Below are 288,358 nucleotides of genomic sequence, written 5' to 3' on the forward strand. Positions count from 1 at the left end.
GGAATGGAACCACCATTTGACCCAGCTATCCCACTCCTTGGCCTATACCCAAAGCACTTAAAATCAGCATACTACAGAGATACAGCCACATCAATGTTCATAGCTGCTCAATTCACAATAGCCAGATTGTGGAACCAACCTAGATGCCCTTCAATTGATGAATGGATAAAGAAACTGTGGTACATATATACAATAGAATATTACTCAGCCATAAAGAATAATAAAATTTTGGCATTTGTAGTCAAATGGATGAAATTGGAAAAAATCATGCTAAGTGAGATAAGCCAATCTCAAAAAACCAAAGGACGAATGATCTCGCTGATAAGTGAATGATAACACATAATGGGGGGGTGGGAGGGATAAGCGTTAGGGTTAGGTTTAGGGTTAGGATTAAGGAGGGTGGTAAGAATGGAGGAAGGAACTACTGTATAGAGGGTAAAGAGGGGTGGGAGGGGTAGGGGGGAGGGAAAAAATAACAGAATGAATCAAACAACATTACTGTATGTGGATTTATGATTACACAAATGATATGCCTTTATGCCATGTACAAACAGAGAAACAACATGTATCCCATTTGTTTACAATAAAAATAAATTAAAATATAAAAAAAATTTATGTCTTTAGTGTTGTTCAAGCAATACAGATACTCCCCAACTGGCAATGAAGTTATATCCAAATAAACCCATTATGATTTGAAAATACCATAAACTGAAAGCACTGAGTACACTAACCTGCCAAACATCCTAGCTTAGTAATGAAGTATGGTGTAGAGTGTTTTTTTTTTTTTTTTTTTCACCCTCCTCATCTTGTGGCTGTCTGGGAGTGGCTTGCTCCCTCTGCCTAGCATCACTGCACATTACAGCTCAGGAGACGATCCAAATTCAAAATGCAAAGGACAGGTGGCACTGAATGCTTGTGCTTTTGTACCATCATAAAGTTGATAAACTATAAGTTGAATCATAGTAAGTCAGAGACCATTGGTATCACAATTCCCCTCCCTTTTAGTTTGTATAAATTAGCTTAGGGAAAGTTACATTGCAGGGAAAAATACTAAACATGCATGTCTTAGAATAATAAGTTTATTTCTTGCTCATGCTATTCATGTATGACGTACTGACTACAGGTCTGGAGTTGTTTTAGCCAGCTTTTTCATTGCTGTTACTAGAAGACTTGAAAAGAAAAACGAGGTCGACATGTTTATCAGAGGTCTCAGTCCATAGATGTCCAGTGCTCTGGGCCTCAGGTGAGGCAGAACATCATGGCAGAGAAATGGTTAGCAGGTGCTGGGGTGGTGGTAGATTGGAAGATGTTTTCAAAAGATATAAAATTTCAAGTTAGCATACCATAATCCAAGTGACTCCAGAGGCTAAGGCAGGAGGATTATAAATTCAAGGCCAGCCTCAGCAACTTAGCCAAATCCTGTCTCAAAACAAACAAACAAATAAATAAAATTTAAAAAATTAATAAGGGTTGAGAATGTAGCTCAATGGTGAAAAGCCCCACGGTACAATCCCTAGTACTTAATATAAATAAATAAATAAACAAACAAATAAATAAATAAATAAAATTTAGGTTACACAGGAAATTGCACAGCATAATGACTATAGCTAATAACAACATATGCGAAAAGACATGGAAGAAGGCCCTATGGTTGCAAGTGAGGGGTGACATAAAAATATTATGAATCAGCCATTAAGGTTCAAGAGGGATGGTGCATATCTCAGTAGGTGTCAGATGGATACATCATTGGGAAATATGACAGAGATCCTGAATTGATATGTTTTTTCCCATACAAGTTAAATGCAGTTACAGAGAAATGACATTGCATTTCTCACTCAGCCTAGTGTCATTGGCAAGTATATCAATATACGGACTATGTCATGAAATATATCACACTCACCCATTTGCATTCCAGTATGATTTTTTGAATGAAAGAAAAAGGGATGGGGTTATAACTCAAATGCTAAGAAATGAGCATGACTTGCATCTAGTCTTCTCTATTCTACAGAAAGGCCTGTGGGCAGTACATTCCTTCTGAGAATATCATCTTCCTCATGGCCAATACAAGTTGAGAATCAATTGTTTCATTATATGAATACTTTGCAACTGACTAACATATAAATCCTAGAGACCAGCTTGGGTGACCAATTCTACAATACTACTGAATTCATCTGTTATGGTTTGGATGTAAGGTGTCCCCCAAAAGCTCACATGAAAGACAAGGCAAGAAGTTTCAGAGGAGAAATGATCAGGTAGTGAGAGCCTTAATGCAATCAGTGATTTAATCCCCTAATAGGGATTAACAGTAGTAACCAATGTGGTGGGGTGTTGCTGGAGGAGCTGGGAATTGGGGCATGGCTTTGGGTAATTTTTGTATCTGACAAGTGGACTCTCTCTCTCTCTGCTTCCTGATGGTACAACTGCTTCCCTCTGCCACACTCTTCTGCCATGATGTTCTGCCTCACCTCGAACCCTGAGGAATGGAGCCGGTCTTCTAGGGACTAAAACCTCTGAAACTGTGAGCCCTCAAATAAACTTCTCCCCCTTTAAAGTCGTTCTGGTCAGATCTTTTAGTCGCAGCAGCCAAAAGCTGACTAAGATGTCATCTTAAGACTGCTTCTGTTTCTTAATGATCCATTGCAAGTGGCCTTGCTTTTGACTTTTGTAATAACAAGGGATTTGAACTCATTTCAAACATCAAGTCTGGTCCTATATTATTCTATGTACCAGGATGAATCTAAAAGAAAACAAGAAAAAAAGGAAGGAAGGGAGGAATAAAAGAGTAGGGGAGTGAAAGGAAGGGAGGAAAAGGAGAGGAGGACAGGAGGAGTCAGAGGAAAAGTGATTATCTCTAGACCTAAATTGTTAGAAAGCTTCACTTGTGTGTGTATTGAGAACTATTAAAAACTCACTAGAAAGTCAAGTAATGACAAATGTTTCTGAAAATCTTTGGGAAAACAGAAATGTTTCTGGAAAATATTTGGTAAGATAATGACAATGGATTATTTCTTCTACCCTGTTCTACAGTGTATCTTAAGCCAGATCATATTTTTCTGCTGAGAAAAACTCCAAAGATTTTTTATTTTGATTTGAAAAAAGTCCAAATTCCTAATAATATCCGACATTAGTTGGTCACGTATTACCTCTGTGACACCCATGCTTATTATTGTCCTCCTGGATCACAGTTTCACTTGCCCATCTGTGATCCTATTCACCACACATGTGATTCCTGTAACCCACCAGACAACTCAAGGCCTTTGCATTCTTCTGCCTGGAAGACTCTCCTCTAGGACATCTGCTCTGTATCCTCATTTTCTTCAGGAAGCTGCATTTTGGAAACATCATCCCAATGAAGAGTGAAAACATTCTATGGTACTTTTTCTTCTGTCACAAAATATGATCCTTTGTATCAGGTTTGTCTTAGTGTTTGGAACATGTAAATTTTCAAGAAATATTTTGTGAATGAAGGCATATTAATCTGCAGTCTGCATTATTAAAAAGCATTTACATGTAGAGGAAAGAAGGCTGAACAGTTCAGGAATAAATTACTAGGTGATTAGTTGCCCATTGTGACAGTTAATCTAGATTGTCAGCTTGATTGGCTTAGCGATGTGTAGGATAAAGAGATTTCTGGGTGTGTCGATGAGGGAGTTACCACAGATGATTGCTATGTGGGACTGCACACTGAGCTGGGAGACCCCCCCCGAATGTGGGCAGCACAGTCCAATAGGCTGGGGCCCCGGATGGAAGGAAGGCAAGGCAGATGAAAGATCTATCCTTCTTTTTTTTTTTTTTAATTGTAAACAAACGGGGTACAACTTGTTTCTCTGTTTGTACATGAAGTAGAGGCAAACCATTTGTGTAATCATACATTTACATAGGGTAATGGTGTTTGATTCATTCTGTTATTTTTTCCTTCCCCCCACCCCTCCCACCCCACTTTTCCCTCTATACAGTCCCTCCTTCCTCATTCTTGCCCCCCTCCCACCCCCCATTATGTGTCATCATCCACTTCTCAGCGAGATCATTCGTCCCTTGGTATTTTGAGATTGGCTTATCTCACTTAGCATGATATTCTCCAATTTCATCCATTTGCCTGCAAATGCCATAATTTTATCATTCTTTATGGCTGAGTAATATTCCATTGTGTATATATACCACAGTTTCTTTATCCATTCATCAATTGATGGACATCTAGGTTGGTTCCACAGTCTGGCTATTGTGAATTGAGCAGCAATGAACATTGATATGTCTGTATCTCTGTAGTATGCTGATTTTAAGTCCTTTGGGTATAGGCTGAGGAGTGAGATAGCTGGGTCAAATGGTGGGTCCATTCTAAGTTTTCTGAGGAATCTCCACACTGCTTTCCACAGTGGCTGCACTAATTTGCAACCTCACCAGCAATGTATGAGTGTACCTTTTTCCCCACATCCTTTCTAACACCTATTGTTGCTTGTGTTCTTGATAATCGCCATTCTAATTGGGGTGAGATGGAATCTTAGAGTAGTTTTGATTTGCATTTCTTTTATTACTAAAGATGATGAACATTTTTTCATATGTTTGTTGATAGCTTGTAGATCTTCTTCTGTGAAGTGTCTGTTCATTTCCTAAGCCCATTTGTTGATTAGGTTATTTGTATTCTTCGTGTAGAGTTTTTTGAGTTCTTTATATATTCTGGAATTTAGTGCTCTATCTGAAGTATGAGTGGCAAAGATTTTCGCCCACTCTGTAGGCTCTCTCTTTGCATTGCTGAGAGAAATCTTTTTAGTTTGACTCTATCCCAGTTATTGATTCTTGCTGTTATTTCTTGTGCTATGGGAGTCCTGTTAAAGAAGTCTTATCCTATGACAACAAGTTGAAGATTTGGACCTACTTTTTCTTCTATAAGATGCAGGGTCTCTGGTCAGATTCCAAGGTCCTTGATCCATTTTGAGTTGAGTTTTGTGCAGGGTGAGAGATAGGGGTTTAGTTTCATTCTGTTGCGTATGGATTTCCAATTCTCCCAGCACGATTTGTTGAAGAGGCTATCTTTTCTCCATTGCATATTTTTGAAACCTTTGTCAAGTATGATAAAATTGTATTTATTTGGGTTTGTGTCCATGTCCTCTCTTCTGTACCATTGATCTACCTGTCTATTTTGGTGCCAATACCATGCCGTTTTTGTTACTATTGCTTTGTAGTATAGCTGAAGATCTGGTATTGGGATACCCCCTGTTTCATTCTTCCTGCTAAGGATTGCTTTAGCTATTCTGAGTTTCTTATTCTTCCAGATGAATTTCATGATTGCTTGCTCTATTTCTGTAAGGTACATCATTGGGATTTTAATTGGAATTGCATTGAATCTGTATAGAACTTTTGGTAGTTTGGCCATTTTGACAATATTAATTCTGCCTATCCAAGAACATGGGACATCTTTCCATCTTCTAAGGTCTTCCTCAATTTCTTTCTTCAATGTTTTGTACTTTTTATTGTAGAGATCTTTTACCTCTTTGGTTAGATTGATTCCCAAGTATTTTATTTCATTATTATTTTTTTGAGGCTATTGCAAATGGAGTTGTTTTCCTCATTTCCCTTTCAGATGTTTAATCGCTTGCATATAAAAATGCTGTAGATTTATGCGTGTTGATTTTATAGCCTTCTATTTTGCTGAATTCATTGATGAGGTCTAGAAGTTTTATGGAGGAGTTTTTCAGATCCTCTAAATATAGAATCATGTCATCAGCAAATAGTGACAGCTTAAGTTCCTCTTTTTCTATTTGTATCCCTTTAATTTCTTTAGTCTGTCTAATTGCTCTGGCTAGAGTTTCGAGGACAATGTTGAATAGAAGTGGTGAAAGAGGACATCCCTGTCTTGTTACTGTTTTTAAAGGGAATGGTTTCAGTTTTTCTCCATTAAGAATGATGTTGGCGGAAAAATGTTCAACATCTCTAGTAATAAGAGAAATGCAAATCAAAACCACCCTAAGATTCCATCTCACCCCAATTAGAATGGCGATTATCAAGAATATGAGCAACAACAGGTGTTGGTAAGGATGTGGGGAGAAAGGTACACTCATACATTGCTGGTGGGGCTGCAAATTAGTGCAGCCACTCTGGAAAGCAGTGTGGAGATTCCTTAGAAAACTTGGAATGGACCCTCCATCTGACCCAGCTATCCCACTCCTTGGCCTATACCCAAAGGACTTAAAATCAGCATACTACAGAGATACAGCCACATCAGTGTTCATAGCTGCTCAATTCACAATAGCCAGACTGTGGAACCAACCTAGATGCCCTTCAATTGATGAATGGATAAAGAAACTGTGGTATATATATATATATACAATGGAATATTACTCAGCCATAAAGAATGATAAAATTATGGCATTTGCAGGCAAATGGATGAAATTGGAGAATATCATGCTAAGTGAGATAAGCCAATCTCAAAAAGCCAAAGGACGAATGATATCGCTAATAAGTGGAGGATGACACATAATGGGGGGGAGGGAAGGGTTAGTGTTAGGGTTAGAGTTAGGGTTAGGGAGGGGGGCAAGTATGGAGGAAGGAAGTACTGTATAGAGGGTAAAGAGGGGTGGGAGGGGTGGGGGGAAGGGAAAAAATAATAGAATGAATCAAACAACATTACTCTATGTAAATTTATGATTACACAAATGGTATGCCTTTACGCCATGTACAAACAGAGAAACAACATGTATCCCATTTGTTTACAATAAAAAAAAAAAAAAAGAATGATGTTGGCCATGGGCTTAGCATAAATAGCCTTTACAATGTTCAGGTATGTTCCTACTATCCCTATTTTTTCTAGTGTTTTCAGCATGAAGGGGTGTTGTATTTTGTCGAGCGCTTTTTCTGCATCAATTGAAATAACCATATGATTCTTATCCTTAAGTCTATTGACATGATGGATTACGTTTATTGATTTACGGATGTTAAACCATCCTTGCATTCCAGGGATGAACCCCACTTGATTGTGGTGCACAATTTTCTTAATATGTTTTTGGATACGGTTCGCCAATGTTTTGTGAAGGATCTTAGCATCTATATTCATCAAGGATATTGGTCTAAAATTTTCTTTCCTTGATGTGTCTTTTCCTGGTTTGGGTATGAGGGTGATATTAGCTTCATGGAATGAGTTCGGTGGGGTACCCTCCTTTTCTATTTCTCCTGGAATACTTTGAGAAGTATTGGAATGAGTTCTTCTTTGAAAGTCTTGTAGAACTGGGCTGAGAATTCATCTGGTCCTGGGCTTTTCTTGGATGGTAGGTTTTTAATGGCTTCTTCTATTTCATTGCTTGATATTGATCTGTTTAAATCGTGTATGTCCTCCTGGTTCAGTTTGAGAGGAGCATATGTCTCTAGAAATTTGTCAATGTCTTTGGTACTTTCTATTTTGTTGGAATACAGATTTTCAAAGTAGCTTCTCATCATGTTATGTATCTCAGTGGTGTCTGTCGTGATGTTTCCTTTTTTATCACGAATTTTAGTAATTTGAGTCTTCCCTCTCCTTCTCTTTGTTAGTGTGGCTAAGGGTTTGTCTATTTTGTTTACTTTTTCAAAGAACCAACTTTTTGTTTGGTCAATTTTTTAAATAGTTTCTTTTGTTTCCATTTCATTGATTTCAGCTCTGATTTTAGTTATTTCCTGTCTTCTACTACTTTTGCTGTTATTGTGTTCTTCTTTATCTAGGGCTTTGAGCTGTAATGTTAGGTCATTTAGTTGTTGACTTTTTGTTCTTTTCTGGAATGTGCTCTATGCAATGAATTTTTCTCTTAGTACTGCTTTCATAGTGTCCCAGAGATTTTGATATGTTGTATCGTCATTCTCATTGACTTCTAAGAATTTTTTTATCTCCTCCCTGATGTTTTTTGTTATTCATGTTTCATTCAATAGCATATTATTTAGTCTCCAGGTGTTGGAGTAATTTCTCTTTTTTATTTTGTCATTGATTTCTACTCTCAGTGCCTTATGATCTGATAGACACAAGGCAGTATCTCTATTTTTTTGCATTTCCTAAGGGCTGCTTTGTGACATAACATATGGTCTATTTTCGAGAAGGTTCCATGTCCTGCTGAGAACCAAGTGTATCCGCTCGTTGATGGATGGAATATTCTATATATGTCTATTAATTCTAGGTTATTGATTGTGTTATTGAGTTCTATGGTTTCTTTGGTTGGATTTTGTTTGGATGATCTATCTAGTGGTGACAGCGGTGCGTTAAAGTCGCCCAGAATGATTGTGTTGTGGTCTATGTGATTCTTGAAATTGAGAAGGATTTGTTTGATGTACAGGGATGCACTATCGTTTGGGGCATAAATATTTACTATCATTATGTCTTCCTGATTTACGGTTCTCTTCAGCAGTATGAAATGTCCTTCTTTATCCCTTCTGACTAACTTTGGCTTGAAGTCTACTTTATCTGATATAAGGATGGAAACCCCCGCTTTTTGACTGAGTCCATGTGTGTGGTAGGTTTTTTCCCATCCTTTCACCTTTAGTCTGTGGATGTCTTTTTCTATGGGATGAGTCTCTTGAAGGCAGCATATTGTTGGGTTTTTCTTTTTAATCCATTCTGCCAGTCTATGTCTTTTGATTGAGGAGTTTAGGCCATTAACATTCAGGGTTATTATTGAGAAATGATTTGTATTCGCAGACATTTGGGCTTATTTTTAGTTTTTAATTTGGCTTGGTTTCTCCTTTGAGTGGATTTTTCTCTAAAGTAGTTCCTCCCTTTGCTGACCTACATTGTTGTTTTTCATTTCCTCCTCATGGAATATTTTGTTGAGAACATTCTGTAGCTCAGGCTTTCTACTTGTAAATTCTTTTAACTTTTGTTTATCATGGAAGGATTTTATTTCATCTTCAAATCTGAAGGTTAGTTTTGCTGGGTATAGGATTCTTGGTTGGCAACCATGTTCTTTCAGAGTTTGAAATATGTTGTTCCAGGCCCTTCTAGCTTTTAGAGTCTGGGGTGAGAAGTCGGCTGCTATGCAGACATAAATTTTATAAGTTCTGATCCCAACTAGAAAACTTGCGAATTTGGAAAAAGCAATTAGGAATGTTGGAAAACAAGACAAAACAAAATAAGAAGAAGGAGAAGGAGAAGAGGAGGAGGAGGAGGAGGAGGAAGGAGGAGGAGGAGGAAGGAGGAGAAGGAGGGGGAAGAAAGAAGAAGAAGACAGCAAAACTATTTGAATCTAGAACTATGCTTCTTGGAGAGGCACTGATGTCCTGAGCCAAGGAAAATCAGTTAAGCACACCATTATCTCACAGTCGACAATGTTTATATAAATCTAAAGACATGAAAACTCATGATTTTTATCTATACCATCAACTAATATAAGTCAAAGAATACCAACCATTTACAATCCATTTTTAACCATAGAAATCAACCTTGAGAATATAAATTAAGTACAACAGTCACAGAGCCAGAATGCCAGAAAGAGGTAAGATGAGTCGAGGGGGTTACACAGAAAAAGGAAGGAGGAGGTCGCCAACATTTGATCCTGTGAAATATGGAGTTGAGAGAAACTTCCTGGTTGGTAAAACAAGAAATGGAAACTGAAACACTCAGTTTGAAGTAGCAGAGGTGCCACTGGATGAAAAGGAAGTAAAGGCAAGAAAAGTCTTTTAATGTTTTTTGTTTGTTTATAGGTAAAGTGAGAGAAACAGTATGTTTGTATCCTAAAATATATAATAAAACGGAGGGAACATTTTTGATAACACTCAAAGGAGAAGAGTAATTTGCTAGAATAAGGTCCTTTAATAGGCAAGATGGTATCTGATGCTTCAGTGGAGACCATGGCTTTAGCTGGGAGGAAGAATGGGTCACATAGAATAACAAGGCTGAAAGAGGCAAGTATGTGGCACAGACTAGGTTCATGGGTAGATGTAGATGTGGAATTTCACTCGTTCAAGTGCTTCAGTTATTCCTACATGGACAAGTAGATCAAAGATTAGGTCAGACTAAATATTCTGCTTCCATATTCACTCATGTTGTAGAGAAAAAGTGGCAAGCTCTTCCAATTACTCTGTTCAATGATAACAAGACTGAACCTGTGAGGGAATAACCGCTACCAAAGGGAAAAGATGCATAAGGGCCTCAAAGGAAAATATGTTTGATTATAAAATAACAACATTAGTATTCATTTCAATTGGTTCTTGTGGTATTCATTGGCCATATTTCTGGCATTCTAAAGTAGAATTTCTTTTTTTTTTTAATACATATTTTTTTTTAGTTGTAGGTGTACACAATACCTTTTGTTTTGTTTTTATGTGGTGCTAAGGATCGAACCCAGCGCCTCACACTCTACCACAGGGGCACTGGCCTCTGAAGTTGGAATATTCCAGTACTCAGGGCACATTCTTACTTCACTGTCCTTGAGGCTGTTTTCCCAACTGATGGATTTTCTTACCATCAGTTATCTATATGTTTCTCTCCCCCAAGTCTTTGATCAAGTCACTATCTCAATGAGCAGCTCCTGGACACCATCACCTCTAATTTAAAGACCCCCCCACCCCAGCAAACTCATATCTCTCTGCCTTTTTTACTTTTCCTTTCATAGTATTCAACTTACCAGCATTCAACATCGATTAGATTTCATTCATTGTTTGGTTTGTTTCCTATTGCCCATATGAGAATGTAAGCTTTTTGAAGATAAAGAATTTGTTTTTTCATTTTTGTTTTTGTTTTTTTTTATTTTTGTTTTTACTTCCTCACTGTTGCATTACCAGGGATAAGAATATTGTTGCACAGATAGAAGACACTTCACAAGTTTTTGTTAAAGAGTACCTTTGAATGAACTAATAAAAAGGCAAGAAAAAAATTCCCTATTATTTTTGTAAGATGCACCAGTTTATAATTAAAGCAACTGAGTGTTTAATGATCATAAATGTAGGAGCTAATAGTATTAAATACAAAATTAAGTGCAAGAAAAACTACGAATAAGGAAAAGACATAATACTTTAACCATAGGAACAAAATTCATCATTAATAGAGCTGAGATCATCCAACACCCTTTTTGCTTTGCCATGAAAAGAGAATAACTTGTTTGGACACGATTTCTTTAAAAAAAGATCTGTGCTGAAAAATAAGTTCTGGAGTAAAATTATGTATCTAATCATACCCTTGAGGCACATCATTTTGCAGTTATTTGGATTTAAGTACACTTGCTTGAAGTCTAGCATGTATTTGTTTGCCCGCCCCCTCCTCCCTGTACTGGGGATTGAACTCAGGGACACTCGACCACTGAGCCACATCCCCAGCCCTATTTTGTACTTTATTTAGAGACAGGGTCTCACTGAGTTGCTTAGGGCCTCGCTTTTGCTGAGGCTGGCTTTGAACTCACAATCCTCCTGCCTCACCTTCCAGAGCCACTGGGATTATAGGCATGCACCGTTGCACCTGGCTAGTCTGGCATGTTTTTATCCTGGTTTTTGCATAGGATAATAAACAAGGGCTTCAATCAGATAAAAGTTAAGACATGTGCTTCCTCACCACACAACTTTGAGTTGCTTAATTTGCCAAGTCTCACTTTCTTATTTATTAAATGGACCATAATGCCTATCTGTGTTTGGAAAATTAGAGATTTAAAAATCTAAAATTAGCAGCTGTCCATTAAAATGGCAACTATTGTGATTAGTTTTACATGAATATTGTATTGCCTACAATTATGCACAGGATTGGTGGGGAAAGTATGTGGTATTGTTCCCTTAGTGGATCAGCATCTGATATACTTAAAAAATATTATTTATCCAGCTACTAAAATTTACAATGTCTTTCATGGCAAAAGCCTGTTAGCACTGTGGGGGAGTACACTTTTAAACTTAAGTCATAAGGTGACAACTTGAACAAAGTAATTATCTTCCTGCCTGGGGCTGGGGTATAAGAATTTGAAGGGGCAATTCTGTCTTGTTAAAGTTTTTGATAATTGGCCTATTGACAGGTTGATTGGCAAAGTTCGTTGGTGATGTGGGTTTCCTTCTTTGTATTTGAATTAAAATGCAGTTTAATTTAAATGTCATCCAAAATAAATTCTTAAAAAGAGAACAACTTGTAATGATCTTATTTTGGCACATTATAATTACATCTTTCGTATTACTCCTTCATTTCAATCTTCTTTCAGGTAGAAAAGTATAACTTATAAGAGTTCCACCTTTTAAATGAGGATACAGTAATCCCAGAGGAAGAAAAAAGTTCAATTACGGAATTAGCCGACCATCCCCAATAAAGCCTATCTCTATTTTGTCACAGGACTATCTTACTGATGCCTTCATGGTAGCTCTGAGTGATGGTGTAAATGGAAAATAAACAGTGTGATCAAAGAGTGTGGGGCCCTGCTCAGAGTCTTTTAACACATCAGATATGTTGGCACTGCATGGTACAATCCTGCAGGAAAAGTTGATGCAATCTACCCCTGAAACATACATCTTTTACAACCAAAACCAAAGAGAGTATGGGATAAACCAACTAATTCTAACGTGGCAAAGTGAAGATCTGGTGACAAACCTCAGAAGATGTCTTCAGTATTGGGTTATTTTTACCCAAATTATAAAATTTCATTTGTTTTTATATTGATGGAGTTCCTAGCATGAACTAGGAGATATACTAACTAGATCTGGAGTAGATTTTTGTAGGACACATTTGCATAGGACATGACCGTAGTTATCAAAAGACTTTCAGTCTAGCAAAAGATATGAGTGTTGTGTCTTCATAACTATATCTCCGCTGTATCCCAAGTGCTTTTGTACATTTCTCCATATTAACTAATCGGATCTTCAACATGACACCATGTAGTAACTACTGCCCATATTTTGTCAACGAAAAGACTAAGGCCTATGTAGCTAAAGTCTGATGACAAAAGTCACAGATCTAGTAAATGACAGAACTGGAATGGGAATCCTAGATTTCACATTATAAGTTCAAATGCTATTTTCAGTTATTCACATTGAAATGTTGCAAGAGAGTACCAAGTTAATCTTAGAGTTCAAAAGTAAATAAGCCAATATCTAGTCAGGAGTTTTGGCCCTTCTTGATGGAAGAGGATGTATTTCAAATAGGACTTGCAGGACAGGCATAATTTCAATAGATAGACAGATGTGAAATGGAACAGAGGAGAAAGAATAGGCCTGTCAAAGAGGGTACATAAACAACAACAGGAAAATTTAGAGCTCAGAGACCAGGAAGGACTATAGCACCATTAAGCATATAAGAAACACCCAGGATAAGGCTTGAGGTGACTGGTATTTACAAAGACTGTAGAAGATCTAATGATCTTGCCACCCATTTAAAACATTTAATTATTCAAAAATAATCCAAAAGCATATATTCCAAAATCTATGTTAGGGCCGATAGCACACAGCTAGAAAAGAAATGAATAAGTGGAACTTGCCATTTAACCCTTTAATTGTTTTTCTTAATTTCTAAATCTCAAGAGTAATAAATTCTTAACTTAGCCAGGCATGGTGGTGCACACCTGTAATCCTAGCCACTTGGGAGTCTGTGGCAGGAAGATTGAGTACAAAGCGAGCCTCTGCAACTTAGCTAGGCCCTAAGTAACTTAGAGAAACCCTGTCTCTAAATAAAATACAAAAAGGGCTGGGGATGTGGCTCAGTGGTTAAGCAGTCATAGGTTCAATATCCAGAAACTAAATAAATAAATAATGCTTTACTTTTTTGAAAAAAATAAATGTTACAAAGAAAAAATTAGACATAAATAGTCATAATGACATTCTTCCACTCCATTCTCCACCTCTTACAAACACATGCCAAAATATACATATATCAATACATGCATATTTTAAAGTCAATTTTAGTTATATTTTATGTATGATATTTGTGATAATTTGTAATTATTCAAACATATATTTTGATATTCTGACAAATATATGCATCCATGCACTCACTGTGACAATCAAAATACAGAATATTTACCTTACCCCCAAAAGTTTCCTAGTGCCCCTTTGCATTAAATTCTCTATACTCTCAGCCAGAAAGAATCGCTGATCAACTTTGGTTTAATACTAATATAATAATTAGTTTTAACTTCTAGAATCTTAGAAATAGGATCATGCAGCATATACTCTTTTGCATCTGATTTCTTCTAAGCAACTTCTGATTCATACATATGTTGAGTATAATGGTAGTTTTTTTCCTTTGGACTGTTGAGAATTACTGTTCTACGTACAGGCCATTCTTATCCATTCACCAGCTGGTAGGCACTTGAGATGATCCTACTTAATGGCTATTACAAATGAAGTTGCTTTGAACATATTATGTCTTGAAATGGACATATGTATTCATTCTCCTGGTAAGTCAATGGCCATCAAATAAGTGTACTTTTTTCTTTATAAAAAAAGATGCCAAGTTTAACCAAAGCAATTTATGAGCATTCTGGTTGTTCTGCATCCTCACCAATATTTGCAATTGTCAATTATTTGTTTTTAGCAATTTTAATACCTATGAAATAGTATCCCAATACAATTATAATGTACATTTCCCTGATGATAAAAGACTGAGCATGTTTTCCATGTGAGCACTGACCATTTGTATATCTCCCTTTCTGAAGTGACAAGTCTGTTCTCAGGTAAGTGTACTGTGAATATCTCTCCTAGTGTCATTTCATTTTCTTAATGATGCCTTTTCTAGAGATATCTAATTTTAATAAAATCTGGCTTAATTTTTCTATTTATTTTTTCACAATTTTGGTGTCTAAGTTTAGAAATCTTTGCCAAATAAGTTTTCCAGTCCATGAAAATGGTATAGCTCTTCATTTATTTGTTATTTATCAGTTTCTTTCACTGATGATTAGTAAAGTTCAAGTGTTCAGTCTTACATCTACTTTAGAAAATTCACCCTCATGCATTATGATACACAGAATTTTGTGCATGCTGATCACTTATCCTTCCATGGGGGTAAATTCACTTAATAGTTCTAGTACACTTTTTTGTAGATTACTTAGGATGTTACATGCACACAATAATGTATTCTGTGAATAAAGACAGTTTGATCACTTCTCTCAAAGCTGTCTATGTGTATATTACATTATATATACATACAAATATATGTGTGTGTACATGTTTATATATACACGTAATCTTTTCCTTAGCCAGAAAGCATTCCAGGTTAAAACATTAGTATAATGTTAGCTGTAGCTATTTTAATCAACACAATTTATTTCTTTTAGAGAAAATTTACTTATCTTCCAAGGCTTTTGAGAATTTTTATAATGAGTATACAGAGAATTGTGCCACAAGCTTTTGATGCATCTATGGAGATTATCATATTTTTTTCTTTCTTCATTGGTTAGCATGGTGAACTACAGAGATTGACTTTTCAAAGGCTAAAACAATCCTGCATATTTGAGATAAACTACATTTTGACAAGATTATTATTTTTATTAGGCTAGATTCTATTTGCAGATAACACATTTTTAAAGGATTTTTGTGTCTATATTGATGAAAGTAATTGTTCTGTGATTTTATATTCTGGTTATGCTTTTGTTTGGATTGTGTATTAGGCCATATTAGTTTTCTCTTGCTGCTATAACAAATGATCACTAAACTAATGGCTTGAAATGACCAAAAAAATTATTGGCCAGTTCTAGAAGTCAGAAATTCAAAATGTACCTTAAGGAACTATAATAAAATGATCACAAGACTGCCTTCCTTTGGAAGCTCTAGGGGATAATCTGTTTCTTGATTTTCTCACCTTGAGAGGTACTCTACATTTCTTGGCTTGTGGCCTTTTTCCAAACACCACATCATTCTAACCTCTGTTACAATTGTCTCATCTCCTCTTCTGATTCTCCTGCTTCCCTCTTTCCTTTAGAAGTACTCTAGTGATTACTTGGGCTTGTAATCCAGGATAATTTTCATATACCAAGGTACTGTTTAAAAGTCCCTTTTTCTATGTAAGGTAACATTCACAGGTTTTGTAGTTTAGGGCATGAACATCTTGGGAGGGAATATTATTCCTCCAATCACAAAATAATGTTAGCTATATAAAATAAAGTTGGAAATACTTATCCCACTTTTTATTTCTGAAACAATTAATATATGATTGTTTTAGTCAGCTTTTTCTCTGCTGTGACTAAAGGACCCAACCAGAACTGTAGAGGAGGAAAGGTTTATTTAGGGGCTCAGTTCATTAGGCTGGCTCCATTTCTCGGGGCTCAAAGTGAGGCTGATCATCATGGCAGAAGAGTGTGGCAGAGGGAAGCTGCTCACATTGTAATCAGAAAGCAGAGAGAGAGGTCTCCACCTGCCAGATACAAATATACACCCCCAAACCACGCCCCAATTCCCACCTCCTCCGTCACATCCTACCACCTCAGTTAATCCCAATCAGGGGATTAAATCACTGATGGGGTTAAGACTCTCACAACCCAATCATTTCTCCTCTGAACCTTCTTGCATTGTCTCACATGTGAGCTTTCAGGGACCCCTCACATCCAAACCATAACAATGATTTTGCATGATTTGTACTTTAAATTGGATAGAAATCAACAGTTAAGTCAGCCTGGCCTAGAGTTTTCTTTGTGACAAGGAAATTAATTATGAATTCAATTATTTAATATACAAAATGCTACTCAAGAGTACACGTTTCTGATTTCATTTGTTTAAAAGCTGTATAATTCAAAGTAATTATCCATTTCATCTAAGTTATAAAATGTATTGTTGTGTGAAATCCATATTTTTAAAACAACTATGGGATATATAGTGGCATTCCCCTTTCATTCCTGATATTGGTATATTTTATCTTTTTCTCCCAATTAATGAAAAAAGTCTTTAAAACTCACATCCATAATTCATCATTTCAGGCCCCTTTCTGTAGACCCAAATTTCTATGCGGCATGTACCATTTGTCAATTTTTCATTTTTAGAAGGAAGATTCTGAAGAACTTCCTTTACTATTTCTTATAATTCAGAACTACTGATGAGAAATTCTCCCCATTTTTGTTCTTTGCTTCTGAAAATATCTCTATTTGACTCCAAAGCAAAGTTTTTCTTGATGTATAAATCTCAGCTGACAGTATGCTTTACTACTTTACAAGTTCTTTCTCTTTAAAAATAAATTTAGGAGCTGGGGTTGTAGCTCAGTGGTAGAGTGCTTGCCTAGCACGTGTGAGGCACTGGGTTAAATTCTCAGCACTACATATGAATAAATGAATAAAATTAAGGTCTATCAACATCTAAGAAAATTTTTTAAAAAAATTTAATATTTTAGAGTCATTCACATTTCACAGCAAAATTGAGCAGAAGGTACACAGAGTTCTTGTATATTTCCGGTGCTCACACATGCATAGCCTCTCCCATTATCCACATCTCCCACCAGAGTGTTACACTGTTTTACAACTGATGAACCTACATTGACCAGTCATTGTAACCCAGACCATACAGTTTACATTAGTTCATGCTTGGTGTTATGCATTTTATGAATTTGGACAAATGTATAATGACGTGTATCCACCAATATAGTATCACACAGAGAATGTTTGATGCCCTAAATCTCCTCTATGCTCTGCCTATTCATGCCTTTCATCCCCAAATCATGGCAAACATTGATCTTTTTACTGTCTTGAGTTTTTCATTTCCCAGAATAAAAATTGGAATAAAATAGTATGTAGCTTTCTCAGATTGCCTTCTTTCAATAAGCAATATGCACTTAATTTTCCTCCTCAGCTGTATAATTCATTCCATTTTAGCATTGAATAATATTCCACTGTCTGGATGTATCACAGTTTATTTATCTATTAACCCAACATGTTGGCTGCTTCTGAGTTTTTTTTTTTTTATTATGAGTAATTTATACTATATCCATTCATGTACAGGTTTTTGTGTGGACAAAAGTTTTCAACTTCTTTAGGTAAACCAAGGAGCATGATAACTGAATTGTACAACAAACTTTGTAAGAAATCACCAAACTAGCCTCCAAAGTGATTATACCATTTTGATTTCCACCATCAAAGAATAAGAATTTCAGTAGTTCGTCATCATGGTCAATATTTGATGAGTATATTTTCTCAGAAAATAAGGAATACAGAGGAACTTCTTTAAATAAAGGGCATCTGCAAAGTTTAAATGTAACATCATCTTTAATGGGGTTATATTAAATATTTCTCTCCCAAGAACCAAACAAGGCAAGGATTCTCATTTATACCACTTCCATTCCACATTGCACTAGAAACCCTAACTATTTGCAATTAAAAAAAAAAAAAATGTGACCTGGCGTGATGGTGCACACCCGTAATCCCAGCAACTTGGGAGGTTGAGGTAGGAGGATTGCAAGTTTAAGGAAAACCCCAGCAACTTAGGAAGGCCCTAAGCAACTTAGGGAGAGCCCCCTGTCTCTAAATAAAAAATAAAAAGGGCTGGGGATGTTGTTCAGTGGTTAAGCATCCCTGGATTCAATCCAATCCCTAATACCAAAAAAAAAAAAAAAAAAAAAAAAAAAAAAAAAAGAAAAAAACAAAAAAAAAAAATTAAGCAACCTAAAAATAAGGAAGAAGTAAATTTACCTGTGTAAAAATGGCATGATCCATTACAAAGAAGAACATAACGTTAATACTACTTTATTAATTTAGTTGCAAAAAATTGTTCTACCTGTGCCCGTGGCAGGCTCTTTCATTTGGCTCCTGTGTTTTTCTGACATGCTCCTATCCTTTTGTTTTTGAGATTTCCTTACTTTCTGGCATCACAAGATGCTTCAGGATAATCTTCTGTACTTCCTGCCCCTGTCTGAGAATCCCCTTTTTTTTTTCAAGATTCCTGATTCCTTTCATGGAAACAAGTCAAAGGGGACATAGGAGCCATCTGGAAGAGCCCACAATGGCCAAAGATAGAAAAATTTTGGCCAGAAAATTGATAAGGTTGTCTTAAGTTTACAATAAATGTCTACAAGTTCATGGATGCAAAAATAAATTTTTGAAGAAATATCACCAGGCAAGGATCCCCGATCCTTTCTATTGGTGAATAATATTAGAAACCAAGATCTGGGTGCTCGGTTTGCTATTTCTGCTGAGGTACCATTGCTTCTCGGCCTTCTCAGGTGAAATAGCCAGAAAATACATGTGTATTTTTAAGTGTTTACTATAAATTATATTTACACGCACACAGTATAAATATCTCTAAGTATAGCCATCTCTATCAATATTAAGTTAAACACAAGTTTATAAACTGATAATCTTCATCTCAAATCATTCTAACCTTGCCTACAACTTCCCATTAAAATGGTGAGAAAATGGCCAGGCATGGTGATGCTTGTCTAGAATCCCAGTCACTCAGGAGGCTGAGGCAGGAGGGTCACAAACAAGTTCAAGGCCAGCCTCAGCCACTTAAGGAGGGCCTCAGCAACTTAGCAAGACCCTGTATCAAAATTAAAAATTAAAAAGGGTTGGACATTGTAACTCAGTGGTAAACCATCCCTCGGTTCAATCACTAGTACCAAACTAAAAACAAACAAACAAAAACAGTGAGAAACTGCATGCCTATTATTTAACATCTATTTGCTCACTTGTTCAGTTCCTCAGAGATATATACTGGTCTTAGAATTGTTAACACACACCCAAGGGAAATAATGTTATCCAACAGAATGTGACATTTATATGAGCTCCTTTTATCTTCGGTCTTACAAACTTCATTCATTTCCACCTACCCTGCACCCTTCTCCACAAGGTTATTTAATATATTTGTGACAAATTCAAGTTCTACTGTTACAGTCTGAATTTTCTCTTTGCTGCAGTTTAGTTTGTGTATCTTTACTTTGTCATTGTCTAATGTGGTGGTAAATCCATCCACGTAGTTTATCATTCCAGATAGTGTGATGGTTTGGATCTGAAATGATCCCTCAAAGCTTATGTGTTGAAAGTTCAAGCTTCAATGCAGCAATGTCCAGGGGTGGGGCTTTTGGGAAGGGATTAGATCATGAGGTATCTGAACTTATCAACTAATTCATCAATAGCTAAATGCACTATCAAAATACAGTGGAAACTATAAGCAGGTGAGGCATGGTTGAAGGAGGCAGGTCACTGGGGGACTGTATCTTGTCCCTGGCCCTTTCCTCTCTGTCTCCCTGTTTCCTGGCTGCCGTGAGCTGGGCAGCTTTCCTTGGCCATGCCCTCTTCCATGATATTCTTCCTCATCTCAGGCCCAGAGCAATGGAGCTGGCCAACCATGAACTGAAACCTTGAGCCATAATAAATAAATCTTTCCCTTTCCAGTTGTTTGCATCAGGTATTGTGGTCACAGCAATGAAAACCTGATGAACACAGATAGTGTGTCTTACCTACCATCTCCCATGTGTAGTCTTCCATTTCTCTCCTCATTATGTTCATGTACTCCTTTAAAATGTAGAGCAAAGTTACATTAATTTAAATAACAAGTTTAAAGCCCTTGTGAGCTAATTCCATTATCTCTGGTTTCCTCCTGGTTATGAGTCAGTTTGCTGTTCAGTTTCTTTTGCTAGGCATTTAAGTGAAGACCAGCTTAACCTTTTTGGATATTGATTGCAATGTTTGCTTTGAAGCTTTTCTAGGGTGTGTCTCGAGTAACCTTTACTTTGGAGCTAGCTTAATCTTTTGGTATCTACTGATTTCTTGGAGCATTAAGTGAGGTTTCTCCACTTCACTGGTAGAATTTTGAAGATGTTTCGGCTCCATGTGGTGGGAAAATGTTAAAAGCGGTTTCTGGCAGCTAGGGAACTGATCAGACACTTATAGCCAGGCCTCAGTGCTGTCTGAAGTTGGGCTGGCATCACAGGTAAGCTATCAGCAATCTCACAGAACACCAATTTCAGACCATGGTAAAATGAAATAAAATGAAGTCATTTCATAACTTTGTCTAACAGACAAAAATAAGATTATCTTACAATCCAAAAATAATAAAATATCACCTGCAACCTGCTAATAGGAATGACCACTACTTGTTTTTCCAATTAAAGGGTTTCTGTTTGTTCTATTATGTCCTCCTTCTATATAAAATTTGCTTAAATACCCACTCAAGGAATTGCTCCTACTTTCTGACCACAACCAATCTATAGAAAACCCATACTTCCTCAGACCTTTGAAGCCAGAATTGGAGACAGGTAGTTAGTGTAGAAATAGGGGATCTGATCAGGTCAAATGGAGGAAATGGAGGCCATGAAAGCCATCTGTCTCTGGAAGTTGGAGACTGCCCTGGGAGAATGGAATGTCAAGGATCTCCTGAGCTCATTGATTACCACATTTACCTGCCTTTATCAAGGACTGCAAGCAAGGAGCTGCTAATTAATGCCCCCTGGGCCCTTGCCTGCCTGAATCACCTTGGCCCTCCCCCTGCCCATGGCTTCTCACTTTATGCAAAACCAGGCCTAGTCACATAGGCAGGAAGGAGAGATAAGTGGGGAGAGAACTGGAGAACAAAAGAGACCTTAACCTATAAAAGATGGAGGGTGCGCTCACTTCTTGGGATTCTAGAACATCAGCCATGGCCCCCCTTCTCCCTGCTGGGAGAAGTCTGTATTATTACTACTTTTGAATAAAACCTGCTTAATCTGCTTGCCTTGGTGTGCTTCTCTAGTGTTCAAACTTCAACATTAGAGGGAACAGAACTCTTCACCGGTAAATGGCGGTATTGCCTTCTCTCAAAGTTTTGTGAAATGACCCAAAATTCAAATTCTATATAGGTTCTTTCTAACACCATCTTACTGAATTGTCTTGAGTTTACAGAACTTTCCCTCAAACGAAAACAGCTAATAAACTTAAAAGAACATGCTGGAAGCAGTCTTTTTTCATGAATTAGGATAGTGGGCCCTGCAAAACTGTTAGCATTAGAAGGCAAACAAACAAGGTACTGTTCATTCGCCCTCACTGTGCTGAGAAATAACCCCAACTTTTTCAAGCGTTCCTGGTGAGAGTGAGTTCTGGACATGTTTCAACCAATGACTCACAGACAAGCCTTCCTCGGCCTCATGGAACCCACCATGCAAATATGTCGATTAATAGTCAGCCAGAGGAGAAGATTCTGGACCTCTTTTACATAGCACCCCTCCTCCCTGTTTTTCTGCTACAAATGTCAACGATTTCAAATACCCAAATTACACTTCGTCTCTGTTCAATTTAGTGAAACAACAGTGCTTTACTTGGGTTCTTTCCTGTGTCATAGCTCAAAAATTGCTTCTTGGTGGGAAGCTGGAGTGATCACAGAGCTCACCTCAGGTGGTTCCTTCTCTTAGCGAGCACAGTCCTGCATTGCCTGTTGTCCCAATTAATGAAAAAAGAACTGCTTCCAACATTTTTGTAGTTTTCTGGTTGTTTACACTGGGAGAGAAAATGCCATATTGGTTACTCCCCTGTGACATAAGTGGAAGTTTTAGAGTTGCTTTCTAAAATTCCATCACACCATATATATTTCTTTGCTAATTGCTACCCCCATTTCATTCCTTTGAAATTATATCAAAGATATATTATAGGTGAAATTATATCAAAGATATATTATAGGTGAAATTTCAATTACTCTCTGCTCAGTATTTCATTGGATACATTTTCTCTATATAGACACCCACATATACATATGCATACATGCATGTGTATATACATATATATCTGTATATGTATTAAAGGCAATTTAATAAAAATTTGTTTCCAATGTATGTGTCTGTGTATTGTGGTATCTTTTGCCCCTTACATAATGATGCATTATTCTATTAACGCTAATATCCATATGCCCCAAAACTTTTATTGAGGTGCTACTGTGTGCCTGGCACTGTGTATTAAAAAGGTCATGGTTCCTGTTGCTGAAGTCAAGAGCAGACAAAAAAGTAAAACAACAACAAAAAAAACATTGAATGATGACATTGGCTCTATGAGAACAGCCGTCTTCCGGAGTGGAATATCTGTACATGTATCAGAACTATAGTTTATGATCTCGATAGTTCTACCTTATATGTCTGCAAAATATTTATTTCTTCATAAATTTTTGATCTATAAATTTAAACACAAGCTACAACTTTTATAAGTCCATTTTCAAATTACCTTTTGATGACAGTTTTTAACTAGAGGAGTAAGATCTAGTTGTGCCAACCATGTCATTTCCTAACACCCTATTTAGGGTAGGGTGTTAACAGGAGCAACGGGCTATAGGTAGTTTTCGGCAGTAGTTGACATGTGATTAAATGTAATAAATGAACAAAAACCAAAGCAAAACACCTTGACACTTTTGATTAAAGCAATACAGGCACAGAGTTTCACACTAGTCAAAAGCTTTGCACTATGGGATGAGAATAGGATATAAGCAACCGAAGGGAAATCCAGTCTTTTCTTCCCTCTTGGTAATTTCTCCTCTTTGTTACCTCAGTCAGAGAAAGGGCAGGCTTAAAAAACGGAGAACTAGCACCTTTGATTAGTGGGAAACCTGTAGTTCTTTCTCACTAGAAAATGAAGAACAGAAGCAAAGGTGTTTAATGTGAAACTGATGTTGTTGAAGTCTGAACCACAATCGGATTTCAGTGCTTCTTGCATGTAAAATGCTACTCTTTAGGACTATTACAGTTTCCACTTACTGTGGCAATGAAAACTTAAGAGTTTGGGGGTCTTGTTTTGATTTTCTTTTTTTCTTGAGTGTGAAAGAGTAGGATTTAAGTGAGAGGAAAAGAGACAGAGCTCCCTCAGGGCTAGAGGGGACCCGATGATAGGGGATTGCACAAAATTGGAAGTTTTGAGAAAAAAAAATTAAAGAAAAATGAAAATACAGTTAGAAAAGAGGAATTAGTTTTCCTATTCTACAGTGCAGCAGGGCAACTAGAACCCTTAAGAATTTATGATGTATTTCGAAATAATTAGAAGTGTCTGAAGGTTCCCAACACAGAGAAATGATAAATGTTTGAAATGCTAATTATCTTCATTTGATCATTACACACTGTATACATTTATTAAATTATATTGTATGCCATACATATGCACAAAAATTAGGTCAATTAAAATTTTAAAAGATATTTGATTAAATTATTTTAATGTCCCCTTCAATTTTTTTTTTTATTTTACAAATCCCAGTTCCATATTATCTAATAAAGGGCTGGGGTTGTGGGTCAGTGGTAGAGCACTTGCCTACACAGGTGAGGCGCTGGGTTCCATCCTCCGCACCTCATAAAAAACAAATACATAAAAAATAAGGTTAAATTTGTTAAAAAAAAAATGAAGGATGAAGATATGTTTGGAAAAATAAAAGGGAGCAGCATGTAGGGAAGAAACTAGTAAAATCAATTCTTATCTCAGGCAACTTGAAATACCAGGTCAGCAAAACAAAGAGTCTCTCATTTTAAGCACTTGACTGTGTACCAAACTGACTATAGATTTATAAGCACTATCTTTTTTAATCCTCAAGACAGTTCTATGAATTAGGTTCTCTTATTACCCTAATTCCTACATGAGAAATGGAGGTTTAGAGAAGACAGCAGGTTGCCTACAGTTATATAGTTAGTATTAGGTAAAGCCAAGTTTCCACAGAGGTCTGTGTGAATACTCCATCTTGAATTTTCCTTTCATAGCCTATTGCTTCTAAACAATATCTTTGCGAAGTCCTCATTCTCCACAGAGGAAGTCATTATTTCTTAGGGTTACCTGCAAAGGAATATTCTTAGGTGAACTGTTTTACATAATGTGCTTACCCTCTGGCCCCATGTCTAGAAGCTGGCTCCAGGGCGTGGGAGGACCTTGGCCATGTCCTTACCTTTCTCTTGGGAGGTTAATGAGGTGAGGTGGGGCAAGGCATGGAGTAAGAACCTGAGGACCCTCTTTAATCTCAGCTCTGCCTCTCACCACCCTGGTGCTCTTGGTTGATGCTTGAGTTTACACTATCAAGAAAGAAGGAGTTCATTACACAAAGATCAATGATGAGACCTTTCCCAATGTCTGAGTGTGGTTCATTTCCAGATTTTTGAAAAGGTTTATTCTGACAGTATCTGCCAGTGTTCTTATTGTATTTATGGAGGACATAATTTCAGATGTCCTTGTTTTGCCACTTTCCTTATTTACAGATACACTCATTTAAAATTTCAAGAAACAACATTCTCACATATAAATATCAGTTTAACAAAGTTAAAATATGCAAACTGAAGCAGTGGCACACGCCTCTTATCCCAGCAACTCGGGAGGCTGAGGCAGGAGTATCACAAGTTTGAGGCCAACCTCAGCAATTTAGCAAGGCCCTAAGAAACTGAGTGAGACCCTGTCTCAAACTTAAAAAATAAAAAGGACTGGGAATTTGGCTCAGTAGTAAAGTGCCTCTTGGTTCAACCCTCAGTACCAAAAAATAAAATAAAAAATTAAAAAACAAAAATTAAAAGCAGGACCAACCATATTCATATGGCCAAAGCAGCTAGTTTCTAAAATGTCTCCTGCTGAATCCCATCTCTTAGCATTCATGTCCTTGTGTAACCCCATCCTGTGATGGATAATTTTATGTGTCAATCTGACTGGGTTTGGGAATGCCCAGATAGCTGGTAAAACGTTATTTCTGGTTGTATCTGTGAGGGTGTTTCCAGAAGAGACTAGCATTTGAATAGGTAGACTAAAGATTTTCCCTTACCAAAGTGGGGGACATATCATCCAAACTGTTGAGGGTTTGAATAGAATAAAAAGGCAGAGAAAAGGTGAATTCTCTTTCTCTTGTTGAGCTGGGACGCCCATCATCTCCTGCCCTTGGACACTGGAGCTCCTTGGACTTTGGACTTGGACTGAGGGTTAAACCATGAGCTCCAGTTTTTAATTCTTTGGACTCATTCTAAATTAACTGGTTCTCCAGCTTGCAGATGGCAGGGGATGGGATGCCCTGGCCTCCATAATCTCATGAGCTAATTTCCATAGTAAGTCTATCTTTCTCCCTTCCTTCCTTCTTTTCTTTCCCTATATGTCTATCTGTCTTACAGACTCTACCTCCATTTCCTCAGGCTGGACCTATTGATTTCCTCCTAAGGAGCAGAATAAATCAAGAATGATGGCATGTCAGATCCAAGATCAGGTGACAGAAAGCTTTGCTTTCCATCTCACTTGTACTCTCTTGCTGGCACTCTCTCTTGTCCTCCCTCTCACACTGATGAAGTCAGCTGGCACACTGTGGACTGACCTATGGAAAAATCCACATCCCAAAAACCTCACAGTGGCTTTCAGCCAAAAGCTAGTAAGAAACTGAGTTCCTCCATGAAACAAACCCTCCCTGAGTAACTGAATCCTGCAAACAAGCACAGGAGTCTTGCAGTGGTGAATGCCTGTAATCACAGAGGCTTGGGAGGCTGACCCAGGAGGATCATAAGTTGAAGGCCAGCCTCAGCAACTTAGCAAGATCTTGACTAAAAAGAAAAATAAAGAAATGAAAAGGATTGGGGATGTAACTCAGAGGTAAAGTACCCTTGGGTTCAATCTCTAGGTCAGAAAGAAAATAAATAAATAAATACACTACTTGGAAAGAAACAGACTGCCTGCATGCCACATCGTGTATAGAAAGAAAAATTGCAAGATTAAATAATTGTCAAAATGAAACGTATGAAGCACAGAAACAAAATGCAGGTGACTATTCATATAATCATGGTGAGAAACTCTTTTATAAACATGATACCAAAGGCATAACTCTTAAATAAAAGATAAATGTATGCAACTACATAAAATTATATATTTTGCAATGTCAGAAAAATACATTAAAAAGTTGAAAGAAAACTGAACACTTACCAACATTTAGTGAAAATACTAGGGGTTAATGCCTTTGAAAATACCTTTTCAAATTAATAATACCCAAAACCATGTGAGAAAGAAGATTTATGAGAAGAAATCATATCCTACTAGATATTAAGACATTATAACAGTATATTCAATAAAGGTAATTGCCATAGAACATGCAGATAAAGATGCATCATAGGGAGGGCTCACCAAGATTCTATGTGTTTCCCCACAATTTTATAACCTTCCTTATAATTAGATTGGGAGAAGTTCAGGACTATGACTAGCTCTGGGCAATGAACTATGAGCAGAAGGGACATATGTCACTTCAAGATTGAGACAGTTATGCCCTCATGCGGCTTTTCCATCCATTTCTCCTCCTCCTGCAGTGACCTTGGCAAGCCTGTCTTGATAAGGCAATGAACGAGATGGAGGAAGCCAAAGACTTAAGTCTCTGCTCATCCTAATTTAACTTTCATTTGTCAAAAAACAAGCCTTTGTCATGTTATGCCACTGAGTTTAATTTTATTGTCCTTGATTCCGCACAGCACGGCATTATTCTGACAGATATGAATGACAATAAACACATATTAGTATTTATCTAGTATTAGAAGTAAAAAAGATTAGTGGGGAAAGGGTGTTCTATTCACTAGGTAGGAACATAGTTTTAAGCATTCCCACAATAAGTTTGAGGCAAATTAAGGAAAAGCTATATTTTTAAATGCATGGATTAAAGGGCTTAAAAACAGTCATAGTGAATATATATTTGACCTAATTTTTTGGCCCACTTTTTCCACATATCGACTTTGCATGCTGCCAAGCAAGGAATCAGTTATGATCATTTAGGTGGTGTTCTCCTATAATAGATAACAATGATGGCCACGATACTTTACCCCTTCCTACAGGCACTCTTTATCAAGTGACACTGCAGTTCCTCTCAGTTAAAGAGTCAGCGTCCATTTCTTTAATCACTTGACCTGGGGCCTAATGACTTGCTTTGGCCAATAGAAGGCAATGTAAATGGCGGTGTCCCAATTATAAGCCTGCTTCAAAATGCACTGAGTACAACCTCTTGCTTGCTCTTGCCCACCACTGCCAACTTGAAAACATGCCCAGGCCAGCAACACTAATGCCCAAAGGAGAATCAGAGATCAATCCTTAGGTAAAGGTATGTCAGCAAGCTCAGGCAAGCCTAGCCCAGATCAGCTGAACCTCACAGACACATGAGATGACTGTTCATTATTACATGACACTGGTTTTTAGGGTGCTTGTTCCATAGCATTATTGTAGAAATGGATAACTGATAGTCTACCAAAAGATCTGACCATCACGTTTTTGCCTTATAAGGATTCTGTTCCTATAACGCATGTGCAAAGAGATGCTTTAACGTGTTAGCCTTTCAATGGAGGACCTGAAATGTGAGCCAGTATGTGGTTTTATTGTTCTAGCCCTTTAGAATTCAATTTTGGAATGTATAAGTTCAATCACTGTTTAGTAATACATCAGAGAGGTTAAGACTACACAATGAAGGAGGGATAGTGTGTTTCTCAAACAGAAAAATGTGGACTAGGGTTGTGACTCAGTGGTACGCTGCATGTCTAATATACATACACAAGGTCCAGGATGTGATCCCTAGCATATCAAAAAAAAAAAAAAGTCAAACAGAAAAATGTATTCCAAACCTGCTACTGATAGCAATTTGTTTGGTGCCTTAGGAAGAAATTTTTCCCATTTTCTGGCAGTAGGTTGGATGTTAGCTTTAATTTGGAATGTATTATGGATTTCAGCCCATTTTGTGAATCTTCATTTTGTGTTGGTGAGAAATAGGTGAGTGATATGTGCAGAAGAATGTCTGACATGTCAGATTATGTTCCTCGTGAGGAAATGTTTGAATGAAAATAATTCAGCAAGACAGGACTAGGCAAGCGTCTTCTCTAAAGGTAGAATGAAAAATAGGCAGATGCTGGGAATCTACATGAAAACTACAAAGAAAACAAGGGAACAGAAAGAATTCTGCTATTCAGGGGAATTAACTAGTCAAAGAAAATGAAATTATGTTGTTTCAATCAGGGGATGTTGGTAATGGACATAGTGGCCTCATACATATTTGACTCAATTCCAAGCTTACAAACTCAACCAAAAAAATACCATGGAAATGCAATAGGTATTAATCACTGTGCTTCACTAATTGTTTTTTTTTTTTTCACAATTTGAATCAATACCATTCCTTTTTTAAATAAATTCATTGATTGATTGATTGCCTTGGGAAATGGTGCAGTTAATCTCTTTTTTCTTTTTTTTTCTTTGCTCTTTTTAGATATACACGACAGTAGAATGTATTTTGACATATCATATATACGTGGAGTATAACTTGTCCTAATTAGGATCCCATTCTTGTGGTTGTACATGATGTGGAGCTACACTGGTGGCATATTCATATAGGAACTGCAAGGAGCCATCCAAGGCTTGTCCGAGAACTGAGCATAGCCCAGGCCATGCAGCAAGAGTGAACATAGGAACACGTTGTCCAGTTCATTCCACTGCCTTTTCTAGTCCCTCCCCCTCCCTTCCCTTCATTCCCCTTGGTCTAATCCAGTGAACTTCTATTCTCCCCTCCCGCCCTGCTGCGTGTTAGCATCCCCGTATCAGAACATTAGGCCTTTAACACCATTCCTTTTTAATGGTCCTTCAACAGTGGAATTTTCAACCTACCTATGGATTTGCCTGGCTCGAAATCATTTCATTCCCCCCATTGGCCTAGAAAATAATGTCCACAAGGGTTGCCATCACATTTCACATCTTTCACATCTACAGTGCTTCCCATTGGAGCTGCCTTGAAACTCTAGGGCAGTCTGACAAATTTCACTCCACTAACCTTTTGACAGGAGGTGGGGGGATTGCTGTTTCATGAACTTGGCTCCTATATTGCTTTGGTACCCTTTCTTATATGCCTCTTCCTGCATGCCTTTTGTCCCCCATTCAAGTACTACTCTTCCCTAAAAGACCAACACAAACATTCCCTAAAATTTTCCCTAATGTGCCTAGCCCGCCTTCTCTGAATTCTAAGGAATTTTATCCTCTGTGTTCCTTGTCTTGTAGTTATTTATATTTGTATATGACATTTGTAACTAGATAACTCTTTGGACAGATCTAAGTTTGGCAAAGGCAAAATATTATTTAGTATTAAAAGAACAAGCAATTTATACAACTTGAAAATGTTGACATACTCAAAAGCATTTCTAGTCCTGTTCAGTGTTAGAAGAAAGAGAGAGGAGGACAGGGTTATAGAGAATACCAATACAGCAATGCGCATAGAAAGGCTTGAAGCATGAATGGAAAGGAATAAGTTTTATTCAATGAGACCCCTTTCTTAGCATAACTACCCAGTCTAGTTGTTCTTTTAACTTTCACTGAAAGCACATGTGCCAGAATAGAACTTTCCTTCACATAGGTCAGCAGGAACACACACAAAATTATCAACTGAATTCTGCGGAGTAAGAAAAGAAAGTATCAAGTGGTGACAGGTTCTCCATGACATCCTATAAGCCAGCCCTATGCCCACAAGCCCTAAAGCATTCATCCAGGCTGATCAGCTCTTGCTATGATAGGATAGGTACACTCTAATGAAAATTCAAATGTAAAATTCCAAGAAGAGTGATAACCAAAGACTTTAATTGTGTAGAGCAGACCAGAGAGATGAAAGAGGAATATTTAATATTCAATTTCCCTGATAAGAATCACAAAAGGGTGGTTTCTTGCAGGTTCCAAAAGCCAGACTGTTAGAATATTCAAGAAAAAACCAAGAGTCAAGGCTGGGATCCAAACTAAATCCATCTTGACTGAAGCAGAGACCTCTGTGCCAAAGGCTCCGCTTCTTTAGAAATGAGAATAACTGCCTAGTGGACTGCCAATATGGAGTCACATAACAGAGCCACAGCATGTCTGCTTCGACAATTCTTCATTCATCATATTAAACTCTCTCATCTTACAAGGGAAACGCTGACATAAGGAAAAAGGAAGTGATCTGTGCAAGGTCACAAAATTAATTGAGGCAGAACTAGACAAAACTCAAAATTCTTGACTCTCAAGCCAATGAAATACAATTTGTAAGTTGCCAGCAATTCAATAAATATTTATGGAGCACCAAATATGTGTCAAAACCAGGAAGTCACAAACAGCCAAAGAGCAAAATGCGGCAGGGAGCGGGGACTGGCTGCAGCACACTGACCCTGTCATTTTCCTGATGGAGGACTAGCAGCTGACTGTCATATCTGGGTAACCAATTCCTGCTTGAAATCCCCTCCAACAGGGAATATAACAGCAAAAATCTTCTTATCAACTTCTGCTTTATGCCATTTAACAATATCTTTTCTCTATACAAGTGCTAACTCTAGCTAGATATGTCACGAAAAGGCTTGGGAGGTTTTTTTCTCTAGGTGATGGAGGAACCATCGAGATTTATCAGTTTTCAGCCAGACGCAGTGTCACATACCTGAAATCCCAGTGACTCAGTAGGCTGAAGCAGAAGCATTGCAAGTTCAAGGTCGGCCTCAACAACTTGGCAATACCCTAAGCAGTTTAGTGATACCTTGTCTCAAAAGAAAAGATAAAAGGGCTGGGAATTTTGCTCCATGGTTAGGCACCCATGGGTTCAATCTCCAGTTTAAAAAAAAAAAAAATTTTTCTAATAGCCAAAATAAAAACACAAAAAGAAACAATTGAAATTAATTTTACTAATATTTAAGTTAACCCAAGATATTTAACATACTATCATTTCAATATGTAATTGATATAAATATTTACTCGTGACATATTGTACATCACGTTAGTTGTACTGAGTCCTCAGAATCCAGTGTACAATTTACAGTTGCTGTGGATGCTATTTGGATGCTGGGGATTGACCCCAAGGCCTAGCACATGCTAAGCACATGCTTTATCAATGAGCTATGCCATTTTTATTTAAATGGCTACATGTCAAGTATACAACATCCACATATGGCTACTTGCTACTATATTGGCAATACAACTCCATATCATATACTAGAAAAATCAGTCTGAGATATTTCTGCAAATGTAATTAAAATGGAACCAAAACATATTACATTTAATAGTCTAATAAATTACCAAAAGTGGGAAATTCTTTTTCAGATGGATTCTAGTGAACTTCGAGTAAGTGTCCTCTTTCCCTTAGTTATTCTATGTCATGCCTGAGCACACTAGGTCACTGCAAAGGTTAAATAAAAGAAGCAAAAAGAACATTAAAATAAAATGTTATATTAAACCCAATAGGTTTTTAATGATTTCTGGCCTTCACTTATTTCAGGTCCTTATAATTGGGATTAAACATTATTTTCACAGTGGCATGTCAGAACAGATAACAACAGGAATGGAGTCTCTCTTCTATCGAGGCATTAGAGACTAAACTGTCCATTCAAATTAGTTTTTTTTTTTTTTTCCTATATCACTGTCAAGACTAGTTTTTCATAAAAGGAAGATCATTTTACATGGAATGAATTGCTAAGCAGGCTAGAGGTACAAAATCCATTACCTGTTCATCACCTAGTTAATAGCTGTTCATCCTCTTTAACCTTGGAGAAATTCTACCACAAAACTCAAATGCACCATAGAAGTCATATTTCTGAGCCCAGTGCTATAAAATATTGGCAATATCATAGAACCTTTCACATCAGAACTTTCTAGAAATTCCAAAATCTATTCTGACAGTAACTATAAATCAGTTAACTGCTACAAAAAACTTTTAGATACCAGGAAGAAGTAACAAAACATAACTACAAGGAGTAAGTATCTTCTGCAAAATTATCAAATGCCATTCTCTTAGGGATCAGTGTTCCCAGCAATCTGAAGAATAAATGCTGTGGGGAAAGTCTGGTATGAACTTTGGTTATTTCTCAATGCTTCTTTCACGTATCTTGATTCCCAACACTGCTGCTTGAAGAACTCACTTCATGTTTCACTTTGTACACTTTTCCTGAAACTTTGAAATAGTTGATTTCATTTCTGGGTCTCTGGGGGAAAACAACTCCTACTCGATGTCTCTACTTTGCCTGCAATTTAAAATTTTCCTGCTCTGATTTCAAAGAGAATAAACGATGAACATGTACATGCAATTAGATGTACAATGACTAGAAAGTATGTGTTTTTAAAGGAAATGTCAGATAATTTATGTTCTCATAAGTTTGCTTTCAAATAATAACATCATCAAGTTTTCAAACCTGAGGGTCTGCAATTGTCTGGGGACAGAAACCTGTTGATGGTTTTGCAGCCCACGTGTAAGTTCTACCAAGATTCAGTGCTTTTCCTGGCGGGCATTTTCAAATTGGACAGTTATGTGGGGAGGGGCTTGGGAAAAGAAGGAAAGAAGGGAAACACATGGGGAGAAGCCAGCGTTGACATCCATCTCCACATCTCTCACCTCCCAGTTTTAATCCGACTGCAAATCTACCTTCCCTCCCAGAATGCTGCTAAGCCAGATAGACCTGTGGGGCCCCAGTGCTATAAAAAGGAAGCCCCAGCTGTGCTGGTGCCCTCCTGAAATTAAAGAAGGACTTTGCTTTTTTTCTGGTTCAGACTAGAGTTTGTTGATGTACTGCAGAGCCCAGATGCCAAGAGCTGAGGAAAGGACAGGCCAAAGGAGACCTGCTCCTCCTCCTTCACAAGGAACGCACGGTGACCTCCCGCACAGTGACCTCCCGACCTCCCACTTTGCTATGGAAGGAGTTTATCAGGTGCTTTGAGTCTTCTGTACACATAGAGGGGCAAAGTGGAAATTTTTGCAGCTGAGGACCAAAAGGGGCAAAAATACATTGTACTTGTACCCAAAGGGGGGGCGGGGTCTGATGACCTGTCACAGGAACAGAAACTACTATGCTGCATGGCACAGGCGAGATTACTAGTATTTAAATCGCCATCGTCTAAATTACCTTCGTCATGAGCAAGCTATGCCATGGACATGGACATTTTGTGTCTTTCCACAATGTCGGAATGTACTGAATAACAGTAAATTCACAGGCTACACCACTTTCAGTGCAGTTCACTGAATACTTGGGGGACACCTGATGGTTGGGCAATCACTGCTTCTTTTACTGCAATCTAAATTTCTAATATTGATAACGCTGAAGTCACACATCACACTTTACACAGAAAGGCTAAGAAAGGGTTAAGGCTGCTGAACAGAAAGCTGAGTCAGAGAGCCCACAGGAATGCAAAGAGTCACTGCAGGTGGGCAGATAGGATTACTTACCAGGCAGCCAAACAATTTGTTCAGGCTCAGAGCTGTCAAAGTGCAGGAACTTACTCTAGGCTGAGGTCCAAACAGAGGGCAGTTTCAGACTATCAGCTTGAGATGTCAGCTGGGAGTGGGATCTGCATGGCTGTCCCTGGGCCTCGGGGTGGGGGGACCACAAACACACTCTGCTAAAGTCCAAGGACAGAGATTTGGAGGTTCATCACTGTAGTGATTTTCCTGAGCAAGGTTCATAAGAAGTTACCAGATGACAAGGTCAAGGCGCCACCATGTCCAGTCTTGGGGTGTGCTGCTCCTTTTATAGGCGTCTAGTGAGGGGGTTGCTTCATTTGGTGGTCTGATGTGTTCCATAAGCTCATGGGCCTGGTTTTTCCAATGTGAGTTTGATAAGCCATGCGTCCACGCGCTTCTGATTAATTCAGTAAGTCCACATGTAGTCCTTTTTATTAGCATGATTAAATTATTTATCAATTTCTGCTTTATGGTTGTGCCAAGAAAGTGGTAGTTGTCTACTTGCACAAACAAGGTGTGGAGTCCTTCCACCTCAGCACCTAAACTCAAAATGGAGTAGCTTATGGCACACTGCTGCTTTACAAACTAGAGCAACTTGGGTTTAGGCTCAGCCTGGAAACTGCTGTTCTGTACATCATGGAGTAACTCAGAGCAGAGCGCAGAGAGCTCTCCCCAACCTGTAGCTTGATTTAAGCTCAGAGAACCACAAAGTCCATGAGTAAGAAAATGAAAATAATTAACTTAAGATGATCCACTGGTCAGACAAAAATAACAGTATGAACAAGAGTAACGGATTACTAGTGAAATGAAGCTACTGGAGGAGATAAATGACAATAAAAACATTAAACCGAACAATACTTAAAGCTGCTCAATTATAACATGAAAAGAAAGGAACAAAAAAAGTATTAGTTTTGAATTTAAAATTCAACTGATAAAATGACAGTTTGGATACAAGATGTCCCCAGAAAGTTCCCATGAGAGACATTGAAAGAATGTTCAGAGGCGAAATGATCAGACTATGAGAGCTATAACCTAATCAGTGAATTAATCAAATGGATTACTACTTTGAAAGGACTACTCCACTGGGTAGTAACTATAAGCAGGTAGGGTTCATAAAGTAGGTCACCACTTTCTCTCTGCTTCCTGGGTGCCAGGAGCTGAGCAGCTTTCCTCTGCCATGCCCTTCTGCCATGACATGCTCCCTCACCCTGGGCCTAAAGCAGTGGGCTTGAACAACCATGCCTGAACCTCTGAAACCGTGAGCCCCAAATAAATTATTCCTCCTCTAAGTCGTTCACAATGGTGAAGAGCAGACTAATAATACACTATTTAAATCCAAATTGAATGGTTGGAAGGTTGAGTAGAAGAAAAATCTTGAAATACAGGGCATAAATCAAGAGATGTATATCTGGATAGAAAAATTAAGGAATTCTGAGCATAGACCATGCATATAATAGGGGTTCCAAAAGGAGAAAAACCAAAAGATAAAGACGTCAGCATTTGAGTGTATCTATTCAAAACACTCAGGAGTTTCCAGAAGGGACTCATTAAGGAACATACAGCTAGGCATATTCAGATATTACAAATGTTCTGAATTACAAATAGAAATAGAAATAAAGCACCTGGACAGAAAAAAGTAACTTTTTTAAAAACCCAAGCTGATCCTGAACCTGTCATCTCTAATATCAGAAGCTAGAGGTGGTGGACTGACCCAGGCAGACCACGGAGGAAAAGGAAGTGTGATTCCCCAAATTCAGACAAGACTTACATCACCAGTCAGATAAGTATGCCATCCACAAACCTTCCCGGGTAATATATTCAGGAAGGGACTAATGGACTCCAATCCATATCTAATGAACCAGAACGGAAGCTGCAAGACAAGAAACTATGATGAAAAGAAGGAAACAGGCAACAATAACATAGATGACAATAAATACTGAAATATGTAGAAATAAATCTCAATGGGATATGCTAGAGTAACTATGAATGTGAGATATGCATCCTATGTAAGAAATTACAGCAGAGAAGATCCATATTAAAAGAGCTATCTAATTATGGGGGATGGCTGGTAGCACCCAAGATCCCAGCTGGGAAGGAAAGAGGCTGGGCCGTGATGCTTGCTACTGGAGAAATATTTGGAGTCAAATCGGTAGGAAAATAGGTTTTATTCAAAGCCAGTTTGACAAGATGGAAGACACTTAATTGTTTAAGAAGTTCCATCTCTGAAATACCTGAAAATGAGCATATATATTTTAAAGGAGAGGAGGCAGGGAGAAAGACAACTGGCATGAACAAACACAGATTTAGTTAACCTGTGTTAGGCCTGAATGGGCAACCTCTGCTCCAGTCTTCTTTGGTGCCTGCCAGAGTGGGGGTCGCAACCCCTCTTGCAGCCACTCTCAGCATGAGGAGGCCACTCCCTGGTTCAGATGGGAGGGCCCCAAATTCAGTCTGTTTCATCATGGAATGAAAGGGATTATCTCAAGAGAAGTTGAGGGAAGAAATGAAACAGGAGCAAATTCCAAAATTTCAAACCAGATAAAAGCGAAAAGAAGGTAACAAAGGAAACAAAAATAGTAAATAGAAAATATAGAATACAATGACAGAAATAAGTCCCAACGGCATAGCAAGTGCAATAAATGTAAATAGACTAAACTCTAGAGCAAGGACCTCTAGCAAACTATGGTCCAAGGGTTAATTTTGAAAATCAAGTTTTATAGGGACATCACCTATTTACACATTGTCTATGGATGTTTTACCCTACAAAGGCAGAGTTGAGGGGAAGGTAGCATATGGCCACAGTACTAAAAATATTTACTATCTTGCCCTGTACAGAAAAAGCTTGCAACATCTGTTCTATAAACATAAAAAGAGATTCAATGATTGAATTAATTTAAAAAACACACATCCAGGACATTATTGCCTAGGGCAACCAGATCTACAAGAAAAGAATAGAATAATTGAAAATAAATGAAAAAGACAAGAGAAGGTAAATTGAGCAAATGTGAGCCAAAAGAAAGCAGATGTAAAATTTCTGATTTTAAGAACAAAAGGACATTATATACTACTAAATGGCCAAGAGATCAAGGAAAATACACAATGACTCTGGGTACGTACATGTTTAATAATACATTGTTGACATAAAGCACCTGATAAGACGATGTAGAGAAACAAGTAAATTAAGTACACTTGGAAATTTTTATACACTCCTCTCAGTCACTGGTCGTTCAGGCAGGTAAAATTCAAACTAAGACAGGCTACTATATATTGGTTTACATTTAAAATATGCATTCAGCAAACGAAAAAATACAATTTATGTTGAAGCACACAAGGGACATTCTCATAAACTATACGAGGCTGCTTCACAGTATGTATCAAACACCTTAAAACTATGCAAACACTTTAACTCAGCAATTTCTTCCCTAGGTATTTACCTTAGGAAACTAGGGAAATAATCAGATTTGCACACCGGTATATCTTAACAGAATGCGCATCAGGGTGTTGTTCTTGTTGCTGGCTGACACCCTGCTCCCCGAAAGGAATTGAAGCCAGGGGTGTTATACACTGAGCTACAACTCCAGTCCTTTCATTTTTATTTATTTATTTATTTATTTATTTATTTATTTATTTATTAGGCAGTGTCTTGCTATATTGCTGAGGCTAGCCTCAGACATGTGATCCTCCTGCTTCGGCCTCCAGAGTAGCTGGGATTACAGGCATGTGCCAAAGGAGAGATCAGGATAAGAACCCAGAAGCTCCTTTGCTCAGGGCTCTGTGGATCTAACACATCTGTGCACTATCATCCCCTTGTGTGTGTCCTCCAAATGAACAAGAGGGAGCTTTCAGAGGCTGCCCTACTTCAGATACATTCTGTGCTGTCGATCTCCTATCCTTTTTATCCTGACATAACTCAGGAGTAGAAATAATAGGTATCCACAAATTTCATTTGCAGCAACAATTTTCCACCTTGTTCTGGTCTCCATGACCAGAGCTTAAGGCATCATTACATGGAAAATAACGAAGACATCAAAAATGAAGTTAGAAGAATCTTGCATTGTTAGAAAAACTACTTACAACATACCCCAAAAGCAATCACTTAACAGCTCATAGAATGAAATCCCATTAAATTATAGCTATATTTTAGATTCATATATAGAAAAATAACTCAGAAAATGTCTACCAGCTTGTTCCCTGTTCTCATCTCCAGAAATGGTAGTTTATTTATTGCCCTTCTTTGTAGTCTTATGTATCTGCTACATTTAGAACAATTAATATGTATTACTTTGGTAATCAGAAAAAATTGATGTTATTTCACAAATATAATTAAATAAAAAAACAACGGATGCCATAAAATTAATGTATTTCTTCTGGTAGTTCTTAATTAGCCCACTTTTTTCAACAACATTGTGGAAAATTCCCACAGGGATTGGTGGGAATTATTAAGGCCCATGGGGGAGGGGAAGAACTAATTCAATTTCTATTTTTAATAACTGTGTCATGGATAATTTCTAATTTCTGATTATAAAACTAATGTAAGCCAATTTATCTAGGAATACAATTCACATAAATGAGTTTAAACACATAAAATTAAAACTCTCATTTTAAACATATAAATAATTCAGATCAAAATAATTCAGAACAGTTCATTTAAATCCTTAAGATTAAACACCTTAATTTAAATGAAGAAAATATATTATTTCTATTAGAGTATTGTTTTCTCAGAAAATACAACATAGATCCTTCAATGAGGAAAAAATAGATCATTGACCTGGATCTGCTAAATATCTCACTGTGAGTTGGACTAATCACATTTATCTTTATCTCTTGGGCCTGAATATAATTTTAAATTTATACAGATAATACATATGTTTCTACAGAAAAGTCTTTTAAAATATACCACCATTCCAAAGTTTATTCTCTGAGTAGGACGTATTTTTCTGCATATGCAAAATAAAGGAGTTGGGATAAATGATCTCTGAAAATTGTTTAACAGGGCAACTTTTGTCACCCCTACAGACACACCAGCTCCGTGAAGGGATCTGGGTTGATATAAAATCACAACCACCTTATAACCAGATTCAAAATACTTAAGAATAAACTTGTCCCCATGGAGAAATCCCCTTCACCAGTATTACCCAATGACTGCATCGAAGTGTCCCTGCAATTATAAAGTACGCCAGCTTCCCCCACAGGAGGTCCTCTCACTCCCTGGGGAAGGCAATTCCTTAAAACAGTCTCCTGTCATCTGAAATCTCACCCACACTAAAAAGGTGTCTCAGAGCATAAATGTTCCTCCTATACATCTCGATGCACTAAAGCACATCATCTTTTCACATTTTTGTTTTGTAAGTAAATTCACACAGAGGCCTTGTTTGCAAATAAAGGGCTCCATTCTACTTTTTCAGACATACCTAAAAGCAGCAACCATTTATCACTTCCCATAATGTTATGAAAATATGCTGTTTGTTTTTGATTCCTGCAAAGCCAAACTAAAACTAAAATTCACAAAAATACCTTTAATTAATTTAAAGTGTATTAAAATTCCCTGTTACATCTAGGTGAACACTATCATGGTTAATCTTATCACTGTGACACCAATAAAATTAACATTTTTCCATTTAAAATGCTTCCCAGAACAAGGCCAATGCTTCTGAGTTAATTAATGCTTTACTAATTATTTTAAAAATTAGATTAGACTTTGTAATGCTGCATTTCACAGTCATGTTATCGTTTAGTGAATTTGATATGATTAATGTCATCACTATGACTATTAAGTGAACTAATAAATAATCATCTACTTCTTTAGCATTTTACCAATGAAAGCTAAAATGTACGGTTTTATCCCTTTTGCATGTGATTTTTCTCTTCAGCTCATTCCAATAAAAGAAGTCTTCAATCCAATGTTATTTGACTTGTAATCAAATTTGGGTAATATATTTCTCTATTTCTTCATCTCCAACTCACATTACCTCATTATTTCTTAAACTATATCATCAAATGTAATGAATTTATTAAAAGTTAAACGTTACTATAATAGTAAATAGTTATTGCATTTTGGATGGTTTCTAATGGTTAAATAAAACATTTCTTGATTGCTAAACATTAATTTTAGCAAGCATGTATAGTCTTCTACAATTGAAAATTCCTATAATCAAGTGCCCTTGCCTGCCTAAATCTGAGGGACACAAGAGGGGCAATAATTTTGAGTGTAGGGATACTAATTCGAAGATGCTAGGGTTCCCGAAAATATTCCTCAGCCTGTCCCAGAAAATGTTAGGGTGAAGCTTAAGCAGACCCCAGGAAGAGGCCTTTACATCCAGAAGGACTGTCGAGACAAGGGCAACTTTATGGTGCAGATATGAGGTGTCCCCCAAAAGCACCTGTGTTAATGCAGGAATATTCAGAGGTGAAACGATTGGATCGTGATAGCTGTAACCTCATGAGTCCATCCTAGTTTGAATGGACCAACTGGGTGCTGACTGTAGTCAGGCGGGGCATGGCCGAAGGGGTGAGCCGCGGGGAGTGTACACTGGAAGGGTGCAGCTTCCCGTGGATGCTTCCGCTTTACCTCTCTCTACTTCTGGGCTGCCCTGAATGCAACAGCTTCCTCTGCCATGCACTTCCATCATGATGGTCCACCTTACCTTGGGCATAGGGCTATGGAATTGGCAGTTTATGAACTAAGACTGTGAGCCTGAAACAAACCTTTCCTCCTCTAAGTTGTTCTGGTCAGGTATTTTGGTCATGGTGGTGCAAACTGGACTGAAAAAGACAGGTTGAACAAAGAGTTGAAGTAGCTTTAAAGGTACCAAAATTTTTGTGACAAAATGTTATGGTTTGGATGTGAGGTGTCCCCCAAAAGCTTACGTGCTAGATGATGCAAGAAGGTTCAGAGGAGAAAGGATTGGGCTGTGATATCTTAACCCAATTAGTGCATTAATCCCTGATGGGATTAACTGAGTGGTACCTGGAGGCAGGTGGGGTGTGGCTGAGGAAGTGGTTCACTGGGGGCGTGGCTATGGGGTATATATTTGTATCTGGAGAGTGGAGTCTCTCTCTCTCTCTCTGCTTTCTGATCACCATGTCAGCTGCTTCCCTCTGCCACACTCTTCCTCCATGATGTTCTGCCTCACCTTGAGCCCAAGGAATGGAGCCAGCCTTCTATGGAGTAAGACCTCTGAAACCATGAACCCCAAATAAACTTTCCTTTGCTGCAGTTGTTCTGCTCAGGTCTTTAAGTCACAGCAGTGAAACAGCTGACCAAAATGCAAATGTTGGAGCACACGCAGGTCTCCCTTGGTATCCACAGGGGATTGTGGATGTTAAAGTCCCTTAAATAAAATGGTGTACTTGCATATAATCCAAGCACATTCTCCTTCTGTGTACTTTCAATCATCTCTAGATTACTTTTAATATCTAATACTATGTACATGCTGTGTACTTTGTAAATAGGTGTGACACTGTATTGCTTAGGGAATAATCAAAAGAAACAAAAGTCTGGACATGTTCACTTACAGATGCAATACTTTTCTGAATATTTTTGATCTACTCTTGGTTGATCCAAGGGTGCAGACCCTCTAGTTATGAAGGGCTAACTGAATTGTCTTGGCCTTTAGCTACTGTTAAGTCCAGGTACCAGAGGGTACTGAAAAATCAACTTTTGAAGCCAAGTCCTTGATGGAGTCTTGAAGACTCATGAAAATGAAGGCAGAACAAAGTCAGCTGCCTTACTCTGCTACCTAATGTTACTCTCCCATGACAATCTTGCCCTACCCTTAGTGTTTAATTCCTTGTGGCCTGACCAGTGACAATGAAGCAGTACAGGGTTCAGTCATCATCACTGGCCACACAGAATCAGTCTTAGGCAGGTCAGATGCTGCTTCAGTAGCTACCAATGAAACCAAAAACAAAGCTCCACCCGAAGCTCACTAATTTCAAGTAATCTGTGTAAACACAAACCTAACCATTGTCAAATGCTGGGTGTGTGGCAGACACAAGATACACTGCCCAGACCCCCCTTCAAGGAAGGACCTGCAGCCTACCTGCAGGGAGGGTGACTGGCACCCAGCCCCCAGCCGTCAGCCCCTCAGGGGTCTGCCTCAGCACAGGGAGCTGCCTTGCCTGAGACAAAATGCACACCAGCCTTGATCTGGGGTCTGAAAGGGGTGAGGAGATAAAAGCCTGGCAACTCTAAGACAATACCTGTTATCCTGGTTGGGCAACTTTCTCTCCCAAGCTCCCAATAAGGTTGGATGAGCCTCATGAGCTTGCATTAGAGTTTGACTTCTTCCTCAGCTCAATCCTGCTTCCTGCCCATCCCGCCCCCACTGCTGCTAATCCTCAGTGAATATCTTATACCCCAAGCACTCGACCCCAGTCTATTTGTAGAGATCTCAATCTTCAGCAATATATCAGTGGGTACATAGGTGTGTGTATGTGTGTATGTGTGTGCGTGTCTGTGTACACACACATATATATCCATTCAGATATATGATTGTGCATATTCATTGATCCATTGTAAATCTCAAATTCTATTTATAGCATTAAGGCAAACCAAACTCCCCTTCACTAAAAAAATAATAGTAATAATTAAAACTCAGGTATAACCTTTTTTGTGTGTATGGGGAAAGGATTTTGGAGATTGAACCCAGGGGCACTCTACTACTGAACTGCATCCTTTGCCCTTCTTATTTTATTTCTGAGACAGGGTCTCCCTAGGTTGCTGAGGCTGGTCTCCAATTTGCAATTCTCCTGCTGCAGCTTCCTGAGTCACTGGGATTGCAGGTGTTCTGCCACTGCACTTGACTATTTTTTACACTTTGCAAATATATCACCCATTGAGAAAATAAGGAAATCTGTAAGAGATCAAAAATGAAGAAAAACTCTAGGTCTTCTCCAGGCAGAGAGTCTGATATGAAACTTGGTAAAAACTCCCCAAAATACTTAAGTAATAATATCTGATTCAGCAAAGGAATTTCGAAGTGGCCATGTCCCTATGAAAATATGTCAGAAACTGGGAGAGAGATGTGGTACTTTTATAATTGTTCACAAAACATTTCAGTGCTGCTCCTTTGGTCTCCCTCCTGTCATACTGAATTCAGCAGATGCCATATGACCTACCTTGGCTAGTGAAAGGTGGAAGTGATGTGTATCTTTTCTGAGTAGCAGGTTCAAGACCATGGTTCCCTTTGACTCCTCTTTCTCTCTTCCACGATGAACGTCAGTATTCCAGAAAGAAGATGCTCCACGAGACTTTCATAAAGTAAAGAAGACATGGCAATGAGAAGTAGCCAATCCACAGTAGACTTGTGGCATGAGTGAGAAATAAACCTTTCTAATTTTCCACAAATGAGAATTAGGTATTACAAAAGGAAACCTTTGTCAGTCCTAAAAAAGAAAATTGAATTTTATTCAGTATCTACTGTAGTTATCTCATTTAATCATCAAATCAATTCTGTTAGGATGATTTGCAGAAGGAAAAAATCCAAGTCTGCTAATATATGTAGAAAAACAATTTGTTAGAGAGATATCAGATTGTACTTAGAATACCCAAGAAGAGAAAAGAATCAGGAATATAGGAATAACCAAGCCAGGAAGGGCTTATCCAAAGTCACATAAGAAAAGCAACTTTGTAGGATCCCACACAGGCACTGTCACTACTGAACGCTCTCTGTCACTACTGAACTATAGACTCTGCCATGAAAAATATTAGTGTTGACTTTCTCATAGTACATGGCCCAAAGAGTCTGGTTGCTCTTTTTAAAAGCAACCAGATAGCTAAGCTTATATCCTGGGTCAATGCGAACAAGTAGGCACTAAGAATATCTGAACATTTCTTAAGATTACCCTAATAAAGGATATTTAGATACTAGAAAGACACAGAGACAGAGTACTAGTATTTCCAGAACACAGTTCAGAAAATTGAAGCTTGGAGGATTTAAGTGACTAGTCAAAAATAACATACCAATAAGAACTTGTAACATTTAGAATTTTTAGCTGTAAGTAACACAAATCCTCAACTCAAGCAGTAAGGAATCTAGTATTTCTCACAAAAGTTATTCCAAGTGAAAGGAAGGTTTCTAACTTGGTTTAATCAGCTCTTTGAAGATGTCATTTGTTCTTATAATTTATTAGCCCCTGTATTCACAATTTTCAGCTTCATATTAATGCCAGTAACCCTCATGGCTGCAGGAGCAACCAAGTCTACACTCCTTTCTTCATTTTCTTTTTCTTTTTTCTTTGTTTGGTGCTGGGGATGGAACCCAGGGCCTCATGCATGCCATGCAAGCACTTTGCCACTGAGCCATGTCCCCAGCTCTCCATTCATTTTCTGTAAGATAAATTTTATCATCTCCTTATCTGCTCTTTCTTCTTGTGTCAAATTACATCACCTGTCCATCCCTGGAGCTTGTCACATGCTGATTAGCTTACACCTGGCTCCTAATATAATTGCTGATAAGGGGTGAGTCAGTATTGTGATTGATCGGTTTATCATCCACCCTGAAGCTAGAGATGGGCACCCTTTTGGAACCATGTAAACTTCATGTAGAAAGGTAAATACCTTAAGAAAATTAGGGATCTATAAAGAAAAAAGAAGGGGGAGATGGATATTCTGACAGCAACCAACATCCATGCTATGCCTACTCCTAAAACATATTTTTTATTTGTTCTTTTTAGATCTACGTGACAGTAGAGTGTATTTTGACATATCATACATACATGGAGTATAACTTATAGTAATTAGGATCCCAGCCTTGTGGTTGTACACGATGTGGAGCGTCCCTGGTGGTACATTCATATATGAACACAGGAAAGTGATGTCCAATTCATTCCACTGCCTTTCCTGTTCCCATTCCCCTCCCTCCCCTTCATTCCCCTTCGTCTACTCCAGTGAACTTCTATTCTTCCCTCCCCACACTTGTTGTGCGTTAGCATCTGCATATCAGAGAGAATGGTGGCACAGGCCTGTAATCCCAGCAGAGGCTCTCTAGGGAGGCTGAGGTATGAGGATCACAAGTTCAAAGCCAGCCTCAGCAATTTAGCAAGGCCCTAAGCAACTTACAGAGACCCTGTCTCTAAATAGAAAATAAAAAGCAGGCTGGGGATGTGAGTCAATGGTTAAGCACCCCTAGGTTCAATCTCCAGTACTACTACTACTACTACTACTACTACTACTACTAATAATAATAATAATAATAATGATGGTAGAGTCTAGTGGGAAAAAAGACATACTTTTAAAAAGTGTTCACACCTTCATGAAATGCCCTCAAGTATCCCTAAAGAGATACCCAAAGTCTCATCTGGGTAACGCATCAGTCACCTAGGGCTTAGTGGTATTATACTGATCCCAGACACACTGATATGGCATGATGGGGGTAAATAGGACACTTGCAATGCAACAACTTACTTTTACAAAATAATAATTATGAGAAACAGAATAATTGCTCCATACAATGCATTATATCCTGCTAGTCAGGAAGAGAGGATGCCTGTCCTAGAAGTGAACTGAGTTTCCTGATCATTAAAATAGTCTGCCCTTGTTCCATTTTCTAGGAAAACTACTCTCATCAGGTTTTCCACCAAAGCCAAATCTGGGTTGGTCATTTTTTAATTTTTTTGGTACCAGTGATTGAACCCAAAGGTGCCTATCCAGTGAGCCACATCCCCAGGCCTTTTTATTTTGAGACAGGGTCTTGCTAAGTTGCTTAGGGCCTCACTAAGTTGCTGAGGCTGGCCATTAACTTGCAATTCTCCTGCCTCAGTCTCCCAAGTTGCTGGGATTTCAGGCATGTGCCACGGCACCCAGCCTGGGATGATCACTTCACAGATTTTTTCTCATAGGGTTTGCAGTGACATTGTAGGCTACTTCATCTTGGTGCTAGCATAAAGATAAGGATTAAGCCTGTTGGCTGCATTAATCTCCAGGATATATAAAGAACTCAAAAAACATAATACTCAAAAAACAAATAACCCAATCAATAAACAGGCAAAGGAACTAAACAGACACTTCACAGAAGAAATACAATTGATCCACAAATATATGAAAAAATATTCAACATCTCTAGCAATTAGAGAAATGCAAATCAAAACTACTCTAAGATTCCATCTCACTCTAGTCAGAATGGCAATTATCAAGAATACAAGCAACAATAAAAGTTGGTGAGGATGTGGGGAGAAAGGTATACTCATACATTGTTGGTGGGACTGCAAATTGGTGCAATCATTATGGAAAGCAGTGTGGAGAGTACTCAGAAAACTTGGAATGGAACCATCATGTGACCCAGTCATTCCAATCCTAGGTTTATACCCAAAGGACTTAAAATCAGCATACTACAGTGATGTAGCCACATCAGTATTTATAGCAGCTCCATTCACAATAGCTGAACTATGGAACCAACCTAGATGAACTTCAACAGATGAATGGATAAAGAAACTGTGGTATATATACACAATGGAATATTACTCAGCCATAAAGAAGAATGAAATTATGGCATTTGCAGGTAAATGGATGGAGTTGAAGAATATCATGCTAATAATAAGCCAAACCCAAAAGACCAAAGGCCGGATGTTTTCTCTGATATGTGAATGCTAATTCACATAAGAGTGGGGGAGAACAGAGGTAGTTTGGATTAGACAGAAGGGAGTGAAAAAAGGGGAGGGGGCATGGGTAGGAAGGATAGTAGAATGAATCAGACATTACTATCCTATGTGCATATGTGATTTCATGACCTGTGTAACTACATCACATAAACCAGACAAATGAGAAGTTATATTCCATTTATGTATGTGTCAAAATGCATTCTACTGTCATGTATGACTAATTAGACTAAATAAATAAATAAAAGAATGGGTACCCCAAGAGCACAAGGAATATCTATCACATGTGTGTCTATCATCTAAATCTTGTTTTGAATTTATGGTCAAGTGTCTTGTAACCATTTCTCTCTTAAAATTATCATATTTTTAGAAACGTACTCCTATTTTTTTGAATAGGATGGAGAAAGTTATTCTCTCTGAGAAGATGGATTCTACCTTGTATGATGATCTATTAGAGGAAAACACTACACTGTTTTGAAAGTTTACAAAAGAAAAGATTGTTGGTTGGGATTTCTGTTTCTTTGGCAGTTAATACATGTAGACGATCTCTAGGCTTTCAGCCTATTTACTTTTAATCAGTTCTACCAATTACAACCCATCCAGAGACCTTGTTAAGACATTTGTCTTTGAATTTCAGAATATCACTTTCCTTCCTAAAGTTTTCAAAGTACCGCATTCAGCTGAAGTTCAACTACAATAGGAGATTCATGATGGCAGCAAGAAGAACTGACTCCAACATCCTAAAATTTCTCTGATACTACATTCTGTGTAGGAACATGATAATCCCAAAGTAAAATATATGATAGTTTAATAAAATGCTTTTAATCACACAACACATCTCGTGTCACCGACTTAGCACTCATTTATTCATTTAACAATACCCACTGAACACCTAGAGCCTAAATCAGCTATCACTGCAGTAATGCTGTAAGACAACTATGATAATATCTCAGAGGTAAATAGTCATTATTTACTCATAGATGTGCAAAGTCTGCTGGGACAGAATTGATTCAGGCTCCAGACTGTGTTTGAGGATGCTTCATAATGCACTTCATTCTGAGAAAGAAGAAAAGTGCCCAATGAACGTACTTTTTACAAAAATTATCTCTTCCTTCTTTGATATGGCTGCCCCAAACGCCTTACAGCCACCCATAGACTTTTGCTTTAACTGTGGCAGCTTCCTTTATCCCAAATGACTGCCCCACAGCCTCTCTAGAGGACTCTAGAGATTTTATCTTTGAGTCTAAGAATATCACTGATCTTCCTCCATAGTCTCTTCAGTGTCTCCAGTCAGGTATTCTAGGAACCTGTCCTGTACCCATGACTAAAGTCTATGGTTAGCGGGCAGGACACTATGCATACATGAGTGTGCTTTTTGGTTTATATAAGCAGGTTTCCCCCTACCTTACTGGAAAACTCCATGTACTGCTCCCCCTCCCTCTGCAGCATAATGCTAATAAAGCCTCTTGCAGATGGTTATATGTTGCCTATCTGTGATTTCTATCTCACGTAGAACAGACCGAGTTGGTTACAGGAACAGCTGGTAACACTGATGCTGTTGGCATTGAAAAGCAGTCAGCAACCGGGGGTGGGAATGCTAAGAGTGGCTAGCAGATGCAGAAGGATAGAGAGCTGCAGAGAGCTGCTAGCTAAGGCTGCTGAAAGAGTTCCAGAGAGCTCCTGGTAACTGCTGGCTTCAGGTGTGAGGAGAACAGCAAGGAGGGCCATTAACACTACAAGATGAGAGCCACTGACATTCAAAACTCAGAGCTGCTAAAACTAAGGGAGCTGCACTGTGCCTACTCATGATTTCTCTTCAAATTGAGCCAAAGATCTCTCAGTCGATTGGTAACAATTTGGGTATTCAAACTTGTTGGAAGCAAATCACTAGTGCATGTTCTTCTCATATCAATGGCAGCAGACAAGACAAGCACAACACTAGCTTGCAATGCTCAGTTCACATTACATCGTCAAACATCTCATTGATGAAAGAAAGAAAGTAGCTCAGCCAAAAGCAAAGGGGTAGATAGATTGAGTATAACCCACCTTTCATCTTCATTAGGGTGCTCCAGAGAGACAGATTGATCTACATATACTCCAGTGATTACGAGTTTGAAAAGTGCTATAATTTGCCTGTATAAGCAGGTGCTGGACAGAGAATTTGAATTCAGCCAGTTTAGCTCCTGAGTTTGTGCTTGGAATCATATACCATCAATATGCCATTAATATATTATTATCAGTAAATAATAGGTATCCCAAACTTACCATGTTCCAAGCTGAGCTCCCGTGTCCCCACAAACCAAACTTGTTCCTCGAAAATTTTCTCTATGTCAAGAAATGGCAATTCTACTTCCTTAGAGAAAAAAATATCAGAGTTATGATTAATTCCCTGCCACTTCACCTGACTCACACCTGGTTCCTCAAATGTCCTATTGGTTCTCAATTCAAAATCGAGCCAGAATCTGACATCTTTGCCACAACCCCCACTGCTAACATTCTGGTCCAAAACACCATCATCTTTACCTGGAACACTGCAATAGTGTCCTGTGTTGGCCCCCGGCTCCCACACTTGCCTCTCTTGCTTCAGACTCTCTAGTGGATTCCCAGGTCACTCATGTGAAAAATGAATTCCTAGGGTTAGAAATGTAGCTCAGCCACAGACTGTTTGCCTAGCATGTGTAATGCCCTGGCTTTGATTACCATCTCTGAAAAAGAAGAAAAGAAAAGAGGAACAAAAAGAAAAGAAAAGGAAAGGAAATTAAAGAATAGACTAGCTAATGTCCTTTCGAGGGACTATGAGGTTCTACATGATCTTCCCCTGTATCTTTCAGACTTCCCTTCATACTACTGTCCTACTCAATCACTCTGATGCACCAATACAGGCTTTCTAGCTATTGCTGGAAAATATCAGGCTTTCTCCTGCTGTAGGGTCCACGCAAATTGCTGTCCCATCTGCCTAGAATGCTACTCTTCAAATGTCTGCACAGTTCACTCCCTGACTTCCTTCAAATCTTTACTGAAATTTTTCTTAGTGAGGTTTCCTTGGCCACCTCCTCTAAATTTAAACCCCAACTAACCACTGCACAATCCCTCTTATGTGCTCTATATTTCTAAAAAGTTACTTCTGTGTCTTGTGTATTGCCTACCTATTCCTATCAGAATGTAGGTTCTATTTGTTATCTTTGCTACTGCATGATTAGTCTAGAATAGTGCTTGGCACAGAGCTGGCATTCAATAAATATTTGCTGAAAAAATGAAAGTAACAAAGCTAACTGGTATTTTAGCAGTGGAAATTCCAGGTAAGGTAGGTTGAGAGGTATGTACTATTCGACATATCATTTTATTAAGACAGAAATCCTTTTTCATATTTTTCTCTTATTTCACATGGGTAAATTACATTCCCATAGCCACTCACTGATCCGGGACAAAGCACATGATGTAGATTGACATCTCCAACATGTAGATTTGACCTACATAGAGCTAATCAGTGTAGACAAGTGTAGATGTGCTAGAGCGTTGAAAAGTCTTTCTTATAAAGTCCTTCCCATCCAGTAGCCCTCTGGTTCCTAAATTGGAAGACCTTAGATACTTGTCAATACCCTCGTTACCTTTTTAAGCTCACAGTTGCCGAGCAGACAATGAACTCTAAAGCAGAAGCTCCTGTCAAAGTCTGTAAGCCTCTGAATTGTAGAAAAAACACAACTGAAGGAAAAATCCTCATTAAACTTTAATTATTAACATTAAGTACTGATTAAAAAGGAATGAAAAAATATCCATCCTTTTGATCCTTTAATTCTAAGAAGAGATTCCTAGCAGAAATCCTTTCTGGTGCTTGAGCTGCATGGGTATGGGAATTTTAATTGAATTCGCTCATAGACAGAGTCTCTATATAAAGAATGAACAGTCTCTGCACATGTCTTTATAAGGCACTTGCTAAACAGTGCTTATCTTAATGGGGACATCCAAATTTTAAATTTGCCACCAACATCAGTGGAATTCAGTGACACTTTTTAAATAAATGTATGTCATAGGGCATTTAGTTTAGCTGAGAGCTAGCATGAAAGAAAATCTCTTGCAATTTTAAGACCGGTACCTCTGAGCATTTTATAGAAATCTCTTGATTAAGGCACTCCATTGCCCCATTATTCAGCTGGCATTTTGGTCTTACCTTGAGGACGCAGAACTGACCCAGAAACCATTTGGTGATTATCAGACAGTGACTGCTGTAAAACAGTAAGTGAGAAATTTTTTTTTTCCTCAGCTCCAGGGTTATTAGCCTTAAACATCTGAACTGTAGAAGTAACTGCTGATCCAGCTAGGAAAGTATGAAGGGAAATGAAGCTTGTGGTCTCTGGGAGATTTGATTTGATTCTTCCACCACCTGCCATTAGCAAAAGTTAAGTTTTATTAAACCCAGATTTGTTTAGAAAATAGGGGAACTAGGTGGGCTTTAGAGTTGCTGCTGAGGTATGCTTAGACTGGTACTGATTTCAAAGTAAATGGAGAGTACCAAGGGGGAAAACAGCATCCCATGAACTTTGATCTCCATCTATGTGACCTTGAGTAGTGAGTAGACTAGAGACATTTTTCAGGCAGATTTTCTTTGGTATGATATTCTAACCTGAGATGATGAAGCCCAATCTTACATGACACAGAAGAAGGAAACTTGGCAGAAATAGGTTAAGCAACTTGCCCAATTAGTGAAGCACATAGGCATGATACAACCTGGTTCTCCAGACTCCCTGTCTGGTCTTCTATTAGTCAATTTAAGAAAATTGATGTGTCAGCAGTGTCCTTGGTATCTGGGAGAAACAAAAACAGTTATGGTGTTTCCTGTCTTCTGGATATTTCTAAAAGCAAAATAATCATACAACCTTACTTAGAGATGACACTAAATAGCCAGTGTATTTTATGCTAATTATATTTAGTGTAATATTAATTAATATTTTATATTAATATTTTACATTCATTATATCTAGTGTCATCTCTAAGGAAGATTGTATAATCCTCTGAAAATGCTCCAAAAGCTGCTTACTCAACTCCTCTAAACACATATTGTAAGAAAAATGCGGCTCAGTTTGGGTCCCAAGGTAGCTCAGACCCTTGAATCCAGGGGAGCAAGCACTCTGGGGTACCCGGTCTGAGTTGAGGTCCAGCGACAGCACCCAGAAAGCTACTCCAGACACAGGAACTCACACCAGAGATTTTATTAGGCAGACAACCAGAGCGTCCACTCTCAGGGCTGGGAGGGAGAGGGGGGAGAGAGAGAGAGAGAGAGAGAGAGAGAGAGAGAGAGAGAGAGAGAAAGAGAGAATGGCGCAGGAGCTTCTCCTAAGTAGTGGAATTTCGAGGGCCAACAACAATCAGGCCAATTGCTGAGAAGGGGGCTTGCAGGCTGACTAGTGGACCAAAAACTGGCTAGGATGTTCACAGACTGATGATCTAGGTTGTAAGATGGGAGAGGGAGAAATGGCTGCAGCGTAAAGTGCTTTTTATTATACATGTGATGATGGTTTTGTTTTAAATAAAAAGACACAACTGGATTTAAAAAAATATTGTAGATAACTCCGAATACCAAAGCTGGTACAGAAATCTAAAATGAGCCTATTCATTTATTAGGTAGGGCTGCCAAAACAAAAGATCACAGAATGGGTGGATTCAGCAAGATAAATTTATTTCCTCATAATTCTAGAAATTAGATGTTCAAGATCAAGTTGTCAGCAGGGTTGGTTCGTTCTGAGGCCTCTTTCTTTGGCTTACAGAAGGCCCCCCTTCTCCCTGGGTCTTCAGATGATTTTCCCTCTGTGCTTATCTGTTTAAGAACATCAAATATTTCAGATTAGAATTCATCTCACAGGATCTCATTTTAACTTAATTAGATATTTAAAAGCCCTACTGCCACATACAATCAAATGTTGAGATACCAGGGGTTAGGACTTCAACGTATGAATGGAGGGGGCAGGGAAGGACACAGGACACACCACAAGTCAGCCTAATACCCCACATGCAAAGGAGGCTTAGAAGCAGCTAAGTGCATGAAGCTATAGCTGGAGAGGACCCTCGCCCCAAGTAAGGAGAATTATAAAAGTAAACCTGCTAACACAAATTCTCCTTGAACTCAAACAGGAATTAAGTTATAGGCAAGAACAAGGAAAATAGGAAGTGGAGATTCAATGTTTTTGTTGAACATTTTAAGGTCTTTATCTTATACTGTAGAAGGGTAGACATTTTTTAAATCTTTAGAATTAGTAACTATGTACTGAAAATTTAAAGTAACCACTGGAACTAAAGACATAAAAGTCTGTATTTCTAAACAGCAGAACAAAAATGAAAGTAATAATACATAAAACTTTCTTCTCCAACATAAATCAGGAAAGAAAAAAATTATATACAGTAAAAAGTATAAAATAAGATGATACAAATAATTCCAGATATACAAAATGGCAATAAAGGTTGATTAAAATCACCTTTTTGACAAGGAAGATAATTATATTAGATCTAAAATTCCAGCTATAAACTGCTAAAAAGAAATGCACTTAAAGAAAAACAAAAATAAAACACCAGCAAGGTTGAAATAATTAAAGCTATATAAAAATATATGTCAGGAAAATAATAACCAAATCAAGCTGGCATACAAATATTAATATTAGCATAAATTGAATTTAAAATGAAAAACCTTTATAGATATAAAGAAGTACACTTCAACATAATAAAAAAGATTATCTGCCTAGACTGAACTTGTTAAAATGGAAGAACATAACCTCAAAATACACAAAACGAATTGATGAATACACAAAGAGAAACCACTTAAGGGTTCTCTGCAAACCTGAAAAATGAACAACTGAAATGATGAAAATTATTTGAACAATGCCATTAATATGCTTGATCTAACGTGTCTAGTGCGCGAGCGCACGCCCACGTGTATGTGTGTGTGTGTGTGTGTGTGTGTGTACATCTGTGTAGAAAAAGAGACAAGGGGAATACAGGGAAAGGGAAGGATGGGGGGCTGGGTCCTTTCTGGGCACACGGTGAACATTTACAAGAATTCTAGGTCAGGAGTCTGCAAACTTTCTTCTAAAAGGGCCAGGTACATAGTAAACCTCTTAGGCTCCCAGGGTTACAAGGTTTCTCTCACAAGGACTCCACTCAACCAATGCAGTTCAAAAGCAGATTAGACAATACCTGCATGGATCTGCATGGTTGTATGTCTCCAAAGTCATCTTTCCTTGCACAAACAAGCAGTCAAATGTATTACTCCATAGACCTTCATTTGTCAATCTGACCCTATTTCAAGTCTTTACAAATTCTCATAAGTTTTAAAGAATTAATATATTATCGGCCTCATTTACGTAAATATGCATTCAATGTAACTGAAGTACAAGTCAGAAATTAAAACATACTTTTGAAAGTTATGAAAATTAGCAAATTTTTTCTCCTATTATGTATCAGAAAACACATGGAGTATTTTAAAATATTTATAAAAATTGGATATTATAAAATCGAATATCACAAAATATTTATAATTGAATAACAAAAATCTACACATAAAAATGTGGGAATCTTGGGCAAGGGATGTAGCTCAGTGGTAGAGTACTTGCTTAACACAAGCCCCTAGGTTTGATTCCCATCACGACAAAACAAGAAAAACAAATGTATAGATATTTGCTTTTCTATGTGTGCGTGTGTGTGTGCATGTGTGTGTGCACGTGTGTGTGTGTGTGTGTGTGTGTGTGTGTGTGTGTGTGTGTGTGACCCAGGATTGAAAGCAAGGGTGCTTAAGCACTGAACCACATCCCCAAACCTTTTTATTATTTTATTTTGATATAGGGTCTTGCTAAGTTGCTGAGGCTGGCTTTGAACTCACGATCTTCCTGCCTCAGCCTCCTAAATTGCTGGGATTACAGGCATCCACCACCATGCCTGGCTGGATATCTGCTTTTCTGCTTTCAGTTATTATGCAAAAGGATTCAAAACAATTATTGAGAAGAATAATAAACTTGTTAATTCCCTAATAAAAGTGAAAACAAAAAAGAGAACACACAAATTTGCAAAGTCATCACAGTAAAATGATAAGAAAGGAATATAGAAGCCACTTTATATCAATACATTTAAATATTTGGATTAAATAGCATATTGCTTGAAAGCTACAACTCACAAAAAAATTAATCTATACATAGCCCCAAATCGATCAAAATTCAAATTTCTAAACCAAAAATTGCATATTCTAACTCCACTTTCCTAAAAAGAAAAAAGTCATTAATATCTTCACTAGTGGCTTTTTACCAAATATTGAAGGAAGATTTAATAAAAATTTACATAAATTATTTCAATAAATGGGGGAAGGAAACTCCTATACACCTGGTATCAAAATATGTCAAGGATATTACTAGAAAAGCAAATTAAAATCCATATACCTCATGAATGTAGGCATACAAATAATCGAAATATCAGCAAACTGAAATCACACTAGTAAAAGGGTGTCCCTGGACCAATACCAGGGTTGGCGAATGACTGAAATAATTCACAGGGCTCAGCATAAGGTTGTTGCACTCGTAGCCAAGAATTATTACAATGAAAAGATTCAAAGCAAAATCAGCAAAAGGAAAAAGCAAATTGTGTAACATCTGGAGGAATCCAGGTACAAGTCAATAAGAATCCCTTCCTAAGGGAGTCATGTCAAATGTGCTTAATTCCTGCAGCAATGAGTTAAAAAAAAAAAAAAATGACATGTTTTCTACTAGAGAATATCATTAGGGATTCCATTTTTATTGGAGTTTGATCATGTAGGCACCCTCTGGCTAGCATATACCAGAATTTAAGGCTCCTAAAGGACAAGCAGGTGTTCAGCATAAACCACACTGTTCATGGTTTAAACTCAGTTAGGGTGGAAAAAGTCCTCCCGAAATCCATGTTTCCAAACATCACCCAATGACCAACCTTCCAGGTAAGCCTTTCTAATGACAGCAGTCTGAGGCTTGCCATAGTAACTTTTTTTTTTTCTGAATAAAGACCAAGTGGGGTTCATCTAAGGACTAAAATATTGATTTGACAATTAAAACCAACCAATTTAATTTGCCACGTTAACAAAATAAACCAACAATAATGGATATCTGCAGTAAAAGCATCTAATAAAATTCTACCCTCATTCAGGATAAAAACATTATTTTTTTGGCAATGTTGGGGATTAGAGCTTGGGCATGCTAGGCCAGAGCTCTACCACTGAGCTCCATCCCCAGCCCCCATGATAGAGATTCATAAAAGGCAATAACAGATGGAAACGTCTTCATCCCAATATAAAGCATCAAAGGCTAATATACTTAATTGTGAAATAAAGTACATTTGAAAACAAACAAATACTAAAAAGACCAATTGAGTACAGGAAGGGAATGGGGAGGGGAGATGGAAGGGATAGTACTGGGGATTGAAATGGAACAAATTATGTTGTATGCATTTATGAACACGTCAAATTGATCCCCACAATGATGCATAATATAATGTACTAAAATAAAATAAATCGCCTACTTTTTAGTGTGCAAGCAGTAAATCTCTATTAGTAGACAATGGGTTTACACTGAAAATTCTAAGTAATATACAAAACAACTAGTAAAAGTTAAGAATTAATCTTGCAAATTTACACTACATAAAGTTTATATTGAAAAGCAATTGTTTGGAGCTGGGGTTGTGGCTCAGTGGCAGAGTGCTTGCCTAGCATGTGTGAGGCACTGGATTCGATTCTCAGCACCACATATAAACAGTGAATAAAATAAAGGTCTATCAACATCTAAAAATATATTTTAAAAAAGGAAAAGCAATCAATATACTGGCAACATCAATTACAAAATTAACTTTTAAAATCACCCTTTCAGTAGCATTCAAACCAGAAAACACTTTAAAATAATGAAATACGTACAAAACATCTACACTGAAAACATTACTAAAAGGAATTAAAGAAAATTCCTGTTTAAATGTTTGCTCAAATATAATTCATAGATTCAACACAATCTCAGTGAAATCACTGCACGAATTTTTGGTAGAAAATGACAAACTGCTTGGTGCAGTGGCACATGCCTGTAATCCCAGAGGCTCAGGAGTCTGAGGCAGGAGAATCACAAGTTCAAGACTAGTCTCAGCAACTTAGCAAGGTGTTAAGTAACTCAGTGAGACCCTGTCTCTAAATAAAATACAAAAAAGGGCTGGGGATGTGTCTCAGTTTGTACTGGGTTCAATCCCTGGTAGCAAAAAGAAAATGACAAGTTGAATCTGCAATATCTGTCAAAATGTGCTGCAGTTGTCAAATTAAGTTTCATAAGGAAGCATAAAACTAGAGGACTTATACTACTTTGTTTTAAGATTTTACTACAAAAGAGTGTGGTACCATATAAAAGCTGGATAAGTCAAAGACTCTACATAGATAATCCATTATTATTCAAAAAGCTGTCAAAACAATTGGAAATGGGAAGTCATCTCATAAAATAGTGCTGAAACAACTAGATAATTATGTGAAAAAGGCAAATACTGACCTTCATCTCACACCATACCCAAAAAGTAATTAAAAATTGATTAGCGACTGAAAATAAAAGCTAAAAAAGTGTTAATATTCTAAACAAATTTTTAAAAAGCAAAGATTTCTCTATTAGGGCACAGAAAACACTACCGACTACCCACAAAAAGAAAAGAATGATGAATTTGAATTTACAAAGACATGTTTAAGAAAATACATAGCTTTGTTATGGACTGGAAGAAGAGATTTGCCAAAAATACAACCAAAACAGATACACAGATGACGAATTGATTCCAGATCTATAGATAGATGATAGATAGAAAGATAGGATTTATGGGTACTTTATACACAGTTACATAAAGGACTCCTGTAACTCATATTCTTGTTTATAAAACATAAAGAAGCCCAATGAAAAACAGACACATTCCTTGAATAGACATATCTCAAAAGTAAATATATCAATGATGAAAAAGTATACAAAAAGTTGTACATCATCATTTGTAATACCGGAAATGAAAATTTTAACCAATAATATGCCACTACACATCCACCATAGTGACTAATTTTTTTTAAAAAAACAACATCACAAAGTCGTTTGAGTTCCCCTGTACTTGAGCCCAATGTTGGGCACCAACTGTTGTGACCTGCACAGTATCAACAAAGGATCTCCAGAAGGGGAGACCAGAGATGGAGAAAAACACAGAGAAAAATAAAACAGAGATATTTTTAAGCGAAGCTGGGGCCAGGTGGGATACTGCACTCTGACAGAAGAACAGTGACCCAGAACTAGCTCTGTAAGTTTATTACATAGGATCTCGTCATTAGGAAGTTAAAACTATAGGGGCACTGTAAATCGTTCAAGGCTTGTGAGTTTTGTGTACTAAAAAGTTACAGAGCAAGAAACATTTTTGTTACTATCCTACTGTTACAGTACTGGGAACATCCTGCTATTATCTTGTTGTACCCTGGAAGCCCACTATTCGGAAACATGTGATGACTGTTAGCATCAGAGTCGGGTGTCAAGGCCGTTCACATCCTCACCATTAGGCAAGGAATGTTTCCCAGGCTTGGATTCTGCCAACACCTCAGGATCAGCTGATGACTGGGGGCTCATCTGCTCTACACATCTACCTACCTATTATAGTGTACACATTTTATTTATCACTGAATTATATATAATTAGCATATAAATGGTTTATGGCAAAATAACAAGTATATATAATTACATATACTTTATTATACACACAATATTTTCAAATATTTTGTTCAGGATGTTTTTGTCTAGGTTCATGAGTGGTCTAGGTCTTTCGTTAAACACTTTTCTTGTATACCTTTGGTATCAAGGCAATATTGATATCATAAAATGACTTGATATGTGTTACCCTGTCTCCGTTTTCTAAAAGAAACTGCAAAATTCACGTTAATTTCTCAAATGATTTATAGAACTTTCCAGTGAAAGTATTTAGTTCAGGAGATTTCTTTTTGGGAAGACCTTTTTATTATGAATTCAATTACTTTAAGGGTAATATGACTATTCTGATTCGTTATCTGATCTTGGTTGAGGCTTGCAGTTTTGGGATTTTGAGAGATTGGTCCGTTCCTACTAGATAGTCAAATTTATAAGTATCTGTATTCATAGTATCCTTACATACTCGTGAATTATGCAGGATCTTACTGATATTCTCTGTCTTATTCCTGGTATTGGTGATTTGTGTCTTCTTTATTTTTACTTTGTTGGTTTTTCTATAGGAGTATTAGTTTTGTTTACTGTTAAAGAAACATGTTTGTTTTATTCACTTTCTCTAGTCTTTCCGAATTTCAAATTTCATTGATTCCTGATCCTACATTTATCATTTTTGTCTTCCTATTTGCTTTCAGTTTATTTTGCTCTTCCTTTCCTAGTTTTTTTTTTTGTTTATATTTTTAGAAGTAGATGGACACAATACCTTTATTTTATTCATTTATTTTTATGTGGTGCTGAGGATTGAACCCAGTGCCTCATGTGTGCTAGGCAAGCACTCTACCACTGAGCCACAACTAGGAAACTAGGAAAGCCCCCTTTCCTAGTTTCTTGAGGTCACATTTGAAGATTTTTTTATTTGCAATAGGACCTGCTTTGTAATATAAGCATTTAGCATTACAAATTTCCTTCCCAGTATTGCCTCAGCAGCACCCCACATATATCCATGTTTTATTTCCTTTTCATTCAGTTCAACAATTTTAAAATTTCTTGCAAGGTTTCTTTGACCCACGATGATTAGAAGTATGCTTTCTTAATTTTCAACTGTTTGGAGATTCTCCTGTCATCTTTTTGTTATTGATTTTTTAATTCGATTCCATTACAGTCTGTGTGAGTTCCACTGTCTTATCCTTACTGAGATCTGTGGCCTAGGTAAAGGCCTACCTTGGAGAATGTTCTGTGGGCACGTGATTGTATATTTTTCTATGTTCTCTATTTGTATACAAGGACCTATTAGTTAACTTTTATTCAGATCTGCAGTATTCTGACTGATCTTCTGTCTAATGATTCTATAAGTTGCTAAAAAGGTATGTTGAAGTCTTCAAATATCATTGTGAATATCTCTATTCATCCTTTCTGATCTATCAGTTTTTCCTTCATGCATTCTGATGCTCTCTTGCTTGGAACACATACATTTAGGGTGCAATGACTTCCTTATGAATTGATCATTTTATCGTTATGTAATAATATTCCTCATTGTACAAAGTAATTTCATTTGCTCTGAAGTCAACTTTATCTTAATCATTACAGACACTCCTACTTCCTTTGATTCATGATGGCATACCATGTTTTTGTCAACCTTTTCTTATTTATTTATTTATTTACTTACTTATTATAGGGGACTGAACTGAGGGGCACTTTATTACTATGTCACATCCCCAGTCTTTTTATTATTTTATTTTGACACAGGATCTTGCTAAGTTGTTTAGGGTCTCCCTAAGTTGCTGAGGCTGGCTTTGAACTCATGATCCTCCTGCCTCAGCCTCCCAGGCTGCTGGGATTACAGGCATGTGGCACCATGCCATAACCATTCTTTTATTTTCAAACTACAAACATTTATTGAATTTAAAGTGACTTTATATTTTTCTACAAACTATGTATTTTTAACTGATACATAAACACATACAAATTATACTCTTTTTCTAAGTACCGGGGATTAAACCCTCGATGTTGGGCATGTTAGGCAAGGTCTCTACCACTGAGCAACACTCTCAGCCCCAAATTTATTATATTTACTCCATAAAGTAAAATTATTATTACTCCAAATTAATGGAGTGCCATTTGATATTTCAATGTATGTATATATTGTATAATGTTTAAATAGATCTCTCTCCTCAAACTTGTATCAGCAAAAGGGTTGTGAATACTTTCTAACTAAAGAAATGCAAATCAAAACTACACTGAGATTTCATCTCACTTCAGTTAGAATGGCAGGCATCAAGAATACAAATAACAATAAATGCTGGAGATGATGTGAGGGAAAAAGGTGTGTAAGTGAAACTTTTTTTGCAGGGAGAGTACTGCGGATTGAACTCAGGAGTGGTTTGTCACTGACCTACATCCCCAGCTGAGACAGAGTCTTGCTAAATCACTGAGGGTGTCACTAAATTGCTGAGGCTGGCCTTGAATTTACAATCCTCTAGTCTCAGCCTCTTGAATCTCTGGAATTACAGGCACGTGCCACCACACCCAGCTTTCTGCTACCTTTCCGAGATATACAGAATTGCTATGTAGGGTCACCCAATTGGGTAATATTGCACCAGAATTTCCTACTTCTATCTAACTCTAAGTTTGTACCCACTGCTCGACCTTTCCCCATCCCTCATCCCCTACACTACTCAGCCTCTGATAACAACTTCAGATTCCACATATAAAGTGAGATCATGCAGTATTTCTTTTTCTGTGCCTCACTTACTGTACTTAATGTAATAAACTCCAGTTTCATCTATGTTTTCTTTATTTTGGCTGAATAATATTCCACTGCATACATGTACCACGTTTTCTTTATTGATTTTTGGACAATGTACCACGAACAAGCATTGGAGAAAGCACAGTCTTTTCAATAAATGGTGCTGAAAAATGGGGTATCCACATACCAGACCCTATGTCTCTCACAAATTACAAAAAAAAAAAAAATGAATTAAAGATGTAAACGAGAGACCTTGAATCAATGAACCTACAACATAGGGTAAATACTTCGGGACACTAGAATGGGCAAGGATTTTGGGGACTAGATCACAAAAGCAAAGGAAATTAAAGAAAAAAAAAAAAACAGACAAATGTGATTAATCAAAACTAAAAAGCTTCTGCATAGGAAACAATAAACAAAGTGAAGAGACAACCTACATAATGGCAGAAATATGTGCCACCTATTCATTTGACAGAGGATTAATATCTAGAGTATATAAAGAACTCTAAAAATTCAATCACACCCACAAAAAAATCTGATTAAAAATAGGTGATATACCTAAATAAACTTTTCCCTAGAGAAGATACACAAGTGACCAACAGGTATATGAAAAAATGCTCAAAATCACTAATCATGGAAATGCAAATCAAAACTGCAATGAGATATAGTCTTACTCCACCAAGAATGGTCGCTATCAAAAAAGACAGATTATAAGTCCTGGTGAGGATGCAGAAGAAAGGGGACTCTCACGCACTGTAGTTGGGACTGTAGATGACTGCAGCCACTGCTGAAAATTATATGGAGGTTCTTAAAATGTTAAAAATACAACTGCCTGGGCACATGCCAATAATCCCAGAGACTTGGGAGGCGAGATCCTAAGTTCCAGAACCTAGGAATATGATATCTTAACTATCACAAGGGAATTGAGGTTGAAGATGGTATTAAAGTTGCAAATCGGCTGATTTTAAAATAGGAAGATGAGCTCAGATTATATGTGTGGGCCCAATATAATCACAAGAATCCGAAAAAAATAGAAGAGAGTCCGTCGGGAGGATTTGTGATTGTCAAAGTTACATAGCATGGAAAAGACTCCACCAGACATCATTTGCTTCAAAGAGAAGGCAAGGAATGTGGACTGATCTAGAAGGCGGAGAGGGCAAGAAACATGACTGCTAGAACCTTGAGAGAGAAGCACAGTCCTGCTGACATCTAAATTTCAACCCTATGCAACCCATTTTAGATTTCTAACCATCATTACATTAAGGCAATAAATCTGTATTGTTTCAGACCACTAAGTTTGGGTTAATTTGTTACAGTAGCAATAAAAAATACAATAACCAACTACTGTGAGTGGGAAGGACAGCAAGGGACTGAAAATCACTTCAGATATCTGACCTAGATGATCAGAAGTTGCCATTAATATAGAAAATGTAGGAAGGTAATGAGGCAAAGGAATGGAGAGAATGGAGACAAAATAGTAGAAAAGAGAAAAACTAATGATTTTGGTTTAGGGTATGTTGATGGATAGTTTCATGATATGCCAGAAGCTGTGACTAAAGAGTAACTTATACATGAATCAGGACCCAGAAAAGAGGAATTCCTGGAGATACATACAGGGCCGTGCCATTAGATGGATGATAGGAAAAATAGAGGCAAGATCAGAGAGAGAGAGAGAGAGAGAGAGAGAGAGAGGAGACAGAAGAGACGATGAAGGAGCACAGAACAGAACATTTAAGAGGGGACTGGGAGGGGTTCAGTTAAGAGACACTGAAACAGCAAAAGGTGAACAAAATCCAGGAACTGGTATAATAGAAACAAAAGGGAGAGAGTTGGAAAAGAAAGCAATGACCCACAGGTATATGCAAAAATGCTCAAAACCAAAGGAAAGGAGTGTTGGAACAGAAAGCAATCAAGACATCTAAATGATGCAGAGATATCCAGTAATTTTAAAGTATATATACCTTTATGGTATGTTCCTGGTTCAATGTTTCCTCAAATGCTAAAAGTTTAAATAAAGCAGAGAACAACTAGATTTTGGACTAGCGTCAATAGTACATACCTTAAGCAGCTGACTATTGACAAGTTCACATATGATCCATCAAAATTTCTACTAAGTCCTAAGCAAGGTTTTATGAATTATTCCATAAATTATCATCTTTTACATTGGTTCTTCATTTGGAAACTACATTAGATGGAAGTATCCTAGAAGAATTCACTATCATCATTTATATTTACCTATTTAAATCAAACCAATTCCTAACTAGATAATAAACAAATGAAGAACATTCAGTCTTTCAGTCTCATCATCTGTATGATTAAATTAATTCAGTTTCTGTTAAGTTCCAAAGCACTTTTGCATTCTTTATATTAGTTCTACAAAAAGTTTAAACATGAACGAATGACTTTTTTCGGTGGGGTACAGGGGACTGAATCCAGGGATGCTGAGCCACATCCCCAGCCCTTTTTTATATTTTACTTAGAGACAGGGTCTCACTGAGTTGCTTAGAATCTTGCTAAGTTGCTGAGGCTGGCTTTGAACTCGAGATGTTCCTGCCTCAGCCTACATGAATGACTCCTATTTATTTACAGATCATATATATCAGAAAGGAAGTGGACGGGGAAATGAAATATAGGGAGAAAGGAAGTAGAAAAAAGGGTTAAGAGGAGAAAGTTGAGTAAGAACGTAAGAGGGAGGAAGAGAAGGAATGACAGAAAATATACTAGAATACTGCCAGTTATTTCTAAATAGTAGAATTTTGAGTAACTATAAAAAAACTTAAATATCCAAAATTCGACCTGGTATCAATGTAGACTGACAAAGATTTTCAGAAAATAATTCAGAAATTTGTGTCAACAAAAAAATTAATCTCAAATTAAATTTAATTTTCTAATCTGATAATCTTATTTTTGAAAATATATCCTAAAAAAAATTCCAATAATAAAAATATATCTATAAGAAGGTGATTATAGCATTGCCTGTGGGCTTAGGTGTGGCTCAGTGGGAGAGCACTTTCCCAGCACATTAAAGGTCCTGGATTCCATCCCTAGGACTGGGGGAAGAAAGTGTTCACTGTAATAGCAAAAATAGTAGGCAGCCCCCCGTGGAATACAGGGAGACTTTAAATTGTTACTATCACCAGCACCAAAAAATAGAACATATTAAAAAATGTATATATTAAGTGAAAAATCCAGGTCCACATTGCATACATAATGTCATAACTGCTACATAAAATCAAGTATGTATATGTGAACACTGGAAAGCAAAATGTAAAAAACACATGTTCTATTTGAAAGAAATTAATTTGCTCCCATTTTTTTCCCATTTGACCCAAGCGATATTTGAGCAGTTGGTACTCAAAAACTTCTGACACTCTGATTTTGTGTACTGAAATATGAAATATTCTCATTTGTACCAAAGAAATAAAGAAAACATCAAGTTAATTAGCTAAGTCTATGGCACCAACCTGACTTAATAAAGACATGCACAAAGATAATTCTCTTGTTGCTCATGGATTGAGCGACAATGATAGGGACAGTGATTTGCCTTGTTAACGAGACTTTGCTTAGTAAAATTGGTCTTGTATTCTCAGCATTGCAATGTGTGGCAAAAGGTTCTCAATCATGAAAAAGTAGATGTTAATGCATCATAATTTAAATACAAAAACAAAATATTTAAGGCTTAATTTTATTAATTCTATGAGTAACATGTGCATGGAAGCTGATGTATATGAATATAGAATAAACAAAATAAAATAAAAAACAATAACAACATCTGAAAGCTATCCAATATGGGAAGAATATTCTATATAGTAAACACTCATGGTAAAAACGGTCCAGGTTCTATTTCACACTGAAAGTAATTAAGAGAGAATATGCTTGAGGCTATATACAGCCACTGGTAATATATAAAACAGAAAAAACTGCCCAGATCAAATAGTATTTATCTAAACTTTGGTCTAAAATAAGCAGATATTTGGCAACATCGAAATGATGGGATATTAAAGATGTTTGGTAACAGTGAAAACAACAGAATTGAAAATATTCAGATCAATATGGTATCAACTAAAAAATAAAAAAGAACTGAAATATTCATTCTGAATGTATCTGATGACATCAGTTTAGAGTAATAACAGCTGAAGGAATTATTTAGAATGCATTTCTATAGGAGATTAACCAAAGGCTTAAAGCAATCCTGGGAGAATTATTAAGGAAAAACAACTAAATCGTGGGAAATAGAGTAAGCTTTGTTCCATGACAACTTTTCCGGTTCAAATCACCTCTACTTCAGCTCCAGAGTAGCCATGAAAACTAACAGCCACTGTCACAGTGAAAACCACCATCCTAGTTTCTATGATCTGAATGGCTGCGTAAACCACAATTCACATGTTGAGGTCGTAACTACAAGGTGTGGGGCATTTGAGAGGTAATTTGGTCATGAGGATGGATCTCTGGTGAAGGAGATTAGTATCTTTAACAAAGACAACCCTGAAAGATCCTTCATCCTTTCTCCTATATGAAGACACAGCAAAAACTTGCCTGTCTGAGAACCAGGAAGCAGGCCCGCTCGAGACACTGAATCTACCTGTCCTTGTACACAGACTTCCCAGCCTATGAGAAATAAGTTACTATTGTTTACAATCCACTCAGTTGGGGGTATTTTGTAATAATAGCATAAATGAACTAGCACATTAACAGTCACGGCAGAGGACAGAACAGACTTAGGAATCTATTGTGGACTGCAGATTTCTATCTCCCCCAAGTTCATATACTTATGCCATAATTCCTAGTGTGGCTATATTTGGAGATGTTGTATAATAAAGTAATGAATGTTAAATAAGATCAAAAGGGTGGAGGTTATAAAGATGGAATCTGATCCAACTGAATCACTGTCTTTACAGGAGGAGACAAGAAAGTGTGCACCCTCTCTCTTTCTGTTTCTTTTTCTTTCTCCACACACAGAGGAAAGGCCATGTAAGGTTACAGTGAGAAAATGACCATTTGCAAGAAGGGAGAGTCCTCACAAAACACTGAACTTGTGGGCACCTCAGTCATGGACTTCTAGCCTCCAAAATTGTGAGGAAATAAATTTCTGTGCTTTAAGCCACCTCGTCCATACTATTTTGTTATGGCAGCCTAAGAAAATTAATATAAGGAGCTTCAAAGGCTATTTCCAGAGAATTTTCATTATTTGACTTGTCTGGTAGTTCCATGGAAGATCCTGTGATGGAAGTCTTCCATGGAAGACTGTAAGGATGTCTTCATTTGACTTGCCCCAAATATCACCCAGAAACAGTAGCCTAAGGGGTGGTCATAAAATCCGATTTGTCAAATTCCAACAGAACTGTATTTTAATTTCACTAACCCAATAGAAAATTCTTTAATTGTCTAAATCTCCTCAAAACATTTATTCACTTCTATTGTTCTATCAACACTATCACCTTGAAGGACACTCTTCTGGAAGCTCCTTACCTGCACCAATCTTGACCAACCAGTTGACTTCTATGGCTGGTCCAAATTTGTCACCCTCAAATCGCCATCACCCTTCTAAGGATTTCATTGATCTCTCTCCTGTATCGTGTCTCCTATTTTCTGTATCCCAAATCTTTATCTTTCTTGGTTTACTTTTTCCTTTTGTGCAGAAAAATCTGTAGTAGCTTCCTGGAAAAAAAGATGCACAGGGAGATAAAATTTTTGACATCTTATATTTCTGAAAATGTCTGCCTTTCTACTTGTACATCTCATTATTAGTTTGGGTGAGAATCGAAACACAAGTCAAAAACCATTTTCCTTCAGAATTTTCAAAGCATTACTCTGTCGCTTTCTGGTTCATAGTGATGATGCTGAAAATTCTTAAGCCAACTGATTCCTGAACCTTTGTACTTGACCTATTTTTTGCCCCTAGAAACTTGTACAAATTTTCGCTTTGTTCCCAGTGTTATGAAATTTCACAGTGATGTATCTTGGCATGAGTCTATTCTCATCTCTTTGGCTGGGTGCTAGCCTTTTAATCTATAAATAAGTATCCTTTAGCTCTGAGACTTTTCCTTATATTATTTTGCAGATAATTTCTTTCTCTTTATTTCATTTACTTATTGTCTTTCTAGAACTTATGTAATTAAAATACTGGAGAACATCTTCTTGGAAAAGAACAGACACACTGATTCTATTTGTGTGTGTACATATGGACCTAAACTCTGGAACCAATCCACCCTGGCTCAATATTTTGATATATTATCAAGAAGACATGTTTTTCTATTTCTTGGTGTTCACATGAAGTGTGACCCAATAAAGGAAAATGGTCAAAGACTGAACTGTAGGGGGAGCACTTGGAAGATGCAAACACTGTCCCCTCCAGAACTTCAGTACATAAATACTTTCAAATCCCATGCAAGTTGATCTGAGCTTCAACATTCTCCACAGTTAAATACGAATAAACGGATTTTTGCTAAGCTCTAGGATCAAAGATGAAAATGCTTTCACTGCCTTCAGTGAGATCTCAGTCCAAAGGGAGACAAATAAAGATGATAGAAATGAGGAATATGTAACAGTGAACCTGATTGGTGTACTTGGAGAAAAGGGAGTTCTCAGGAATGCTCCAAGGTGTCACTTGGGATCATAAAGTGAGAAAAGTGAATCTTAGTCTTTATAGAGTAACAGACCCTTTTAGAGATACAATGAAATCTATGATGTCTCTTGCAATAAAAATACACATATAATAACTTACTAACACAGAGTGTGCACCATTACAGTTCTGGGTCTGAGAGAATGATTAGGAATTTCTAGGCAGAGAAGAAGAGGAAGGGAATCCAAATAGGAAATACGTGTAAAAGCCTGGTGACATAATTCAGTGCGATAGGAGCATAAACTGGCAAAGGAATCAAGCCTAGTATAATATGAAAATAAAAGATAAAAAGATAGCCCGAGCTAACGCACTAAGTATCAAAACATCAGTCACACGCTTTGTTTACTCAGAGACTAGACCTTGATTGAGGGAGATTTCCCACAGCACGTCAACCCTCTCCTAACTGTTAAAAAGGATAACTGGAACAGCTAGTCCCCACATGGAACACTAATTGATATTCTGAGAGTGTGGAGTTTCACTGGCATCAGCTGGAGGTGTTGAGTGTGGAATGTTCACATCTTAAGCTTCCAGCTTCATGACACAGAGGAGAGAAAAAAAAAAAAAAAAAAACGAAAAAAAAAAAAAAAAACACAATGTTTGAATGGAACCAAAGCGCCTGAACAGCTGTGCTAATTATTTTGCTTCTTAATAAGTTACAACAGAATGACAATCTTCAGTGAGTTGCAATGATTCTCAACACTGGCAGCAAATTAGATTTACCCCGGGAGCTTTCAAAAAGCCTAACTTGCCAAAGAGCCACCTCGGACCAACAACTGAATTGGAACGCCTGGAGAAGGAGTGGAGCCCAGGCATCTGAATTCTGAAAGCTTGCCAGAAAATTCTAATCCAGAGCCGGAACTGAGAACTACCACATTAAGGACATTACCACACAAATGTAAACTTTTACATACTAATCTGACCTTAATTATATTTCACTGTTTCCATGCAGTGTTATTCAACTCAAAAATAATTTTTGAAAAACTAAAAAAAATTATGTTTGGCCATATGAATTGCTTTGCTAGGTTGCTGGGGATGTTACATGAAGGAAATATGGGAAGAGCCAGGGGAATCGAAGCAGCATGCTAAGGGGATAATGTCAGACCCATAGGCAGCCAGTCTATGCTGGAAATGTTCAGAGCCGGCCTTTTCGCATTTTAGTCTCCTCTGCTGAGTGTGCTGCCTGAGGCTATTGTTCTCTTCATATCTTGCAGATCTTTCAGGGGAAAAGACTACATGCACCAACAGTTTTTTTTGCTAAGGGTCTTGTGATTAATTGGATGGCCTTTTATTTGGACAGTCTGAGGACAAGATTTTTCCTTTTTTGGCTCAGGAAGCCACAGGCAGGAGTCATGCAAAAATTAATATTAGCATAGCTAATAAGTCACTCATTGCCATAAAATATACAGAACCCAACATTGTAATTTCTGTTACATTCAAACACTATACAAATTTGCAATTGATCGTTTCTTATGGTCTACGTCACGCTTGATACCAAACAGAACTGTAAGAAGAGAGTCACACGATGATTATTCAATAAATATCTGTGGACCTCTCTGTGTATCAAGAAAAGTGATAAGTGCTGAGATTAGAAAACATACCATGGATCTGTCCGTGACATGTTCTCATTCTACTGAAGTGCATAATAACAGTGCATTGAGGGGTACATGGAAAAACAGGTGAGTTAATGAGATGTCAGGATCACTTACAGCTGGGCTAGGATACGCCCAAGTCTCTTTGAGGTCCATTAGCACCAGAATGGAAAGATTAGAAGACATTCTGTAGACAAAGAGAAACCAGGATTTTTGGGGGGACGGATGTTGGGAAAATAAGATCGGAACGTCAGGAAGACAGTAATGCTAACTTTAATAAACAGGGTAGATTAAAGATCAGCAGGAGAAGATGCAAGCTAAGTTATCAGTTGTATTAATAAGAGCAAGAAGCAATGGAGGCTTGGGCAAGGAAAATAGAGGTAAAGATTGAAAGGAAAAGACAGATGCTATAGAATCATTGCAGTGATTCCGTAGTGGCTCACACCTGTAATCCCAACAATTTGGGAGGCAGAGGCAGGAGGATCACAAGTTCACAGCCACCCTGGGAAGCTTCGGAGATCCCATACATTTTTTTTTAAAGGGGCTGGGGATGTAGTTCAGTGGTAGAGCACTCCTGGGTCCAATCCCAGTCTCATGTCTATCTGGAAGTCAGTATCAGGAAATCATTAGACTGGATGACTTATAAAATGGCTTCTAATTCCAATTCTCTGATTCAGTTAATAGTAACCAAAAGTATCCTATTTGAAGTTAGTGTCCTTTTCATGTTCTATTCAATGATCTTATAAATAACTCTCCCCCAAGTCACCTCTGCATTTCTCTCAGCCATGAGGATCTAAAGCAAAAGTCTGCCACTGGCGTCAGCTTCAAAGGCGTCTTCTCCCAAGTCTTCAGAGAGCCTCCAGCATTTACAATAAACACGGCTCTCAGCACAAAAGATAATAGCACGTTCGACTCCTTTCTGTCGGCCTGAATGTTGATTAAGACTTCAGTAATCATACCCTACTCTCTACAAATCCAAAATCAAAAACGCAGATTAATTTTCAGAGAACAGAAGGAAAGAAGAGAAAGAAAGAAAAAAGGCTCATTGCTAAAAGAAAGGAAGCATGAAAGAAGGTTCATCAGCCAGTTCATCTGGATATTTTCGTTTCTCAAGTGCCCACCTATCCCGGTATTTTTGAGTACTCTTAAAGAGACATTAAAGTATTATATCAAATGGGATGCTTAAAAAGATGACTGAAGTTATAACAGGTGAACTTTAACTACCAGAATTACTGCTGGCCTAATGAGAGCTCTGATCTGTGGGCATGTGCCTGATGATGTTTTTGTAATTCCACCAGCAGGGCCGGGAGCAAAGTTTCTTCTACTGCTGGGTCTGCTTTATTGAATTTCCTGCCCGTCCTAATTCTATGTATTTCCAATTAGCTGACCTTCAAAGCTGACGTTAGTAGAAAGGAATTGTTTTCTGACAAGCTAACATTTTAAGGCTAATGGTTTTTTAATAAGCAATTGAGTTTGCAGCATTCAGCTCTTGTTATGTTTTATTGGTTTTTGTGCTTGAATTTGGTATGTGTGTTTTGGCGTGGCTCCATGGCAGGTGCAATTCTAAAAATGGAATCAATAAGATTCACTGTGATGTATGATATGAGCATTCGAAGCTTAGCTTTCAAAACAAAATACCACAGTCCTACAAAGAAAATGTGTTGATTCCTTCGGGCTTTCCCTTCGGTAGCTCTTTGAAATCTTATTCACACTCCTCCAGAGTCCAAATCCACCCTCTCCTAAACAGTTCTTACTCAGATTCGTGATCTCATCTCTTCCTTTTTCGAGGAGATTATGTGCATCTATCAGGAGAGTCTGAATACAGCCTGTTTCCTTTAAAAAATCTTTCTACATTTTCTATAGTACTGTAATTAGTTGAGCTTAATAAATCTCGGTCAAATGACTGGTTGAATGAACTTTTCCTCTCTTCGTTCTTCTCTGACTCACAGTGAGAGGAACCCCTCCCTTCCAGTCCAATACCTGTCAACGATGGAGAATTTATCTGATTCTACCCCCTCCGGCCATCTTCAAGATCTTGCTTCGGCACATGTTTCTTAGTGTCTTTGGTCTGGATTTCTCCATCGGCCACTTAGTGGCTCTCTATAAACACAAATGTCTCCTTTCTGTTAAATACAGTGAAGGAGAAAGAGAGTGGGGATGGGAACAAGAGGCACATGAGAGGACGCCAGGTTGGGTGGCAGTGCTCTGTTGTTTAATGTCTGGGTGGCAGATATAAAGCCGTGTACTTTTTTGTATGTTTTTCATGTTTGAGTTTTATTTTTTGAAAACAGAGGGATAAACACCTCACAGGTAGGATGATTAGAAAGGTTGGATTGTGGTTTGAGAAAGTGAATGATTCTAATGACTAAGTAGGAGTTCTGCAAGTCGGGTGATTTCCAATGCTTCATTTTCAACAAAACGGAATGACTAGCAGTTGTCCAGTATATAATGGGAGGTTTGTAACTTACAGAGAGTTCAAAGAATAGAGTGAAATTGCTGTAAAAGGAAAAAGAAAACCTCCTGCCATTCATATATACCTGCTTATGGAAGCAAAGTCTCTTCGGTTCTTCCATCCATAAAAACAAAGAATCAAAATAGAGTTGATAATGAACCTTGTCTCATTTGAGCAATTAGTATTAGTCATCACTGTTTACAAGAGCAAATGGAGGGGCAGAAACAGTTCCCTGAATCTCATTAAGAAATGCACTTTCAATAAATGTTAATACTTTGTTTAGCAATTATCTTCCAAAAAGTTTTAACATTACTCTCAATCAATTGGTAGGATGTTATTAATTGCAATGCTAACCCAACTCAGAAGAAACTTAAAACTTATGGTTGCCTGAAACTAGTAAAAAATTCAATCAGCACATATTTTTCTGAGATTAATAATAAGGTGATCCATAAGAGGTCTTTAGGTACTAGAAAACTGTAGCCTGTCATAGGCGAATCTTAGAAATATAATGGTGATGGCGGGAAAGACATCACAAAGAAAACTGTATGGTATATTTTTTTATAGTAATTTCAGACAGACACAAAGCTAATCAATCTCAGGGATCAGCAAACATTTCATATAAAGGGCCAGAGAGTATTTTATATTGTGGGGCCATATGGTCCCTCTGCTGACAATTTAATTTCAGCTTTTGTCTGTGAAAACAGTCGAACACAACACATAAATGAAGGAGCATTGTTCCAATAAAACTATTCATATGAAACAATTTGGCAGGACACATCCGGCCTGTGAGCTTGGTGACCCTTGGTGTATATTGTAGAGGAATACATACCCATGGCACCATAAAGCTATGCTAACTACCAGCCACAAGGCAGAGTTACAGTCGGTCAGGGCAACAGAAGAAAAGTCTACAGAAATGATTTATTTCTTGATCTCAGTTGGTTACGACATGATTGCATACTGTAAAAACACTTGTTAAACTTTACATAGGTTTTATGTCCTTTTTGTATATTATATTTTACAATAACGTTCTTCAACGATTCCTCTGTTCTGTTACATATTGTTCAATGACACTGTACAGATGTTTTATTAACTTACTTTTATGCCAATAATGAATAAAATACTCCTTTTTTTGCCCATTCAACAAAATACATTCCTGGTGTCCCGATGTCAAAAATCTCAATTCTAGGACTTCATCTCAAAAAATTAATCACACAAGGGAAAAACTACATATACTCAAAGAAATTTACCCCTCTGTTATTGGTAGTGGGAAACTCCTGGATACAAGCTAAATAGCTACTAATAAAAGACTGTGAAATAATCTATGGTACATTATATTGCCATTAAAAGTCATAATGTAAATCCATATTTACTGGCATGTAGACTATATCATTAAATGAAAATATGCATGTTATCAAATAACATACAGTATGATTATTCTATATGTGGGATGACGCATGTATGTATGTATGTGTTTAGAAAATATTTCTTCCAGTTCTGTTTGTGATTAACCTCAAGGACTAAAACTGAACCTGTATTTGAATCCAGCCCAAACAGGAAATGCTTCTTCTGCAGATATTTTTCTTCTGGAGTGTAATGCAGTCTTAAGCAAATGTTCAGAGCAACAGTGATTTGGCTCATTGTATATTATGAATCAAAATACTGCACTGTACTCGGTCAAGAGGACCCTGCCAGAAGAATGTTCTGATTTATTAAACTTGTCTCCCTAAGGATGATAAAGCAGCTAAAGGAATAATTTTCAACATCTTCTCCCCTGCTTGGATCTTAGGAAGCGATAACCTAATATGATCGAAGGCCCCCATTCTGATGTGTCAGCCTTGGGGACAGGGTCCAGTAAAAGGTTGGTTCTACTCTGAGTAAATGAATATGACCCAAACTTCAAGCTGTTGTAAATGTTCTGAGCTCTGGGTATAGTTTGAAGTTGAGAACACCCCAATAACTTTGGGACAATACACTGAAACCAAAGGTTACTTCCTGATCATATTGAGAGAGGGAAGTAAAAAAAAGGAGAGTGGAAAGACAATCCATACAACTGAGCCTTGGTCCAGAAGGAGCCATTTACTTTGTATTGACAATAAATAGCTTTCCTCCCATTAGCAATCTTCTATCAAGGGCTACTGAAGAGGGAGAAAGAGCTGGCAATATTGTGTAATTTGATGTTATTTTTCTCTTTTTGCCACAATGTTACCTTTTCGTGCCTGTGACCAAAATACCTGACATAAACAACTTGCAGGAGGAAAAGTTTACTTTGGGCTCACAGTTTCAAAGGTTTCAGAGGTTTCAGTCCATGATCAGTCAACTTCACTGCTCTGAGCCTGAGGTGAGGCAGAATATCATGGTGGAAGGTCATGGCAGAGGAAACTGCTCAGCTCAGAGTAGCGAGGAAGCAGAGAGAGGGGAGGGCAGAAAGGGGTCAGGGTCAAGATATAGTCAGCAAGGACGCCCCCCACCGCCCACCATGGACTATTGCCTGGAACTAAGTCCCACCTCTGAACAGTCCATTTAGCCATCAATGGATTAATCCACTGATGAGGTCAGAGCACTCATGATCCAATGGAATCCAAAGCCCCACCTCTGAGCATATGAGACCTTTGAGAACATTCTGGATAAAAACCATAACAGATACATAAACATTATATACATATATATAAAATTATATATTACATTATATATATGTGTGTGTATACACATATATGTATACAGGTTTTCCCACTCGTGTCTAGTGTTAAGATTTGAATTATATAAAGTATTGAGAAATAAAGTAAAGTTATAAATTCCTGTATAGATAAATGTTAGCAAATGTGTTTACCCAAACAATGGTGCTTGTTTTTCCATATTGTTGCATTTTATGTATTTTTTACTTTGTTCTTTGTACTATTTATATATTTAATCTTACAATAAGCATGGATCATTTTCACACAAAATAATAATGTCTTAAGGCTATTTTTTAAAAGTACTTTCCCTTGATGGAGTGGTAGAGTGCTTGTCTCACAAGTGTGAGGCACTGAGTTCAATTCTCAGCACCACATAGAAATAAATGAATAAAGGTCCATCAACAACTAAAAGAAATATTTTTTTAAAAAGTACTTTCCTTTGAAAATACCACCCCCAAGAGCAATTTCTCTCCTGTCTTTGTTTGTTTGTTTGTTTGTTTGTTTGCTTGCTTTTGTGGTACTGGGGATTGAACTCAGGGCCTTCTGCTTGGGAGGCAAGCACTCTACCAACAGAGCTATATCCATAGCCCTCCTATCGTTTTTGTTTATCTCTTTTTCCTCATTATGAACTTAATTATTTTCCAACAAGAATTCCATCCCTACCAATCCCCTGAAAGTGGGTTCTCCAAAGTCAAACTTTATCAATACAAAATCCTCAGTCTTCATTTCCTTTGCTAGCTCTCCCCAGCATTCAGTATAATTAACTCCTCTTAGCTATACAAAATGTCTCCCTTGACTCCTCGTTCCCTTGTTTTCCCCTAACTTTATGCCTGCATTTTCTCTTTGATTGACTTTATTTCCTCTGCAGCTGTGAAATGTAACCCCAACCTCCATTCTTAGGACACCGTCCCTAGCTACGCCTCTTGGAGCCACTGCATTATGGGGGACAACTGTCCAGCCTGCATTCAGCATTCTGAGTGCTCTCTGACCTTCAGCAGCACCTCTACAACTGCCATTTCCACTGAGATATCTTGATATCACCTGAAACCTGACATGTCTGAAGCTGCATCTATTGCTCCAAGGAATATTCCCTCTAGACCTTCTTTCTGCCTACAGAACTAGGTCACAGTTTCATTGCTTTTGTAATTGCCTTTGGTCAAAAACGAAGGAAAGCCACAAAGTGATCTTTAGCTGCACTAGGAAGATTAAACAGAACGAACACTGAGTCTGCACGTAAGAATATTTATTGTGTTGGAGCTGATTTCGCAAAAGCAATCAGGCTAATATATCATTGTGTCAATTTAAATGTAGCCATAAAAGTAAATTCGGTTCCAAGTTTGGAGTCAGTTCCTGGAGAGGAGGGAAATGTGTTCATTACCAATATTAACAGTTGATCCTCCAAGTCATGGGGATGAAGAACCATGTGAAGGACTAAGTTCGCTTTCCAGCCCTCATATTCGGTCATCACCAACTCTTATCAGGCCTTTTCTAATATCTTTCTTTGTCCACTGCTTTGCTACACTTCAACTCCCACAAAATTTCTAATACAGATCCTGTTTGCTTTATATTAAGATGTAGCAAGATGCTGCGTGAGGTGGTGCACGCCTGTAACCCCAGCAGCTCAGGAGGCTGAGGCAGGAGGATCTCGAGTTCCAAGCCAGCCTCAGCAACTCAGTGAGGCTCTAAGCTACTCAGTGAGACCCTGTCTCTAAATAAAATACAAAATAGGACTGGGGATGTGGCTCAGTGGTCGAGTGCCCCTGAGCTCAATCCCTGGTACCCCCCCCCAAAAAAAGGTGTTACATGATAACATAAACTCTTTCGTTTCTGTTATTTAATTGATCTGAAAGATGGCCATCAGATTGGAGCAATAATAATGATATTTTGGAATATTTATATGGATAAGTAAAACAATCAGCAATGTAACAATGGAGAGAAAAAACGAATTTGGATCCTAGGTTACAAAGTACTTGTACTACAAATAAAGCAGTATATTATATTTGAAAATATACTTGTATAATATTTAATTGAATATTGGAAACATTAGGAAAATCCCGTTTAGTGGTTTCTTTAAAAAAGAAAAGAAATATAAATGATGTGACCAGAGAGGAAGTAAAACAGAACCATATAAAATTGCCCATAAGTCCATACTGATACAAATGCTTATACAAATAAAGATTGAAAAGGAACAACTCATTCTGATAAAAGTATTTAAATTTAAAAAAAGAAAGATGTTACAACATTCGGTCTCTTAACTCTGACTCCATTGCCTCCCATATTCTTTTCCTGTTTTCATAATATTAACTTGCTTTAAAAAATATTTGGGACTGGGAGTGTAGCTCAGTAGTAGTGCCCCTGGCCTTGCATGTGTGAGGCCCTGAGGTGGATCCTCAGCATGCCCTGTCGTACCTCCTCCCCCTAAAAACACTTTGGCACTTGAGGCCCACAAGATAGAGTCCATAAATTTGAGTGTTGAAGGCCTAGAATATCTGATCAAAAACTACCTTTCCCTCTTGTTAGGAAAGAAAAAACAGCATAAAAAGATACCTGATTTGCCTTGTACAAGAAAAGGAGAAGAAAACTTAAGAAAAGCTAAAGAAAAAGGAATTTTTAGAAATACTCATTAAAAAGAAACTGCCCTTTTATGGGAAATTTTTTAGTTTTGTAGTTTTTAATGAAAAGGAGTTCTGCTTTCTTATCTTGGGGGAAGTAGGAACCGAGTTCATCACGTCGTAAATTTGTAAGAAATCTGCTTTCCTGAGAGCCAGCAGTGCATTGGGGGGAGGTTAGTAGGAAGCAATGGCGATTTTATTTACTTTTCCTCTCTGGGAAAGAAGATAATGCAGTTCCAGAAAGCGAAATCACGTTTTGAAGGTTAAGATTCCTTTTTATTGCACCTAGAATAGTGTGATCCACAGAGCAGGTGTTTGAGTTATTATTTTTTTAAATTGTAAACTGGTAAATTTTGTGCTTATCTTCAAGGCTGGTTTAAGTGTAAAACTGCTGTTTTAAAACAGCAGAAAAATTAAAGGATGTGTTTTATATGATGACAGCAAATGCTTTTCCAATCTCATCCAACACTACATTCCCTCTGGTCAGCCTGTGATAAGTGCTGTGTACGAAAGACATGGTACGTGGAAAGGAAAAAACATCTGTGAAGCAGATGGGGTGGGTTCTAGAAAATGAGGAAAAAGAGTGCGTAGGACCAATGTTTAGGGGTGGAATAAAGTGAGAAGTCATTCAGTAACAGGCAGAAACTGCATTCAATGTGCAGTTACAAAGTGGAAGTGGCCGGATGTGTAAGATAAAGAATGATTCAATGGGCAATAGGAAGACCAATGGTGGCCTCCACACAAGCAAGATAGGTACAGAGGACAGGTTCAACTCCGGAGTGCATTAAGGAGAGAAGAGAATAATGGGAAGAAGGAAATAAACAATTGACATTTCTTATAATGGGATGGGCTGACAGATCTGGCTCCATGAGAATGTTATAGGCCAGACTCTGAGGGAAATGACTAAACAGACTCCATTTTGTTCTGAGACTCCATGTTATGTAGGAAATAAGCTTCTCCCATGGGAACACCCTGCCTCTGTGCCCATCATGAGTTACTTAGTGTGACATGTTTAGCAATACAGAATGATAATTCCTATGTAAAGAAAAATTGCTCTCTTTTGATCTCCATTGCTCTTAAACAATGTACCATGTGAACGATGATTGTGTGGATGTTAGTAACCATTCTTTAGTTTGTACCTAGGTAAGGGTCAGTTTGACCCACTTCCCCCTGTCGATGATCTCATGATGTTAGTTTGTAATTTTGAATCATAGCAACAGACACTTATGATTGACGTGATTTTTGGTATAAGAAGCCCTACAACCCTGTGGTCGGGGCTGTTCTCCCAACAGCCATTTTTTTGGGGCATTGTGTGAGACAGTCAGCCGGTCAGCTTAATGAAGACTCTGAAATTCGGACTTCTCAGTGGTGTCGGTCTGTTCTTAAGTTGCGTCCCATAACAATAAGTGACTTTGCAGTGAGGCAATCAGAGGTACTGGGTTATAAATGGAAAGAGAAAATGTGAAGGAAGGGTTGTTATTTTATTTTTTAAAAGGAGCCGACTTTAGCCTATCTGGGCACTAACAAAAATAATGCAACAGAGGAGGACAAAATGATGTAAGGGAAAGATGGAGGAACCGGAAGAGCAAAACAGACTGGCAGCCATCCAGGGCTCTTGTGGAGGGAACACTTGTGGACAGGAACAGGGACACATCCTCGGTTGGAAGAGAGACAGCAAACATGAGGCTTGGCGATTTCAGTCAAAAGACAGAGCAGGCTCCTTCCCAGGCTTCCTCCCATTTTCTCAGTGAGGTACCTAACTGGGATTAAGGGGGTGGCAGAGTGGGGGAACTGAGTTTATGAAGAGAAAAAGTAGGAAAATGAGGTCTCAGAGAGTGCAAAAGTGAACTTGCTGCAGACAAACAGCTGAAATTCCAAGGACCATTGAGACTTCATTTGCATTTTGAGACCATTAGTTTAAAGTGAAATTCACTTTAATTTAAAGTGAACCCAGGTGCCTGGTGGTTTGATTTTCTTCAGCGATGAAGAAGGGTAATTAATGCACAGGGCAGAAATGGGACTCGGCCTTCATGGTTTCCAGCTACAAGACCAATGTTTCTCCTACGTATCTTCCTTAAGCTAAAAATTATATATCGAAGTGGAGGGTGAACAAGGATACCTGTGAGAAGAAATCGAAGAGGCTTCCAACATGAAGCCATTGGAAACTGCATGCCAATCAGCATACATTTATTTCCTCTTGTAAATATTGCAAAATGTCCATATGTTCATGCTGCAAAAGCCCTCTTGGAGCCTTGTAATCAGGCCAGTGGACCATATTGTTATGCACGATCTAACCTCTTTCATTCTTGGCCCCCAACAAAGGACAGCAGGCTGATAGAGCTAGAGCTAATTAGCACCCTGTTCATCTTGCCTTATGCTTAGAACGCCTAAAGGAAGCTTCTTATTTTCTGGCTGATGATAAAATAGAATCAGTCTCTTTGCTCTCTGATCTGAGTCATTTATCAATCATGATTCTGCAGACATTCTGAGAAGCAAAGAAAAAATACACGCGCACACGCGCGCACACACAAGGAGAGGCATTTCTATGTCTGAGATGGTTTGTATGCCTGTATTTGTATATATGTGTGTGTTGGCCATCACAGTATAATAAAAGGAAAAGGGGGAGAGGTTTAGGGAGGAAGTTGAGAAACTGGCTATAGCTCTTCTGGTGGAAACAGATCAGCACAGGGTTAAAAGCACAGACTCTGGAATTACACTTCCTGGGGAAAACCCAGGCTCTTGGAACTTTTGCCTGTGTGGTTTTAGGCAAGTTACCTGTCTTGAACCTCAGTTACCATATCTGTAACAACAAAATAATAGCACCTAAATTAAAAGGTTGGTGGGAGGGCTGGGGCTGTGGCTCAGTGGTAGAGCACTTGCCTAGCATGTGTGACGCAATGGATTCGATCCTCAGCACCACATAACAAATAAATAAACAAAACAAAGGCATTGTATCCATCTACAACTTAAAGAAAAAAAAAGGTTTGTGGGAGGATTACATCAGTTTTTGCAACTCTGCCATTTACCATCTGCTGATAGTGGGGACATTTAAACTAAATCTTTAGGGTCCATTTCCTTTTCACTAATACTTTCAGGTCTTCTGGTTTTGCAAAATTTTCCCTATCACAAGATTCTACATTTCCTGGCATTTTGACAATATGCTTTACAAGATTTATGGGTAAATAAATACTGTATTAGTTATAGACTTTCCTCAAAATTCTCTGTTACCTATGCCTATGTTCTGTCATCAGTGGCCACATAAATCTATGAACATTAAAGAATGCATCTACATTAGTATTCCAGTTGGCTGGCATTCCTTGAAGCCTTATCAAAGAAATGCAAAAAGAGAGGCAACTGAGGAAGCTCAGTCAGTATAATGGACTGCACAGAATGTGTCTCACCTACAAAGCTGGGAGGATTTAAACAACTGTCACCATCCACAGCAGTACTTAGCCTCCCTGTCTTACACCTTCTGATGCTTGCTCCTTTAGAATCTTTATTATTGCTCTACGAGGGCAGGAATATGTCTGATTCACTCTGTGTTCCTGTGCCCAGAAACATGTATGGCACTGAGAAGGTATCAAAAATGCATGAAAACTGCTAGGCATGGGGACACTTGCCTGTAATACTAGTGGCTCTGGAGGCTGAGACAGGAGGTTTGTGAATTTGAGGCCAGTCTCAGCAAGGCAAAGCTCTAAGGAACTTGGCAAGATCCTGTCTCAAAATCAAAAATTAAAAAGGCTAGGAATGTGGCTCAGTGGTTGAGTGTCCCTGGGCTCATTTCCCAGTATCCTCCCCGCCAAAAAAGGTGAAAAGTAAAATAACAATGTATAAAAGGCCCACTTAGCCGTTTATCTCATCATTCATTGACCTTGAAGTCAGTTCTCATACTCCAAAGCCTTTTTTATTGATGCTATAATAGATATTTATTCAGATATGAAAGAAAAAGAATCATGAATGTTTGTAAAATCAATTCTTCACTAATATTTAGGAAGCTTACAAGAAATTCTTGTTATTTACAATGCATAGATTGCAATCTTTGGTTATAACACATAAGGTTGCTTCTTAACAATAATTTTAGCAGTCCCACCCAATATCTGCACACACGATCTCTTTCTGCAATAAAGACTGCGCCTCAGTAGTGATAAAAACACACATTCCAAATGCTAAGGGAGAAAGCAAAACAGCAAAATGCTGTTTCATACTTAAGGCCCTGGGCTTTTGTGTTCCATATGGTTACTGAGCTTGCAATGTACCAAATACAGATTCCAGAAGATCTTTTTATCCCTCCGTTTTGTGATTTGTGCAGTCAGGCATGTGAGAAAGAATAAGTAACCAGAACAAAGAGCTGACCAGCAAACAGACAGCAATTTGTAATCAGTGAAGAGAATACTTTCCTCAGGCTCTAAGATTGCCTTTTTTTTTCTTTTTTAAACCCCACACTGCAGGGTAGAACAAACACAATCACATAGCACCCAATTACCACCAAGTGAAACCACCATGAAATAATACTCTGAATTGTGGTTTAAGTGTGTGGGGGGGTATCAACATATTACAAAATAATAATAGGGTGGGGTGGGGGTAACTCCACAAAAATCACTTGCATAGGAAAAGTCTGGCAAGTATTTTCAATACACTTCTGTAGTTTTGCTTTAATCTTATAAACACCCAGGAGCGATTAATGCTGTAAATTGTTTAGGGGACTCTGAGGAGTTAATCTCTGAAAGATAGTGGAATCTACTAAAAAACATTTACTAGTTTGATTTGTATTAGAGAAAAGCAAAATAATAATAAAATTAAGAAGAAGAGAGAGGGGGAGGGAGGAGACATAGAGGAGATAGGATTCTAGACCAGCAGTACAAATCCTAGAGTCCAATCTCAATCTAAGGAAAGAGAATTTTCCTCCAGCTTTCTATTCCGGATAAGTAGAATGGGATGCTGAAAGGGGATGGGCAGTTTCCTTGCAACTCTAACATTAAGTTTTTTTTTAAAAAATACCCTTCCACACTTACAACACCTGCTGGAGTTTACCAAAAGCTCTACACTTGGTATATCATCCAATCTTCACAAAAACCCTGGAGGGAAAGAGCTGCTATCCCCATGGACAGATAAGGAGGCCCAAACTCAGAAAGAGTGGCAAATTTTCCCGAAACAATCCTGCTGGGATGTTGCAAATTAGACTTTCTCACATCAAACTCCTTACCCAAATATAAGTAGTGTCTCTCAAAATTTAAATAATTACATGACCCATGTGTACTGAGACAGTAAAGGATTTCATCGAACAGGAATTAACCTGTTCTAATAAATAATGAAAGTGGGAAGATATTGGTCAAAGGATCCAAAATTTCAGTTAGAAAGAAATATCTATGCAATAGATGTTTATTTGTTCATGGAAATGAATGAATCTTTCACAAATGAAACCACAATAAAAAGCAGCTCGACTATAAGGCTCAATGTTTTTAAACTTTTTTTTAGTTGTGGGTGGACACAATACTTTTATTTTATTTATTTATTTTTATGTGATGCCGAGGATTGAACCCAGGACCTCATGCATGCCAGGCAAGCGCTCTACCACTGAGCCACAAGCCCAGCCCCTCAATGTTTTCATATTGTTCTTTGAAAGTCCTCCAGCAAAAGATCACACACACTGAACTAGGGGGGTTGGTTCCTCCTTAAAGAGAGATAGCCTGCAAACGCAGAGAACTATGGGGGATCTGAGTAAGGCTAAAACAGACTTATTATGGGATTGGGGCTGTGATTCAGTGACCTGGGGAGATTTTAAAGAGGCAGAGTTCTGTGCTGCAGGGAAGGCTGTCAGGAAGTGGAAGCGATGGTGGGGTAACGCCATTGTGGGGGGCAGTCCAAAGGTGAGGGTGAAGCTGCAATGGGGAAAGAAACAGAAGTCACTTATATTACTCAGAATGGGGGTGTTCATTATTTTTGTGATTCGTGCGATGCTCATGTTCTGTCTGAGCTCAGATGTGGTTTCAGATCATGACTCAAGTGTTGTTTTTGTCTTGAACCATCATGGTCATAAGGCGGCCTTGTTTAATGTTGATGTTCTCTGATATTCTTTATCAGGAGAAAGCGCTGGCCTGATTTTGAGTGCTAGGACAGCTTGTAATCACACCCAGAGCAGCTCAGGAAAGAGAGAGGCTATTTTTCTCTTATTCAAAAGCAATTAACCATTTTAGTGCTTTGCCTTGAGGCTGATGGATGAGGAAGAATTTTCAAAAGGTGGGGACAGATAAAGGTCTCTTCTTTCTCAGAAAACTCTTTTTAAGCACTACATATACACAGCAAATGGTTCCTCACATAAACTATAATCCAGAGATTGTGAAAGATAATTGCAATATGTACAACAGACAAATGAATATGTAAAATTCCTCTGTAAGAGAAAGGAAAAAACAACAGAAAGATAGTGAGTAGAAATAGGCAATCTACAGATTAGAAACTATAAAGGGATAAAAAAAAATAGGCATGCAACTTCACTATTCAGAAGTTAATATAAATTAAAGCAAAGGAGCAATTTTCTTCCAGCAGATTGATCCAAAAAATGATACGAGAATAGGAAATGTTCCTACGCTGTTAGAAGTGTACCGAGTACAGCCACTTTGCAGAATACTACAGCAAGTCCCATCACACTTTAATATGTACACTACATCTTTAGCAATTTTCCCTACAAAAAAATGCTATGTAAGTACACAGAAGATATGGTTCAACAATATTCATTGTAATATGCGTAACACTGAGAAACTGGTGAAAATCCCTTGCACACATCAATAGACAATAGAGGGATATCTAAATTTTAAAAAGTAGTGCATCCATCCTAATTAGAATAAGTTGTATGTATTATATGTCAAAAGACACTCTGAAAAAAAATAAATTTAAACAAAAAAAAAGAAAAAAGTACTGCATCCATACAATGAGTATCTACACGGGCCATTAAAAATATTTAGATGGACACACATGGCATTTGAAGGAAGAAATCAAAGGTACAGAGGTCAACAAGAAAATTTTCAAAAAAGGTATAATATCTCATTTATGTGAAAATATTTATGTCTATAGAATGTTCGCACATATGTTTGGGTATGTATACAAATATACACAGATGCATTATATACATATTTATATCCAAACACATATATGTGTACACACATACACACACACACACGCGCACACACACATACTTTTTTTTTATTGGTAGCAGGGATTGAACTCTGGGATGGGCCACATCCCCACCCCTTTCTACTTTTTAAAATTTGAGACAGGGTCTTCCTAAGTTGCTGAGGCTGGCCTCAAACCTGTGATCCTCTGCCTCAGTCTCCCAAATTGCTGGAACTGCATCTATATATTTTAATGAATAGAAAATGATCTCTAAGTGATGACTATCAACTACACACTGTTTTCCCTGAAGCAGTTCAGCTGAGTTTTGGGAGACCAGAAGACAGGAAGAATGATGGAAACAAATTTTTCTGCCTATATGTCTATAATGCTTTAAAGTTCTATGATGAGTCAGGCATGGTGACACATGCCTATAATCCCAACAACTTGGTAGGATGAGGCATTGGGATCACAGGTTCAAGGTCAACCACAGCAATCTGCGAGGTCCTAAGCAATTTAGTGAATGAGACCCTGTCTCAAAACAAAAAAATAAAAAAGGCTGGGGATATGGCTCAGTGGTTAACTGCCGCTGGATTTAATCCCCAGTGTCAATAAAATAAAATAAATTAAAAAAAAAAAAAACAGGCTGGGGATGTAGCTCAGTTCGTAGAGTGTTTGCCTTGCAAGCACAAGGCCCTGGATTCAATCCCCAGCACCGCCAAAAAAAAAAAAAAAAAAAATGCTGTAATAAAACATTTTCTTAATAAAACATCAAATAACAAAGTAATCTCTTGGGCAACTGCTAGCTGAGATGAAGTAACACAGAATGGAGTTATCTTCCTGAACAGAAACGTCTGGAAACGCTGAATAATACAGAGAAACAATGGTTTCCATGTATAGGAAATAAGTAGTGCAAGGATGAAATCCCTAGAGAGCAAAGAAATAAGTGAAGCCCATGACTGTCCCCACTTACTGCACCGAAGGAGATTTCAGGCTGCATCAAAGAGAGGGAGAACCCCAGTGAAACCCCAGGGCCTCCCCAAAGTGAGAAGACTAATCTTGGAGGCTGGGGAGGGAAACATGGCAGAGATCTCAGAGCAGATTATAAAAGAGGAAAGAGCTGATCAAAAATGACAGCTTAGAGACTGGTAGAGGATCCCTCTCAACTCTTGAGCATGGATAAGTCACGTGAATATAAGGTAATTACCCAAATCTGGGGAAAGAACTACTTAAAAGAGCAGAAGGAACAATTCTTGAAGCTAGTACAGTTCATGTTCCTACCACCAAAAAAAAAAAAAAAAATTACAATTATATTGCACACAGTATCAAGTATGGGCCTCAGGGGGCGGTGCCGTAATAGTAGACAAAAGTTAGCCCTAACTGGCATGGTGGCACACAACTATAATCTCAGCAGCTCAGGAGGCCAAGGCAGGAGGACTGTGAGTTCAAGGCCAGCCTCAGCAACTCAGCAAGACACTGGGTAACTCAGCAAGAGCCTGTCTCTAAATAAAATATATTTTTTAAAGGGGGGAGGGTGAGGATGTGGCTCAGTGGTTACAAGCCCCAGTATCAAAAAGAAAAAAAAGTTAACCCTAGATTAATAGCTAGTCTGGTCATGCCTAATGAACTTTTAAAAAAAGCCTCAAAAGAATCAATTATTTTCCAAGTTAAGTAAAAGCATAAAAGCATCTCAATCAATTGAAAGGCCTTAAGAACAGAACTGATGCTTCCCTAAAGAAAGTCTGCCTATGAATAGCCCCTTCAATTCATCCCTCAAAGTTTCAACTTGACCTTCTTTTTTTAAAATTTTTTTAGTTGTCAATGGCTCTTTTATTTTATGTATTTATATGTGATGCTGAGGATGGAACCCAGGGCCTCACACATGCCAGGCAAGTGCTCCACCACTGAGCCACAACCCCAGCCCTAAACCTGACCTTCTTGATGGCCTACCCTGTGTATTTCAAATTTCCTTAGCCAGACCCCTAAATCAATTAATCTAATTTCTGGTAATAAATTTCTTTAGATAGATACATAGAAAGATAGATAAATCTTAGATAGTAGATGGAATGATGATAATGATGACAGACAGATAAAAGATAGACAGAAACGTTCTATTGCTTCTTTCTCTGGTTGGGACCTGACTAATATACTCACCAAATAGAGTACAGAAATAAACAAATATTTAAAAGGACTAAATAGACATTCTTGAGTTGAACAGTGTAATAATTGAAATTTTAAAATTCCTAGAGGGCTTAAAAGCAGATTTGAACTACTTAAACTGATTCCACTAAAATAAAAAATGTGAATAGAGCTATATAACAAGTAAACAGACAGGATTAGAAATCAAAACCTTCCCACAAAGAAAATTTCAAGTACAGATGGCTTTGCTGATGAATTCTCCAAAACTTTTAAGAAAAATTAACACCAAGCCTTCTCAAGCCTTTCCAAAATATACAGGAGGCGGAAGCATACCCCAACTCATTCTGTGAGATCACCAATATTCTGATTGCAAAACCAAAGATACAAGAATATGAAAGAACCCTCCTTAACAAAATATTTTCCCGTTCATCCAGAAACATATAAAATTGCTTATATACCACTCCCAAGTTGGACTTATCCAAAGAATATGAAAACCAATCACTGTAATATGCAGTATTAACATTATAAAGACCCCAAATCACATGCCAATCTCAACAGACAAAGAAAAGGCATTTGATAAAACCCAACACATCTTCATGATAAAAACAGTCAAAAACTGGTATTAGAAAAGAACTCCCTAAACCTATAAAATATCCACAACTAACATAATGGTGAAAGATCCAATAAAATAAGGAATCAAGAATGTATGTTCTTACCATTCTATTAATCAATGTGCCAAAGGAGCTAATCAAGGAAAATATCAAGAAAAGGAAATAAAGGCATCCAGACTGGAAAGGAAAAATTAAATTTTCCCTACCTATTGGTGATAGGATCTTGTATATAGATGGTCATATGGAATTGCACTCACAAGAGAAGAAAATAAATGATGAGGACTAAGAACTTCAACATAGTAGCAAGAAACAAAAAAGTCATAAATTACTTATATATGTTATAGCATGATGAGCCTTGAAGACACTGTGTCAAGTCAAGGAATCCAAACAACAGGCCACATATTGCATGAATCAATTTATAGGAATGTCAGAGTAGAGCAATCCATAGGTACGAAATGCTTGCCAGGGGCTGAGGGGAGAGGTAATGGGGAGTAACTCCCAATGAGAATGAGGTGGCCTTTTGGGTGATGATAATGTTCCCTTTCCCTTTAGAATCAAATTCAAATGTCTTAGGGTGGCTTACAAGGACCTACGTTGTCTCATCTCATGTTCCTTCTATGCTGTCTCCTATTACTCTCTCCCTGTTACCGCCTCTGGGAACACTGGTATTCTTAGGCTTTTTCTTGAATACTTCAAGCTCCTTCAAATATCAAAGCTGTTGCGACTTGCAATCCCCTGTTCAAAACACTTTCCCCCCAGATGTTTACTTACCTCATTCCTTATGTCATTCAAATGACACCTCCTTTTGGAGGTATCATTCACATACATTCCCTCTGCCAATTCTCTAATCCCTTTATTTTTATTCACAGAGCTATCCAAATTATATATTTATTTGCTTATGATTGGTAAGTTTATATAAGGACAGGGACATCTGGATGGCTTTATTCATCCCTGAATCACTCAATGCCTGGAAGAGTACTTCACAAATGGGAATTTCTCATGAAATGTTTGTCGAATGACTGTATGAATAAATGTTGATTTAATATAATATGCTAAAAGGCAAATAAATTATTAGCTGTTAGCTGAAAAGTCTTTTGTATTAAAATTTCAGGTAAAAAGTACAGAGTGAATCTGGGTAGAGAGATGTAGCCAACAAGAGATGGAGAAACCTGAAAGCTTGAATTCACAGACTGGAATAATCCAGACAAGATTTTGAAAATTACAAATGAGTTCATTATGTTATGGATATATTGTATGAATGTTTTCCTTAAGAAGGAATGATGAAGGGAAACGTGGCATAATAATTAAATGTATTCCACACATAAAAATTACTGTGTTTGGTTATTGGCATTAGTGTCTGTAGTTACTCTTCAGCAGGCCTGGGCTCCACCCTTTACCCTTCTGTATTCTTCTGAGTTCTAGTACACGACAGGTAGTTGGATAGGTCTGCTCTGTTTGGTTAACTTAATACTAAACCATTAGACTCACATTCAATCTTAACTTCTTTTCTCTCTTTCTTTATAATTCATAATCTAAGAAAAATACACTTAAGATATTTATGTCAACCACTGAGATAACTATTTGAAGTATGAAGATTTTATGAATTTTCTCCAAAAAACAATCAGCTTTCTTCTAGAAATCATGGGGATTCTTTAACTTCTGCAATGTGATATACTGGTAGTATCGATTGGATTCTCTTCCAAAAAAATATCAAGGGAAATTAGCAAAAAGACAGGCTATGAATATTTTTCATTCCTGTACTTTTTAATTATGATGTTAAATATATTTTTAACTGATAAATGAATTCACAGACTAAATGCACAGGAAAAAAAGACCAAAAAAATAAATAACACTCAAAAATAATAAATTTTCTCCTGGGAAAACATTCTGGGTATAAATGAAACAATAAAGCAAAAATGTCAGGAAGGCGGCATTTAAAAAATCTGTGTATAAATTTTAATCTTCACTTACACCAGTGTGCTATGACAAAGTCATTTCAAAATCTACACTGCATTAAAAAATGAAACAATTCAGTCTTTTTTGATCACAATAAGTATATTTTCAAATAGATTGAAGATATCTCCCAGATGTTTTCCATGCAATGTTTTTTCAGACCCAGAAAGCAACTGAGCATTTTCACAAAATAAATGAAAAAAATCAACTTTTTTTTTTAATAAGTTGGTGGCTGATTGTGCAGGTGTGTGAATGAATTTCAAGAGGCTCCCAACATCTCCTGAGGCTCCAGGAATATACAGGGATATACTGTGGGGTAGAAGTACAAGGACGAGGCCTCTGAATGCCTTTTCAATACCAAAATTACAAAAGTACCTCTCTGATTTGCCAACAGCCATCCACATGAGGACTTAGGCAATAAAAAAAAAAAACCCAAAATGATCCAACTGTGATTGCTATTTTTGTACAACCCAGCACTGAGTAATGTTCAGAATGTTTTGTCCTCTAAATTTTAATAGGCGATGTTTCTTCTAGATAGAGTCCCAGAAAGATTTTTTCTTTCTTTCTTTTTTTAACCATGCCTGGATAGAGATTTACAAAGCACACACACACACAAAGCCAGTTCGATATTTTGGAAGACTATGAGTTAGGTTATAACAATTATATTGAATTTAAGGTAATTTTTGAGTTGTGAAGGGCATTAACTCATTTTCTTCCTGTTTTCTCAGTTTACAGATTTTACAGGTCAGAGAAGGGAAATGACTTCTGGCAATTCACACTGTCTGATGGAGAGGAAGCTAACAGAAGAAACTACGTCTTCTCACCACATTCCCATCCAATCCTTATCTTCTGATCTGCCCACTAGACGACTTAAACTACTTTTGAGTTCATCATAAAAAAGTTCAGATGAGCCAGGCACAGTGGTGCAGACCTACAATCCCAGCAGTTCTGGAGGCTGAGGCAGGAGCATCACAGATTGAAGGCCAGACTCAGAACTTAGTGAGGCCCTAAGTTACTTAGGGACACCCTGTTTCAAAATTTAAAAAATTAAAAAGGGCTGGGGATGTAGCTCAGTGATAAACTACTGACAGGTTCAATCCCCTGTATCCAAAAAAAAAAAAAAAAAAGGATCCAGCTAAAGTTTGTCCAAGACGGTTTATTTTTGAACTAATCTAAGCCATTTATGCCTACAAAGAAGGAGCATTTTACTTCATAAACTAAAACATACATCTCTTTTCATAAGTAGAAACAAGTTGACAACTTCTTTGCCCAGTATCATTTTCAAGCATATCCCCGAAGAACAAAAAAATGAAAGGAACATAAACAATACCGACTGTTACATGAAGCGTATGACAAGTTGGTAAATGCTTTTGATCTCTCCAGCAGGAAGGGAAAATGGAGTAGATGACCTCTATAAAACTGTGGAACAATATCTATACCCTTCCATCCTGGCAAGCTGCTTTCTATATGCAAACAGAAAAGGAGAGCAAAATAAATTAAGTGACTCATCCATGTATAGCTAAGCTGAAAATATGTAGTCCGTGGTGCTGTAGATGAGTGTCAAGTGGGAAGTGAATTGCTCCAAGAAGAGAGCCAGCCAACTGCCTCAGACAAGAGAAATGGGAAGGCGGTGTCTGGAGCACAAGTGTGGGCTCTCCGTTATAACAGACCAAGTGCGGCTGCGCACAGCTTCCCAGGTCCTGGACTTTGCTTCCAAACTCACTGTACATGAAAGGAAGGAGTGGCTTACCAGTAGTCCAATCAAATAAGACTTGGAGATGTCTATTGGTATTTAACTTAATCTGAATCAATTAGCAGTTTCTAAAAAGCTTACATGATCTTAGGCATGCGCACATTGAAATATGCTACCCATAAGAGGAAATGGCTTTTCCACCCTGTTCAGCACAGCCTTTATTTTCTTAGGTTTATTACTTAATTTCCATGTGCCTAGTGTTCTCATCAACCAAATGAGCACAAAAATGCCTAACCAGTAATGTGGTAAAGGATCAAATGAATTCATACATGTGCAGTGCTGGGTACTACACATGATGCTCAATAAAGGCCACCTTCTATTATGATTACTCATTATAATTATTAAAATTAACAGTCAGTCCATTCTAAGGCACTGAATTCAGCCATGCATCTTTTAAGGGCATGGAGAAAGGAGGAACTATTCAGTACAGAATGACTACAAAGGTAAAGAGGAAAAACCCTTGAAATCACATCAAATAAGAATCACTTATGGGAACCAGCATGTTTAACGTGGAGAGAAGATAACTCAGAGTATTGTAGAAACTGTCACTACATATCAGAAAGGCTGTCATGTGGAAGAGGAGGCAGATTTGTTCTCTGAGGCTCGAGACAGTGGGTAGAAACTGCAGGGAGACAAGATCTGGTTTAATACAAGCAAGACTGTTATAATCAACAGAACTGTCCACAGATGGAGTGGTCCGCCTCAGGAGACGGAGAGTTCAAACACTAGTTGTATGCTTGTTTGGCTAGGATTTTGAAGACAGGGTATACACATCAGATGGCTGGGTAGGACTAAATGACGGCTGAAACTTCAGCTCCTTCCAGGCACAAGGTTCTATAATTCCATAACTGTTCTCCAAGCACCCTTTGGTGGTCAATTCCAGTGAAATCCAACCCAAAAATAGTCGAGGGGAGAAAGACTGGCACCCTCGCTATGACATTCATTCTACATTGCAATGTTGTGACTGTGGTTGACCAAATTAATCACAGGGCCAAATAACTTAGGACCAAAAAAATGTGACAATCCACAGGGGGAAATGGTCACAAATATATGCAAAGCTGCCCTCCCTCCCCGCAGATCAGAGAAATACATCTTTAAAACCATCATGTCATTGGTAGTGTGTTTAAAGCTTGAGGATATTAATTTTGGCAAGAATGGGAAAAAATAAGAACCCTCATGTGCTGAATGTGGATATACAAATTGGATTCTGTGGAATCTGTTTTAGAACAGTCACAGGACTGCCCATAAGCCCTGTTTGTGATAATAAGAAATTGCAAGTTATCCAGATAGTCATAAATACGTTATGTGTAAATAAATTATAGTAGACTAATACCATGGGCCAGTTTTTAAAAAGAAGTATATCTATATGAACCAACCTGGATGATCTGCATAACTTACTTTTTTTGGTTTTTGGTATCAGGAATTGAACCCAGGGGTGCTTAATCACTGAGCAACACCCCCAGCCCTTTTTTATATTTGATTTAGAGACAGGGTCTTGCTGAGTTGCGCAGGACCTTCCTAGGCTGCTGAGGCTGGCCTTGAACTCTCGATTCTCCTGCCTCAACCTCCCCAGTTGCTGGGATTACAGACATACTGTGCCAGCTGCATAACCTACATTTAAATGATAAAAATAAGCTGTACAACTATATGCAATATGAGACAGTTTTGGCTAAAAATGCAAATAAAGACAAAGAATAAATATTTCTAAAGAAACATTTATGTAAATACATAGGAAATTTCTTAAAGGACAGACAGAAACTGATGGGGAAGAATGAGGGATTACATCAGCAGTCAAAGGCACTTTAGTTTAATATGTACAATGTTTGGAATTTTTATAAGACTCATATTTTACTTGCTTGATTAAAAGTAAATATTTAAATTGAAATAATGATGGAAAACTTGGATGCTCTTAGACACTAGAGATCAGTGATCCAGATACCGCATCTTACAAATGAGAACTGAGGCTTGGTTGCTGATCATTTTGTTCAAGTTCAAAACTACAGAACAGAAGGGTACTAAGAGAATACAGGCCTTGTGTCAAGACACCTGGATCTGGGTCCTAACTATGCAACATTAGGCGTATAACCTTGCAAAACATGCTTGATTTTTGATTCTTAGTTTCCTCTCCCATACAGTTTCACGACTGACTCATGATTCGCTCATTTAAAAGGAATAGAGAGCCAACTTTTAACTGAGGCATAAGGGAACTATGTCATTTTTAAAAAGAAGAGTGCGACAGACTTTAGGCACAAGTATATCCAGGGATGTAAATAACATCTTTAAAACCTCCCCAAAAGGTTCTGATAACAAAAGAAAGGAATAGAACTACAGATACAATATAAAAGTATGCACACAAGACATCTGATAAAATGTGCACACTCCTAGAAGCCTGCAGTCTGAAATTTCCACTCTTCCATGTTGTACCTTTCTTTTCGAACTTGAATCAATTACCCTCTTTCCTGTCCCTCCTACAATGTTTGTGTTGATGTCCCATGATAGCCTATTAAAATAGTCAGAAACCATTTTCTACAAAATGTTCTTTCTTCTAAGCTTCGGAAGTACATGAGGAAAGACTATGCAAATTTGATAGGTATTAACAATATTAGATAATTGACCAGACTGCAACTTTATTTCTAAAATACTGACATTGAGGAAAATACTCTGAAAGCTGTCTCTTCTGCTTTGCTGCTGCTGTGATAGAGAGACCAAATGCATCAGAGGTCCACCCTAGTGTCTCTACACCTTTCTATTCTCTAGAGGAAATGTCATGAACAACTGTCAGCACTTGCAATTAACATAAGTGGTTTGGAACTTCTCCAAGAATAAAGGCCATGAAACCCCCGAGTGCTTATTTCCCTCTCTCCAGGTGTACACTGAACACTACATACACGACATTCTGAAACCCTTAACTACATTCTCCAAGTCATTTCTTTCTTATCTGACATTCCTCAGCTATCTGCATTTTGATACAACACTAATCTAGGGTCTTTCAGTAACCTCTGTAACTTTTAAAGGTCTCAAACACTAGAATTTTCTGTAGACACATTCTATACTTTAAACTTTTTGGTACCAGGCACTATTAGGATATTGTATGGAAAACATTACAAAAAAATTTGAAGACAACTGAAAAGACAGCAACTAGAATGATAGGCAGTTCAAAGCCAACACTGGCAATTTTGATTTGTCAGCCTTGATCTCTATTATCCGCTACTGCCTTCCCTCCCCAGTTGAAAATAACTTTCCAGCGCTAATCCATTTAACAATGGCGATAAAAGGACTAATAAAATTTTGCATAGTCTAGAACCTTACAAAGCACTTATATCCCATCAGCTCATTGATCTTCATAGCAAGATTCAGTGAGTTAGCACAACAAAGATTATTGTTCCTATTTCAAGAAGAGGAAATTAAGGGTAATGGACAAGTGACATGTATAAAGCCACAGGGTTTATTAAAGGCAAGAGCCAGACCTGGGCTCACACTCCAGTATTTTCCCTATGACATCACTGTGTCATTTCACAAAGATTTGAGTGCAGATTATGCACACAACACTGAGAGGAATCAATGATATGGAATATATAGGAATTCACAATGTATTTCTCAGAAACTAAAAGGGCAGAGTTTAGATAGCAAAATTTCTGGAAAAATCAGCAGTAAAGACCAGTTAAGTCTTGTTCACCAGAGCATGTCCAGTGCCAAGAATCCTCCTGACACAGAAAAAGTGCTCAATGAATACTTTTAAAATATATGAATAAATTAATGAGCTCATAAAAAGGTTACATTAACAGTAAATATAACATATCATGCTGTCAAGTATATAAGTGCTGGGAAGATTGTCATTTTTCAAAATCTTCCTTGAAAAAGACTATGCAGTATAACATTTGAACCACAGAGACCTGGAGTCCAATGGAATGCCATTTAAGATCTGTAGAACCTTGGGGAATCTATTTAATCTCTTCAACATCCATTCATCCTTTTATTCAGCAGATATTTATTTTGAGCCTAATGTAACACACTGTCAGGGACCAATAATAGGCTCCAAGAGTTGTTATGATGATAAAATGAAATAAGACATACAAAGTGACTAGCACAGATTAAGCACTCAATATACAGTAGCTTTATTTTTGTTATTATATTTTCCAATATTCCCTTTCCTGGGATGACCTCGACAATTTAACAACCGAGGAGACAAAATAAGAAAACTGCTGTGTCTCTTCAATTCCAGAGCAAAACAAACAAAAACAAGTGACAAAAAAACGCATTGAAGCCTTGCACTGAGATTCAACAAACAAGTACTACTTGCATAGGATGGGCACTTTCTGACCTGATGGCAGCCATTTTGACTCGATGAGACAGACCCATCAAAACAAAACGTTGTAGGTAAAAGGAATAAAATATGTCTACAAGGTGAAGTTTAACAGGAATGCAGAAATGAAGCTTGGAGAGGAAACGAATGGAGTGTGGGAGTGTGAGGAGGTTGTGAGGACACAACAGATAAAATGTGAGGTGTTTCTAGGGGCCGGTAAGGAGAAGACCTAGAGTTAGTTGTTCATGATTATCCCAAAGAGGGTAGATCTGGATGTCAGCCTCATGGCGAAAAAAATGGATTCATAAAATGTGACATGACTGGAATAAAAACAGACATGTTAGCTGAAGAAAGGGCTGGAAGCTCTAGAGGTCAGAGCACCCCACCAAGACAATATTAAAAATATTATATGTCTTTTGAATCGTACTCCTGGCATTAGTGTGTGAGTACATGAGGCTGCAATGAACATTAGGGAACTGTTCTAACCTCATTTAGGTATAACGTCAGCACTACAGGAACACGTGACCAATGTGAACAAAATTTCATGAGCCTGACTATAGTGGATATTGCATGGCCACCAAAGACCCTTGTGTTGAAGGCTTGGTCACCAGTCTGTGGTGCTATTGCGCGGTGGTGAAAACTTTGGAAGGTGGGGCCCAGAGGAAGGAAGTGAAGTAATTGGGGTGTGCCCCTGAAGGTAATATTGGGAGTTTTGGAGGTTTCAGTCCGTGGCCATTTGGCCTGTTGCTTTGAGGCCTGTGGTAAAACAGTGTATCACAGCACGAGTGTGATATTGGGAGCATGACCCTTTATCTTCCTCTCTCCCTTTATTTCCTGGTCACCATAAGGTGAGGCCACTTCTTCTACCATATGTTCCTACCATGATATCAGTACCGCTTTATCTCAGGCCCAAAAGCAAGGGGCCAAATGGACATGGACTGCAAATTCCAAAACTATGAGATGATGTATATCAGATATTTGATTTAGTAATAGAAAGCTTAATAACACAGAACCCAACCCGAGGACTGCTTGAATGAAGAGAAATCTTAAAGATCCCCCAAATGAAATCCAGTATCTATAGTCTATCTTGTCTTCATATTGAGCAGGATGGTGAGGTAGAGAGGGTAGTGATTCCTTTGAAAGTAACTTGAATAGAAAGTAGCTTAATGATGATAATTATGAGGCCTCACATCCACAGTGGTACTTAGTTTTCTGCACATTCACATATATCTTCTCATTCAGCCTACAGAAAAATAATTACATTGTAAATATTATTTAACATTAAACGTAATTGCTGCACAAATCTGCTTTTATTAAGCAATCCATAACAACAATTCAGTTATTCTCTTTCACTGCACCATTAATCCTTCATTGCCCACCAGGAGAGCAGACAGGTAAAAGGTTTTTCTGTGCATTGCAAAAGCTTATCTGAGCATCTCTGTCCTTGGGAATAGGTGCATCATAAAAGTACCTGTAGAAAATTAACAGCTTTAGACGACTATAGGGGAAATAAAATCTGAGGGCTAGATAAGATAAAGTCTCCTAACACTAGGGAACATGTCATAAACAAGCCAAATCAATAATCCTCATTAATCAATAAGGAAGGACAAATGCTAGTTTAAGATGCAGCAAGAAAAGTTGCTTCGGAGATGGCTTTCAAATGTCTTATGCTTCCTAAAGATGTTCGTGCTATCAAAAGAAACAAAGGTTATATACAACATATAATAAGAGCTAAGAACAATTTATTAAGATGGGATTTGGGTGGGAAGAAAAAATTCAGGATTACTCACTTTAGAGACATCTTTTACAATATGATTCCAGTGGTTTATAAAGACTACTGACCTTGACAAAGGCAAATTTTCTTGTAACCCATATAAGAAACTATAGCTCCTCCGGACTCCAATTTGGAATCTTATGTTAGACATCACTGTATCAGATAGATAATACTGAACCTTAGGTATATTCTTTTAAGTTTGAAATTAATTTCTATCTTTTTAAATTTGTAATTTTTATTTTATTTATTTTTAATTGATAGGCAAAAATGGCACATGTTTATGAGCATATTCCTTACAGGCAAAAATTAGAATATAAAAACTTCCTGATACCAAGGAAATATCCTGATCCAATGACATGAAGTAGTCTACAGCCCATTTTGTGGCTCTGTTCATCTCAACACATATGTGTTTAACTGAAAACAGATACTGAGGAAGTGGACTTCTGCTTTATACCAACTGTCATCCTGGGATGAAGAATTCATGAACCCAGACCTTGAAGAGTGCTAATTGAAGGTGAGATAAGCACAACACACTCGACTTTGAGAACTAGTGTACTATGACAGGTTTTTGTAACAGAAGTACAACACATTTTTATCAGTCCCATTCTGTGTGAAACTAAAGTCAAATTGTAAAGCAATGACTGCAAAGACAAGTTGATAGAGATACCAATATGAAATATGCCAAAGAATATATAACATCAAATTAGACAGCAAAGAAGACCCATGTGCAGAGGTTTAAGTGACACATGGATGCTTTTAGATTTTAACACTGACATTCAATTTACTTTGGGAAACTAAATGAGCGACTTGTTAAGTATTACATCTATTGTACAGTTGTTGGATTTGGACTATTTAAAAAGACAAATGTCACAGGATGACCGGAATCTCTTTTACACACACTTCCGAATTATAAAATAAAATCATCTTTGCTTCCTGTCCTGGATCATTTGTCTAATGAGGATCATCATGAGCATGCTTTGCACTACCAGGAGAATCCTTGAATAGTTCAAGGACACAGGTTCTGAAGCAGAGACCTAACTGTTATTGTTACTGCTAATTACCCAGAAAGAATGTCTTCTTTTCGAAGCCTTACTGGCTTTTTTCATTATTGTTCTATCACTCTCACTAATCTCAGTCACCTGTCATAAACATTTCCCTGGCACCATGAGAGTCAGCTGAACACAGTGCTGTGAGAATTGGCTTTGAAATCAGACAACCCTAGGGTCCAACTCAGACTCAGACATCTATCAGCTATGTGGAAATATGACTTTTAGAAGTATGACTTTGGAAATATGACTATTTCTGAGAACCTCAGTTTCCTCGTCTTCAAAATATGAATGAGAGTAGCACCGACCAAAAGAGAGTGTCGAAATGCTTAAATGAGATATTGAAGGTAAAGTGTTTAATGCAGTGTCTAATTCATGGAAACATTCAACAAATGGGAACTACATGAGTTTGTACACATTCCAAGCAAAAGAAAATGTTGAAACCCACTGAGATGCTGTTTGCCCAAGACCTTGGGTGAGGCCTTCCCAGCTTCTAGTTTCTATACCTGATAATGTACATGGAGCCAATAATTCCTACATGAGTTTCACTAGAGTTGCTTCAACCTAGAGAAAAATCAAATAATGGGATAATATTTTATACTGGCTGTTTGTGCATTATTGTGTACATAAAGAGAAAGCAGAATAGGTCTATCACATACTAGATACTATATATATACAGTTTATCATCAGTCTCTCTCTCTCTGCCTCCTCTCCCTTGGTGAATATATACACACACATACATATCTCTTCTGTCCTTTTGTTTCAAGTAAAATCTAATGCGAGTGTCAAATGAAAATTAAGAAATCTTTTAAATAAACATTCAGTTTAACATCAAATTTTATTCAGAACGTTTATATAGTTCTTTATAAAAATTCTTTGCGGTGGTGTTAAGAAGAAATTAAACCTCACAGGATTATATTTTGCTGTATAAAATTCAGAATCACAGAATGAAGAGCTACACTATATACCAGGCATTATGCTAAGTGCTCTCCTCGGGTCGTTTCATTTAATCTTCACAACTCTACTGGGTATAGGCCAGAAACACATTTTACAGATAAGGAAATTAAAGACTGTAGAGGTGAAGGGACTTGCAAAAAAGACCACACAGCTATGAAGTGATGTGCTCAGAACTCGAAGAGACAGCTAATTCCAAGGACCAAGATCTTCAATTCTACCGACATTTCTGGAAGAATAATACAAGGAGGCAGTGTACATTGCAATCTAGGCTGAGGGTTGTGAGTGGGTTGGCAAAGAAACTTGGTTTGTTTTTCTTGAAGGGGGTCTAGGAGAAACTCCAAGTGATCTTGGGCAAGGTGACAACTTCCTAGACATAGCACCAGGATCATGATCCATGAAAAAAAATTAAGAGGTTGCATGTTATTAAAATGAAAAAATGCTCACCAAACATACTGTTAAGGGAATAAAAGAATGAACCACAGACCAGGAAAAATATCTACAAAATACATTTTTGATAAAAGACTTGGATCCAAGTATACTAAGAACTCTTAAAGCACAACAATAAGAAATGACAGTTTGAAATACTGAACTTTTAAAATAATAACCTTTTAAAATAATGAAATAAATATCACAATAGAGAACTCACCAAAGAAGATATACAGCTGGAAAATATGCATACAAAAGGAAGTAGGACATAACTTTTCATTAGGGAAATGCAAATTATGTGATAGACTACAAGACAGTTACTAGAATGGATAAAATCTAAAACACAGTACCAACTGCTGATGAGGATGTGGCACAATAAGAACGCTCATTCATTGCCTCTGTGCATGCAAAATTGTACTCCCACTTTATAAGACAGTTTGGCAATCTCTTACAAAGCTAAATAATGCACTATTACCAAACGATCCATCAAATGTGCTCCTATGTATTTACTTAATTGATTTGAAAAACTATTTTCACACAAAACACATATTTGAAGGTTTACAACAGTTTTATTCATATTCACCCAAAACTCAAAGAAACCAAATGCCTTTTAATAGGTGACTAAATAAACAAATTTTAATATTTTCATATGGTGAAAAGCTATTCTGCAATAAAAAGAAATGAGCTACCAAGTCATGAAAAGACATAGAGGAATCTTGAATGCATACTGCTAAGTGAAAGAAGCCAATCAGATAGGCTACATACTATATGACTGAAATTATATGACATGATTGGAAAGGACTATAAAAATCCCAGTGGTTTCTGGGGCAGGAAGGGTGGAGAAGGTATAATGGCTGCAACACAGGCAGTTTTTTAGGGCAGTGAAACTCTGTATGACCCTGTGGTCATGGATACATGACACTATGCATTTGTCAAAACCCATATAACTTCACAGTACCAAGAGTATGCCTTAATGTATAGTGAATTTAAAACAAGTTTATGAAGTCAAGGGATCCCAGGATGGAACACAAACTGACAAAGTCATCTAACTCTATAACAAATGTATATAACAGTATCACTGAAGGAGGTGTGGGTGGGGAAGACTAACCTAAGTAACTTTGGAAGAGTGGATACTGTAAGACCAAAGGCAAAAGGAACACTACCCCAAAGCACTGTGTTGGTAAAACTGTTTCCCATGGAGGTACAAATAATTCTGAAATCAACATGCATGTGTACCAGAAACCAAAATTAAGTAAATGGATAAATGATGGTGGGAATCAGGTTTCTGACTCTTAAGAGAGGGAGATTATGACAAGCAAGAAAGGTTAGAATGATCCATGTGGTAAAGGTGGAGCTGAAGACATCAGTACCTAACTTCTATTTATCTTTACATGGACATAAATGAATATATAAACAGATGATGATGATAGATAGATTAGTATGCATACATAAATCTTCTTGTTCTGTCAGGTGAGAGGATCTGAAAGCAGTAACACCCTGACAGCAACAAGCACACCTAGTGCTTGGGTCTTGATTTCTATGAACATCATCTGATAAGAGTAACTAGGGCTCCCTGGAGAAATGTAGGATTGTAGGACTGGGACTGGAAATACACAAGAGGAGCCTGGGACTCTGTATAATGCCAGAAAGTAAGGGAGTACAAAAAATAAATTTAAAAAGAAAACACAGTGACAGGGCTATGTGAAAGAGATACAGGGGCCACCTGAAAGCATTACCAGTGGCCCAAACTAGAACAACATAGACAACAAGAAAAAATAAAGTAGCATGGGGTGATAACCTGAAGTACAAAACAGGAAGCCACCCCTATTGATGTAAATAAATAATTGAATGGGTAAATCAAAAAATGGAGGAGAATAGATAAACCCTCCTTGAGAAACAATGCAAATAATCTATGAGACACTCCATCCTCAAGAAGATTAAACAATTCTCCACTCATTGAGTGTGGACTACACATAGTGTCTTCCTTCCAAAGAGGACAGTATGGAAAGAAGGAAAATGAGCAATTTTACAGTGGAAAAAGTTGAAAAACTCTACCTAAGCCAGACAATCAAGACTAAGGTCAGCAGTGGTGATCCAGGTTAACAGCATGTACCCTCAATATGATGTGATAAGAACAGTAATTCACCTTCTGTGGTCATCCTGCCCCAAACCCATAACCCTGGTCTGACCATGAGGTAAACATCAGATTCTGTTAGATGGGTTTTCTAAAAAATATTTGAACAATACTCCTCAAAACTGTCAAAACCAAAAGAAAGTCTGAGAATCAAGGAAAGTTGGAAGAACTTTCATAGTCAAGGAGCCAAAAAAGAGACGATAACTAAATGTAACGTGGTATCCTGGATGGGATCCTGGAACAAGAAAAGGAGGTCACATAAAAACAAAGTCAATCTGAATAAACGATGTACTTTAGTTCATAATAATGTGCCAATTATGTGTTCACTAATTATGAAAGTGTGATGCTACTCTTAGAAGTTAGTAATAGTGGAAATGGAATGGAGTAGAAGGTAAATGGGAATTCTCTATACTGTTTCCCATGAGTCTGTAGATACTTAAAAGAATTGTAAAATCAAACATTTTTATTTTGTTTTTTAAAAAAGTCTAAGATCTAGCCCAAACAACCGAATCAGAGTTTCTAGAGTAGAGTAGGAACTAGGGATCTACACGCTAAAACAATTGCCTCCGGGTGAGTCTTCTGCATACCGAAGTTTGAGAATAACTGTTCTCGATTTATATGAACTTTCCAAGAATGATATTTAACAGTTGAAATTCAAAGCACTGCACTTTTCTGGAAGAATCCCTCGCACTGGTAGAAAAGAAAGAGAACTAGCTGGGATGCTATTTCTGCAGGCAAGGGTCTGGGAGTTTCATAAGCTGGGAAATAGAAATTTGATCCATATCTGTGCTATATGATGAGAAGCTTGGACACATGGTTAAGTATAATTGAAAGGAGATTAAGCAGGATTCTTCACTCTTTAACTGTGGGTGGCATATAGTGACTTCATTTCAAAGAGTACGGTATAAAAAGGAGGAACTTTATCATGGAGCAAGTTGAAAGAAGAAAACAAACAAAACCCTAGCAATCAAGACTAAGATCAACAGTGGCAAGTCATGCTGTCCAGACAGCAAAAATTGTCCTACCACTGTATTCAGTGTGCACTAAAGCAAAGTTGGTCTACCATATTCCATTCTTGTGGGCCATGCCTGCGACGGGGGTAACAAAGCCTAAAGCAGATAATTCTTAATCTGGAACCTACACATGTACTTCAAGATATCCATAACTTGGAAATTTCTGCCAATTTAATGTTTACATACATATGTTCATTTCATCTATGACACAAGTTCTTACACTTTCTTAGATCCTCATAGGATTCTGTTACTCTCATCACAGTTAAGAACCACTTGTGTACTGTGCATCCTGAGTAGTATAGTCGAGACCAAGATTGTAGTGTACAGAGGTCTAGACATCTTTCTTTGGTCAAAAATAAAATGCATACTCCTCTACTGTGCATTTTTAGATAATTCTTCTGGAAACTGGGGACCATCAAATTCACACCAACATTTCTCTGCCATTACATTCACTATGCATATAACATAAATAAAAGATATGTCAACCAGAAAAAAATTATGAAAAAGAATGATCAGTGGTATATACACACAAGGGAGTCTTACTCCATAACAAGAATGCCATAAACAAGAATGAAATTATGGCATTTGCTGTTAAATGGATGGATCTGGAGAACATCATGTTAAGTGAAATAAGCCAGACGCAGAAAGTCAAGGATCAGAAGTCTTCTCTCATGTGCTGAACCTAGATCAAAATAAGGGGGGGAAAGGTGGTATGGGGAGGGCAGATCCCACAAAAATAGAAAGGAAATCAATGGAGTAGAGAAAGAAGACTGAGGGGAAAAGAGAAGGGACAGGTAAAGGGAGGAACTGCAGAATGAAATTGACCAAATTATGCTGTGTACAGATATGAATATACAACAGTAAATTCCATTTATGCATATTAAATCACCACTTAAAAAATAAATAAACAGAAGGAAGACCAGAGAGTAGAGGAAAGGCAACCGAGGTGGGGTGGGTGGAGGGCAAAGAAAGTGGAAGTCCTGGGGGCTGAAATGGAGCAAATGATATCCCATGCATGTATGTCAAAATGAACCCCAGTATTATGTATAACTATAATGCACTAATAAAAACATTCAAAAAGAATGATTAGCAAAAATGCAATACATTATTTTATAATGAAAACAACATTCATTTATTGTTTTTATTGATTTGTTTGGTCCTTATAGACACAATGATCCTCAACTTCCCAGAAAGTTAATGTAAATGATTATGAGATTCTGGAACTCACTTTGCACTTTTAGAGTTAGAAAGTGGATACTATAGATGCTGGTGGAAATGTAAGCAAACCCTTTGAAAAGGAATTTGACAATATGCATTATGAGCCTAAAAAAAAATGGCTTTCTCTGCTGGGAATCTATCCTAAGGACTGGGTACATTCATTGCAGCATAACTGGCCACTAATAAAAAAAAAAAAAAAAAAAAAACAAAGAAAAGAAGAAATTTCAATTCATTTAAGCAAAGAGTATTTAAGAAAACTGTGATAAATCCATTTGATCGAAATGTATGCAGTCATAATGCTTAGGAAGCATTTTCAATGAGTGTTAAGTAAAAGAAAAGAAGCAGATACAAAATTATATGTAATACATCTTTATAACTGTAAGAATTACACATAATAAAAAGACTGGAAGGATATGCAACAAGATTGTTTAAAAGAATTATCTTGTTATTTTTCTGTACTTTATAGAATATTCCAGAGTCAGCATGTTATTATGGAGGAAGTCTGAACAGAACGTTTGTCTGATTAAAAGCCTTCTCCAAGGGCCACACCCCTACAGTGATGGACAGCCCAGAAATTCACCAGAAGACATCATGACTGAGGAAGTGTTCCAGGGATACTGCTGACTGCATAACAATGTTATGGATAAAGGACCATTGAGGCTCCACTGGATCATGGGAACAAAGTTGTTTGTTTAGTTGCAATATATTTTCATTTTACCTGGATCTGAACCAGTTTAAGAATTTGTCAAGTAGGTTGACAGATTCTTTTGGTTAGGACAATTGGCCCAGATAGATTTAGAGAGCTTATTAAACAAACAGCAAAAGCAAGGTCAGCATGGTGTCAGTTTCATGCATCACTTGACACAGGGTGACACCAAATCAAAGGGGCCGGATTAAAGTCATCATGGGCATTAGGCTGATTTATGGCTGAGGAGTGTGGTCTACATCAGATAAGTGGTTTTATGGTCTGCAGTTGTGCCTTAAGAAAAGGGTAGTGAGGTGGAATGTCCTATCCCTCCCTGGCAAGTAAGAAGGATGAGAAATTGCCACCAGATGGTAAGGTAAGTAAGAAATGCTTGGACGGCTCCTCTTAGCCTGCCAAACTTTGTCATGCTCCTGGGAGGATTGCAGGGTGTGCCACCAAGACTCAGGCCACCCTGCATTTGAACCTTGCCCACAGGGCTTATATGGAGATGTTCAAGGTTGCCAGAGTGACAGCATGGAGCCACCACTCTATACAATCACCCTGTACCCTTTCACTCTTGCAATTGTCCTGGTTTGAATATAAATAAATAATGTGGTCAGCCTAGAAACTATTACCGCCAATGTCAAAACAGAATACTCATCTCCCTGTTTTACACCACACACAAAACACTGCACACACAGGCACGCTTGTTTAAAGAAGAGAAGTAAGAATAAATGGAGGAGTACAAATCCACTTCTGATATTTGTTAATGTGTATTTTAGAACTTAACAAAGATGATTCCAAGGTTTACATAGAGCAAGAGCTAGAGAAAATTAGGTGAGCAAGCAATGGGACTCATATTAATATAATAATATGAGATTACAAGGCCACAACAACTAAACAGTATAACACTGAAAAGTATTACATAGACAAATAACTGGAACAGAATGGAGAAATGTACATAAGCACATGATAAAATTGTCATAACAAAGGGAGAATGAGGGACTGCTAAATAAATGGTGTTGAAATCACCGTCTAAATGGTTGGAAAGAGAATGGTTAGGATCCCTGCCTCACACCAAAGACTAAAATAAATAAACAAGAAACTTAAAGAGATAAGTATAAAAAGCAAAATGATGAAAGAAGTAGAAAAGACAATTCAGGTACATATGTATCTTATCAGGCATGACTTTGCCATGTCTGAAACACACATAGCATCATAAAGGGAAAAAACACTGATAGTTTGAGCTATGTAAATATGAAAACTATTACATTGAAGCAATAATGATGCCTACGTCACACCACAATTACCCTCATGAGTCTGCTGGAAAGACTAAGACTATTAAAACTTATAACCCTACTACCAGGGAACCAATTTAAGGTGTAACAATGTATCTCTCAGTGGAAAGCACGTCCTAATTCCCTTATGAAAGCAGGGATCATATCTTTTCTAGGAATCACTAAGTATCTAAATCCATGCTTTTCTTATAATTGTGTAGGGTCACTTAGTTAATGACCATAGGAGAATGGGGCCTTAGGTAGAATTCCAGGAAAGTGTGATACAGCCATAATGTATCCTGTAGAGAATCTGCAGGAAAAAGCAGAAATAAACATGTAGTTTCCATTACTGGCCCACAGATGCTGCTCGTCTCGTGTAGGTTACTGCCAATAATGTCATTACTAATTACAATGGGGGGACCTTGACAGTAAATCATTACCCAGAACATTCTAGGAGGGAAAAGTTGCCATAGTCAGACTTAAGTATATCATTTGATAGCATTCCTTTGCGAAGACAAGCTGAATATTGAAACCTAAAATTGACGGTCTTGAGGAGGTGACTAAGCTAATTTGAGGCATTTTTCACAAAACACCCCCTGTACACAGTAAAACCTGAAAAACTTGAAAATAAATATGCAAAATAACATCAAGATACCTGATTGAAAACAGAGATTTGTAAGTCACTCTTTCATAAGCTACAATGTCATACTCCTTCATAAATCTCTTAGAGGTCCAGGCTTGCTTTCAATAGGAACTAAAAGTGGAAAGACTTTTAAACACCAGCTGATTCTCTCTCTCTGTCTCTCTCTCTCTCTCTCTCTCTCTCTCTCTCTCTAGCAGTTAGGGAGAATAAGACAATATTTTCAAAACCAATAAACAATAAGATGAACACACATAAAAACATCAGGCAAAGAACATGACTAGAAAACTGCCCTCCAGCACATGCCTGTAATCCCAGCAGCTCAGGAGGCTGAGGCAAGAGGATCTCAAGTTCAAAGCCAGCCTCAGCAAAAAGTAAGGCACTAAGCAACTCAGTGAGACCCTGTCTCTAAATGAAATACATTTGGGGATGTGGCTCAGTGGTTGAGTGCCCCTGGGTTCAATCCCCAGTACCAAGAAAAGAAAAGAAAATTGGGAAATAAACACATGGAAGCTTACCAGCATCTAAAATTTCCAATTCAAAGATAATAGTTAGCATTCATTGAACAATTTTTAGCTACTAAGCACTAATAATTACCAAGTTAATCCTCACACTAACCTATAAAATAGGTACTCTTTTACCAACATTTATCATGCTCCTTGGTCCTTGCCCAAGTGGTCCATTACACAAGGTTCAGGATGGCAACACAGATCAGCTCCCTCTGACATCTATCTCCAAAGTACCCTGCTTTGTACACTGAAATTTATGATCATGCTCACATTAGCTCCAGTGCCCAGGCAGAAAAACCAGCAACTGCTTTCCACAATCAGCAACATACAGACATGCTTAGTTATACATTGTGACTACAAATGAATGGAAAAGTGTAAACTTTGGAAGCAGGAGGTATCACAATACCAGACATTAAACTATAACACAGAGCAACAGTAACAAAAACAGCATGGTACTGGCACCAAAATAGACAGGCAGGCCAATGGTACAGAATAGAAGACACAGACAAAACCACATAAATACAGTCACCTCATACTAGACAAAGGAGCCAAGAACATACAATGGAGAAAAGATAGCCTGTTAACAAATGGTGCTGGTAAAACTGGAAATCCATATGCAGTAAAATGAAATTAAACCTCTATCTCTCACCCTGCACAAAACTCAACTCAAAATGGATCAAGGACTTAGTAATTAGACCAGAGACCCTGTACCTAATAGAAGAAAAAGTAGGCCCAAATCTTCATCATGTTGGCTTAGGACTAGACTTCCTTAGCAAGACTCCCAAAGCACAAGAAATCAAAGCAAGAATCAATAAATGGGATGAATTCAAACTAAAAAGCTTTTTCTCAGCAAAGGAAACAATCAAGAACGTGAAGAGAGAGCCTACAGAGTGGGAGAAAATCTTTTCCACACACACTTCAGATAGAGCACTAATCTCCAAAATTTATAAAGAACTTACAAAACATTACACCAAAAATACAAAGAACCCAATCAATAAATGGGTCAAGGAACTGGACAGACACTTTACAGGAGAAGACACACAGGCAATTAATAAATATATGAAAAAGTGTTCAACATCTCTAGTAATTAGAGATATGCAAATTAAAACAATTCTAAGATTTCACCTCACCTCAATTAGAATGGCGATTATCAAGAACACAAGCAACAATAGGTGTTGGCGAGGATGTGGGGAAAAAGGTACACTCATACATTGCTGGTGGGGTTGCAAATTAGTGCAGCCACTCTGGAAAGCAGTATGGAGATTCCTCAGAAAGCTTGGAATGGAACCACCATTTGACCCAGCTATCCCACTCCTTGGCCTATACCCAAAGGACTTAAAATCAGCATACTACAGAGATACAGCCACATCAATGTTCATAGCAACTCAATTCACAATAGCCAGATTGTGGAACCAACCTAGATGCCCTTCAATAGATGAATGGATAAAGAAACTGTGGTATATATATACAATGGAATATTACTCAGCCATAAAGAAGAGTAAAATTATGGCATTTGCAGGCAAATGGATGAAATTGGAGAATATCATGCTAAGTGAAATAATCCAATCCCAAAAAAACAAAGGCCAAATGTTTTCCCTGATAAGTGGAGAATGATATATAATGGGGGTTCACGGGGGGGAGTGACAGAAGAATAGAGGAACTTTGGATTATGTAAAAAGAAATGAGAGGGAGGGGATTATGAAAAATGACGGAATGAGACAGACATCATTACCATACGTACGATTACACGAATGGTATGAATCTACATCATGTACAACCACAGAAATGAAATGATGTACCCCATTTGTGTACAATGAATCAAAATGCAGTCTGTAAAAAATTTAAAACAAATAATTAAATTTAAAAAAAGAAAGAGAAATTAAAGGGTGCAGGTAAATTCTAACTCCAAGGAAGATGGGCAAGTAAAAATATCTGTTCATTAGACAACCAAAGTACAAGTCACAGAAAAACAGAAAGCAATGTATATATTTATCACTAAGTCACTAAGGAATTGATTAAATTAATTATAATACCAAAATTGACTATGTAGTCACTACAATTAATGTATAACCCTTTATTTATTGAGTTGGCATAAGACCTAGTAAAAAGAATACTTTAAATATATAAGTGTAATATTATTTTCTCATAAAAACACTATATAGGAATAGTATGTTGTAGCATACTTCAGTGATGAAATTGTAGATTTGTTTTTAACTCAGTTCATGTAGGGTATTTCGGGCACACAGGGGAGAAAGTAAAGACATGACCGGAAGGAAGTGGATGGCTGTACACACACACATATGTGTTTGTAAATATATAAAGAAATACAGACAGTTGTTAGGTTTAGAGCATTTAAATAAATAAATGTCATGAAATTACTAGAATTTCCATTACAGACATTTCCAAAATAAAAACAGAATCATCTTTATTTTCAGTCCTGGATCCTTTGTCTAATGAGGATCCTTATGAGAGAGGGGTGGCTGCCCATTGGATGCAAGACAAGGAGAAGACTTGGAAGATCCAAGCACAGAGATTTTGAAATAGAGATGTAAGTTACTGTTACTGACTACCCAGAAAGAATGTCTTGTCTTTCAAGTCTCATTTGATTTTTTTTTTTTTTTTTTGGATGGCACTCTATAACTGTCACTTATCACTCAGTAACTTGTTACACCCATTTTCCTTAACCATGGACAGTAGTCGAGCATGGTGCTTGTAAGAATGGGCTGTGTGGCCTTGTTTCTCCATGCCTCCAAATTTCCTCTTCTTACAAGGACACCAGTCCAAAGGATTGGAGCCCACTTTAACATTCTCATTTTAACTTAAAGGTCATATCTCAAAATACAGTCACATTCTGAGGTACTGGGAGTTAGGACTTCCAGGCAAGAATTTGGAAGGGACACAATTCAGGTCATAAGAGTAACCTTTTTAACATTGGTTTTGGGTGAAAAGGTAAGATTTAAAACCTTTAAGAATAGGTTGAAGGGCCAGCTATGGTGGCCCAACGCTGTAATCCCAGTGACTAAGGAGGCTGACATAGGAGGATCGCAAGTTCAAAGCCAGCCTCAGCAACTTGGCAAGACCCTGTTTCTAAATAAAACATTAAAAGGACTGGGCGGGGGGGACTGGGGTTGTGACTCAGTGGCAGAGCACTTGCCTAACATGTGTGAGGCACTAGGTTACATTCTCAGCACCACATATAAATATGAATAAAATAAAGGTCTATCGACATCTAAAAGCATATATTTTTAAAAAGCGGGGGAGCTGGGGATATGGCTCAGTGGTAAAGTGCCCCTGGGTTCAATACCTGGTACCAAAAAAAAAAAAAAAATAGGTTGGAGAAGAATCAAAGACAACAAACATACTCTTTCCAGGATTTTTGCAATTCAAGGGGAAAGAGAAATGGGGAAGCAGCCAGAGAAGGAAATAAAATCCAAGAGGCCTATTTTTCTGTTGTTGTTTTGGTTTGTTTGATTAGGATGGGAGAAATAGTGAAGTGTCATAATTATGAGAAAGATTCAGTAAAGGGAAAAATTAATGATATGGGAAAGGAAGAAGAGAAGTGAAAGAGGAATACTGTAGAGTTGAGGAGCAGGGAGGGGATTAAGTGCAGTGGCTTTCCCGGGAGGACGAAGTTCATCCATGGTAGCAGGAAAGGACAAGCACTGGCCACAGAAGCTGGCTGGTAGGAACGTAAGATGATGAGAGCCTGAGGAGAAATCCTTTGAATCTTTTCATTATCCCATGCAGTGAATGGATATTTGAAATTTTTTTAATTAGTGCATTATAGTTATACATAATATTGGGATTAATTTTGACATAACTATACAAGCATGGAATACAATTTACTCCAATTCAGTTTCCCAGTACTTCTCCTTTCCCTTCCCTCCTCCCTCCCCCTGTTCCTTGTCCTCTAATCTACTGGTCTTCTCTTTATTTATAGCTGTTTTTCGATTAGTGCTGTGTGTGCATGTGTGTGTGTGTTGAAAATAGAGCATTTGTGTGTGTATGAAATTCACTGTGGTGTATTCATATATGCATATAGGATAGTTTGGTCAAGTTCATTCCACCCCTTGCTCCCTTTTCCCAGGCCTCCCCACTCCCCCTCAATCCCCTTCCTCTACTCCACTCATCGTCTATTCTCATGGGATTCCTCACCACCCCCCACCCCCCTTTTTTTGTCCTTATTTTGGTCTAGCCTCCACATATGAGAGAAGACATTTGGCCTTTGGCTTTCTGAGTCTGGCTTATTTCACTTAGCATGATGTTCTCCAGTTCCATCCATTTACCAGCAAATGCCACAGTTTCATTCTTCTTTATGGCTGAGTAAAAATCCATTGTGTTCTGAAAATGGAGAAGGCATGGAATAGTCATTGATAGTGTTCATGGAATTGGCACATATTCCATAATTGCAAGGTGGCAGTAAGGACTCATTGAGGCTAGTGATCTTGAATTTAAAGTGAGACCAGTTAGAAGGACTGTAAGGTTTTCTCTAACTTGCCTGATTTAACCAGGCTGAGAATTTTACTGAATGGACATGATTAACAAGAGGAGCACAGGAGCTGAGGGAATGATTTTAATGATGGCCTCTAAACCCAATGCAGAAGGACATTTGGGGCAACAGAAGGAGGAACAGAGGTGATAGAGAAGAATGGAGGTTCCCATGGGGTAAAACAATTGTTATAAGAGGAACAAAGGGAGCAAGTTGGCAGCCAGGTGGGAGGCTTGAGGGTATAGAGGGGTTGCAGTCGATAATAACAAGGTACCACAGTTTTTGATAATGAGAAAGGGACAAACATCCTTTGCCATATGAATAAAGTGAAAAGCTGATGAAGAAAATAACACTGAAGAACAGGCCGTAGAACTGAAATGTCAGGATGTTGATGGGTCATATACATAGATATTGATATTACCAAAAACTGAAACGGAACAAATGGGATAGTACGCAACGAAGTCAAACACTTCAGTGACGCCCAGGAGCAAACCGGAAGTCAGCAGATGGCTGCTGGCTGCAATAGGACGAATGTATTAGTGAGCGTTCTCTAGAGAAACAGAGACAATAGGGTATGTGTGTGCCCGTGTGTGTGTGTGGTGGTGGGGGGGAATAATTATAGCAAAAGGCTCATGAGAGTGTGCAAGTGGACAAGATCCAAGATCTGCAGATCCAATAGAGATGATCTTCAAGTCCAAATCTGAAGGCCTGAGAATCAGGAGAGCCAATGATGTAGTTTCTCTCTTAAAGCCAGCAGACTCAAGACCCAGGAAGAGCCAATGTTTCAGTATATGTCCAAAGGCAAGGAAAAAGAACCAACATCTCAGCCTGAAGGTAGTCAGGCAAGAGGAACTCCCTCTTATTTAGGAGGTCAGCCTGTTTGCTCTATCCAAGCCTTCAACTGATTGGTTGCTGTGCACCCCATAACATGGAGGCCAAACTTCTTTATTCAGATTTTTTTTGGGGGGTACCAGGGATTGAATTTAAGGGTGCTTAACCACTGAGTCACATTCCCAGCCCTTTTTATATTTTATTTTGAGACAGGGTCTCCCTAAGTTGTTTAGGGCCTCTCTAAGTTTCTGAGGCTGGCTTTAAACTTGCAATCCTCCTGCCTTAGCCTCCTGAGCCACTGGGATTACAGGCGTGTGCCACCATGTTTGGCCTTTATTCAATTTTTGATACAAATGTTAAACCCATCCAAACACCTCCTCACAGAAATGCCAGAATGCTTGACTAGATATCTGGGTACACTGTGGCCTAATCAAGTTTGCACATAATGTTAACCATCACAAGGGGTAACGGGAAGTAAAAACTAATGACATAATATTCCATGTCTGGAGGACAAGAAAAGGTGAACAGTAGGCTACCAGCAAGGAAAAGCAAGAAGAACTCACATCTCAACTCCAAGATCAACAGTAATTGGGGTGTGGAAGAGGGAAACCCTACCATTTCAGAAGGTGGCTAATAGCATAGGGCCAGATTTCAGTTAAAATAAGGAAACATTTCATTGCTGGAAATAAATAGGGTTTTACTGAGTGCTGACTCTGATTTCCAGAGGACAAAACAGAATTGACAGATAGGGTCAAAATGAATATAAACAATAGAAATGGAGAGACAAGGAGACCTGGATACCTTAGCAAGGCATACAGAGGATAAAAGGACCAGGTGAGATTGTCCTAATGGCCTCAGATCAAAGTAGTGGTGGTGTGCCTCTAATTACTGCCAGCCAGAAAGGAAAAGTGGTGGATTTGTCTGAGAGTGAGGCTTGTTTCAGTTCTGTTCTGGTGTTCACACTGTATGTGCCCACCCCAAACCCTGACCCCATGAATATGTCTGTTTCCTCCCCTAGTGTTTCTTTTCTGCTCTGATTCTTTTTTTTACAAGAAGAAAAAAATAAAAGTAGCAGCCGATGGACTGTTTATGATAGACTCATGCTACAGAACGTTTCTTCCCTTCTATCAAGAATTTAATGTTGGCTGGTTTGAACCCACAGGAATAGGCCTGTGACACTGCCTCAATGTATCTCTTGTCTGTTGAACTTTTCATCACACCTACCAATCTCTGCAGGGTAGATGACAGATAAACTCCAACAATCTGACAAAGCTCCAACAATTTCATGTCCTCCAAGACACCATACTGTGACACAGTGAGCCAAGACTGAGTCTGACCATAAAAATTCATTACTCACTGTAGTAGGTTGAATAATGGTTCCTCACAATACATGCCCACATCATAATTGCCAGAATCTGTGAATGTCACTTTATTTGGGAAAATGGTATTGGGCCAAGAATCAATCTTTTTTTTTTTTTTTTCTTTTAAGTAATTGGGATTGAACACAGAGGGTGCTCTACCACTGAGCCACATCCCAAAACTTTTTAATATTTTGTTTTCAGACAGGATCTGTGTTGCTTAGGGCCCCACTAAGTTGCTGAGGCTGGCCTCAAACTTGCTGTCTGCCTACCTCAGTCTCCCAAATCACTGGGATTACAGGTATGTGCCACCACGCCGAAGTAAAGAATGTTGAAATGAGGTGACCATTCTAGAATATCCAGGTGAGCCCTAAATCCAATAACAAGTATTCTAATAAGAATAAGTCTGAGGGAGATTTGACAAACAGAAAAGGAAGAGGCAAGGAGACCACAGAGGCAGAGACTGAATGGATGCAGCCATAAGCCACCAGTACCTGGAAAAGAAAAAAACTCTCGCCTATAGATGGGGGGAGGAGGGGAGGGGCAGCCCTGTGACACCTTGATTTTCGACTTCCAGGCATAAAAACTATGAGAGAATATATTGTTGCTTCAAGTCACAGTTAAGGTAATATGTTAAAGAAGCCATAGGAAACTAATAAATCATCCTCCAAATGTTACCCCTCTCCCATGCATACTCACTCCTCTATTACACAATACATTTATTCCATGCATATGATGATTCCAAAGGGAATCATGGTGGGGTAGTGCCTTGGGAATCTGGGTTTGGATCCTGGTTCAGGAACTCATTAGTCATAAAATTTGGCAAGCATTTATATCTCACTGAGCCTCACTTTCCTTTTAAATATGGATAAGGGTATTCTAAAAGGTTGTGATCAGAGATAATGCATAGGTTGAACATTTTAGCACAGCAATTGACAAAATGTAGGCATTCAAAAATGTTCTCATATTCAGGAAGCCATGGGGTCACATTAGTGATACTTTAACATAAAAATGCCCAAGGGATCGAGTGACAGATGTATCTACTTAATTAAATGCACCCCAATCCCAGCGTACATCTTCCCTTCTCTTCCAAACTACACTTTCATCTGCACTTTTCTTTATCAATATTTCCTAACAATGGCAAGTACCTAAGGGTTTTAAAATCTTATCTTAACTCTGCGGCAGGCCTTCCAAGGTGACATTGTGCACTTCCAAAAGTCTGTACTTCAATTCCAGTCTCTACAGAAAGGCTTACTAGACCTCCCAAGTACACAAATATTTATACGCGAATAGGTGAGTATCAACGTTTTCATCCTGAATATGAACGACATCATCTTGGGCCATTAGCAACATTGGCACAGGCCCTCTATTCACATGGTTACATTCTGCAAAAGAGAAACATTTGTCCAAATGATTGAAAATTGCCTTCAGCAACAGTCAAAGTATGTCTCAGCAAAAACCAAGGCCATGTATTTTAAGTCTGTTTCCAGAGACACTGCTATAAGAGAATCTCTCTTATAGTGTACAGTCAGATGTTCTTAGTTCCAAAGAAATTGTTCCGTATGGATTTTGAAATATTGTTGGCCTTTTCAAGTACACCTGCAGGTATTTTTAAAATACTGAACGAAAATCATATTTGACAATGACCTTATCCTCAATGATGTTTTAGAAATTCATATATGTTTTATAGATATTTTCCAAATCCCTTGCAATACATTGATATGTGAGCATGTTGAGGTATTTAGTATTCACTGAGATGTCTACCGTGAAGGGCAGGAAATTGTCCAGCATTAGGACTACCTGTCCATGAAACTCTTTCTGAGACAGGGGTCTAGTATTGGTGTTACCAGAGAAAGGACAAAGTAAAGCTCATTAAGTAGATACTCTCTTCCCTCTAACTCTGCAGTAAGTGCCATCTGCCATGCAATGGACCAAAACATTTCCCTCAGGCCTTCTGGAACATTCCAATTTACATGCAAAAGTAATACAAACAAAGGGAAATACTAAGTGTGATGTATGTATATGTGTGTTCAGGGACAGGAGGTTAAGGCCTGGGAAGGCAGAAGGCACATAACAGAATGCTATGCAAAAACTAGATAGCTCATTATTATCATTATCACCATTTCTAATTGAAATGTGGAAGTTACTATCAATTATATTTACATTTTCCATGTGCAGTTCTGAAAACAGAAATTTTGGAAAAAACAAACATTATTAAATATGCAATGCTTGAAAGAGAAAAACATTTAAAATAACCTCTCAAATTTCTTTGTCCCATTCAATAGACCCCATCATGGATGGGTTAAACCAGGCTTACTGCTGAGTAGAATGTTGCATCCGGAAGACTTTGTTATTGCATTCTTAGAAAATTTAGACTTAAAGGCGTGTAGACTGAGTATACCTGCAGAAACTACTTCTAACTCTTCCACTGTTAATGCTGAAGAGAAGGGGAAAGTGTAGCAAAAAAGGAAAAGAAAAAGGAAATGAGAAAGTATGAAATACGGAAAAGAAATTCAAAACAGTCAAACCACCACACATAGCACTTGTGTTGAGATTTTTAAAAACCCATTATCTTTCTTTTCCCCAAAGTGTCCTTTAGTCTCAAACTTAAACAGTGGTATTTCCTAATTTCCCTGGGGAGACAGCATGAATCCAGGGTTTACAATGATAATGAATTTTTTTCCAACACACATCTCCAGCGGAGCATTAGACAATTGAATGTTATCAATGACAATAAACTGATATGGAAGGTAAAAGCTGTATACATCATTGGTAAACCTCACAGTGACTTCCACTCCCAGATGCCCTTGCTCACAACTTTTCTTTGGTAAATTCAATAAAGAAATGATAATGACTCATGAAGAACTAAAACACTTTACAAAAATAGCTCTGTGTTGTATTTCTTTCACAGAAAAGTTTACTTTTCTTCTCTAGGCACATTTATGCCAGGCTCCTGCATTGTATTTATTAAGATAAGGATGCCTATATTTTCTGATATCTCCCAGATTCAAATCTCATGCATCGACCCTTCCTGCAATGTTTGTTTACAATCATTCATTGTAAACAAATTATAAATCATTCATTGTAAACATTCATTCATTCATCCATCCATTTATCCAACAAATACTCACTAGTGCCTACCCAGTACTCAATATTGTTCCAGGTATTAGGGATATGACAAAGAATGAAACTAACAAGGACCTGGACTTCATGAAACTTGCATCGTAGTAGGAAATACCAAAAAAGAAAACTGCTGAGGGTGGTGGCTCAGGCCTGTCATCTTAGCAGCTCAGGAGGTTGAGGTAGGAGGATCGCAAGTTCAAAGCCAGCCTCAGCAACGTAGAGAGGCCCTAAGCAACCTAGCGCGTCCCTGTCTCTAAATAAAATATAAACACAGGCTGGGGATGTGCCTCAGGGTTCAATTCCTGGTACCAAAAAAAGAAAACAAATTTAATAAATGATTATTTAATAAATGCTCCAAAGGAGAAGTATAGCATTTATAACAGGGTAAACTGGTACACTTTTGGAAATGGGGATGAAAATTACTCTGTTAAGGCCACTCTGGGAAAATCATATTTAAGCGAATAGCAGAAGAATTGGATTTAGCCAGGCAAAGAGAGATGAAGAAAATTGTTCCAGGCAGAAAAAGACCATGTGGAAGTCCTTGTGGGAAGAAAAATTCTGGCAGTTCTGAAATTAAAGCAATCCAGTTGTGCTGGGGCTCAAAAAAGTGGCCAACAGTAAGGGAAAGGTTAATTTAGAGGGAGGGAGGAGAGGCCAGGGAGGAGTTGGGATTTTGCAAGTCACTCCTATGATTACATGAAACAGACAGTCATACTAACTTGTCCATAATCTTTGTGCAAAGTTGCCAGAAGATGATTTTAATTAAGAAAAATTACATAAATGTACACTGAAATAAAACTACTTCACATTCACCAAATTTGCACATGTATTCTAATATAGTACTAAGCTTACTGGTTGTAATACACTGTAGCTTATTATTTTACTCATTGCTTCCCATTCCTTACTACTTCATTACAATAAGTCTAGTTTAAGGTACAAAACCTCTGGGGCTACACTTGTTTCTGGAAATCTAACATCCAGTAGAAAGTTTCTAGCATACATTTAATCTATCCTTCCAGATATCTGGAATTTGTTTGTCTGCTTTGGTTTTAGTTTTTAATAGGCCTACCTTCAAAATGGTGGATAACTTAGGCCCAATTTAAGTGTTGGATTACTCAGGTAAGTAAACTGAGGATCTGCTAAGAATAAAAACATTTTCTCAAATAATAACTCTGGATATTAAAAGCCTATATGAATACTATAAATCTATGATTTAAGGTTATCATCTCTCATGATGTCTTCCAAAGGATATATGAAGGTATCTGTGTGTGTTAGAAAGAGCAACAGAAAGAGGGGGAGAGGGACTATATCCAAATGGACATATGCATATCACTGCCTTATCACCAAGGATACTACTTGTTGTGAGAACTGGTAGTGCCACATTATGACAAAAATAGATTCAAAACCAAGAATGTGTTTCCTATTGAACAGATACACAGACTGATTTGCAACTTAAAATGCTTTGCCAACTGTTGACATGAAGACAGCAAAGTATATTTTATGAAAGCAGTATAAACAGAGTATATGAAAAAGGAGAGCTGAATAAGTCCTTAGAATACTGTTCACTGGGTAGCATGAGAAAGTCACTTAATCTTTCTGAGCTTTTTTTTTTTTTAATGCACAAAATAGGTGTAAAAACAGGTTCATAAGAATGAAATAAAGATCAAACTGGCTGGGCACGGTGGCTCATGCCTGTAATCCCAGTGGCTCCGGAGGCTGAGGCAGGAGGATCATGAGTTCAAAGTCAGCCTTAGCAAAAGCAAGGTGCTAAGCAACTCAGCAAGACCCTGTCTCTAAATAAAACATAAAGTAGGGCTGGGGATGTAGCTCAGTGGTTGAGTGCCCCTGAGTTCAATCCCTAGTACCAAAAAAAATTTTTAAAAACTGGGTAACACGAAAGTATTTATAAAGCATTATATTCAATTGTTAAAACAGGAAATATAAAAACATGTATTAAACAATCTATTAGATTATTAACTATTATCAAATATTAACTAGCATGAACTATTATTAAACTTTTAAAGATTTATTTATGAAACTTCAGTAAACAAAGCACTTTCAACTAGAACATATTATTTTTCATGTTGCTGGGTCAACCTTGTAGTGATTATTTAGTTCATAGGGATTTTAAATTGAAACTGGATATGACTTAATCCCTCTGCCACTTCAATTGTTCCAGTGTAAATCAAAACTTTCATTTGCTAATGAAAGGAGTATAACATTTATACATGAACCTAAAAAAAATTGTGCAAATGAGAAAACTACAAACCAATCTCATAAATATCAATGGAAATTTTCAAATTATATTAGCAAGCAAATCCCAAGCACACATAAAAGATAAAAGTAAAACACATTATGACCAAACGGGACTTATATTGTCTAGGTTGGTGTAAGTATACTCTGAGGTTTGCACAAAGACCAATTTACCTGATAATGCCTCTCTCAGAATATAGCTCCACTCCTAAGTAATGAATACCTGTCTCAATAAATACAGCAGTTATCGTTTTCTGCAACTGAACATGTGAATTCCAAAATTCATATGGTAAAATAAACAGACATGAACCCAGAGAATGAACTATAATTAGAGGAGGACTAGTTATTACCAGATATTAAAAGATACTCTGAAGTTCCTAAAAGTAAGATTGGGTGGTAATCTCAGATGAGTAAAACCTATCAATTAATTTAACAGAATAGAAAGTCCACAAACAGACACAAGGACATATGGAAATTTGGCATGTGACAATCATATCACATTGCTGAGAAAAAGATGAATGTATGAATGTTGTAATACATGATATGAGAAGAAACCTCTATAGTCATTTGGAGAAAAAAAAAACTAAATGGAATTTTTACCTCATACCACATAACCTACAATAAAAAAAAAAGAGATGTCAACATTAAAAAAACTAAAATCACAGAAATACTAAAAGGAAAAATTTGAGGATATTCCTTTATAACCTGGATGTGGGGGAAATGTTCTAATTATAACTTAAAGTATAGGAACATCAAAAGAAAACACTGATAAACCTATTTAGGTAAGAATGAAAAACTTTTGCATTTAAATTAAATACCATTTTATAAAGTCAAGTACAATGAATGAAAATGCAGGCTGTTAAAATATAAGTATATAGGGGCTGGGGTTGTGGCTCAGTGGTAGAGTGCTTGCCTGGCATGTGTGAGGCACTGGGTTTGAGCCTCAGCACCACATAAAAAAATAAAAACATAAAGGTATCGTGTCCATCTATAACTAAAAATATAAAAATAAATAAATAAATAAAAAGACAATTGACAATCTGGACTAAAATCTGTGCAACTTATAAATAAAAGGTCAATTTCTCTAAGACATGAAGAACTTCCAAGCAATGGGGGGGAAAACAAGATAAATAAATGATCAAAAGGCAATAACAGATTAATTGACAAAAAAGAAATACAAATGGTCCTCAAGAAATGGGAAATACTTCACTCATAACACAAAAGGTTCAAATTAAAACTATACTGAGCTATCGTTTTATTAAAAACCTATCAAATAACCAGAAACTCAAAACAGTCCTTACCCTGAAAATATTGGGAAACAGGCAGTCTCATCCATTTTTGGTGTCAAAACCACTATCAGAGGGTTGGGGTTATGCCAAGCACGTGTGAGGCACTGGGTTTGATCCTCAGCATCACATAAAAATAAATAACAAAATAAAGGTATTGTGTCCATCTACAACTAAAAATATTAATAAAAAAAAACACTATCAGAGACAATGTGGAAATATCTGCCAAAGTGCATATGTACCTAACCTTTGATCTAGCAATTCTTCTAGGAACTTCTTGTAAAGGTATACTTCCATAAACATTTTTAAAATACACATAAAGTTAGTTGTAGTGAAACTTATCTTTGTAATCACAAAATATTTTCCACACATGGGAGGATTTTGAATATGACAAATTTACAGAATTAATTATGCAGCAAAAATGTGGAAGATATGTATGAATTGACACATTACTTCTGACTTCACAGTTAATTGAAGAAAAGCAAGTGCAAATTAACATGTGTAGAAAACTTCCCAACTCATTACTACCCTCCTCATAGAAAATCAAAGACACTGTGAGAAAAAAAATTGCCTACCACCATTCTTTATGAGTATCAACAAAAATTCTCAACAAAATACTAGCAAAACTCAATTTAGAACAAGTGTAATTTATTCCAAAAAAGTAAGGTTGATTTGACACAAGACAATTAGTATATATTATACCCCTTATTAAAGAAAAATATATATATAATCATCGGAACAGATACAGGAAGAGCATCTGACAAAACTCCAATCTCCTTTTATAATAAAATCACTCAATAAATCAGTCCTAGGAAGGAATTTCCTCAATTGATAAAGAGCATTTATGAAAGCCACTTAAGTAACCTCATACTTAACTGTGAAAGACTGAAAGACCCCATCTCAGAAGAAAAAGACAATGAAAATGTTACTGAGGATGCCAAGAAGTTTGAAAATCCATACGCCAAAGATTGAAATGCAAATGGTACAGCCACTCTGAAAACCATCTGGGGGTTCCTCAAAAATTTAAACACAGAATGACATATGCCCCAGTAATCCCACTCCTAAATATATACACTAGAGAACTGAAAACAGGGGTTGAAATAGAAAATCGTACATGGATTCTCATAGCAGCAGTATTCATAACAGTCAAAAATTAGTAACAACTTAAATGGCCATCGATTGGTGAATGTATACACAAAATTTCTTTCATCCATGCAATGGACTATTATTCGGTCATAAAAAGGAATAAAGTACTGATATGTGTTATAACACTGAAAATACTATATTAAATTACAGAAGTAAATCACGAGAGCATGTATTGTATGATTCTCTTTATATGAAATGTACAAAACAGGTAAATCTGTAGAGACAGAAATTAGTGATTTTGGTGGGGAGGGAGCTAGGGACAAAAGCAGATAAGGCAAAGAAGAGTAATCAATGAGTACAGAATTTCTTTTTTGCATGATGAAATGTTCTGGAATTAGTGGTGATAGATGCACAACTTTGTGAAGATATTAAAAATACTGAAGTATACGACACAAGAAGATGAATTTCATCATACGTAAACTAGATCTAAATAAAATAATTTTTTTTCTTAAAGAATCATGCCAGTATTTTCCTCAAGTTTCATACTGACTCCTACCAGCACACTATTATTTGTGAAAAATGAGTATGGGCTCACAGGAATACACAGTTGGAGGGATGACCCCAGATATTCATTTGAAGGGCCCCAATGCTGTTAAATGACAAAGGCCTGCTACAGAAAATGCTTCTGATTACAGATGAGGAAATCAAGGTTCAGGGAAATAAGTAAGTTGCACAAGGCACTGTTTTCCAAGGCAACGAAGAACTGTCAAAAGAGCACTAGACTTGGACTGGGAATTCCTGACCCCAATGCTGCCATGACAAGTTTCCAGAAGCACTGAATCTCAATATGACAATTTATAAAATGTGAATACAAACGCTACTTCACCAAGGTGTATCAAATAAGAGAATGAATATAAAAGTTAGTTGTAAGTGCCCAATGCTCTTCAGCATTAATTCTTAATATCTGTTCTTGTGAATCTCTCTCTGGTGTTTACTGTGTTTCTTTTAGTATGTTGCCACCTTTTCTACAATATTCCAAATCCTCCAACATTGGTGTTTCTACCAGGAAAATGAAATCTATCATCATAGTTAAGCTTATATCCCTATTTTGCTAAATAATATACATTGAAGAAATGATAAATGGAGCTAACATTTCTTGACTACCACATTTGATACTGGGTGGATTTTTTGAGGATCAGACAAGTCAGGCTTTGTCAGCAGTTACCAAGGGATGTCTACAGCAAAGCCAGAGAGGAATCAGAGTCTTCCTGATCACCAATTCATTCTCACTGAACTCAAGCTATATGCAACAATCCATCTTCAACTTATATCAGACCAGTCTTTGAATATATGTTTGTCTATTTCTTCCAAAGTCCATTTTCTGACACTAATTTCACCCTGCCCACTTTCTATTCCAATGAATCACAGGTATCTTTCTTTTTCCCACATACATATTGATCAGGTCTCCTACACATGTAGCTCCTCTTCTCCACTGATAACTGAAATTGTTCCACTTCCCATGTTGGTACACGGGGTGATAAAGTTACTCCAAAATGGGACAGGAGTAGTATTGATTTTATTTTTGAAACACACACACACACACACACACACACACACACACACACACACACACACACACAGCTGTAGTAAGAAAGGAATCTAAGTCACCAATATCTTGTTTTTATCTTTCAGGTTCTCTCACCCCAGAGTTGAGTCAGTCCCTCTCAAAAGCAGCTCCATACCTTCCAGGAACACAGATGATCTCTGGTGATTTAGACATTAAATTACTGAGGAGAAGAAAGTACAGAATGTTGCCTCTGAAAGTAATATTAGAAATCATCTAGGGACACCCAGGTACCATGAAAACAGGAAAGTGCTATTGAAGTGACCCATGGGGGCTGCAGTTGTGGCTCAGTGGTAGAGTGCTTGCCTAGCAAGTGTGAGGCACTGGGTTCCATCCTCAGCACCACATAAAAATAAATAAGGTTAAAAAAGAAAAACAAGAGTAAACTTTAAAAAAAAGAAAGAACGAAATGACCCATGAACAGTTAAAAAGAAGAGTCGGGTAGTTGTCAGATCTTTCTCATATCTGGAAAACAAGAAGAATTCAATGTATGAGCCACCAAAATGGAGCTATTTGGATAAATGAAAGTCTTGAATCTACAGGTTTCACAGTCACATCGGAAAAAAATGACAATGAATACTATTGAGATGCATCCTAAAATAAAGAAAAGTTCTCTGGGTCTTAAGTAAAAATATCAAATAACTATTTTTAATATCTTTATTATTTATTTTTATGCGGTGCTGAGGATCGAACCCAGTTCCTGCACATGTGAGGCAAGCACTCTACCACTGAGCCCCAGCCCCAGCCCTGAAATAACTTAATGAGTGAAAAATGCCAGATTAGTCTCAGGCTTCTAAAAACCACCATTCAATGTTAAAAGAGCTTCTAAACTGATAGGAGAAAAATTAACAACCCTACAAGAAATTGGGCACAGGTATGAATGGTATAAAACAAATACAGAATATAGGACATGCCACGGGAATTCCTTGTGTCCTCAATGAATAAATCGCAGGGCAACAAAAGGGTGGGAAGAACTGTTATCAATTACAAGAAGGTTAAAAATGCGATGTGCTCACATTTTTAGGACCTAATTCAAAGGAACAATTAGAAAAATGTTTTTAAAACACTGGAAGCAAATGAACATAGACTGAGTATTAAATATGAAGGAGTCATTAATTTTGGTAGTTGTGGGGATATTGTAGATTATGTTTTTAAGGCCTTATCTGTTACAGAAACAATGAATTACTGAAGGGGGGCACTGATGAGATATCTGAGATTTGTTTAAAATATTCCATAAAAGTACCAAGAAAGAAAAGGGATAAATGAAGCACAAATGTTAATAGTGTTTGAAGGCAGGAACTGAACCTATGGGGGCTCATTACGCTATTCGATTTCTCTGTGTGTTTAAAGTTTTTACTGTATACATTCAAAAGTGCTATATGGCTACAATTATGAATGTAGAGAACAGATAAATCAAAACATCAGTTACTTCAATTACCACTGAAATACAATATCCTTTCTTTTCCTGATATTATTGAACCCTGAAGTTTTCAAAATGAGCCACATAAATGGTCTGTGTGACAGTTTTGTATCTTGAGCTAACTGTATGACTCTGAACTAACTGGTCAATTCAATGAAACTGACTGTCGAGGGACTTTGTGTGCAATATAAGAATCATATTATTGCAATTTTGCTGATGAAATCACTGGTCACTTAGGGAGATGTTATTGCAATGTTGCTGATGAAATCATCAGTCATTTTGGGAGGGGATGGACAGTATGCGCATGCTGTGGAGAGAATCTGAACAAAAATGAATTTATTACTGATCATAACTCAGATGCCAATGATTGTGGAGACCGAGGCAGGTACCCAACGCTGCTGCTTCTGGCTATTGTGAACCAACCTTCAGAGCACCTCCCTGCTAATTCACCAGCCACCAGCCAGCCCAGCAGAGCACTTCCTGAACACAGCTTGCTTGGGGATTATAATTCCTTCAGGCATGGTATCACCCATCTTGGGGAAAGAACAAAGTCTCTAGACAACAGAACAACTGAAGACAAAGGAACGAATCTTCTAGGGCCATTCAGTGAGGAGGAAAAAAAAATGCAAAGTGAATGATCAGATTTTCCTTAAGGGAGGCAGGGGGTTATCAACACTGTCAAAGGACACCAGACAGGGAGTCTTCCCTTAGAACTAAATGCGGAGAACATACTTAACCAACTTGGTCATGCAAACTGCTACCAGCTATTTTTAACACTCCTTTAGCAAAATCCATATTTCAAAGCAAATGCTTAGCATTCTTTATACAATAACTCAAACCTACCACCAGAGAAACATACTCTGGATCTTTAATTGACACCCATTCATTTAGCTTTGTTTTAATTGCTTTAAGAACCTAGAAAATTTTTGAAAGTTCATTTTTTTAAATACTTATTTCAACAAGATTTCTCCTAGTCAGCCTTCTTCCAAACTGCTGAGATTTTCACTATGTTTCAATAGCAGGGAATAATCAAATATATACAATGTACATATTCTATTCTATTCAATATAGAATTAATGGATGTCAGGGCTTAGTTATTTGAATAAAGTCCAAAGATACAGTGATAGATTTAATATGATTAAATGATTATGGCCTTTAATATGATTTCTTTAATTTCAACAATAGTATAATTTCAGTGGACACTCCAAGTTTAGAGACCATTTCAATACTAGCATGCCCAAGATGAGGACTTAGGAGTGAGAAGTTCATCCTTATTCTTTCTGCATTCCCCCTCGTCTCCCATTGCTTTCCTCTACGTGTTGTTTTTATCTTCAGAGATGCACTTCTACTCTTCCTTCTCTTGCACAATGCCTCACAGTACTTTTGTACATTCCTCCCCCAGGGGTAGAGCCCTAGCCAGTATCTGCTCTTACTGTGGAATCTGCCCCCAAGGTACAGTGTCATACTTTCCTTCCCTGCAGGTCACAGCATAACCTGTTTGACTATGATGTGTGAAGTATATCACCTGTAAATGGGAAGCAAACAAGGTCATGGCAACATCACATGAACACGCACACATACTCAGGAAATGCACATTTCTGGTCACCCACCTCCTTGGCCCAGCAATCCTGAATGCTACTTAGATGATTCCTTGGTGCGGCATCCTTGCTGATCATGGACCCCTTCCTTCCCCAGATTGTGTGCTCTCTTAGCTCAGAGGTAGGGAGTAAATCTCATGTCCTCAACTACCATCCCCAAAGGGCGGATCACTCTCAGATCTAATCTCTTCATGGCCCTGATGTGTAATTAGTTTTCATCACAATTCTGTCCCAGGGCACCATGAAAACAGCAGACTGAAACCTCTCTGAAGGTAAGGACCACACTTCACTCATCAATGTATCACTAGCTCCTCTCAGCGTATCTGGGTAATGATAAATTTGGAATTAATGGCTGATATTTTGCTCTCATTGGTACCTCTACCTGACTTTCAGTTCTGGTCCACCACTTTTCCGCAGTCATTCCCAGTTTGAGGCCTAGCTAGTGAGGAAGAAAGTGTAATTATCTGGTCTCAATACATATTGTCTCAAATTTAACCTGACCCACTTCCAAGGATCTTGGTAAGTGTTCGAAGCAGAGAAGGGGAAGTGTTTCCTGAATCCTAGATCACCAGGTTTGCAAGGAGTAGCTCCCAATGAGTCCCACATCTCATTGGTATCCAGGCCTCAGCTTTCCTTGGGAAGGCCTATCTGTTATCACTCTCCAGAAACAACAAGCCCAAGAAATGACTACTCTAAGGACTTTGTCCACCAGGTGAAATGGTTCTCTCTGGTTTCATGTCAGACCCCAAAGAGTAAACAATCTCATCATGATCTTTCCACTCTCCCTGAACCTGCTCTGCATCTGTTCACCTGACATTTATCTACTAAAGCCAAGCTCAGAGCCAGAGAACTGCATCCTGAGACTTGCTTCCCAAGTCTAGGAGTAACAGTTCATGTTTACCGAGTGCTCAAAATGTAGCAGGAACAGTTCTAAATGCCTTATGGGTAGAGCTCATTTAATCCACACCTGTAAGGTTACTAATATGATGACCTGTGTCTCATTTAATCCACTGGGGTTTACTACAAATAACAGAATATTCTGTTTGAAAGGCCTTCAACAGTAACAAAATCACATCAACTAGAAGTCCGAAGGGTGGGTTCCCTCCAGGCATGGAAACATGAGGACACATAGGCCCATAAGAGAACAGCAACTCTGAATCCCTCAAATCCTCCCTAGCCTTCTTAGCTGCCAGAGATGGCTCCCACAAATTCTTCAACCAAGCTTCTCTGCTTTAAGTATTTAAGTTACTTAACCTGGGTCAGCAGATTTAAAAGGAATGGATTCCTCTCACCACCCATCCTGCCCACCCTTTCCATTGCCTCTGAACACTCCCTATCCAGACCTCTCAACATAGTCCAGGTAGCAGCACAAGATCTGGTTCAGAGGTAAGCAAACCTCTCGCCAACTTCCCACGCAGGAATCTGGGACACAAGTATGAGGGAGAATTTTAAGGATGTCTGCTGAAGAAGGATGAAATGCTAAGATGAGGTTATATTGACTATGGGAGCACTACACTAGGTCACAAGATTTAATATTAACTTAAGCCTCTAGAAGTAGCATTAAAACAATGTATTATGTGGGTCAACAGGAGCATGAATACAACAACAGCCCACATGCTAAGGGCTAAGGAGCAGAACTTCCCTAAGGGTTGAGGAATCTGAAAGCTCAGAGAAATAGGAACTTTTGGTGTCCTGGTGTATGCCTCTTGTTTCAGTGCAATCATTAATAGCGACCCCTTTCATTCTCCAAAGTGTCCTGGTTTGGAAAGATGAACTACCTACTACTCAGCCACCCTCACCTTGGACGCTTCAGAGGACCCCCTTTGCCAAGGGTCTAAGAAATACCTTGATGAGGGGAGCACCAGAATTCCTACAAAGCCCTAAGGTTGCTGTCCTCTGTAGTCTAGAGATTACAGTGGGAAACACTGGGGTCCCTGATGCCAGTGGAAATAACCGGAATAGAACGAGAGTGTCAGAGGTCAATGATAGCACTTAATCATTAAAAGACAATCATTTATTTTTTTCCTTTTTCTTTCTTTTTTTTTTTGTAGTGCTTGATATTTATTGAAAAGAATGCAAATGCTTTTTCCAGGTAGTATAGAGGAGCTGGGTTAAGTGCCTGTTTTTATTTGCTTGTTTTTAGTATTATTTGTCCAAATGCATACATCTGTGAAATTGCTGAATTAAAAATGACAGCTGTGCAAAACCAGTGCATAAGAGAAAAGAAATGTCAACATTTCGGCTGCCAGGCACACCAGGCTCCTGCAGCAATCTGACAGGGCAGGGAAGGACCCTGGGAGTAGGCAGAAGAACTAACCAGCCTGTTAGACTGGCCCCTTTAGGAGTGGGTGAGCTGTCCAAATCAGTGTCTGATGAGGTGTAGCAAATTCAGGCATATTCTACATTGGTCCTTATCCAAAGGCAGTAGTCTGTCGGTGGGATGTGGTAGGTGGTGGTAATGTTGCAGCACAGATCTCTGGGCAGATGTAGGCCTGGCAGTTGGGTGAGTGGTAGCAGCAGGGCGGTGGGTGGTCTGGTCAGTTTTAACAGGGGCCTGGCCAAGTGCTGAGGCTCAGGACACAGTTCAGATTAGCAGGACAGGGGTCCTGGGACTGGCCAGAGTTGATGGTACCACGCTTTAGAGCAAGGCCCAGGCCAGCCCCAGTCCCAGCCCCAGCCCCAGTGCAGGCAGCAGGTAACTGGAGCGCTATTCCTGGAACAAAGACAAGCACTATAGGGGGATGAAGGAGAGAACAGGAGGACAGGCAAGGGGACAGGACCGGAGCGCAAGGAGGAGCACAGCTGGCTCAAGGAGTGGCAGGGTAGCAGGGGAGTGGCGTGCAGGACTCTCCCCATCTAGGCCCAAGAGGCTAAGGGCCTAGTAATCATCCTCTTCGTCGTCGTCGTCGTCTTCGTCGTCATCCCAGCCAAAACACTGTTTCATCTCATCAAGAAAGGCCCGGTAATCGCCTAGGATGGGGCTATCCATCTCGATGTAGGGCACCACCCACTCCTCGGCTTCCCCGCTGAGGAGGCTGATTAGGAATGCCACCTTCATGGCGTCGTTGCAGAATCGGTTCTCATTCACGAGCATGTAAGACGCCGTCTGCACGATAAACTCGGGCAGCCGAGAGCTCTCGCCGTTAAACGTTTCGGGGAAGGGCACCGGGCAGCTCGGCGGACGTACCTGGCGCAGCAGACTGGCCCTCTCGCACACCAGCAGCCGCAGCTGCTCCATGAGCTGGCTGTTCTCGATGCTCAGGGCACGGTGCCGCATCAGGAGCGCGTGCAGCAGCAACACCAGCTCGTCCACCATTGCGAACTGCTTGCAAGGGCTGGGCTCGGCTCGGCTCGGTTCGGCTCCGCTCGGTTCGGCTCCGCTCGGGTAAGGTGCACACCGAGGCCTCGCAGGAAGTGCGTGTCCTCCGAGGTGCGCGGTGACTAGGGGCGGGGGGCGGCGCAGCGGGGTCCCGGCGGCTGCGCAAGCTCCGCCCACAAGGCCACTAGGGCCGACGCGCGCCTGCGCAGCGCGGCGGAGAAGGCGTGGCCAGGGAAGGTGCTGCGGGAGCGTGGGGGCGTGCCCTGGGCGGGGAAGGCTGGGTTGCTGAGACGTCGGACTGGGTGGGCGTGGCCAGGAAAGAGGCGCAGGGCCGCGGAGCAGCAGGCAGATGATTGTTCCAGAGCCTGAGGGTTCAAGACACCGTCATGCTGGCCCCCGAGCACCAATGTGGGTGCGTATTAGCAGAGGACGGAGCCAGCGCCGCGGCTCATCTGTCAGAGCTGGCCAACCTGCTCAAGTTGAAACCCTTTTCTCCAGGGGACTCACACAATACAATGTGTGTGGATCTGCCGCGACCAGATTTCCTTGACATGTATTGTTAACACATTTCCTTGTTTATTTCAATCTCACCGAGAGAGAAACTTTGACACTGCTGGCCTCACTGTGGGAGTCCACATCCTTTGAGAATCATGAAGACCCTCCTGGGGTCCTGTTTGTCATGACAAAGCAACATTAAAAGGGGCCTTTAGTTGAGAAATGATATTGTATACTTTTTAAATCTAAATAGTTGTGAGATGAAAAGTTCAGCAAAAATAAGCATCCAATAGCTATTTGTAGATGTTCTGACTTTGGTTCTGTGTTTCATGTTCTGATATTAGTGCCACTGTTTCTGAGTGATATTCTTTGCTTAACAACTAATACACTGTTGAGATGCTTGTGTTCTAAAATAATTTTGTTTTACTAGTTTGAATGTGATTATTCAAGTAGTTGTGGACAACACATTTGAGTCTGGAAACTTAGTGCCAACATATACCCTTGGCTCTGCTTTCCAAATATATCTTCAAATTCAACCACATTTTGTTGCTTCTATCACTATTCCCCTGATTCCAACCTTCCTTTCTCACCCAGACCGCTGCAACTAATTCCTTAGCTTTTAGTCCTTCCTCACTTAGTATGTTCTCCACAGGATAGCCACAGAAATCTTTATTTAAAGATTTAAATCTTTATTTAACAAGTCTCCCTTTATTCCATTGCCCAAAACTCTCCGCCAGTTTCCTTCCCACTCAATAAAGCAATGTGTTGGCCACCGCCTATAAGACCCTGCTCCTTCTCCCCTGCCTCTTTACATGTGTGTTCTGCTGTACTCACACTGTCTCCTTGCTGATTCTCACACACCTCAAGTACTTCTGGTCTTTGCACCTTTGAGTCCTTCAGCTTTGCAAGGTTCTCTCCCCCAGTGAGCTGCTTGATTCATTCTCCTGCTGCTTCCAGAGAGGACTTTCCTGCAGTCCATCAGGGCACTGTATATTCTATGCCAGCAATCTATCCAATTTCCCTACTTCGCTGATGTACATAGTACATGTCATACTAATGAACATGATGCTATAGAACTTTGTTCATGATTGGCCTCCAACTTTAGAATGTAAGTCCATGGGATGAGGGGCTTTGCTTTGCCAGTGGCTCTATCCTTAAGGTTCATAAAAGCGCCCAGGCCAGAGTAGGGGCTCCATAAATATTTGCTCAAATACAGACTCTCCAGGTACAGGTGTTGAGAGAAAAATTAGAAGTGGTAGCTGCACAAGTGTCCACAAATACTCTTTGAGTTGTCCACCGTGTTCTACCTCTGTTCATCAATCAGTGAGATGACTGATGGAATAAAAACAGCAAAATATATTTTTGAAGCAATCCTATTTGGTCCTTTACAATAGAAGTGATTGATCACCCATGGAAGTGGAAGAGAAGAGAGAAACAGAGTCATCACGCAAGCGCAGAAGAGAGGATCATACCGGTGAAAACAAGAGATAGGAGGAATGGAACCACTTGGGACTCTCCTGTGCTGTGAGCTCCCACACTAGATGAGAAGCTCTTTGGAAGCAGGCAGAGATCCATTCTGGCTCACACTTTTATGTTTGGCATCTGACAGCATTTACTACATGCTCCAAAATATTCAATGGAAGTGCCCAGAACTGAGCAGTGACTTTGTAGTGAGGTGCTTCCCTCAGAGGGAAAGGAGGGAGGGAGTGGAAGCAAAGGGTTTATCACTGGCTCACAGAAAAAGCAGTTGGGAAGAGGTGAGTCATATGTGAACAGAACTGAGAGTGCTGAGGTTCCGTGTCAAGCGACTTCCAGGCGCCTGTGAGACTCTCCCACCAGTACCAAGGCCTACGGCGCTCCCTTCTCCATTCACCCTGCTCGGAGCTACACGTTGCCTTCCTCATTCCCCTTCCCTCTCTCCAGTGACCCTTGAATGCTCCTTAACAGGTATGTGAAAATGCTGGGGGCAAAGACAGGTACTCCCTGTGACTTGTCTCCAGCTCATTAAATTTATCAGGGCAGCTCTGGCTGGGAACACCCTAGGGTGGCTTAGACTCCACCATGTAGTAGGAGCAGAGGCCCAAGGCCGTGGGAGTGAGCCCTGGTGCTTCTCATTGCCACCATCCTCCATATTCCAAGCACTGCCTGGTACACACCTAGCAGCCAGGCTATAGAACTGCCTTGAAATGTGAAAAATGTCACCTGATGCCTGGGTCACCAAAAGGCCACGCACAGCACACCTGGCACTGGAATGCGCATCCAGGGGCAGAAAGCAGCTTTGGAGATGATATTTGTAAGAGAGACCTATAGTGCCACCAAGATTCAGGCCACCTCTCATAGACCCCTCCCTCTTGCACCCTGCCTCCCTTTCTTAACCAGGTGCACAGGGGGCTACTTTTTACAGGAATCAAATCTAGAAGGCTGTGGAGGCCTTCAGCTTAGAAAAAGGAATGAGGAAGAATAACTTCCTCTCCTGTCTTTCACAGCTTACCAAAATGCCTAAAAAAAAAAATTTTGCTTTATTATTTGAGTACTGAATAATATATTCTATGATTTAAAGAAACTGCAGTAAATAATATCAGTGTGTTATAAAAGGAACATTCTCAACACCTCTTACTATCCCCACAAAAAGAGCACTTCATGGAATTGTTGGAAATTCAAAATTGGTGTTCTCCCCCACTTTCTCTTTCTGCCCAGAAATGGGTAGGATGCCTAGAACTAGCTATCTTCTAATGACTGCATAATATTTCACCTGAATTTCTCAGGAACACACTACCTCAGAAATAAGTAAACCTAACTCTGTTGACTTTCTCAGACAATACAGGGAAAACGTAGTGCCAAATAAACACAGGGTCCCAAAGATGAATAACTGAAAAATTAGACTTCTATAACTGAATAATTTCTATGAATGAATATCTTCTATTGAATAATGTGTATTCTTCACATAGACATAGCTTGCATTGCTCTAATACAGAATGTATTGTTTATATCAAATTGCACTAGGATTCTAGAGAAAAAAGAAATTCTCTTCCCTAGTTATTGTAATAAAATTAGTCACATTCATTATACAAGAGTTTATACACTTGGTTTGTTTCTAGCACTTGCATATATCTCAGAAACTATGTGACATCATACTAAATGTCTTCTTTTTTTAAATTTTTATTCAGTTGTAGATGGACAGAATGCCCTTATTTTGTTTATTTATTTTTAGGTGGTGCTGAGGATCAAACCCAGTGCCTCACACATGCTACGCAAGCATTCTACCACTGAGCCACAGCCCCAGCCCTTAAACGTCTTCTTATAGATAATAAGAGGGTGGTCTGTGGTAATTTGTGTTGCCTGGTTTTGTGTTAAATGCTTAACAGGCCTCTCTTTCAAGTTGGCTGGTTTCTGAAATCTAGACTCCGTTTTTCACGAGGCAAAATGATGTGGTGAACTGAAGATAACCACAAATTCTTTGCCACTCAGCAGAAAGGTGTAAACAATTTTTCTTGCCCTGTGATTTGATCTGACAAGTAAAATGTGATGAAGTCACTTAAAATAAATAAGGCTTGAAACACCTGAAGATTCTGTCTTCCCCACTGGTGTGCTCCGAATGGGGAGTCAACCACCAGGGAGGCAAGAAGTCTAACTACCCTGAAGAAGCTCAAGATGGCAACACAGAGAAAGAGACCTCATGGGGAAGAGAAGCCAGACAGCAGACAAGCAGGAGACTGAGCTGCCTTCTTGGACTCTCCAACCCAACAGAGTCACCACCTGAATGCAGCTGAATGAATGACTTCAGCTGATAACATAGAAACTAAAAAATGCTAATTTAAACCCTAAATGAATTTCTCATCCATAGACTCATGAACAAATAAAATTGGAGTTTGTGTAATCTGCTAGAGATCAAAAACACGGAGAAACTGAGGATACACTGCCCTATTCTGTTTTCTTAGGTTTTGTATTTGCCTATTTAACATTCATTAACTGCAGGGTCAAGCAAATGGCCAAACTTCTTTACCTCTCCCTGCAATCCAAAGCCCACATTCTGAAATCACTTGAACTCTCACCCACCAAACCAGTATTTCTCCTACTCAAAATTAACCCAGACTCAGGTAACTGATGACTAAGGACAGCCCCTAGGCCCCAAAGCCTGCTGGAATTATTTAAACAAAATAATCCTAAAATGTTTGCACAGCCCTCTCCTGCCTTCCCCACAGATTCCCCAAAAGAGTGGCCAGTGGCTCTCCCACACTTCTTTCCACCTTCAGACCAAAATTCAGTGCTTCCCCAAGTGGCCCTGCCTGGCATGGTGGGTGTGTCTCCTCCTCTGCAGAAATAAAGTACCAAAAAATCTTTGAATGGCACTGGCCATTCCTCGTTGACACTCAGTCACCTCCGTAAATTAAAATCCTGCATGCACAATTGAGACAAAGCCAAAGTAATCCTCTCCTGCCAGGAACTTTCAGTGTTTGCACATGCATGCATGCATCTCTGTCCTCTAGGAGTGTCTGTACCCAAGCAGATGGAAGTACGCCACTGCCCTGTATCGCTTGGATATACACTTGGATTTTGCTTGTGATGAGAACTGGCAGCATGACTGAGTGACAAATATAGGATCAAAACCAACCATGTTTTCTCCAGGGAATACATATGCCAGTGTAAAAGAGGGTGAAATGCATTTCAGAGAAGCACTATGGAAAGCAAAGAATTTCTGAAGGGTTCTGGGTTCGAGTCCTCATACTCTTGCTTATTAATGATGTGGCTTGAGCATGTCTTTTAATTCTTCAGTCTCCTTATCAATAAATGTGTACAGGAACCAGATATACCTCATAAGACTGTAGCAAATACAAAATTATATAAAAGTATCTGGCAAATTACAAAGTAACACGTAGAGACTGCCTGTTATTGTTTGCTGGAGAATTGTGATTTACTAGTCTTGCAGGGACTATATTATCTGTATTTTAAATATAATGGGTAGCTATTTCACTTCTCTTATTTTACCTAGTGTCTCTAAATTTATCTAATGTTTAAAATACAAAAATGTTTACTTGAATAAGTACTTGGAAGAATAAGATAAAGTTTCACTTGGATTTTGCATGCTGTCAATTTAATACCTGAAGCTCTCATAATGATGAGACATAAATTCTGTAGGAAAGAAGTGTCCATTATCACATTCCAAAGACCAACCTGCATTTTCTACTTTCCTTACCCATCTTGGGAGGATCTGTGCTACATCCAGATATGGATGCACCATCCCTCTCAGAGTAAAGGCACCTCTAGAAACCTTTTATCACTATAGTGGACCCTGGTGGTTCTCCAGCAAGAAGCCAGTAGCACCAGGGGCATCTCAGACAGGAAATGGGTTTCTCCCAGTGGTAAGAACTTCTTTAGTCAGCCATCAACTAAATCCCAGCATCCTCTCCTCGTGTTCCCTGGGCTTCCCTGCAAGGCTCCTTCACATCTTTTGGTTTCTCCTATGTATATGGTGACTCTTTCGTGCAATACAGAAAACAGGTTCTTTCCTGCCAGGACACCACTGTGTGAAAAACAGGAAGGGAATCACCCAAATTTATAGGGAGGATACTGATAGTCATTCCCCCTAAGGGTTGCTATGTTGCTAAGTAAGAGAAGGATCTTCAGAGAGGTCCATTAATGAAAGTAGATCACAGATGATGGCAGAAAGGTCCAGAGGAGATGAACAAGTTGTGCAACACAAACAGAGGACATTATCTTTAAAGGGAGCATGAAAATATAGAAAGAACTCTGGCTTCTGGGTGACAATACAAATTCTACCTCTGACATTTTCTTTCACAAACACTGAGCAATTCTTAATTTCAACATCCTTATTTTTCCTTATTTATAAAAAGCAAGTTAAAATACCCCCCTCAGAGTCCATCCCAAATAAGAAAATTGATAGGACAGTAAGTTTTAAATCATAAAATACTTCTTACACATTAATTTTGAAAATCTATACATTTTACACTTGATTTGAAATAACCTCAAACTTATAAATAATGTGCAAGAATTTTATAAATTCCTATATATCCTTCCCCATTTTACCATATTTGGCTTATCTTCTTCTCTGTGGCAGTACTTTGTGTGTGCATGTGTGTGTGTTCACGTTCTTTTTTTTTTTTTTTTCTAAACCATTTGAGAGAGTTGCAAATATAAAGGCTCATTTCCACTTATTATTTTATTGGGCATTGGCAATACACAAGTACACTGTCCTATGAAACCACGGTCTATCAAAATCAAGGTGATTCATGCTACTGTTTAATGCACTGACACTATTAAGATTTTTTCCAAATGTGCATAAAATAAAACTTTTGGCTCCAGGATCCAATCCTGGATCACTTATTGCGTTTCTCAAGTCTCTTCAGTCTATTCAGGCTGGAACACTTCAATTGGGAGGGGGGTGAAAAGTGAAGGCTAGTAACTGGGAAAATATCCCTCAGTTCATAGTATCTCTCCATTATTAGATGCATGCTGTGCATTTTTGGCAGGAATACCACCAAAGTGTTACTGCAGTTTTCTCAATGCAGAATATCAGTAGGTACACACTGTCAATTTGTTCCACCACTAGTGATGGTAACTTTTTCACTGGATTAAGATATTTTTTGCCAGATTTTTCCACCCCACAGTGAAATAATTATTCTGTAATCATTAATTAACACTACAGTTGGGGACATGGCTCAGTGGTAAAGTGCATGCTTTACAAACATGAGGCCCTGGGTTCAATCCCCAGCACCAGAAAAATAATTAAAAATCAGTTAACATTAGCATATATTCTACCCTAAAGTAAGGTTTTCCACACTCTTCTACTCATGTATTTATTTTTGTCAGTATGAACGTCTGGAATTCTATTTTATTCAATGTATTATAATACATTGCTATCATTATTAGTGCCAATAATCAAATTTCCCAGATTTGTCCAGGTGGAACCCTTTTAAAGATAGATCCTGTGTCCTTTGGCATACTCGCCTCACTCGTTGAGGACATTCTTTCTTTCTGGGACAAAATGACATTCTGGGCTCATCTTGTACTCTTCTGCCCGAGCTCTGAAATCAGTCATTTCTCTAAGGATCTCTCATTACCTTTAGCGAAGAGTGGTTTTCAGAAATAAAGATGTCAGGGTTAAAAGTGCAAATTGCTATTGATTGTATTGATTTTTCACTCTGGAACAACCGTACAGCCATATGGAGGGAAAAAATGAACTGCAAACCTGAACTCATTACATACACAAATATTAATTTGCGATGAATCATAGACCTAACACAAAAGTTAAAAATATGAAGTTTCTATCCATGAAAAAACAAAAAATGAATTTCACAAAGATGATAAATATTTTGCTTATCAAAAAAACCACCATTAAAGAAATGAACAGACAAACCACTGAATTAAAATATATATATTTGCACTGAATATATACAAATTTGTGTATATATATATATATATACTTGTATGAAAACACATATACAAAGGACTAATACCTAGAATACATAAAACATTTTAGGATTTATAAATAGAACATATGTATCAAAGTATGTAAATGTATAAATAACTCCTAAAATAAGAGACAAATGACCTTCATAAGATAATTGAGCAGTTTCATACAAGAGCTAAACCTACTCTTAACATCGAGCAACTTCATTCCTTGATATTTAAAGAAATGAGCGAAAAACCTAAATTCACATAAAATCCTGCACATGAATGCTTTTGGCATCTTTATTTATAAATGACAAAACATGGAAGCAATAAAATGTCCTTCAATAGCTGAAAGGATAAACAAATCCTGGTATATTTGGACAATGACATACTGTAGAACATTAAAATAAATGAACTATCGACTCATCAAAAGACATGGCAGACACACGCAATACTGCTAAGCGAAAGAAGTTAATGTGAGGCTATAATTCCAACTATATAATATTCTGGGAAAGAGACAATAGAAACAGTAACCAGGTGCTGGGGGATGAACTGGCAGAACACAGGATTTTTAGGGCACTGAAATTATTTCTTTTTAATTTTTTTAGTGTATTATAGTTATACATAGTATTGGGATTCATTTTAACATAATTATACAAACACAGAATATAATTTGCTCCAGTACTTCCGTTTTCCTTTCCCTTTTTCTCACACCCTCTTCCCCTTCTTCTACTCTACTGCTCTTTCTTCGATTTATTTATTTATAATTTTTTTAAATTAGTGCATTACAAATATACATAAAGATGAAATTCACAGTGGCATATTCATATATGTACATAGGAACGTCTGGTCAGATTTATTCCACTTTTCCTGTCCCTCCTCTTCCCACTCAATCCCCTTCCTCTACTCCACTGACCTCTCTTGTATCCCACCCCCTACTTTTTCCCCTTAATTTGCTCTAGTTTCCACCAATGAGAGAAGACATTTGACAGTTTCTCGATCTAGTTTATATAGATTAGCATGATGATTTCCAGTTCCATCCATTTACCAACAAATGCCATAATTTCATTCTTCTTTATGGCTGAGTAAAACTCTCTCTATATATAGATCACAGTTTCTTTATCTATTCACCTGTTGATGAGCATCTGGGCTTGTTCCAAAATTTGGCTATTGTGAATTGTACTGCTATAAACATCTATGTGGCTATATCCCTATAGCATGCTAATTTTAGATCTTTTGGCTGTATACCAAGGAGTGGGATACCTGAATCACACCGTGGTTCCGTTCCTAGGGTTTTGAGGACTCTGCATCCTGTTTCCAGAGTGACTGTACTAATTTTCAGTCCCACCAACAATGTATGAGTGTGTCTTTTTCCTCACCATCATTTTCCTGGCCAGCATTTATTATTATTTGCATTCTTGATAACTGCCATTCTGACTGGAGTGAGATGGAATCTCAATGTAGTTTTGATTTGCATTTCCCTGATTGCTAGAGATGTTGAACATTATTAGACTGGGGTTGTGGCTCAGTGGTAGTGTGCTTGCCTAGCACATGTGAGGTCCTGGGTTCAATCCTCAGTACCACATAAAAGTAAAATAAAGTTATTGTGTCCACCCACAACTAATTATATATATATATATAATATATATATATATAAAGAAATATTGAACATTATTTCATATACTTGGTGGCCATTTGCATCTCTTTTTTTTTGAGAAGTGTTTGGTTCTTTTGCCCATTTATTAACTGAATTATTTTGGGGGGGTTGGTGTTCAGTTTCTTGAGTCCTTTACATATTCTGAATATTAATCCCCTGTCTGAGGAGCAGAGAGCAAAGATCTACTTTGTAGGCTCTCTCTTCAAGTTCTTAATTGTTTCCTTTGCTGTGCAGAATGTTTTTAATTTGCTGCCACCCCACTTATTGATTCGTGATTTTATTTCTTGCAATTCAGGAGTATTGGTAAGGCAGTTGGTGCCTGTGCCGATATATGAGGGTCGAGCCTGAGCCTGTGTTTTCTTTTAGCAGTTGCAGACTTTCTGGTTTAATTCCTAGGTCTTTGATGCACTCCGAGCTGACTTTTGTGCAGAGTGAGAGATAGGGCTCAAGTTTCATGATTCTGCACACGAATAACTGAATAAGGCCTAGAAGATGTCAGACCTCCATGGTCTTGGATAGGCAGAATTAATATTATCAAAATAGCCATACTACCCAAAGCTTTATCCAGATTCAACTGAATCCCCATCAAAATACCAAAACATTTCTCACAGAACTATAAAAAAAAGTTCTAAAATGCATTTGGAAGAATAAGAGATCCAGAATAGCCAAAGCAATCCTGAGCAAGAAGAGCAATGCAGGTAGCCTCACAGTACCAGACCTCGAATTATACCACAGAGCTATAGTAACACACACGGTATGGTACTGGCACCACAGCAGACATGAAGAGCAACAGACTAGAAAACACAAAACGGAAATAAATCCATATCCATACAGTCACTTGACACTGGACAAAGGTGCCAAAAATATACACTGGACAAAAGATAGCCTTGTTGGCACTGGGGTTTTAGCTCAGTGACTGAACGCTTGCCTAGCATGAGTGAGACACTGGGTTTGATCCTCAGCACCACAGAAAAATATATAAGTAAATTGGAGGTATTGTGTGCATCTACAACTAAAAATATTTTTTTTTAAAAAAAGCAGTTTTAACAAATGGTGCTGGAAAAAGTAAAATTATTGTTTATAATATTACAATGATGAATACATGTCAACACACATCTCTAACACCCATAGACTGTGTAGCACAAAAAGCAAACCCTAGGGCTGGGGTTGTGGCTCAGTGGCGGAGTGCTTGCCTAGCATGTGTGAGACCCTGGGTTCCATCCTCAGCACCACATAAAAAGAAATAAATAAAATAAGGGTATTGTGTCCACCTACAACTAAAAAACTTTTAAAAATCAAACCCTATGCTATAGGCTTCAGTGAGTAATATTGTATCAATATTAGCTCATCAATTATAATAAATTTATCACACTGATGCAAGATGTTAATAATAGGGGGAAACATGTTTGGGAGGGTATGCAGTTAGACAGGAACACTTTATATTTTCCACTCAAGTTTTCCATAACCCTAAAACTGTCAACAAAATTATTTGCTAATAACAAAAGGCTAACAAGTATTTTTTTTTAAATGGGTAAAAGTCTTGAATAAACTAATTCTCAAAGTAACATAAAAGAATGGTCACTAGTTATATAAAAAGATGTTTTACACTATGAATACAAGGGAAATCCAGTAAAATCTGGATGGCTTACATTTTAAAACTGAAACTCTAAATGATGCTGTGATGTCAACTGACTGTCACTGACTCATGTGAGAACTGCTGGGCAGTTTGGTAGCATCTGAAGATATACCTACACCCCGACCCATTATCCATCCCTAGAATAAAAAACACATACACTGAAGTTTTCCATTAGAATGTTCATTAAGCATTAGAAACAACCCAAATGTCCATCCACACCAGAATGGGTAAAACAAATTGTGACATATCATCCCTAGAATCAATACCACTCACCAAACTACTAATGTACACAACACAAAGGTGATTCTCAAAAGCTTTATGCTGAGTGGAAGAAGCCAGACACAACAGAATAGCATACCTGTATGTTCAATCTACTCAGAAATAAAGAACAGGCAAAAGGACTAGACGACAGAAATCAGAAGGGACACTGCCTGGAGCAAGATGGACAAGGGAGACTAACTACAAAGAGGGACAAGGGAAACTTTGGGAGTGATGAAAATGGTCTGTAGCTACTGGGAGGCCTACGTGGTTCCAGACAACTGTAAAAAGTCATTAGGCAGAATATTTAAAACCTATGTCTCGCTGGGGAGGTAGCTCAGTCGGTAGAGTGCTTGCCTAGCAAGCACAAGGCCCTGGGTTCGATTCCCAGCACAAAAAAAAAAAAAAAAAAAAAAAAAAAAAAAACCACCTAAATTTTAAAAAAGACTAGGGTATTACCTTTAAAGACCTCAAAAGGTAGAAAAATTGATGTACTAACTCTAAACATAACAAAATTGGCATTCAAGTACAAAGACAAAATGCTTTTTTTTTTTTTTTTTTTTGGTGCCAGGGATTGAACCCAGGGGTGCTTACCTACTGAGCCACATCCCCAACCCTTTTTCATTCTGAGACAGGGTCTCGCTAAGTTGCTGAGGCTTAACTTGAACTTGCCTCGGCCTCCCTTGTGCCTGGGATTACGGGTATGCGCCACCACACACAGCTTGGCGGACTGCTTTTCACCATTGGGAAAAACTAATGGAATGTATTTCCCATGAGTCATTTTTGAAAATACTACTGAAGTTCAAATTTTAGTGTTCTCTCTCTCTCTCTCTAGACCCATTCTAGTAAACACAAGCTACTCTTTGTACAATTCATATTGGCATAAATTTCAGCTACTGTGTTATAGACTGAATTCTGTCCCCTAGCCATGAAATTCATATATTGAAGTCCAATTGCCCCATACTTCAGAATGTAATCTTATTTAGAAATAGGGTTTTCACAGAGGTAATTCAGTTGAAATGAGGTCATTAGTGTAGGCCTTAATCCAATATGGCTGGTGTCCTTATAAGACAAGGAAAAACAATTTTGTGGGGGGCAGTGCTGGGGATTGAAGTTGTGGGGGCTTACCCACTGAGCCACATCTCCAGCCCTTTTTTTTGCATTTTATTTAGAGACAGGGTCTCGCTGAGTGGCTTAGGGCCTTACTAAGTTGCTGAGGTTGGCTTTGAACTCAGGATCCTCCTGCTTCAAACCTCCTGAGCTGCTCAGGATTACAGGTGTTGGCCACCACACACAACCAAAACATAAAAATTTAGAGACAGGTGCATCACAAAGGTAAGGGCAGTTGGGAAGATAAAGGGACAAGGCAGCCATCCACAAGCCAAGGAGAGAGACAGATCTTTCCTTCACAGCCCTCAGAAGGATCAACCTAGCTGACACCTTAATCACTGATGTCTAGCCCACAGAACTGAGAGAAAATAAGTTTCTCTTGTTTAAACCACCCAGGGTGTGGTGCACTTACAGCAGAACTAGCAAAATAAAATACCATGGTTTAGTTAGCTAATACCAGGTCCGCAAAATCTAGTTCATGTACCAGTTACCACTCTATACCAATTGAATGGCTGCATAAATACAGATTTTGCTAATTTCCCAGTTCACATATCACTATGTAAATAACAGAAATATACCATGAAAAGTGACCAATCACATCACTTACTAGAAAGTCTGTCAGTGATGGGTCACTGCACATCTACTATTCAGGACACACAACAAAACATGTTAATTGTGTTGCTTACTTTTCTCCTAGTGATAAAGTTATGTGATATTTTTTGAAAATGGATAACAGAAAGATGTAACTGGACAAAGAATGAAAATGCAGCCAGCCAACAAAAGCACTCACCCTAAAATTGGAAAGTGGTTGGATAGGGAAGATGATGATGTTCCAGAGGAAGTGACACTGGCAAAAACCTTCACATTAAAGGAAGTTTTGGAGAAATTTCACAACGTAGAAAACACAAAGAATAAAATGTTAAAAGTGAACCCAGATTTAGAAAAATAACAATTGGTCAAAGCAAAATAAAGATACTTCATTGCATAAGTCACATGGCTATGATATTGCAATATACATATTTGGGTTTTGTTCATGGTTCCTGGCTTATAAATTCCTACCCAAGGCAGGCCATAGAAACTAGAATTTCTCTTCCCCTAGACAAGGAGGCCTGCTTGCTTGCCTGTCTGCCTTCCTGCCTTCCCTCCTTCCTTCCCTCCCTCCCTCTTTCCCTCCTTCCTTCCTTCTCTCTTTTTTTCTCTCTCTCTAGAAAACTAGAATTTCTCTTCCCCTAGGCAAATAGGCTTTCTTTCTTTCTTCCTCCATCCCTCCCTCCCTTACCCCTCCTCCTCTTTCTCCCCCTCCACTTCTCCCTCCCTCTCTCCTCCTCCCCTCCCCACTCCACCCCCTCTCTGTACAGGGGATGGAACCTAGGGGCATTTAGCCACTGAGCCACATCCCCTGGCCTTTTGACTTTTTATTTTTGGGACAGGGCATCCCTAAGTTGCTCAGGGCCTCCCTAGGTTGCTGAGGCCTGCCTTGAATTTGTGATCCTCCTCCCTCAGCCTTCGGAACTATTAGGATTATAGGAATACGCCTGTGCCTGGCTCCCTTCTGTCTTAGAGCTGGTCATAAAGCAAAGCTCTGACCTATCTTGTCTGATAGATCTTAAAGCCCCTATTTCAGAAGGGATCCTGACCCATACTCAGGAGGGAAAAACGCTCCACACAAGGACAAGGAGAAACAGCAGACAGGCCTTGCTAGGTTTCCCCACTCAGTCTATTATGTCCTATTCTTTCTGTCCAGTCACATTTCTACATCATTGTCTCTGCTTCATTCATGCTTATCCAATGAAGTCTCCACAAGAATCCATAAAGGACAGGGTTCAGAGAGCATAGGAGCAGCTCAATATGTGCATTCCTGGATGGTGGAGCACCCAGAGAGGGCATGGAAGCTCTGTGCCTGTTCCCTTATATTTCACCTTATGGAGCTTTTCCAGCTGTAGTCTTTGTAATATCCTTAATAATAAATCAGAAAAAGTATTTTCTTGAGTTCTGTGAGCCACTCTAGCAAATCAATTGAACCCAAAGGAGGGTTGTGAGAACCCCAATTTGTAGCCAGAAAGAATCACAAGCATAACAACCTGGAGCTTGCAAATGACAGTTGAAGTCGGGGGAGGGACAGTATTGAGGACTGAGCCCTTAGCTTGTGGGACCTGATGCTCTGCACATCTGATATTCAGTGCACATGCAGTATCCAAGTAGACAGTGTCAGAATTAAACTCGTTTAGAGGACAGCTGCCATCCATGGCTTGGTATGTGGGGGAAATCACCACACACCTGGTGTCAGAAGTGATCAGTATTTTAAGAGGATAGTAGGAGAAACTAAGTCTGAGTTTGAGTCTGTGTTAGAAGTGGTTCTTTTCTACACAATGACCTATATGTTGCAAAGCTGTTCTGATTTTCAAGGAAGTTTCTCAAAGATGCTGTCACTACTGCTGTCACCCAACCAAAGCAGCTGCCTCTCCAGAGCTTATTAGGAAGCTCCTGTGAATCTCCCAACTGCCTATGCATCTGTCTACGACTTGCCACAGAGTCTAACAGACCAGACTCTTCTACCTTCTAAATCTCATGCAAGTGTCTCTCGTTGGCAAATTTTAATTAGGGAAGGGGATCCTGTGAAACTGTTCCCTGGCTTCTGTTCTGTGATACAAAAAAAAAAAAAGAAAAAAAAAAAAAGCAAACTTAAAATAGTTTGGTGGTTGTGGTGAACAGAAAAAGGGTCATCCAAAGATGTCCAGTCCCTGTAATCGGTGAACGTTTTACTTTATATGAGAAAAGGAAGATGGAATCTACTTTACCTTAAAGTAGGAGGATTAATTCTAGATTATGCGCATAAGTTCAGTGTAATAACATGAACCCTTATTAAAAGAGAAGAGAGAGGCCGGGCGCAGTGGCACACGCCTGTAATCCCAGTGGCTTGGGAGGCAGAAGCAGGAGGATAGTGAGTTCAAAGCCAACCAAGCAACTTAGCAAGGCCCTAAGCAACTCAGTGAGACCTTGTCTGTAAATACAATATACAAAGGGTTGGGGATATGGTTCAGTGGTTAGGTACCCCTGAGTTCAATTCCCAGTACCAAAAAAAAGTCGAAGAAATAAGCAGAAGATTAAGTCAGAGATGTGGAAGATTCAAAGTCTGAGGAGTCTGACCCACCATTTCTGGCTTTGAAGATGGAGGAAGGGCATCAGAACCCAAGGCATGCAGGGTATCAGTTTTAGCTGCCAGCCCTCCAGGAAGCAGGAACCTTGGTACTACAATTGCAACAACCTGAATGTATAAGAAAATGTTTCTCACTTTCAGCCTCCAGAAAAGAAGGCAGCTCTAATGACTCATTGATTTTTGCCTGATGAGAAACTTGTCCAACTTTGGCTGTAGAGAACCGTAGGATAATAACTATGTGTTGTTGAAGCCACTGAGCTTGTGGTGATTTGTTACAGCAGCAATAGACAACTAATACAGTAGTCATGCAGAGTTCATAGCAGGTATCCAGGAAAGCAAACAAGGAGACAAGTGGCAAATACAGCAAAAAGACTAACCATAAGAACTGAACCCACTGAAATGCAGGGCTACACGAAAATAAACGTAGTGATTTTGATTACGGTTAAAATATATAAATTCTGTAAACCCTGATAATGTAGAAATAAGATTAAGGGAGAGAACTAGAGTAAGATGGTTAGCATTCTTTATGGTAATAAGTTCATCTTTCACAACTCAGTTCTGATCATATCACTCTAATTAGATAAAGTAACACATATGTCCATATATTTGTAAAGATAGTTATAAACACTTGGAGAAAGAAAATAATCAACCAAAATCTGGGTAGTAGAGATGTGGAAAGGAAAAGGAGGAGAAAGTAAAAATATGCTAATTCTACCACTGTCCATTCAGGCAATGAACACTGTCTACAAACAGGGATTAAGCATGCGTTTATGATTGAAGGAAAACTACAAGATTAAAAAATGTAATCTTTCCAAAACACCAGAGGAAATATGCAAAAAGGCAAAGAAAAGACAGGCAATAAAACCCAAAAATATACCATGAAATACCTGACAATACTAACACCATAAATGCCTCCCATTTCAACAAATACAATCAGCTAAACTGACTTATAAAAAGATAACAGCTTTCAAGTCAGATCAGATGAAAAACCCTCTATAGCTAACACAAAATGAGCCTGAAACATTGATATTAAATTTTGGGGAGAGTTAAGCCCTGCAATTACAAGTAAAAATAAAGCTACATTTTATAATTTTAAAATCCAGCATGTATAATGTGTTAGCTTTGTATGTGACAAAATACCTAAGAGAAATGACTCAAAAGCAGCAAGGTTTATTTCGCCTCTGGTTTCAGAGGTTTCAGTTCATGATGACTTGGCCTTGATCACTTTGAGCCTCATTATGAGGCAGAACATCACTGCAGAGAGCATGTGGTGGAACAAAGAGAGAAAAAAGGAAGGGGCAGAGGACAAAATATAACCTATTTCCTCCAACTTGGCCCTAACTCCTGAAGTTTCTACCACCTCCCAATAGCCCGATAAGTTATGAGTTCATAACTGGATTAATCCATTGCTGAAGTCAGAACCCATGACCTAATCACTTCCCAAAGACACCACCACTGAACACTGCTGTTTTGCAGATCGAGTGGATATTTTGGATTCAGACTATAACACTGAGTTTATTACAAATAAAAAACACACAAAAGAGATCCCGATATCATAATTAGTGAAGCACATATAATTGACAAATATTGAGTGGAACATTAATGGCAGGAAAAGGAGTAAACTTTAGGTTTTCAGATTCCCAATTTGCTGCTTAGTTGCCTCTAAAACTATGATCTTCCTTTAAGAGAGGTTACTGGTGAAGGAATAAACTTGGACTTCTACCTCACAACTCAAAATGGAACAAAGACCCTAATGTAAAAGCTAAAATTATTAAAATTTGAGGTTCAAATATAGGTTTAAATCTTTGTAACCTTGCATTTGACAATGGCTTCTCAGATGCAACTCCAAACACATAAGTGACCAAAAAAAAAAAACAAAAACAGAAAAAGTAAACTTCATAAAAATTACAAACTTTTGTGCTTCAAAGGGCACTGTCAAATAAAGACAGAATGTGCAGAATGGGATAAACTATTTGCAAATTGGCTATCAGATAAGTGATTAATATCCAGAATATATTAAAAAATTCTACAACTCAGCAACAAAAAGAGAAAACCCCGAAATACAAAATAAGCAAAGAGCTGGAAATTGATTTTTCTCAAAAGTAGGTATACAATTAGCCAACAAGCACATGAAAAGATGTTCAACACCATGAACCATTAGGGAAATGCAAATCAAAACCAAAATGAGATACTACTTCACACCAACTAGGATGTCTATGATAATTTTTACAATCAAGAGACACAGCTAAGGATATAGAGAAACTGCATGCTCATTCATTGCTGGTTGGAATGTCAAAGGGGGCTGCTCCTTTAAAAAAACAACTGGCATTTTTTTCAAATGGTTAACCATAGAGTTACCATTTTATCCAGTGGGTGTATTCCTCAGTATGTACCCATGAAAAATAAACATACATATTTACACGAAAACATGTACATTACTGTTCAGAGCAGCATTCTTTGTAATAGCAATACAAAACACTTCGATTCCATCTATTCAATAAACAAAAGACGTCTAGCTACGTAAATGAATGTTGTTCTCCAATACAGAGGAATGAATCGCTGATACAAACTACAATGTGCTTCAACACTGAAAACAATATGGTAGTGAAAAAGCCAGTCACAATGAACTACTTATTGTATGGTTCCATTTATGGTAAATGTTCAGAATAAGCAAATTTGTAAATACAAATGTAGATTTGCCGTTTCTTAGTTCTAAGAGGGATGTGAGGGTTGGGTGGAACTGTAAAGGGCTTTCTGAAGGAATGGCTTCTTTCTGGGAGAAAATGTTCTAAAATTGATTGTGCAGGAGTTTCACAACCTTTCAAATACACTAAATGCCACTAGGTTGTACACTTTTAAAGGGTAAATCATACGATATGCAAATCATCTTAATGAAGTTGATTCACACACGTACATGGAACAACACCCATGTTTACATCCCGAAGCTGAATGTAGGGTTGTGCAATGGGGAGTCCACGCACACGGTGGCAGATCTGCTGCCTTCCCTTGCTGACACAGGTATTAGAGCCAGGCCTATACCTCCTTCAGGCTCCCACAAGATTGTTCAGCTTTAGCTTCTGTGACTTCTGGGTCATGTGTCTGTCTAGTTTTTTGATGAAAGGTACTGGCTTTTCTTGCAGTTTATCCGCATCATCAATGTCGCAGGCTTAGAGGTGGGAGGAGACTTAACGTGGGTTCCAGCTGGTCCTGTGATTTCTTCTTTGTCCCTTCTCTCCTTCTGCTTTTCTTCCCTACTGCTGTCCTGCTTCTTCCAACATGAGACTCAAAAGTGACTAGTGGATATAGACTGCTTTATTGGTCCCCACAACTGCATATATCAAATAATTCTGGCAATAAATGCTTTTTCTATGTCACTTGTAATAGTTCTGATGTAACTGGGATTCATTCTGGTTCTCAGTGTCTCCGTACAGCCTCTGACATTTATCTGGCTGAGCAACATCTTGGTCACTTATCTTCCCCATGTTGCCAATCTACATGCACATCTTTGACATCAGCTTCCATCCATCTGCTTTGTGTCTTCTGACAATATTCTCTCCAAACAACAGATTACCTTAGTCTCTGCTTTAAATCACATTTTGCCACTCCCAGTCTCCCTCCCAACAGTTCTGTTTCATTGTGCCCCGTGCCATAATTTGGAATATGGAGCTACAGATGATATCCCTGACCTTGCTACGCAGTTAATTAAGTTCTTACAGAACCCCTAAGGAACATTTCACCAACTAGAAACATAACCTAAAGGGTTAAATCATGACTCTCACTCACCTCCCAGTGGACATATAAGCTACTGTGAAGGCAACTGACTTCCGGTGAGGGCCTACGCTATGGTCATCACATCCTTCCACTTACTCCTAACAACTCTGCATGATTAATATTATCTTGCACCTTTGCAGATGAAAAACACCAAGGTGCAACATCACTGATGTATGTAATTGTGGATGAACTCAATTTGGTTTCTCCCCGTGGAAAGGAAGTCTCACATAATCTCTTCCGATCTCTCCCCTACCTGCCACATCTTTGAACTCTACCTTCAACTATGCACTGGCCTCTTTCTCTTCAGCTGAGAATAGGACTTTCCCACAAGACTGGAGAGTTGCTGAAAACAATTATAGGCTTCCATGTTCCCAGGTGAACATCTCTGATAGAAAAAGACCTCTATTCCAAAAGGCTTCCAAAAAAGAAAACTGACCGGCTGTGCTCGGATCATGTCTCCCTTGGGCTAATCACTCTAACAGGGATTGAGACACAGCCCAACACAGGGGGCCATTCCTTATAACAGGGAGCAGGAGGCAAGTGGGAAGATCCCACCACCCGGACCATATGAGGGGAGCATTCTCCAGAGGGGCATCGATACCGATGACGGGAAGGTGTTGCTGACAGCTTGTCCAGGAGAGTTAACAGTGTTGCTAACACCATCTGACTTCATTTTAGAGGAAAAATTTTGGCGCAATTTGTGCAATTAAAAGTTCTCAAAAGAACGCAGCTCTTCTACAATTGTTTGATCCCAAAAGAACAACAGGAAAACAATACTAATAATTTTAATGAACTTAAATGTGCATTATCCATGATCATTTTTAGTGTCACTTGATTTCTGCTCTGTCTTGTCAGATCTCCCAATCCAGTAACTTTTTGATTTGAAATTGGAATTTTTATATTAATTACTTTTTGTTCAAAGACAATAGTACAGGGGCTGAGGTTTGTGGCTCAGTGGTAGAACACTTGCCCAGTATGTGTGAGGGACTGGGTTCGATCCTCAGCACCACATAAAAATAAATCAATAAAATAAAGGTATTGTGCCAATCTACAACTCAAAAAGAAAAAAAAAAGACAATAGTTTACATCCTGAAGCAGGGTACTGGTCACTTCTAGAATCTCACAGCAGTGAAAACCTGACAATTTCTCTGCTACTTTTGGACAGATTTATTGTGCCATCCTGGTAGTGACTATTAGAAATGATCAACACAAACCTTAGACGAGGCAGAAAATGGAGATAACACTCTAGGGTTTAAGCTAATCTCCTGTAAGATATGGTTTCTCCTTTCATTTAAGAGCTGCTATTTTGCTTGGCCTCAAAGACGATAGAAAATCATAGCTTAGAGGGAGAAACAATCAAAATAAAGCCAAAAACACTCAGTTTCTCTGTTTTTAAAAGCCTAGTCTTGTGTTGCTTCCAAAAAGGAAGGCCAATAAACCCTTGAGTTGTTTGGCCTCATTTTGTGAGCAAACTAAAACAAAATTTAAATGTTGAGAATTTAGCACTAATTGTTCATGTAACAAATTAAACTAGATATGCACATTGTTTCAGTAAAAAAAAAAAAACTGCTTTAAGTGCTTTTTCAGACAAGAAGTTCATTACAAACAGGGGAAATATGAAAGTTGTAGAAACTGACAATGATTTTTCTTAAATAACACTAACTCTTATCAGACTTTCAGAAGAAACCACTGCAGACAATTGATAAATCATAATCTTCTAGGAGCAAGTCCCTGGGCTTGCACAGGAAATAGGATGGATACATTGAAGGTAAAATTCAAGTTTGCATTATTGTTAACTTTTAATTAATCGACTCAGCTAGCTACCTCTGAAAACACAATAGCACTCCATGGAAGCCATTTTTGATGGACAGTTTCAAGACAAAACCTGTGTGTTGCTTCTGTTGTGCTGAGACCCATTATCTCATTAGAGCAGCTCAATGGCAAAAGAAGCTTTACGACTTGACTAGAACATTGGAAAGAACTGAGAACAAAGTCATTTAAGTTAGCACTGTGTGTCACCAGAGTTCAGATGAAGGGGTGCTGTCAGACATTCAAATAACTTGGGAAGGTGTGCCCTCTTTATTGCAAGAACGCCTATGGTTTGAGACCTACAGGAGACATTTTTTTTTTTTTTGGTTGCTGATGGACCTTTATTTTATTTATTTATTTGTATGCAGTGCTGACGATGGAACCCAGTGCCTCACTCATACTAGGCAAGTGCTCTACCACTAAGCCACAATTCTAGCCCTCTACAAGAGATCTTAAAGGTCACTAAGTTTATGGCCTGATACCTGCAGACATGTTCTATTTATGCAAATCAAAGGTGGCAGTTACTAACAAAGAGTAAGCAGTTGTAGGCCTTGAGGAAGAAATAACCCCAGGAGCAAGTAAAGTTGACTGGAGAAGGTTTTCCCAGCTTCAGTGACTTCTGCCCTTGCTGCTATGGACCAGGAAGCATGTAGGTGGCCTTCTGCCCTTGGGGTCAGGTCATCCACACTATGATCACCTCACTATCAGTCTACTCAAGGACTAAGTGAAAGGACATTCAGAATGAAATGGAGGACCTTTCTAGGCAGGATTCTTATTTTTCACGTGGACTTTCCTATTATCTCCTTCTCACTAAAATGAGATGCGACTTGAGATGCGACTATCCTTCTGACACTGCCCTTCTCTGAGCTGACTCTTGACTTTGACCTTGAAGAGATGATGAAGAAAGGCAGCTGTGGCGTGAGGGGAAGAGGACAAGGGAGAATCGTAGGCTCATTTAATTCAGAGTGCTGGCCACACCATGTGATTTTTAAGCAAGTCACCTGACCACTCCACTGCAGCTTTTCCACCGTAAAGAAAGTACATGATATTGGTGAAATTGGAAAAATGTGACACACACTTAAAAAGGTAATGTATATAAGCAATTCATAGGTAATAGCCATTCAATAACTTTATTATCATGGTTATTTCAGTGGGACTTATATAGAATGTTTCCTCTGAACATTTTGTTAGTTTCCTAAGCAGATTGCTCTTAACTTAGAAACAGTTTGGGTGTTTTGGGACCTCATGTTTTTAATTAACAGTTTTGGACTTTGCTTTTTCATCTGGTTATTGCTATAATGGAAGCCTTCCATTAGCAATTACAACTCCATGTTCAGTATAATTTGTGGCTACTCTAGAAACATTCACATTGTATATGACAATTACCCACCTGAAATACAATCTAAACTACCCAGTTGAGCTGGAACTAAATCAACTTTTCTGAAAATGAATCATAATTCTTATATTACACTTTGTCTGCTTTCATTATACTGTTAATTGTGGCTGATATATTTATTAAAGCATTTCCATCTAACTGGACACCTGTAAGCAGCCAACATGAAAGATGCCCCCTCCTGTATCTAGGTCTCTGCTGCTGAGCATGGGTAGGGAACTGAATGCCAGGAAAGTTCCAGGCTATGATATTCATGGTCATTTGTAAAACCCAAAGATAAAATTCCTTTTTAATATGAAAGAGGATGTTGTCTTCCATTTTTACTTTTTATAAACTAATAACTGTATGTTTTAAAGCTGTTTTATGCTTACAGAAAACTGAGCTCAGAGTACTTTTTTATCATTTTCTACGTTGCAAAAACCCAATATTGAACCATTTCCAATGGCAAGTTTATTTTCTGCTCCTTTTTCTCCTGAAGAATTTGATTTCAATTCTAAAACTGCTCCAAAACAAAATGATATTCAGTAAGCACATATTACTTCCTATTATGGGCTTATCAAAAGCGTAACATTCTACTAACTGGTAACCATTCACAGAGGAGAAAAGGTTTGAAACATGGAGGATTTGCAGTTCAGAACAAGAAAAATGTCCAAGAGTAATTTATGTGAAATCTTCCTACACTAATAAAAACACTAACTGTGAATGAGACAGACATCATTACCCTATGTACATGTATGATTACATGAATAGTATGAATCTATATCATGCACAACCATAGAAAAGAAAAGTTGTACTCCATTTGTGTTCAATGAATCAAAATGCAGTCTGTAAAAACAAAATAAAAATTTAAAAAAATACTAACTGTAATTCAAGCAATGTAATTGTCTCTGTGAACAAAGAGTCCCTGTACTTCCCTAATACCTACACTCCTCAGTTATAAAATGAAGGAGTGGAACCAGCTCACTGATTCTACTGAGTCAGGGAAAGGTTGGGCAGGTTCCCAGTCTTGGCTGTGCCCACTGAAACTTGCTAAAATGTTTTTCAATCACACTGAACCTGGGGCCCAAGAACACGTTGCTATAATATAGGGGTTATCTCTTCCTTAAAGGTTTGACAGAAATTGACAGCAAAATTGCCTGGATGTGCGTGTTTGTTTGTGTGTACTTTTTACAGGTAGATTTTTTATCTACTGATTTAAATTCTTTCAGGGTCATAGGTATACTCAGGTTTTCAGTGTTTTTGTGAAACTCTTTGAGAAGTCCTGTTTTTCCAGGAAAATTTCCATCTTATAAATGTTTAAATGTATATTGCTTAAAGTTGTTCACAGTATTTTTGTTTTCTGACATTTTCTGCTCTATCTACTGTTATGTTCAGATTTTCACCCATAATATTGTTTACTTGGCCTTTTGGTCTGCCTTTCTGATCCATATTGTCCACATTATAGTCAACATTTTTAAAACACTAGCATTTGAGGAGCAAGATTGAAGTGAAGATCCTTCAGCAATTATCTCCCCACGGACACAAGAATTTGAACAGCTAGCTCTTCATGCACCAAACTACCTTCACAAGACCTAAGGAAGCCAGGTGAAAGGTCACAATGGCTAGTTTTAAAATAAAAAACGAAAAGATGCACTCAAGAAGCCCAAAGGACAGAGTTGCTTGCCTCACCTCTCCCCAACTCCAAGCAATGAGGAGAGATACTCCTGCTGAAGAGAGAAGGAATTAAATCCATGCCTTGGACTTGAAGCCCAGGGTCTAGCAAAGCCCACAACCCCTGCCCTGGGGCTAGTAGTCCCCACGCACTGCAAGGACTGCCTCAGTTAGGAGCTAAATAACCAACTGCCTCTTCCAGCTTCCACAACCTTGGGCAGCAGAGAGAGGAACAAGATGCCACCTGCTGGGGAGCAGAGCAGGAAAGCCAGCACAAGACAGCCCTGGAGCTCAGAGCAGGGCCTGTGAAACCTAACACTCCTAACAACCCCTGCAGAGGCCTGCTGGCCTGTGCAGCTCCAGGAACAGTCCTGGTGACAGGGAAAGACATGTGGCCCCAGTCTATGAGATTTTTATTCCAGGTAGCACCTCCGGTGACTGTACAGCACTCTTGAGCCATGAGTCACCTCAGCAGTACGCAGCTCAGAACAGTCTAGGCCTTGGGCCTACCTCAGAGCTGCACAAGGCTCAGCAGGGTATGGGCTCAGAGAGTGAGATGGTATTGCCCTGTTGGTGGCCAGAGACAAGAGTAGGAGCCCAGGAATGGTTCCTCCACAGTGATTCTGCCCAGCAGAATCCCACAGTGCCTGACCACAGATCAGTGACTGTGAAAGAGGTGTGTGGGCCTAATGCGGACCCAAAGAGAGGCTTGTGGGGATGGACTAATCCTTCGAGGGCACCAACTGTGGACCTGGATCTCCCCCTAGTGCTGAAACAGCCACCACACACCAATAGTGCACACAGTGAACCTGGACTTGGGGCTCCACCTAGGTATAAAACAGCCCAAGAGCATACAGGCTCAGAGAACAAAACCACCTGCTTAGAATTTCTGGAAAGACAGGCACCAATGATGATGTTTGCTATAAATTCCTAGTCCTTCAATGCCCAGATGATGTCACATCCCAACAGGCATCAAGAATTTTCAGAGAACCACGACCTTACCTAATGGTTAAAATGAGGCCTTAGAAACCACACATAAAATGATCAGTATGGAAAAACTCTCTAATGGAGAATTTAAACCAGCTATTTAAAAGGAACTCAAGAAGCTTCAAGACAACAAACAATTTAATTAACACAGAAACTTAACAGGGAGATGCAAGCAAGTTTTAAAAATCCAACAGGCATCCTTGCTTTGAAAAAATACAATACACAAAATTTTAAATGTGATAGAAAGCATCAATAGCAGAATAGATCAAACAGAAGAATTAGTGAGCTCAAAGACAGGCAATTTGAAAATACATGCATGGAGGAAAAAAAGAAGAAAAATAAAGAAAGCTTATAGGAACTTAGGTACAGCATTAAAATTTAGGGGTTACTGGGGTTCAAGAGGAGCTTAAGATGCCAATGGAATAGAAAGCTTACTCAAAGAGATAATATAAAATTGCCCAAACAGAGGAGGATACAAATATCCAGGTACAGGAAGGTCAGTGGTCAGCAGTCACATTTAACTCCAGCAAACCTACCCCAAGACATGATCGAGTCAAGCTCTGAAAGGTTAAAGGTAGATAGCCTCCATTTTCAGGGCTTCTAGAGAAAATAAACAAATCACACATAAGGGTGTCCCAACCTTACTGACAGCAGACTTCTCACCAGAGTCCTTCAGACCAGGAGAGAGTGGCATGAAATTTTCACAGCACTGAAGGACAAAAACAGCCAACTCAGAACACTATACCTAAGCAAGCTGCCCTTTAGAAATGAAGGAGATAAAAAGACGAAAGCAGAGAAAATATACCTCCATCAGAATTATCCTACAAGAAATGCTGAAGGGAGCTCTTCAAACTAAAAGAAACATTAATGAGTATGAAGAAAACACTGGAATGTATAAACCTCACTAAAAAACCTAAAGTATAAAACTTCAAGAAAAAACAAAAGTGAAAATCCTCATTAACTTGGGGTATTTGTCAACTTTTTACAAATAACAAAAATCATAATCTATAATGATGTAATGAATGATAAAATTGGTAAATGAAACAATACAAATCAAGAGTTCCTTGGGCTGGGGTTGTGGCTCAGTGGTACAGCACTTGCCTGGTGTGTGTGAGGCACTGGGTTTGATCCTCAGCACCACATAAAAATAAATAAATAAAATAAAGGTATTGTATCTATCTACAACTAAAAAAAAAATTTAAAGAGTTCCTGATCTTTGAAAGACACTGTTAAGAGAGTTTAAAGATAGAGATATACAAATGGTTAACAGGTACATGAAAAAATGCTCAATTTCACTAATCATCAGGGAAATGCAAATCAAAATCACAATGAGATATCATCTCACTCCAGTTAAAATGGCTATTATCAAAACAATGAACAATAACAAGTACTGGCAAGAATTTGGAGGCTCCTCAAAGAACTAAAAAACAGAACTACCTTATGATCCAGCAATCCCACTACTAGGAATATGTCCAAAGGAAATGAAATCAGTACGGCAAAGACGTGTCTGCACGTCCATGTTCATTGAAGCATTAAGTTACAACAGTCAAGAGATGGAATCAGTCTGTGTGTCCATCAGTTGATCAATAGACAAAGGAAAATGTGGTACATACATACAATGGAACACGATTTGGCCATAAAAATCAGGAAGACCTGTCATTTGGGACAACATGGATGGAACTGGGTAGGTCATTATGTGAAGTGAAATAAGCTAAGTACAGCAAGACAAGTACTGCATGATCTCACTCACATGTGGAATATAAAATAGTTGATCTCCTGGAAGTTGAGAGGAGAAGGGTGGTTACCAGAGACCAGAGAGAGTATGAAGGAGGGAGGGATGGAGAAAGTTTGATAACTAGGTACTAAGTTACAGTTTGATTAGAGCAAAAACTTCCTATGCGCTACTGCACAGCAGTATGACTATAGATAACAATAATGAACTATACATTACAAATGATAGAAGGAAGAATTTTTAAACTTTCCACCATAAAGAAATGATAAATAGCCGGGTGTGGTAGGGCATAGGAGTAATCCCTGCAGCTTGGGAAGCTGAGGCAGGAGGATCGCAAGTTCAAAGCCAACCTCAGCAACTTAGCGAGGCCCTAAGCAACTCAGTGAGACCCTGTCTCTAAATACAATATTTAAAAAGGGCTGGGGATGTGGCTCAGTGGTTAAGTGCCCCTGAGTTCAACCCCTGGTACCAATAAATAAATAAATAAATAATAAATACAATGAAATGATCAGTATTTCAGAGATACATGTGTTTTAACTTGATTTAAACATGACACAATGTATGCATCTATTGAAACATCGCATGCACTTCATTAGTATGTACATTTTTTGTCTTTCTGTATCACAGCGCATACACACAGTCTCCTCTCCCCACCACATTCCCAAAATTTAAATAAAACTTGTCATGTTTGTGTACTCAATAAGTCATTCATTACTAATTTATTTGACAAAGCAACCTACTATTTCATACCCTCACCCCAGTTACAACATCAAGCCCTTATGAATCATATTTATCTTCTAAGTGGCACAAAAAGAAACTGAAGTTCAAAATAAATAAAATATAATGGAATCCCGAAACTACCTACAACTGCCAGAAAAAGCAGTTGTCTGCTTGTCTGTGGTGCTAACTTGAGTTGTTTGGCCTACACCTGTCTCCATACTTGTGATAAAATATGGCACAAAACAGCCTCTGTACAAAGTGAATGGTACCCTATCCTGATGGTAAGCAAGTTGTAACCTAACCTAGGAGTATGTTCTTATACCTACGCAATCAGGTCTCAGTAAATCATAGCAGCCAAACCCAGGCTAAAAAGTAATAAATTATGCCCAAATAAGGCAAACACCAAACTGCACTAATCAGATCATCTCTGTATGCCATTTCCTGTTTCCTAGTTATAAATGTAGTCCACCATAATGGAGAAGGGGGCATTCCAAACCATGTTCAGTTCTCAGTGTTGCCCAGTTCTAGAACCTTTGTCTTGTTCAAATAAACGATGTTAAATTTAACTGGTATCAGTTTTGCTTTGTTTTGTTTTTTTTTAACAGCAGGAGTGATAATCACTTCATTGAGACCCCAGCTGAATTGTACAGTTTCCTGGCATCTGAGTCACAAAACCAATCACTTGTACAGACAGCTGGTCTTTCCATCAGTGATAAAACAAGAGTATCAGAGTTATCCTTCCCTTCAGGTTCCTCTAAGATTCCAAAAATTTAAAAAATTCCTCTTTCCATAAAAACTCATTGCCTTCCTCGAGTTACAATGACATTTCTGCAGAAAAGTCTAGCTATCAAGATCAGTCTTTTTTCTGAAACTCGCTCCCATCTATCCTCTAGTGAATACCTTTTAGCACACTCATGCTTCCTGGTTCTAACAATTCCCGCAGTTGTCAGAGGGCACAGAGATCTAGTAGTGTCTCATCCTGGTTTAAACTTTTCAAACAACTACTGAAGGCAGGTGGAGTCCACACAAATCAGCTCAGAATGTGTGTACACATATATTAGTGTATGTGTACACACACACACATGTATACACACACATACACACAACCCAGTGGGCCCAACATTTTTTTTCAAATATTCTGCTCATGTGGTCTGCCAAACATTTCAAGATAAGGATAAGGATCTTCTGAGTAAATGAACTAAGATAAAAACACAATAAATAGGTACAAGTAAGTTATTAAGAAGCAGCAAGCAGGCCAGTTATAACAGTATCCATAAATTCAGTTACCGATTCTATGATTTTTAAAATTCTGTTGAAAAGAGATACCTTTGTATCTCTCATCCTTATTTATCCCGCTCAGGATTTTTAAGTTTTATAACAATTCCTCTCTCTTCTGACTTTGAATGATGATCCTTTTTCTTTCAAATATGGATACAGAGCAGAAGAGGAAGGTCTCTTTCAGAGTATTCCACCAGCAGACAAATAGTAATCTTCCTGGAAGGAAGAAACAGGAGCATTTGGCTGGTCCTAAGGAACATGGAGAAAAATCAAGTATTGATGGAGCAGTCTATAGCAATCCATGTTTTCAGCAGGAGCAGTAGCAGTTGGAATTGCAAATAAAATTGTTAAAATAATATTTAGATCCATAATGAACCATGGATTTCACTTACTATGTTCAAATAGTATAATACAAAACACTTGATAAGTTTTCATTATTGCAGAAACTAATAAGACACACTTAAATTTTATAATTTAGTTCTCAATGACGTAAATTTCACAAAGACTTAAATATACAGATGCATACAGAAATTTAAATATTCCATATCATGCTTTCTGACATGTGCTACAGAAATTAACATTTTAATTGAAACAAATATGAAATATTTAATATGACAAAATATTCCTTGGTTGCCATTTCCATCTTCTGTAAATGCTGAACCAATTCATAACTCATGACAGAACCACAGAGCAAAGCACACAAGGAAGTAAGAAAATGAGATCACAGCACTAATAGAAAACACCATCTTTCTATTTTTCTTTTCCTATTTCTTCATTTTTAATTAATTAATTCATTCATTTGTTTATTGGGACCAGGGATTGAATCCAGGGTGATTAATCACTGAGCCACATCCCCAGCCCTTTTTATATTTTATTTTGAGACAAGGTCTCACTAAGTTGCTGAGGCCAGCTTTGAAATCATGATCCTCCTGCTTCAGCCTCCCCAGCTGCTAGGATTACAGGCTTGTGCCACCAGAGCCGGCATATTTTTAATTTTAAAAAACCAAGATGAAACAAAGCACATGTAAATAAGAGTAAAAAGAAATGTATGTACAAATTAACAAATGATGAAAAAGCTAGGTACTGGTACAACTATCAACCAGATCAAGAAATAGAACACTGCCAGCAACTTGGAGGTCTGTAGCGTCACCTTCCAAGATTTCAACCCCACCCACCTCCCCTCCCCAGAGGTAACGAATATCCTGCAATTATTATAATTATTTTGGTTTTCTTACTACTAGAGTTGATTTTTTTTTTCTTCAAGATTTTACTCCATTTATGCTCCTTGAGAGAAAGGATTCCTAAGTCAATTTGTTCTTTGCATTATGCAGGGACTTCTATCAAAGTCTCCCTCCCCACATGCCAATCAAGCATCCATCTTCACTTTCAGCTCCCACATGAACTGTGATTCTGCAGAGCTTTTGTACACAATCTTTTATAATTTTTTCCAGGAGCACAGAGCAAATAATGTAAGTCAAGATGGAGTGATATTTTTCAGAAGAATGCATATTTATAGTTACAGATCATATTTAATACTAAATATTTGTCTGCAAGTTACAAGTGTCCAAATGTTTTTGTTTTATTTTTTGTTTTTGTAGTGCTAGGGATTGAACCCAAGGGTGCTCTACCACTGAGTTATACCCCCAGTCCTTTTTATTTTTCATTTTGAGACAGGATCTTGTGAAGTTGTTGAGGCTGGCCTCAAACTTGCAATCCTCCTGCCTCAGCCTCTTGAGTTGCTGGGATTATAGGTGTGTGCCATTGCGCCTGACCCCATTCCCAAATGCTTTTAATAAATTTATGACTGTGAGTAAAAGAGATGATCCAAGAGAAAAGGTACCACTTGTCTGGGTCTCAGGGTGGCCCTGGTAGAGGAAGTCAAAAGTAGGTAAATTCCAGATGTATTTTAAGGGTAAGCCAAAGACTCTGCCATTAACTAAGATGGGTAAGACTGCACCAGCTGTGGAGTATGGGAAGATCAGGAGCTACTGCTTTGAAGTCCTAAATTTGAGACAGCTACCAGACAAAAGTAAAAAGGTCAAGAAGGCAGCTGCACAGACAAGTCTGGAATATAGAAGAGATAAATTTGGCAGGAATTAATATATAGATCATGTACAAACACACGAGATTGGGTGAAATCACCAAAGTAGGAAGTCTATGTCTATTTTAGTGAAGAGAAGACCAATGAGTACTGATCCCTAGGTATTCACACATCATGAGGTTGGAAAAGGGGAAAGATGGCTAAGGAGACTAAGGAGAAAAGGCCTGTGAGAAAAAAGGAAAAGAATCAAAGAGGAGGAGGAGGAGAAAGAGGAAGGGAGGGAGGGAGGGATGGAAGGATGGAGGGAGGGGGAGAAGGGGAGAGAGAAGGAGAGGGAGGAGGAGGAAATTGTAGAAGCTGGATATTTAAGCCAGAAAGTGTTTAAGGATGTTGTATCGAATGCCACTAGTGAATGAGAACAGAGACCTCACTGTGGCTAATGGTTGTAACAATGTGGTCATTCATCATTGGTGACTGTGAGAAGAGCAGTTTATGAAGAAGTGGTGGTGTAAAGAAGTGGTGATTTTGAATATGCTGAAGAGAAACTGGAAGGAAGAGAATTGGATACAGCAAGTATAGAATATTCAAAGAATTTTGCTGCAAAGGATAACAAGGAAATGGGGTGGTTCCTGAAGTGGGAAAAGTGCAGCAATATTTTTCGAAATACAGGAGGACTACCAGCCTGTGTGTATGCTTCTGGAGATGGTCTGGGAAAGAGGGGGGAGAAGCAAAGTGGGTAGAGCAAAGATAACTGCTGGAGCAATATCTCGGGAAGAGAGGAAAGGACAACCAATGCACAGGTCAGAGGAAATGGCAGGAGCTAGAAGAACGTGTCGTGGATCTACAGTGACAGGTGGGAAGGCAGATGCTGGCGGAGAGTAGCTCCTTGGTGGTGTGAAACTGTGGAAATTCTCTTCTGATCACTGCAAATTTCTCAGTGATCAAGAAGCTCATCAGCTGATAGCAAAGGTGGGGTAGGCAGTTTCAGAGATTTAAGAGAGAGGGTGTGTTATAAAGTATGAAAGCTGGAGAATGAGAGGTGCCTGGATTGTATTTGCATTTACTGGGCAGGAATTTAAAGTAATTGCAATAAGCATGGCTGTGCAATTTTGTCCAGGCACATTCAGCTACATATGTTTGCACAGGATAGATTCTGATGTCTGGCTCTGGAATATAAACTGGTCAAAGAAGAAAGAAAAGGCATAAAGGTTGAAGGCAGTGACCAAGGTGGTGGAAGCAATGGAGTCAAAGGCCAGATAAGTTGAGAATTGCCTGAGTTGATATAATAGAAGGAAGCAGCTGGTTAGAGAGGAAGTAGTGAACAGAAAGGGGATATTAAAATTGAGATTGTAACTATAAGAAGGTTATGACTGTGAGAATGAGGAGGTTAGATAATATCACTGGAGAAGGGATCAAAGGATTGAGACACTGGAATGTTGGGATATCAATTATGTCTATACAAAACTGCTAAGAAAGAGGACAGGAGAAGTATTAGACAGAATTCCAGAGCAAGAAGAGGTATAATCTTTGGGAAATGGCCCATGGAAACGAAACACAGTGAGCAATTCAATCTGATGTCTTTAGGGAGGAGGACGGGATGGCTGTCTGGAACCAGTAATGAGGATGCAAAGTGGACACCTACCTGACCCCCAGGTACAGTGGTAAAGGAGGAAATGGGAGAAAAGGTAGACAGCAGGAAAAGCAATGTCCACACAAAGAAATCTAGGTTTTAATTACAACAAGAAGGGAAAGGGATCATTCAGGAAAAAAAAAAAAAAGATTAAAATGATGGATTAAAATCATTATGGGAATGGTGAGATGGAGGTACAGAATTACATGGGAATCAGACTGGGAGAGATGAGCCTTGGGAAACTGGGACTTCTGGAAGCAACTAGTATCAGGAATCAAAGTCTAGTGAGATAGGCCAGGTAGTTTCAAGTAGACTGTGGCAGTGATGGTGGAGTGTTAGTGTGTGGAATGGTGAATGTCTGGGACTCAGTCTTGACCAATAAATGGCCACAAGAGTGTCAATTCAATTAGTCACCATCTTTATCTGATTTGGCCAACTTATATACTTTCAAGATTTTCAGGAGGTCTTACTTTAAAATAGATAAATTCTTACTATCATTGGCTCAGTGACTTCTGAATTAAGTGTATGTGTTTTTGTATGTATATGGTCCTCTGATACCATTAAGTCAATTATATTCATTCTCTCTCAATTACTACTCATTGATATTTCCATTCACTGCTCTTTGGTCTCATGGCATCTTAACTAAATTCTACCACCTCCTGTTTCTATTTCCTGATTTGTCTCTCTCCATTTCTGCTCAACAACCAATCACTAATAGTTTTCCAAGTTAAATCTCCAAATGAAAATTCTCCAATAGAAAGAAAATATTGGATTATTTTTTGTTCTCTATCAAGCTGGCCTAATATGTAATTAGCTGTGTCAGGATGTTGGATGCATGTGGTCCCAATTTATAAAGAAGGAATTGTACAAAGTGTGGTATACATATACAATGGACTATTATTCAGTCATTAAGAACAACAAAACCATGTCATTTACAGGAAAACGGATGAAATTAGAGATCCTAATGTTAAGTGAGATAAACCAGATGCAGAAAGACAAGTATATTCTCCCCCATGTTTGGAATCTAGTGAGGGAAAGGACAACATGAAAGTAGCAGGGAAACTACTGGAGAAGAAGAGGATCATGGAACAGAGGGAGGATAATGAGAATGGATATGATTAAAGTATGTTATTTACATGTATGAATATGCCAGGATGAAATCCATTATTCTATATAATTAAAATGCACTAATTAGAAAAAGGAGAAATGTGGAAAGGGGTCATGGACATTGCTACACATTCAGAGCTTTACAAAATTCTGTTAAATACAGCTGGCTAAGGGTAGAATTACTTGAAAGGGGTTGTAAATACATGAAAAGGATACTTAAAAGTGAATTCCAATTCAGTTGCGTAGAACATTTTTGAAAAGAAAATTCCCTGAAGTATAGAAGACCAGCATGAATGCAGAGGTATATTATACTCCCATACAGGAACACTCTATATTATAAAGATAATCCCTTTCTAATTGAGCCATTCAATTCAGCTAGAACTAATATCTTAGTGAAAGTTTCTTTTGAAATTTGCCAAGCTGGTTGAAGAATTTTTTAAATATTGATTTTTGTTGTTGTTGTTGTAGATGAACACAATACCTTTATTTTATTTATTTATTTGTTTTTATGTGGTGCTGAGGAGCAAACCCAGTGCCTCACACATGCTAGGCAAGCACCCTACTACTGAGCCACAACCCCAGCCCTGGTTCTAGAATTTTTATGGAAGAAAAAATTCATTGAAGGGATATTAACCTATAGATACAAAAATCTATAAAACTATAGCAAGTAAAAAAGTGTGATGTTGGCATAAGAATAGACAAATCAATTAAATAAAGATTCAAAAGAACGCCAAAACAATCTGTAAGTCATAGTTCAGTGTATGAAAAATGTTTCATTTTAATATGACTATTAAAGAAATGATGATGAAATAGGCAGGCTACTTATTTGAGTAAAAGGAAGAACAGAAACAAAATTAGAATTTGTATTTCACATCATATATCAAAAAATTCACAAATGAAAACTATGAATATAAAAATAAAAACTATGAAAGAAACTGAAGAAAATAAAGGAGAGTGCTCATGCAATTTTGCAATAGGGAAGGTTTTTCTAAATCAAACTCATAATACATAAGAGGAAATTTCTTATATTTAACAACGTAAAAATTAAAAATGTATGGAAAGCAAAAGTTACCCTGAGTTAACAACAACAACAAAAAACTACAGATGGGAGAAGGTACTTGCAGTATATATAAGAGGCAAAAGGTCTGTGTCAGTATGCAATATTAGGAATCGGCAAAAAAAAAAAAAAAAAAAAATAGGCAACCTGACAGACAGATGACCAGAAGTCATACACAAAACCCCTTCTCTTTGTGAGATTCAGAAGGGTATGGTGTTTGCAATTAGAAGTTGTGTATACACATTGCTGGTGGGACTGCAAATTGGTGCAACCTCTCTGGAAAGCAGTATGGAGATTCCTCAGAAAACCTGGAATGGAACCACCATTTGACCCAGCTATCCCACTCCTCGTGATGTGGCCACATCAATGTTTATAGCAGCTCAAGTCACAGAGCTAAGCTCTGGAACCAACCCAGGTGCCCTTCAACAAATGAATGGATAAAGAAAAGTGGTATATATACACAATGGAATATTACTCAGCTATAAATAAGAATGAAATTATGACATTTGCCAGTAAATGCATGGAACAGGAGACTATCATGCTAAGTGAAATAAGCCAGTCCCAAAAGGCCAAAGGTCAAATGTTCTCTGATTTGCAGATGCTGGCTTACAATAGGTGGGGGCAGGGGGAGGGGAAGGGGGGGAATGTGGAGGTGGAGGTTCACTTGACTGGAGATGGGTGGGGGGAGGAATGGGAGATGGGAATAAATTAAACATAACTTCCCTATATTCAGTATATGAATACACAACTAGTGAACTCCACATCATGTACAACCACAAAAATGGGAAGTTGTACTCCAAGTTTGTATGATATGTCAAAATACATTCTACTGCTGTGTACAACTAAAAAGAACAAAAACAATTTTTAAAGAAGTTGTATATACAGATACATGTCCAGTCATTTACACTGGTGGCCCAACCATATCACTTGGCCTACTGGAGATACTAACCATGCTTAAGAAATGTGGAAGGGAGTGCCTAATTCAAAGATATGAATCACCACTGATGCCAGATCAGCTACCAACGCATGGTGTTTTGTAACCAGGAGACCATGCCTTGACCTTCAAATGACATCTACTTATTCTGTGCATGCAGATTCCAGAGATCTCAAGAAAGATTTAATTTGCCTTCTTAGAGACCTGAGACCTTTCAAAACAGTGATCTGTTTCTGCTAGCAGTTCTATCAAGTGCTATTCTCCAGCACTTAAAGCCTCTATCAATTCACACTGGGTATCTTGCTTACTGATGTCCATAAGTTGTATGGTACAGCTCCCAATTGGATCATAAATTCTTCTAGGGCAAGTACCACATCTTTGACTTCTTTTTCATTTCTATCTGGTATTTAGTGGTATTTAGTGGCGTCCACTTTACACCCACCATTATTGGTTTTTAACTGCATATAACCATGTCTACTTCCAAGCACACCTGCAAAATGGAAGCTCATAATGGAGAGTAGAGAGGCAGATGAATTCCTTATAGGAAACGAGTTTCTCTTCTCATTTATAGCTGTATGTGCTAAATCCAAAGAGACATTGGCTTAACTGATTTTTCACTGTAACCATTAAGCCTATATTTTTCTGGATTGATTTTTTTATTACTAATTCTTACTCTATAGGAAACTTAAGTGTAAGCTAACCTCCAACATGTGTAAAAACCAAAGAAAAAATAATGAGCCCCATTATGTCTTAAATGGTATTTGGCTGATTGCTCTTTCACAGCTGCACACTGAGGATATTAGGGATGACATCACCATGTCTATACAATATATTTCAAATCCCCATTTGGAATGCAGTGACAGTCCTAGTGTCATAAAAGTATTATACTACTAAATAATTAACTAAGAAATTATGAAAAACATAATGGAGAATAAAAGACAACTGCATAAGCATCTATCACAACAAAATGGTTGTCTTTTGTAGTTGATTATGTTTATTTTTCTGTGACTGAAGAACAAAATATCAATTATGGGCAGATGGCCATTAGCATAATCCATAATGCCAGAAGACAAAACAATGCTTTGTATCTATCACCTTTGATTAGTAGCATAATGTTTTATTAGACTCTGCATAAATAACACCAAGTAACAGAATATGGGCTTTGACAAAGCAACAGTTTGTTTTTAATAGCAGCATCTCTGTTAGGAAATAAAGGAAAAGAAGAATATATTGTCCAAATTCTGCAACATGTATCAAAATGATGGATGTTCCTGATTTGTTCAAACCAAAGGCACACAGTCAGTGTAGAGCAATCCATTTTTAAAAAAATTAACATTTCCAGAGAAAATCTTCTTTAACAAGCAATTTGGGCTTTCTAACATAAAACCAAATGGCTTCAGGGACATATCCACATTCTAAGTGTTTGAAGGATAGCTTAGACTTTAAACCTTGCCTTAGAATTTACCTAATGGGCCTCTGACAGCCTCTACTCTATGTGGTTTCCTTAACCTCCACCGCCCCCCATTCTACTCTCACCAGGAGGGAAAGAAATCAAAGACCACAGACAACAAAGCCTCAGGAACCTCCACGCCAGGATTTAAGATGTTCCTGTGGCTCCGACTGGCAGAGTCACAGCTAATAGAAAATTCAGGTGAACATCTTCCCTAAATACAACCTCGGTAGGATGAGTAAGCAAAGGCTATAAAAGACGAGACTGAAAGTTCTTTAATTCCACTGGAGTACAAAAGTTACAACCACTTTTATAACCTGCATGAAATAGAGTAAAACACCAGCAAACCGGCAAAGGGACAACTTTTAACTGCAACTATGTCAGCCAAGGAGATGACCGATGGTGGGAAAGCAGAGAAGGATCTACAGGGGGAAAGGAGCTGTAAGCAACAGTCTTTCTTCCAGGCAGCACACAGCAGAAATTATTCCTTCCCCTCCCTGTAGCCAACGAGGTGGCCGTTTTGCGAATACATTTTACACCAAATGTATTTTGCAGAGGGCATCAGCAGGGCCAGTCTGACTGAAGAGAGTTACAGGGCCAGCGTTTCACAATCTGCAAAGATAGCTACTAGAGTCATAGAAAGAAAGGCAGGATGTTGAGCAACTGCCATTATGTTAAAAACTGCAGTTAATATTTTCTAACTTAATGGCTCAACCTTGCAGACCAAAGTCTAAGGAGTCCCCTCTCGCTGTCTGATAGGACTTCCCCTAAAAAATCTCTACCTCGTACACAATAGATTTTTTTTATGATCATGAGAGTTATATGCAAATCACAGAAATTTGAAAACTATGTAAAAATACAAAGAAAAAAGTCTACCATCCAGTGATAATATAGTTTCTGTATTGACATGTTTTAACCCAGCCTTTTTGGGGGGAGGCAGGGCACAGACTAGAGATTGAACCCAACAGCACTTCATTGCTGAGCCACATTCCTAGTCCTGTTTATTTTTCATTTTGAGACAGAGTCTCACTAAGTTGCTTAGGGCCTTGCTAAGTTGTTGAGGTTGGCTTTGAACTGGCATTCCTCCTACCTCAGCCTCCTAGGCTGCTGGGATTACAGGTCTGTGTTACCACACTTGAATTAACCCAGCCTTTTATTAACTATGAATGTATGTCAGTGTGTGTGTTTTTAAAACTAGATCATATTCCAAAATGAAGTGTGTCTTCTTAATACATGAGGAGCATTTCCCATGTCACTAAACAATTGCCAAAAAAAACTGTCATTGTTATTGACTGCACAGCATTCAGATTTTCTCTATAAATACCAAGCATTAATATCTAATAATGTTTTCCTCTCTCTGTAATTGTTTGGATTAGCATCTAATGCAATAAGACAGCAAAATCAAATGTGTGATACACATTTTAAACTGTGAGATAAAATTTATCTTGAGGCTGTATGATTACAAACCTAAAACATCTAAAATAATCAAGTAAATCAGCTATCAGAATAAGAAAATTTAGTAAGTTGGTCAAAATCAAGATGAGATTTGCATTATACTGACAATATATAATTAGAAATTCAATTCACAATTTCCACAAAGTCTATAAAACATCAAGGAATAAATGTTATAATGAAGAATTACCTAACAACACGTTGAAACCATATAAGAGGACATGAATTAATGAACTGACACATGGTAGTCTTTGAAAAGAAAGACAATCCTATGAAGATGGAATCTATTCCTAAATATAAATTAAATTTCTATTGTTTAGACTAGACATTCAAAAATATTTTAAGAGTATATGGCATGAGAGAAAATGGGACCACAAACTAAAATTGTCTGTAGCAATAGTCTCCTCCAGATTTATAGAGAAATAACGAATTTGGTTACTAGTTATATCATGTAATGTTTTGTAACTAAATAAAGGTAACCTGTTGTCATTAAGTTATATATAATTTTTTGTGTCACTCTTTACACTGGGATGGGAATGTAATGCATTCCTGAAATATAATAAGGAAAGTCTGAATTGTTCAAAGGTTGGCAAGGTGGAACATGAAAGCATTTTGCCACTTTTTCCTCAAAAAGGAAATTAAAACCTCTCTTAGTCTTTCTGTTGCTTCACGTTTCAGATGTGATGTTACCTTATGTTAACGGATATTCACACAGCCTCAGGAAACAATACGTGAGAACAATACCTGTAGAATGAGGCTTTAAAAAGAAGGGCAAAGATTGGCTTCAGAAATAAAAACACTGTAAAATTTGAAAAAAATAAAATAAAATAAAATGGGACCAGCTGGCTTACACAAAAATCATTCTGGAGGGCTCTGGGGGCCCACCTGGACAAGTAAGGCAAATGCCCTACAGAAAATTCAACACTGAAGCTCAATAAGTATATATAACTGCTCATCAGTAATGATACACGCACAGGTAGAAAGAGCACATGAGCCATCACAAGACTAAATATTACGAAGTGCACATTCTCATTTGCAATCAAGATGATGTTCCCACTTGAATAGCAACCTCCAAGGTTAAGGAGCTAAAATTTATTTGGTGATAGCTGATAATGCCAATGTCTGGCAATAGAGTTACTTAATATATTGATGCATTTTCAGTCCAAATCCAAATGATTTAATTACAAAAACTAAATTCAGATATAGGATAGAAGAAATATACAAGAAGTGCTAAAATTTTTTTAGCAATTACTGCGAAGGGAGGGACCTGATCCATTAAATATCAAAAGGTATGTTAAAGCCACTATAATCAAAGGGATGTAACACTGATCAAAGAGTGGACAAACGGAAGAGAAAATAGAGTCAAGGAACAGAGTTAACTATATGCAAGGATGAAATGTATTAAAATAGCACCAAAGAGGGGCAGTAGTGAAAGATCATCCCATATTCACACTTGGGTCTACGGAATGTACACCTGAGAGAGAATAAATTTAGATTCTTACTTACATAGATTTTTGAATGAAAACAAAATGAAGTGGCTACAGTAAGAGGAAATACAGAAGAATAATTTGTAAATTCAGTGTGGGTAGGCATTTCCTGGCAAAATAAAAAAATCTAGAAGGGATAAAATAAAAATCCGATCACTACAACCACATCAATATTAAATTTTCCAACACATCAAGATATTCTATAAATAAATTCAACCACAAAACTAGGAGAAAAGATTTTTAAACAGACAAACTATTTAGACCTTATATATGAGAAATCCTCCAAATTGATGGTTAGTATTATTATATCACAAAATTTAAAATGGCCCAAAAATGTGAATACACTATTTATAGAATTTTTTAAAATAATTAATGTATGAAATCTATGCAATCTTAGTAGTTTTCAAGGAAATGAATATTGAAATATCAAAGGGATATGATTTTCTGAAAATAAGAAAAAATTCAGAAAGTTTGATGACTCCTACTGCTTGAGAGGTTACGGGACAATGGCAACATTTCAGCTGTTTGGAAGGAATGTAAATTTGTTCTAACCATCTCGGAGAACAATTTGATGGTAAGTACAGACATTTTAGAGTACACACCCTTTGATGTGGCTATTTCACTTGCAGGAATTTACCTCGCTGAGGGTCTTCACTCTCCATAAACAACTAACATCAGCTGGCTTTCTCTGCCAAGATAATTAACCTTTAAACTGATCCAAAAAAGAAGACATCCAAATAACACTATCAGACTTGCAGAAGAAAAAATCACTTATTTAACCAAGGCATTTAATCTTTTATTGAACTTCATAGAAACACTTTTTCTTTGCATCCCAGCAGGAGATATGGGCATAAAGGGTAGACAAAAAAAAATTGTTCAGTCTATACCATTATTAGATCCTTTATCCAGTTTCATCCCTTTATTTCTCTCCCTGTGTATTAGTCTTCAGATGTGGAGTAAAAGTCTACGACACTGCACGGGACAGTAGGATTCTGATGTTCCACCGGTCTCCTTACTACCTGGCTGACAAAGGTATAAGATGAGGTCGACTACTGAAGAAGTTCTGTTTAGTAATGTTTTCAACAAATTAGTTAGGATAGTTAGTTATGTTATGGTATTACTGGTACAAATCAGGCCCTTAATAAATATTGATGGAATGAAAAAATATTTTTAGTAGTGTAAATCAATTATACAGAACAATGGGTTTTGCTGTGGCATATTGATACATGCATGTAAGAAAATCTGATTTCATTCCCTTACCCTCCATCCTCCCTCCCCTAGACACCCCACTTCTACCCTAATCATCTGTCTCCCTTCTAGTTTCATGACATCACTTGTTTTTCTTTTTGTTCCTCTAACCTCCACATATGAGGGAAAAACTATGTTACTTGTCTTTTTGAGTATGGCTTATTTCACCTAACATCATACTCTTCCCATTGCACACATTTTCCTGCAAATGACATAATTTCATTTTTCTTTATGGCTATGTAAAACTCCATTGTGTATATATAACACATTTTTTGTTACTTTGTTCTGTTTACAAATACAGGAGAATGTATTTATATATATATACGTGTGTGTGTGTGTGTGTGTGTGTGTGGACATACACACACATATATATAATTTTTTTATTTGTTCTGTTTAACAGAACAAATACTGTTTGAAAGTAGAATGTATTTGACATATCATACATACATGGAAAATAACTTCCCTTTCTTGTGGTTGTACATGATGTGGAGTTTCTTCATTGACTGTATATTCATATACGAACATAGGAAAGCTAAGCCTAATTCATTCCACTGTCTTTCCTATTGCCATCCCTCTCCCTTCCCTTCATTCCCCTTTGTCTACTCCAATGAACTATCCCCCCCTTATTGTGTGTTAGCATCTGTATATCAGAGAGTATATTCAGCCTTTGGTTTTGGAGGATTGGCTTATTTCACTTAGCATGAGAGTCTCCAGTTCCATCCATTTACCAGCAAATGCCGTAAATTTATTCTTCTTTAAGGTTGAGTAATAGTCCATTGCGTGTATGTACATTTCTTTATCCATTCATCTAGTGAGGGGTGTCTAGGTTAGTTCCATAGCTTGGCTACTGTGAATTGAACTGCTATATACATTGATGTGGCTGCATCACTGTAGCATGCTGATTTTAAGTCCTTTGTATACCACATTTTCTTTATCCATTCATCTGTTGATGGACACCTAGGCTGATAACTAACTTGCTTATCTGTGAATTGTGCATATATCTCTAAAGTATGCTGACTTTAATCCTTTCAGATAAGTAATCAAGGAGTGGTGTGGCTGGATCATATTGTTGTTTGATTTTTAGTTTTTGAGGATCTGCCATACCGATTTCTGTAGTGGCTATCCCAATTTACATTCCCACTAACAGGGCATAAGAGTTCTTTTCCAAGCATCTTCCCCAGTGTTTACTGTTATTTGCATACTTGATGATTGCCATTCTGAATGCAGCCAACTCCACCTTCAGCCCAGGTATCAGAGAATCTTGGCTTGGTGTCAGAGAGTTCTAAGCATGGCAGGCAGAACCCACCATGGTATGGGTGAAGGGTATATGTGCATGCTGGGAAGATGTCAGTAAGTGGTGGAAAGTGGCACTCTGCAGGACTCCCGAATGCACCCCACCTTATTCTGCTCCCTCCTCTGGTCAGAAGTAGATCTCAGTGGCCTTTGGCTCACAGCAATCCTGCTGTATATATTATGTCTTGCTTCAAAGGCATTCCCATGACAATATTTGCTGCTAGCTCCAGAGGAGATAAAGATGCAGGAAGTTGCCTTTCTCAAATGTGACCTTAAGTGCAACTCTTACAAAATGGCCTCGAACCACAGCTTGCCACTCACTAGTTAGGAGAAGCAAAGCACTTCTCACTAGACTGTGATACAGTTTCCTATCAGCTAAGTTGGGTTGATTTTCTCTCCTACCACTATTCCAAAGCAATTTTCAACTTAGCTTCCTGCTCTTTCTCACCTCTCCCCCATGCTGTGCCAGTAGTGCAGACACAGGTTCAGAACTGATTAACTCTACCTCACTTGGTGAGAGTAATCAGAATCTCAAAGTCTCTGTCATTCTAACACTGAACCTACATGTATTCCCTCCATCACCCACTTTGTTGTGTAGCTGTTTCCAGTTCTGAACTGTGGAAGAACTGGAACCTGTAGCCTACTTCCTGTACCCGCCATCTTGATTCTCCTATAGAACCAAAATTTATTGAGGGAGGAAAAACACGGAACATGAGAAGGGGAAAAATGTAAACCTTCGCCCCCATATCTGTGATATGTCTTAAGTTCTTAATAGTTCTCCAAATATTTTCAATTCACATTTTGTATCAGATGCCATTCTTTACTTTAAAAAAAGTTTATTGAGTGCCTACTATAATCCAGGCATGCTGGGAATCAAGAACACACAGCAGTGAGTAATACAGATGATGGAGCTTACACTGTATAAAGAATTTTGTGGCAAAGTCCTGGTAAACACAAAACCCTCACAAAGATTTTTCTAACATCTTCCAGGAAGAAAAAAAAAAATCCCAATAAGGACATCCTTCAAGCTGCAAGCTGATTTAGATTTCATTCATTCAATTCACACATTCGCGGAATCCCAAGGCACTGATCTAGACAGTGAAGAAACATGAGTGAACAAGAAAGATAAGTCTGTACCTTCAAGGGGACTGTGGTCTACAAAGAAGCAAGATCATTTTAGCTATATAAGTGGTATGTATGAAATAAAGAGGGATTTATGATAAAAGTCATTAGAGAGAAGGGCTAAACACAATGGAAGTCAGGGAAAGCCATTAACAAAGTAAGACTGCATGAACAGAAGGAGCCAGTCATGGAAAGATCAATTATGAAGAGCTTTGGCCAGAATGAATGAACTTGAGATATTCTAGGAATAGAGAAAAGCAACATGATAAAGGAAGGCAGTGGTGAGAGATGAATTTAGAGAAAAGGCAGGAGGCCAGATAATGCTATGTGGGGGAGGCTAGGCTATGGAGGATGACTCTTATTCTAGGTACAGTAGAATGTCACTGGAGGATACTGAACAGGGGAGAAGCATGCCTGTAATCCCAGGGGAGGCTGAGGCAGGAGGATTGTGAGTTTGATGTCAGCCTCGGCAACTTTGCAGGCCCTAAGCAACTTAGCAAGACCTGTCTCTAAATAAAATATATAACAAAGGACTAGAGATGAGGCTCAAAGTTTAAGCAGTCCTGGGTTCAATACCTGGTAACAAAAAAAAAAGAAATGCATACACAGAGACACACAACCAATATATAAAATTAGTAAAAGATTATCAGGTTATCAGACAAAGTGGAAAAGTAAAAGAGTTCCCCTCTCATGGCTACACACATTGAGGTGGTTGTTAAATCATGTGCTTTGAAGCCAGAGAGATGTAGGTTCAAATCCCAACTGTGTGGCTTACTGTGTGAGTCTGGACACAACACTTAAGACCTCTGGACCTCACCATTCACACCTGAAGCAACAGGGCTATTTTAAAGACTAAATGATATTAATGCAAGGCATGTTTTCTACAGTGCCTAGCAACCTTGCTAGAACTAAATAAAAAGTCATTGGTTGATTAATAGTTTATTGAATGACTAGAGAGACTAAGTATATGTTAAGGACAAAAGGTTTTTGTGGTCATAACCTGGGGATTGTGAGATATGATGAACCTTTGGTTAAAAAGTTCAGACCCCTAAGATGTAAGTGCAACATGAAATGTCTTAATATCCCAAACCAGGACAGATTTGGGAGAAGAACATGCACCAACGAATGTCTCTGATTTTTCTTGTGAGTTGCACTGTCTCCCCACTTGATAAGGGATTTGGTGGAAATGTCTGATACCCACTAAGTAGCCCCATTTATTCATCTAATCAATGCTAATGAATAAACTAGATCAAGTTGTTATCAAAGATTATATTGATGATAGAACAATTTGTAGGGATGGTTTGTTTCAATTGGATCAAATAATTATTGATTCTCTAAGTGTTAGAAAGGGCCTCAGAGTGTATACACTTCATCGAACCTTCCAACCAGCATAGGAACCACCTTAACAGAATGGTGGAGCAGTATTTATGGAGACTGTAACTGAAATTCCAACACTTCCATGAGTTGTTCTGAAATGACTTAAGCCAGGGTCTCCGGTCAAGAAACAAGGCATCCAGCCATGAGGTTCTCATGAGTGGAAGAAGATGGGCCTCAACTCGAAATCTTGGAGTGGAAATAGAAAAGTCAGGATCGATGTTAACTTTGGTGATATGTGGCTTAAGGAAGGAAAATGACTTCGGCATGGTTCCCATTTCTCTGGCTCAGGTAATGAGATGGCTGGTGACACTTTTCCTGAAGATGGAGAGCAAAGGAGGAGGAGCATATTTTGGGAAACAATGGTAACTCTTTTCCCCATGGAGTTCTGGGTATGAGGTGACTGCGTGAAGATTGGAGGTGGATTCAGAGCCAGTTACACACACGTGCACTCACAATCACATACCAGTAAACACTTGCACATTCATCAACACCCTCACACACTCATATACATGCACACACATCACACTCACACTTCTTACACATGCTGCCAAACACACTTTCAGGTACATGAACTCTCACGTTGGATCACACATTTTCACCAGTCTTACACGCCCATTCACACACATTCCCATGCTCACACAGTCACAAATGCCCTTCCGTGCTCTTCAACACTACAACTCTCACACACACGCTTACATACTCCTACGCATACATATACTCCCAGGATCACGTGGGCTTGCATTCACAAATAACCTCACACTGATTCGGCCTCATATTCACAAAGACACATGTGGATATGCAAGACATTGATTGTCATTGCTGCCATCTACTGTTCTAGCATGCCTCCATTTGAAAAAATTACAAAGGTGCCTTTGAGTTCATATTCTACTGGGTAGCAATATATAACCAAATGATCTAAATCAAGTAGTTACACATGTAACGAAAATTTGAGTACGATAAAGGGATAAAGTGAAGAGGTTATATTTCAGGTATGATTAAGATGGGAGGTTTTCAGGACATTTGAGCAGAGCAGCAATGTGGAGATGTACATATTGGGGGGGGTTACCAGGGATTGAACCCAGGGGCACTTATCCACTGAGCCCCATTCCCAGCCCTTTTTATTTTGTATTTTATTTAGAGACAGGGTCTCACTAAGTTGCTTAGGGCCTTGCTAAGTTGCTGAGGCTGACCTTGAACTCATGATCCTCCTGCCTCAGCCTCTCAAGCTGCTGGGATTACAGGCATGTGCCACTGTACCTGGTCCTATTTATATTTTTAAAAAAGTAAATATGTAGTATGGAAAAGAATTAGGTGATACGGGTGGAAGCAATTTTTTCTGGGAAGAGATGTTAGTGATTCAGATTAAGCGAGTGGCATATGAGGTGCTAAGAAAAGGTTAGCTTGTGGATATATTCTGAAAATAGAGGGAACATAACTTTCTATTAGATTGGAAATGAGCATGAAGGGAAGGGAGAATTTAAAGATGACTCTAAATGTTCTGGTCAGAGGAACCTGAAAGATGGAGTTGCCATTTACTAGAATATAGAACTTTGAGAAGAACTCATTTATCAATGGAATGGAGATGCAAAGGAAACCAAAGGTTCAGGTGGGATTTAAGGCTCAGGTACCCATTGGTCATTCAAGCAGAAAAGATAATTAGGAAATAATATCTGAAGCAAAGGACAAATAGAATTTACTGAGTATTCATAATCCATTCAACCAATAATCATTGGACACTTCCAAGTAGAAATTCACAAGATCAAGTCTCAAAGACTTGTCTCATAGAGCTTACATTCTGACAAGCAAAGACAGAACATATGCGAAGAAATACGTTGTATAATATACAGGTGGTGATAATTTTTATGAAAGAAAAATAAAACTTAGCTGGGTGCATTGGTGCATGACTATAATTCCAGTGACTCAAGAGACTGAAGCAAGAAGACCACAAGTTCAAGACCAGCCTCAGCAATTTAGCAACACCCTGTATCAAAATGAAAATTAAATAGGGTCAGGGATGTGACTCAATGGTAGAGCACCCCAGGGTTCAATCCCAGTACCAAGAAAAAAAAATGAAAATTGAAACATGTGCTTGATACTATCATGAGGATGTAAATCAGGTTATAAATAAATAGTGTAATTATTCCCAACTTACAAGTGGGGGAAGCAAATCTCCCATGCAGTAAACAGTAAGTCAGGCTTAATGAACAAATGAACTAATAAATAAACATTTAAAGAAACCGACAGTACAGGAATACTAAGGCTTCACAGCAGAGGTACTGATAGTTTGTCTCCATGCCACCATTTCAACCTACCCGCCTGTCTTGAGCTTGAAAAGTAGCCATTCCACAGAAAATAGGCACCAAAATATCATGAACACCTGAAGTCTTAAAAATACAGTAGGTTAGAAGTGCAAAAAATGATTAGCAGTCAGGGAAATGCAAATTAAAACTACACTGAGATTTCATCTCACTCCAGTTAGAATAGCAATCTCAAGAATGAAAGTAGTAAAAAAAGGCTGGCGAAGATTTAGGGCAAAAGGAACACTTATACACTGTTGGTAGGATTCGTACATGGAAATCAGTATGGGCACTCCTGAAAAGACTAGGAGTGGAACCTCCCCATGATCCAGCCATCCCACTCCTTGGTATTTACCAAAAGAACCAAAATCAGCATAGTACAGCAATACATGCATACCAATATTTGTAGTAACACCATTCACAATAGTCAAGTTATGGAACCAGCCTAGGTAATACCATGAACAGGTGAATGGACTTTTTAAAACAGTAGAGTTTTACTCAGCAATGGATGGAACTGGAAAACATCATGCTAAGTAAAATAAGCAAGACTCAGAAAGTCAAAGATGGTGTGATTTCTCTCATATGTGGAAGTTAGAACAAAGGACTAAAAAAGGGATCTCATAAAAACAGAAGACCCATAGAGTAGAGAAAGGGGACCCGGGGAAGGCAGGAAGGGAGGCAAAGGCAGGATACGGGGGAATGGAATAGACCAAATTATCTTATGTACATGTATAAATATGTTACAACAAACCCTTCCTCCATTATGGATAATTATAATTCACCAATTAAAAAAAGAAATGCAACAAATGAAACCATGAACAAGAGAATTTTAATAGCCTCTGAATGACTGACTTTTAGTTTACAAAGTATTTCACTTGTACAGAAATTTTCCTGAATTACATAGGTCAGAATTTAAAATACAAGTGTGTCCATTTTTCAATGATTCTTATACTACCAGACTCTGCGAAGGGCCAGCTAAGTTTGGCCTCTTCTGATCTGGAAGGCTTAAATACTCTTCTGATCGGGAAGGCTTACATTAAATACTTCATCTACTTAGCATGGTGTATTAGTTAGGTTTGCATTGTTGTGACCAAAATGACTGACATGAACAAACTCAGAGGAGGAGAAGTTTATCTTGGCTCAGGTTTAGATTGCCAACTCCATTGCTCTGGGCCTGAGGTGAAGCAGAGTGTTATCATAGAAGAGAATGGTAGAGAATTGTTCTGCTCATGGTGGCCAGGAAGCAAAGAGAGTGCAAAGGGAAGGGGCCACAGGGGAAAGTGACCCTTCCAGGACATGCCCCCAGGGAGCCACCTTCTCCAGCCATGTCCCACCTGCCTACAGTTAACACCTTGTTGGCCCATTCAAACTAGGATGGACTGATTTGGTTACAGCTCTCATAATCTAATCATTCCACCTCTGAACATCCGTTCATGAACCCAGGAGCTTTTGGGGAACACCTTGTATCTGAACCATAATACATGTCTACTTTTGGTGGGCTCCCCAGCCATTTCTATGGGAGCTGCCACCTCCCTCAGAAACTCCTGCTGGGGTCAATGCACTGGGTCCCTCAAGGGACTAAAACTGCAAAGTTCTGTGGCAAAAATGGGGGAGATACTGTTCTAACCTTCAGTTACATATGGAAAGTCCCAGAGTAATGCTGCTTGGGGTCTGATATAGGGTCTTTGGTAAAATATCCATTTACTACATGGAAGTGAGTCCCAGAGCTCTTTCCCTTAGACCCAGACTGAAATTTGTTGGCAGGAATGGTGTTCCTTTCCCTTGACATCATGTTCCCCACTGAAGGAATCTATAGTAGGTTAATACTTCTGGCTTTTGTTTATAGGCACATCTTCACTAAGGTCCACACCTGCTATTTCTCCTCCCTTGGGGACAGGCCTTACAAAAAGGAAGCATGTAGTCTTAGTTCTGCAAACCACAAGCTTCACAGAAGGTCGTCTCCATTGGAAGGATTTTTTCAGTGTTGCCTATGACTAGGTAAGTCTAGCTAATTCTGAGGTTCATTTTTGTTATGTGCCTAAAAACCATTCTCCCAACCCAGCTGTTTTTTAGTAATAGAGATGCTATTGTTGCCGGTATGGTGGTGCAAGCCTGTAATCCCAACAACTTGGGAGGCTGAGGCAGGAGGATGGTGAGTTCAAAGCCAGACTTAGCAACTTAGTGAGGCCCTAAGCAACTTAGCAAGATCCTGTCTCTAATAAAATATAAAAAGGGCTGGGGATGTGGCTCAGTGGTTATGCACCCCTGGGTTCAATCCTCGGGACCAAAAGGAAGAATGTTATTGTTGATCTCCATCTGTCTAACTGTTAATTCCAAACTCAGGTGGAAAATAAGGAAGCCATAATTATTGAGCCCACTGAACTCCACAAAGTCAATGGGGAACAGGCTAAAGGGAGTTTTCAGTGACAGATTGACCCTAAAACCACTGCAATCTCGGTTGCCACTATATTCGGTCACTGGGCTAAGGTTAGGAGACTAGATCCCTTCCTCAGAGGATTTAAATTATAATGACATTGCAACTCTGTCTTGAGTTCTTCATTTCTTCCCTCTTCCTTTCTTTCAATAACTTTTTTACTGAACACATGTTCTCTTCCAAGTCATGTCCTGAGTTCTGGTGGTGCAATGTTGAAGGAGACAGACATAATATCTACTTTTAGGAAACTTTCAGTCAAGTGGTGCAACACACATTGGCCATGTGACCAGCCAAGTGCTTCAATGTGTGATGTAAATAAGTGCTATGAGTACTTTGGACTTTGATAAACTTTGTGGGGTAAAGACGGGGTTCCTTGTGAAAATGGTACTTGAGCTGAGATCTGAAGACTGAGTCCAAGTTAACTAGAAAGAGGGATGGACTAGGAGCAAACGTGTGCTTTAGCCTGGCACTGTGGCACAAACCTGTAATCCCAGCAATTGGGAGGCTGAGGCAGGAGGATCACGAGTTCAAAGCCAGCCTCAGCCAAAGCAAGGTGCTAAGCAACTCAGTGAGACTCTGTCGGTGGTCGAGTGTTCCTGAGTTCAATCCCTGGTACCCCCACACCCTGCCAAAAAAGCGTGCTTTAGCCAAGGGTGAAGGAATGAGCAAAGGCCCTATGGTGGTAGAGAGGTAGTGTGTCATTACATGCCAAAGTCTGTGTCCCCCTGTCATTGTAACCCTCTCAACAGTTCTTTCTGCAAAGTACCTAGGACTCCCATTTTGCAGATGAACAAACAGAAGCACAGTTACTAGCTACATGAACATGGGGAAGTAGTAAAGTTAGAATTTAAAGCCAGTTCTCCATCACAAGTTATTGCTGACCAATCCTCTCCACAAGCGTGTCTGACAATGCCTGGAGGTATTTTTAGTTGTCACTAGAGGGGGTGCACTACTGACATCTAGTGGCTTGAGGCCAGAGATGCTGCTAAACATTCTACAGCACACAGGACAGCCGTCCATAATAAACAATTACCTGGCCAAAATTTTCAATAGTTCCAAGGTTGAGAAACCCTGGGCTATAGCCCAAGCTCTTAACCCTTGCACAGCTCGGCCTTGCTCCTTGGAGGTGTCTCAATCCCTCATGCAAATGGACTTCTGGCCAGCCAGGTCCAATTAGCCTTATATGCCCAGTAGTGGACACGATTAGACTTAAGCAGGGACCTCTGCAATTTGGCAATTATCTCAATGATCTTTACCAGCTTTGTATTATCACTTCATCTCACAGACATAGACACAGAGGTTAAATGACATGCCTCGGCTCTCAGAACCCCAAGTGACAGAGTCATCGAGTCCGACTTTTTAAAAACTGAATCCGATGTCATTTCCCCTTGGTCTGGTAGACCTCCACAGGAGAAGCACTAACTGTCAGTCTCCTCCGGTAAGGCTGGCAAAGGCTGGAGATGCAGGTCTCTCTCGGGCTGCAGGGGTGCTGTGGAGAGTTTGTCAAGTTGAGTGCCTGCATTACGTGTTTTAGAAGCTTGAAAATCAGCCCAGTGTTATTCAGCTTGAATTCTCCTCTTGCTAGGCTCAAAGCATACCAGACACACAATCTGCTGTTTGTGTAGAAAATGTGTCAGGAGAGAAAAGGATAGCACCCACATGCGAGCATCTGCTCGAAAAATCCATTTCACCATTAACCATACAATCGAGTGAGAAAAACATCTGTGCCTGCTATTGCAGATGTAATCATAAAACCCAAATGTAGCAATGAGACACACTAGAAGAAGGGCAGGGGACGAGACACCGGAGGAACGCAGAGCAGAGCCATAGCTTTAATGACAAAAGGGGGCGGATCTGTGGCTCAGCTCCTGCACGGAATGCTTTCGCCTTCACCTTTCAAACATGACATGTCTGCAGGGAACAGCAAGGTCGTCAGCAGGCAAATTATGCACAGGGCATCTCATCTCAAGCTCATACCAGCACAGCAGCTACGAGGAAGCAATAAACAAGGCAGTGGAATCCCAGAGACTGCAAATCCACAGCAAAAAAAAAATCGAGATATATGCTGGCAGCATTTCAATGTTAAAGCAGACTTAGAATTCTCAACCAGGGAGTGTAGAAAATGTCAAAGCTGAAGGGCCCTCAGAGATCAGCTAGTTCAATCCCCAGCTTTACTCATGAGGAAACAGTTCCAGAGAGGGATGTGACCGGCCAAGTTCACACAGCTAGTTAGTGGTAGATGATTCTGGAAAATTCCTGGGAGACATCTTTTTTCAGACTGGCAAGAGGAAGAACTTTCACACAACTTTTCAAATATCATGTTGAAACAAAACATCAACTTGAAAACCTAATTGTGTTACAGCAGTATCAATTTATGCCTTGATTCTGGTAGCCAAGTGCCTGTGTGGATGACCCATCTTTTGCCTGAGGTGCCACCATGTAATTTGGCCACTTGGGGTGGAATAGAAACAGCCACTAGATACCAGCAAGGTGATACTGCAAATCTACTTTAAAAACAAATATTGAATATAAATGTAGCTCGTTCTATTGGGCTTCAAGTTCTCAAATACCATATACTTTGAAGGTGGGAAGAAAAGGAAACTCACCAGGCTCAAGGAACCCCAGTCTCCACTCCCAGGGAATCAGGAAGCCTGGCACTGGGTTCTGGTCCTGCTTAGAACTAGCTGTATGACTTTAGGACACACAAAGGTCACTCACTGGTCTTGACCCTCTAGAGCCTTTTCACTATGGGAGAATGAGGTAAGGAAAAAGCAAAGGAAAAGAAAAAAATGAAAACGTATCAGGAAGGATGGTGGGAACAAACAGGGTTGCCCTCTCTTCCTGCCCATGTCGGCCATTACTACCATAACCAGTTTTATGAAGCCCAGACAACACCCCTCTCAACCTGAGGCATCCCTCAGTTTCCTTTTTTTGTTGGTTGTTCTGTTTTCTTATTAATGAATTGTAAGAGTTATTTATATGTTTGGATATAAATACTCTGATATAATTGTTATGAATATTTTCTCAGTCCAAGTCATTTCATTTCTCTAACTGTAGCTATCCAAGAGCAAGTTTTATTTTTTAATTTTGACAACAACAAATTTACATTTTTCAGAACTTCTGTTCTCATTGTGGTTCTATCTGTAAAACTTTTGCACATCCCCAAGTCACAAAGATTTTCTTCTGTTCTTTCTTCCAGATGTTTCATAGTTTGGGGTTTTACATTTAGGCCGACTTACAATCCATGTACATTCATTATCCATTTTGAGCTGACCATTGTATGTGGCACAAGGTAAAAGTTGATGTTCACTGTTTTCCTGTATGGCTATCCAGCTGATTCAGCATACAGTTTGTCATTAAAAAAACAAAACAAAACAAAAAACCGTATCTTCCCCGCTAAATTGCTTTGCCACCTTTGATGTGTTAATCACATATGGGTGTCATCTCTGGCTTGTGAGGACACCTCACCTTCAAAGACAGGACAGAGGAGAACACAACTTTACTTGCACATCTGCACTAATTCCAACTCAATGGGGCTCAGCTCCAGAGGCCTGGTTGTCTAGGACGTTGCAGTTCTTCCCAGGGGTGAAGGAGGGTGTAAAGGACAGGAGGTTACTTAAGATAGTAATTACAATAGGCACATACTTGATTGGGACAAGCTTGCTCTCCATTTCATATGCATCACACCAATGATCCTTCCAAACAACCCTTGAAATAGCAATTAATTTGGTCCCCATAGTTCAAAGTGAAATATAACTGACTTAACCAAGGTCACACAGAGCTGGAGGAGCTGAGATACGAAATGGGACTGCACGATGCCAGAGCTATGCTTTGAAATGCCATATCTACTGCTCCTTGAAGCTACTTTACTCTTAACTCCCTAGTGATGCTCTGTGCTGGTCCTCACCCAAAACAACCTCCTACTGACCCTTCCTTCCCAGTTGCGAGGTGCTAACAAAAAAAGTTAAAGTTTGTTGAACACCAAAGGACTCAGACTCTTTACATCTATTAACTAATTCAATCCTTGCAACAGCCCTAAATGAGTTAGTACTATCCTCATCCACTTACCTGATGTGGAAACTCAGGTTCAGAGATTTTTAAGTAACTTGCTATAGATCATGTGCCTATTAAACAGCAGCACCAGGATCGAAAGCCAGATTTTTCTGCCCATGATGCCCTGCTCTTAGCATACCACAATATGCCACCTTTTACGCTTTGAAACAGCTTGTCCTTGCATGGTTGTAAAGGGTGAGGTAAGGACATTGGTCAGTCACTAATGTGCTATCACATCCAACATATTGAATAAAAGGCAGTTCGCCTTCCCTTGTCACCACGCAATGGCTCCTGTGTTTTCCCATTCTTCCCTGTACCCATTTCTATGTTTTATTACCCAAAACCACAGGGGAGGGTGGGAAGGATCATTCCAGAAGCTCCCACAGCAGACTGAGCATTCCCATGGAACTGCCCATCTTCAGAAAATCAAAGTCTTCCACATTGCAAAGTGACATCATTTACTGAGTTCTGCTTTGAACTTCAAGAACAGCATGTGCAAAATGATTCATTTTAAGCTAAAACAGCCTAACCTAACAACAAAGGCAGTATTCAGGTTTAGCCTAATAATCCTGCTATCTTCAATGTTTATGATCTCCATTATGCTTTCTCTAGTGCTCTTTCATTTGGTTTTCACCACGATTCAAGATAAGGAGATGTTATTGTCCCCACAAACTAATGAAGAAACTGAAAGTCACATGGAATTAAGCAACTTGTCCAGGTTCACACAGTTGGTATGCAGTGAAGCTAAGACTGAGCCTCAGGTCCTCTGATGGCTTGCTATTAATTTTCAAATCAAAACTCATTAATAGTGAAATCATTTTTTTCTTAACATTATGTCTCAAGATGTTCAGATGGAGACTGGAGTAATATCAAGGTCTCTAAATATTTTCTTCCATAATTCTTCTCCCAATTGTAAGTATCCCAGCATCACTATCTGAACTACTAGCATAGAGACTGCTGTGCCCATGACCTTTCGAGAGATGTCACCTCAGCAGGCTTTTAAAACAGATTAGATCAAAGGAAAAAGATTCCTAAAGTGAAGAAAGGAACATGTTACCTTGAAGAATAATCAATTATGCGAATGGTTTCACTGCCTGTTATACCACGGATTATGCTTTCATTTTTCATATTAATGTTCTTTATGTTTTTCAATTAGTCACAGCAAATTACCTGTCCTTCGTCTTGGCAAGGGCAGCTCAGTGGGCCTCGGTGGAATATTTTCCAAGTTTTGTCTGGTGAATTCTTTCTTGAATTCTCCTTGAGGCATTAACATATAATTTTTTTTGAATGAACAAATGTGTTCCATTTGACACCATCTCATTCAAGTAAGAAATTACCTATTGAATAAGGAGTTTGAGGAATTTGCCTTTTTGTGTGTGTGGCAATGGTGCATTGCAAAAGATAATTTTAACTTAAATATAAAAAAGAACTGAACATTAAAGAAAATTAAAATTCATTCAATACTTCTTAGTCATCCTAACACAGACAGCTTGTGTCAAGGAGCGTACAGAAGAGCAGACACTCTGAAATCCATTTGAACCTCTGTTTCACCCTGCCCAGTCCTGGTGAAGTGCCTTCTGTTTCTCGGTACTCAGTGGACTGCCTCCATATTTCTCATCCCATAAAACCTAACCAGCTCCATTTTTTATAGCCTGTGTTCTAGTCAGCTTGTTCACTGCTATGACCAAAAGACCTGACAAGAACAATTTTAGAAGAGGAAAAGTTTATTTTGTGTTCACATTTTCAGTGGTCTCAGTCCACAGATGGTCAATTCCATTGTTCTGGGCCCGAGATGAAGCAGAATATCATGGCAGAAGGGTGTGGAGGAGAAAAGCAGCTTAGGACAAGGCAGTCAGGAAGCACAGAGAGATTAAGCTTGGCTTGCCAGGAACAAAACATATACCCCAAAGGCTCACTCCCAATGACCCACCTCCTCTAGTCATACCCTACTGGCCTACGGTTATCACCCAGTTAACCTCTATCAGGGGAATAATGCACTGATAAGGTTAAGACTCTAACAACACAGTCATCTCATCTGTAAACTTTCTTGCATTATCTCCCACGTGAGCTTTTGGGGGACACCTCACATGTTAACCATAACAGCCTACTAACTAGGCAGTCCCTGATGCCCTACCTAGTCTTTGAGACCTTCTAGGACAGGAACATTGTCTTCATCAAGACTGAATCCCTAGCTCTTAGCCACTTCACTGCACGGGGAAAATGCTGTCAAAACTCCAACCCAAGGCCTACCTACAATTATATTTTTACTATTCGCCAGAGGATAGTTTAAATTTCTTTAAACTCCAGTTTCTTTCCTAGTGTCACTTTATGACTTTAGGGAGGTTGACAGAGAATCTCTGTGGACTCTCTGAGTTTCTATAAAGAATTGCAAGTTATTATTAAACCAATATATCTGCTTTTGTAATTTCTCCTTGCAATTAATAATTATTGCAGTCACTGGGGTGAAGGGCTGAACTATTATTAGTTCAAAGTTTAAGTTAATTAAGTCCAACGAATGACATAAAATAGATTTGAAAACACCTCTAATTTTTATACACTGTGCAAAGAAATGAATACAAATAATATTCACGTGTCACTATCTACTTGAGTTACAGCTAAGGTACAAAAGATCTAGAAAAATCGCCTACCAGGTCTCTCTTCACAGAGAAAGTTTTATGTGATACTATTAATGGAAACTTTAGAAGCCATCAGATGAATAGTAGAGATGAAGAGTTATATGAAGCTTGAGAGATCTCCTCGTTTTCTTGGCTTTGGTACAATGTATGATCCACCATGAATCAGTAGTTATTAGCCTTTTTCTGGAGCTCCACAAGAAAAAGATAAGCCACATAACCGTTTGATACCCATTTTGGCAATTTATCACAACAAGCAATAAAGTTCCTTCCTATGACTAAACACAACCTCTCTCACTTTGATGTAAGAACAGTTCCTTGTGTTGTGATATTTTGCTGCAAAGATAACAAAATAATTCTTGTTCCCTTTCCAAAAGATTTCCATGCCCTTAAAACATTAAATAAGATGGTTCTAACCTTCAGACAAAAAAAAAAAAAAATCTATCATGCCATTCTCATGAGCTCATAATCCCTTGGCCATGCCTGTGGATCCATTTTTCTTCCTTTAATCTAGTTTAAGGAATAAAACGGGTGTAGGCCAGAACCTACTTTCCTCTTCTTCAGCTTCAGAACTACTGGAAACTAATACAAGTTGGATCTTCCACCCAGTTATTATGTCATATCCACAACTGTCCATAGGTAACTGCCTGGTAAAATAAACAAAACAAAAAAACAGGCATACAGAGAATCCTAAAGAGAGAGATTCTGCATGTATGTGTGTGTGTGTCACTAAAGGTTGGAATTTAGCAGACATGCAAATTTTGTGGCATTAACTCTGAGGCAGACAATTAATAACAGAATGACAGGAAATTAAGGACAATTTAAAGATGCTGATTTGATGGCAAAAACATCACATTTTCAAGTTCCTTCAAGAAAGGCAAACTATTATCAACCAGAGCTCCCATTAGACAGGAAGTTCAAGAGTATGAGGTAAATATGGTAACCAAGGTTCATTTTTTGTGTTGAGTAAGTCTCTTCACCTCTATTATCTTATAGGAGACACCCGTTGGAGTGTGGCACCCCAGCTTCCATTCTCCTTCCTTTGAGCGTGGCCCCAGTAGACAGACAGAGGTGGTCATGTTTATGCTATGGGATCCTGATCCCTTAGCCATGCTTGTTGATCCAGGGGTGGGAGAGGATCCAAACCAGGTGAACAAGACTCTTTGTCTGATGAACTGAAAAGTCGTAAGGGGAAGGTACAGTGTACTGTACACAGTAGTGTCAAGGCCTTATTTCATTCTGCTTTACACAGCTAAAATGAGTTCTCCATGTATCTCTGGCCACATATGTTTCCTTGAGGGCAGAATCTTTGTCATATCTCCCTCTAGAGGATAACAGAGAAAGCCTGTGAAGCTGAGGTAAATGTTCGTTTTCCTGATGATGGTGATGATCTCACAGGCACAGTATTCAAAGTCAAACAAATCAACTTTCACACTTTGAACATTTACGAAATATTGTACATCAGTTGAACCTCACTAAACTTGTAAAAACTTACAGAAGCCCAAGGAAGTTGCAGCTCATTGTGAATGGTGTGAACATGGGAGGGAGAGATCTGTTTCAGGTACGTTTTGCACTTGTTCCTTTGCAGTGCTGGGGGTTGAACCCAGGGCCTGCACAAGCTAGGCACTTGGACTGAGCTCTAACCCCAACCCGCCCCCCTTTTTGTAAACTAGTATAGCACTATTAACACTGAGTCAATTTTTCAAGTCCCTGAAGAACACACTTGATTGATTGGTTTTTGTGGTGCTAGGGATTGAAGCCAGGGGTGATTTACCATTGAGCTATATCCACAGCCTTTTATTTATTTCTTTTTTCTTTTTTGGTACCAGGGATTAAACCCAGGGACACTTATTCACTGAGCCACAGCCCCAATCCTTTTTTATTTTATTTTTTTAATTAATTAATTTATTTATTTTTGAGGTACTGGGGATTGAACCCAGGGCCTTGTGCTTGCAAAGCAAGCACTCTACCAACTGAGCTATATCCCCAACTTCCAATTCTTTTTTATATTGAGAGAAGATCTCACTAAGGACCTCAGTAAGTTGCTGAGATTGGCCTTGAACTTGTGATCCTTCTGCCTCAGACTCCTGAGTCATCAGGATTGCAGGTGTGTCTCAGATTAAAAATGTTGATGGTTTTGCAGTTAACTCTGTATTTTGTTTTGTTTTGTTATCATTCTCACTGTTCTTTCTTAAGAGAAAATGTTCTTTCCATAGACATTTCATAGACAGTGATGCTAATCAAAGCATCACTGGGCTATTTGTTGAGCAAGGGATAGCACAGATTGTAAGCCTATGCAGAACACATGACCCAAGGATGACTAATATCCATTGGGTAATTTAGCTAGACCAATCAGAGTCTTTCCAGCCAGAATTTGGTTAAATAATAAGAAAATCTTGTTGGTAGCTAACTTAGTCTGTTTGGACTGCTAGAACAAAAACACCACGAATAGAGTGGCATATGATAAACAGAAATTTATCATTCACAATTCTGGAGGCTGGGAAGTCTGAGATCAAGGTGCTAGCAGATTTGTTGTCTGGTTGATGGGACAGATAGGCCGGAGTGACAAGAACATGAGGTTAAGGAAATACATCAATAAACAGGGCCCACTGTGCTGACCCCTATGTTCTTTCATTTTTAAAATCAATTTAAAACAAAGGATAAGATTACATAAAGAACCAATCAAGTACAAATTAATGAGCAAAAGGAAGTGTAATAGAGTAGAGGAAGAAGTAGTGGGGGGAGGACAGAAGGAAAAGGGGGTGATCATGAACTGAAATCAATTTCCATGCATGTCTGAACTATGATGAACCCAACTACAATGCATAACCATAAAATTCTAATTAAAAAGAAAATAAACCAAGAACAGGTTAATATTGACTCATTTAAAAAAAAAAGGCAATTTACCTGAAGCCCTAGCTTAAGTGGACAGGATATGTTACATTCCTCAGCAAACTACCTGTTGTCTGCAGGAAAAATGCAGGCCCCTGCATGCTAAGAAGAACATGAGTTACCCTACGTGGGGGGACAGTTTTGTGACCCTTGTATAGACCAAATCCCAGAACTCAGGGAGATAATGATTAGTTCCCTCTAACCATAAAGTCTGTAAGAACAAGTTCCAATTAGAACCAGTTAGAATGGGCCAAAAGGACCTAAAGTGGTTATCACAATAGGGACTTAAAAGTCTGATGTCATCCTGCTGTCAAGTGGTGAACCTGGGCAGGACTCTCTGGAAACTTCCCTGGTACCAGAAGGCAGGAGAGATGCCATCTCTCTCCTCTCTGAGAGGACCTACTCTCCCTTGAGTGACCCCTATTCCCTTTCCCATCCCTTCTAACAAACTCACGTTTGTTACCCTGAGTGACAAGTCTGAATCTTTCTGATTTGATGGCAAGAATCGGGGCTTGAAGGGAGCCTTCGTGCTGCCTCAGTTTCCTGGGAGACCCCTGCCCTGTAACATGAAGGCCCACTCCTCATAGCTGACAACTTCTCACTGTGCTCTCACATGGTGGAGGGTGGGAAGGAGCTCCCTCAGGTTTCTTTTGTAAGGACACTAGTCCCATTCATGAGGGTTATGCTGTCCTAACTTAAACACCTCCTGCAGACGCACTTCTGAATGGGGACACACAAAAATTCAGACCACAGAGTGGCAGAAGAGAAGATCGGGACATGAAGAGAGAAAAGTCAAGATGCCATGAGAGAGCCCTTCATCAACAATGACATCCTGGTGGCCGAGAAGACAGACACAAGGGCCTAGTGACTGTGGCACAATTACCATGATTTAAGGTAACTCGAGTGAGATTGTCACTTTCTAATTAAAAGAAGTGAATTATCCCAACTAGACATCGTGTCGTCAAAATACCCACCTGCATGTGGATGGACTCTGATTAGATCTCTCTCCCCTGTCAGTGCCACTACTTGCCAAATGTGAACATTACTTCAACAACAGCAAACTTCCTGGGGACTTGCGGCATTAAAGAAATCTGCCCCAAGTGATGTCGTACATGATTACTTCCAAGTAAGTTGTTTTAGGTCATTTTCTGAATAGATGTCCCATATTGACCTGTTTGGATATGAAGCAGTTTTTAGACCTTTTTTTTTTCAGAGCCGAGGACTGAACTCAGGGCCTTGCGTGCACAAGGCAAGCGCTCTGCCGCTGAGGTAAATCCTCAACCCAATGAAGCAGTTTTGTTCCTTTTTTTGTTTTTTAAGATACCCTCCCCCCTTAAAAAAGGTGTGCTGAATTAGTCTCATTTTCCCATCTGTATCCACTCTCTACCTTGTTTTAAGCTCAGGTAGACTGGCTCATTGCACAGCTCATTCAGGCCCTCTGGCTTCCATTTGGATTCTGTCTTCGTGAAGCTCTGGCAAAATACCGGGGAAGTTGGGAAGGGTGCTGTTGGGCAGTGGCTGTATTCCTTACTAAGGCCTACAGTAGAGGCCATGGCCTCTCTTCTACAGCTCTCACTCTGTTCCAGGGATGGTTCCTTTCCATTGGCCTTTTAGACCCAGGCTTGATAATGACTTCCAAGGTGTTCACTACTGCTGATTCTACTCTATTGATTACCTTGACTTCTTTTTTAAAATATTTTTTTGTTGATAATGGACCTTTATTTATTTCTATGTGGTGCTGAGGATGGAACCCAGTGCCTCACACATGCTAGGCAAGCGCTCTAACACTGAGCCACAACCCCAGCCCCTACCTTGACTTCTAATAGTCTTTTGCTAAGCTGTCCTCAAATATTCCTTCCAAATGTGCCATCTCTTTTCAGTAGGATCCTAACACTGAAGTCTGAGCGGTTTCAACTGTGTCAGTACTGGACACCTATTAAACTTCCCTTTTCCTTAAAACTTCTAAGGGACAGAGAGCCAATGGGCAGCTGCTATTCTAGACATAAAGATTTGATTTGTCTATTTTATCTTTCACCCCTAGCACCTGGCAGAGGTAGAGCTCATCAAAAGTGTGCTGAGGAGCTGGGGCTGGGGCTCAGTGGTAGCGCGCTTGCCTAGCACGTGTGAGGCCCTGGGTTCGACCCTCAGCACCACACTGAAATAATAAAGGCCCATCAACACCTAAAAAATACTTTTTAAAAAAAAGTGCTGAATTTTTGATGAATAAATTAAGAAGAATTAATGTGACCTGTGAAAGTAATACTTGGAAAAACATTTTCTGGTATTTTATAGGAAAAATTCTCATTTGTGGAAAAAAATCCCAACAGTGTGTAACCTCAATAAATGCAAATTAAAACAGCAATGATATAACATTCTACACCTATTAAATTAACAGATTTAAACCACAATGCCAAATGCCAATATTGTGGAGGAGCTGCACACTCATATACTGCTGGTAACTGTCCAAAGAGGCATAGCACATTTAAAAAGCAATACAGCAAAATGTACCAAGAGTTATAAAAATGACCCAGCAATCCCACTCTTGGGGATTTATCTAAAGAAATAATTGAGGAGAAGCAAAAAACCGTATGCATAAAGATGCTCAGTGAAGCATAATCTATAATAGCAGCAATATGCAAGAACCAAAAATACCCAAACACTGGGGCTGGGGTTGTGGCTCAGTGTAAAGCACTTGCTCGGTACGTGTGAGGCACTGGGTTTGATCCTCAGCACCACAGATATATAAATACATACATACATACATATAATAAAGGTCCATCGACAACTAAAATAAAATACCCAACACTGGAGGGTAGGTTGGGCACCTTCTGGTGCACCAAGCTGGCAGAACCCTTTGCTCCCCATCAAAACACACCTCCTACAGAGGTGGTAACAAAAGAAAAAGGGATTACACATATTTAAAGAAATGTTAACAGAAAAAGAAGCTATTTTGGATTAAAAGGTGCCTCCCCCTCAGAAGAGCTGTATGTTGAAGCCCTAACCCCTGTTATCTCAGAAGGTAACCAGATTTGGAGACAGGGTCTTTAAAGAGGTAAATAAGGCAAAATGAGATCTTAAGGGTGGGCCCTAATCGAATTGGACTGGGATCCTTATAAGGAAATGTAGACACAGAGAGGTACCAGACCAGTGCACACCCAGAGTAAAGATCACAGGACGAAAGGGGCAGAGAGACATTTGCAAGCAAAGGAGAGAGGCTTCAGGAGAAACCACACCTGCTGACACAGCAATTTCAGATCTCCAGCCTCCAGAACTGTGAGAAAATAAATCTTTGTCATTTTTAAACTGCCCAATCTTGGATATTTTGTTAAGGTGGCCCTGACACACTAATACAGAGGTAAACTTCAGATGGTGAGTGTACTATAACCATTAAGAGAAAATTAATAATTCAAGTGGACATACACCAACATAGGGACAAAGACAAAAAAGGAAAACACACACACACACACACACACACACACGCACTAATTAGCTATGGTAAAAGGGTATGGGTGATTCATTTTATATTTTTTTAAAACTGTAGATGGACACAATATGTTTATTTATTTATTTTTATGTGGTGTGGTGGATCAAGCCCATGCTAGGCCAGCGCTCTTATCACTGAGCTACAACCCCAGTCCCTGATAAATTTTCATATGAAACGCTGTGACAGCTACACTTAAGCTACTTAAGAAAAGCTACCAAGACACAAAGTTTTGTTGAAACACTGGTTCTATCCGGTCATGGCGATTACCAGACTATTTCTTTAAATCAGAGGGAAAAATGTGTGTCAAAGGTGTTACTGAGGCAGTATTTATGAGAAAAAGACTTGGCGGCAGCAGACTATGAACCTATGAATACATGTGTCCTCAATCTCTGTCCCACTCTCTTTTACACAATTTTAGTGGCTCTGTGGGCTATACCTGATGTCTCTGTTGTCATTACTGATGCAAAAAACAATGAATATTGAATGACTAAAACATGGTAAACTAATTTGGCGTTTTGTGCTTAATAACATTTTCTCTGGAAGGATGAATCTGTCATGGCTGTAAACAGTTGGAAAATTCAAACAGGTGAACCACAGCTGCACAGCTGGGCCTCCATCCCTGCTCTGGAGCATCCCACCTGGCTCCCAGCTTCTCCAGACCTCTTATCCCAACACCTGGGGTCCACCATTTTCTCCACCTACAGACTCAGCCATCGTCAACCAAATCTGACTCCAAGTAAGGGAATGTAAACAGCATGGGGTATCTTGACAAGGTTCCTCATTGTGAGTACCCCCTAACCTGGTACTACAGCCAGTCCCTCCTAACTGCCTCTTGGTTTTCTTCGTGCTAAGAGCTATATGTTAATAATGTATCAAGTGCTCCAGCCCTCTTAGAGGCCCCTGTCTTGTTCTATATGATACACAGAAACAGAGTCCAGTCTCCAAATTTCAATGTAGAATCTGTGATGCTGCTAAGGGCAGCAACAGCATTCCATCTGGTCTCCCTGACTAGAAATGCCCCACCCCCAGCCCATTTACCACCACCAAATCCATCTGAGGAACACCTACATCTGAAAATAAAATTCTGAGTTCCACAAATGTAACTGCATGAACTCAAGACCCTCTTCTCTGGAGGTTAGGTCCAGGAATCTGCATTTTCTAAGCTTCCCAGGATATTGTGAAAAACACTTAAGTTGAAGAATTGTTCTACACGGCAGCTGGAGAGAGATTCCTCAAATCAAATCTGACCACCTCGCTTCTCTGCTTTCAAACTTCCCATTTCTCATTACCCTTAGGTTTAAGACCAAATTGCTTAAGGCAGCTCGCAAGGTCTTCCAGGACCTGGCTCCTGTCTGCTGACTACCTTCATCTCTTTCTGTTTCCTGTTAGTCCGGTAATACTCAAATTTCTGGAAATTTTCTGGACCCACCATGCTGTTGGCAAGCCACCATACCTGTGCCCATGCCTGCTTGCCTGGTGACCGTCTAGTCCTTTTTTGGGGGGGGGCAGGGGGCATGGGTTGGTACTGGGGATTGAACCCAGGGGTGCTAAACCACTGAGCCACATCACCAGACCTTTTTAAATTTTGAGATAGGGTCTCACAAGTTGCTTAGAGCCTCCCAAAGTTGCTGAGGCTGCCCGTGAACTTGCGATCTTCCTGCTTCAGTCTCCCCAGCCACTAGGATTACAGGCGTGCACCCCTATAAAGCCTTTCTCACCCCACATTCCCACCAACACAGAGTGAAATGTTGTCTGTATTCTTATTCTTTACCTGCTTTTGTTATTGCATTTACCTCAGAGAAATCTCTATTTATACATCTCCTCTACTCGTTTCCTCCACCTGGCTGTGAACTCCTAGAAGAGAAGGATCCTTGATAATAATGATTTTAGAGTATTTACCATAATAATGCCTCCTCATCTCTATATATACGCCTCACACATGACAGGTGCTCTGTAAATGTTGGCCAGAACACAAACACATTCCTTAAAACACATTCCAGCCAAACTCTTCTGATCTATGAAGAATCCTTCCCTGTCTCACCTCCTGGTTTCCATGCATTGCTGCTTCATCTCCATGAAGTTCGTTTCCTCCACATGGGAAATCAGATTCGTTCTCCAAGCCCCTTTTGGAAAATTGTTCTGTTGTACAGTTTGTCTCTTTGCACTCCTATGATCACATTTTGTGTAGCATCGTAACTGAAAACCTGTGGTTTTAATTCAGCACCACAAGCTGCATTCTTTACCAGGAACAGAGACTGCCAGATAGTGGATGCTGAATACCAAGTTATTGAATTAATAACTGGCCACAGACATGGCATCTGCTGCAAAGTTCATAAAATCTTATTTGATCAGAAACCTAAAAGCAGTTGCCTTTATTTGGCAACCATTTATTTGATAAATCTCAAGTACTTCCAAGTTTTCCTGGTATATAGACTACTACTGAGGAAGCATAAAGATTCTTTTGGATTTGAAAAATGATACCCTTAGATGTTTTCTTGCACCCTTTAAAACTCAAGATCAAACACTAAATTTTATGTAGCTTGTCTCACACCAAAGAGTGCTTTGGTACAAAAGTAAAGGAGTGGGAAGGAAATCATGTAAGGCTCACCTGAAGACCCACTATGTCTTCATTGAACCCAACATAGGTATTACCATCCCCCTCAACTGACAATTAGAAGAGTCACGATTCAAATCAAAACTTTGGAGCAACTGAGATTAGACACTTTCCAGGAAAATAACTGCATCCCTTGCCTGGAGCGCTTCACTTTTTCTTAGTGTCAAGAAAAACAACGAAAATTAATTGTGAGACAATGTTTTTTAAACAAAGAGATTGACATGTGAGCCTGTGTGTGTGCGTTTTGGGTTTTTAACCTGTATTATGCATTCGACTAAGGGGTGCTGAAGGGCAGCTACTGGTAAGTCATTGTGCTACGAGATGCACGTGGCAGGTTCAGAGACAAGCACAGTCCCTTCCTCTAGGAGTTCCCATTGGAGGGGAGGAGCCTTTATGATAAAGAATTACAAAACAAATGATGTATACCTTTCACAGACAAGGCTCCAAAGGAGCAGACAAGGGTGTTCCGGGCCATAGAAAGCGGACCTGGCCTTTCCAGTCTTCAGAGGTGCCCCTACCTTTCCTGTAGGGTTCAAGAGCTAGAGAATAGTAAAGAGCTGACCAGACAAACAAGGATGGAGAGAAGAAATACAAGTGAGGACAGCATGTGACAGTCCTCCAAAGAAGGGAAGAACGTAAGAGTTTCATGGAAATTGAAAGAAGACAAATGGCAGAGAAAGGCAGGCACAGCATTAAGATCTGCATGTTCAGCAGCACGGGGTCCAGCCACCAAAGGCGCAGGCCATGAAAACAGGGACAGCAGCTGGGAGGAGCAACAGAGCAGGTACCTGTCCAGCTAACTGACCCTGGAGAATAATCCAACATGGCAAAGAAAACCAGGCCCTTCATTCTTGGGTCAACAGGACCATCCTGTGATTCCAGTAACCATCAAAGCTTAGTGGTGATACTTGCTAATGAGTGCTGTCCAACTTCTTTCTTAATAAGTTGACATTTTAATTGACTGTAATATCCATCATCGGAACTAAGTCTCAAAGGGTCGGGTTACCTTATTCCTAGGTGAATAAACTGCTTTCTGCAAGCTTTCTATTGGGTCATAAATGGTAGACTGCAATCTCTTGAGGCCATATTCAGGATACAAAAAATTCACAATTCCTTGAAATTCAGTATTGGTTTCTGAGTCTCAATGCTCCAAAGAATAGGGAAGTCAACACAGCACTGGCTTCTGATGATCACAAGACACACTGAAGTTGATCAAATCCTTGGGGAAGTCATCAGGAAATCACATATTTAGATAAGAGGAAGTTGTAAGTCAATGCCCAACAGCAGGACACACCATACAGCCTTTCAGGCCAACCGATTCCAAATTCTCATTCTTAAAACATACTGTAAAATGATAATGATAAATGAAAAACATGACATGAGTGATCATTTTTTCTCAAAATTCAAGAGGAAAATTAATCCGAATATTGCTCTACTTGAAGTGCACAATTAGCAAAGTTTTGGAATGGTCCCAGTGACAGTCTCAATCTTAGCTCTTCAAATAAAAGCAGATATATTTTTAGACAGTAGAACTAAGATGTAAGTGGCTTGCAGTTAAAGTAATTGCATATCTGGTGGTGGTAAGTGAATTACAGGAGTGACAAATGCTGGTACTTAAATAATTTGAGGCAAACAACATCTCCCTTCTGCACGGAGCAGATTCAAATGAGCAGAAGTCAGCAAAACATCTGCCTCATTTATTCTGTTCTTGCCTACATGGGTGAGGCCTGGGTGCCAGTTTGAGCTGAAATTATCTGAGGAGGCAGGACAGGCAGCAGTGCCCCCCAACCACCATCCAGGGAACAGCAATGCGTCACCACCCATTTCTAATAGCCGCCAGCTTAGTTTCCTTCAAAGTAAAAAAAAAAAAAAAAAAAAAAAAACTCAATGAAAGTCTCCCTAAATATACCATTTTTTTCCTCATTCAATGGAAAATCAATCTGTTCATCAAGAAATAAAAAAGAACACTCTCTGCCTGGACGCTTGTCATTGCCAACTCTGCAGGTTGGCATCCTTTGGAGACTTCAAGGTACACTTAAATTCTTTCCACTCCCGTTTCAGTGACATTTCTTTCCCTTTGCTTTCTATAACCCTGAATGACACTTAGGCTTGTCATTCTGAATTCTATCACCTGTCCTACAGAATGATAAGACACTGGAATACAGGGATCAGCATCTGCACACCCCTTTCAATCTCTAAAATCATTTCTGACATTTAGTAGTATTTAACAGAGTCATTGAATTAGATACCAGAATTAAAAGCCTTCTGTAAAACAATGACCCTAAGATTTTTGAGGCAAGACTTTGAAGACTGGTTGTATCAACACATGTAGTGAAGAAACTATTTTTGAGCTATCTGAGTGACCCTCCTTGTTAGAAACCAATCAGCCGTGGTTCAACCGTGACACAACATAAACCTAGGATCTACATCCTTGAGTTTCTGTCAGTCATCTTCTAGAAGGTCCCCAGGTGCTGTTTCACACTGTCATAGCTGGATAAGTCTGGAGACTGCTCTGCTACCCATTTGGTAAATAGAGCTTCTGTGTTAAAAGGGGACAATCTTTATATTTGGAGACTTTTCAGGAGGGGGAGCGACTCACCAAAATTACAAAAGAAAATTCTGATATTTGTCTGTTTTAAAGTTCACACATATCTATTTCTTTTGAAAATACCAGCTCTAGAGAGCACTAACCTGCCCTTTAGAATAAATTAAGAACATAAATTTGTTCAATAGGCTTTTTTTAATTATCACAGTCATTGCACTGGTTCCATTAAAATATGCAACCTGATTATTGATTAAATGCTTGTTTATGCATTCAGCTAAGCTAATAAGTTGTGCAGCTTCATCAGCAACCGAACAGTCAGATCTCTGAAATATCAAATTGTATCAGCATGGTATAACTTTTTGGCAATAAAATACACAGAAGAGATAGCAAAGTGCATGCCTCGAGTATCAAACTTGGAGATTCAATCAGCATAAAAGTGTAATTATGTGAGCACAGGGCAGAATCAATGAAGTACACCACAAGGGCCACACATCATGTGGCATTATTCTCAAATTATACCCCTGTTGATAAATTTATCTGGCACACTACAAATAAAAACTAGGAACACATACCTGTCTATGTGACATTTGTGGGTTTCTTTCCTCCTGAGATCTTACCTGACAAAATACTGCCATCAGTGAAAACATACCTAAATATACCCATTGAGCTAAATTTGAACATCACTTAAAATATTATTTCTTAACACCCTTTTTAACTTAGTTTTGATCAGGTGAAGTAGGAGCTTTCCACCTCTCAACATAACATCATAATTTTCTGAAGGTTACTCACTGTCAGTTAATCAAGAAGTTTTAGTCTAACTATTATTAAATACTAAATAATCAGATTATTTTCCTTGAAGTTAAGTGATACCACGGGACTGCAGTAACTTAGCCCAGGAAATTGTCTAAATTTATTCATGGGATAAACTTGAGAACAAAGAGAACACACTTCTTCCCTCTCCATCAAGGTAATTACTTTGCTATCACCACCCTCTCCTTGACCTCCACTGGGATATATACACAGTCAGACTGAAAGTTGAACTTTACCCAAGCCTGAGGAAATTTAAGAATACAATTAATTGCAAATATCTAATGCTTTCTTCAAGCTGGACCACCATATCACAACATCCTATGCTAGGATTTATATACCTTTGAAAGGTCAATCTCATATAACTACATTTTAAAATTAAGATATCACATCCAGGTTGGGGTTGTGGCTCAGAGGTAGAGTGCCTGCCTAGCATGTGTGAGGCACTGGATTCCATTCTCAGAACTGCATATAAATAAATGAATAAAACAAAGGTCCATCAACAACTAAAAAATGTTTTAAAAACAGATATCACATCCTATTTTAATATTAACAGCTTGCTTTCTCTTTAAACTTCCTTAATTTATGTTCTTAATTTGTGGAAATTAAGTTTTTGTACCCAAACTGATAATAACCACTGTGTATAGATGGGGTGTTCATCCCTAGCTAAAATGAATGCTAAACAAATAGAGAAAAAACTCCACTATTCATTCACTGTCACATGATATGATTTGTAAGGAAAGTATATGTGATCATTTGATGGTTTCTTGCTACATATCAGAATCTGTACCTATGATGACAATATTGCTCTAACATCATGGGGTATAACCCCGATAAATTTTATTTGAGATTCTTACAGGATTCTTACAGGATTCTTTTCTATGCTATGCTATGCTATGATATGCTATGATACACTTGTTGCAGATGTATACATTTTTCCTTTTTATTCCAATTGGATACAGGTACACATCTCTCTGCTGTTACCTGAAATAGCAGCAGCCTTCTGAAACTGTCTGTAAAAATCAATTGAGAGATAAAGTACGGATATGCTGTTCTAGCTTCTAGTCCCCTACCTGGATGGCCTGGCCCAGGGTAATGGTAAGCATGGAGAGCAATCCAAACAGCAAACTGGACAGCTAGCATCTAAGTTCCCTGATCTCTGGTGTCTTTCCAAACAGTGATGTCAGAGTAGACTAGTGACACAATGTGGATATGTAACTGCCTAAGTTTTACCTAACACTGATTCCACCAAAATCACAAAGAACAACAATGGTGAAATAAGTTTCTAGAAGTCCTCTCAGGAATATAGGCTCAAGTTGACTCCTTAAGTCCACCTACCCACTCCACTTTTGGACACTTTTTTTTTTTTTTTTCTCTGTGGCAGCATGTATCATCCCAAATTTCTTTCTAGAACTTTCCTCAATGAAGAATTCGATAAACATGTGTTCACTCCAGCACCAATTATTGTTTACTTTATTTGCATGTAGTTTTCTCATTTTAATGCCAGTAACTTTAAGAGGGAGAACTAGTGCTAAAGCAACTGAGAAGAATCTATGGGCGGTGAAGCTGTGATCAAGACTTTGAAATTGATCTGTTCAGATTTGTATTCTGCTCTTAGCTGTCATCTTTCTTGTCATTAGAAGAATGCCAGCCATTCCTTGGTTCTGTTTTTTTTTTTTTTTTTTAATATTTTTTTAAATTGTAGATGAACCTTTATTTTATTTATTTATTTTTATGTGGTGCTGAGGATCAAACCCAGGGCCTCCCACATGCTACGCAAGTGCTCTACCACTGAGCCACAACCCCAGTCCCCTTGGTTCTGTTTGGTGTTAGTCAGCTTTACATTGCTGTGACCAAAATACATGATGAGAATAACTTAAAGGAAAGAAAGGTTTGTTGTTGTTGTTTGGGTTTGTTTTGGTTTGGTTTTACTGGCTCATAGTTCCAGAGGTTTCAGTCCGTGGTCAGCTGGCCAAACCTACTACTTTGGGCCCCAGATGAAGTAGAGCATAAGGGGGATGGGCCCTGCAGAAGAAAGCTGCCCAGCACATGGCAGGGTCAGGAACAGAAAGAGGGAGGGGGAGGAGCCACAGGAAGATGCACTCTTCCAGGGCAGGCCCCAGCGCCCACCTCCTCCAGCCACACCCACTTGCCTACAGATCCCAGTCAGTCCATTCAACCTAGGATGGACTGTTTAGGTTACAGCTCTCATAATCTAAGCATTCAAACCTTTGAACCCCTGAGTTAACACAGGAGCTTCTGGGAGACACCTCACATCCAAACCATGACTTGTTTACTTCGCATGTTTCTCTCTCCTTTCCTGAAGGTCTGTCTCTTGCCCTAAGATCTGTCTGGCTACCTACCAACTTTTGTCTTCAATTTACTATCTTAACTCCTTTCGTTTTGTTTTGTTTGTATCAGGAATTGAAACCAGGGCCATTTTCCCACAGAGCCACATCTGCAGCACTTTTTATTTTTTATTTTAACACAGGGTCTCCCTAAGTCACTTAGGGCCTCACTAATTTGCTGAGGCTGGCCTTCAATTTGCAATTCTCTTGCTTCAGCCTCCTGAGATGCTGGGATTACAGGCCTGTGCCACCACACCTGGCTAACTGAACTCCTATTTTTATTAGCTAATCCAAATGCCTATGCTTCTCTCTAGCCAATACTTTTTCCTCTCATCTATACGTTCCACCTAATATTAAGTCCATGAACTGATTGGATGAAAGGATCTCTGAATTTTCAGTTTCTAAGAGATGCGATTACAAAATAAGAAGACCAGACAGGATGATCATTATCTGAGATTTTTAAAAAATTTTTGGAAGACAAAAATCATAATGGCTGATTTTTTTTAATGGCAGCAAACTAATTCTTGGAGACTATGAGAAGGACAAACATTTAAAAGACAATTAAAAGGTTAAAAGACAAACATAATAGCTCTTTCATTTTTTCTCCCCTTTCATTTTTGGTTTTACAAAGTCTGTTGAATATTTTCAAGTATTAAATATAAAAAGATCAGAGGGAAAAAAGCATTGAGTTCTCAAAACTTAAGAGTAGCAATAAATAGAGACCACATTTAAATTATATTAAATGAGATTAAACTTGATATAAAAAAGTAAACCATAAAAACACTAAAAACATTCACTAGACACATATGTACTTGAAACATTTCTAAAATTAAGGTTAATCCTCTATTTTAGTCCATTACATCCAGAGCATTACCATGTCAACATGTAATCAATATAAAAATTACTAGGAAAATTTTTTATAGTTTTTTTTTTTTTTCCATGTACTTAGTCATCAAAATCCAGTGTGAGTTTTACATTTGCAGCTCATTCAGGTGACACTTGCCACATTTTAAGGGCTCAGTAACCACATGGGGTTAGTGATCATCATAATGGACAGGGCAGCCACGAGCACCACACAATGACTATGTTTGGGGTGAGCAACACTGATCATGTACATGCTAAATCCAATGAGCATTTCTAACTCATACTAACCTGAACTTTCTAGAACAGTTAAGATGGTTGACATTTTCCATCTTAAAGTTCCCTGCTTTTCGTTTCTAAACCATCGTTCTCTTTTGGTGCCTCTCCTATCTCTCTACCACTTTTTAGTGTCTTTTCCCTCCCTCTCAAACCTTACATTTTCATTTTCCCTGGGGCTCTGTCCTTATTCAGAGGCCTCAAATTTGCAGATCTCAGGTTCAAATTTGTTGAGAATTGAGATTCAGTGACATGGTATTACAGGTGGGTTCTCAAGACAGCATAAGTGTTACCTGGGACCTTGTCAGAAATGCAAAATCTCAGGCCCCACACTAGACCCACTGACTCAGAACCAGCTTTTTGACAAAATCTGTAGGTGATTGACAGCCACATTAAAATTTAAGAAGCACTGGGCTTGGGATGTAACTCAATGATAGAGTGCTTGTGAGAGGTCCTGGATTTGATTCCAAATACCACACACAAAAAAAATTTTTTTCAAAATTGAAGCAGCACAGATCTCTAGGGCTAATCCATCTGCAATGCTTTCCTAGGATGATTACCTACCAGCTGCCTGGTTTCTCTAAAATTTATTTCAGGTTTCTTCTGTGAAGCTTCTGTTGAGTCCCCTTCACTTTCTTTCAAATGCAGAACTCTGTACCCCACTTCTCTTTAATCCCAGTATATTATAACTCTGCTAGTATCTATCATGTAGTAACTCATTTTCTACTTGTGTGTATCTCCTGGTAGAAGATGAACACCTCTAGGACAAGCATTTTGTTTAGTTACTTTGGAGTCATTCATCTTCATATGACAGCGTCTTGCATATATCAGGGATTCAGAAATGCTTGTTGAACTAGGGAATGAAATTAATCAAATTATGTCATGTGCACATACAAATATAGCACAATAAATCCCACTATTATATATAATTATAATGCACCAATAAAAAGCACTTGTCAAATAGAAGAACTGTAAGAACTGGGCAAAAAATCTTGCCCTCTCTGAGTTTCAGCTTCCTCAACTATGAAACACATATTAATAACAGTCCCCCAAGCTACAAAAGGTTGATGTGAATACTGAACCAGAATGAACATTAGTTTCCTCTCTCCTAAGAAGAAGTACATCAAAAGTCTGTTATGGTTTGGATGTGAGGTGTCCCCCAAAGCTCACATGTGAGACAATGCAGGAAGGTTCAGAGGAGAAATGATTGGATTGTCAGAGTCTTAACCCAATCAGTGAATTAATTCCTGATGGGATTAATTAAAGTGGTAGGTGTGGCTGGAGGAGATGGGAATTGGGGCGTAGCTATGGGGTATATATTTGTATCTGGAGAGTGGAGTCTCTCTCACTCTCTCTGCTTCGTGATTCAAGTTGCTTCCCTCTGCCACACTCTCCCACCATGATGTTCAGCCTTGAGCCCTGAGGAATGGAGCTGACCTTCTATGAACTAAGACTTCTGAAACCATGAGCCCTCAAATAAACCTTTCCTTCTCTATAATTGTTCTGTTCAGATCATTTAGTCAAAGCCTCAAGAAAGCTGACTAAAACAGTAAATAGACAAATCAAATCAATGCAAATAAGAGAACCAAAATACTTACATCTTAATGGGTTTTTATACGTATACACACTTCCAAACTCCTGTGGCACCTGGTTATTAAGCCAAAATCCAACTCTTGAAATTCTGGAGTTGCTTACACCCACCCTCAACCTCCCCATCCTGAAAAATATCCTGAATTTCTTGACCGGTAAATAAATATGTTTTGACTTATTAAATTCTTTCATCATGAAAGTGTCTGGTGATAGAGAAAATAATCATGACCAATAATCTTGGACCAAGTTCTTTTCCCAAGCTGCTTTACTAAATTCTTCCCCTACTTAAAAATGTCATCTTCAACACCAGCACTTTCAGGGATTTCAGAAATGTGGCCCCTTTTCATTTTCAGCTATAGCTGGAACCTTCAGCAAATGAGTAGTCAATATTTTCCTCTGATTTTCTAGCATCTTAATGGTAGTCCAAAATGTCAGTTATCTCTTGTAAGTCTGTGTTGCCTATTAACGGTGTGAATTATATTCTCCTCCTGGATTTACCTGTTGACATAATTTTTTCAGAAACTATAATTTTAATGTATCCATGTTTTGCAGTGGAACAGTATCAATTTTATCTGTTCATTTTCCATTCATGAGTTTATATTCTATGTCCTCTGGCTTTGTCCACTGTCACAGTGGAAGAGAGTTAATGATCAGACTAAGGAGACATCCTGATCTCATCTCAAATCCTTCTTACTTAGAAACATCAACACCAAACTTTTATCATGCTTTCCCAATGTTGCAAAGAGACTGGCAGGTGATCTAGGAGAAGAAAAAGCAGATGAAAAGACACAAAGAAGAGAGAAAACAAGCCATGTGCCATGATATGACCTCTTCATTGGACCTGCAGTAAAGATGTCAGTTTTCTACTTAGAGGGTGTCTCAGACCATTTTATTTTGCTTTAACTAAATAACACAGAATGAGTAATTTCTAAAGGACAGTTTTATTTGGGTTCACAGTGCCGGGGCCTGGGAAGTTCAGGATCAGGCAGCTGCATCTGATGAGATTCTTCTTGCTGGTGGGGACTCTCTGCAGAGTCCTGAGGTGGCACAAGGCACTACAGGTAGAAACAAAGTAAGCAATTCAGAGAGAGCTTACTTTTATAGCAAAATCATTCTCTCCATAACTCATTCATTCCCTAATTCATTAACCCACAGATTGAGTTTCCAACACATGAACTTTGGGGAACACATTTAAAGCATAACAGAGGAAAAGAGGTAAAGGCCTATTAGAGTTCTTCTTTAAAAATAATCTAGGAGTTTATAATTTTTTAAACATCCAACACACTCGTTTCAGTGATAATTAGAAGAAACAAAATTTAAAAGTTGGCTTTCCATTTGTATAATACCTCACAGTTCGGGAGCTTTCAGTCCATGGTCAGTTGGCCCAGCTGCTTTTGGCCTGCAGTGAAGCAGTGTATCATGGCAGAAGTACAGTTCAGCTCACCGGAACAAAGAGAGAGAGGGGGGACTGGAGTCTTGTAGTCTAGACTATCACATATCCTTCAAGGGCTCCAGCAGCCTAACTTACCCCAACTAGGCCCTACTTCCTAAAGGTTCCTTCACCTCCCAATAGTGCCCTGTCTGGGGACCACGCCTTCAACACCTAAGCCCAAGATCCAAACTATTAACACTCTTTATCCCCAAGTTCTGAGTTGTGCTTGGACAGTAGTGGTTGTTCAAAGAAGGAGGGGGAGAGGAGAAGACAAAACCCTGAATATAACATGGAATCACTTTAGTCTTCTTTACAAATAAAATTGTGTGTGTGTGTGCACGCGCCCACCCCCGTATACAGGCATACACAGGTGCACAGGTGTGCTTTACATAGACTGCCTCTTACAAATCACACAGAAATGTCATCTTGTGAAGTTCATTTAGACTACCAAACAGTTGGGTCTGGCTACAGATCTGACACCCATGCTAAGAGGATGGAGACATCATGCCTAGCACAGAATTTTCCACGCTCCTAGTCTTTTTAGGTCTGGGTCCCTGACTTTGTCACATCAGTGATGAGAAAATGGCAGTTCCTGGGAAGGACAATCTTTGGATGGCATTTAGGAAAGGGACTGAGGGCTCTGAGTCTACACACATTTTACACGTTTTACACATTTGTCAAGCCTCGCTCCTAACACTGTTTATGGGGTTGAGAGGTGACATATTTGCAAGGAGGCCACATTTGAAAAGTTCATATGCGAATCCATAGAGGTTTTGCCCAGTCCTCAAGTATCCTGCCGTACCACGAAGAGGTAACAGAACAAAGACTCACACGTGAATGGCAAGCTCGGCCCAGCACGACTGAGAGTCCCTCAGACACAGCCGAATGCCAGAAACACAGCACTCCAACCAGCAAGACAATCAGCCATCAGACACTCCCTCCTCACGACACCTCCAAAAATGTACCTAACAGATGGCTGGTTACCATACAGAGACTGGCACACCTGTTTCCATGTGCTGCATTATGACCACCTGACTCTTGAATATGCAGAACCTTGCAGAGCCAATGCCAAAGCCCAGAAGTAACCTGTTTCATGCTAACTCATGAGGCAGTTTCTGAGAAAGAAATTCTGTGTTCCATAAACACGAAAACTCTGCCTAATGCTTTTCTCTATTAGCTTTACATCCTGGACCGTCGCCCACATGTGAAGACTTTGGTACCACTACTAGAGAAATGGCCATTTGCAAAGGAATGTGCTATCTGCAGTCCAGATACCTCCCTGGAAGCTACTTTGCCTTGACCTTGGGAAAGTGGAATTGACTATTTGCTATCTTGCATTTTACTTTATGTAGATTTTGTACATTTTGGCCAAGGTACTTCATGAATGGCACTTGGACTTTGCTTTTTGGGCAAATCAGTAGAATGTCTTTGTGGGGTGCATGTCAACCTTCATGTTTTCATACCTTGACTTGGAATTGCATCTGCAAACTTCTCTATCCTGCCCAAGTATTAGCAAGGAACATATGGGGGATGGGGGGACAAACTGGGGGAATTCCCCCAAATATTCTCTTCCACAGCCAATGTAAGTCTCGCTTCAATTTAAATCCCAATCCCAAAGAAGTAAAGGCTCATGCTCATTTTTCAGATCATAAAGCCAAGTTGAAAACCAATTTACTTGACAGAACATGCAGTATTCTCCACATAAGAACACAAATAACAGGGGACATACTCCAGACATTGCAATGGACAAGACCCAGAAACCACAGGAAACAAAAGCAAAAATACACAAGTGTTATGACATCAGATAAACAACTTCTGCACTGCAAAGGAAGCAATCATCAGAGTGAAGAGCTGACCTACAGAATGGGAGAAAAGACTTGCAAACTATATATCTGACAAGGGTCAATCTCCAGAATATACAAGGAACTTCAAAATCTCAATGGAACAACAACAACAAAAAAAACAAGCTAATTTTAAAATGGGCAATGGATCTAACTGGCATTTCTTGAAAGAAGACATACAAATGATCAAGGGCTATATGAAAAAAATGTTTTAACATTGCTGATCATCAGGGAAATATAAATCAAAACCTGGATGAGATATCACCTCACTCCATTAGAATGGTTATTATCAAAAGGACAAAAGCCAGTAAGAGTGCCAAGGGAACCTTGTGCACACTGTACATTAGTATAGCCATTCTAGAAAACAATATGGAGGTTCCTCAAAAAATTAAAGAGAACTACCCCATGATCAGCGATCCCACGAATGGGTGTATATCTAATGGAAATAAAATCAGTACATCAAAGAGAGATCTGCATTGCCATGTTCATCACAACATTATCCACAGCAGGCAAGAAATGAAAACAGCCTAAATACCCATCAACTGTCAAATGGATCAAGGAAATATGATACATGAATATACCCAAAGGAATAATACTCAACCGGAAAAATGAAATCCTGTCATTTGCAACAACATGAACAGAACAAGAGATCCTTATTGAAATTGAAATCAGTCAGGAACAGAAAGACCATTACTGCACGATCTCCCTCCTATGTGGAGTATGAAAAAAATCAATCTAGAGTTCAAGAGTGGAATGGTGATGACCCAGAGGCCAGGAGGGGAAGAGGAAGGCAGGGATGGGAAGAGACTGATCAATGGGCATTAAATTCCAGTCAGAACAGAGGAACAATTCTAGTGTGTTACTGAACAATAGTGTCACTACAGATCTGGATAATATACTGCATATTTCAATAAACTGAAGGAAATCATTTTGAACGTTTTTATCATACAGAAAATATATATGAGGACATAGATATGTTTAACCAGATTTAACATTATGCAATATGTACATGTATCAAAAACGTGTAATTTTTCTGTTTATCTCTAAGTTAAAAATAAATGGAGTGGGACGGGGGTTGTGGCTCAGTGGTAGAGTGCTTGCCTAGCATGTGTGAGGCACCGGATTCGATTCTCAGTACCAAATATATATAAATGAATAAAATAAAGGTCCATCAACATCTAAAAAAATTTGTTTAATAAATAATAGGAACAGGACACAGTGGTGTAACCCTGTGATTCCCATTGCGAGTTCAAAGCCAACCTCAGCAACTTAGCAAGGCCCTCAGCAACTCAGCAAAATTTAAAAAAATAAAAAGGGCTGGGGATTTGGCTGAGTGGCTAAGCACCTCCAGCTTCAATCCCAGGTACCAAAAAATAAAAAATTAAATCTAAAAAAAGAATACAAATAAACATAATGTCATGTCTCTGTCTTCCCTTATTATGGGCAAGAAGAGAGCTATTTAGATGCTCAGATGAAGTGATAAATGGATGAGGGAGAAAAAACATATCATGCTTTCTAGACATACACAATTTGCCCAAATCCAGCTCCAGGTAACTCCAAAGAACCCTTTCAACTCTGCATCACCTCCCTAATAACAACACATTAAAAACAGGCCTCTGGCAAACTCGTATGCCTGGACATGACCCTCAAACATAAATATGGAGGCTCTTCCTAGAATGTCGCATTAACTTGAAAGTTTGGCGTGGAAAAACATTGTTACATAAAATAAAAACAGATCTATTATGGGGTAGACGTTTAAAATCATATATTTGAAAACAATGAGAAATCTATAGAAAGTTCAGGGGCCCACAACTGATGCTTTGAGCCGTATTCAAATTCGGCAAGGGGTGCACACTCTCGTTCCTCTGCCATTAGTAACTTTTGCTCAGAAAAATTTTAAATCACTGCAATGAATACAATACTTTAATCCCAGAGAATTCTCCAGGGTTTTCAAGCCACAGATTTTTATGTCATCAAACCTTTACCAAACTAGCTTTGGGGGCAGGGAGAGAGCCTTCCTAAAAGGAGATTCAAACTGGAGAATTTGGAGGCTAAAACCAAGTCCATTGTAAGCAAGGAAGACAGTTATTTACTCATTATTCCAATTTTACAGATGATAAAACAGAAGCCTCGACGTGTAAAATGACTTGCCCAACAGTGCAGAGGTAGGAGGCATGAGACCTGTAACTCCAGCTGGGGTTGTTTCAGGGAGAGCTGGGCCTCACCCTGCTAATCCATAGGGAATGGTACACACCACATGTGCTGCCTCGCACAAAGTCACAGCTACTTAGGACCATGGAGACACTCCTCATTTTTTTGTGCTGGGATGGAACCTGGGGACTCATGCATGCTAGGCAAGGGCTCTACCACTAAGCTACAGCCCCCAGCCCCACCCCAAAGACCCCATTTTACTCCTCCAAAGATGCTCCATGGACTGTGTCTGAGAACAGACCCACCTAAAGGTCATAAAAAAATGAGCAAAAAAATCTCTTCAAAGCTTCAACTTCTTCTTCGACAGTCAGCAGAAAGACAAAACAGCAACGTCCCCCAGCTCAGGAGTTCACGTTTGACCCTTACCTTAAAGTTTTTAACCATTAGCTTCTCATTAGAAAATAAAACAAATCTCACAAATAACCACAACTAATACCGTAACTGGATAAATAATAATACTCGCCTTTAAGTCTTAATATATGACACATTTTCTGCTACATCCTAAACCTGGGAAATTCAAGAAGGGCTTCCTGAAAGTGATGATGCTATACTTATGTCTACAATGAAATAAAAGGAATTTACAATTAACAAAATGGAAAGAACATTCGAGGTCGATTACATAGATACACAAAGGAACAGAATAAACAAGCATCATGCACCAGAAGTTCAGTGTTGGAAAGGTAGGCTGGGGCCAGAGTGCAAACGGTCCTGTTCAACTGTGTAAGGACTTTGGACTTCACCCCGTGGAAACAGAATAATGGACCAGTTTCATGCAGAGTGGTGCTTATTTACTTTTCTTGATTAAAAACAGCATTTCGGAGCTAGGCACAATAGCTCATGCCAGTAATCCCAGCTGCTAGGGAGGCTGAGGCAGGAGGATCACAAGTTCAAAGCCAACCTCAGCAACAATGAGGTGCTAAGCAACTCAGTGAGATCCTGTCTCTAAATAAAATACAAAATAGGGCTGGGAATATGGCTCAGCAGTCGAGTGCCCCTGAGTTCAATCCCCAATACAAAAAAAAAAAAAAAAAAAAAAAAAAGAAATGCAGCATTTTGATTAAAGATTGAGACTTCTAAAAACTTCCTAGGTGATTGCTGATTCCCATGTAGGTTTACAAACCTCTGGGCTGGTGTACTGTTTGCTCAACTTCGTCTGTGAAAGGTAAATATTAATCACTTAACAAATATTTCTTAAGCATGTATTATATACCATTTAGCAGAAAATAGATATAAAACAAGAAACAAACCAGGAAAGATTCTTACTCTCTTAGAAATTGCCTCCTAGATGGGCTGGGGTTGTGGCTCAGTAGTAGTGTGCTCGCCTAGCAGGCATGAGGCCCTGGGTTCAATCCTCAGCACCAATATAAAAATAAAGTAACGGTATTATGTAGAACTACAACTAAAATAAATAAATATATAAATGTACTTTTATGAATATTTATAAATTCCTATATATGTATATTATATATTATATATGTATATTTATATGTATATATTTATACATATCCTGGAGAGAAAAAAATGGCTCAGGACATGGTACCACTAGATCAGGCAGTTTGTTATGATTTCTGACAGAAGGTAATACATTTAATCTGAGAAGAGAACCAAAGGAAGAAAAACACACTCGAGAAGTATTCATGCCCTTAAAGTATACTACAGAGCCATAGTAACGAAAGCAGCATGGTACTGGCACCAAAACAGACATGTAGACCAATGGTACAGAATAGAAGGGACAGAGACAAACCCACAACAATACAGTTATCTCACAGTAGACAAATGTGTCAAAAACATACATTGGAGAAAAGATAGCCTCCTCAACAAATGGTGCTGGGAAAATTGGAAATCCATATGTAACAAAATGAAATTAAACCCTTATCTCTCGCTCTGCTCAAAATTCAACTCAAAGTGGATTAAAGACTCAGGCATTAGAACAGAGACACCGTGCCTAATAAACAAAAAAGTAGGCCCAGATCTCCACCATGTCTACTTAGAACCTGACTTCCTTAACAGGAGACTCCTAAAGCACAAGAAATAAAATCAAGAATCAATAAATGGGATGGATCCAAACTAAAAAGTTTATTCTCAGCAAAGGAAACAATCAATAATACAAAGAGAGAGCCTACAGTGTGGGAGAAAATCTTTACTACATGCACATCAGATACAGCATTATTCTCCAGAATACATAAAGAACTCAAAAAACTTAACACCAAAAAAAACCAAATAACCCAATCAATAAATGGGCTAAGGAACCAAACAGGCAACTTCACAGAAGAAATACAATCCATCAACAAATATATGAAAAAATGTTCAACACCTCTAGCAATTAGAGAAACGCAAATCAAAACTACTCTAAGATTTCATCTCGCTCCAGTCAGAATGGCAATGATCAGGAATACAAGCAACAATAAGTGTTGGTGAGGATGTGGGGAAAAAGATACACTCATACATTGCTGGTAAGACTGTGCATTGGTGCAACCCTTATGGAAAGCAGTATGGAGATTCCTCAGAAAGCTTGGAATGGAACCACCATTTGACCAAGCTATCCCACTCCTTGGCCTATACCCAAAGGACTTAAAATCAGCATACTACAGAGATGCAGCCACATCAATGATTATAGCAGTTCAATTCACAATAGCTACACTATGGAACCAACCTAGATGTCCTCCAACAGATGAATGAATAAAGAAACAGTGGTATATATACACAATGGAATATTACTCAGCCTTAAAGAAGAATGAAATGATGGCATTTGCTGGTAAATGGATGGAGTAAGAGAAGATCATGCCAAGCTAAATAAGCCAATCCCAAAAAACCAAAGGCCAAATGTTTTCTCTGATATGTGGATGCTAATTCACAGTGGGGGTTGGGGGCTACAGAAGAATAGTTACTTTGGATTAGGCAGAAGGGACTGAAGGGAGGGGAGGGGGTAAGGGGGTAGCAAGGACAATAGAATGAATCAGACATTATTACCCTATGTGCATATAAGACTACACAACTGGTGTGATTCTACATCATACACAACCAGAACAATAAGAAGTTATACTCCATCTATGTATAATGTGTAAAAATGCATTCTACTGTCATGTATAACTAATTAGAACGATTTTTTAAAAAGACATGGTCACACTAGGCATGGTAAGTGCACGCCTGTAATCCCACATACTCAGGAAGCTAAGACAGGAGGACTACAAGTTCTAGGCCAGCCTCAGCAAGTTAGTGAGACTGGCTCGAAATAAAAAATGCAAAGGGCTGGGGATGTGGCTCAGTGCTAAAGCACTCCTGGGTTCAATCCCCAGTACTGGGGGGGAAGGAATCACATATATTAATTTTCTTAAGTATGCCTTCGTAAATTGGGAATATTATATTTTATATGAAAGTTTGTTTATTTGCAAATGGATGCTTCTCCCAAACTCAAACTTAATATGTGATTATATACTCAGACATTCAGGAGCATGCGCACATACACACACACATCTCACTCTCGCATTTAAGGTAGTGAAAACTGATTTCTCCTGTTAAGTTATAGAAGCACCACTTTGAGAAATTTTTAGGAACTAAAAGTTTTTTAAAGATAACTTACTACAAACTTTCTAAAAAACGAATGTCATTTGGGGGGTAGGCTTTTTAGAACAGACTACTACTCTCTCAAAATGTCAAGAGACATATAACCATATTACAAATTTTAGACTATGATAAACAGGTAGTCATAATTGTTGACAGTGGTGAAAATCTTAAATCATTTGTCATGCTAAAAGATGTAATCATTTCTCCATTTAAGAATGAACAGCTAGTTTGTAGTTATCTCACCAAGTTTAGAAAAATCCATGTCCTAGCAAACTAAGAAAAACTCTCACATAAATCTGTCATGCCTATTTCATGTTAGAAGGGAAACAGAAGGGAAGGTCTATGATTAACTCTGAACCTTCAAAATTAAGACACAAGGGTTATATCTTAACACTTGTTTATGAAACACGCATTTGAAACACACATGTCATAGCACAAGGAGTTGTCACTTTTAAATCAATAATGTCGTTGGTGAGGAACCAACATGGCAGAACAGGAGATCCCAGGCTTCACTCCCCCTTAAACAAAGTTCACCTAGTAACTACCACAAACAAAGGCATCTTTGTGAAAATTCCAAAACTCGGGAAGGAGACTGAAACATTCACATTGACCACAGAAGTGTGCAGGCATGCACACACACAAATGGTCTCTCTTTGACCATGTTGCTCAATGTATATATGAAAAACTGCCTAACATCACTAACCATTAGGGAAATGCAAATTAAAACCACAACGATACATAATCTCATACCTGTTGTAGATGACTGTAATCAAGAAGACAAAAGAAAACCACTGTTGAGAGGAATGGAGTAAAGGGAACAGCTGGATGTTGTTGGTGGGAAAGTAAATTAGTGTGGCCATTTTGGAAAATTAAATGAGTTTCTTCAAAAAATTAAAAAATCATATTACTGTATGCTCCAACAATTCCGTGACTGGATTTATATATGTAAAAGAAATGAAATCAGTACGTTGGAGAGACCTCTCCCCTGCATGCTCACTGTAGCACTATTCACAGTGGGCAAGAAATGGAAACAACCTAAATGTCCCTCCACTGATGAATGAATAAAGGAAATATACACAATGGAATACTGCTGAGTCATTAAAAAGGATGAAATCTGGTCATTCATGATAAGATGAATGAACCTGGAAGGCATTATGCTAAGTGAAGTGAGTCAGGCACAAATAGACAAACAGCACGTGAATCTAGAACAGTCGAACTTATAGAACAGAGACATTGAAAGCACACTATACACTCTGCTTATCACAGTCTGAAGGCTAGGAGGAGGAGGAAATATTGTTTAAAAGCTACAAAGTGTGAGCTAGATAGGAAGAATAAGTTTTTGAGATATACCAAACAATAATTGAACTCAGGGCCTCTGAACTACATCTCCAGCACCCAAAGAATCTTATTTAAAGATGCTGTAGAATACAATAGAACTTTATGTTAATTTGCAAAGACAGTGAATGTAAGTAACCTGATGCCCAAATGTAGTTCATTTAATTCGATTGTATCTAGACATCTCAATTTTTTTATTTTATTGTTTTTGTTTTTGTTGTTAAGGACCATTAATAAACACATGGAAGTCGCCTAGTGATAAAGCTTGCAAAGATTATAATTATAGAAATATTCAGATTAATTACTGCATTTAAGATCTGCATGGAACAAAACTGATACCCCTTTCAAGGATTAATTTTGTTGTGATAAAATGGAATTCAATAACCTGTGTGGGTCACTAATAATACTAGTAATGATGATTATAAAAATCATAGCTAAAATTAAGGGAATGCCTATTATAGTAGAAGACACCATGCTAAATGCTTCACAGGCATGATCAGACTCACTCTGGTCTGTAACCTGATGAGGGAAGTACAGCTGCCAGTCTCCATTTTGCAAAGGATAAAACTCAAGTTAAACATATCATGCAAAATCAAACACCTACCAGATGGGACGTAATTCCAGTCTGTCTGACTCCACACATAAAGTAGCACACTCTACTGCCCCTTAGGAGCAAGCAATATCCTAGTACTACAGACGACACTGAGGTGACACTGCCTGCCCCCTTCAAGAACTCTGAAGTCGGCAGGATAGAAGAGATTCTGGTATCATTATTTCTGACTCAGAGGATGATGCTATAATTGCCAGAAGCAATTCCTTTCTTTGCACGTAACTTTTCTCTTTAAACAAAAATAGTTAAAAAAACAGATTAAGTTTAACACAATATTTTTGACTCATAACTACAAGAAAACTTAACTAAGTAAGATTTGAGCCAGATTTTCAAGAAAGGAAGGAACACCAGTAGAAAAACATGAAGGGTGAATTGACGAAAAGAGTGAACAACTGGAAGTAAGACACAAAAATGAGAGAAGAAACTCAGAAAAGGTCCTAATCATCCAGCACACACCTGGCTTCTGAGCATACCACATGCCAGGCATGTTCTAAGCGTGGAACAGAGAGTTACAACCCAAACCTCCAAGATCTGACCTTGCAGGAGACACTGGCAGGAAAATACATAAACAGGGAAACATCCAGCAACCAAAATAACATGAAGATAAGGGAAAGTATTGATAGACAGAGATGGAGGGCATAATACTTACATTAAGTGTGTACAGAGCACTCTCCTAACACACCGATCTAAATACGGTAAAAAGGTTCTTCCTCTTGCACCCAGTGAACCATGGCTTTCCGTGGTTGTACCGGGAAGGATGGAGCGCACAGTAGACGCATCCACGTCTCTGGGCATTCTCTACACCAGGTGAGCGTGCTGATGGTGGAGCCCACGAAGCTCCTTTAAGGAGCTTCCCTGCTCTGGCCCTGCGAGCCAAGTGCCCGAGTTCATTGATCCCACACAGCCCAAGATGGAGGACAGGCTTCCTCTCTGCTGGGGGAATTCCACTCCCCACTCGAGCCTCTTTCTCCTGGCTTCTCCTTTTCAACTGGCTCTTGCCATGATGTCTTTGCGCCAGTCTTCAGCCCCACCCCTCTTTGGTTTGGCTAGTGACCTGGGCTTCCCTGGTGCCCTTCCCTCCGCTGGAGTTGAAGGACATATTTAGGCTCCCAGCATCCACTTCGACCCATCCCACAAGCCGACTTGATGGGGAGGGTTTCTCACCTGGCCTGTCTCGGCCTTGCTGGAAACTCTGAGGATAATCGTAACAATTGAGCTATTTGATTACTGAGCACCTGCGTGTCAAAGTTCTCAATAGCCCTCTGAGAACAGTATTATTATTTCATTTTTACAGCTGAGGAAATCAGGCCCAGATAGTTGAGGAATCTGTTCAAAGATCATAGAAATTGTTAATTAACAGAACTTGGCTTCAGATAAATGAGTCTGAATCCAAAGCTTGTGTTCACTGTGCAACTTGAAAACAATTTGTATTTGGGAAGAATCAAAGTACATAACCAAGGTTAATGATCCCCTGGATGCTAGTTCTCTTACAAATTCATCCCATAACCCAAGGAGTTTCCAGTTGCTTTTTTTAAAATCCAACTGAAATACAAAATTTATAATCAAATCAGACGGATGCATGTGCGCACACACACACACCCCTACTGGCATAGACTACATATTTGTGGCCCCACAAAAAAATCAAATTTTAAAATCAATAATGTGACACTGTTAGGAGATGGGGCCTTTGGTAAGTGATTAAGTCATGAGGGCAGAGCCTTAGGAATGGCATTAGTGCCCTTATAAAGGACACACAGAGAGCTCCCTTTTCCCTTCCACCACATGAGGACACAATGACAAATGAACATCTGTGAACCAGGAAATGGGCACTTATCAGACACTGAATCCCCTGCACCTTGATCTTAGACTTTCTAGCCTCAAGAACTATGAGAAATAAATTTCTGTTTCTACTCAGTCGATGCTATTCTATTATAGCAGCCAGTATGAGCCGATTAACACGCACGCACGCACACACACACCTTTCTTTATTGTTAATGGGTCACCTACAATTCTCATGCTTTAAGAAAAGTGACTTTTCCAGAAATTAAGAGAAACCTTATACTTTCTCCTCTCGTTTGGCACTGGCCTTTAAAGATTATCATTTCCTGACAGTATTCTTTAATAAATACCCCATTTGACAGATCAGTAGTCTTAATGAGTTATGAAGTCAATTCAATCATCATAGAAAAGGTTAAGAAAAAAGGTTAAAAACTTCCAAAAATACACAAGCATTTTAAAAATAACTGTTTCTTTCTTCAAAGTATTTTTAAAAGAGTGTCCTAGACCTGGTTCTCGTAATTACCGAGTGATATATTTCACCCACGCACAGTGTATTCATCAGGGTCGTTCCAGTGCACCTTATAAGTATGCAAAATTTTATCAGATGCTAAATACCTCAAGCATGAGGTTCTTCGGATTCTTATTCTTAATTATTGTACTGAGTTTCATATTTGGGTCTGGATTTCAAATGAATAAATTATTTTCCAAATACAAAATTGAAGAATATTAATATTCAGTCTTACTTTGATACAGACTAGAATTTAAGCCAAATTCATCTATGAGTAAGGATGTTAAGTAGAAATGCCACTAAAAATCCCCAAAGCTTGTAGTCAGTCAATATGCAAGTCACACTGCCCTGGGTGGGTACTTAGAATTGATGCACCCAAAGCCAGGCACTGTGCTATTTGGTGCCGTGGTCCCTTCTGCTCCAAGCAAACACAGTGACTCTGGTTTCACTTTTCTCTTGACCCTTAGTCTTGTGGAACTGATAGGTCACAAAATATCTTTCAGCCCTAAAAAAGTCATACCCTTAGTTATTTCCCACTGAGGCCCTGTACTTTTTAAAGAGCAGTATCCAGCCTCTGACTTGTCCATGTCTGTTCATGACTTCAGCCTTTTCTACAACCCCGTCTATGCTTATTTCCATTTTTATTTTACCTATTTATGTTTGTTTACACAAGGTTATTATCTTTTAAGAAAAGAGAACTTTGTGAAACCCCCTTAGTATCTCATCAAATAATTTCACCCCAAATGAATGCTAAATTCCTAGACAAGTGATCCATTTTCTAAACAAGCAAAGTCCATTAAATTTGGGTAGAGAATAAGTGAGTCGTGAAATATTGAGTCCATTTCAACTCTCATTGAAAATGATGTTAACCTATCAGCTCAATAAGCAATACTGGAGTCAAAGTTTTTTATTTTTTTAAACAATCAGTTAATGCAATCCACTAGATTAGCACATTAAAGATAAATCTTTATAATTACCTAAATAGATGCAGAAAAGGCATATGGCAAAATCCAAACATCACTCATTTTTATTTTCAGCTTTATTGATGTACGATTGACAAATTAAAATTGTATCAATTCAAGGCATATAACATGATTTCTGGATATGCATATTGCTAGAGTTTGGATGTTGACTATATCCCAACAGTCCATGTGTTAAAGGATTGGTCCTCTTGTGCTACTGGGAAGTGGTGGAAGCTTTACAAGGTAAAGTCTATGAGAGGCTGAGGCAGGAGGATCACCAAGTTCAAAGCCAGCCTCAGCAACTAAGCAAGGCTCTAAGCAACTTAGGAAGACCCTGTCTCAAAATAAAAATAAATAAATAAATAAAGGGGCTGGGGATGTGGCTCAGTGGTTAAGCACCCCCGGGTTCAATCCCCAGTGTGTGAGGGGGAGACAACACATGGAAAACCTAGTGGGATGTCATCAGAGCTTTGTTCCTGAAGAGGACTGTGGGACCCCAGCCCCTTCTTTTCCTCAATCATTTCCTGGCTGTGAAATAAGCAGAATGCCCCCCATGCATTCACCCCATGATGTGCTGCCTCACGATAGGCCCAAAGCAATGGGCCAGTCAATCATGGAATGGAAGCTCTGAAACTGAGCCAGAACAAACCTTTCTCTTAGAAGTTAATTATTTCAGGTGTTTCATTACAGTGATGGAAAGCTGGCTAACACACATATACATTGTGAAACAGGTACCACAATAAAGGTTATTCACATATCCATCGTCTCATAGTTATTTTTGTGTGATTTATGGTAAGAATATCTGTTGGGAGAAATCCTAGTTCTTGGCTGGCAGCAGTGAACATCTCAAGGGTGTAAACTTGCAGGGAGGAGCTTTCTGCTTCCGCTACCTAGGAAAGTAAACAACTGCCCCAAGTTGACTCAGTGTTACCAAGGCAACCTGTGAAGGAGCCTGGTGGTCTCACCCCCTGTGGCACATTGTGATGGGGCAAGAAACCTATAAAATGTATAGCTGTTCCCACAATAAACGAGTTTGCAGGCTGCTCACCACAAGCCTGCTTCCACCCAACTCTTGGAGTCTGAGTCTTGACTCCGCGTCCTTACCAGCATCTGAGCTAGCGTGGCACAAACCACAAATACCTAAGATCTACTCTCTTAGCAAATTTTAAGTATGCAATACATTATTATTAACTATAGTCACCATGCTTTATATCAGTTTCCAAAATTTATTCATCTTATGCCTGTAAGTTTGAAACATTTGACCAACACCTCCCTACTCCCTGCCACCCATACCCTAGTGCCTGGTAACACTCTTAGACTCTACTTTTGAATTCGACCCATTTGGATTCCATATGAGTGAACTGTGCTGAATTCTCTTTTTCTGAATTATTTCACTTAGTATATGTCCAACAGTTTTAGACAAGCTGTCACAAATGAACTTGTTTTAAAAGCAGAATGGTATATCTTCTGTATATATACTACATTTGCTTTATCCACTCATCCTTTCATTACTGTGTTTTTATTTGCTCATTATAATTACACATAACAGTGGGGTGCATTCTGACATATTCGTACATGCACATGATTTTCTTCATTTCATTCCCTAGCACTTTCTCTCTTCCTCTCCTCCTGCCTCCCCCTGACCCACTTCCTATACTCTACTGGTCCCCCATCCATTTATTTATTCATCCATTTACTTATTTATAATCACAAATACACATATTTCTAATTACATAACTTCAAAGCACATGAAGCAAAAACTGACTAAAGGGAGAGATATACAAATCTGTTTATCACAGCTGTAATTTTAACACTGCTCACAAAGCAACTGATTTAGCAATTGTCTAAAAACCAGTAAATATATAAAAATTTTGAACAATGCCACCACCCTATTAGGCCACAAAGATGATTGCAGAGCACTGCAATCAAGGGCTTCAGAGTACACATGAAATGGTCACCAAGATGGACCATATGCTGAGCCATAAAACAAGTCTCAAAACTAAAAATATCTGAAGCCTTACAGAGCATGCTCTTTGAATATAAGTACCTCAAACATTTGCGCCTCTATTTATTTTTTGACTGATTCATTATAATTGTATATAAACGTTGGATTCATTGTGATATATTCAGACATGAACATAAGGGGATTTGCTCCATTTCAATCCCTGGCACTTCCCCTCTCCCTTCTTCTCCTCCCTCCCTCTCAATCTCCTTCCTCTACCGATGTCCCTTCTGTTTTTGTTAGATCCCTTACCCTCTTCTGTTTTCTCTGACTTCAACATATGAGAGAAAACATCTAACCCTTGACTTTTCTCTACATCCCCCAAACCACTTGCTACCTTTTAATTTTTTCATATTAGTCATCCTAAGAGGTGTGGGGTGATCTCTCATTGATCATTGGTTTTGATTTGCATTTCCCTGATGATTAGTGAGGTTGAGTAGGTGTCCTTGTACTTATCACAATTTGTAGATCTTCTTTGAAAAAGTATGTGCCGGTCTCTTGCCCATTTTCTAATTGGGTTATTTGTTTTCTACTGGTAAACTACAGGAGTTCCTTATATATTCTGAATATTAACCTCTTGTCAGATCTCCAAGTATTCTAACCCATTCCATGGACTGCCTTCTCATTTGGTTGTTTCCTTTGTTATGCAGAAACTGTAGGGCTCCAGAACTTGTTTATCTTACAACTCTAAGTTTCTTATTTTATATTGGCACCTTTTGAGGTGCCTCAGATTATTAATAGAAGTACCAAGGATTTCAGCAGTCAAACACAAATTGCAATTCAACTTGCTTATTTCTGCTTTTATTGCCTGTGCTTTTAAAATTTTTTTTAATTTGTTCTTTTTAGTTATACATGACAGAATATATTTTGACACATCATAATACATGGTATATAACTTCTCATTCTTGTGGTTGTACATGATGTGGAGTTACACTGGTTATGTACTCATATATGAACATAGGAAAGTTATGTTTGATTTATTCTACTCTTTTCCATTCCCTCCCCACCTCCTGTCCAATCTGGTGAACCTCCATTCCCCGTCCCACCTGACCTACTGTAAGTCAGCAGACATGTATCAGAGGGAATATATGGCCTTTGGTTTTGGGGGGTTGGCTTATTTCACTTAGTATAACATTCTCCATTTCCATCCATTTACCAGAAAATACCATAATTTCATGCTTCTTTATGACTGAGTAATGTTGCCACTGTGTATATATGCCACATTTTCTTTATCCATTCATCTATTGAGGAAGGGCACCTAGGTTGGTTCCACAGTCTGGCTATTGTGAATTGAGCAGCTATGAACATTGATGTGGCTGTATCTCTGTAGTATGCTGATTTTAAGTCCTTTGGGTATAGGCCAAGGAGTGGGATAGCTGGGTCAAATGGTAGGTCCACTCCAAGCTTTCTGAGGAATCTCCATACTGCTTTCCAGAGTGGCTGCACTAATTTGCAACCCCACCAGCAATGTATGAGCGTACCTTTTCCCCCACATCCTCGCCAACACCTATTGTTGCTTATGTTCTTGATAATCGCCATTCTAATTGGGGTGAGATGGAATCTTAGGGTAGTTTTGATTTGCATTTCTCTTATTACTAGAGATGTTGAACATTTTTTCATATATCTGTTGATTGCTTGTAGATCTTCTTCTGTGAAGTATCTGTTCATTTCCTTAGCCCATTTGTTGATTGGATTATTTGTATTCTTGGTGTAGAGTTTTTTGAGTTCTTTATAGATTCTGGATATTAGCGCTCTATCTGAAGTATGAGTGGCAAAGATATTCTTCCACTCTGTAAGCTCTCTCTTCACATTACTGATAGTTTCCTTTGCTGAGAGAAAGCTTTTTAGTTTGAATCTATCCCAGTTGTTGATTCTTGCTTTTATTTCTTGTGCTATGGGAGTCCTGTTAAGGAAGTCAAAGGGAATGTTTTCAGTTTTTCTTCATTTAGAATGATGTTGGCCTTGGATTTAGCAGGTATAGCTTTTACAACATTGAAGTATGTTAATACTATACCTAGTTTTCCTAGTGTTTTAAACATGAATGGATGCTATATTTTATCAAATGCTTTATCTGCATCTATTGAGATAATGTGATTCTTGTCTTTAAATCTACTGATGTGATGACTTACATTTATTGATTTCTTTTATTGAACCAAACTTGCATCTGTGGGATGAACCCCACTTGATCATGGTACACTATCTTTTTAATACACTATCTTTTTGTATGCAATTCACCAGTATTTTATTAAGAATTTTTGCATCTATGTTCATCAGAACAATGGTCTGAAATTTTCTTTCCTTGATGTGTCTGTCTGGTTTTGGTATCAGGGTGATACTAGCTTCATAGAATGAGTCTGGAATGGTTCCCTCCTCTTCTATTTCATGGAACAATTTGAAAAGGATTGGGTGTTAGTTCTTCTTTGAAGGTCTAGAAGACCTTGGCAGAGAATCCACCTGGTCCTGGGCTTCTCTTTCTTGGTATTGCCTGTGCTTTCGATGTTATATCCAAAACATCATTGAAAATACCAATGCCATAGAGCTCTTCTGTGTTTATCTACTATGAGTTTGATAATGTTTAGCCCACTTTGAGTTGATATGGGGGTATGACATTAGATACAAAACTAATTTCATGTTTTTGTATGCAGATATTCAATTTTCCCAACAGCATTTGTTGAAGAGACTATCCATTTTTCCTGTGTAGTCTTGGTGTCTTTGCCAAAGATTAGTTGAACACATATGCATAGGTTTATTTCTGGGCTGTGTATTCTCTTCCATTGGTCTATGTGTCTGTTTTTATGACAGTACCATACTGTTTTGATTACTATAATTTTATAATATACTTTGAAATCAGGAAGTGATTTGCTTTCACAGTTTTCCTTATTTCTCAAAATTCCTTTAGCTATTCAGGTTCCTTGGTGGTTCCATACAAACTTGGGGATTTTTTTTTTCTATTTTCATGAAAAACATCATTGAAATTGTGATAAGGATTACATTTCATTGAATCTGTGTGTTGCTACGGGTGGTATGAACGAGTGAATGTTGTTAAAACATCCATACTACTCCGTAATTGAAAGATAGCCATGTTCACTGATTGGAAGAATATTGTTAAAACATTCAATCAATGAGCATGGCTATCTTCAATTTATTTGTGTTGTTTTTTTTTTAATTTCTTTTACCACTGTTTTATACTTTTCAGTGCACAGATCTTTCACTTCCTTGATGAAATTAATTCCTAAGCATTCAATTTTTGTTGCTATTATAAATGTGATTGCTGTCTTAACTTCATTTTTGGAGAGTTTGCTAGGAGCATATAAAACTGCAGCTTATTTTTGTATGTGGATTTTATACCCTGCTATCTTACTGAATCCTTTTACTAGTTCTGTGCTTTTCATCATTCATCTTTAGCATTTCCTACTATGAAATCAAGTATGCAAACAGAAGCAACTTTACTTCTTCCTTTCTGACTTGCGTGTCTTTATTTCTTTGTCTTGCCTATTTGTTCTGGGAAAGATGTCCAGTACTCTCTTGTATAAAATCAGTAAGAGCTTTCAACTTACTGCCACTGAGTATAATATTAGCTTTGGGATGGTGATAGCTTTTGTTATGTTGAGATATATTCCTTCTATATCTAATTCACTGAGAGATTTAATTTTTCTTAGCAAAACAGGAATAGAAGCAGACTTCTTTTACCTGATAAAGTACATCTAAAAAAATAAGCACAACCAGCACACTTACTGGTCAAAGACTGAATATTTCCCGTCTAAGGTGAATATCAAGGAAAGGATTTCAGTTGCCACCACCCATAATCATCACCAGACACCACTCATAATCAACACTGTACCTAGCTAGTGTACAAATGCAAGAGAAAACTGACATGTATACATTTTTGAAATATAAAATGGAAGGATCTCTATTCACTGATGACAGGTCTATGCAGAAAACCTCAAAGAATACTACAAAATGCTACTGGAACTGATAAGTTAGTTAGTGAGGGTGTAAGATGAAAATGTATTATATAGCAATAATTTTTACTTATCTACTTGCAGTGAACAACTGGAAATTAAAATTTTAAAAGGACCAATATCATTTTAACATCCAAAACTAATTTGTAGGTATAACACTTCCAAACTTTTGCAGGATAAGAAAAATAAAAAATGGATGGAAAAAAGCAAAGATAACACTAAATAATGGAAAGACATGACATGTTCATGGATTCAAAGAATCAAAATTATTTAAATTTCAAATCTCAAGTTTATATATAGATTGAGTGTGATTCTGATCAAAACCTCAGTAGGATTTTAATACAAACTGGAAAAATAATTCTGAAACTTATTTGAAAAAAGAAAGGGACTGAAATAGGTAAAACAATTCTTTTTCAGTACTGGGGATTAAACCCAAGCATGCTTCACGACTGAGCTACATCCCTAATCCCTTCTATTTTGTATTTGGAGACAGAGTCTCACTAAGTTTCCCAGGCTGGCTTCAAACCTGTGATCCAGCTGCCTCAGCCTCTGGAATCATTGGGATTACAGGTGTGCACCACTACACCCAGCAAACTAATTATTAAGTGAACACTTTTGGAGAAGTCCATCTATCTAATTTCAAGACTTACTATAAAGCAGCAGATAAAGATGAAGACAGTGTGCTACTAGAAAAATGATAAGGATATATAGGTATATTGATAGGGATACATAGGTAGATCAATATTATGGAATAGAGGCCAGAAATAAATTCACACACATATATTCAACTAAATATGAAAAAGATTGAGAAAGATTCAAAAATAATACAATGGGGAAACAGTTGCTTTTTAGCAAGTGATGAAGGAATGACTGGATATACACATGAAAAAACTGAAACTCAGTATTCATACTACAGGCCATAATAAAAATTGACTCGAAATTACCCACAGACCTAAATATAAAACCTAAAACTATAAATATTTTAGAAGAAAACATAGTATATTCTGTGGCCTCAGGTTAAGCAAAGATTTCTTCCAACACACCAAAACACACCTAAAATGAAAATTTATATACTTCAAGTTTGTGAAATTAGGATTTCTAGTCTTCAAAGGACACTCTAAATGGAATCAAAAGCTGATCCATAAACAGAGATTCCAAAACACAGATTTTCAAATCACATATCTGATAAAAGCCTTTTAGCCAGAATATATTAAGAACTCCCCAAACTCAATAATCACAAAATAAACAGCACACTTTTCTAATGGGCAAAATAGTTGAGCAAACACTTCACGAAAGAAAATATACAACTATCAAACAAACAGAAGAAAATGCTCAATATCTGAAGACACTAGAGAAAAGCAAATGAAAACCGTAAGATACTATCATGTCCCTGCCAGAACCACTAAAATTCACAAAAAAATATTAAAGCATCAAGAATGTGGACAAATGGAACTCTCCTACATGCTGGTGAGAATGTAAACTGGTACCCCTTTTTAAACACAGTTCGTCAGTTTCTTAAAAAGCTAGTCATGAGTATTAGAGTGATTTCTGTGTTTTGTCAATGATTCCTAATTTCACTCCATTATAATCTGATAGGATGCCAGAAATTATCTTTATTTTCATATTTGCTAAGATTTGCTTTGTGATCTAAAATACAATCTATTTTAGAAAATGTTTCATGTGCTGCTTAGAAGGTGAATTCAGTCACTGATGGAGGAAATATTCTATAGATGTCCCGAATAATCTCACCATCACGTATATCCACAAGACACAAACTATGAAAAACAAACTAAATAGCACACAGATCAGTAGAGTAGAGGGAAGCGAATGGAAGAGGAAGCGGGAGGGAAAGGGGAAATACTGAGGACTGAATTAAAGAAAATTATATTCCATGCTTTTATAATTATGTCAAAATGAATCTTAATGTCATGTATAACTAAAAAGAACCAATACAAGAAACTAGTAAAAAAAAAAAAGTTAGCCACACACTTTTGACTCCTACTCCAGGGTATTCACACATGTGCAATGAAAATCTATATTAACTCAAAGTCTCTGTGCACAATTTTAGAGTAGCTTTGTTCCTAATAACCAAAAAGTGTACAGGAACTAAATGTCCCTCCCTCATCTGGTGAATGAGCCAACTGTAATACACCTGTATAATGGCATATTAGTACTGAAAAGAAAAGGAACCAAATATATATACAAAAAATAATGCTCTCAAAATAATTATGTTAAGAAAGTCAAACAGAATACTTACATTCTATATGTTTCCATTTCTTGACGTTCTGGAAAAGTTGAACTATAGGAGATAATATCAGATCAGTGATTGCCTGAGGCCAGGGATAGTAATTGGAATTAACAGCAAAGGCATAAGGGAGCCTCTGGGATAACTGGAATGCTCTCAAATTGAATTTGGGTAATTATTGTACAACTTGGTAAATTTACTGGAAAATGTTAATTGTGTGTTTACCGTGGGTGAATTTGCTAGTGTGTATCTCAAAAACACTTTTTAAGAAACAATAATAGGAGATATTTGTGCCTCTCATGTATATGTGCGTGTTACAGTACACATAAATATATGAGTGACAAAGACTTAACAGCAAGACTATCCCTATGTAAATATCAATAAAATACAAAAAAATCCAATAGGAAATGGGCAAAAGGATATCCAAACATTCAATTAGCACATAAACAAATGAAAAAAGAAAGTACATGTCAAAATGCTCACCATGATTACTCAAAAGATAAACAGAAACAAACCCACAATGAGATACCATTACACATACACCAGAAAGGCTCAAATCAAAACAAATGACAATACAAAGTGTTGACACAGATGTGGAGCAAGTCAAACTCTCATGCACCATTAATATGAATTTAAATTGTACAACCACATTGGAAACCTTCGTCAGAATCTGCAAATGGAAGCTGCTTATTATATCCTAGGACTCAACAATTTCACTTCAACATAGATGTATACATGTGTATATGTTAGTGAATGCACACATAAAGGATGTCATATTAGTTCTATTTGTGGTAGTAATCAACTAGAAACAATTCGAATATTCACAAATAATGGAATGGATGAATAAATTGTAGTATATTAATAAAACAGCAAACTACACAGCAATGAAAATCAACACAACTGTTTTAAGGCACAACATGGACGACTCTTACAAGCATGAAATTAATGGAAAGAAATTAAGCACTAAAGAAAATACACTGTAGGACTCCATTTATGTAAACTCAGTCACATAAAACAAATTAAAATCAAGTTAGAAGCTGGGTATACTGGTGCATGCCTTTAATCTCAGTGACGCAATTTAGCAAGGCCCTAAGCAACTTAGTAAGACATTCTCTCAACAAAGGTTGAGGATATGGCTCAGTGGTAATGCACCTCTGGATTCAATCCCTATTACCAAAAAACAAACAAACAAACAAACAAAAAACAAAGTTAGGATAGAAGGGGATAGTGACAGGGATGGGACAAAAGATGGATTTCGCAGGGATTGATGAAACTCTTTTCTTTTCCCCAGTCTGAGTAGGAGTTATAGGATACTTTTACTTTGGGAAAAACCAGCAACTACAATATGTGGGGTTTTTTTTTTCCCTGAATGAATGGCATTGTTTCAGTTAACCAATATTACTAAAAAAGCAAAAATTCAAAAATTAGAACTTATTTTCAATATTTTCTCTTCACAAATTATTCCATTCACATTTAAAGTAACTGGCCACAAATATTCTGAGCATTCTTCCAATGTTTAGGCCAATAATTTATGTGGACTTTGGTAACATGAAAACACAAAATTTTTCCAAATTATTCCATCCCTTTTCACTTGAGTAGATTCTGGTTTTCAGTTTCAGAGAAGCTTTATTCATCCAAGCAAGTTTTGAAATAATCAAAAGCCTGTCTCTGACCCTTCCACTTGACACTGTATTAAAATAGCAACATTAAGTACTGTGACTGATTGTCAAGAAATTCTTAAAACTGGCAGCAGTAATGCTTAGGCTGAAGCGTAGTTTACAATTTTGGATTCCTTTCTCAGTTGTCTTCCATCTTCCTTCTGCTATCTCTGGCAAAAATTTCCTCCATAAAAATGGAACCAAGGAGCTCAAACATTAGTGTGCCTTACTCTCAGACCAAAAGAAAAAACTGTTAGATTTCCCAATCATGGTCATTCAAAAAATCTGCCTCTGGCAGGCAGGGTGGCACACACCTGTAATCCCGGTGACTGGGAGGCTGAGACAGGAGGATCACAAGTTGAAGGACAGCCTCAACAATTTAGCAAGGCCCTAAGCAACTTAGTGAGACCCTGTCTCAAGATAATAAATAAAAAAGGCTAGGAACATAGTTCAGTGGTAAAGTGACTCTGGGTTCAATACTCAGTACCAAAAAAGAGGAGGGAGGAGAGAACAGGAAAGGAAAGGAATGAACTCTGCCTCTGGTTAACCTTTGCGTGCATCTCTTCCTGGTTACAGTGGTAAGATTCTGTCTTTAAATCTTCCCTCTTTATCCACCTAAGCAGAAACAGCCCTGAAATTAATCTATGCCACATGGACACATGGACACAGCAAGGAAAAAGCACGTGAGAACTCCTGGGGGATTTCTTTTAGTGCTCCTTGCAGACATCTGTCCCTACCCCAACCCCCCAAAGGTAACAGTTCTTGGAAATAAATACATTTTTTTGTCTATAGAAATGTTTTTTGCTTGTTTGTGTAATTAGGAAACCCCATGCTTAGAATTTCAGCATGGTAACAGCAAAAAATAACAAAAAACAAAACCAACAAAAAAAACACTTGATAACTTCACATTGACTTTTAAAAACTTGTTCTGTAAATATATGCCTGGGAAAGGTAGCTATAGTCAACTGTAAAACATAAACTGTCTCAAAGTCCTTCCCCAAATTTCAACATCTGAAAATGGGAAATTAAGTTATGCAATGGGATTAGTGTGGTTGCACAGTTAATGGCACAGGCAGTTTGGGGACATGACTGGTAAGTTATAAAATCTTCATTTATCACAATCACCTTCTATTTCTGATGCTACATCATCTTGCACTCAACAAATGTTCATCAAGTACTTAAATGTATACTGTGTGTGGTCCTAAGTACCGAAGCGCCATCCAGTGCACTGGGAATAAAGTAATAAACGTTACGGGTAAAAGTCCCCAACAGCTCAGAGGCTGTCCAGTACTGGGCATATACACAACCAAATGCAGACAATAACAAATGAGCAAATACATTAAAAAGTTAATATTTCAGATGGATGATAAGTACTGTGAAGAAAACAACTGAGCTGTAATGTGAGAGAATTCCTGGGGACCTATTTTAAATAATCTAGTCACTAAAAGCATTACTGAAAAATTGACTTTTGAGCAGAAAGCTGAAGGAGAAAGTCATGGAGTTGTCAGTAAGGATCGAGCTTTCTAGGACGAGAGAGAAGAGGGAGCGCAGAAGTCCCACAGTGAGTTCTACTTGAGAACCAGTAAAGAAGCCAGGGGAGCTGGGTTGTGGTTTGGATATGAAGTGTCTCCCCAAATCTCCTGTGTTAATGCAGGAATATGCAGAGAGAAATGACTAGATTCCGTGAGCTGTGATCTAATCAACCCATCCTAGTTTGAATGGACTGACTGGGTGGTAACTGCTGGCAGGTGGGGTGTGACTGGAACAGGTGGGTCACTGGGGACATGCCTGGAAGGGCACATCATCTCTGTGGCCCCTTCTTCTCTTTCTGCTTCCAGCCTCCATGTTCTGAGTGGCCTCCCTCCACCACACCCTTCCACCATGATGTGGTTGCCTCATCTTGGGTCCAGAGCAATGGAGTGAGCTGGCTGTAGACTGACATGTCTGAAACTGTGAGCCCCAAATAAGTATTTTCTCCTGTAAAATTGTTCTTGTCAGACCTTTTGGTCAAAGCAAAACTCACACAAGCTGGAAGGATGCTGGGTTCTTCTCTAGGGCAGCTACAGCAAAGTGCCACAAGTTGCACAGCTTAAAGCAACAGAAATCTGCTCATCCACAGCTCTGGAGGGCAGAAGTCCCAAATCAGTGTGCTGGCAGCAACAGACTTCCCGCAGAGGCTCTAGGGGAGGAGCCCTTGTTTGTCTCTTCCAGCTTTGGGTAACAGCCTGCATTCCTCTCCCTGTCCTCTCCTCTGCCTCTCCTCCTAATACAAGACACCTGTGATTATACTGGGCTGACTTAAATAATCGAGGATAAGCTCCTCCTCTTAACATTCTTTAATCAAATCTTTTGCCACATACCATACCATTCATTGCTTCCAGGAATTTTGCGTAGCTATGTGTCAACTTTTCAGTCTTCTACTACAGGAGGGAAAGAGCAGGAGATGAGGTCACAGGAGGACGACAGGCCACCACAAGGCCTTGAGCTATTTTTTTCTGAATAAAAGGGAAATCTGGGGCTGGGGATATAGCTCAATGGTAAAGTACTTGACTAACACACACAAGGCTCTGGGTTCAATCGCCAGTACCCAGGGCAAAAAAAAAAAGAAAAAAAGAAAAAGAAATCTGTTGACACTGTCCAGCTCATTCTATATTTTATACTGCTTAGGCAAATTCTTTCAATGTAATTTTTATATAGTCACAGGAAAGGGGAACTTTGATCCTTTCTTGGTCATTTGATGGATATCACTGATCCACTCCAGTATGAAGAGTATACTGTCTACCCCTAACACTGCATCCTTAGGGATCTTTTAAAGATGGGAGTTAAATTCAGACAAAACATGGCTGTAGCTACTGTGCATGCCCAGCTCTTGTAATTATTCAAGGAAAACTCAGGGACAGTGCAATTGGTATTAGGAAAGGTAAGAGAGCCTAGAAAGAATGGGGACGGGGGGAGACAGATGGGTATTGCAGAAAGAGCTCACACTGCAGATAAAATCTGTTTGTGCTCCCTCCCACTCCCACTCCACCACTGGTGCCTCTGTCCCTATGGATATATCTACACGGAACCAGAACTTCTGCCAGATTACAAAAATCCTTGCCAGGTATGTTCAGAAGCGTCAGCTTCACCCCAAGGACAATAGGAAGACACTGAAGGGTTTATAACTGACTCAACATTGTCCAATTTTTGTTTCAGAAACATCACAAAAGCCATCGTGGTAGGGATGCTTTAGAGAATGAAGAGACAGTTTTGTAGAATTCCAGGCAAGCCACAAGGGGTGCCTGCACTACCCAGTGGCAGATACTGCTATAGGACAGTGTGCAGGACAGTGTAGAAGACGCCTTAACACTCACCACTGTCAGTGTGTAACAGGACACAGTGAAACAGTGTCATTACATCACAGCAAGTATAGAAGAGGATGGGTCATATGGGTGGGTCCCTATTTTCATATTAAATTCATTGCTTCTACAAGTGGGAGCAGTGATCAGTGATGGCCCATGTGATCAATGTAATCAGGAAAAAGTCATTCCTAGGTACCAGGCAGGGAGGACTCCAAAGAATCTGTGAGTAGGTATACAGACTTGAGGCCCCGTTCAATTTCTCTCCTCAAGGACAGCTGGCTCTCTTTGCTTTGTCAATGAATGCGTATTTTTTTTCTCTTGAATTAACCTAGAAGCAGGGAAATGACCATAATGAGACTCACAGGGACATTCCAGACATGGACTTCTAAAAACAGTACAGATTTACAACTGTTATAATAGTCTATTAGCATTCAGAGAATCCCCCTTTCAAACTTAAAAGTGTCCTGGTTCAGAAGAATATTTGCATAATCACTTCAAGATACAGGGGAAATATATACATATACACTTTCAAGATACAGAATATATATATATATATATATATATATATATCCATAGAGTCTGAAATCTTAAAAAGGAATTTTATAGTTCCCTGGTTATTACAGAGCATTAATAAATCTCACAGCTCTCAAACTGACTCCTGACGTTTCTGTAACCCAGATTGGAGAAAACTACCCAGATTTCACCGAGGAGAAATGCCGATAAATACCGTACTGTGTCTCTTCAAGTGACCCCACATTCTCTTCTTTTATTCATACTGAGTGCCTCATGTCTTTGGGGAAGGCTTAGGCTTAGGTCTAAAATGAGAGCTAGTGGCACAAGCAGCTGTAGGGTCAGAACTCACAAAGGTCATCTGTTTCATGAAGGAAGAAAAGACAGTGGACTCAAGGTAGGACCCAGTGTCTATGCAAAGACCTTCCCTATAGGGCATTCTCTCATGAAATTGAAGCAAGAATGAGTAGCTAGAATTCTTATAAAACTGACATTCCCACAGATGGGTCCACTTACATGACCTGCGGGACCCAGACCTAAATGGAAATGCAGGGCCCTTAGGTAACAAATTATTAAAAATATCAAGATGGGTAGAGCAACAGATTAAACCCAGTGAGGCACTATTGTGAGTTTGGTGGCCCAAGCGACTACATAAACGTCCACAAAGGTGGCCCTGCTCCCAGCATTCCTGGCTAGCCCAGATCAAAGCAGAATCTCCTTCAGGGAAATTCCCTACTCTTCTACCATCACCCTTCCACACCTACCTCCCAAACTCACCTGCACCATTCCTAAAAATAAGAGCTGACATCTTTGTACTGCTTTGCACTTCATAAAGCACTTTTATATGCTGCCTCAGTGGATTCCACCCTGGGTTACATGGAAATATCTGAGGCCACTGAGGGTCATTGGTGAAAGTCCACCTGCACAGGGTTCCCCAGGGCTGCTTAAATCTGCTGTGTGTGTACATGCATATGTGGAAAGTTCAAAATCCACTGTATTGTTTGTCTTGAGATAAGCAGGGAAAAAAGGATTCCTCCCCACTAATTCATGGGTATGTCAGTCAGCTTGCCATTGCTAGAATGAGGTGCCTGAGGTGATTAACTTAATAAGAGAAGAGGTTTATTTAGCTCAAAGTTCCAGAGGTTTCAGTCAAGTTCAGGTAGCTTTTTTACTGTGGGCCTCTGGTTAGGATGTCAATGGCAGGGAACATGTGTCAGAATAAACTGCTCATATCATTAGCCAGAATCAGAGAGATACAGGATGGGATGAGTCCCAAAATCCTTTTGGGGACATAACCCCCAAAATCTGAGGACCTTCCACTAGGTCCCATTTCTTAAAAGCTCCATCACTTCCCAATAGCACCATCCTGGGGACCAAGCCTGTAACACACAGACCTCTGGGGCGTTATTCAACATTCAAACTACAGCAATGGATGAAAAGATCACTTTAATGTGCATTTAGTGCCTATTCTGAACCAGGAACTGTGAGAAGCACTTTCATGTGTTATAGCATTGAATTGTCATAACAGCTTCAAAATCATCCTCATTTTATAAATGAGGACACTGAGAGCCAGATAAATTAGCAGAAAAATTCAGCTAATGGGTGACAGCACTGAGACTTGAACACTGGCCAAAAGTTACACAACACATGTTGTCTCCATAACCCCATCTAGCTCCCCATCTGGGGAAGTCTGGACATCTGCAAATGTTTGGCCAAAGAATTCACCTGGTGGTTTTGGTCAGAATGTTGGCCACCAGCCTCTCTCTGAGCTTCAGGGAGCCAAGAGAAAGGCAGGGAAGCTGTGGAGTAGAGAAGACAGAAGCTGGGTTCATTCCCTTTCAGGCCTGAATGACAGCATCTGAGGCCAGGGCAGCCTGAGTAATGACCCAAAGGTACCGCACGTTGTTTTCCTTCTCAAGCTGGACACTGCATGTCTCAGAACATCGCAGTCACTTCAAACGAGCACTTGTGCAAATGCAATTTTCAGCATCAAAGAATCTTAACACGTTTTAGAGACAAAGTGTCAAATGAGTCCTATGTAACGACTCTGATGTCTAGCAGCTGAATGAATCCTGAGGACTCTCTCCATCATGAATGCTATTTATTCCACTTGGTAATGTTGCTGAGCACTTCCGAAAGAGATGTGGAGTTTGGAACATAAATACAAAACGCTGTAGTTCCTGCAGAAAAAAGTGGTAAGAAAACAGTACGGCACCCAGACAAGAGACAGACATTGTAATAAACAGCTGTGGTATCTTCAGATCAAAGGGAATATTTTGCATGTCAACTAGAATGAAGCAACAGATTCCAATGCCAGCAGAGGCTGTGCTGTGACTGGTGGCTTTTAAATATATAGTAAGCAGCAGACCTCCCACTGGTAATGTGCACATCTTTCTCACATAGAATAGACAAACACTGCTTTCCTGAAAGATCCTTCCATTAGTCAGGATTAAACTGAAAGTAATGCAGTCATATCTCCCATGAAGGTGCCCACATTCTGTGGTGTTCAAACGCATCTGAGACAGGGTGCAACTGCAAACCAGTTCAGAGAGCCACTCCTAATGCCATGGAAACAAGAAAGAGTTGTATCTTCCCCATCGTCTCAGTCCTCTTTACGAGTGAAATACCGTGGGGATGAAAGCACAGCTTCCTTCCCATTAGTGCCAACAACTGCACCTCTCTTTTCAAATTTGCCTCTTAGGAATTCCCGTTATAATAAGGGCTTGGGCACCAAGTACTTTCACTGAAAGAAAAACTACAATTTTTAGCAGAAGTGTAATCTCTAAGCTGACTCCAACCGTCTGGAGGCAACAGAGGAAAGCTTAATGCACCCAATGATCCTGTGCAAATCATCACTGCTGGGAAATAATTAGGTGTTATGGATTTTCTGCTCACAGGGAAGTTGTTATATATGGACACTGTGTTATGGTTTAGATATGAGGGGTCCCCCAAAAGCACATATGTGAGACAATGCAAGAATGTTCAGAGGAGAAATGACTAGATTGTGAGAGCTGTAACTTAACAGTGGATTAATCTACTCCTATGGATTAACTAGGTGGTAACTGAAGAACGTAGGGTGCGGTTGGAGGAAGAAGGTCAATGAAGGCATGCTTTTGGAGTATATTATTTTGGCTCTGGTGAGCATAGCGCTCGCGCTCTCTCTCTCTCTCTCTCTCTCTCTCTCTCTCTCTCTCTCTCTCTCTCTCTCTCTCTCTCTCACACACACACACACACACACACACACTTCCTGGCTGTCCTGCTCTGAGCTGCTTTCCTCTGACACACCCTTCCACCATGATGTTCTGCCTCACCACAAGCCCAGAGTTATGGAATATGCTGACCTTGGACTAATTCTCTGAAACTGTGAGCCAAAATAGTTTCCTTCTCTAAATGTTCTTGTCAGGTCTTTTGTTCACAGTGAAACAAAAGGTACCTAAAACAATTCCAAAATTTGAAGAGTCTAGTCCTTGTTAGAGGAACAAACGTACGGCAAGCTAAGTAGGACCAAATGGTTTAAAAGTCTCTATTTCAAATGAGAATGAGAGCTCAATTTTCTGTTTAATACTAGCAAACGTTCTGTAGAAATGTCAAGTTCTACCCACACAGCCAGCTCTATGGAGCTAAAAAAGAGGGGAAAGTCGGCTGTCTCAAGAGCCTCTATTTTCTGACCTATCCCTGACTATGGCTCTAATGTCACATGGAAGTAGCTTCATTTTCTTCATCTGGAAATTGGTCCCAACTCCTGCCTCATTAGGACTCTTGAAGATTAGGAAAAATAACAATGCAAAGTACTTAGCACTGTAACAGCTGCTTTTATTATTACTCTTATTTTATTATTATTATCATTGTTATTATTATCATTATTAAGGGGAGAGGGTAAATGTCATGGTACAACTAGCAACAGCATTTGCCTCAGGGATGTTTCCATAATAGCAAAACAGAAAGGACAGGATGTCACAACCACAAAGAAGCTAGAAGATTAAAGACCAACTCTCAACATACTGATTGAGCAGCTGTGGGACTTTGACCTTCTGAAAACAGCATCCTCTGGCACTATTCCACTGTGAAAACACAGGCTCACAAATGTTCCTCTATCATTTGAAAATCACCATATTATAAATGTAAGTTGATAGGCATGTTCATATCAACCTCTCTTTTATTTTCTGCAGTGTACATTAGCAGGTCTCTACCCAATTTCTCTTTCTTTAATGGGGAACTTCACCTTCTTTTGTGACATTCTTGTTTTGCTACTTGACACGTAAAGGCTTTTACTGAAAGCAAAGTACCATTTACAACATAGAACATTTCTAAATTATAGGTTGTGTGAAACTCGGGTCGCCGTTTTCAAAAGACAAATTTCAGAACCAAAGTAAAATAGCAGAAAATAATAGTAGTTGGTGACACACATGCCAAACAAACCGGAGGTGACATTAGATCTCCATTTTAATTTTCTTTTCTGGGATAAATGATCTGTTCCGCTGAATCTCTATAACTTGGTACCTAATATTCACAATGTGAATCCGCCTAGCATTCCTGAGAGCACATCTCTGTAGATTATGGCCAATACAGATCTGCCTTCTTATAGAAAAATACGCTATTATCCTGGGGGCCTGTATCATGGATGCAGGGCATGGAATATTTTACCAAACACCCAGTCCAATATTCTCTTCTGCTTCTTCATATGCTATTTCATGATTGGCAGCAAAGGTCAAGGATGCCTGGCACTTAGAAGACACACAAAGATCTGGTTACACAAGTAGTGTTTTCTGCCCTCCCTCCCACTGCTGGTTGGGGCCTGAAGAGAAAGCAGCAGCTCTGGCTAGGGAAGCCATGCTTTGTAAAAAGCCAAAGTGGATCACGTCACTCCCTGCTTAAAATTGTGCTCTGGCTTCTTATGAATCTGGAAAGAAATTCAATCCTTCCAAGGACAGCCACACCCTCTTAAAACTCATTTTCTTCCATTATCCCCCCTTTTCCATTTTGTTCCTGCTCCATTGGACTTTCTTCTTGCTCCTCACACAAGGTTCAGTTTCATTCCCATCTCTGGGCATTTGCACTAGCTGAGCACCCTCTCAGAAGACTCTCCTCCCAAACCTTCATATGACTGGCTCCTTATTACTCAGGTCCAGCTCCAATTCACCTCCTCAGGCACACTTTTCCTGACATAAAGTAGCCCTGTCATCCCCTTATTTTGCTAACTGGTCAACACTTACTACTGTGTGACATTTATTTGTTTTTATGTTGCCACCTCCCCCACCCAAAAAAAATGGAAGCTCTTTGAGATCAAGAACTTTACTGTTTTTCTTCCTTTCTATTTTCATTTTGTTTTATTTTGTTTAAATTGCCAGGGGCAATTTACCACTGACCTGCATCCCCAGCCCTCTTTCTTTTTTTTTTTAAATCATAGTATCTCGCTGGGTGCAGTGGCACATGCCTGTTTATCCCAGCAGCTCATGAGACTGAGGCAGGAGCATCACAAGTTCAAGGCCAGCCTCAGCAACTTAGTGAGGCCCTAAGCAACTTAGTGAGAACCTGTCTCTAAATAAAATTTAAAAAGGGCTGGGGATGTGGCTCAGTGGTAAAGAGCCTCTAGGTCTAATTCCCACATCAAAATAAACAAATAAATAAATTGACCACAGTATCTCCACTGTCCAGAAGAGTGCCTTGCAAGCCTACTGGGTACCCAATAATATCTGTCAGTTGAGAAAATAGAGTGTGAGTTTCAGAATCATAGCTTTAGATACCAGGTGGGTGGATTCTTTGTTAGGGTCGGTATGCATCTCAAAGGCATAAGGAAAAATATGATTGTGTGAACTGACGTAACAGAAGAGGAGAAAATATCTGATAGACACACAAAACCATTTCTTAAAGAGAACAGAAAGCAATATTGCACACAAAATATGTGTGGGAGATACTAGTGATTAACATAAGAAAAGAATTCTGAAGGCGTTTAGGGCTTTAAATGTGTGTATGTCAACATGCCAAGCAGAGACGATTAACAGGGTGAATTTAAACTTTATGAAAATTATGTGCCCAAGATGGTCTCATAAGTAGAGTCACCTTTTGGTAAGATGAGATGCAAGATTAGAATGAAAGATCTTCCATCTATGATTGATGCTTTCATAGTACTCAGCAGGACAGCCTTTGTGAAAGAATAATGTGAGAGCAAGGCACTGTGGCACACACCTGTAATCCCAGTGGCTCGGGAGGCTGAGACAGGAGGATCAGGAGTTCAAAACCAGCCTCAGCAAAAGTGAGGCGCTAAGCAACTCAGTGAGACCCTGTCTCTAAATAAAATACAAAATAGGACTGGGGATGTGGCTCAGTGGTTGAGTGTCCCTGAGTTCAAACCCCAGTACCCCCCACAAAAAAGCAATGGAGCCGGCTGACCATAAACCAAAACCTCTGAACTCATGGATCAAAACAGGGTTGGGGTTGTGACTCAGTGGTAGAGCGCCCTTGGGTTCAATCCTTGGTACCAAAAAACAAACAAAACAGAAAGAATAATGGGAGAGAAGTGATATCACTATGGACACTATCTTGGAATGTGAAAAATTTATCACCAGTCATATGCAAAATTATTTTCATAGTGTCTAGATAATCCTTCCCTGCCCAAACAGGTCAGGTGGCACCATGCAGAGCAGCCAGTCCTTGATGAGGGCCAGGGATGCTGGCAGGGTTGGGCACTGGGGCTCAACATTCACAGACCTTAGGTTTGGAGCAGGAAAGGAGGAAGGAAGAAATAAGCAAGCAGAAAGCTGTAAGTGCACATGAGTGGCAAGGCGGGCCTGCTGCGCATGCCTGGCTTCTGAGGACCTCCATCTTTTGGCTTATTTCAATGCAGTCAAGGCGACAGTGGCAATCAGGGCAAGCTATTTTCGTATGCTTGATGCATTTGTTTTTAAAATAAGTTTTAAAGGGGAAAAGGATAAAGAAAACAACCAAATAAATGCAACAGGTATAGGTAATATATAATGGGAAGATAGTGTAATTAAGATAGCATAATTAAGATGGTACTGTTAAAAAAATATTGTGTGGAATCCCCCCCCCATAGCCTTTCTGAGCACAAACCTATTGCCTTAAGTGGCCTGAAGTATTCACTTGCCTGGGAGGAAATAAAGATTTGATGCAGAGGGAATGAACTACTAAGATGTCACATAGCTTCCCACATGGTAAGTCAGTATCTTTAGGAGCCAAACTACTAACTTAAATCAAGACTTCTAAGTCCTTTACTATCCCTTCTTAAGTTTCAGGACTCAGTTCATAGAGATTACTGTAGTGCAGGCTATTTCTTGGATTAGCTGGAGTCAGGAAGGTGGATATGATTGGGAGAAAAATCAGAGATAAGGAAGAAGCAGAAAGAACAAGAGCACAGTGGTCAGCCATGTATCCCAGCTACAAAGAGTAACAGTGAGCATACAGAGAGTGTCTTGCCCTCACTTCCTATTTAAGGCTCTAGGTACAGTCAGCCTGGGGCTTACCTACTTCAATGGGCCATGCAATGTGGTCAGGCAAAGGGAGACTCTGAGGTGCAGCTCTCCCCAGTTTACTTTGATTCATATAGAGCATGAGCCCTGTAGGGTCTGCCGTGGGAACGGGAGGACAGAACACACCAACCCCACCGGAAGCAAACTAGGCAATGGGGTCTACGCAGAGAACATGGGAAGAAACCCCAGGGGTCTGCACTGAGGGGGAGTTGAATCTGATCTACCCTACTGAGTTGGTCCCGGAGGATTCCCAAGTCTCTTGATCAATCTGTGGCAGAACAGGGTGCAAGGGGGAGACTTCAGCATGCATGCCATCAGGGCAAGCAGCTACCAGAGATATCACCAAGTGAGAAGAGCAGTCAGAAGACTGCAATGCTCTGCCTCCACATAACTGACATAAAAGCATGGCACGCTCTCATGCATGCATGCATGCATGCGTGCGCGCACACACACACACAGACACCCCACCATCAACTACCCAGATATCATTTTAACAATGAGGTGGAGTGGAATCACAGAGGAATAAGAAGGCCAGGATGATGAGATTTTTTTTTTCCTAGTGGGACTTGGCATTACTTAAAATATCTCTTTAATTATTATGTTTGCATAAGGTTCAGCAGCGAAGATGAAAAAGTGCTCTCCCCCACTAACCAGAGGAACAGATCCCAAGGGAAAGGCTAGTTATGGAGAAAACAAAGGACATACATTTTCCCTGAACATGACTTGTGTTGAGATGTTTTTCTGATTCTGCTACATGACTTGCTAACTAGACTTTACAAAGCATGGAGACAGGGCTTGGAACAGCCCAGCTGGCAGATGCACATGATTCCTTCCTGACCCAGATCCTCAAAGTCGCCCAGAGACTAGATCTATTTCAGATAGAAACTTGCCTTTTTTTTTTTTTCCTGGAAAACAACTGGAAGTACAATTCAGCAAAGATCAGAATACCTGACCAGGTTTTGACTTGCTATGCTGAGAAATCCAACTCCAAGACAGATCTAGGGGACTCACAATGACTTTGGACCTAATTCTAAACAAAATGGAAGGCCTGCTGAACTCTATAAACCATAGGAGAAAAGCTCTATGTCCTCTCAAGGTTCATTACCAGGCAAGAATAGAATATCAATAGTAATAATTCATACTCCTATGAGCAGCATTTCCCAATGAAAGTTCTATGAAATACAAGTCCTTAAGAGATGCTCCTTCTGAAAAAGGAGCAATATTAGGGTGAGACTCTTTATATTATTTTTCCCTCTTGAAACTCCCCAATTTGCACAAGGTACTTGTGCATACTAAAGACTCTAATAACATTAACTTTGTTTAAATGTTTCTAAACGTATTTGGCTCTAGAATATTTTTTAAAGAATATAAAATAGCCATGAACACACAGTGAAATTATTATTTCACATAATACATTCTAGAAAGTGCCACATTGTTTGGTTTCCGGGGCGGTTAACAGAGAAAGCATGAGCATAATTTCATGGTTTCCAATTCAGGAAAGAAGGAGACTCAGAAAGGTTGGAAAGCAATGACAGCATCAAGAGATGGAAGAGGGACAGGTGGCCCCATTCCATCTAGCCACTTCTTAAAGCACCCGAAACAAATCTGCTTGTTATGCCAATGGATGTGTAGGCAAATCCCCTTGCGCGCCTCAAGACTTAGGAAATCAGGAGCTGCTGCTGAATATACCAATTGTGTAATCATTAAATACTCATGTTAGGAGCGGGGAAGCAGAGGCACTGAAGAGGCCAATATAGTTACAAAAGCCTGTCTCTAATCTTTTAAAATTAGAATATGTTGAGAAGATGGCAACCCTTATGATCGTGGGGACAAGCACCTCCCCACACAAAGCCTACTATACAGTGCATTTCTAGTAAATACTAAGTAAGTGAACAACAGTGTAGGAGCAGATACATTTATTAGGGTAATTATGACACCTGTTTTCAAATGCCTAGGTCCTAGTGAGGGCAACTCATCTGGATCATTCCCGATGGAAACTGAATGGAGTCTTTTCTTTCTTTGGGGGTAAAAGAGAAACATAGCTTAACAAAAGATGTAGAAGGAAGGGTAGAGAAACATGAGTGAGAAAAGTGGTTGAGACTAGCAGGCAAATCCCAAGCAGCACCTGTAGGGGGCAGTACCGCTCCCGTGCTGCAGGCTCGCTCATCACACTGAATCTTCTCCTTGGCTGTAGAAATAGCCACACAGATGCCCCAGAATACCAGATGCTAAATGCCTTAAGAGTCCTTCACACCATTCTGACTTCGAGGAAGCATAGCACCAGCAGTGCCACCTACCTTCAAGAGTAGGGCGCTTAGGCTTAGGCAAGGGACATCCTCAAAGGTGACTTCAACTCAGTGATGACTCTCCTACTCCCTGTTATTTGATCCTAGTATGGTCAAAAGAGGGAAAAGACATAAAGGAAAATACAGATTCAATGAACTATTCATTATATTTAGCAAGTAGATGTCTTGAGCCTGATTTGATTTAAAAAAAAAAAATACCTGTACCTCAGATGCTGTGGGGAAATTTCATATTTGACCCTCAACATCTCTTCATAATTAATTCCAGGAGAAGAATGTTTCTCTCTCTCTCTCTCTCTCTCTCTCTCTCTCTCTCTCTCTCTCACTCCCTCTCTGTCTCTCTCTCTCTCTCTCTCTCTATCTCTCTCTCTGTCACACACACACACACTCTTAAACCTCACTTCACATTGGTAACTTCAAAAATTTATACCAAACATATTTAAAACCTCATTGTTAAACTGACCCCTTGAAATGTGGGTCTGGTTTATGGAGTCACCTCAAAAAAACAATAAATATTATTGTCCTTATTTGGTTTGCTAACTTTCATGGAAAATTATACCGAACATGGCCTTGATCTTCAAGTCTTACAATTAAATTCAGTTGAATGGAATCCGACTTGAAAGTTCAGGTAATGAGTGATGTTTGTGTCTGACTCAGCATCTTGCAGGCAAGGAGAGGGTTGGGAGCACAAATTTCCCTCCTTAATGAGTATCACATGCACCCACATTTGGAACCACCAATGCAAATCCTCCAAGGATACTTAACAGTTTTTTTCTTTTAAGAGAACATCATGATTTTGTGCAATTATTTATGTATTTATACATGCCTAATTAAAACAAAAATATGGGCATGATGGAGAATCCACTTCTTCTACAATCTGCTATGAATGTACTGTACCTTCACATTCTGATATAAAACTAGCGATTAATAACACACAAGGGAAAGGACGGGGAACAGAGGAGTTTTCAGAAGACACAAGAACAGTAAGAGACATTGCCTATGACAACAGTGCTCTCCCACAATCCCTTTCTCATTTCTCATGGTCCAAATGCCCGCAGGACCATTCCACACGACTCAGAAAAGTTCCCTCACGTTGCATGAAATGTGTCTCAGGTAGATAGCTGGGTGGTTGACTGCAAGACTAGCAGCACTGAGTGCAGCCGCTCTGCCCGTCATCTAACTGCCACAGGCTCTGACAGGGAGAGGAGTTAGGCAAGGGTTAGATGCTATTTATACCTGAGTGATGAGGTTAAAAGTGACTTTAATTTCGTCTCTCTACCCATCTGTTCTTTCCCGATATGAAAACATTGTACTTGTGCAATCAGAAAAAATAAGAATAAAAAAAGTAAGAAAATTGTTTCAAACGTCAGTATTCAATATCAGCTTCCATCCACGGTGAAGTGGATGAAGCAGAATTGGCCACTCTTCCACAAACAACTAAAAATCTGAAGCAATATGTGAAATATCTCAGCTGTCTGATATTAGACAGCAGGCAGCAGAGAAATTAGACCCAAGGCACTAGAGAAATAAATATGGGGAGATACACATTTGTCGCAACATTCTGTCTGGAAGGACATTCAGATTGGGGCACAGGATGGAAGAAAAGAAGCAGGGCATAAGAATCTTTCTCTCTCATTCTTTTTATTTATTTATTTTTGTACCAGGAATTGAATCCAGGGGCACTTAACCACTGAGCCACATCCCCAGACCTTTTTATTTTTCATTTACAGACAGGGGCTCAGTAAGTTGCTTAGGGCCTCCCTAAATTGCTGAGGCTGGCTTTGAATTCACAATCCTCTTGCCTCAGCCTCCCAAGCCGCTGGGATTACAGGCATGTGGCACCATGCTGGCTCATAAGAATATTTATCAAAAATACAGGTATCCATTTGACCCAGCTATTCCACTCCCCAGTCTGTACCCAAAGGACTTAAAATCAGCATACTTCAGTGATGCAGCCACATCAATATTTATAGCAGCTCAATTCACAGTAGCTAAGCTATGGAAGCAGACTAGGTGCCCTTCAATGGATCAATGGATAAAGAAAATGTGTCATAAAGGCCAAATGTTCTCTCTGATATTCAGATGCTAACACACAATGTGGAGGAGGCAAGAATAGAAGTTCACTGGATTAGACAAAGGGGAATGAAGGGAGGGGTGGGGAGATGGGAGTAGGAAAGACAGTGGAATGGATCAAACATAACTTTCCTATGTTCATATATGAATACACCACCAGTGAAACTCCACATCATGTACAACCTCAAGAATGGGAAGTTATACTCCCTGCATGTACGATATGTCGAAATACGTGTTATGGCAATGTATATCCAAAAGAAAAACAACAAAAAAAGAATTTTTTAAAAAAAGAAAATGTGTTATATATACACAATGGAATATTACTCAGCCATAAAGAAGGAAATTATTATGGCATTTGCCAGTAAATGAATGGAACTGGAGAATATCATGCTAAATGATATAAGCCAGTCCCACAAAATCAAAGGCTGAATGTTCTCTCTGATATGCAGATGCTAACACACAATGGGGGATGGGGGAGAAAAGATGTTCACTGGATTAGACAAAGGGGAATGAAGGGAAGGGAGAGGGATAGGAATGGGAGAGACAGTAGAATGAATCCAACATAACTTTCCTACATTTATATATGAATATTCAAACAGTGAAACTCCACATCATGTACAAAAATGGGATCCTAATTAGAGTAAGTTAAACTCCATCTATGTATAGTGTCATAATACACTCTACTATCATATGTATCTAAAAAGAACAAATAAAAGACAAAAAATACAGATGTCAAAATTTGGAGAAACTGAGGCATTGAGTTTATGGGCAGAGGTACTGGATAAAAGGTTGTCAAGACACAGAGAGAGAATGAGCTCCAGAAATCTTCACAGGAGTCTTGCTTAGAATGTTGCTGAATGCTAAATTTTGTGTATCTTCAGGAGTCCTGCAAACTGATCAATTCCTAGAGCATATAAGAGGGCTGGAAGCCATTCAGATTCCCACCAACCAAAGTGCAGATACCCTGTCGAAAAATGGGGGTACTCTGTAGTGACTTTTAGAAGATCACGCATTAGTACAGGTGAAACTAGCCATAAGCTCTTCTTTCGCTCCCCCTACCGAAACTGATATGCAAGTTAACTGTCCACAAAACTAAATTTAACATTTTTTAAAGATAGGTAATTAAATCTAGATATAAAAAATACAAAATTCTCCACCATCCAACCAAACATTCATTACCAGACACTGCAAAGCAGGAGAAGACTATAACACCTAACCCAGAAAAAAGAAATTGGTCAACAAAAATGTTCAGATATGACAAAAATGAGGGCATTAGAAAACCAAGTCTTTAAAATAACTCTACGAGTGGTCAGAAAATTGAAGGAAAGCATGAATATCATGAAGAGATAAATAAAGAGCTTAAATTGGAAACAAATACAAGTCTTGGAAAAGAAGTGTACACAATCTAAAGTAAAATATTTACAAATGGGCTGAACAGCAGTGTAGTCACTGAAAAACAAATGATGAAGACAACAGTCGACTCTCTAAGCAGCACTTGAGAGAGAAAGGGAACGTATAAATTCAGAATCATAGCAGTCTTTTCAATAATTTAAAGTGCCTTAAATGTATTTATAATGAATATAAATTGAGAACACAGAAAAATATTTGAAGTAATTACGGATGATTTATTTTTCCAAATTTCTCAAAAATTCATGAATCATGAATCATGTTTGTTTAGCTTAAACAAACATGAAAGAATACAAATGGTGACAACAAAACATCAAGACACACAGTAACAAGATGGTTGAAAATTCACTGATGAAGAGAAAATCCATACAGAGAACAAAGATAAAAATGCATACTGACCTCCCATCAATAACCATACAGGCCAAGAGATAACTAATGGCACCTATAAACTATTCACACAACAAAACGCAACCTAAAATTCTATATGCAGAAGGAAAAAATCCTTCAAAAATTAAGACAGAGAGGAGCACAGTGATACACACCTGTAATCACAGCGACTCAGGAGGCTGAAGCAAAAGAATCGCAAGTTCGAAGGCAGCCTAGGCAACTGAGCAAGACCCTGTCTCAAAACAAAATACATCAGGCTGGGGATGTAGCTCAGTGGTAGAGAACTCTGGGTTCAATGACAGCAACAAAATAGACTTTTTCAGACAAATGGAAACTGAGAGGACTGGTATCCTCCAAATCTATAATACTAGAAATGTGAAAAGTTCTTCAGATGAGGACAATGATATCAGAGAAACCCCTTGATCAACACAAAAGAATAAAGAGCAATAACAACTATAAATATGTACAGAAGTGTGCAGAATTTTTTCTCATTTTTAAAATTCTACAGTTCACTTTTTAAAAAAATAATACATCTTGGGGTTTAGCATATATATTTATAAAATATATGCCAAAAATAGACAAAGTATTAGAGGATACAACTGGAAGTATACACTACAGGGTTGGGATAAGTTAAAGGGGCATATTTTAAACTCCAGAGCAACAACTAAAAACACTGAACAGAAACTATAGCTAAGAAGTTAATATTGTAGCTGGGTGCGGTGTGGTCCGGCTGTAATCCTAGTGGCCGGGGAGGCTGAGGCAGGAGGATCAAGAGTTCAAAGCCAGTCTCAGCAAAAGCGAGGCCCTGTCAGGCAACTCAGTGAGACCCTGTCTCTAAATAAAATACAAAATAGGGCTGGGGATGTGGCTCAGTGGTCAAGTGCCCCTGAGTTCAATCCCCAGTACTACACCCCCCATAAAAGTTAATATTGAAGACAAAATAAAACAATCAAACCAATCCAAAAGAAGGCAGGAATCGAGGAAAGAATGAACAAAAAATAGTTGAAATAAGCAGGAAATATATACCGAGATGGCAGAATTAAATTCTCTATCAAAAATTACATTGAAGGTAAGCAAAACACTCCAAGTAAAAGGCAAAGATTGTTAGACTGGACAAAAAAGCAAGCCCAACTATGTGCTGTCTCCACAGATTGTACTGCAGTGGCCATGAAAACTTGCCTCTCACATCCTGGCTGCAGTGAATCGACGTAGCCCACCGCTCCAGCTGCTGTGCTGGGACCCTCCTCACATCATGCCCTGCTCCCAGGGGCTGCACCCAGTCTAAGGCTGAAAGCAGCAGCAATACTCACAATGCCCCTTCTTGGAAGACACTTTACTCCTCTGACAGGCCATCTTGGCCCCAGAACTGCCCACTGGCATTGCCAGAACTTTCTGAGAACTGCACTGCCTTGGAAAACCCCATCATCTAACCTTTCTTCCTTCCCTCAAAGAGTCGCAGCTCTGGCATGGTCTTCCATTCACTCTCAGGAACTTTATGCCTACTGTGTCCTTTGCATATCTAACCTCACGCTGGGGTCTGCTTCTCCAAAAACACACATCCACTCCCACATGTTAAACACAATGACAGAAATATGTCAAAACTTAAAGGACAGAAATATTATACAAACAACTGTGAAACAAAAGGGCCTCTGTTAACATTAGAGAAATATTCAGGATAAAGAGTACTACCCACAGATAAAAATTAAAAATGACATTAAAATTTTTACATTGGTGCATTATAGTTATACAGAATAGTGGGATTCATGTGATATAGTCGTACATGCACGTAGCAATTTTGTTGATTTCATTTTCCTGATCCCCTTCCTTGATTCCACTGGTCTCCCTTCGATTCTTGTGAGATTCCCCAAAAGGGACATTTCCTGGTGATAAAAGTATCAATTCATCCAAAGACATAAAAATTCTGAAAGTTTATGTACCTGGAAATGCATAAAACAAAAACAGACACAACTTAAAACAGAAACAGACAAATCCAAAAGCCCTTCTTACCTCAGTAACTGACAGAAGAGAAAGATACAGAAGATCAGTAAAGGCAGAAAAAATTGGAATATTAAACTTGTGATCCTCAAACTTGTGATCCTCCAGTCGCTGGGATTATGGTGCAGTCACTTTGGGAAAGTCTAGCAATTTCTCAAAAAATGCTAAACAGAGTTAATCATATGATTCAGCAATTCTACTCTGAGGTATCTATCCAAGATCAATTAAAACTTCCAAACACAGTGAAAGTTCATGGCAGTAGTATTAGTTAACTCGAAAAAACTGAAACACCACAATGTTGATCAACAGAGGAGAGAAGCTACAAAACATCCATATTGTTGCATACTACCCAGCAATGCAAACGACAGGAATTACTGATAGAGTGAAACCCCAAAGGCAAATAAGACAAATTCAAAATGCTACATACTTTAGGATTCTATTTAGATCACATTTTCAGAAAAAGCAAACCATAGGATTCAGTGGTTGCCTAGGTTTGGGGTCACAGGCCTGAGTTTTCCTCCAAAAGGCTAGCTGTATGGGAATATTTTGGAGTGACAGAATTATTCTGTATCTTAATTATGGTGGTTTCCACATGACTATATGCATTTGTCAAAATTCACAGAAATGTATACCAAACAGGGTGAATTTTACTGAATGTATTTCAACAAATACATTTTTTTAAAAACTGCAGGGTTGAATTCCATATCGCTCTAAATCTATAAGGTTGCTACATTTAAATTTAGTCAATATTTAAAGACACAAATAGAAAAATACTTTTTAAAATATTTCCAATTAATACAATTTAAAGTCCTAGAAGCTGAAAGCAGACAGAATAACCAGAATTGGACAGCAGGTGATCTCATCAAGAAATCATCAACATTGGGTGATCCAAGATGGCAGACTAGAGGGTGACTGCATCTCCAGTCGCTCCAGAACCCAGGATTCAAGAAGGGGAGGCATTGAGAGACTCGGACTAAAATAGAACCACAGAGTGAGTCTCCCCCACCCGGAGAAGCTCGGCCTAGGTGGCAGGCCCGGATATGGGAGGCTTATCAGAGTAGGGCAGGGCAGTTAGAGTCTTCCCCAGGCAGCCCTGGGCACTGCAGCGGTGGGCTCCTCCCACACAGCCAGCTTCTCGGAGCAGGCACCCCAGTGAGAGCCTTTCCACACAGAGCCAGCTCCAAGTCCCGGAGCCAGCTCCAAGTCCCGGAGCCAGCTCCAAGTCCCGGAGCCAGCGGTGAGCTCCGGCCCGCAGGCAGCTTCAGGGACCAGGACCAGGCAGCCAGGGACTTCCCCAAGCAGCCCAGATCCCTCCAGTGGGAGGCGCCTTTAGGGCCAGCTTCTTGGAGCAGACCGCCCAGTGAGAGCCTTTCCGCACAGAGCCAGCTCCAAGTCCTGGAACCAATAGCAGGCTAGGGGCAGCTTGCTTCGGAAGCACTGCATTATCAAGTTCCTCCAAGACTTCAGGCTACTGAAGGCTGGGAGGTGATACACTGGAAATCTACAGGGACACTAGAAGCCAAAGAGGAAATCTGCAATATCTCAGAGTCCCACTGACATCTGACAAGTATGAGAAAACAAGGGAAGAAAATGTCCCAAACAAACCTAGATACTATATCAATAAAACCCAATGACAGCACAGCAGAAGAAATGTCAGAAAGGGAGTTCAGAATTTACATAATTAAAACAATCAGGGAAGCAAACGAGGAGATGAAAGAGCAAATGCAGGCATTGAAGGAGGAGATGAAAGAGAAAATGCAGGCATTAAATGATCGCACCAATCAACAGTTAAAAGAGCAAATATGGGAAGCAAGAGATCATTTCAATAAAGAGTTAGAGATATTGAAAAAAAAAGCAAACAGAAATCCTTGAAATGAAGAACACAATAAACCAAGTTAAAAACTCCATAGAAAGCATAACCAATAGGATAGAACACCTGGAAGACAGAACCTCAGACATTGAAGACAAAATATTTAACCTTGAAAACAAAGTTGAACAAACAAAGAAGATGGTAAGAAATCATGAACAGAATCTACAAGAATTATGGGATATCATGAAAAGGCCAAATTTAAGAATTATTGGGATTCAGGAAGGATTAGAGAAACAAACCAAAGGAATGAACAATATATTCAAGGAAATAGTATCAGAAAATTTCCCAAATCTGAAGAATGAAATGGAAAACCAAGTACAAGAGGCTTATAGGACTCCAAATATACAAAATTACAACAGACCCACACCAAGGCACATTATTATGAAAATAACTAACATACAACATAAAGACTGAATTTTAAAGGCCACGAGAGAAAAGAATCAGATTACATTCAGGGGGAAACCAATAAGAATATCAGCAGATTTTTCAATCCAGATCCTAAAAGCTAGAAGGGCCTGGAACGACATTTACCAAGCCCTGAAAGAAAACGGATGCCAACCAAGAATCTTATACCCAGCAAAACTTACTTTCAGATTTGATGATGAAATAAGATCCTTCTATGATAAACAAAAGCTAAAGGAATTTACAGAAAGAAAGCCGACATTAGAGAACATTCTCAGCAAAATATTCCATGAGGCCATGAGGAAGAGATGAAAAACAATGATGCAAATCAGCAATGGGAGGAACTAGCCTAAAGGAACAGCCAAATAAAGGGGACACCAAATCATGTCAAAAAACAAAAATGAGTCAAATGACTGGGAATACAAATCATATCACAATAATAACCCTGAATGTTAATGGCCTGAACTCATCAATCAAAAGACATAGACTGGCAGATTGGATTAAAAAGAAAAATCGAACAATATGCTGCCTGCAAGAGACTCATCTCATAGAAAGAGATACCCATAGACTAAAGGTGAAAGGATGGGAAAAAACATACCATGCACACGGACACAGCAAAAAAGGTGGAGTATCCATCCTCATTTCAGATAATGTGGACTTCAAGCCAAAACTAGTCAGAAGGGATAAAGAAGGACATTACATACTGCTTAAGAGAAGCATAAATCAGCAAGACATAACAATCAGAAATATCTATGCCCCAAACACATTGGCTCATCCATGTACGTCAAACAAATCCTTCTCAATTCCAGAAATCAAATAGACCACAACACAATAATACTAGGCGATTTTAACACACCTTTCTCACCACTGGACAGATCTTCCAAACACAAATTGAATAAAGAAACCATAGATCTCAATAACACAATCAACAATTTAGACTAAACAGACATATATAGACTATACCATCCAACAAAGAACAAATACACTTTCTTCTCAGCAGCACATGGATCCTTCTCTAAAATAGACCATATTTTATGCCACAAAGCTACTGTTAGCAAATACAAGAAGATAGAGACACTACTTTGTACTCTATCAGATCATAATGGATTGAAATTAGAAACAAATGACAGAATAAAAAAACAGAAACTTCTCCAATACCTGGATATTAAACAATATGCTATTATATGATGAATGGATAACAGAAGACATCAGGAGGGAAATTAAAAAATTCTTAGAAGTAAACGAGAACAAAGACACATCATATCAAAATCTGGGACACTATGAAAGCAGTACTTAAGGAAGATTTATTTCATGGAGCGCATTCAACAAAAGAAGTAGAAACCAACAAATAAACGACTTAACACTACAGCTCAAAGCCCTAGAAAAAGAAGAGCAGACCAACACCAAAAGTAGTAGAAGACAGGAAATAGTTAAAATCAGAGCTGAAATCAACGAAATTGAAACAAAAGAAACAATCGGAAAAATTAACAAAATAAATACTTGATTCTTTGAAAAAATAAAAAAAATTGATAAACCCTTAGCCACACTAACAAAGAGAAAGAGGGAGAAAACTCAAATTACTAAAATTCGGAATGAACAAGGAAATATCACAACAGACACGAGTGAAATACAAAACATAATTAGAAGCTATTTTGAAAATCTATACTCCAACAAAACAGAAAATTTCAAAGACATCGACAAGTTTCTAGAGACATATGAATGGCCTAAACTGAATGAGGAGGACATACATAACTTAAATAAATCAATTTCAAGCAATGAAATAAAATAGAAGAGGTCATCAAAAACCTACCAACAAAGAAAAGTCTGGGACCAGATGGGTTCTCAGCCGAGTTCTACAACACCTTTAAAGAAGAGCTCCTTCCAATACTTCTCAAAGTATTCCATGAAATAGAACAGGAGGGAACCCTCCCAAACTCATTCTATGAAGCCAATATCACCCTGATACCTAAACCAGACAGAGACACTTCGAGGAAAGAAAATTTCAGACCAATATCCTTAATGAACATAGACGCAAAAATTCTCAACAAAATTTTAGCAAATCGCATACAAAAATATATTAAAAAGATAGTGCACCATGATCAAGTGGGTTTTATCCCAGGGATGCAAGGTTGGTTCAACATCAGGAAATCAATAAATGTAATTCACCATATCAACAGACTTAAAGTCAAGAATCACATGATTATTTCAATAGATGCAGAAAAAGCATTTAATAAAATACAGCATCCCTTCATGCTCAAAACACTAGAAAAAATTGGGGCAGTGGGAACATTCCTTAACATTGTAAAGGCCATCTATGCTAAGCCCATGGCCAATATCATTCTAAATGGTGAAAAACTGGAAGTATTCCCCCTAAAAACTGGAACAAGGTAGGGATGCCTTCTTTCACCACTTCGATTCAACATCGTCCTTGAAACTCTAGCCAGAGCAATAAGACAAACCAAAGAAATTAAAGGGGTACAAATTGGAAAAGAAGAACTCAAACTATCCCTGTTCGCTGATGACATGATTATATTTTTAGCGGAACCTGGAAATTCCACCAGAAAACTCTTAGAACGCATAAGTGAATTCAGTAAAGTAGCAGGTTACAAGATCAATGCTCATAAATCCAATGCATATTTATACTTAAGTGATGAATCTTCAGAAAGAGAAGTTAGGAAAACTACCCCATTCACAACAGCATCGAAAAAAATAAAATACTTGGGAATCAATCTCACAAAAGAGGTGAAAGACCTCTACAATGAGAACTACAGAACACTAAAGAAAGATATTAAAGAAAACCTTAGAAGATGGAAAGATCTCCCATGTTCTTGGATAGGCAGAAATAATATTGTCAAAATGGCCATACTACCTAAAATGCTATACAGATTCAATGCAATTCCAATTAAAACACCAATGACGTACCTTACAGAAATAGAGCAAGCAATTATGAAATTCATCTGGAAGAATAAGAAACCCAGAATAGCTAAAGAAATCCTCAGTAGAAAGAGTGAAGCAGGGGGTATCGCAATACCAGATCTTCAACTCTACTACAAAGCAATAGTAACAAAAACAGCATGGTATTGGTACCAAAATAGACAGATAGATCAATGGTACAGAATTGAAGACATGCACACAAACCCAAAGAAATACAATTTTCTCATACTACACAAAGGGGCCAAAAATATGCAATGGAGAAAAGATAGCCTCTTCAACAAATGGTGCTGGGAAAACTGGAAAACCATATGCAACAGAATGAAATTAAACCCCTATCTCTCACCCTGCACAAAACTCAACTCAAAATGGATCAAGAACCTCGGAATCTGAACAGAGACCCTGCATCTTATAGAAGAAAAAGTAGGTCCAAACCTTCAACTTGTTGGCTTAGGATCAGACTTCCTTAACAGGACTCCCATAGCACAAGAAATAAAAGCAAGAATCAACAACTGGGATAGATTCAAACTAAAAAGCTTTCTCTCAGCAAAGGAAACTATCAGTAATGTGAAGAGAGAGCCTACAGAGTGGGAGAATATCTTTGCCACTCATACTTCAGATAGAGCATTAATTTCCAGAATATATAAAGAACTCAAAAAGTACACCAAGAATACAAATAATCCAATCAATAAATGTGCTAAGGAATTGAACAGACACTTCACAGAAGATGTACAAGCAATCAACAGATATATGAAAAAATGTTCAACATCTCTAGTAATAGGTAAATGGAAATCAGAACTACCCTAAGATTCCATCTCACCCCAATTAGAATGGCGATTATCAAGAACACAAGCAACAATAGGTGTTGGCGAGGATGTGGGGAAAAGGGTACACTCATACATTGCTGGTGTGTTGCAAATTAGTGCAGCCAATCTGGAAAGCAGTGTGGAGATTCCTCAGAAAGCTTGGAATGGAACCACCATTTGACCCAGCTATCCCACTCCTTGGCCTATACCCAAAGGACTTAAAATCAGCATACTACAGAGATACAGCCACATCAATGTTCATAGCTGCTCAATTCACCATAGCCAGATTGTGGAACCAACCCTGATGTCCTCCAATTGATGACTGGATAAGGAAACTGTGGCATATATATATAATGGAATATTACTCTGCCATAAAGAATGATAAAATTATGGCATTTGCAGGCAAATGGATGAAATTGGAGAATATCATGCTAAGTGAGATAAGCCAATCTCAAAAAACTAAAGGACGAATGATCTCGCTGATAAGCTATGAGGACATATAATGGGGGGTGGGAGGGGTTAGCGTTAGGGTTAGGGTTAGGTTTAGGTTTAGGGTTAAGGAGGGTGGTAAGAATGGAGGAAGGAAGGACTGTATAGTGGGAAAAGAGGGGTGGGAGGGGTGGGGGGAAGGGAAAAAATAACAGAATGAATCAAACAACATTACCCTATGTAAATTTATGACTACACAAATGGTATGTCTTGACTCCATGTACAAACAGAGAAACAACATGTATCCCATTTATTTACAATAAAAAATCACAATTAAAAAAAATCATCAAATTAACATGACAGTCAAAATAACTGATGACCTCAGCCAGAGAGCAGGCCTGCTGGGGTATTTTAAAAGTGGCACATTCCAAAATTATGTTCCCCTTTTAGAAATCTCTTTGGATAATAGTTGGTATATTACCTCTTTGAGACCTGTAAATAGCATCCAATCACTTAAAAAAAAAAACTAATTTATTCAAAAGACTAATTGGAATGTAGCAACATCAAAATAAAAACATTAAAAACATTTAATAAACCCTGGATAGATTTTGCAATTGGAATGAGAAATTACGTGATTATTAAATTAGGTATGTGTTAGTTTTATTTAAAATATTTGCACCAAAAGATGGTTTGTGGGATATTATAATCAGTATATTGGCAACATAGCTCAAGTACCAAATAGAGGACAGAAATACATATAAATACTACCATATCCCTATTCAGGATAAAATATGAGGGAGGCAAATGACCACTTACTTCCTGATTGATGACTTAGGTAGGTGCCTTATATTTTCTCCCTCAACCCCAGCAGCATCTGTGCAAGGCATGTCTTATTACCCCTTTCCACTGATGAAAATAAGGGGCCTCGAAGAAGTTGAGAAAGTTACCCACTGTCACAAAGATACGATTCAAACCTAGATTTGATTCCAATACCATACTGTATTTAAAATATGTGCCATAAAGGAACCCAGGGGAAACTCACCCAAGTTACTGTTATGATGAATTTTGTGATATAACTGGTAGATCTGGGGACTGATTGAAAGGCAACAAGGAAGAATAAAAATTGTAATCACTTTTGAAATTTTAATCACATTCAGTTGTTATTTTTGGTGCTCCTAGGCCTTTCCTTTCCCACTGTGTGATTTATAAAGAGAAATATGATTTCAAATCTTTCTCTTTGCCAAATGATCACATAACTCAGAAAATTTGAATTAAAAGTCAGATTCAGTGATTTTCAAAACATTGAGCTGAGGATATAGCTCCATGGTATAGCTGTGGCCTAGCTTACCTGAGGCCACAAGTTCAATCCCTGGCTCGGAGTGGCGGGGGTTGGGGGAGTAACTGCATGGACAAGATTATGTCCCTAGTCCCATAACACTTTTTGAGTTTGATGCACAATGGTATGGTTTCAATTTTTCTTTAAATTCACAGTATATTTGGATTACTTTCATTTCATTCTTGCTCTCAAAAGACTTGGCCCACTTTATAAATTCTTGTTACAAAACTTGTCTGGAGGGAAAAGATGTATGTAGCTTCCTGAGAGTTTGGATTACTTACACTCCCACCTCAATTGTCCAGAGCATGGTTCAGCTTTTTTTGTAACGCAGACTAAAACACTGAGTGCAACCTATACCTAGCAAGCCCAAACCGAATTTCTTTCTTTCTTTCTTTTTTTCTTTTTGGTATTGGGGATTGCACTCAAGGGCATTCTACCACTGAGCTACATCCCCAGAACTTTTTATATAAGATCTTGCTAAGTTGCCCAGGTTGGCCTCAAACTTTCAATCCTCCTGCCTCAGCCTCCCAGGTTGCTGGGATTACAGGGACACCCTGCTGTACCCCGCAACCAGTCAGAAACGAATTTCTAAAAGTTTATCTCAACGTGCACATTTGTCTTTATGTAAATAGAAATATATGCTTTTAAAAGGTGTGTCACTAAAATAGTAATTTTCGCCATGGTCAAATTAGAGTGGCCACAGATGGTTTGTCTTAGTATGTGGACTGCATTTATAAAGGGCAAGAGATATATAAATAACTGTGGGAATTTTCCCTTTTTTCAAACAGGAAATTATATTTAGAACAAATAAACTGATTTTACAACTCTTGAATTTTTTTCTAAACAAAAATCAGTAATGTGTGACCCACATACTTATGAGTCCACTTTCATTCCAGATCCCAAATAGAGGCTCCCAACGTCCCCTGGCCAAATCACTTTTAAGCTAGCTGACTGCATATGGCAGCGGTGTAATGCTAGAGAACCTAATCTCAACTGATAATGTAGTTTTCTTAAAGGATACTTTAAATACAACTCATCTTGAGATTTTATATTCTTGGTAACATCCAACCCTGACAACTGTTCAGGGTAAAAGAACTAAAAACGGTCACAGAATGTATTGATTTTGGTGGTCCCAATTTAGTCACACAGACAGAATCATTCCTTGACTAATAGCATCATCTCAAACGAGCAGCTCGATTTAATCAATTCTGATGGGGGGGATTATTTTTGGTGAATTGATTTTATGAAGCAATCAAATCAGGGTTTATATCCATCACTCCTAACTTAGGAATATTTCAGTAAGGAGCTTTATAAAATGAAAATTCTAAAAATTATGGAAATATAACATCCTTTTCCTATTTGCTTTCTTATCTGATATCCTCTTTCCATTTTAATTTCAGGAAACCAAGGATGAGACAAAATGTCAATTAGATTGCAATATTTCTACTGGACAAAAACCAACCTAAGTATCATAATGGCAGGAAAATTGTTTTATTAAATATTGTGATTTTGCCATGTTTTCAATTACAATATGCAATTCTTCTCTAAAGTAATCATATGATAGAGAACTAATTCAAGAAGCTTCTCTTCAAAAAAGACTATTAGGGAATTATTTATGAGGGAATTTTCAGTTTAATATCTCGAATTTTCTTTCCAAGTCTCACTATGTCAATCTTTTGTACTGCGGCAGTAAGGCTATGGTTTGATCTCATCAAATCTCACATGCAAAGTACATTTCTACCCCCACATGTGTTGGGCCTAAGAATGACAAAAACTGATGACAAGTGTAAAAGGGAACATCTAGTGCAAAGGTCCCAGGATGACAAGCTTGGCATGTTTGCTGAAAACAAAAGCAGAAGGTAAAATCAAAGCAGTGGGCAGAGATCAGATACCAGCTGGATCTTGGAGGACACAGTAAGAAGTCTAGATTTCTTTTATTATTTTTAAAGGTCTTTTTATGGTGCTGGGGCCTTGTGCATGCTCAATGAGCGCTCAACCACTGAGCTATACCCCAGCCCAGGAATCCAGACTTGACTTTAAGGGCAGTGCAAAGACGTGGGAGGGTTTTGCATACAAGAATAACCTGATCTGACCAACTTCTGTCTGCCGCGTAACAAATCAACTAAAAAGGGGTAAGGGGAGAAGCAGGGAGATCAATTTGGAGGCTATCACAAGAGTACAGGAAAAAGATGATGGTGATACAGAACACAGTAAGATGTTGAATCCGGGAAATATTTGGGGGGTAGAGTACACTGGACTTGCTGGCAGATTGGATGCGGGAGTGAGAAACTTAGAAGAGAGGAAGGATGACTCCTAGGTGTCTGACTTAAAGATGGACCTGAAGGTAGATAATGCTATAAAGGAAAAGATTGGGCAGAACCAGTAGGGACCGATCAAGAGTCCTGTTTGCAACAGTGTAGGCCTGAGATACCTACCTGGCATATAACAGAGATACAGATTAGGTGGTTCGTACTGAGTCCAAAGCTGAAGGGAGAGGTCTGGACTTGGGCATATGTAGAGTCAAGGGTTGGACGGAAATTGCTTTAGAGAAGAATGGAGGTGGGCACAGGACCAGGGGCAGACTGCAGATAAACCAGTATTCGTAGATACTGCAGAGAAGTGAGCAGACAACTGGAAGAGACTCCTATACAAGTAGTATAGGAAATGAAGGAATGCACCATCTTGAAGCCAAGAGAAAGTATAAATATTTTAAGAAGAAAGGAGTGAGTCTTCTCAAAGGCAGCTGAAGTGTCTGAGAGAGAAAAGATGTGTCTTCATCAATGTTCATAGCTACTCAATTCACCGTAGCCAGATTGTGGAACCAACCTAGATGCCCTTCAGTTGATGAATGGATAAAGAAACTGTGGCATATATATATACAATGGAATATTACTCCGCCATAAAGAATGATAAAATTATGGCATTTGCAGGCAAATGGATGAAATTGGAGGATATCATGCTAAGTGAGATAAGCCAATCTCAAAAAACTAAAAGACGAATGATCTCACTGATAAGCGGATGAGGACATATAATGGGGGGTAGGAGGGGTTAGCGTTAGGGTTAGGGTTAGGGTTAGGGATAAGGAGGGTGGTAAGAATGGAGGAAGGAAGGACTGTATAGAGGGAAAAGAGGGAGGGGTGGGGGGAAAGGGAAAAAAATAACAGAATGAATCAAACAACACTGCCCTATGTAAATTTATGATTTCGAATAGAAAAAAAGAAAAAAAAAAAAGAAAAGATGTGTCTTCCAAAACAGCTTTCTCTTTGTGAAAGGACCTGAAAAATGGAGCTCTAGATACAAAGTGATATAGCATAGACATTTTTATATATGCTTTTATTTTATCATCATTATTATTATCATTACTATTTTGGTACTGGGGATTGAACACAACGGTGCGTTACCACTGAGCTACATACTCAGTCCTTTTTATTTTCATTTTGAGACAAGTTGCCGAGGGCCTTGCTAAGATGCTGGGGCTGGCTTTGAACTTGCGATTTTCCTGCCTCAGCCTTGCCGGTTATTGGGATGACAGGTGTGTGCCTCTGTGCCCAGTCTATTTACTTTTTTTGTTTTTCTTTTTTCTTTTTCCCCCTTTGGTACTGAGGATTGAACTCAGGGGCACTCGACTACTGAGTCACATCCCCAGTCCTATTCTGTACTTTACTTAGAGACAGGGTCTCACCGAGTTGTTTAGGGCCTTGCTTTTGCTGAGACTGACTTTGAACTCACAATCCTCCTGCCTCAGCCTCCCAAGCTGCTGGCATTGTAGGTATTCACCACTACACCTAGGCCTAGTCTATGTACTTTTAACAGAGGATGCGACACTAGAGATTTTTAATGATTTTTGTCAGTTTTTGTTGTTTTCTAATGGGAAAGATGTAATAAAAGGGAAGAATTTCCCTACATTGTTAGTGCATTATTATACATAACAGTTACATATTTGTATAGGCAGAGAGTGTGACAATATAATTTGTTCATTCTCATTCCCTGGTACTGTCCCTTTCCCTCTCCTCCCTCCCCTTCCTCTATTGTACTGGCCAAAGGGGAAAATTCTTGATATAGGAGAGAGCGGGAACATTTGTTGTTGGAGTCATGTCCCCAGGAAGATGGCATGTAGTGAGATCTGAAACACATTTGAGGAGTGGCCTTGATAGTCACACAGGTGCCACTTCCACAGTAGGAGGAGGAAGCAGTGCAGCCATACAGATGCAAGGAATCTGAGTTTGAGTTTTAGAAAGATGTCAACATCTCTGATTTACATGCAGCAAGAATAAGATTTCGGGGGCATAAATGATCACCATAATCAGTTCCACCAATTCAAACACTCAGCTCAGCCCATACTCAGGTTGCAAGGTTAGAAGTCAACGCTGCACACTCCTGCACAGGGTATTGTTCAAAATGTCCAACATATGGGGTCATCGAGCTGGGGGCAAGGGAAATTAAGTCAGTAAAATGACCCCTTTTAATTTCACAAAAGCAATTCCAAATTTTTAAAAAATTATTTTGATTGTAGTGGTGGCTAAAGAATTGTTTGCTTTGAGACCCACACAGATCTCTTAATTCTTGGTGAAGTCAAAGGTAGAATCAGTGACATTTGATTCTGACCAAATTAGGGCTTACTGGACTGTAGCACTCCTGGACCACTTAGCTAGGCGACCTGAAAGCTCTGTTCACTTACCACTCGGCCGGTGTGAGAACTCTCCCTAGGGGCTTCCTCCAATGTTATTTTATCCCCTTTGGACACATCCTAGGTAATCTGCCAATGCCATGTTTTAGAAACAAAGGGTCCATTCAAAATCTGTCAGCCCACATACAGTCAGTTATTTTCATGGAGCAGATAGTATATGCAGGCGCAGTGGAAAATTATTTTGAGAGGCAGGGTCTCCAGTTGGTATTTCCAGGGATTAATGAGAGACCCCAAGGGTGGGGACATAATGTGATGTGCTAGGGAAAAAAAAGGACTCATTTACTCCAATGGTTCCATCACCAGCTCAGGTCCTACTATTCTCCTGCCCCAAAATAAATAACAATTTTCTGTGTTGCACATTAACCTTACAGTTTCAGAACCCAGCACATCAGAATCTACAGGTTATGCAAGGTCAGCAGCTTCGTTGTAGAAGCAGGAGACACTGAGACCTGAACACAGCTAGAGATGCCAAAGTCCAGTCGGCATATTGGTGATGCACTTTGGACTTATTGATTCTTTATACATCACTCTCTTCACCAGGCTTTCCAGCTCCTCTCTCTTGAAGTATCACTTCACTGCAGCACACAGACCTCTCCAAGCTGGCAAAATGGCCAGGTTGTCTGCTGATGCTGCACGTACTGAAAGCCACACCCCCAGGGGCCAAGGCAAAATGCACTTCAAGGTTAAAAAACAAGAACTAGAAAATAATAACGCAGAAGAAACAGGAAAGTGATATAAGAAAAGAAACAAGAGAACACACAGTCCTGAGTGAACAGGAGGGGGAAAAATGGGGGGGGCGGAATTTAAGAAGACAAATTTCTGGCATGAGGAAAAGAGAAAAAGAATCTACAAATCATTCGAGAGAAGAAGGTAAATTGTTAGCACTCCCACCTAGACTGATGGGGAGGACCCAAGCCAGCTGGCCTGACTCTTCCAAAGGCCACTCTCTCTCTTGCTGGTGATTCATCTTGCCCCTGACAGAGACGGACCTCCTGCCTGGCTGCTCTTTTTCCCTGTCCCTGCTTTTGCTCTCTTTGGTACTATATAATGACATTTCTGTTCATGTAATTTTTTTTGTTTGAGAACTCATGGCCTTAGGACTACAGATTTCATTACAATATAAAACACTTCTAAGTTTATAAACTGCTTACTCATATACTATCTTCTTTGGGTCTCACAAGAACGCCATGAGGCCCAACTTTGCCTGGGACCCTCCAGCAAGGCGTGTGGGTAGGCATGGAGGAGCTGGAGGCCAGGAACATCATTAAATCAAGTATCCTCTGGAAACACACCAAGTCCAGAGGACATTCCAAGCGGGGCCAGGAGAAAATCAAAGTCACAAGTCAGAAATCTGATGTCCAAATGCCAAGGTGACAGTGGAAGAATAGGTTGGGCACAGACCAAGGAAACTGAGATACTGATTTAAAGGGGAAGGGTGAAAATGGATGGAGCCAATTGGCTCAGAAACATTGACTTCTGCAAATATCAGTGATGTTCTAAAATGCTTCTTTTATGCTGCAATGTGGAGAGCTCTTCAAAAGAGACATGCCAGGCCAGGTTGGTAATATCGGTTCCACAAAGCAAGACAACAAATGGTAGCTAGACAGCAGGCAAGAAGCGGGAAGACATGCTCTGCATGTCTCAGGGGGGGGTTCAAAGGTTATCTTTTCTAGCAGGACATGGTGGTGCACACCTGTAATTCCCATGGCTCAGCAGGCTGAGGCAGGAGAATTTTAAGTTCAAAGCCAGCCTCAGCAACTTAGCAAGGCCATAAGCAATTCAGCAAGATCCTGTCTCTAAATAAAATACAAAAAAGGGCTAAAGATGTGGCTCAGTGGTTAAGGGTCCCTGGGTTCAAAGTCCAGTCCAAAAAAAGTGGGGGAGGGGTTGTCTAGGGACCCATAGTATAATACCAAACAGAGCAAATTCGTGCATACCTCACTCACGGTACTGCTGATTTATTCTGAGGGTTTCCGTTTCTTTCCATGTTATTACTTCTTTACATCATACCAAGAATCAATTTTCCTTCTCTTTTGTTAAGTTCCTAACTTGAAATATTTTACCCCATGGAAATATTCATCAATGGTAGGGAATGGAGATGCAACTATAAATAAGATATAGAACATTCCATATGTTATCTTCCTCTCGACTCCACCTATGGTCCCTCACTCTCTCCGGTCCCACTATTGTTTGGCATACCCATGACAAAATGTCCATGTTATTTCAAGTCCTTCAACTTTCTGTTCCCTCTGCTGTACCACCCCATACCTGTGTTTGCATGACTAACTCCTTCATGTCTTTAGGTGACATGCTGAAATGTCCCTTTTCTAGTGTTCTCCCCCCACCTTTCTTCCCACGTACCACACACCCTCCCTGGTCTCTGCTTTTATACTTCCCTACAGCATCTGTCACCATCTGAATAAAGACAGACATAAATATAGATGATATATTTGTATGCATGCATGCATGCGCGAGCTCGAGCGTGCGCACACACACACACACACACACACACACACACACCCTTGTCATTAGTCTATCCCAGCTATAATGTGGTCGTGAGGACAGATTAATATTTGTCTCTTTTGTTTACTGTCCTTTCAGCCCCGGGAACAGTGTCTGGCCTGAAGAGAGCACTCAATAAATATTTGTTGAGCAAAGGAAAATTACATTTCCCTGAGTGTTCATGCAGCTGGACTGAACGTCTCAAAAGACAACATATCTGTCCTCACGGTCATGTTCCCAATGTTTTTCAGGGAACTGAGACACCATGGATGCTTGGTTGAGACTGGGAGAGTAGAAACGGACCACCTTTCTGTGTTCCTATAGATCAAGTTGTAGCATAACCTTGAACTGTTTGTTCTGCAAAGCTCCATTTTACCCCTCCTCCTTCAACTCCCTGCCAAGCAACTGCCTTGCTATTCTGGGAGCACTGATTCTCCTGACGTGATCCCTTTTGCAAAACTAATTCAAGATTAATATGCCTTTATTCTCTGAGGACTCAGTTTGCTCAGGGTCTTTTGTATCTGCTGAATTTTTTGTACATGATGAGATGTTTGTTGATTACCTTACAAATGAGGAAGAATAATTTCCCAAATGTGAGCACCAGCACATCACAGTGTCTTGAAATGCTTTTTGGAGCAGCACAATTTTTAACTGGTAAAATATAAAAATACCCTCAAAGTCTAAGGCCAGCTAAATGAGTTTCCCAATCAAGATTTCACAAACAATTTACACATTTGGTCCATTCTGTGGTTGAGTTAATGGACTTCCTTTTTTAGGAAAAAAGATTCTTAATATCCAGATCATGTTTTCTGTGTGTTCTTGATGCTGCCTAACACATTTTGACTGCCCAGTAAATAACACTCCAACTAAAGTCATGGCAACCGTATCATTAATAAGAACAATGAAGTTGTGCTTGGCTTTCTTTCCTTTCACAAGCAAATACCTGCCAAAGGGTTTGTGCGACAAATGTGATATGACTGAGGCATTGGGATTTTGTGCTTTTTCTCACAAGAAAAAAAGATTGAAAAATATTTACAATCTGTAAGCAGCAGATGGAAGGATATACATAAAAACAGTAGCAAAAGGTACCACAGTTCAGCTCCAAATGACAAAGACAGAAATCAGAATTACAGTAGACCTTTGACCTTTACATATTCTTAAGACCAAATTGCAGAGAACACGCTGACCTGGGAGAGGGCAAAAATGACTATCCAATGTCTCCTCTAGGTAGATGACTTTCTCTTGCCCCATCTGTCCATCTGCCATGGTAGCTGCCAGTACAATGGAACCATGAGCTTTGGACACGGACAATTACCCATGAATACTTGGTCTTTCCAAGTGAGTACTGATTATTACCTAAAACCAAAAGGGTACCCTAGTTAGGCCTGGGAATTCTTGAAATCCTCTATAGACCCAACTATAATTGCACAAACACTGTAACATATACAGATAAACATTAATGTTTCACAATCTATTTCAAAATATGGGGTTCACGCTTATCAGTTGAGCCTTCTATAGTTCTTGCACAGCACTGAAAAGAGGGAGTACTTTAGTAAATATATGCTCTACTATCTATTTAGTACATAGTATTTAAAATAATATTTTCAGCCTCATAACTGTGAGGTAAGGAAATATTATCTCCATTGACAATGATGAAATTAAATATCAGAAAGATTAAGTCACTTACACAATGACCAATGATCCAAATCACAATTCAAAATTCAATATATCTGACTCCCAAGTCCATGGTCTTAGCAGAATAGCATGTTGCCTATGAATACTGTGAGGGATTATCTAAGCCAAATCCAAGAAAAGGCTGTAGTCATTGTCTTGGTGTTCTATTTGGGTAGAATAAAAGGTCTGTATCTGTTTGCGTGGGAGACTCTACACTTTCATATACCTTATTCCGTGTAAATTGCACAATGTCAAGTGCATTATTACTCCTCTTTTAAAGATGAGACAGTGAGATACTGGCTGGGGTTATAATTTAGAGTAACACCACAAGTTCTGTGCCCTGCCACCAACTATGCTACTGAATCCCATATAAGTGTATGCGTGTGTACAGAAGCACACTTATTTGACCCTAATTAAACTAATTTCTTGGAACACAGGGATTGCATTTTGTATTTATTTCTATATTGCATTATACCTTGTTACACTGTACCTTGTACCTACTACTCAAGAAATTGAAATATCTTTACTAGCAGTATAAAAATGATTTAGTAGAAATGTCAAATAAAAACTGATTTCTAATAATAAATGGAGAAACAACACAAGTTTCTCACAAGACCACAAATATTTTCAATATTCTCTGGTACTTCAAAACAGAAATCAGGAGAAACCACCACCAAAAAAGAGTTTTTCCCCAAATCAGAGACACTGAAAATAATCATCTGCTAAAAACTACAATGCAGCATAAACTGAAAGTCTTTTATTAAATTCAAGCTGACATTTAAGAATATGAGAATTATTCAAAGGAGAAAGTTGTGAGAAGATGAGATGTTCTTGACCTTTGCGATAAGTGTAAGGTTAGCAACCCATCTGTAATTAAAAGTAAAACCAACAAGCAAAGCAGAGTTTTTTTTTTTTTTTTTTAAACCAATGATTGGAATATGGTTGACTTAGAAGTGACTTGTGACCCTAAAACCAAAATCATTTCTACAAAGTTGGCAGAATGCAAAGATGAAAAAACTTATCTATAGTTAAAGCTCATTACATATGAAAGAAATATGTAGCCAAATAAACCAATAGTTGGCCTTATTTTATATGTTAGCTATAAAAGTTGTCAAAAGAATATGTGCAAAACTACCTTTTTAAAATTTTTATGTTCTTTGCAATTGTTCCCTGTTACTATAAAGGCATAAGAATGCTGTATGATAGCTCAATAATTCAGCATAATACATTTATACAGCATATTTATTTTTCAAAATTTCTTATAAACCTCTATGAATATAAAATTGGGCTTAAACAAAAAAGAAAACTGATCTCAAATGAATTGTTCAAAGAATAGAAAACAGATATGTGCAAAAAGTGACTGAGTGAGAAAACACTGAGAGAATGAAGTACAAAGAAAGGACACAGGAGGGATTCTCTTGAGTGTAAGATGCGGAGGAAAGAGACACGTCCATCTCCTTAGGTAGACCACGAATCAACAGTTAAATACAACAACTGACTTCTCTTAGAAAATGATTCATCTTTTGGTAGGTTCAACAATCACTATTAATTAACTGTCCTATTACAGACACCAGCTTTCTGTTATTAAAGGAAATCAGCAGTCAAGAGAAGAGCACTAACATATTACCATCCGGCATTCCATTTGCCAGAGACAATTTTGGCATCAATGTTCTGCACTTTTGATCTCATGATTATTGGAAAAACCCCTGAAATCCCAGCACTTTTTAATCTCTTGTCATTCATATTCCTCTCTCTCAATCAAATATAAATGCAGCACTACAGTTCCACAAATGTGTTATGTTTCATTTCCTGTAGGCCTTTGTATATATTATCCCTGCAAAGAAATTCCTTCTGCTCAGATTCGTTCCAATTACCATCAGGTAAAATTTGGTTATTTTTGGTGTGTGGTTCTGGGAATTTTAAAATTTAACACGTGTAGATTCCTATAATTACTAACATAACCAGGATGAACACTACCATCACCCTCCAAATTCCCTAGCAGAGTCACACCCTCCCCTACTCTAAGCCCTGGAAAATCACTGATGTAGTCTTTGTCAAATAGTTTTGCCTAACAATGTTATGTAAATGGAAGCATATGATATCATATATTTTGAAATTGGCTTTTTTTTTTTTTACTATTGCACTTTATTTTTTTATTAAAAATCATAAATTTACATAGGGCAATGTTGTTTGATTCATTCTGTTATTTTTTCCCTTCCCCCCACCCCTCCCACCCCTCTTTTCCCTCTATACAGTCCTTCCTTCCTCCATTCTTACCACCCTCCTTATCCCTAACCCTAAACTTAACCCTAACCCTAACACTAACCCCTCCACCCCCCCATTATATGTCCTCATCTGCTTATCAGCGAGATCATTCATCCTTTAGTTTTTTGAGATTGGCTTATCTCACTTAGCATGATATCCTCCAATTTCATCCATTTGCCTGCAAATGCCATAATTTTATCATTCTTCATGGTAGAGTAATATTCCATTGTATATATATGCCACAGTTTCTTTATCCATTCATCAACTGAAGGGCATCTAGGTTGGTTCCACAATCTGGCTATGGTGAATTGAGCAGCTATGAACATTGATATGGCTGTATCTCTGTAGTATGCTGATTTTAAGTCCTTTGGGTATAGGCCAAGGAGTGGGATAGCTGGGTCAAATGGTGGTTCCATTCCAAGCTTTCTGAGGAATCTCCATACTGCTTTCCAGAGTGGCTGCACTAATTTGCAACCACACCAGCAATATATAAGTGTACCTTTTTCCCCACATCCTCACCAACAACGCTTCTTTTACTTTGCATAATGCCTTTGAGATTGATCCAAACTATTCTATGAATGAGTAGTTCATTCTTTTTATTGCTGAATTGTATTCCATTGTATGGATAAAGCACCAATTATTCAATTATCTACTGAAAGACATTTAGATTATTTCTGCTTGGTAATATTGTGAATAAAACTGCTATGAATCTTCATAAGCAATTGTATGTGTGAATGAAGTGTGCTGGGCTGAAAGATATCCCCATTCTAATGCCTTGAACCTGTGAATGCATATGTTACCCTATATGGTAAAATATAATTTGCAGATGTGAATGCTCTGGATCTGGAATGTTCTCCAAAGGTCATGTGTTGAAGGCTTTGTCCACAGTGCAGCAATGTATTTAGAGGTATGGTTTTTGGGAAGTAACTGGATCATGAGTGCTCTGATCTCATCCATTGATCGATGGACCATAGGGAGGTGGAGGGAACCGTAGGAGCTGCAGCCTAATTGGAAGTACATCCTGGAAGGGTATACCTTGTCCCTGACCCCTACTTTTTGCTCTCACTCTTGTGCTCACTCCCACTCTCGCGCTTGTTCTCTCTCTCTCTCTCTCTCTCTCTCTCTCTCTCTCTCTCTCTCTCTCTCTCTCTCTCTCTTTCTCTCTCTCTCTCTCCCCTTGCTGGCCACCAGGAAGTAAGCAACTAACTCTCCCCTACCACACTCTCTCAGCCATAATTTTCTGCCTCACCACAAGCTCACAGTGATGGATCAAAGAGACTGTGTACTTTCTGAAATCTTAAAAACCATGAGCCAAATTCTTTCCTCCTTTTAGTTGATTTTCTCAGGCATTCTGTCATAGCAATGCATAGCTGACTAACACAATGTGATTGAGGACCCTGAGATCAGAAAATTATCTTAGATTAGTCCAGTGTGCCTTAAACTCAGTCAACAAGCATCCTGAAACGAGAGAAGTGAGGATTCCCCCATAGACAATAGAAGACAATGTGACCATGGAGGCAGATAAGGAAGTGAAGTGACCACAAGCCAAGGAATGCCAACAGCCACCAGAAGCTGGATGGAAGCAAGTAAGAGATTCTCTCCTAGAGTTTCAGGAGGGAGTGCAACCCAGTGAAACTGATTTCAGACTATTGTTCTCCAAAACTGTAAGGGAGTATACTTGTGCTCTTCTAAGCCACTAAATTTGGGGTAATTGTTTGCAGTAACCAAATGAAACTCATACAGTAAGTCTTTGTTATTCTAGATTAAATTGTACTCCAGGGAGTGCAATTGCTGGATAGTATGGGAAGTACATGTCCAGCTTCAAAATTGGAAAACTGTTTCCAGAGTGAATGGGTAATTTTGTACTCTCCACCAGAAGTGTAAGGGCCGGTTGTGTAGCATCCTTGTAAGCACTTCATCTTACTCATTGTAATTGGAATGTCCTGATATTTAATTGTGGTTTTAATTTGTATTTCACTAGTAACAAATGATTTTGAATATTTTTTGTGTGCTTATTTGCCATTCAAAATAAGTTCTAGTCATTTGCCCATTTTTTCATTAGATTTCCTTTTCTTTTACTTTTCTGTTTTGAAAGTTCTTTCTATATACTAGAAAACTCTCCTTTGCTGGATATATGGTAGGCCTGTCTTTTCACAGAACCACAATTAAATCCATTATTCTATATAACTAAAATTAGAAAATAAATAAATCATGTGCTATATGTCTTTCATAAAAAAAATTTTTAATTTTGATAAGGGCCAAATTACCAACTTTTTCTTTTATGGATCTCACTTTAGATGTCATTTCTATAACTTCTCATCAAGTACTCAGAAACTAAGGGTTTCTCCTATGTTTTCCTTCTATAAGTTTTATACTTTTATATTTCATATTTAGATCTATGATCCATTCATCTTGGGTTAATTCTCATATGTGTTATGAAATCTAAGTCAAAGTTCAATTTGCTCACCTGTGACTGTCCAATTGTTGAAACACCATTTGTTGAAAAGAGAATTGTTTCTCCTAATTGCCCATGCACCTTTGTAAGGCCTCTAAAAATGGTACTTGTACAGGTATATCAATTAACTATTGTGTTCCATCGATCTACACAGCTATCTATCAATTCTACTTTGTCTTAATAATCATTACTGTAGCTATGTAAAAACTCTTCCAGTTGTATGATTCTTCCAATTTCATTCTTCTTTTTCAAAACTGTTTCAATTTATCCAGTACTTATTCTTTCCTTACACATTTTTAATAAGTTTATCTATATAAACAAATAATCCTGCCAGTATTTTGATAGAAATTGCATTAATCCCATGGGTTCATTTTTAAAAAACTGACATTTTTACATTATGTTGAGTCTGCTAATCCAAAAATCACATAATTTATTTATTTTAATTATAAAGAATAATGGATTTAATTTTGGTATATTCATACAGACACATAACATACTTTGAAAACATCCACCTTCCCACATCCCTCCATCACCCGCCTCTCCCCTTCCTCCTGAAGCCCTTCCTCTTTTTTAAGTAGTCTGGCTTCTAATTTCATATCATCTCCCCTCCCCCTGTTTCTATATATGAGAAAACATGTGATACTTATCTTTCTTCATCTGGCTTATTTCACTTAACATTATTATTACAGTTCCATTTTTCTACAAATGACATGATTTCATTTCTCTTTATGGCTTCACATACTGCATTATGTATACACACCAAAATTTCTTAATCCATTCATCTACTGAAGGGCATCTAGGCTGATTCCATAGCTTGGCTGTTGTGAAGTGTGCTGCGATAAATATGGGTACACAGGTCCTCTCTAGTATGCTGACTTTAATTCCTTCAAGAAAATATAAACCAAGCAGTGCAAAACCCAAATCATCTATTTAAGTCTTCTTTGACTTTTCTCATCTGCATTTGGTAGTTTATAGCATAAAGATTATGTTTAAGCATTAATATCAAAACCAAAGACATTACAAGAAAGAAAAACTACAGATCAATCTCTCTCATGAATGTAGATTTTTTTTTAAATTTTCAACAAAAATATCAGGTGCTTCCATGTCTTGGCAATATGAACAAAACTGCTATGAAAGTCTGTGTGCATGGGGCTGGGGTTGTGGCTCAGTGGTAGAGTGAGTGCTTGCCTACCATGTGTGAGGCATTGGGTTCAATCTTCAGCACCACATAAAAATACATGAATAAGATAAAAGTCCATCAACATCTAAAAAAAAAGAAAAAAAATATATATATATAAAGTCTGTGTGCAGGGTCTTATATGGACCTAAGATTTTTAACTCATTTGAGTAAATACATACCTGGGAGGGTGTGTGAGTTTGCTTTTTGTCACTGTGACAAGAATAACTTAGTGGAGGAAAAGTTCATTTGGGGCAGTCCATGAGCAGCAGACTTCAGAATAGGCCCTGGGCCTAGTCTGAGGCAGAACACTCTGGTGGAGGAAAGTTGTTCAACTCATGGTAGCCAGGAATCAGGGAAAGAGTTCTTGAGGAGGCATGACCCCAGTGATCTATTTCCTCCAGCAGTGTCCCATCTGTATAGTCACTACCCAGTAGTTCATTCAAATTATCAATCCATCAATTGGATTAATCCACTGATTTAAATGATATAGATAAACAAACCATGGTGCACATATACAATGGTATAGTATTTAGCAATAAGAAGACATAAGCTATCAAGGTACAAATACACATGGAAGAATCTACAATGCATATTACTAAATGAAAAAAGGCAATCTGAAAAGGTTATATGTTGTATCATTCCAAGGGTGACCTTCTGGACAAACCAAAAGTATGGAGACAGTAAGACAAATGATTGCCAAGAGTTTAAGTTTGAAGGAGGGAAGGATGAAGAGGAGGAGCACGGGAGATTTGTAGGGGAGTAAAATTATTTGGCAAGACTCTATATTGGTGGATTTATAAATAAATGCTTAATATTTGGGACTGATGATTATAGATGGAAATGTTTATGATTTAAGTTTCCAATTGTTTATTTGCCAATATATAGAAACAGGAATGATTTCTGTGTTGATCTTACACTACACAACCTTATTAAATTGACTCATTTGTCCAACAATTATTTGTTTTTGTTTTTGTTTTCAGAATTCTTGATTGTTTTTCTATATAGACAATCGTGAGTAGGGACATTTACTTGTTCCTTTCTAATCCATATGCACACATAAGCACACACAGTCAGCTCAAGAAGGCCCTTAAAGAAGGTACTGATTTCATTAAGTGACAAATATCAAAATGTTTGAAAGTTATTTGTATAATGTACTTATGTTTATATGAATTCCTTTCACAATTCTTGCTAAATCTAGAAAATAAAGTCATCTTTGGTGTATGTCTGCAATAACCCAAATACTTAAGACACATCTATAAAGGTACTTTAGAACCATATAAAGATAATTATTTTTGCACATATTCTATAGATTTTCAGCTAAAGAATATTTGAACAATGTAAATGCAATATCTGGGTAAATGCATTTAAGGAAGAATTTTACTCAGTAATTTTGAAATGGAATTAGGACACCATACAGATTGTGTTCAGCCGAGTCTGGTGCTGCAGACTTGTCATCCCAGCAACTCAGGAGGCTGAGAGAGGAGGCTCACAAGTTCATGCCTAGCCTCATCAACTTACTGAGGCCATAAGCAACTAAGCAAAAGTCTATCTCAAAATAAAAAGGGACTGGGTTTGCAGCTCAGTGTTTAAGCACCCCTGGTTCAATTCCTGGTGGAACATTGTGTTGAATTGTTTTTGGTTCTTTCATTGCTAAGCAAAATTTGTATATATTTTATTAAAATTGTTTTAGATGTTGATAGACCTTTAATTTATTCATTTATTTATATGTGGCACTTAGGATTGAACCCAGTGCCTCACCACATGCTAGGCAAGAGCTCTACCACTGAGCCACAACCCCAGCCCCATAAAATTTGTATATATTTATGATGTACAATATTTTACTAGATGTATGCATTACAGAATGGCTAAGTTGATTAGCATAAGGAGTTGAATTTTTCTTTTGGTTTCCATTTATTTTATTTTTAAATTTAAATTAATTTCAATTGATTCATAAAAACAGAAATATGCACATCAAGGAAGTACAATGTGACATTTCATTACATGCAGATGTATTATGTTCAAATCAGGTTAATCATTTCTTCTTCCTCTACATTTATCACTTCTTTATGGTGAAAACATACAAAATTTCTTCAAATTTTTTGAAATGTATAGTTCAGTTATGCTACTGTGCAATAAATATCACATCAGGACTTACTGCCCTTACCTAACTAATTTAGTTAGTACTGATTGATCAATCTTTTCCTATTCTCTAGAATCTCATAACCACCATTCTACTCTCAAATTATTATCGATATTTTAAGATTCCACATGGGCAAATCATGTGGTATTTGACTTTGTGTGCCTGGCTTATTTTATTTAATATAATGACCTTGAGTTCCAGCCTACTGATGTAAATAAACAGCCATTATGTAAAACAGTATGGAGGTTCATCAGAAAGTTAACAGTAGAACTACTATGTGATTCAGCCATCTCACTGCTGGATATATAATCAAAGGAAATGAAATCAGGATATCAAATGTCTGAGACATCTGCACTTTCATGTCCAATGAAATACTATTCACAACAGCCAAGAAATGGAATCAACCTATGTCCATCAGCTTATAGGTAAAGTATGGCACAAGTACACAATACAATACTATTCATCCACTGAGTTGAAATTTTTAAAAACTGTTTTCATCATGTATGCCAAAGAAATAAGAAACAGTCCACCATCTAACAATTCTCAAGATACCAGTTACACTAAATTTCTACATCTAATTACAGTTATAAAGAGACTTCAACTGAGAGAATAATCAAGAGAAAGAAAATAACCAAGTAACGAATATCTTCAAGAGTGAAACCTACAGTACATGACAGGTTTCCATATGCAGTATTGTATTGCTGCTGTTATTCTGAAATAATTTTATGGAAGCATATTTGTATAACATGTAATTCTCCCGTTTCAAGTGCACAGTTCAATAAGTTTTTTTTTCTTTTTTTGTAATCTTAACAACTTTGGTACAATAATCGAAGTCACCTCCATAATTCAGTTTTGGAAAATTTTCTTTACCCAACATGAAACCTCATGCACATTTACTGTCAATCTCTGTTTTCTACCATCACCACAGGCAACCCTTAATTTGCTTTCTAGTAGAATATTTTTTGTGTGGCTATTTCATATAAATGTAATAATAAGATATGTGGTCTCTTATGTTTGCCTTCTTTCACAGAATGCTTTTAAGATATGGTAATATGTCTTCATTTCTTTTTATGAATAATATATCAGATTTTATTTATTCATTCATAAGTTTGATGGACATTTGGATGGCTTCTAACTTTTGTCATTATAAATAATGCTGCTATGAACACATTTGTGTAAAGTTTTTGTGTAAACATATATTTTCCATTTTCTTAGGTATATACTTAACAGTAGAACTGCTGCTTATATGGTTAACTTGGATTTTAACTTTTTGAGGAACTGTCAAACTGTTTTCCAAAGCAGCTGTACCATTTTATAGTCCCACTAGGAATGTATATGGTTTCCAATTTCTCCAACACATGTTATTATCTGTCATGTCGATTAAAGCATCCTACTGGGTGTGAATGGGGTATTTTGTTATGGTTTGTATTTGCATTCCAATAATGACTGATGTTTAACATCTTTTCATGTGCTTTTTAGTCACTTAAATATCTTCTTTGGTGAAATGCCTATTGAAATCTTTTCCTTAGGTTTCAACTGGATGGTCTAATTGTTATTGATGATTTTTGTCTATTCAGGATACAAGTCCTTAATCAGATACATGTTTTGCAAATATTTTCTCCACTTTTATTTCTTGTCTTCTGGAATTAAATTTACTTTGACATAAATGTATGTTCACGTGCAGTAATATGGAGAAGTCCCACATACTCCTCACCCAGATTCCACAATGATTATATCATGCAGAACTATACTACAGTATCACAACCTGGCTATTGACAGTGATATGATTGAAAGCACCCAGAAACCACTCCGGATGCAGGAACTCATGCAAGAGATTTTATTAAGCAGACAGGCAGAGTATCTGCCCACAGTGTGAGAGAAAGTGAATGAGAGTGAGGAGAGAGAGAGAGAGAGAGAGAGAATGGCAGTGGAGCCACTCTTAAGAAGTGAAATTTTGTGGGATAGTAACAATGGACCAATGGCTGACTACGAAGTTTGCAGGCTAACAGTCTGGGCAATGACTGCTGAGAATGTTCGCAGGCTGATGAGCAGACCAATGGCTGGCTAGGATGTTCGCAGACTGACAAACTCAGTTGTAAAATGGTGGGGGGTGGGGCAGAATACTGGGGGCAGCAAAATGGCAGATCTGATGCCAACAATGATCATGTAACAAAATGTTTCTGTCACCAGACCGCAAGAATCCTTCATGCTGTCCTTTTAAATCTACATCCATTTTCTTCCCACCTCACTCCTCCTTGACCCCTTGAAAACAACAATCTTATAGTTTGTTGAAGATTTCCACATCTCTTTCATTCAGTAGTTTTGCATATGCTTATGTTAACACACACACACTTTCAATTTGTGGTAATTTCCAAGGTATCTAGAGCAAGAGAGTTCCTTTTTCAATATTACTATTTTAGCCAAAGTTTTTGGAACCTCCCAAATTTATTTTGAAACATTTTTATGAACTTAGTTCTTTTGATTTGTTTTGTTCTTTGTAGAGCAGATGCCACCATATGGCTTCAGTGTGTTCTTCTGCAGTATCATAGACAAAATGAAATGGCTGCCAGATTTCCCCAGAGTCCTCACATCATAAAGGAAATGGTTTGTGAAGTCAGGAGACTCAGGCTTCTGATAAGTCCTCCGAAATGGTTTAGAGCAGTAATTCAGGATGCTCAGCTCAGACAGAAAGAACACTAGCTGATGTCTGCACACAAGGGCAGCCACCTCACTGAAATGCCTCAAAAGTTAGTTTCCAGTACCATAGGTACCAAGAAAACAAGGGAAACTGTCAAGATGCTTAGAGACTGAAAGGTGTAGCCAGACATGGTGGCGCACCTATAATCCCAGCAGCAAGGGAGGCTGATGCAGGAGGATCACAAGTTCAAAGTCAACCTCAGCAACTTAGTGAGACCCTGTCTCTAAAACAAATATAAAAAAGGGCTGGGAATGTGGCTCAGTGGTTAAGCACCTCTGGGTTCAATCCTTGGTACCAAAATAATAAAAATAAAAAGACCAAAAAATGTGAGGACACAGTCCATTCTAAATGTTAGTTGAAAAATGACTGTTCTCTTCAACGAACAGGAGAAAAAAATGTGGTTCCTTTGAGACACAGTCCTGCACGGAACTGTTTGACCAATGACAGTCACACGAAGTTCCAGAGACTAGCATCAGCTCTGCTTTTCTTTTCTTCCTCATAAGAGTTGGACATGTATGCAAAGTTATGATATAAATCTAAGAAAATACAGTTTTTTGGGGGAAGTTTTTAAACTTAGTATTTTCCCCTTGAAAACCAAACTTCAAGAGAACAGAAAGATTAAAGAAATTGTAATATCTCCCTGAGGTCAGAGCATGTCTTTTACCTCAGACTAACAGAGTAAGGTATACAAGAGATACTCAGGAAATATTTGTGAAATGGCATAAAACGATTCAAATTAAGACCTTATCTTTCACTTTTCCACATGGGTGATTCTTCTTCCTTTGTTACTAAAACCTGTATAGGTCTATTTTAGTCAGCTTTCTGTTACTATGACAAATATACAAATAATCAACTTCTAATGAAAACAGGTTTATTTTGGCTCACAGATGTAGAGAAACCAGTCTATGACTGGTTGGGCCCGTTGCTTCTGAGCCTATAGCCAGGCAGCACATGATGGAAGGAGCACATGATGGACCAAAACCACTCATCTCATATCCAGGAAAAGAAAAAAAAAAAAAAGAGAGACTAGAGTTCCACAATTCCCTTCAAGGGCATACTCCCAATGACACAGAAACCTCCAGGTAGGCCCCACCTCATAAAGAATCAATAACCTCCCAAGAGCACCAGACTAAGGGATCAAGCCTTTACCACATGGACCCTTGAGGAACACTAAAGATCCCAACTATAGCAAGGTCAAAGGCCTGTGGATCAATGCAAATTTTCTTGACTTGTATATAATAACAGTGAAAAAAATAGACCATTTGAAACTTTTTCCCCATTCTTTAATTATAGTGCTCCATTTAGTCATCACTGTTTTCAAACAATCATCAGTGGGCAATCCAGCAGTGTGTTTAAACCAAAATTTCTAGTTATGCTTCTATTTAAAATATTCAAAAGTATTTCATGAGCACCTACTCGATGTCTGGCACAGATATGCAAAGTATGTATGAGTGAACAAAACAGGTAAAACTCCTTTCATGAGATTACATTTTATTGGGTCCCTACATGCTAAGCATCCTGAACATTATCAGGACATAATTATAAAGCTCTTGGCTATGATTCAATGTATGTATCTACCTTACACCAAAGTTTGTGCTGCAATAACAGAATAATGGAGAGTGGTACTTACAAAGAACAGAGATTTATTTTTCACAGTTCTGGAGACTGGGAATGCCAAGATCAAAGTGTTAGCATTCAGTGTCCAGTAGGACTCCAGTCTTCCAAGATATCACCATGATGCTGCATCCTCCAGACAGAGGTACACTGTGTCCTCAAAAGGGCAGACAGTGGAAGGGCAAAACCTAATGAAGGCTTTCTGCCAAGCCCTTTTATGGGGGCATTGATCATTAATCCATTCATGAGCCTAGAGACCTCATGACCTAAATACCTTCCCAAAGGTCCTAGAGCCCAACACTATTGCAATGGAAATTATGTTTCCAACACAAAATTTGAGAGGACAAATTCAGACTATAATAGCATCCGTCCAAAATTCTTATGTTGGAACCTAAATTCCACTGTGATAGTGTTAAGAGGTGACGACTTTATGGAAGTGATTAAGTCATGAGTGCTTGAATAAATGGTATTAGTGCCCTTTGAAGAGAATGAAGGGAGAATCTAGTCCCTTTTCTGCTCTTCCAATCCTCCCATGATATAAGGACACAGTGTTCATTCCTCCAGGACACAGCAAGACACCATCTTAGAAACAAGGAATGGGCCCTTCCCAGACAAAAAAAATCTGCCACCACCCTAACTTTAAACCTTCCAGTCTCTAGAACTATGAGAAATAATTTCCCATCATTTGTAAATTATTCAGTCTAGGTATTTTGTTATAGCATCGGGAATGGATTAAGATACTTTTCAACAAAATCATTATCAACAGTGGGATGAAACATGTGGACTATTTATGATAAATTAACCTCAAGAAGCAGAATGGAAAAGAACTTACTTAATGAAGTAATGCATACAATAATAATATCCACCATTAACTGAGTACTCATAAATAACGAAGTAAACATAGTTACCATTTACTGAGCTCTTCAAAAGAGCCATGCGCTTTGTGAGCCATGTGCTGCTTCCTATGAAACTCCTCTAACAAATAGGCAATGTAATTGCTATTATTGCTTTGGGTTTCATATCAGAGCACCGAAGCTCACATAAGTTAACATAGGGACAGGGCAGAGGAAGAAGGGAACTGCCCAAAGGCACAGAGCTAGCAAATGGCACAGCCAGGACAGCAAAGCTAGTGTGCATCCTACCCTATAGAGCAGAGTCCATTAAAATCAAGAATTAATAATACACCAAGTGCAGCTCCTGCTTTCCAAGAGTTCACAAGTCATGCAAAACTGTAAGTAACTTAAAACAGTGACATTTTATGTGCTTACCATGATTTCATTGCTGAGATCCAAACCATTTCAAGACGCTTTATTTCACCTAATCCTTACAACAAGCCTATAAAATAAGGACTGACAGCATCTCTTGCTTAAAAGACGAGGAATTCAAAAAAAACTTGCCTAAGTTCACGCAACTAGTAATGGAGCCAGGACAAAGATTAAGACATTTAAGGAACAAACCAAAAATGTGTATTAATGTGAAAGGGTTATAGGTGATATTTCCTTGCAAAAGTGTTTTTTAAAACTCTGGGGGCTGGGGAGATAGCTCAGTCAGTAGAGTGCTTGCTTTGTAAGCACAAGGCCCTGGGTTCGATCCCCAGCACCCAAAAATAAATAAATTAATTAATTAATTAATTAAATAAAATAAAACTGTCATTACCAGGCATGGTGACACATGCCTGTAATCCCAGGGGCTCAGGAGGCTGAGGCAGGATTGCAAGTTTAAGGCCAGCCTCAGCAATTTAGTGAGCCCCTGTCTCAAAATAAAAAATAAAAAGGACTGAGGATGTGGCTCAGTGGTACCAATCCCTGGTACAAAAACAAAACAAAACAAAAACTCTCTTTTCAGTAGAAAATAAAGCACTGAAGCAGATGATAGTTCAGTGAGTCATTTTCTACCTATCAGGGTATTTATTTGCTCCATATCCATTATCTATGAGCTCCATTCTCAACTGCCTGTGTCCAGTGGTTCACGGAACTGTTCAAGTGTGGCCCTCTCCACATCTGCAGGGAGGTGATGTCAGGAAGCATGGACATATCACTTCAGCCCCCAGCCCTGCTGACCTACGATCCAGTTTTCAGCAATGCTCAAAGCAGCTTTTCTCTATTCTTTGTTAAAGGCTTGTTCTGACACCAGTATTGATGAGTAGTATTTAGCACTTCAGAAAGAGAGGATATGGTACAGAAATCGGAGCACACACAGCAGATACATACATGTACACACCAACAGCGATAGAAACACATCTAACTCACCATTTTCTTGACATGGAAATTTGAAGAACATTGGAGCATATGTGTAGCCGGAGATGATTGGCTCACAGGATAATGACTGAGACTCCAAAATGCTTTGACACAGACACAAACTGTCTAAGACAACTTCCCTCAGTCTCAGGAACTATGAAATCCTCAAAAGTTGGGCTGCAGAATAGTTAAGTGGTATAGCACTTGGTTCCCAAGCATAAGGACCTAGGTTTGATTCCCAGCACTGGTGAGGGTGAGAGTAGTTCACAAGCAGGATTCTGGGAAGCAAATATGGATTCATAAGACATATTGTAGGGACCGTAAGAAGTTGTTCTATTAAAGCATTACCATATTGACAGTCATTTAGTACTATTCAATTCTGTTTATTCCTGGAAAAGTATAAAAGCTAAAATATAGACACCAACTGGTAGACTGATATTTAGATTACATAGAAAAGAATGAAATAGAAGAGCGAAAAAGACCTCAGAAATAAGGAAACTTATTAAGGTGGACGGAGAAAAATGAAATTTCCTAAAATTTAGTGGCAAAGTTGAAACTAGATGTCTGCCCTATGGCATATATGGAAATACATTTCATTCTATAACACCCCTTCCAAAATTCCAAAATAGCCGTAACTGGAAAGTCACCACCAACAACCGCCAAGAAAGACTATGGTTTACACCAATAATTTGGGCAATACTGTTTGAAACAGAAACATTATTCATCAGTCTGTAAAAGTGGACCAAATTAGCCAGGTGTAGTGGCACATGCTTGTAATCGCAGTGCTCAGGAGGCTGAGGCAGGAGGATCACAAGTTCAAAGCCAGCCTCAGCAACTTAGTGAGACCCTAAGAAACTTAGCATAGACCTTGTCTCCAAATAAAATATAAAAAAAAAGGTTGGGGATGTGGCTCAGTGATTGAATGTCCCTGGGTTCAATCCCTGGCACCAAAAATGGTGGGGAGGTAGTAAATTAGAGCTAATTAAATGATAAAATATACAATGGTAGAGCTTAGAGAGCATCACGTCAAATTTCTGTATTTTGATTGAAGAGGCAGTTTCCTCGTATGAGTTCCCTCACTAGTCCTAGGGTACAGACCATAGGAACATAGCTGGGACTGGCACCTTGGACTCCAAAGTCCAGTGATCCTCCTTTTACTGGTTTTGTTAGGTTTCCTTCAATTCTGTTGCATATGATCATAAATGTCTCCTTTTCAGCAATTTTTTCTTTTCTTTTCTTTTTTGTACTGGGGATTGAATTCAGGGGCACTTGACCACTGAGCCACATCCCCAGCCCTATTTTGTATGTATTTAGAGACAGGGTCTCACCGAGTTGCTTAGCACCTCACTTTTGCTTTTGCTGAGGCTGGCTTTGAACTCTTGATCCTCCTGCCTCAGCCTCCCGAGGTACTGGGATTACAGGCGTGCGCCACCTCACCCAGGCTTTTTCAGCAAATCTTTGAAGGAGGCACAGTTGGACCTTGGCCTCCCTGCCCTGTCCCCCTCACTACTTTCCTCTGGGCACTCAGTGTTCCCATTTGGTTCATAACCTCAACATTGCCACCTTGCATGCGCTCCAATCCTGCTGCTCAGTGTTTCAGACACAGCCTCGGTTACCTACTCCCCAGGGATGTCACAGTTTGGCAAGAAAACAACCAAATCTGCAACAGTGGAATCCTGGGCCTTAGATTAAGACTTGGAAAAGAAGAGAACAGCATTTGTATATTCTCAAATCACAAACAGTTTCAAATACAAAATTTCTACTCCTAGGAAACACACAATTCTAACTACTTTTTTTTTTTTTCCAATTCCAAAGACAAATTCAACTTAGTATTTTCCACAGCCCCTAATGCAGTCCCTGAGTACAGAGTCCCACGTGGGCTCATCAACGAACATTTGCAACAAGGCTATTTCAGGCAACTTAATGACCCAATGGCTCAGCAATCAAATCAATTGCTCAGCACCTGACCTTTAACTAGACAAAAATCTATATCCCTGACAAATCAGGCCTCAGGCCTCTCTACAGTCTTCTATACCAAAAAAATAAAGTGGGGGGGGGGGGCAGCAGAGACTTTTTATGAGATACCAGAACAAACGACCTCATAATTTTTTAAAAATAAATTCATTTCTTTGTTTATTTACTTATATGTGGTAATAAGGATGGAACCCAGTGCCACACACATGCTAGGCAAGCACTCTACCACTGAGCCACAACCTCAGCCCCCCCGATGTATTTTCTAATGCATAAATGAGTACAACTATTTCTGGTTACTAAGGTGCTGCCATTTAAAGTGTGTTTGGTGTTTTTTTTCTTTTTTAATGAATCACAGGCATGCAGGTATTCAACATTAAGCATATTTTTCATAATGTACATGATGAACTTGCATTAACAATCTCTGATAGGACTGGTCAATTCAGGCCCTGAAAGCTATGGAAATGGCACACAGTCAGCATCCTGGGTCCCTCCAAGCATCCATGTTTCTCTAGGCAAGCCTATAAATTCGTTTGTGCATTTTCTCACAGTGATAGTCAAATATTATTTCTTCTAAAAACTTTCTCTTTCAGAATTTTTATTCTGACTCTGTAAACTTAAAGCGAAACTGGCTTAATTAAAGGGAGATCCGTGCTTCGATTTCCATTCAAGTTCTATATTTGGAGAGGAAAAATGAGATACCAAATCTGGTTTCAATTCTGAATGAGGCCTGATCCCCTTATTTATTAATCAGCATTGCAGATGTCAACTCGTGTGCTACATATATGGATAAAAAAACCAGCTCTCACGGAGTTTCTCTTCCTGGTGCTCTCCAATTGTCAGGCGTAGAAGTCTCTAGAATACTGAACAAGCTAATGGAGGTGCCACAGTGATACACTGCTGCAGTTAGGAGCAAAACATTACGCACAGAGTTCTTTAAGGATTTGGCTGGAGGCGCATATCCTCACTCCTAATAGAGAGCAAAACTTCTCGACATCTGATTGTACCAGTTAATAGCATTAAATACCCCAAACCAACATTGTAAATTTGAAGGAACAATGCATCACATATAAAAACAAGAGCATATGGTAATATTTTATTCTTTGTAGCCCAACCAATATGCCTCTTTCCACTGAAATTAAAATTTCTGGTTCAAGTGCAATTTTGCTTTAAGAATAGTTTAGTACATTTGTGGGTACATATTAAAGTACGAAAATAAAATCATAATTGGGTAAGGCATTTAATGATCAGTCAATTGGATTATCTTCTGGTCTAAAACCCTAATATCTATTTAATTGAGAGAGAGAGACAGAGAGAGAATGAGAGTGTGAGCTGCTGTTTAGGACCATAATTGAAAGCTAACAGGACGTTTCATTACTAACCAGATATGATCCAATTCCACTAATAATTTTATACTATGAGAAAAAAGGGTGCTTTATGTCCTATTAATTCTGAAGAATTTTTTATTGTTTATAATATTTTTATAATACACTCTGTAAAGGTAATAAATTGTGTCATTTTCCATTTGGTTTCTACCCTCTATCTAATCAGCTCGTGAATAACGAGGAGCATTAAGAAGTGGCAAAGCAATCTTGAATACACATAGAAACAGACAGCACCACAAATCTGCCTGCCTATTACTTTCAGTGAAGCTAATAATCAAAAGTGCCTCTTATAAAAAGTACTGCATATTACAGCTTCAGAGAATTCAGAGGGCATCTCAGAGAACTGCTATGCATAACTGTCCATGAAGGTCAAAATAACGAATATAGCATGGAGTGTGTCTGCCCAGGGGAAGGCAGGTTTTTGGTTCTTACAGGGTCTGTGAGTTCATAATCCAGCATTATTATAAGGTGACAGGACAAGGGAAATTCACTCAAAAAAGGGAGGAACTGATTCCACCAATTATAAGACGCCATTAACACTGATCAGCCCTTTCACGTGCATTAATTTAGTGGTTTCCAACTGCACTAATTACAATTTTCTTCAGTAGTTGTAATAAACAAGTAAAACTATAGTGGCTTAAACCTTTCTTTCTTTCACATAAAGGTCCAGCTGAGTAGATCAGGCTAGTATGGCTGTTCCAAAACAATCAGGGGTCACAAATAGCTTATTCTACCTCTCTCCACATGGCTTTTCCAGTTCAAGATCCAAATGGGCTTCTTCACCTTCAGACACAACTTCTCCACTCCAGCCAAAAGAAAGGGACAAAAAAAAAGAACTGCCTATGATCTTATTTGAAGCATTCCTAGATGTTGCATGTTTCCCTTTTGCTTACATCCCCTTGATCATAACTGAGTCACACGGCCACTCCAAGTTGCATGGCAAGCCATGGGATAAAACCGTTAATCAGGCAGTTCTGTGGTCAGCAAGTTGTTTGACCACATGAGAAGATTGGGAATGAACACTGGAAGCCAATTACCAGTCCCTGTCACAACATCACATGACCTGTGAAGCTCAAGTGACCATAGAGTTGCGGCAAAGGGACCATGAATTCATGAGTTTATTGAGTATTAACTACACACAGAGCAATATACACAAGAGATCAGAGCCAAGAAATATGAGTTGAAGTACAGTTAGATTGAAAACCTGAATGTACATTTAAGCATCAAAGTGAAGCACACCTTCTAAAGACACACAGGATAGAAAAGTATTCCATTTGCTGGGTCCATTAGGAGGAAATTTATTTTTTGTCCCCCATTGCCCACTGCCCCACAGGACAGGAGTCACTCCATATACAGTCTCTGCCTTTTGAAATCCTGACTAATGAGAATGAGGTAGAGATAACCCCTAAAATGGTTTCTGTGGATTTAAAGATTGCATTTGGCTCAATAATGAATCTTTGTGGAGGAATTTCCACTGAAAGAAGTATATTTAAAATAGTTATGTGGGAAAAGTAATATGTAGGAATTTCATTGTTCTGTAAGCACACATAATATAGTACAGGAATGTTAAGAGAAAATTATTACATGGGCAGAAGGAGTTAATATGCAATTGAAAGTACATCTCCTAGCTACATAATGCAACAGTAGAGAGTAATCATTATTTAAAAGTGCAAGGCACAGGCAAAATGAATAGGGTCATTTTCCTAATGTCTTTGTGGGTTATGAGCCAAATCTTCCCTGAGAATATGAAAATGAAAAAGTTACTCAGTCTCCTGAAGCTTCTCTCATATGTAATTGCACAATTAGCCAGGGATAATATCCAATTGTTTCTCAACTACCTGTACCCTTGCACACGAAAATTAAGTATTTTCCAGAAGCATCTGCTGACAGTATTGCCAAGGCACTTTTCCTTTAGAGATTATCTATTCCAAATCTCACTTCACAGATGAGAAAACTGAGGCTCAGAAAGAGGAGGCAACCTACCCAAGGTCACACTTCAAGAGAGGAACAGAGATGAATCTAAAGACCAGGGCTATTTTCACCACACCATACGGCTTTGTCCACATATATTAAGCTTAAGTGTGGGCTTTTCCTCCCAAATCCTCGGAAATCTGAAATGTTGGATCCTGAAATGTGTTCTGCCACAAAAGCCAACACAACTCCAATTTGTATGTCTGTCGAGTACGTCCGCCACCTATCCAGTAAGAAGAATGAGCAAAATTGAACTGAATCAAAATAATCAAAAGTTTGAAACTTCAAGTAACTGTGCCAGTTGAGACAGCTGTGTCATTTGGTCTTTTGTTCTTGGTACAATAGGGTGCAAGAGACGGAATGTCACTCCAAGTGAACACAATTGCAATGTACGAAAAGTAAGTTTTTAGAAAACATGATGCTTCGTGCCCCATCCCTTATTTTTCAGGACTGTTTCCCCTTCTTGAAAAACCTGCCTGAGAGAGGACAATGTTCAACATTTGAGAATATTTCCATGATTTATAAAATATCTAAAAGGGAAAAGGTGGAAAAAGGAAAAATGATCCAACAATTCTAAAGCAAGATTTCAGATCTGATTGTTAATGGTCTGCTTGTATTTAAGAAAATAATTTTTAAAATAAATAGCCTAATAGTAATTGCTAAAAACCTGTTCTATAACACATACTTGAGGAAAATTATGTTAAGTTCTATAGTCATATGAACTTTAAACACATTAAGAACTGAGAGAACCAGAACACAATCAGCCAATTTGGGACCTTTATCTTATACTCTGGCTGCTTTTCAAACAAAACTGACCAACTGCTTCAACATTAATTTGACATGACATTGAATAATTCCATTAGCAAGGAATCAACTTATTTGTATGTCTTTCACAACCTAAAATACAAGTGTTCTTCAAACAAATATCCATTAGAAATGAAAAAGGTATGCTTACAGGGCTTTTAGAGGGGTACACATGCTACAATTGCTATTAAAAATACAGGCCAAAAGAGACTTTCATTTGCAGTCAAAAAGCAGCAATGGGGACCTGCAAAAACTAAAAAGGAAGAAAATACATTAAACAAAGACTTCCAGAGACATGATATCTGGCAATGCAGGTCAATGATGCTAGAGAAAAAATTGGGGTGAGTCCTACAATTACTCTAGTTTACTGCCTTGAGAGAATTTCCAATTTATAGCTCTGAAAGGGGAAACTGCAGCAGAGACCAACAAGACCCTAAAGTTGAGAAGAATGAAACAAAAATCCAAATGTAAGGCAGCTACAGCTCCCAGGGCAAAGCTTCCTGGTGAGCGGCTATGAGTTCAGGGATTCTCTTCCTCCAGTTTCTACTCATAGGTCAGAGCCTTGGGTGGTTCTGAAATGTCCCCCAAGCTTCACGGGTTAAAGGTTTGGTGCCCAGCTGGTGGTGCTGTTGGGAGGAGATGGAAACCTTTAGGTGGGGCCTACTTGGACACAGCAGAACCCTGGGGGTGCGCTCTTGAAGGCTATATCCTGTCCTGGGGCCCTTCCCACCCTGCTCCCTGTCTTTCTTTTGCTTCTGGCCACCATGAGGTAAACAGCTTTGCTTGGCTTCACCACAGTCACAGAAACAATGGAGCCACGTGACCACAGACTGAAACCCCTGAAGCCATGGGCCAAAATAAAATTTTTCCTCTTTTAAGTTGATGTCTATCTGGAACTTTGTCACAGTGACAGAAAGTGACTAACTCAAAGGCCAAGAGTATTGGGGTTTGAATGACTCTCACAGTACCTTGTTCCTAGGCCCTGGGTTCCACACCTAGGGACCATACGCTATCACCCTACACAGCCCTGAGTGCAATGACTCAGGACATTTTCCTGCGCAGCAACAACCCATATGAAAATAATCCCCCCCACACACAAAAAAAGACTATTTAAAACAATGTTTTCAAGTCAAGGGACACTCTTAAAACCAAAGAGTAATTCCTGCTAATTAAGAGCAACTAGCTAAACCATAGACAAGCTGGTTCACAAGAAAGAACCAGGATAAGAGACATCTACATAGACCTCAAAAATTACCTCAGCTCAAATATAATTGGATTAGATTGTATGGCAATTTATGCCTCAGGGCACTGTCAGAACAATAAACAAATAAAAGGAAAGAAACTGGTCAGTAATCAGTGGAGCCTAGCAGCAGAGTGCACTAGAAATGCAGCAGGCAGGTTCGAAGGGAGAACAGGAAGAGATATAGTGTAAGAGAGACCTTCCAAAACCACTGTCATCCCAGGTGACTGTGTGTGCCCAAGGCTGTACCTTCTGAGGGGCTACACAAAAGGCTTCACAGGCAGGAAAAACAGACTTCAGTAAAATTACCTTCCCAATCACAACAAATGACAATAGAAGCTTTGGTATTGAAGGAGAATCAATATCCAGAGTTGCTACAACAAATCATTTCAAATGTCACTTTAGGGAAAAAAATTATGAGCCAGGTATGATGGCACACACCGACAATCCAAGCAACTCAGGAGGCTGAGGGAGGAGGATCACAAGTTCAAGGCCAGCTTCAGCAACTTAGCGAGGCCCTAAGCAACTTAGTGAGTCCTGCCTCAAAATAAAAATAAAAGATAAAACGGCTGGGAATATAGCTCCGTGTAAAGCACCCCTGAGTTCAATTCCCAGTACCAAGAAATAAAAAATAAATTAAAATTTAAATATAAAAATTATGATATGATATAAAGAAACAGCAACTTGTGACCCACAACCCACACATACGAGGAAAAAAGCAGGGGCAACAGAAATGACCTATGGAAGGACCAGATATTAGATTTAGGGGCTCAAATTAGTTATTACAAATACATTCAAAGAACTGATGCAGATCATGCTTGAAGAATTAAAGGAAAGTATCAGGACAATGTCTTATCAAAGAGAATATTAATAGAAATTATAAAGCAGAAGCAAACAGAAATTATAGAATGAAAAAATACAAATATCAAAATTAAAAACTCAATAGAGGCTCAGCAGTACATTTTAACTGAAAGAAGAAAGAGTCAGAAACTTGAATACAGATACAGCAAGATGATGCAGTCTAAAGAGAGAACAAAGAAATGTCACTGACTTTAAACACGTCAATCTATGTGTAGTGGGAGTACCAGACGAAGAGGAAAAACAGAAGAGCATTAAGAAAGACTAGCTGGCCATGTCTCAAACTGGCTAGGATACACCAATCAACACATCCAAGAAGCTCACCAAATTTGAACAATACATTCAAAGAGATACACACAGACACAAAGTAAAGATGATAAAATGTAAGAGAGAAAACAGGAACTTGACAAGAGACAAATGGCTCAACATGAGCAAGGAAAGCTGAACGGAATTAGCAGCTGACTTCTCATCAGAAATAATGGAAGCCAAAAGGTATGCAATAACATATTTGAAATGCTCAAAGAAAAATTACCAATAAAAGAATCCCATATCCATCAAAAATCTTTCAAAATTGAAAATAAAATAAAAGCATCCTCGTATAATTTTTTTTCTGGGTACCAGGGATTGAACCCAAGGATGATGGACCACTGAGCCACATCCCCAGCCCTTTTTATATTTTTATTTTGAGACAGGGTCTCGCTAAGTTACCTAGGGCCTAAGTTGCTGATACACCCTTGAACTTGCAATCCTCCTGCTCGAGCCTTCCAAACTTCTGAGATTACAGGTGTACACTACTGTGTCCCGTTAAAAGCATCCTTAAATAAAAAGAAATTTCATTTCTAGGAATTCCAGCTAACCAGGAATCTTGAAGAAACTTCTTCAGGCTACAAGCAATCAGGAAACTAAATCCACACCAAAAAGGAAAGAGTACCTAAAAGGATAACTCTGTACTTAAAAACACAGTATAGGGGCTGGGGAGATAGCTCAGTTGGTAGAGTGCTTGCCTTGTAAGCATAAGGCCCTGCGTTCAATCCCCAGCACCCCCCCCCCCCGCAAAAAAAAAAAAACAGTATAACATGCCTTTTTCTTCTTTCTTCTCTTAAAAAAAAGAAATCAAAAATATATTCAAAATATCATTAAAAAAATTATAAGACTACCTTGAAACTATTCACCTGATGCAAATGACAAGTAAAGGAGAAATAGAGAAAACAAAAAATAATAATACAAGAAATATAGAAATAAAAAGTGATATGGTGGCCATTAATTGGACTACATCAACAATAATACTTAAAGTGAATTAATTCAATAATCTAACCAAAAGGCAAAGACAGAATAAAAGAAATAGAGAATCGAAAAATAATAGTCAATGAAACCAACATTCAAATGTTTAAATAAACAAACAGGAAATAAACAGAAAGGAAAATACTAAAAACAATTGTACTCCCTCATGTTAGATGACATAGATGAGATGAGCAAATTGTCAAAAAAATAAAAACTGCTAAAATTGACACTATAAAAAATACAAAATCTGACTAGACCCACATGAAGTGAAGATATTGAATCTACGATCAAAACCTCCTAACAAGAAGGGAAAATCAAGAACCATAATGCTTCCTACCAAACATCTGAGGAAGTATTAAGAATTCTTCTCAAAATATTCCAAAAACAAAAGAGAGAACACTTCCGAACTCAGTCTGCAAAGCCACTGTTACCCTTACATGAAAGCCAGATAAAGATGGCAGAAGAAAACAAGACTAGATATCACTCTCTGTGTGACCACAGATACAAAAATCCTCTCCAAACTATGAGCAAAGACAAGACATCAATGCATTAAAAGGATTCCATATCATGGCCAAGAGGAACTTACCCTAGAAATGCTAGAGGAAGTCAACATACAAAAATCAATCGAATATGATATACCAATTTAAGAGAATGAAAGGAAAAACACTTGGTCACTCAATTGATGCATGTAAAAATTTAGCAAAATTCAACAATGCTTCATGATAAAAATACTTCATAAAATAGTGAAAGAAGGGAAATTTCTCTACATGTTAAATAACAATTATTGGGAAAAGCCCCCCAAAGCTAATATACTCAATTGTGAAAGAATGAATGCTTTCCCCTCAAGATCACAAATAAGACCAGAATGTCCATTCCTATTCAACATTTTACTGGAATTTCTAAACAGAGGAAATAAAAATAAATGTCTTCAAAATCAGTTTGGGAGAAATAGAATCTATTTACAGATGAAGTGATCTTATATATAGAAAAATCCTAAAAAATACACCAAGAGTATTTTCAGTTGAAAAGCTAATTTAGCAAAATTGCAGGATACA

The 288,358-nt window shown here is 38.6% G+C and overlaps 1 protein-coding gene and 2 long non-coding RNA genes across 4 annotated transcripts; all 3 read right to left on the reverse strand.

Annotated features, from left to right (window-relative positions):
- Positions 1–52,072: 52,072 nt before the first annotated feature.
- Positions 52,073–170,659, reverse strand: LOC306651890. Its single transcript, XR_013761235.1, has 3 exons — positions 169,719–170,659; positions 66,454–66,642; positions 52,073–52,366 (listed from the first exon to the last, which is right to left on the reverse strand). It is a non-coding gene; the product is annotated as an uncharacterized lncRNA (long non-coding RNA).
- LDOC1 (LDOC1 regulator of NFKB signaling) lies at positions 127,525–129,028 on the reverse strand. Its single transcript, XM_079124464.1, has one exon. The coding sequence runs from the start codon at positions 128,855–128,857 to the stop codon at positions 128,420–128,422; it is 438 nt and encodes a 145-aa protein (XP_078980590.1). The 5' UTR covers positions 128,858–129,028; the 3' UTR covers positions 127,525–128,419.
- A 93-nt stretch (positions 170,660–170,752) lies between the features above and the next one.
- On the reverse strand, positions 170,753–215,098 carry LOC306651889. Of its 2 annotated transcripts, XR_013761234.1 has the most exons (4): positions 214,598–215,098; positions 214,405–214,497; positions 176,434–176,505; positions 170,753–176,102 (listed from the first exon to the last, which is right to left on the reverse strand). It is a non-coding gene; the product is annotated as an uncharacterized lncRNA (long non-coding RNA). The 2 variants fall into 2 exon arrangements; XR_013761233.1 differs by lacking the exon at positions 214,405–214,497.
- Positions 215,099–288,358: the final 73,260 nt, after the last annotated feature.

Source organism: Sciurus vulgaris, assembly GCF_902686455.1.
Source record: "Sciurus vulgaris genome assembly, chromosome: X".
Classification (NCBI taxonomy): domain Eukaryota; kingdom Metazoa; phylum Chordata; class Mammalia; order Rodentia; family Sciuridae; genus Sciurus; species Sciurus vulgaris.

Bases quoted from the DNA above. Each gene is read 5' to 3' on its own strand.
- LDOC1 (XM_079124464.1), bottom strand. From the start codon at position 128,857: ATGGTGGACGAGCTGGTGTTGCTGCTGCACGCGCTCCTGATGCGGCAC.